Raw genomic sequence first — 280,262 nt, forward strand, 5'->3', positions numbered from 1 at the left:
GATAGTTCGTACTAATTCAAACGTCATTATTTGAATCCAGTTTGTTTAAAAGGCATATCTGCAATACATTTAGAACGGTTAAAATTACCAAATTAAAACTTCTAGGAAATATTTAAGGTTAAAATTATCAAATTAAAGCCTTCAGTGAATGTTGAAGGATGTTGAATTAGTCAAAAGACACTATGTGTATTCAAGCGGTCAAAAGATTGCATCTGTAATACATTAAGAACGACTAAGGGTGTTAAAATATTTTCTTTGTATATTAAGATATATCAGAAGAACACAATGTGCTTCAAAGCTGTCAAAAAGATGTATCTGTCACATCTTAGGAACGATTAAGGAGTTTACTATCATACTTTCAGGGAATGTTGATTGGTTTACTGAATTCAATCAAAAGACACTATGTATATCCAAGTTGTCAAAAGGGCATAGCCGAAGCATTTCAGAAACTTGTCTTGGCATTAAGTCCAAATTTCCCAAAAATAGTGAGGAGGTGTTGAATGAAATCAAATTCAACTACCTGCATGGAGGTCGTCAAAAAGATGCATTTGCAATTTCCATATAATGACTAAGGATATCAAGTTGAAATTTTCAAACACTGGGTCGGGGATATTGAGCAAATACACTAAGATAATCAAGACTGTAATAATGGTCTATTGTCTATATCTCAGGAAACATTATTAAGTTTAGGACATTAAATTAGACCTTTCTTCTAAATTTAAGAAGGACAATGAACCAGATCAAGAGACATAATATGGAGCCAGGTGGCTATGAGGAATTACTTGTAATATTTCAGGAACAGCTGGGGATATTGACTTTCAGGAATTTCTGAAGGGTTAGGATGCTTAACTACATCAAAAGACATCATATGTATCTTAGTTATCAAAACTGTGTAATTTACAGTATCTCTGAAAGTGCTAAAGGGTATCAAGTTGAAACTTTCAGGGAATTTTGAGCTAGCTACCATACTATCAAGGAGACATAGCCTGAATATCGGCTGCTGGAACCTCTGTTCCATCAAATGTTCACTAACGCAAGCCTTCGTAGCTGAAGAATTTTATTTATATACATTGCTGCTAGATCCCTTGCTACTGGACTAAAGATCAGCCAATCGAAAACAAAATCGATGCGCACCTCTGGGCTAGATGAAACTCCAATCACATTGAATGGCATCCCAATCGAGGACGTCCAGAATTTCAAGAGCCGACCTCGAGCCAATGGGAGGTTTCAAGAAGCACGGGCACCGATGGAATGGACAATGGATCCAGTTGATCGAGCCAATCGCACTTGAAAGAGAGCAATGGAGAGAGGCATGTCGACAAATTCTGGATGCCACGATGGGCCTGGACAAGGCTCGAACGTGACCCAAGTAAGTAAGTACATAGATGTCACGATGACACCCAGGATGTCAAGAATTTTCTATCTGGAAAGGACAAATTACGGCTTTTTGAAAGGAAAATATTAGTTGAAATAAAAAAAAAAATTAATAATGATAAATATATAATAATATGAAGTAACAAAAATAATAATTGAATAATAGGTGAAGGACGGTAAGATAATAATAATTCCACAGATTTCAAATAGGCGCTGTTCAATCCAACGACACATTTCGTTGTGGGGCCTCTGTATTAAGTGCCGAAAATGACAAAATTAATTGTAATATGCTCTACTGAGTGCAAGGCTGGAGTCACAGAAAGGAGTCACAGAAAGTCACACAGAGGAGTCGCTCCGCGGAATAAAGGTTCACAAGTCAGTTACATTTTATATTTATTATATTTTCTTATTCATTATATTTTTTATATTATTATATTATTTATATTATATATTTAATTCATTATATTATTATATTTTTCATATTCATTATATATATATATTCATTATTTTTATTATATTCATTATATAATATATTCGTATTATATTCATTATATTTTTTGTTTGTGGGCTTTAAAGGTTCGCTTAATCAGTCTTGGTTTGCTACAACAGTGAAACTTCCTTCTGAGACTTTTGTGGACTAAACCTAGACTTTGTTTTGTGAGTCCATCTATAATATCAATTCCTTCGTCTCTTTTTTACATAAACTCTCTCTCTCTCTCTATTTCTCTCACTCACTCACTCACTCACTCCCTATCTCTCCCTCTCTCTCTCTCTCTCTCTCTCTCTCTCTCTCTCTCTCTCTCTCTCTCTCTCTCTCTCTCTCTCTCTCTCTCTCTCTCTGCTTTCTCTATCTCCCTCTTTCCTTTTTAAATGTCTAAGACTAATGTATGTATTTTGTTTTAAGGGAAGTTACGTACACAGAAGGTTCAAACCTAAGTTGTCAATATGATGCTACTTTCCATGAGATTAGTGTGGCTGAAAACTATAGCGAAGTAGAAAACGTATTTCTTACAGTTGCTAAGGATTTTCTAAGGCTGCAGGAACGATCAGGATCCTGGAAAATTCCAGGCTCCCTCGAAGACAGGTCAATAGGTAGTATACATTGATTTCTTTATTCTGAACTCAAAATTGTTAATTTTATTAATCTTACTCTGTTACTCTTTCATCTTAAACTTTATTTAATAATGTGCGATCAGAGACATATTAAGCATCGAAAAAGAGGCAGCAGCCATCCCTCATATGTTCTACCACCCAGAGGTGCTCCTACCAAATGTAGCCTGATATCCATTAGATGTTACTGGTAGGTGTAGCGAAGAACCGCTCTGTTAAGTGTATATTCTACGATATGAATAGCATGCCCAAACAGTGTCATCTATCTTGATCAACAATATCTATGACTAGAAACGGGTATGAAAAAGAGTGAACAGTTTGATTGATAAGGCGATCCATGATAACGTTGATAACGTGATTTCTCCAGTTAATTTTGAATACGATTGTGCCACAAAACGTAAAAACACAAAGCAAAAGTTGTGTGTTGTATTTGCGGCAAAACGTTGTCTAACTTATTTTTCGCATGTGTTCCAAAGGTTCTGGTATAATCTTACAATCTGGCTAAACTAGTTCAGTATCCTGCGAAGACAGATGATCTTGAAAGCAGAAATTTTCTTTTCCTGTTGCTGATGTACATTTCAGAAGGAAATAGAGGATTTTAATTCTGTCAAATCCCATCAACTTGATTCCATAAAATTCAAGTCTAAATAGGGAACTGTGTTATGAATAATCACAACAAAAGGAAGAAGAATTATTTAAAAAGTAGTAAACTTCATCGTAAAGAGCAGTAAGCCCTTATCTATGTATTTTGTGCACGTTTAAAGCTTTTATTATAATCTATTTGGTAAAAAGCCGTCCTAGATGAGTGGTTGACATGCTAGACCTGAAATCCTTTGTCTGTTAGGACATAGGTTTGAGTCCTGGTTTTGCTGGTTGTACTCCGTTTTGCTCCGAAATTTTCTCATTAGCCTACAAAATAGGATAAATAGTCTATAATTTCTCAGAGCCTATAAATAGGAAGCAGCTCTAGATGAAAGCGAGAACATTTATTTTTGTATTTCTAAGTTAATTTGTAGTTAAATTTAGAACCTTTTAAGAAGGAAATATGCTAGAACAAAGAGACATTTTTAGATGGTTCATTTTTTGCTCATATTTAGAGCTTTGTTCGCGTGTTTGACAACGCATCCCCAGCCTCCCTCTAATTGTCTCATGTAGCCCTACAAAATACAAATAAACTGACCAAAATAAAAGAAAATGATGGAATTTTTACTTTATAATATGTAGCAAGTATCAATGAATCATATTTACTTTTTCTCCCTATTTTTATCTATTTTTAAATTAGTTTTCATTAATTATTTTGTCCTTTTTTCCCACATGGCCTAAGGCTACATGAGACAAAAAGAAGGGGACTGAAAAAGTTGTCAAAAAGGTGAACCAATCCATGAAAATGAGCATAAGATTTATGATACTAATGTGTCTTTTTTGTTCATGTCTCCTTCTGAATAGGTTTAATTCTTAACATTTACCTCAATTATGTTTCACCTAGGGTCCAGTTTTTTGTAAAGACAGCCTTACTTCTTCTTTCCCAAGAAATTATAGTTCAGTTACAAGCCTTGCGGTAATAACTGTGTGGGGGATGTCATTCTAAAAGACATAATTTTCAGACCTTTCACCTACACTGAACAAAATGGCTATCTCAAAATTTGGATTGGTTGTGTTTTGGGAATTGATGGGTGTGTGTGTGGGGGGGGGCTTGTTTCCCTCATATCACTTTTAACTATTAAAAAGCTCCTTTCAATTTCCAATCTAATGAGTATTTTTTGAAGTTTGTGTGACAACAAATGGCTATCTCAAAGTTTCTATCAGGAAAATACAATTTTTGTGTCTAGGGAGGGGGGATATCCATCCTCCGATCACTTTGAATCTTAAAAATGGTTTTAGAAATCTGACTACCAATCCAATGAGCCTCTTTCTGTAAGAACCTTATATGCCCCCAGGTTATAACTTACAACCTTGCCCTTAGGGCTGTGGGGGGCCTGTCATCCCCACACCCTAATTTCTGGACCTTTTTACTACACTGAACAAAATGGATATCTCAAAATTTCGATTATATGAGCTTGGGGAAATGCTGGGTGGGGGGAGCGGGGTTAGTTGCCCTCCAATCACTTTCAACTATTAAAAGGGGTACTAACCCCTTCAGTTTCAAATTGAATGAGTCTTTTTCGAAGTTTCTACAACAACTAAACGGGCATCTCAAAATTTCAATCAGATGCATTTCGGGAAAATATGAGGTGTGGGGGAGGGGGTATCCACCCTTCGATCATTCTGAATATTAAAAGAGACACTACCACTTCTATGGCACCAATCCAATGAACCCCCTTCAAGTTCACACGATCACCCTCTCTATATGAACCTTTTATGCCCCCAGGGTATAACATATAACCCTTGCCCTGAGGGCTGTGGGAGGGATTGTCATCCCATAATAAATCATTTCCTGACCCTTCAACTTCGTTGAACAAAATGGATATCTGAAAATAACGATCAGATGCGTTTGGGGGAATGGTTGGTGTGGGACGGCGGTTAGTTGCTCTCATGCCATTTTCAACCATTCAAAAGAGCACTATCCTTTTCAATTTCCAACTGAATGAGCCCTTTTTAAAGTTTCTTTGACATGTCCATCGATACGAAGTGCCCCGGTCTAAAACCCAAAAAAGAAGAAAAAAAACTGCCCACATTACTCTTTGCTTAGGCAACTCTAATGCGCTGTCTATACTACTAAGTTTTGTTGAAAAATTCCATAATAAAAACTTTAGTGCAAAAATTGAGTTCTTGAGGAGGAGGCAGCCCCTTTCATATACGTAATAACATCTGTTCGTTTTAAGTTTTGATGCTGCTGCTTACTTTCAGTTCAAGAACTTTTGTTTTATTTAATTACTTACAGATAGTATTTGTCAATGGGACACATACGGAACAAGTTTTTTCAAGATTAAATAAAAAAAAACTAGATTTTTTTAGCTGAAAGTAAGGAGCGACATTAAAACTTAAAACGAACAGAAATTACTCCGAATATGAAATGGGTTGTCCCCTCCGCAATCCCTCGCTCTTTACGCTAAAGTTTGACTCTTTGCCACAATTCTACTTTTGAAAACAATTAAAAGCTTTAGCGTAAAGAGCGAGGGATTGCGGAGGGGACAACCCATTTCATATACGGAGTAATTTCTGTTCGTTTTAAGTTTTAATGTCGCTCCTTACTTTCAGCTAAAAAAATCTAGTTTTTTTTTTATTTAATTTCTGAACGTTTTTGAATTAATGCATGTTTGGTTTTGGCTCTGCGCACATAAATTATTAAAATGAAATTTGTATATTAATTCTTTTTTTGGCTAAATGGCTTTCTCTTAGTTTTGATCAGACGATTTTGAGAAATAAGGGGTGGAGAAGGAGGCCTAGTTGCCCTCCAATTTTTCGGTTACTTAAAAAGGCAACTAGAACTTTTAATTTTTAACGAACGCTTTTATTAGTAAAAAATATAGGTAACTTAAGAATTAACTTACGTAACAAACTTTCATAATCTTATATTTTTATTATGTATACAAGGGGGTTTGTACCCTCGTTAATACCTCGCTCTTTACACTAAATCGTATTTAAAAAATTACTTCGTATATGAAAGAGGCTGCTTCCTCATCAACGCCCCGCTCTTTACGCTAAAGTTTGACTCTTTCTCTCAATTCTTCTTTTTAAAACAGTAAAAAACTTTAGCGTAAAGAGCGGGGCGTTGATGAGGAAGCAGCCTCTTTCATATACGAAGTAATTTCTGTGCGTTTTAAGTTTTGATGTCGCTCCTTACTTTCAGTTAAAAAAACTTGTTTTTTTTTTATTTAATTTCTGAACGTTTTTGAATCAATGCATGTTTTGATTTTGGCTCTCCGCAGAGGAATAATCAAAACGAAATTTGCATATTTTTTGGCTAAATGGCTTTCTAATAATTTTGATCGAATGATTTTGAGAAAAATAGAGGGGGGACGAAGCCTAGTTGCCCTCCAATTTTTTGGTTGATTAAAAAGGCAACTAGAACTTTTAATTTTTTACGAATCTTTTTATTGGTAAAAGATTTACGTAACTGATAAATTAGCTTACGTAAAGAACTTTTGTATTCTCATGTTTTATTACATATATGAGGGGATTCGCCCCATCGTCAGTACCTTGCTCTTTACACTAAAGCTTAAATTTTATCCCAATTCATTAAAAATGACCCCTGAATCACAAAAGCCGTAGAATAAATAGTTGAAATTACTAAAAATACTTTAGCGTAAAGAGCGAGGTATTAGAAGGAGGTGAGCCCCTCATACGGGTAATAATTTCTGTTTGTTTTAAGTTTTATTGATGTTCCTTACTTCCAGCTGAAAAAGCTTTTTCACATTTATTTTTTAATTGTTTTTTTTTAATAATGCTAGTAAATCCTGCTCTCCCTTCATGGAAATTTTCTTCTCCCATGACAAATTCTCGATGGAAAGTTCCCCCAGCGTATCCCCCTCTTCTCAACCCCTCCCCCCAACCAAAAAAATCCTCCTGAAAACTCCTGTATACTTCCCAATAACCATTACTATATGTAAGCACAGGTCAAAGTTTGTAACTTGTTGCCCCTCCCACGGGGACTGTGGGGGAGTAAGTCGTCCCCAAAGACATAGTTATAAAGTTTTTCGACTATGCTGAATAAAATGGCTATCTCAGAATTTTGATCTGTTGACTTTGGGAAAATAATTAGCGTGGGAGGGGGCCTAGGTGCCCTCCAATTTTTTTGTCACTTAAAAAGGGCACTAGAACTTTTCATTTCCGTTAGAATGAGCCCTCTTGCAACATTCTAGGACAACTGGGTCGATACGATCACCCCTGGGAAAAAAACAAAAAAAAAAAAACAAAAAAACAAATAAACACGCATCCGTGATCTGCCTTCTGGCAAAAAATGCAAAATTCCACATTTTTGTAGATAGGAGCTCGAAACTTCTACAGTAGGGTTCTCTGATACGCTGAATCTGATGGTGTGATTTTCGGTAAGATTCTATGACTTTTAGGGGGTGTTTTCCCCTATTTTCTAAAATAACGTAAATTTTCTTAGGCTCGTAACTTTTGATGGGTAAGACTAAACTTGATGAAACTTATATATTTAAAACCAGCATTAAAATGCGATTCTTTTGATGTAGCTATTGGTATCAAAATTCCATTTTTTAGAGTTTTGGTTACTATTGAGCCGGGTCGCTCGTTACTACAGTTCGTTACCACGAACTGTTTGAAAAGTAAAGAGTCTCATTAAACCAAACATTGGCAGAAATAAAGTCAAATGATTTTCAAAATAAAACCTATGGAGTCTAATAGAAAAAAAGATGTAGAAAAATTTTTCTGTGAAAAAGACTGTCACTAAAAAATGAACAGAAATTAATTTAAAAAACTTTTTCCACAAAACAAGAAAAGAAAAGTAAAGAGCCTCATTTAGCCAAAAATCAGTAGAAATGAATTCAAATAATTTTCCAAGCGTGATACTACCACAAATCACCATCAATAAATGAATTAAACCCAAAACGAACAGAAATTACAATTAATAACCGATTCAAATTCAAAACGAGCCAAAATTAACGTAATTGCATTATTAAAATTATTAACATTATATACACAGTCAAAATTAAAAATAATATTATTAAAATTTATGTTCAAGACCAGAACATAACTTGCACTTTACTGAAAACAAAATACATTTTAAATGTTTTCTCTTTTTGACTTCAATAAAAGAAGCATTAAAACTATAAGGAAAACGTGTCAGAATATGTTTATTAAACAGACAGTACATGGTTATTTATTTTGTTTTTTTAGTAAAGTACAAATTATGTTCTAGCCTAAAGAGGACATTGGGGTTTTCAGCCCTACTCCTTTTAATTTCTGCTCGTTCTAAGTTTGACTAGGTTATCTATTGTAATTTCTGTTCGATTTTGGGTATCGTTTATTTGTTAATGGTGATTTGTGGTAGTTTTACACTTAACCAGCACGACCAACCGCTTTCAGTTTAGAGAAAGACTACTCTCTGATATTGAATCCGCCAACGACATAGGCTTGGTTGCGCACACTGTCGAAATTTCACCAAATCTTTAAAGGTGCTCTCAGAAAAAGCCTCAAAAGCTGGACCGAAGATTAACTGGCAGAAAACCAAAGTTTTACTCATTGAGCCCCCACGTTCCGTTCTACTTTAAAGGAAGTCAACGTTGAGAGCAACCAAGTAGATGTGGTTGAGTTCACTTACCTGAAATCTACTCTGTCAACGGATGGCTTGATCACAAATGAGCTTACATATCGAATAGGCAAAGTGTCGGCAATTGTTGGGAGTTGGAACAGCATCTGGCGTAAGCCAAACGTAAGTTGTCATATCAAATTACGCAGTTACAATGCGTTGCTCAGTACCGTGCTGCTGTATGAAATGGAGGCGTGGAGACGATATCACACAAACAGAGCATCTTAGAAGGATGTAGGGACTAGGAACTTTACTGGACTAAGTTATTTAGCAGCACAGACGGTATTGCAGGGACGGAGCTTCTTCGAAGAATCGAGGGACTTTACTGGACTAGCTTCTTTAGCAACACAGATGGTATCACATAGACGGAACATCTTCGAATCGTGGGACTTTACTGGACTAACTCCTTTAGCAGCACAGACGATATCGCATAGACAGAGCATCTTCGAAGGATCAAGGGACTTTACTGGACTAACTTCTTTAGCAGCACAGACGGTATCGCATAGACGGAGCATCTTCGAAGGATCAAGGGACTTTACTGGACTAACTTCTTTAGCAGCACAGACGGTATCGCATAGACAGAGCCTCTTCGAAGGATCAAGGGACTTTACTGGACTAACTTCTTTAGCAGCACAGACGGTATCGCATAGACAGAGCCTCTTCGAAGGATCAAGGGACTTTACTGGACTAACTTCTTTAGAAGCACAGACGGTATCGCATAGGTTGAGCATCTTCGAAGGATCGAGGGACTTTACTGGACTAACTTCTTTAGCAGCCAGACCCTCCTGTCACGTACTGACAAAAACTCCTTTCTCGACACAGCTTGCCCAGCATACTATTCAGTGGTACGGCCAAATCCTTCTATTTATGCCTCTTGGCTAGTCACCGGAGAATCTTCGGATAAACTCCAACGCCTATGGCAGCTCTTTCACAGTACCAACTTTGATTAGCAATAAAGCGGTTTAATTAAAAATGGAATTTTGCGCTCCCCTTCTCTTTTAGATTCAAGGTAGAAATATTTTATCCCATGTTTCACTAATATGTCTTCTTGTTCTAGAGTTAATTCTAGTAAAGAGCAACTGTTTGAACACTGTGTTTCCCCTTTGTTTTGCTGCATTTTCTGCGTAAAATTGCATTTTGCTATAATCTATTCACTTCCAATGCTTAAACAGAGGACTAAAACTTCCAATTTTCAATTTAATTAGTCCCTTCCCCAATTTCTACGACAACCCCTTCTATACAATATGACCAGGTAAAAAAAAATATATATGGAATACACATCGCTCTTTACTAACTGTCATCACATGGGGGCACTTAATTGGTCGGCTGATGTTCTATGATTCGTCAGCTAAATGGTCTATGATTGGTCAGCTAAGAATAGTAAATCAATCAGAAATAATTTCAAATAATTTTGGACCTTATGTCAACCAATGTGATGGGCATAAATGGCTACTGTGAAATCTTATTAGTTATAGAAATGCTAACAACACATAACTGAAAATAATAGTTGGCTAAGAAAGTTTCACGTTGGCTAAGAAAGCGTATCACACTGAATTGTCTAAGATCCGTAAGCCCTCTTGATCTCAGTCGTAAGAAAATGTTACAGTTTAAACTGGGTTGACTCCATAAGGAGCGATTGACTAAATAAAACTATCATTGTTTTGTTGGCTAAGTCCTAAACAGACCAATTCGCTTATATTGCGTAAGCCAATTAAGTTCCTTAGCTACGTATTAAATTACGATGGCTTAAACTAGCTTTGACTCATTTACAAAGAAACAATCAACCAAATTATCAAATTTTCAGCCTTGGTAAGGTTCAAAAGCTTAGGAAATTAGTTTTAAATTATTTAGTAATTTATATATAAACAAATTTTAAATAAATTGTCTCCATATTCATTTATTGATTTCTATTTTTTTTTAGGACTTGGTGATCGCCTAAGAAGTCTTGGTTCATCCAAGTTAAACATCCCTCGGGACAAAGAAAACAAGTTCACACTCCTCAAAGACACTCTGAAGAATATGTTTCAATCCCAGTAGTTCTATCATAGTAAATTCTTAATAAGTGTTGGCCTCTAATCAGCTGATACAGACAACGGAGGACTTTTTCAAAATTTAAAAATTTTCAAAAAGTTTTAACAATTTAACCACAAGACGTAACCACGATTTGCAGCAAATAGAGATACATTAATGCACCTCTCAATATACTCGGAATGATTTAACGAAGAAACACGCTTCAAAAATTCTAGAGCTTAACATAATTATAAAAAATTGTATTGGTAAAACTTATTGAGCGTTATTGTTGAATGTCAAACTTATTACATTAATTAAAATTAATCAATTGATTTTTTTAAAGTATTTAAACACAAATAATACTTGGTCTTTTCATTTTTGTCAATATGAACAATATCAAATCAATATTACTAATCAAAAAAACTGTTGTAACTAATTTCTTCTACTATTAGTAGTAACAAAGAGTAGTTCAACTACAGAGATTGAAACTAAATAACGAACTTAATATAGTTATCAAAATTTTATAGGTAAAACCTATTGAATGTCATTGTTGAATCTTCAAACTTATGCTAAACATGACACCTGATACAATAAGCAGTAGTCACACTAACAAGATGACATTAAACCTCAAATTTGATATTGTTCGATTAAGTCTCAATTAATGTCAATATTGAACTTAACTATGTCCCTTGCAGAAAACGAATATAATAAAACGAAACGAATAAAATAAAAATAAAACGAATATAGAAAACGAAAAAATAATAATAGTATTATATAAAATAATAAATGAATAATAAATATAATAATAAATAGTAATACAAATAATAATAATAAATAATAATAATAAATAATAATAAATAATAATAAAAATATAATAATAAATAATAACAAATATAAATAATAAAATAATAAATAAAATAATATATAAAATAATAAAAATAGTATTATTATCAAAGAAATGTAACACAAAGTAACATATTATGAACAGCATGAGATGACATGGAAGGCAAAAGTAGTAACAAACAGTAGACAAACTTAATATAAAAATTAAAGTTATTACAATCGAACATCGAATTTTATTTAGATGTCAAACTTATTGTCATTATAAAAATTGTTACTATTAAAAAATATAAAATTTCAATATTGAATGTCAAGTCTGTGCTATGCAAGGCACTAGAAGAATATAGTAATCAAATTAATAAGATTAATATTGTAGGTTGTACTTATTATTATGATTGATATTTTTATTGTTAAAAATTATGATTTGTCATTAAATGTCATTATTCAAAAATAATCCCTTGTTGTACAATGCAAGCCAACAGTAGTCAATCTAGTCAGCAAATGACCAATCTAGTGAGATTAACATGAAATTTCAGGCTTAATTTTTTTAATAAAATTTTATTGTGGAAAATTATTAATCGTCATTAAATGCCAATGATACTTAATTCCTTCATGTGATATTTAAGAAACCAGAAGTAATAACCGTTAGTAAAACTAAAGAGACTTAAAATTACATGTAGACTTTAATAGTATTGTGAAATTGTTATTGTTAAAATTCATTAAAGGTCATTATTGAATGTCAAACTTAATAACGTCCCTTTTTATCATCAGGTGACGAATATAAAATAATAAAATAACACTATTATAAAAAATTAATGTAAAGAAGCATATTATGAACAGCGTGGGATGTCATATTAAAATAGAATATAATATTTTCTAAGTATAAATATATAATAGTAAACTATCGTAAATTTAATGCACAAAAAGTTTCGGCTTCTAAGGACAACAAAAGTGGGAGGGGGGGGGGGGGCTTAAAATAATATTATTTTTGCCAAGCAGTATTAGCTCACTGCAACGTTGTGGGCTTATCGCCAAAGTTGGCTTCCAGTATTTTTCAAGCTAGCGTTCTTTTACAGCACATAAGACATAGCCCAAGCACCAAAATCACATTTGAATCACTTTTCTTAGTTAAGCCAAAAGAGAATTTCTCATGCTAGCATTCTTTTATAACACATAAGACATAACTTAAGCGTCAAAATCACACTCGAGTCACTACTCTTAGTTAAGTCAATGTTTGTTTGACGGTTAATTTTTGTAAGTACAACATACGGAGTTACATACTATTAAGAATTTACCAAAATCACCCTCAAGTCACAATTAATTTTTGTAAGTACATCGTATAGAGTTACCTACTATTAAGAATTTACCATGTGTCTCAAATTCAAATCCCGGTGCCTACTGTGAAACTCAATTAGTTGTTGCTCAAGTAACTATGCGAGCGAAATTTTTAAGTTTTTATTTATTTGTGCACCTTTTTTGTGTTATTGTTATATTGTGTTATATGTTTCTATATGGACAAAGTGTTTGCAACTATTGTTAAACATAGTAAAAGTTTTTTTTTATAATTTATAATTTAATTTTTTTGTATCAGTTTATTGGTTTCACTCTCCGTACGGAAGCAAAATGAAATAAAGTAAAATAAATTAAAATTATTATCATTAGGTTCCATAGTTTATGTTCTTTCAGATTTTCCTTGCGAAAACCAATTTAATTCTCTTTTTATCTTGTTGCTTTTGCTTCTGGATTGTTTCTGGGTTGTTGCACGCTGCACGCATTGTAATTAATATAATATATTAATAATATAATATAATATATTAATATAATAAATTAATATATTAAAGCATAGAGTTCATTGAATAGTTATTGTCACAGCAATATCAAGAATTTGAATTAAATATAGTACTTTCTTGAAGACTATCGGGCTTGAGTTTTGAAGACTCAGCTTATTCTTGCGTCAGCTTGAGTCTTAATCTTGACTTTGTGTCTTAATTCAGCTGAATCTTGAAGACTCAGCTTTAGTCTTGGTCTTGATTCTTGATTCATATGAGCCTTGAAGACTCAGCTTAAATTTGAGTCTTTACTGATTTTTGAGTTAGCTTGATACTTAGTCTTCGGTCAGCTAAGTCTTGAAGACTCAGCTAAGTCCTGAGTAAGATTGACTTAGTTTTGAGTCTTGAATCAGCTTGAGTCTTAGTCTTGACTTTTAGTCTTTAGTCAGCTAAGTCTTGGAGATTCAGCTTAGAAAATGTAGAGAGACTGTCACTTTTTTCTCACACACTTAGCAACTGAGTAAGTCCTGAGTAAGATTGATTTAGTTTTGAGTCTTGAATCAGCTTGAGTCTTAGTCTTGACTTTTAGTCTTCAGTCAGCCAAGTCTTGAAGATTCAGCTTAGAAGTTGTAGAGAGACTGTCACTGTTTTCTCACACACTTAGCAACTGAGTAAGTCCTGAGTAAGATTGATTTAGTTTTGAGTCTTGAATCAGCTTGAGTCTTAGTCTTGACTTTTAGTCTTCAGTCAGCTAAGTCTTGAAGATTCAGCTTAGAAGTTGTAGAGAGACTGTCACTGTTTTCTCACACACTTAGCAACTGAGTAAGTCCTGAGTAAGATTGATTTAGTTTTGAGTCTTGAATCAGCTTGAGTCTTAGTCTTGACTTTTAGTCTTCAGTCAGCTAAGTCTTGAAGATTCAGCTTAGAAGTTGTAGAGAGACTGTCACTGTTTTCTCACACACTTAGCAACTGAGTAAGTCCTGAGTAAGATTGATTTAGTTTTGAGTCTTGAATCAGCTTGAGTCTTAGTCTTGACTTTTAGTCTTCAGTCAGCTAAGTCTTGAAGATTCAGCTTAGAAGTTGTAGAGAGACTGTCACTGTTTTCTCACACACTTAGCAACTGAGTAAGTCCTGAGTAAGATTGATTTAGTTTTGAGTCTTGAATCAGCTTGAGTCTTAGTCTTGACTTTTAGTCTTCAGTCAGCTAAGTCTTGAAGATTCAGCTTAGAAGTTGTAGAGAGACTGTCACTGTTTTCTCACACACTTAGCAACTGAGTAAGTCCTGAGTAAGATTGATTTAGTTTTGAGTCTTGAATCAGCTTGAGTCTTAGTCTTGACTTTTAGTCTTCAGTCAGCTAAGTCTTGGAGATTCAGCTTAGAAAATATAGAGAGACTGTCACTTTTTTCTCACACACTTAGCAACTGAGTAAGTCCTGAGTAAGATTGATTTAGTTTTGAGTCTTGAATCAGCTTGAGTCTTAGTCTTGACTTTTAGTCTTCAGTCAGCTAAGTCTTGAAGATTCAGCTTAGAAGTTGTAGAGGGACTGTCACTGTTTTCTCACACACTTAGCAACTGAGTAAGTCCTGAGTAAGATTGATTTAGTTTTGAGTCTTGAATCAGCTTGAGTCTTAGTCTTGACTTTTAGTCTTCAGTCAGCTAAGTCTTGAAGATTCAGCTTAGAAGTTGTAGAGAGACTGTCACTGTTTTCTCACACACTTAGCAACTGAGTAAGTCCTGAGTAAGATTGATTTAGTTTTGAGTCTTGAATCAGCTTGAGTCTTAGTCTTGACTTTTAGTCTTCAGTCAGCTAAGTCTTGAAGATTCAGCTTAGAAGTTGTAGAGAGACTGTCACTTTTTTCTCACACACTTAGCAACTGAGTAAGTCCTGAGTAAGATTGATTTAGTTTTGAGTCTTGAATCAGCTTGAGTCTTAGTCTTGACTTTTAGTCTTCAGTCAGCTAAGTCTTGAAGATTCAGCTTAGAAGTTGTAGAGAGACTGTCACTGTTTTCTCACACACTTAGCAACTGAGTAAGTCCTGAGTAAGATTGATTTAGTTTTGAGTCTTGAATCAGCTTGAGTCTTAGTCTTGACTTTTAGTCTTCAGTCAGCTAAGTCTTGAAGATTCAGCTTAGAAGTTGTAGAGAGACTGTCACTGTTTTCTCACACACATAGCAACTGAAATTTAACTAACGTTGTAGGCACTATTAAAAGTCCCTTTCATGTATAAAGTACACGAAATAACATACAATGAGGCAAAAAAGAAGAAAAGGTCAAATTACTTTGTTCAAATTTGTCATTTTAATCAAATTTCCTAGTAGTTAGACTGGCTGTTTCCCGGCCCAACATGGATTAACATTAAAATTAAATACAATTAAATAAAACAAAATTAAAATTTAATTCCACCTTAAAGAAAATTCTTTAAAGGATGATTATAGACATCCTTCAAATACCCACGCTGTCTCTCAAATTTTTTACTATACATAAAAATATGGGAAAAAATTAATGAAATAAGTTTTCGCATAGAAAATATTATTACTACAATTCATATGTATATTATAAAGTGAGAATGTTTTTATTAATGTGTTAAATTCTGGAGAGATGAACCACTAAATTGATACCGGTTTTTTCCTTAGAAATTCCTACCAGAACCTTTTTATGTGGAGAGAAGCACTAGCGGCTTAATAATGTTTACTTTGCGGCCTTTTATTATACTGATGTATTTACTTGTCTTCGAATTACTAGAGTAAATTATTTGAAGTAAAAGAACTTAGAAAAAAAACTTGCATTTACATACATTTTTCTAATGTTGTATTATACCACTTGGAACGGATTTCTAGTTTGAGAACATAGCGCGTTTCACTGCTCTGATATTACTTTGCAATTAAATGTAGTCAATTAAAATGCCACTATCCCTGAACAGAAAATATCGCATGAAGATGCATCCTCGAGTGACAGTTAGGGCGGCAATTGCTCCCTCTTGAATTTGAGGAGCCCTATTTTGAAGTGTTTTCATTCCAACAAATCGAGCAAAGGCAGCTATATTCGGGAAAGATTTTCAAAATAATGTTTTTTTATATCTTCATAAAATGAAACTAAAAACTATTTTTCATTTTTTATATATATAATGTCGCTATCCACACTGCCTTAATTGGTCTTTTGAAAGACCACTTAAGTGGTCTCTGGAAACTTCATTATTGTTGGCACCAATTTTTATTAAATATAACCAAACGGTGATATGTAGAAGCATCAGATACTATTAGTTCTATGTACGGATTCAGTAAAACCTTTTGAAACTTTTTGTGTGTAAAATATTGAATTCTGCTGCAAAATATAGGCTGAGTGTCTGGTCCCCTCTTTCTCTTAGTCAAAATAAGGGCCTAGAAAAAAGTCCTGTCATAACTTAATGCAATACAGAGGTTTTCAAACGTTTATTTTATTGCCAATATTAGAATCACATTAACTGATACCACAAATAATATCAGTATATCCATAATAGTATAAGAATATTATCCATATATAATGTCCATAATACATTAATATTTTACATATCCGCAACATATTAATATTATTAACATATTGATTTTACATATTAATATTGGGAAATACCGATCACAGGCTTGTCGTCTCTAACCTTAGACTAGGCCTGAAAGCCCAGAAAAGTGACCACCGTCCCCCCAAATTAGACCTGAACAATCTCGCAAACTCCAACACGCGCCAGGTCTATGCTGTCTCCATCTCAAACCGTTTCGACTGTCTTGGTCAAATTTCAAAATCTTAAGAAGCATGGCAACTATTCAAGGACGGCATATTGCTTTTGGCTGAAAGTACTATGGGTCGTCTGAAGCCCAGAAAAAAGTCCTGGATATCGCAGGAAACTCTAGATGCTATTGAACAGCGTCGCAAAGCACGCCAAGCGAAAGAAATGGTTACCTACAGACGTCTAAACGGCGTAAGAAATAAATTCCTCCACAGAGACAGAAAGACACAGAGACAGTGACATGCGCTCTATGCAAACAACTTCGGGATCTTACAGATGGAAAACCATCCTCCCTAGGCCCTATCAAATCTAATGATGGAAATATTCTCACTGACGAGAGTGCTCAACTGTCTGCCTGGCCTGGACTGTGTTAGCCAGCCCGACCCTGACCTTCTACCCCCTAGTGACAACGATTCCTATCGTTTAAAACATTATTTATGATGGCGGGAAGTTGTCTACTGAACAATTAAAACCTTATGTCGATTCTAAGGGCTCTATGAAATCAAAGATGCTCTTTTTAAGTTAAAAACCGAAATTGGAAAGTCAATAAAAGTGACATCAAATTGAACACTCAACCAAATTTCAAAGCTGAAATAAAGCACTAAAAAAAAATCAAGCTAAAACTGAAACTAAAGCTTAAATTTTAACGTGAATTTTGAGTGTTTTATTTGAGTTTTTAACATATAAGATTTTTATATGACTCCACTTTCATTGAGTTTTTCCTAATCAAATACTCAAATAAAGATAGCATCAATTTAGTATTAGTATAGCTATACGACAACTAATGTAAAAATTAATTTAAGAGGGGGGAGAAAAACTAAAAAAAAAATGCAAATTTTATTAGACTGTTGTGGTTATCGAAAAATCATGGTCCTTTTGTGTTTCTTTCCACCCTCCTCTGAGCCCAGCGTTTTTCCTGCTGATTCCTATCTCTTTTGAGTGTTTTTCGTCGTTGTTGTTAATTTTTCCTTTTAATGTGTGATTTATTTTGAAGCGAACATAGGATAAAATCTATTGTGAAGAATTTTAATATAAGCAACTTTAAATATCTATTTGTCTTTGTGTTCAAAGTATTAGATCTGGATATTTCCAAACAGTGTATTTTGAATTCTTAGAGAAGAAATTCTAAATACGGTATACTATTTTGCATATAAAAATTTTCCTAAATAATGTAGGAAAAGATCAGCCCTTGTTCAAAAATAATATTTTTGATAAAAAAAAAATATTGAATATAAAGAAAAAGGCTGTTTGCCTCCTTACACTTGTCCCTGTCTCGTCAAGTATTGAATAGCCAAGTATTGAAAAAGTGGGAATTATTTCTGTTCCAAGGCTATTGCACTTTTTGCTAAAAGCCATTCATATAAATATTGATGGGGAACTTGCCCCCTCATATATGTTACTTGGACTAAACGTACAAATTACTTGCGGAGGGCAATTGCTCCAACCGGTTATTTAACACTAAACTAATTGTTTTTCCTTCTTTAAATAATTTCATCAGTTTGGGTATAATATTAAGAACTTTAATATTCTCTTGGCCTCTTTAAAACTTTTACAGCAACGAGCGTTTTTCCAAGGCTATTAAACTTTTTGCTGGAAGCCATTCATATTAATATTGATGGGGAACTTGCCCCCTAATATACTTTACTTGGGCTAAATATACAAATTACTTGCGGAGAGCAATTGTCCCAGCCAGTCATTTAACACTAAACTAATTTTTTTTCCTTCATTAAATAACTTCATCAGTTAGGGTACAATATTAAGAACTTTAATATTCTTAAAAAATTTTATATAATATTCTTAAAAGCCTCTTAAAACCTTTTATAGCGATGAGCGTTTTTCCAAGGCTATTGAAATTTTCGTAAAATTCTAGTTAATTGACTTCTTGCTATCTCGGAAAGGGTTTAGGTTAGGAAAATGAAACTTTCAGGGATGAATCTGCAGACTAAAGTATGTCCCGGGAAGGTATTTTAAAGTACCCACATCCACTCCTTATCCCTCTAGAGGACCCTGAAATTTGCCTACATGACAGGTCTAGAATATACCTATTAAAATTTTGACAAAACAACATTTTACCTTAATTTTCAGTTACTAGTTGCATTTTCTCTGCCTTTAGTTCTAAAATTGCAATTCCTGTTATTCGAGTAGAATTTTGATCCTGACTTCTTGCTATCTTGGAAAGGGCTTAGGTTAGGAAAATGAAACTTTCAGGGATGGGTTTACAGGCTAAAGTATGTCCCGGGAAGGTATTTTGAAGTACCTACCTCCACTCCTTCTCCCTCTACAGGGCCCTGACCTTTGACGACCTTTAAAAATATGTGTGTTATAAAAGTGAAACCTTGCAAAATAGATCGTTTGCTTGAATGAGGTACTACAAAATTGTTTTCAGCTTCATAACTTTGCTCAATTCCATTTTATAAGGTTTTAAAGATATGCAAATACATTTGCTAAATAATAAAAAAAAAACATTTATATGGCTCAAAATTCTGCTCAAATAACAGGAATTACATTTTCAGAACTAAAGGCAGAGAAAAAGCAACTAGTATCTGAAAATTAAGGCAAAATGTTATTTTGTTAAAATTTCAATAGGCATAGACCTGTCATGTAGGCAAATTTCTGGGCCCTATAGAGGGAGAAGGGGTGGAGGTGGGTATTTTAAAATACCTTCCCGGGACATACTTTAGCCTGTAGACCCATCCCTGAAAGTTTCATTTTCCTAACCTAAACCCTTTCCAAGATAGCGAGAAGTCAATTAACTAGAATTTTACCGAACTTTTTACTAAAAGCTATTCATATTGATATTGATGGAAAACTTACCCCCTAATATATTTTACTTGGGCTAAACATACAAATTATTTGCTGAGGGCAGTTGCCCACACAAGTGATTTATCATTAAACTAGTCGTTTTTCTTTCTTTAAATGATTTCATCGGTTTGGGAATGATGCCAAGAACTTTAATATTCTCTTGACCTCTTAAAAATTTTCACAGCAATGAGCGTTTTTCCAAGGCTATTGAACTTTTGACTAAGAGCCATTTATATTAATATCGATGGGGAAATTGCCCTCTAATATATTTTACTCGGGCTAAAAGTACTTATTCTTGCCGAGGGCAGCTGCCCCCACCGGTGATTTATCACTAAACTAGTTGTTTTTCCTTCTTTAAATGATTACATCAGTTTGGGAAGGATACGAAGAACTTTAATATTCTCTTGACCTCTTAAAAATTTTCACAGCAATGAGCGTTTTTCCAAGGCTATTGAACTTTTGACTAAAAGCCATTTATATTAATATCGATGGGGAACTTGCCTTCTAATATATTTTACTCGGGCTAAACGTACTTATTCTTGCCGAGGGCAGCTGCCCCCACCGGATATTTATCACTAAACTAGTTGTTTTTCCTTCTTTAAATGATTACATCAGTTTGGGAAGGATACGAAGAACTTTAATATTCTCTTGGCCTCTTAAAAACTTTTACAGCAATCAACAGTTTTCCAAGTTTATTAAACTTTTTGCTGAAAATCATTCATATTGATACCGATGGGGAACTTGCCCCCTAATATTCGCTTGCTTGGGGTAAGCGTACAAATTACTTGCTGAGTTTCATCAGTTTGGTGGATGATACTAAGAACTTAAATCACCTCTTGGCCTCTTAAAGACATTTGCGGTTGTAAAATCTGCTCTAAAATAAACTACTTCAAATAATTACTTGTTCAAGTGTTCAAAATATTTTATAAGCATATTTCAAATGGTTTTACTCTAGATTCTTAGAGAATAATGTTTAAATATGACGCATAATTTAATATAAAACCTTAGCAATTAAATGTGAAGAGCAACTTGTTTTTAATAGTAGCCAAATATTGAAAAGGCAAAAAAACTAGCTGCTCAGAGCAGAATTGTCCCCACCGATGGTTTATCACTAAACAAGATTGTGTTTTTTTTCTCTAAATGGTTTTACAAGTTTGGTGATAAGAATACCTTTTTAAGTTTCATCTGACCCCTTAAACAATCTTAACCTACTGCATTTTTCTAAGAAGGGTTTCATTGGTCCTAAATTCTGTCCTTTTTGCATATCTACAGCAACAATTACTATACTGAGGATTTTTTTTTCTTATTTCATGAGTAGGGCCTTGTATACCATCAGAAACGTTTCTTAGGGAGAGTGAAAGAGGCAAGAACTTCTAAAATTCTCTTTGGGATTTTTAAGCTTTAAACAACAAAAATGGCAGAAAATTCATGCAAGCGACGTCTTATTCGATATCGACGTATATCGACGTTATCGACGTATAACGAGAGAGAGAGAAAGAGAGAGAGAGAGAGAGAGAGAGAGAGAGAGAGAGAGAGAAATGGCAGAATATTCATGCAAGCGACGTCTTACTACCAAAAATGATGACGCCAAAGCAACAATTTCGAGAAAATATCGATTGTAAAGGTAAGTCTGTTGCTGTAAAAAAGCTGCCTGGAGACAACTCTGATTTAATAGCCAAAAGCATTGATACTTTTAATTTTCTATTTTTGATATATGCCTTAAAAATAGAGTTTTTCAAAAACATTATTTTCCTATGTAATTATCTTAGCTGCAACATTTTTTCAAAGTACTTATGAGGAGGAGGCAAAATTTGAACAAAGCTAATTTAATTATATAAAGAATTTCGTTTGAAATGTGCTGGTAACAACTGAAATATATCCAAAGCGATATTTTAGTCCCAAATAGTAAATTAATATGACGATCACCTCGTATAAGAAGGCTTTTTTACTGTAATTTGTGTATCTTGGATTCTTTTCAGATATAATTTTTATTTCTATTTATGATTTGCTTATTCGCAAGATACAATAAAAGAAACAAAATAATTAGTCCGTCGCAGTCTTAGATAGAGAGAACGAGAGAGAGAGAGAGAGGGGGGGGGAGAGAGAAATACAGACAGAGAGGGTATGTAAGAGCAAGTGTGAGAGAGAGCACACAAAAAGCCAAGGGAATCCAAGGCCGTCTTCTGGTACAGATGGGGTTGGATGTGCGCACGAAGGCCCTTCCTTTGAGCAGTACTGGTTTTTGTTCTTTCCATACTAGTGGATCAAGAGGCTTCTAGTTCTCGCCTGTTTCTTGGAAGACTCAGATTTTCTTTCTTTCTTTTTCAGAAATTTTTCCTCTTGCAGTTAAAATGGGTGTAAATCATCCCATTAAAACTTTCCGTGACATTTATTCTTCCTTTCGAATCTGTCTCCTGACTCTTAAATCTAAGGAGACGTTACCTTGGGATGGAAGAATCCCGGTCTGAGAGAGAGCCTTTTCTTATTGTTTCCACTATTGGGTTAAACGGAGATATAAAAAAATATTGAATATTACCATCTTCTTGCATTTTGAAAAATATCAATGCCTCTCTTGTTACTGAGAGGTTCAATAACATCGGTTTAATAGCAAAATAACTTTGGGATTTTTTCGAAAATTCCCGCAAAAAAGCTTGGTCTGGAATTTAACGCTGAGAAGTCAGAAGTCCTTGGTTTTAAATAAGAGAAAACTTTGTCAGTATTTTTTCAAAATTGTTTCAACTCCCTACATACGTCTGAAATTCAAGATTAGCATGGAGACTCACTACCTTGAGGTTGTTGAGGCCTAGGAAACGAAGGTCCATGGCAATTGCCCCTCTACTTGCATTTTGAAAGACGTCAATGCCTCTCTTATTTCATACGCCAATAAATATTCTTAACGTTCGTTTAACAACTTTTGGAAAGTTCCCAAAACCTGCAAGATTGAGCTTTGTCTCAAATTCAACACTAGGAAGTGCTAACTTCGCTGTGGAAATACGAAAGAATTCAAGTGGCATTTCCCTAAATGTTCAGAAGCAAAAAAAAAACTGTTTTGGAAAATACGCATCAGTATCTCTAGAGCATGCGCCTTTCGAATATCTCTCTCGAGCTCCAATTGTGTCTTTCTAGCCATCTTATGGTCAGTCTCAAGTGACAATCTTTGTGGCTCTAGAAGTCCCGTGTACTTAATGGTTTTTGGTCTAAAAAACTGGTCGAAATTTGTAAATAAAACGATTTAAGGGGACTAAAACATTGGGAATATCGCAAGAAAGAAAGGGGTTGCGTGCATTCTGACTAAACCGTTCGATCGGGCGTGCATAGTTTTTGTAGGATCGATTTATAACTCATTCTTGACTGAAATGTCACATAACAACTTCTGTATTTCCACAGTCGAGCTCCTCGGTTTTAAAGATGAAAGAAAAGTTCGTTTGTGCTGTTTAGGGTTTGCTTAAAAGATTGAACTCCCTATATGAGCCGGAAATATAGACTAGTTTGAACGATCGGAGTAGCAACCTTTCATAATATAGAATTCAAGGTTCACTTATTTTTCCAACCTTTCATAATTTATAAGAAACCAAAGCAGCTTTTTTCAAAAGCAATTTTTTCTTCTTTGAGTTACAAAGTACAAAAATTGGAGAAACCAGTAGATTTTTAATTTTTTTTTCATATTTTTCTCGTTTTTATTATTTTATGAGAGCTAAAAAGCCAGCAGAAAAGAATAAAAATGCCTCTAATATAATTTTATTTTTCTGTAAAATAAGAGAATTTTCTGTTTATAATATATTATCAACAGATATAAAAGGTATATTTGTAAAATATTATTTGATATTTCCGTAAAATATCAAAGTACGATCACCTGGAGACCAATTTCTCACCCTGGGTGATAAAAAAAGGGGAGAAAAGGGCTCTATTCACGAACATACCCATCCTACAAATTACATATAAGTTAGTCTAGGTATACTTTTTGGGTTATAATAAATCCTAGATATCGCTTCTCTCGAAAACATACATTCTATTTGAAGGAGTATGTTTTAAGACAGTTTCTTGCTACAGTGTAAACACAGACAAAGTTAAAAGTTAAAAGGCATGTAACGATTAACCCTCTTAGACATTTGTCATTCAGATTAATATTTGTCAGCAATAACATATTTACTCTAATGACTGTTAGAAACAAGTTTTAATATTGTCAACCTCGTTATTTTTGCAGATTTTTTTTTTGTATTTTATCAAGCGTTATGTATAGCCAGTGTGACCTTACAAAGTATTTAGTGATTAAAAAAGGAGTAAAAATCACTAAAATTCCGGTTTAAGGTTGAATAACATGGCTGATGTGGCCGTTTATTTGTTTTGGGACGAAGGTCAGTGGTATGATTCTGTAAGCTGAGCGAGAGTTGACCCAGCTCTAAGGTACCTAGAGAAAATCTGGGAAAGGTTATCACCAAGGGTGTGCGAAAGCACAGGATGGCTGGCTAAATACCCCCCATCACACTTCCTATTCGGAGGGAGTAAGGGCCAAGAAACGAAAGTCTCCACCGCCAGTTTCAGCCTTGGGGATCTAGTGCCGTCATACTTACTACGTTATGGTATATAACTCGCAAAACTGTACGTATGTCTTCAAGCTAAAGCTGTTGAAACCTGTCCTTTCTTTCCAGTACTTCCGTTTTTTCTTTCTTCCTTTTTTTTGTCGGAACCTGTGCTTTCTTCCCTGAGGGACTATTCTGTGGTTTATTAATAATTATAAATGTAAAGAATACGGCATTGGGTTTTACAGTCCTTACCGGCGATGCTGATCTCTGTTTCACGACCCATCCTCCCTCCAAACCAGGGAGTGCAACAGAGAGTAGTTGGCCAGCCATCCTATGCTTTTGCACATCATTCCTGTTTACCTTCCCAGGTTTGTCCAGGTCGTCGACTGCGCGTATTACAGCTGCGTCGACTTAGTCTCAGCTTTTAGAGATTAACACCACTGACCCCTGTTCAAACCAAAATTATTTTTATAATTAAATAACCAAATAATCTACCGGTAAACTTTTTTTTACAGATAGTTGGATATTTCCATGTCTTAGGTTTTAGTTTGACTCTGTGATATTTCGAGTCAAAACATAAATTTGTATGACGATAGATATCGATGTGATTTTTATATGTTTAGTGCCTTAACTTTAATTATGACAATAACTACCACTTATCAGCATGACCGTGTAGGGCGTTTGACTATAAAATCATTTGAGTTTGAAACAAAATAACCAGCTACACCAGGACTCAACCAGGTCCTCTCAGATAAAGGGTCTCAAGTCCGGCGCACTAACCACTCAGCTAGGACGGCTGTTATACCCCCTATGAATATTACTTGCACACTACAGCCGTAAAAGTACTTGAAAACACACATAAAGTCTAAAGGTAAAACAAGATAAAAAATTCTCTGGATTTGACCACTTTTATCAATTTATTGAATAGATGTACATACACTAGTCTTTACAAAAGGGATAAGCGAAAATTTAATAGCAAAGGTTCCAGAGGTTTCCTTCTACGAGACTAAAGAGCAAACACATGAAATATACTAAAGTGCAAGGGTTTCGAATATAATACTAAAAGCTCAGCTAAAAGCTGCGTGTGGGGTTTCTTGGTAGGTATACCTTTGAAATTGATTGAGATTGATTAATTTAATATTGGAAATAATTGTTTATTGTTTTTTTTGCTTCGGGATCATGATATTATGTTGATTGATTGTGTAAGAATTATTTATGTAATTTTTTTTTCTCGGTACACGGTTTCACCTTTCTGCTCATTTTAGATTAGCTCATTGATTTTTTTTCTCTTCTATTTTTTGTTCTTTTTTGTTAGTAACACACCCTCGCAAACAACGCTTTTGGTGTGCTACCGATTGATTTTGTCTGTGTTATTTCCTTTGGCTAATAAATTAATACTACTACTACTACTACTACTCATGCCATACAATGCATGAACCCAAATGCAATAATAGTATTATTAGTATTAAATAAAAGTGACAAACGCGTCTATGAACATACCATATTAAAATAAAATTATCAGAACACGACCTACTGAAATATAAAACTTTTGTTCCAACAATAGATCTAATTAAATGAAGAATGGAACCTTGGCACACACCAAACATGTGAACCATAAATTCTAACAATTAGCTGATTCATCTTCTTGAAGCGTTCAGGCTTATGTTTCCCGGTGGCGTATCCCAAATTGCACTTGATGTTCTTTTATGAAAACGTTTCTTGGCAACAGGAAATATTTTCGATAAATCAGGTGGCAGGATTAGCAACTCCTCTGGTGGAAACACTGATTTTAGATCAGGTGCTGAAAGGGACTGTTTCAAAAGTTGCTCCTTTAATTTTCGACCTGAAAAATTTTTTACGTTTATATAGCTCATAAGAACAACCTAACATTTTGCACCATTAACTGTAGTAATCTCAAATTGTATACAGAAGTTACTCATAAATAGCGTCTAGTCTTCTACATCTTTCAGACCAAATGACTGCTGCGTCAAAAAGAATATTCCCTCCCCCTAGATTTTGAATAATATATTTTGTCTGTATTCTCATATAAAATGCCCTTTCTTGGGGTTCTTAATAGAAAAAGAAGAAAAAAGTCCCACTCCCAGACTTTGAAAAATGCATTCACCCCCCCCCCCCCCCCATTCTCGTGACTTAATGCCACTGCAGTATAAAGTAAAATACCCTAATAAGGTTAGCACAAAGAAATTACCCTGAAATATAAATAAAATGACCCACAATACCCTTTCTCAGTTTTCGTTATTTTTTTTTTGTATATCTTCACTGCTTTAAATTCATATTTTATTTTTTATACTTATTTTATTTTCTTCAGTTGTCATTTTAATTATTTTACTAAACAAGTACAGCTTTTTAAAGACTATCTTAGCTCTATGACTATCTAACTTAGTTCGACTGGCCCTAGGAATGACGCATGGACGGATAATATATAGACATATCTATTAACAAATGAACTAACATCCTTTTTATACAATCCTGATAAGGAGGTTTGATGCCAGAATTCCCTCTCACTCAATCAGACTATCTGTCTTGGCTTTTTCTACAATTAGCCAAGACTTGATGCCAACAACTATTCGATTTTAATTCAAAATTCCGTTCAACTCAAAAACCTATGTTAACTCCAGCATACCCTCTAAATTTCTGAATCGAAGGAACTTGAGCCCTTTCTCCCTTCTTTTAAGAAACAATATCCTTCAAATTTAAATACAAGAAAGTGGATACCAATTCTTCCTATAGTAAAAGGAGAACAGGAAGAAAGAGGACTCTGTCAACTATTTACCCATTTGATTTTCTTGTAATTCATTTGTTTATGACAAAATCTCCCTCTAAACAATTTACACATAAGTGCCAAACCTTGAAGGATTATGGTACTGTACACATTATAAGTATATATATACGAACAGTAGCGAAAAGTTGCTTCAGCTATGACACACATCATAGCACGCTGACTGGGAAGTTCCCAGTACATCAGAGCAATAGTTTCCCATAAGCCCGCCATAATACGCTAAACATTTGTCATATCGCGTACACGAAGAGGCGGGGTCATGAAGAGGGGTCTAGATTGATGTGTATCAAAAATTCATTAATGGAGAGTATAGGACTTTTTGCAACTGTTCATATATTGAAGGATGGACATTGTGAAAATTGCTCAATTTTGATTACACTGATTTTTGTTTTGGATTTGAGTGCATCTGTGGATGCTCAAGTGGGTTGGATTACACCTATTCACCAAGACTTGTCCATAAATTGGACATTTGCTTGAAGGTATTTACTGATTTAACTAGCCTATCTTTCTGGCGTTGGCATCATTAGATTGTTACTAATGGTATTACTAATGTAAGTTCTACAGTTATTGAACATCGTATGGGGTTGAAATACAAAACATGGACTGAAACTGAAAATGGAGTTGCGATTGGTTACCAGATATATATAGAACTTTCTCCAAAGCTACTCTTTCTCCAACTTTCTCCAAAGATACCGATAAGAAAAATATAGAAGGAAACAAAATTTTGAAACATGGAAAATTCTTTAGCAAAGAAGCTTTAAATGACACTATTAATACCTGCAAAAGTGAATTCAACATTGACCTACTTGATGACCGTAGGGGGCAGCCACCCATCAGCCTAATGTATGAGAGATATGTATGATTTACTACCTATCTTTCTGGCATTGGCATCATTAGATTGTTACTAATGATATTACTAATGTTAGTTCTACAACCACTGAACATCGCATGGGGTTGAAATATAAAACATGGACTGAAACTGAAAATGGAGGTACGATTGGTTACCAGATATACATGGAACTTTCTCCAAAGATACCCTTCCTCCAATTTTCTCCAAGGATACCAGAAAGATACCAGAAATCTATTGCTACCAGCTAATTGCCAGGCCTTAATTTTTTTTAAGTGAGTTATTACATACAGCCTACCAAGAGCACTAGGGGTCACCCGTCTGACGGTCTTTTGATCGTTCTTAGGAATAGGTTTCGGAGTACTTTACCTGAGCTTTCGGGATTTTTTTTTGGCTGTTGATTTGGGGAAGTTTGTTATTATTTGGGTTTATTTACCAATAAATTACCACAATATTCACTCAGATCAGATATTTGCGGCAGCATGTGTTTCATTATCTAAGTTATTAGCAAAAATCAGGACCAGTCATAAATTGATTTTAGTTTTGGTTGACTTTAACACTGACACGCGCGCGGGGGGCTTGGGGGGGCGCGAAGTGCCCCCACCAACTAGGTGTTGGTGTTGTTGGCCCTATATTTTATAAGCTACTAGCTGTTGGCCCCACACCAACAGCTAGTAGTTTATAAAATGGAAGGTGTTCATAAGCATTTCCTTCGTAAGAACAGTAAAATTCCTAACTTTTCAAAGGTAACGTTAATTAACTAGGTCCGTCAATCGTCGTGGCTTCCTAACAAATATATTTTATAATGTGTTGAATTGTTAGTATTTCTTACTATTTTTATGATTCTGTTTGTCTTATTTTCTTTGTTCATTTCTCGTATTTTTATAATTCTGTATTTTTCCAGTCTGTGTGTTTTGTGCATCTTTCAGAATTTTATAATTCTGGTTATAAAAGGTTGAAATAAATTATTATTATTATTATATATACTTATGCTGTGGCACTCTAAGACCCAGTGATGAATGTACAGTCACCAGAGTGGCCCCTGCAAATAATCAGATTTCTCCATCTCAGAGCATGCTAGGAGGCTAGGACATTGTCTAATTGAGACATGCTCGCAATTGCACTCTTTTTAGAAATAATTTAAACTAGGAAAATCATTATCTAAAGTGTGTGAGACTTGATGTTTCAAGTCTGATGGAGCAAGAATTTGACCACAGACAGCACATGGAGTAAAGTGAGCTACATCGCTAACTCTCTTATGAACTTCCTACAGTTCTTGTTGTCGTGAAACATCAGGAAGAAGAACAAGAATTCAAAGCTAGATGCGCCAAACAAAACTTGAATATGCATTTTTAAGGCAAAATTTGTTTATAAATTTCAGAGTTTTTTTGCTCAAAACGGATGCCTCCAACAGATTTTCGCTTTTACGGCAGCACCAAATTATGCATTTCATATGGCAACACTGCATAAGACTGGGAAAATTTATTAATAACAACTCACTAATAGGCTAGCAAAACTTAGCCAAACCCTGTGAGGCAATTCCAAAATCTATCAAAGTAGAGCCTTGAAAAAGTAAGGAAAAGTCTTTGGTTTTGGAGAGCCATGATCTCAATAAAGCTATTCTACTTCGCAAAAGGCATAACTAACAAAGTTGAAAAAATACACAAAGTATATGGGAGACACTGACTAAGCTCAAAGAGTTAATATAAATTAATGGTAGGACCCAAACAACTAAAGGAATGATTATAAAATGACTTGGAGCAATTAATGAAACTAAAAGACTTAATATAAAATGAATGGTAGGGACCAACAAAACTAAAATAATTAACATAAAAAAAATACAAAATGAATAGGAGGAATAACAAAACTGAAACAATTATTATAATCTGAATGAAAGGAACTAAGGAAACTAGGAGAATTAATATAAAATTAATGGTAGGGACTAACAAAACTAAAATAATTAATATAGTAAAATGAATGGGAGGGAACTAAAAAAAAAAAATAAAAAGAATTACCAAAAAGTGTATGGAAAAACAGACTAAACTAAAAGAGTTAATACAAAATAATCGGGAGGAACGAATAAAGATAAAATAGTCAATGTAAAGTGAATGAGAGAAACTAAAAGAATTAATACAAAATGAATGGGACAAACAAACGAGGCTAAAAGTATTAATATAAAATGAACGGGAGGAATAAACAAAACTAAAACAATTAATACAACATGGATGGGAGGAACTAACGAAACTAAATGACGTCATACAGATGAATGGGAGGAACTAAGGAAATTAAAATAATTAAAATAGAAGGAATGGGAGGTTCTAAAGAAACTAAAAGAATTGATATAAGATAAATTGGTGGAAATAACGAAACTAGACTAATTGATGTAAAACAAAAAAAGAATCGTGTAACCTTTAGCCCACTCAGGAACAGTCTTCTTAGGCCTCGTATCATCATCAGTCTCATCTCCAGAGTCTAAGTCATCAATTCCATAGTTGTCTGGGTTGGATTGAAATCCTACCTTCTTCTTAGGTGTGAGTGAATCTGATAGTGGACTATCTGTAATACAAAAGAGGAAAAAAATAAATAAAATATACTATTTTTCAACTTTTGACTTTTTTTCGTTCGAAATTTATTAAAACTCATTTGAAGTTTCACTCCTTTCATGGCATAGCGCAAAGAAAAACTTTAAATAATAACTTTTTTAACGCAATTTTACTGGACAGAGAAGCAAAATTTTTCAACTTAGAATCAAATGAGACTCTAATATTAACTATGTAAAGATCGGGCATTCAATTAGCGGAAATTGGCATCTATCTCAATTCAGCTTGTTGAGTGGATGGATTTATCTATAAGGTGCTTAAATAATATGTTGTTGTTTTCAAGCACAAAATTATTGACGAGATTTATGTTGTGGAACCGAAACAGACTAGAGCCGAATTTTTAACAATACAAAATCCACCTGCTTTTTAATCAAGCTATTGAAGCGAAAATCGGCACCCGCTACAACTCAGTTTGTAATTTAAATTTATCACCTCGAGGAGAACTTAAATGAGCTTTTTTTAGTTTTAAATATAATTTTTCTGGAGAGAAAAACGAGATATTTCAACTTGGAATCGAAAGGAAATAGAACCGCAAATTCGACAACACAGAAACTCCTTTTTTAATCAAGCTACCGAAGCAATAATCGGATTTCACAAGATTTCACAAAAGTCACAATTCACCTTGTAGGCTTCACCACCCAATCTACCTGCTCCTTCGTCTGGCCCTAGACGGACGGTCGAAAAGGACGGTCTTTGGCAACATATAATTGTTCATTCGTAAAATGGGTTCTAGCCATCTTCAACATTTCTTTCATTCCAGCCATAGAAAATGGGATCAAACCCCTTTTTCATTCAGCTTGTTGTTTGACATACTGTCATTCAAATGGGTAACTAAATAATTACTCTGAAAAACATGTAACAAATCTTCTTCCATCTTCCGAAGCGCACATATTTGAGTACCATACTTGACTAGATACTACAAAACATTAAGGCAGGACGGGCTCTCAAGGAATCTTCCTCCACCTTCCATGTTAAACATTTGGAGTTTGCCTGACGTTCCTGAATTAGTGATTTCGGCGGTTTTTATTTTAACAGATCTAAAAAAATCTGGTGAATGTTTGATCTGATCAAATCTTAAAGCCGACAATTTTTTTTTTTTATAATTCCAAAATAATTATAAAACCTGTTTCGGCTTTGCATTCTAGATTGCTACACTTGACACTGTTGTTGTTGGGTATAAAAAATAGAGCAAAAAATATTCTATTCAACAATCAGATACTTATTTCTATAATATATACTTGCTGGCTGCAGTCCCTTCAAATACTTTACATATTTGTCTTCCGAAGTAAAAAATTCCCCTCAAAAGACTAGATGCAGCTGTAATCGGAGCGCGTGAGAATGCATGAATTAGACCAAGGGACTAACCACTTGGATTGTTCTTGTATGATTGAGTGAAGTATTAGTTAGTTGTAACCGGTTTAAACAGAGTCTGGAGAATAAGTAGCGTGTAGACATCAAACTGCCGGTTAATAAATATATATAAAAGAATTATACTGTATAAATAATTACAAGAAGAATTGGTAAGGATAACCTCTGTCTAATCGTAATTTTGAGTGAGGTACCCTTAAGTTCGCCCTCCTCATGTGTGTTCAGTTGAAGCGATAAAGCAAACTGATAACTTTGTCTTTGACCGAGTTGCCGCCTCAGAAAAAGAATTGACTAGGGAGTATAATGCTTGGACTTCCGCTAGGCCTTAACACAAATACATAACCATGATAAAACCAAACACCTGTCGAGCAAGTGAACAATCACGAATAGTTAAACTGCAATTAATGGTGGCAATAGAAACGCATATCTACAAACCGTTTTTGTCCACATTTAATATCTTGGGAAATTTTTTCAGTCTGCTATTGGATAAAAATCACCAGGATGCCGGGAAATCACTATTCACTAAACTAATCACAAAATCACCCGTTACCCTGTATATATATATATATATATATATATATATATATATATATATATATATATATATATATATATATATATATATATATATATATATATATATATATATATATATATATATATATATATATATATATGTGTGTGTGTGTGTTTATTTTACAAAAATGGAAATTTATAAAAATGCCTTGTTTTGGTGATATTTAGATATTTGGTAATACTTGATTTGGAGATACGGATTTGGGAGGTTATACAGATATTCCGTTTTTGGGCTATCTAAATATTGAAGTTCGAATTGGGGAGAATTTTCTAAAACGACTGGCAACTCTATCAATTGAATTCTAGTATTAAAAAGGGGTAGGATATGGGAAAGAAGAAGAAGAAAAAAAAAAAATCAAACCTCTATCATATGTTACATCCAAATTCTTCTTCAATGCAGAGGGAGGAAGTTTCTTCGGTTGTCCTATCTGTTGAACCGGTGTATCCTAAAAAAAAAAAAAAAATCTATTTTATCGTTTTTAAAAGTAATGTCAAGTGAACCGTAAAAAATTAGGGTATTACAGCAATGGAAGCGGAGAGAGGAGGGTGGATAGTACTGAAAAACTTATGGAGCAGCTTTAAATTAGTAAAGAGACAGATTATAAACATTGAAAATTACTGCTTCACGGTTATCATGGGCACCATCAAGCATGTCCCTGTAACAAGGAAGACGATAAACATTTCCCTTTGAGACCTAGGCCCGGGTGTGTTTGCTCTCCTTTATCCTCGAATCTGTTTACAAGCAAGCTATTCTACTTTTTCCCATCCCAGTGGAGTGGTTAGCACGCTAGAGTCCAAATCCTTTTTCCGTGAGGACAAGGGTTCGAGTCCTGGTGTCGCTGGTTATCTGATTTGAGACAAAAAAAAAAAAAAAAAAAAAAAAAAAAAAAAAACAAAAAAAAAAAAAAAAACAGTAAGCTCAGCCAGTGTACATGAAGAAATCTTTAACAGGAAGGGTGTGCGACAGCAAAGGTTGGCTGACAACGTCCCTTCCCCCCATTGCACTTCCTGGCAGAAGAGCCATGAAGCGAATATTAGCACCGCCGGTAGGACTGTAAAGTCCAATACCGTATTCCTTACCATTCTATTTTGATGACGAAAATGATATAACAATTAATGAGTGTGAAGGGCTTTAATTTATTACCATTACACCTATTCATGTGAAAATATCCCCCCCTTGAAAAAGTTTCCGAGCTATGTTCTCGATACTGAAATTGTTACAGTCATTTTACAGCTAGACTTAATCAACTTGGCCTCTGATAAGCTCAAATATACTATTACTCTATAATATAAGACGGTTAGTAGTCCTGAGAAGTCTTAAGTCGTAAGATGGTTCGAAAGCATAATTAATCGAATCAGCTTCTGAACACCTCGAACATATTATTATCCCAAAATATAAGATGGCTAGTAATGTTAACAAGTCTTAAGTTTTAAGACAGTGGGGAAGTAGACCTAATCAACTTAGCTTCTGAACAGTTTGAACATATCATTGTTCTACAATGTAAGTCAGTTAGTATTCTTAAGAAGTCTTAAGCTGTACAATAGTTGGAAAGTAGACCTAATCAACTTAGCTTCTGAACAGTTTGAACATATCATTGTTCTACAATGTAAGTCAGTTAGTATTCTTAAGAAGTCTTAAGCTGTACAATAGTTGGAAAGTAGGCTTAATCGACTCAGCTCCTGAACAGCTGAAATATACATATTCAAATATATATACGGGTATTTAAAAACCAGTGGCCATATACACAAAAAAAAGAAAAAGAAAAAGAAGGGCGGAGAAAAAAAGATATTAAATACGTACAAATTGAACAAATCAAGACAGGAGCACTCGACAAATTGTTTATAAAACCATCAACCAAAATAATTAGTTCCCTAGAAGAGGTCTCCAAAATACCTGGGGAATAGTGGTGCATCCCCCCCTCCAAAGAAAACTATTCCTTAAATTCTCCAAACTTTGCCAGTTGCTCATAAAATGTTCATCTCCATGCTCCCCACAAAGGGGACAGACACTCTTACCTCCCGGGCTATCAGCGTCATAATAATTCCACGGTCCCCTGCGCAATTGGACACAATTTAATCCCACCTGTAACCAACATTTCTCCACGGTAGGCTAAGAGTCAAGTTAAACTCTTCTCCATACTCTACTTTAATCTGCTTACAAAAATTTAGATTAACTGAATTCTCAACATCAGCAAGTCATATCTGGATTACCTGGTCCCTAAGCCGCAAATCCAGCAATTTAAGGAAATACTCAGGTTTACCATCGAGAACATGACCATCATTGCCCACGAGAAACCAGCATGCCCAGGAGAAACCAGCTTTATCTAGCAGGGCTTTAACTTATTTTGGCCATGTTACCTTTCTAGGTGATTTCAGCATCTCGTTATAAGCCACCTTCGCTAGACGGCTAATTGGCAAATGTAATACCTGTAACCAAAACTTGATCATCTGTATAATCCTCTTATGACGCAAATTCGGGAAACGCTGATCACTTCTAAGAACCAAACTACTAAAATTATAATTTAAGCCATCTACATTTTTAAAATACATATCCTGCATAGACCCCAGTTGTCTCACTATCCCCTCACAACTCAAGGCCATAGTGGGCAAATGGTACGACCTTAGTCATGAAGAAGTGCTTATGCATCTTCATATTTTTAAGTCTCATTATGTGTTTTTGCCGGAGTCGAGAGCATGCAGCTGCCTTTCCACGAGAAATCATCAACTTAATATGTTCGGTCCAGTTCCCATTTGCTGCGAGAACGTATCCCAAGAACTTATTCCTGAGAATACCTTTATTGACTCACCTTTATGACAAATAGTGAATGACAAATCACGCTGTTCCTTGGGCTTACCGCTAAGAAAGATGACAATCTTGGTCTTGGATGCGTTTAGCTTCAATTTCATTGTTTCTAAGTAAGCTTCAGCTAAATCCAGTAGAGTTTGACTTAGCCATCAGCTGACTTAGCGACCAAAGCCGTGTCATCAGCGAGCAGTAAACAAGAAAATATAGCATTCGAAAGTGAGATGACCGAGGCCCATCTCTGTTCAAAGTACTCTGCCAAATCGTTAATGTAAAAACCGAAGAGCTGTTAATCTCATACATGCTAATTAACATTTTGATAAATGGCCAAAATAGCCTTATCTTAACTTGATAACAAAACAAAAAGGGTTTACTAATGCTATCAGATGCTTTCTCAATGTCGAGGAAAGCGTCAGAGCTTACCCTTTCCCTTGCAATATTTTCCAATGAGAGCTTGAAGTATAAAACCTGTTCAGTTGTTCAGTACCCCTTGAGTCTCACTTATAATATTTCCATATCTAGCCAACACCCGAATCTAGCATCCAAAGGCTTTTCCATAAAAATTACTAATAATTGGCACCAGGATTATTGTGCGATAGTTACTATGCACAATGGTTAGTAGTACCAACTTCTGAACAGCTAAGATGTATTGTTATTCCACAATGTAAGACGGTTAGTAGTCTTAACAAGTCTTAATTCCTAAGATGGTTAGAAAGAAGACTCAATCCACTCAACTTCTGGACAACCAAAATATTCTATTATTCTGCAATCGATAATGGTTAGTAATCTCAAGAATTTGAAAGTCGTAAGATGGTTATAAAACATACTCAATCGACTTCAACTTCTAAAGAGCTCAACAAGGTTAATGTAACCTTATGTAACCCAGCTACAGTAAATGTAACCCAGGGTTAATGTTATCAAGGTTAATGTGTGAAGGTTAAGGTTACGTACCTTAGTTTTCTGTGATTTCATTTTCTCTTCGAATTTTCTTTTTTCTTCCAGCTCTTTCTGCTTTCTAATTTCAGCATTTTTTTGTTCTAATTCGGCTGCTTTCTGTTTTGTTTGTGCCATAAATTTTTGAACTTTCTCATCCTTTCCCTCCTGCTTCATCATTTCTCGTCTAATCATAACTTCTTTCATCTTCTGTTCTCGTTTTCTGTTCGGGAACAAAAAAGGGAATTTAGCAGCGAAAAAATAATAAATAAATGAATGATAGGTGAAGAATATATTAATGACAAGGAATTACAACCAATTAAAATGTATAACAAGAAGAATTTGGAAGTAGATCTGAAGAAAATATGCAATATATTTAATATATAGAATATGCAATATATGCAATAATATGTCATATCTAATAAGTAATATAATATAATATAACATATATAATATATATATGTATATATATTATAATGTAATATAATAATATGTAATATATATGGGAGTGAAATTAGTTTTTGCACGCGGATCGAGGGAGAATTGGAGAAGAGAAGCTATGGTAGGAAAAAAGCTTGAGACAAACATTTCAGTTTTATTTTTTGTGATTGTATTTGCCTAATGAACTCCACTTTTGTACTATTAGTCAATTTTTCTTCATTGATTTCCTCTTATGTTATTTCGAAAACTGTCACGAAATTCAAGCAACATCGCCTTTGTCAAATTTGTCATATAAGGCCTTAAAAGCAAATTTCTATTTTTTCAAAATTATAACTACACTCCCGTGAGAAATATCAAACAGCTCGTGGTAACAAACTGTAAGTAAGGAGCGACCCGGCTAAATAGTAACCGAAACTCTAAAATACAAAATTTTGATGCCAAAAACTATATCAAAACGATCGAAGATTTATGTTGATTTCAAATATATAAGTTTCATTAAGTTTAATTTTACCCATCAAAGGTTACGAGCCTGAGAAAATTTGCCTGATTTTTGAAAAAAGGAAGAAAAAACCCCTAAAAGTCATAGTACCTAAATAAAAATCACACCATCAGATTCAGCGTATCAGAGAACCCTACTGTAGAAGTTTCAAGCGCCTATCTGAAAAAATGTGGATTTTTGTAGATTTTGCCAGAAGAACTATTGCGGATGTATGTTTATTTGTTGTTTTTTTTTTTTAGAGGTGATCGTATCGACCAAGTGGCCCTAGAATATTGTAAGAGGGTTCATCAGAATGGAAGCAAAATTTCGAGTGCCCTTTTTAAATGACCAAAAAAATTGGACGGCAACTAGGCCCCCTCCCACGATCCCATTTTTCCCAAAATATTCTAATAAAATTTTCAGATAGCCATTTTGTTCAGCATAGATGAAAGGCCAAATAACTATGCCTTTGGGTATATCATGAACCTTCCGCAGGCCCTCGGGAGATGTCTTTAAACTGCGAAAATGTGTCCCTTGTTTAAGTACAGTATTTCTTATTGATAAGTATGCATACATTTACAGAGGAGTGGGAGGGGAGCATCTGCAGGTGGAATTTTCCATGGGGAGGGAAGTTTATTGGGGGTGAACTTTTCAGGGTAAATTTTAAACATGGGGAATTTGTCTTAATTCCTATACGAAATTCTTCTTGTCTTGCTTTCTTATTGTCGACTAAATTTTACGCGTGGAAATGTTAAGGGCAATTGTCCAGAGTCGATTTTCACCAGGATTTAATTGTCTAGAGAATAAATCCTTGGGAAGGAGGAATTTTTTCGTGGAGGAGTAGCCAGACTTCCTGGAATTATTTGAAATAATTTGTTGAGATTCACAATTTTTTTAAATTGGTTTTTCTGGAATGGTAATACTAATTGTTAAGTTCAATGGGATTTTTTCAGAAGGGATAGCAAAGGAGCAGTAGATGGCGTCAAATATAAACATTATTAACTCACTACTACTCCTTCGAGAATTAATGAAGGTCATAGCTTATCTTCTCTTCATTCTCATACCTCTCATTACTGCCGTAAATCGGTGTCTGCTTTGTCAAAATAGTGACGATTTGTCATCCATCTTGGGGCAAACGAAAAACGGATCCTCCCCCAATAGGATGGAAAAAAATCGCTAGAAAGGATTAATAGGAAGCAAGACCGTATCCAAGAGGGTATGGAGTTTGAACCCTCTCCCTTCCCCAAATGTTTTTCCGACTCGTAAAAAGGTAACAAAACGAATATAAACAAATTTTTGATGTTTTTTTTATGCAATGATCTTGTAAAAGTAAATAGAAGCATTTGTTTCGATTTATTTTTCTATGACTTTTGTCAATTTTTACAGTCTTGGGCGATTCTTATGTTTCTAGCTAGGACAATTCCTCCCTTTATTCAGGAGACAGACAGAAAAATCAATTTATATATGTCAAAGATCTCAATTTCTAAATTGGACACTTCAGATTTTCTTCCAATTTCTTTTTTATATCCATTTTATTTTTTGAATTCTTTCTTTTCTTTTACCTTCAATTCCTCCTCTTTCGATATCTGTGATTTATACAAACGATTGTTACATGATTGTTACGACTGTCTTCTCGTGATTTTGATATAAACTTTCGTAATTTAACGTGCTACAAGACCAGACGTTCTCCTGCCTAGCCTAGCATCTGAAATTCAAGCTTTGCGTGGAAATTTGTTAACCATAAGCTCCCCAGACTCTCAATGACTGAGGGATATTAACCCCCCTGAGTCCACGTCCCGAAGGCATTAGGATGTAAGTCCACTTGGGTATTGGTGTTTCGGCGCGCTTGATGTATCTGGAACTTGACAAATGAATTTAACTGATTGATTAATTTGATTATTAATTAATTAAATTCATTACTTATTTTAATTTAGCTCAATCCTTTTATTTTAGTATTTTTCCTTTGAAAAATTTTAGTATCTTTTTTTAGTATCTTCTGGACGTAAATCAAAATATCAGTTAAAGTTTGTTGCTTTTTTTGTATGATGCTTGGTCTTAAAATGTTATACCCATATTATTGTTATACCATAAAATGCTATATTATGGATATAAATATTATACCCATTTTTTCTATATTTCTATTGATGAAATTCTGTAAACGGGAAGGTAAAAGAAACGGGAAAGAAGAAAAAGAAAAAGAAGAAGAAATAAGGTAAACGAAAAGAAAGAAGGTATTAGAATAATTCTATCAAGTTCTAACTAGTTTTTGGTAACCGTAATAATCCTAATTATTCCAAGATAACTTTCAGTTGTAACGGGTTCAGTTGTAAACGGGTTCTGTAATCCATCATAGATTCTGAAGAAAATGGATCGTCCAGAAGCCAATACTATTCGAATCAAAATTGTATTAATTTTTTCCAGGGACTGGATACCAAAATACTTAATGGATCCTTTCTTCTGGAAAGAAGGTAAAAGAAACGGGTTCTGTAAACGGGTGGTCAAAGAAATTATTTGATGTATCTTGATGTTTGTCTAATCTATAATGATTCCTATATTTTCAAAATAATTTTAGTAACTTTAAGAATTTTAGCTTGATTTATTTAACTAATTATTCAGGGGACAGACAAATGGAGAAATCATTTTATATATAAACACTAGCTATAGAGTTCAATTTTGGAAAAAAACTAGAGGCACAACTTCAAAAACACAAAATTGGGCAAATTACATGGAAAATGTAGAAAAGAAAAAGAAATCTAGCAGTCATCCAGCAATCCATCGCTTGATCTCATTTTACAATATCAATGTCATTGTAAAATAATGCCAATGTCACTACAACATCGCTGTAAAAGAGATGCTTGATATATTACACTAAATTTGAAAAAAAAAATCAAAAACTGTAAACATACTACACACCTTTTATTTTCTTCTGCTTTTCTTCGAATTTCTTCCTCTTTTTTTCGTTTTATTTCCAATTCTTTCAGTTCTTTGGCTCTTAATTCCTCCTCTTTCTTTTTCTTTAGTTCCCCTTCAGATGGCTTTGGCGGTTGGCGGTTGGAAGGGAGGAATGATTTCACACCTGTTGCGATATTCCCATGCTTGGACTAGCAAAAGATATAAAATCAAGTTAGGAAGCTAAACCCTTTATTGGTTCGAAGGATCCAGAAATTAGAATAATTCTATCAAGTTCTTATTAGTTTTTGGTAACCGTAATAATCCTAATTATTCCAATATAACTTTCAGTTGAAACACTAGGGCAAATTTATAATTGACAAAATAATTCAGCTAGGATGAAAGTGAATTGATGCATTCGCTTTCAATAACTGAATCATCGCTCGTGGGGTAAATTACATTTGAGCCCTTATTGAGGTCCAAAAGGTAAAACAGGCCATAGTAACCAATAGTTTAAAAACATGTTTCTAAAAAAAAAACTGTCTAGTGAGGAAAAATTCCCATTTGTAACTGGTTCAGGAAAGGTAATTGTTATTTTTCTTAATTTTAATAGTAAAACATCATTTTGAAAACTAATTTGTAATTTGTTTTTTTAAAGAGCATGAAACCTTTCAAAAACTATATCTCAGAAAAATTGATGTAATTTTTGAGGGGTTTCTATCTCTTTTTAAAGATTTTTGCCAATTGCTTTTCATACTAACATTTCACTATTAAGACTAATGGAAATAACAATTATTGATCCTGAATCAGCTACAAATGCCAATTTTTCCCTCGCTAGCCAATTTTCAGAAACATATTTTTAAACTTTTGGTTACTATAGGCGGTCTTGAGCCCTTTTAGCCCTTTAAGGGCTCAAAATGTAATTTCTCCACGAAGCGATTGAATTATGAAAGAGCATGAAAGAGACGCCAAGTGATGTATTCACTTTCATCCTAGCTAAATTATGTCGTCAAATGCAAATTTACCAAAAAGTTTGTCGATGCCACAACTAAAAATTGATAACTAAATTAAAACTAAACTAAAAGCAAATACAATTTTTTTTTTATTATTGTCACATTTCAACTCGGGTGATTTAATTTTTAATTCCGTATCTTTCTGTGATCCCTTGTTTGTCAAAAATATTAAGTTAACCGAGTACTCCCTATAGAAGGAAAAAGCACTCCATGAGTCTTCTGCTTATCATTATCCCTATGGCAGATTAGATCATGATATGCTTAATTCAGGAGGGAGGCAAAACTAAGAAAAAGGCCGTCAGGTGATCTTTGCATTAGGAGGTCGACACTTTCTTTTCGGAATAAACAGAAAAGGGTGACCGTTTTTCACGGTTTTGCTTCTAGTCCGTTGTTTTTCTTTTTGCTTTTTACCGTTTTGGCCATTCTTGCTTTCCCATAATATGCTTATTTCAAGAGGGAGGCCGAACTAAGGAGAAGGTCGTCAAGTAACCTTTACATATGGGATCGCTACCGTTTCTTTTTTTTTTCGACCGTTTTCCGTTGTAGTTTTCGGAGAAAAAAAAGCAGGTGATCATTTTTTCAATACGGTCTCTGTTCCTGGTACGTTTTTCGTTTGCTTTTTTTCCGTTTTGCCGTTCATCTTTTTCTCAAACCCTTTTTTCTTCTTTTTCTGTATTTTAATTATGGATTTATTGGATTTTATTGGATTTTCAATCCATGCTATCTAGTGAATAGCTCTGTCTCTAAGCGTTCTAGAGAAAAGATTTGTACACAGTAGAAATTACCCCAAGATTGAAGGATTCTCGTCATTAAAGCAACTAAGGTAGTCCAATCGGATTTTCTGCCTTTTGGTTAGTCATGGTATGCAGATATCTCTCCGAAGAAGCTGGGTATACTGACTGTAGTAATGATGATGATAGTAACCCGAAATTAAACGATACATGTTGAGAACCAAGGACCAATACAAGGAGGCGTCTGTAGTGAAATGTGGATGTTGGGAACAGCACTGATGAAAATACGAATACTGGTTAGAATCTTGAAACTACCTTCCAAGTCCCCCGATCTTTTTGGGTCTATCTGCAAGACATATATTCTTATTCTATCCATAAAAAATACATGAATACCCGATAGACCAGCAGTGTCACCTTCATAGAGAGGTATCATGCCTGAAAAGAGGAGCAGCAAGGCTTAGTCAACCAAAATATTCATGATACTAAAGTCAGAGAGTTGGAACTTTACAACAACGAGTGGTCCGTCATTGAAGCTGTCACTGAGGTTCTTCAGCGGTTATGTTAGTTCATCAATCATGAACTACATGAATATTTCAAACATCAGTCTGAACAGTTACATGTCCTAAATCGCATTGTTTAAGGATTTTTCTCTCTTTTGTACGTCCTACCCTCGAATACGCTTGTCCTGTTTGGCATCCTGGAACCTCTAATGAATTGTCGGACAGAATAGTTCAAAGAAGGTGCCTAAGAGCTATCTTCAATGAGGTAAAGTGCCTTACATTTCCCTTCTTCGGAGAGCAAATCTAGTCAACTTTAAGGAAAGGTGAGCATAAATTTCCTTGCATGCCGTGCATAATCCTCGTACTGCTTCTCTTTTCCCTATTGATCATTTACCCCCCCCCCCCGAACTCGCCCCCACGTTTTGTCTAAAGAAAAATCCCCCTTCATGCCCCAATAAGAGTTTCCACTGAAAGATATAGAATAACGTTCATCCCACACATAGTTGAAATTTTAAATCAATAGCCCCCCCCCCTCTTCTCACTCTACTTTTATCTTAGAGTTTTATTGTTTATTTTGCAACTTCAAACTTTGTAATGCTGGCAAGAGATTTCCTTATTTTTAACTTTACAAGTTTTTATCGTTCGAGTTTTTATTGATTGCAATTTTATAACTTTGTACTGACACTGAAGTAGGAATTCCGCCTTTCTGGGCTTGTGACAGCAACTTTTTTTTAAATAAATCTTATCTTAACACCAATGGAACAGCAGTCTCGCCATGATAGAGATGAATCTGCGCGAAAAGAGCAGCAGCATGACTTAATCAACCAAAATTTTCATGACATATATATTAGAGAGGTCGAACTTTACAACAATGAGTTATCCATCTTTGAAGCTGTCACTGAGGTTCTTCACCCATTCAAACAGAACACTGTTGATCTGCCAACTGATCAAGAAATTACAGCGACTTTGTCAGACTCTAGATACTAGAGTCGGAACTCTAGTATCTATAAGCTCAACTTATGGTTGAACTTATGGTTGAAGCCATTCATAAGCTCAACTTATGGTTGAGCTTATGAATGGCTTGAAGAAAATATTAGCTATTTAGCTAAAGAGTCTTAAGTTTGATATGATACTCTTCACAAGAGCTGACTTTTTTGACCCTGTAATAAATGAAAAAATCAGCCATATAGACAGAGAGTCAACTCGTCAATCTCATATGAACACTCGGCGTTCTCCAGGGGCTACATTTAGGCCCTAGGGACCATTGATCAGTCCCTGGAATTGTGTTTTATTTGTGTGTTTAAATTCAATAAAGTCCAAGTCATCTCCTCGATTCTACAGCAAATCAGTTCCGAGCAGGGAAGAAGAGAAGAACTCGCTGGGATCTAATTGAACTCCACGTTTTTCCCTAATAACGTCACTCATAATCAGGCACAGTCTACCAAAAATGAATCACGAGAATAGCCTGATCAAAAAGAAAGCTCATTTTGTGAATTCATCGACACGACTGGGCTGTAGATGAACACTTAATGGCAAAATACGAATAATATAAGCAATTTCAGCATTGCAAACATAGCAGCAAATATTATCAGACCCTCCAAGGAGAGTTCCTGTTTTCTTGTATGAGAGGCGAAAACACAATATAAATATTAAACAGTAGCGAAATTTCCTATACTCGTGACTGGACCTTTCTTCGTGACTCTGCCTTCTTTAATATTTATGCTGTAGTAGCAATTGAAGCTACTGCTGTGAGGCAAAGGGAAACTTCCATTTCCGCGCGCTCTGATGTATCCCATTTCCGAACTAATTTTTTTTAACTGTTTGATATTTGTACTGTGGGCGAGAAGCAGAAAAAAATAATTCTGTTCTGGTAGAACTTTCGAGTGACTAATTTTATGCTAAGTAAAATTGCGTGCATGTATCTCTCCGTGTCTGTAATTTTAGCGCTCGATGAACTCGATGTAATGCTCGATGTAATTTTAGCGCACTGTTCACGAATGAACGCAATGCCACTTGAAGTTCGAAAGTTCCTAAGTGATAAAGTCTAATTTATGTGGTCTTTTTGTCTCATAAACCTAATGAAACTGCAATAAACCGGAAATATCTATTAAAACAACCGTTTTAAAGTAAACAAGAGATAAGAGCTCATATGACACTTGTGACAGGGTAAGAAGAGCAAAGAGCCAAGAGCTCATATGGTATGAGCTGTAGAAAAATTCTAAGAATCAATAGATTGCTTTGAAAGGAGAATCAGAGGCTTAATACCGGTCGGGTTTTAAAATAAGAGCTCTGAGTCACGAGGCCCTTCTAAATATCAAAATTCATTAAGATCCGATCACCCACTCGTAAATTAAAAATACCTCAATTTTCCTAATTTTTCCTCTCCCTTCAAACCCCACATGATCGGATCGGGGAAAACAACTTTATCAAGTCAATTTGTGCAGCTCCCTGACACACCTACCAATTTTCATCGTCCTAGCACGTCCAGAAGCACTAAACTCGTCAAAGCACTGAACCCCACCACCTAACTCCCCCAAAGAGAGCGGATCCAGTCCGGTTACGTCAATTACGTATCTACGACATTTATAAGCGTTTTTCAAGATTTCCGGTTTCCCCTCCAACTCCCCCCAATGTCAACAGATCTGGTAGGGATTTGAAAGAAGAGCTCTGAGGCATGTGTTGCTTCTAATTATCAAATTTCATTAAGATCCGGTCAACCATTCTGAAGTTAAAAATACATCAATTTTTCTAATTTTTCCAAATTAACAACCCCCAGGTCCCCTAAAGCGAACGGATCCGTACCAATTATGTCAATCGCATATCTATAACTTGTGCAACAAGAGTTCAACAAGTTTCATCCAACAAGTTTCATCCCGATCACTCCGGCTTCCAAGATTTCTGTTTTCCCCCTCCAATCCTCTATGTTCCTGGATCCGATTCGAATTGAAAATGAGGCATCTGAGACATAAGATTCTTCTATATATCAAGTTTCATTTAGATTCGATCACCCATTCGTAAGATACCTCGATTTTCACGTTTTCCAAGAATTCCGGTTTCCCCCGCCAATTCCCTTCAATGTCACCTTCAAAATGAGAGTTCTAAAGCACAAGATCCTTCTAGACATCATATTTCATTAAGATCTGATTACCCGTTCGTAAGTTACAAACACCTCATTTTTTCTAAGTTTTCCGAATTACTCCCCCCCAACTCGACCAAAGAGAGCGGATCCGGTCCGGTTATGTCAGTCACGTATTATGGACTTGTGCTTATTCTTTCCACCAAGTTTCATCCTGATCTCTCCGCTTTAAGAGTTTTCCAAGATTTCCGGTCCCCCCTCCCTAATGACACTGGATCCGGTCGGGATTTAAAATAAGAGATATGAGTCTCGAGGTCCTTCTAAATATGAAATTTCATTAAGATACGATCACTCTTTCGTAAGTTAAAATACCCCTTTTTTCTAATTTTTTAGAATTAACCGCCCCATCTCCCCCAAAGAGAGCAGATCCGTTCCGGTTATGTCAATCCCGTATCTAGGACTTGTGCTCATTTTTCCACCAAGTTTCATTCCGATCCCTATACTCTAAGCGTTTTCCAAGATTTTAGGTTCCGCCCCCTCCCCCCGACTTCCTCTTCACCGGATCCAGTCTGGATTTAAAAATAAGAGCTCAGAGACATCATATCCTTCCAAACATCAAATTTCATTAAGATCCGATCACTCCTTCGTAAGTTAAAAATGCCTCATTTTTAAATTTTTCCCACCAACTCCCCCGAAGAGAGCGGATCCGTTCCAGTTATGTCAATCACGTATCTAGGACTTATGATTATATTTACCACCAAGTTTCATCCCGATCCCTCCACTCTAAGCGTTTTCCAAGATTTTAGGTTCCCCCACCCAACTCCCCCCTATGTCACCGGGTCCGGTCGGGATTTAAAATAAGAGCTCAGAGACACGATATCCTTCCAAACATCTTTTTTCTAATTTTTCGGAATTAACTCTTCCCCCTCCGAACTCCCCCAAAGAGAGTGGATCCGTTCCGGTTATGTCAATCCCGTATCTAGGACTTGTGCTTGTTTTTCCCACCAAGTTTCATCTCGATCCCTCCACTCTAAGAACTTTCCAAGATTTTAGGTTCCCCCTTCCTCAATTCCCCCAATGTCACCGGATCCAGTCGGGTTTTAAAATAAGAGCTCTGAGACACGATATCCTTCCAAACTTCAAAATTCATTAAGATCCAATCACTCCTTCGTAAGTTAAAAATACTTCATTTTTCTATTTTTTTCGAACTAAACGCCCCCCCCCCAGATAGTCAAATCGGGAAAACGATTTCTAATTTAATCTGGTCCGGTCCCTGATACGCCTGCCAAATTTCACCGTCCTAGCTTACCTGGAAGTGCCTAAAGTAGCAAAACCAGGATAGACAGACAGACCGACAGAATTTGCGATCGCTATATGTCATAAAAACGGATGAAACTTGTTGGGAAGAATAAGCACAAGTTATAGATATGAGATTGACATAATTGGTTCACTTTTTCTACTTTCTTCTACTTTTTGGGGGGAAAACGAACAAACTGAAACGGATTTCGCTTCTTTTCTTTTAATGTTTTGTTCCATTTTTTAATTGCCGTTTTTGGTTGTTTCTGTTTTGGCCCAAAGCTGAAACGATACCGATCCTACTAAGAATCGTACGCGGTTTATATTTTGGTTACGAGTCTGGGATCCCCCCCTTCCCCTAAAAAATGAAAAGGGAGAAGGTCTAACGAATATTCAAACTTAGACACAGATTGATTTTAAAATGCGCCACTTGTATGCTAACTAACTGACTTAGATTTATAATCATAAAGTAAAATCCCCCTAAACTAGGGATTAGTCCTCCCTTTCTAAAAAAAAGCATGTAACACCAACCTGTCATAAACTTGAAAAATTGCAGAGTTGAGTAAATCTAATTTCTAGGAACAAACCTACAGTCCGGATTAAGGTGCAGGAAGGCATTTTCAAATTTATATCTCTAACCCCTCTATTTACAGGACATGATAGTTTAAAAGATTTCGAGTCTTCCTTCAGGGACCAGATACCAAGAAACAGAGGGATTAATGGTAGATAAAAGATCGTGACTCGGGAACTTGTTGTTCTTTAAACTGGCTTGGAATTTCACACAGCAGAGCCAATCAGGTAGAATTTAATTTTTCGTTCTTTTTACTGGGTTATTGCTTAAATTTTTACACGTGAGAACCCATCAGATTTAAAAAAGTGGAGCTAGTTGTCTCTCCAGAAACTACATTTCCTTACGGAATAATGCGATTAGCTAAGCGCAAAATAAGGAGATCAAAGCACAGTTTTTACCACTGAACTATAGGAGAGTCATCCGTCTTCTTCTCAGTGATTCAGAGATCATTGATCTAAAAAATTTATTTTACAAAAATAAAAATTATAGATTATCATAACTAATAATCATTGAGGTTTAATCAAACTCACAACATGACTCTATGATCCGTCACACAATTAATTGTAATTGAAAAAACATAGCTGTATTGAACTGACTTTATGTCTATAATTAAGAATAGTAATTAAGTATATTAATAGTAATTAAGTAATTATGAATATTAATTATAGTAAAACGTACAGTATATTACATATATTATATTATATAGTATAGTATATAGTAAAAAGTATATTAATAGTAATTAAGAATACTAATTTAAAGGTACATTGGAGAGGAAGTAAAGACAGGCTATAAGGCAGGAAAGAAGCAAAATAGAGAGAAAAAGGTATAAAAAAAAGCCTGGATAATTTTTAGAGAATTCTTGCTTTCATAAGTAAAATACCAGCATATAAGATAAAAAAAAGGCGGGGGGTATGGAGAAATAAAGGGAATAAAAATAGATTGAAACAACAATCTTACTGAGAAAGAAAAAAGAAGAAGAAAAATTTGGACAAATCCCTCACTTGGACTGAATATGTGAGCGTATCGAATTTAAGGGGGGAGGAACGTTGGGAAAAATATACATATTTAAAAGCATTTTTTCTTTTAATTTGTTTAATGTAATTACATTTAAACAAATACGTAGATTTCAAGAAATTCGTTGAAGCAAAGAAGAACAAACAGAAAAACAAGGACATACTAGGGAAAAAACAAGAAAGCTTAAAGGACAGGAAAAAAAATCAAGAAAACCTGAAAACAAGAGAAAACAAAAAATCTTGAAAAATTCCAAAGGCTTTCAGTTTTATTTAAAAAAGAAAAAAGAAAAGGTGATTATGAACGAGTCTTAACAAGTGAATTACTTACCTTGCCACTGCTGAGAAAGGGCAGTCTTGCTAATCGTGTTGGGCCCTTACCACTTCCACTGCTCGAAAAGCTAGAGGCTGATGAAACTGACAAAACAGGTCCTCGAGCCTGGTCAATGAAAAAGGATTAATAGATAACATGAATGGTAGCAATAGTATACAGATGTGATAAAAAAAAAAATAATAAAGAAAAGTCAAACTAGCACAAAATAAGCTGAAAAAAAAATCAAAGCATCATAATGGGTTTGGAGAAGTTGCAGAAAAAAGTAATGACCAAAAAAATCTTAGTGTGTTTTTTTACGCCAAATAAAAAAAAATAACACAGAAAGAAAAAGATGTTAATTTTTTGGTTGTACTAACATTAAAAATTATAAACTTTGTTTATTGGATTTGATAGGAGAAAGATAAAGTTAGTGAAAGCAAAGAAAATAAGGGAAAATAATAAGAAATATTTCAACTTAAATTTCGATTAGGAGAATATCGACGCCATCGGGTGGAGAGGGAGCTGGGCTTAATCTTTACAACTAAGTTTTTATGGGCATACGATGGAAAAAGAATGCTATAAAAACGAAGGAAAAATACCCAAAATTTTTCTAAATTAAGGCTGATAAAAACAATTTTTTAGGAACCCTTTGCAGTACAATTATGAAAAAGAATGCTATGATGAGACAACAGAAGGAAAATAGAAGGCAACTTACAGACATCAAAGATAAAATTTCGGAAGCAAATTTGGTTTGGTGATTTACAGTGAAATAGCCAAAATGAAGCACAAGCCAAGAAGGTTGACTTTTTTCAGAATTTTTTTCTGGTCGAGTGAGTTTTGGAATATTTGTTAAAACAATTTATTTTGTCAAGGAGCGGGCGAAAACTCTTTAATTAATGATACGACCGTTTTACACAAAAAACACTCGTTTCGGTGATAAAGACGGTCTCTGGGTTCAAAACCTACCCAGCATCAAGCTCTTATACCTCTAGACTCTAAATATGTATATTATTTTTCAAATCTTGAAGATCCCAAGAATCAAGGCCTGTGCGACCCTGAAGTAGGTCGTACCCATACATCTGTGAATTGCGCTTTTAGTCTTCTGAGCAAGGCCGTTAATACTCAGAGTTAGGGTGATCTAACACCATTTGTAGCCCATAGACAGGAGTTGGCTATGAAAATCAATCCGTCATTTGGCAATCCATACCATTGGCTCTAAGAACCAAAGAAAAAGCAGAAATAATAGATTAAAAAACCTAGTGATCTAACACCATGCGTAGCCCATAGACAAGGGTTGGCTATGAAAATCAATACATCATTTTGCATTGGCTCTACGAACCAAAGAGAAAGGGGAAAGGATATATTAAAAAATCTGGTGATCTAACACCATGCGTAGCCTATGGACAAGGGTTGGCTATGCCAAGCAATACACCAATTGGCAATCTATACCATTGGCTCTAAGAACCAAAGAGAAAGCAGAACGGGTAGATTAAAATCTGGTCATCTAACACCATGTGTAGTCGATAGACAAGGAATGGCTATGCCAAGCAATACACCAATTGGCAATCTATACCATTGACTCTAAGAACCTAAGAGAAAGCAGAACGGGTAGATTAAAGTCGGGGCATCTAACACCATGTGTAGCCCATAGACAAAGGTTGGCTATGAAAATCCATACGCCAATTGACAATCTATACCAATGGCTCTAAGAACAAAAGAAAAGCAGAGGGTAGACTAAAAATTCCCGTGATATAACACCATGCGTAGCCCATAAAACAAGGGTCAGCTATGACAATCAGTACGTCATTTGGCAATCTATCCCAATGGCTCTACGAACCGAAGAGAAAGCAGCAAGGGTAGATAAAAAAAAATCTGGTGATCTAACACCATGTGCAGTCCATAGACAACGGTTGGCTATGATAATCGATACGCCAATTGGCAATCTACACCATTGGCTCTAAGAACCAAAGAAAAAGCAGAGGGTAGACTAAAAATTCCCGTGATATAACACCATGCGTAGCCCATAGACAAGGGTCAGCTATGACAATCAGTACGTCATTTGGCAATCTATCCCAATGGCTCTACGAACCGAAGAGAAAGCAGCAAGGGTAGATAAAAAAAATCTGGTGATCTAACACCATGTACAGTCCATAGACAACGGCTGGCTACGACAATCAATATGTAATTTGGTAATCTATACGATTGGCTCGACGCACCAAAGAGAAAGTGGAAGGGGTAGAAAATGGAGATCTAACTACTTGTGTAGCATATAGACAAGGGGGCAAAGGGGCAGCTACTATGTTGAGAAGATTAATTTTTTAATATATCAACTAAAACACAAACTTTGTCATTAGCATCTTGCTGTCTTGTATTTACAAGCAAAGGAGATAAAGGAAATGATAACTAATCGCTAAGTTTGAAGGCCATGACAAAATAAACCAAAAGGAACAAACACACCAATACAAATACGGTCATGAATTAATCAAGAGAAGCCAAACACGAAATTGCTAAGCAATAGAGCAACAACTAGGTTATCATTCCAGAAATCAAATTGTCGAACAAGTTCATTATAATATTAGGTTACATATCAATTACCTCGCATTTACAAATATTAAATAATAGATTTCTAAATACTAATATCATTAGGAATTACTTCCACTGTTTCTTAGAGCTCTCTACCAGTTTCAGTAGAGCAAAGAGTACTGAAGAATATTGTTTTCTAAGTGTGCTTTCGTGTTTTTCTGCGTTGAAAAATATATTCCAAGATACTAAGAGTTACTTTCGATCCTCCTGACAGAAAAGTATATCAGAGGATACTGTTCAAAATTTGGCCTCGTAGTTGACTGTGTTAAACAATATATCCCAATATATTAATAGGGAGACAATGTCCTTACTCCTAATAGAGCACTATTGGAGAATATTGTGTTAATACTGTGTTTAACAATATATCCTGGAATACAAAAAGGAGTTACTTTCAGTGCTCCGAACAGAAATAAGAAGAATATTGTGTTAAAAATACCTTGTGTTTGGCTTAATATGGAGTTAACATTAACATTAATATGGAGTTAGTTTCATTACTCAAAAAAAAGGTATATTAGATATTATTGTGTTCAAAAGATGATCTAGTATTTTTCCCGTGTTGAATAATAGACAAACAGATCTTAAGATTATCATAAACTTCTCTCAGTATCCTGGTAAAGAAAAGCATTAATGAGAGTAGTGATTTCAAAATTCGACTTTGTGTTTTATTGTGTTGAATAATAAATTTCAAAATACTAGCAGAGACTTGCATTCATTATACAAAACAAAAGGCTATATTTAAGATTATTATTTTTAAAATATGACTTAATATTTTCCTGTGTTGAACAACAGATCCCAAGATCTTAACATCGTGAGGGATTCCTTATCGTACCTTGGTGCGAAAAAGCATATAAGAGCAGTGAGTATAAAATTTGGATTCGAATTTCACTAGATTGAAGAAAACTCCAACATACAAGAAACTATATTCATTTCTCCAAACAGAAAGATATATTGGAGATTACTGTGCTCAAGATATGACCTATTATTTTCATTTAGTATCAGCAATTGCTAAAGTATCCTAATACACCGAAGTATATTTGAAGAATACTGTATTCAAAGCATGGCTTACTATTTTTCCATGTTTAACAATATATCCTAATACGATCACGAATTTTCCTCAGTAATCCTGTGGATCAAAGTACACTGAAGAAAAACGTGGACAAAATGTGGCTTGGAATTTTTCTGTGTATGTTCCTCTTTCTATTTTACCCTTATAGCAAATCATGGAGATACCATCTATGGAACATTTGTAAATTCCTATATTTAACAATAGTTACCAGCTTATGTGCATACTATATTAAAGAACGGGTACCCGAAATGTTATCAGAGGATACAGATACAATTTCATGGAATGTCAATGTTTATATAGACTTTGCTAACACAATAGCTGTATTAACTGTACCTTATATCATTTCAGTAAGACATCATCAAAACTTTAAATCGCTAATACGTCAAGTGGAAACCTTACAATCTGAACTAGAAATAGCTGGTAAAAGACGTATTTCTTTTTTTTCCGTAATCGCCATAATGATTAACTTTATAACATTTTTAATATATTTCATAGTAAGAAATTTCATAGGATCTCAACAGAATGACCGACTCTATAAAAAACACCATGACATAAGCCCAACCCATTGGAGACTGTACATAGCTGGACAAGTAACAGATTCTATAGCAACATTACCATTTACAGGGATTTCAATATTGATAAGTATTGTGTTTAGGCAGCTTAAAGAAATACTTCATGAGAAAAGATTAACTATTGACCTATTGGAGACAAGAGCCAGTGCAATTTTCAAAATAACAAGAAAAGTATGCGATATGTTTGGTTCATTGTTGTTAATTTTAGTGACCACACATGCATTGCTGTTTTTAAACCATTTTATATACATTGTGGAGAAATCATTCAGACAACCAGGGGTAACACAAAAATTTGTTGTTAGAATTACTACTATGTTACTGATTTCATCCATGAATATAATGCTACCCTGTTATTCGGCTAGCCAGTTGTCATACGAGTTCAAAAAGTCAGTTGAAAGTTTGGCAAAACCAGTTGATATTGAAGGCACTCCTTGCTTAAAAGGATATCATTTACTGAGAATTTTTCTCTTGGAGAAAATGGAGCCTAAACTGAATGTAAAAAACTTGTTCTATTTGAATAATCAATTTGTCATTAAATTCTATGGGTTTCTAGTGACATATATGATAGTGTATTATCAATTTAAATTAAGTGCTTTATATGACACTAAAAACTGATAAATATACATAAACAATTCAATAAATCTTGGAATCAGACCCCACCCCCATCTTTAGAGTAAGGGGGAAAATGACCGAATATCACAAAAAAGTTATATACTGCATCGATTGGTCATTTTAGTTCGTCAATATTCCTCCGCGTCTCATATGTTTCGCTCATTAACAGTAATTCTTGTTACCATACATACTATACTGTTTTAAATGATCTTATATACTTTGGGGAGAACTCATTTATACAACCAGGGGTAATAAAAAAAAATTCATTGTTAAACTAGGGGTAACACAAATATTCGTTCTTACAGTAAATACCACATTACTGATCTCGTCCATGAACATAAATCTAATATGTTATTCAGTACTTCAGTTAGTATACAAGTTCAAAAAACTAGTTAGAAGTTTGGCCGAACCAGTTTACAATGAAGGAATTCCATGATCAAAAGGATATGGGGCAAAACGGAACGTAAAAAACTTGTTTATTTACGGTTTTTGGTTACGTGTATGATAGTGTACTAAAAATTTAAATTAAATACTTTGTGATACTAACAATCAATAAATGTCTACAAACAAATATAATAAATCTTGGAATCTCACCCCATCTGTGCGATACGGAGGAAAAGGACCGAAAATACTAAACTATGTTTTATACTGAATCACTTTGTAAAGTCTATTAATCAATGCATCAATTCCATCAGTCATATTCTTTGAATTGATCAAGTTCAGATGAGGATATCATTTTCAAGTTTAAAAAGATTTTCATTCTTATTCTACAATTGCTTGTTTAGAAACCAAACCGATAGGCGAAATCTATAAATCGATTGCTCAATTCTATTTGACTTAAAGTCTATTAATAAGTACATGAATTTTATCAGTAATGTTCCTTCAGCTTCCGAATTTCAAATGAGGATATAACTTCCGAATTTTAAAAGATTTTCGATTGTTTTTTTACAGTTGATTATTTAGAAGCTAAATCAATTGATGAATTCTATAAGTCGACTTGCTTAAGTTCTATTTGTCCATATTCCTTCAATAGACCAAGTTCAGAAGAGTATTTCACCTACAAATTCAAAAGAGGTTACAGGCTTTTTTTTAAGTGGACTGTTAAGAAATTTAATCGATTGGCAAAGTCTAATAATCGATTATTCGAGTTAATTTGTTTATATTTCTTCAACTAACCAAGTTGAAGGATTTTTCGTTTTTTACTTCTTTCTTTTTACTTCTTTTCGATTATTTTCCTGTTGATTGAACCTTTACCGTAAAAACAAAACTTTTATAAAAAGAACCAATACGCCTTTTTAACCCCCTGCGAATTACTTCAATTAACCAATATGAAAAGAAATAAAGTTTTTATATTCGAATTTTTTTGTATCCTGTTTCATTTCGAACATTTCCCATCGATTTGATCTTTACCGATGGGTTTTCAATACAAGATAGACTTCAGAAGAAAACCTTTTTATAACCGCCTGAAAACTTCTTCAATTAACCAATTTGAAAGAGGATGACGTTTTGAAATGAGGATTTTTTACATAGGTTTTTTAAAAACTTTTCTTACCGTTTTGACGTTTACGTTCGGCTCAAAATAAGAATGCAGTTTCCTCATATGTCGACAAAAAGAATTAGACAGTTGCTCAAAAATCTGTGTATTTACATAATTAATGTTAGCAAAATGTTGGAGTCAATACTGTTTCTATATCATACATGGGCATAGGCACAAGAATTGGGGGGAGGGGGGCTCACAAAAATTAGTAAATATTGGAAACCAATAAAATCTTCTAGCTAAAGAGAATAGAGTAAAAAAAAGTTAAATAAAAATTCCAATGTCTTTACACTATCACGTTTTTACTCTAAACGTTTTCACGTCTTTTTAATAATTTTTTTATATGGTTGTAACTCACCTAATACAATGAGAGTAAATTATATAGCCTAGACAGAATGTTTTATTTGTATGCTCCTTTTCACTCTCTATATATGTTATCTGCCCTTAGATTTTCCTTTACACATTCAAAGGCCTTCAGCCTTCGAGGGGTTGCGTACTTTCCGTCCCATGGTGTAAATCTTGGAGCATTATGTGGGCCGCACAGTTCCACTCCACGTCGTCTGGTGTTAATGATTTCTGAACTTTGGTGACCCCTTTAGCTACAAAGGCGTTTGCTTCTCCACTAGCATCTTATTTCTTTCTTTGTCTAAGCACAGGGCAATATTTTTGTTTTAAAGTGCGTTTAGTTTTTAAATGTATTATCCATTTTAAATGTTACTTTACACGCCATAGTTTATGTAACTTTAAGCCCCTGTTTTTTTTTTCTGTAGGCGTCTTAGTGCTTTCTTTGTCGAAGTGCACAACGAATTTACTGAGTTTCGTGCTTAAATGTGTTTACTAGTTACTTTTTACTTAAATAAAACGAATTCATTCGAAGTCTAATTAGATAGTTTAACGTTTTGAGAGAAGCTTCTTTGCTATTGAAGCAACGACATACACGGGGACTTTTTTCTTAGCCGAAAAGATTTGCCATTACATACACATACACCAGCACATACACACACTCACTTACTCACAAAAACAAGAGCTAAGAGCTCATATGGCACTTGTGACGAGGTCAAAAGAGCCAAGAGCTCATATGGTATGAGCTCTGGCAAAATTATAAGAATCAATAGATTGCTGTAAAAGGAAAATCAGAAGCTTAATGCTGGTCGGGATTTAAAGTAAGGGCTCTGAGTCACAAGGTCCTTCTAAATGTAAAAATTCATTAAGATCCGATCACCCACTCGTACGTTAAAAATACCTCAATATTTCTAATTTTTCCTCTCCCTTCAGTCCCCAGATGGTCGAGTCAGGGAAAACGACTTTATCAAGTCAATTTGTGCAGCTCCCTGACACGCCTACTAATTTTCATCATCCAAGCACGTCCAGAAGCACCAAACTCGCCAAAGCACTGAACCCCACCCCCTAACTCCCCCAAACAGCTCGGATCCAGTCCGGTTGCGTCAATCACGTATCTACGACATTCATAAGAGTTTTCCAAGATTACCGGTTTCCTCCTCCAACTCCCTTCAATGTCAACAGATCTGGTCGGGATTTAAAATAAGAGTTCCATCTAAATATCAAATTTCATTAAGATCCGGTAGCCCATTCTCAGTTAAAATACCTCAATTTTTCTAATTTTTCCAAATTAACAACCCCCAGCTCCCCTATTGAGAACGGATCCGTTTCAATTATGTCAAACACATATCTATAACTTGTGCTTATTCTTCCCATCAAGTTTCATCCTGATCTCTCAACTCTAAGCGTTTTCCAAGATTTCCCGTTTCCTCCTCCAGCTCCCCCAATGTCACCAGATCTGGTAGGAATTTAAAATGAGAGTTCTAAAGCACAAGATCCTTCTAAAGATCAAATTTCATTAATATCTGATCACCCGTTCGTAAGTTACAAATACCTCATTTTTCGTAATTTTTCTGAATTACTCCCCCTCCCCCCAGTTCCACCAAAGAGAGCGGATCCGGTCCGGTTATTTCTATCACATATCTTGGACTTGTGCTTATTCTTCCCACCAATTTTCATCCTGATCTCTCCGGTTTAAGCGTTTTCCAAGGTTTCCGGTCCCCCCCACCCAAAGACACTGGATTCTGTTGGGATTTAAAATAAGAGATCTGAGTTACGAGGTCCTTCTAAATATGAAATTTCATTAAGATCCGATCACTCCTTCGTAAGTTAAAAATACCCCATTTTTTCTATTTTTTTAGAATTAACCTCTCCCCCCCCCACAACTCCCCCAAAGAGAGCAGATCTGTTACAGTTATATCAATCACGTATCTAGGACTTGTGCTTATTCTTCCCACCAAGTTTCATCCCGATCCCTCCACTCTAAGCGTTTTCCAAGATTTCAGGTCCCCCCCACTCCCCGCAATGTCGCCGGATCCAGTCGGGATTTAAAATAAGAGCTCTGAAAAACGATATCCTTCCAATCATCAAATTTCATTAAGATCCGATCACTCCTTCGTAAGTTAAAAACACCTCATTTTTTCTAATTTTTCAGATTTAACCCCCCTCCTCACTCACCCAAAGACAGCGGATCCGTTCCGGTTATGTCAATCACGTATCTAGGACTTGTTATTATTTTTCCCACCAAGTTTCATCCCGGTCCCTCAACTCTAAACGTTTTCCAAGATTGTAGGTCCTCCCCCAACTCCCTGCAATGTCACCGGATCCGTCCAGAATTTATAATAAGAGCTCCGAGAAACGATATCCTTCCAAACATCAAATTTCATTAAGATCTGATCACCCGTTCGTAAGTTAAAAATACCTCATTTTTTCTAGTTTTTCCGAGTTAACCGTCCCCCACTCACCCCCAGATGGTCGAATCGGGGAAACAACAATTTCTATTTTAATCTAGTCTGGTTCCTGGTACGCCCACCTGCCAAATTTCAACGTCCTAGCTTACCTGGAAGTGCCTAAAGTAGCAAAACCGGGTAAGACAGACAGACAGATAGACCGACAGAATTTGCGATCGCTATATGTCACTTGGCAGATTCCAAGTACCATAAAAAACCTTTATGAAAATTCTGAAAAGATATAAACATCGTTAAAACCATGAAATATTTATAAGCCACCCCCCCCCCCCCCCGACAGAGGGCCTGCTTGGATGAACAAGAGCTAAGAGCTCATATGGCACTTGTGACGAGGCAAGAAGAGTTAAGAGCCAAGGGCTCATATGGTATGAGCTCTAAAAAATTCTGAGAATCAATAGAATGATTTAAAAGGAAAATCAGAGGCTTAATGCCGGTCAGGATTTAAAATAAGAGCTCTGAATCACGATGTCCTTCTAAATATCAAAATTCATTAAGATCCGATCACCCACTCGTAATTTATAAATACCTCATTTTTTTCTAATTTTTCTTCTCCCTTTAGCCCCCCCCCCCAGATGGTCAAATTTGGAAAAACGACCCTATCAAGTCAATTTGTGCAGCTCCCTGACACGCCTACCAATTTTCATCGTCCTAGCACGTCCAGAAGCTCCAAACTCGCCAAATCACTGAACCCCTCCCCCAACTCCCCCAAAGAGAGCGAATCCAGTACGGTTACATCATTCACGTATCAAAGACATTTGCTTATTCTATCCACCAAGTTTCATCCCGATTCCTCCACTCCAAGCGTTTTCCAAGATTTCCCCCTCCAATTCCCCCCAATATCAACAGATCTGGTCAGGATTTAAAATTAGAGCTTTAAAGCGCAATATCGTTCTAAATATCAAATTTCATTAGGATCTGGTGACCCGTTCGTAAAGTACAAATACCTCATATTTCCGAATACCCCCACGAACTCCACTGCCCCCCCCCCCAGGTTTTTATTCTTCCCATGCAGTTTCATCCTAATCTCTCCTTTCCACTGCCCCCCCCCAATGACGCTGGATCCAGTTGAGATTTAAAATAAGAGATCTGAGTTACGAGGTCCTTCTAAATATGAAGTTTCATGAAGATCCAATCACTCCTTCGTAAGTTAAAAATACGTCATTTTTTTCTAATTTTTCAGAATTAACCCTCCCCCCCCCAATAGAGCGGATCCGTTCCAATTATGTCAATCACGTATCTAAGACTTCCGCTTATTTTTCCCACCAAGTTTCATCCCGATCACTCCAATCTAAGTGTTTTCCATGATTTTAGTTTACCCCCCCCCCCCAACTCCCCCAAAAGTCACCAGATCCGGTCGGAATTTAAAATAAGAGCTTTGAGACACGATATCCTTCTAAATATCGAATTTCATTGAGATCCGATCACCCGTTCGTAAGTTAAAAATACCTCATTTTTTCTAATTTTTCAGAATTAACTCTCCCTCCAACTACCCCAAAGAGAGCGGATCCGTTCTGGTTAGGTCAATCATGTATCTAGAACTTGTGCTTATTTTTCTCACCATGTTTCATCCCGATCCCTTCACTCTAAGTGTTTTCCATCATTTTAGGATTCCCCTTCCCAACTCCCCCCAATGTCACCAGATCCGGTCGGAATTTAAAATAAGAGCTCTGAGACACGATATCCTTCCAAACATCAAATTTCATTAAGATCTGATCAACCGTTCGTAAGTTAAAAATACTTCATTTTTCTATTTTTTCCGACTTAACCGGCCCCCCACTCTCCCCTCAGATGGTCAAATCGGAAAAACGACTATTTCTAATTTAATCTGGTCCAGTCCCTGATACACCTGCCAAATTTCATCGTCCTAACTTACCTGGAAGTGCCTAAAGTAGTGCCAAAACCAGGACCGAAAGACCGACAGAATTTCCGATTACTATATGTCACTTGGTTAATACCAAGTGCCATAAAAAGTTTACAATGCTTTAAAGAATATTCCCTTGAAAAGAAATTTGTAAAAAATGAAAAGTCAATGATGGTGTGTAGCACACTAATTTTAGACCTGTGCGCTTTCTTCAGGTTTACGCAAATATTTCATACTTACGATTATTTCTGTTTATTTTTGAAAGCTCATCAGCGACATGGAGCGCTTTCTAAGAATGTATGGTAGTTAATAATTATTCATAACATACTCAAGTTCTTTATATGAATGCAAGATCTGTGAAGACCGGCTTCATAACCACGAAGACAAGTGACAGATGACAAAATGCACTGGACTTATAATTTGGCCTATATATTTACACATTAGGGGGTGGGGATAAAGTATTTAGACAGCGTGAAGTAAAAAAAAAAATTTCTTCATAATATGCAGAATGATCGTAGCAAACACACCTTTCATATGGACCCACTACATTTCACGCCTCCCCCAATATGCAAATATATAGGCCATCAACATTGATGATTGTGAGTAAATATGGTAACGGTAAGACAAAGGATGTGGCTCCGGACTTTACAGTCAAAACTAGAGATGCTTTATCGCCGTTTCTTGACGCTTCGGCCAGGAAGCGCAATAGGGGGGGGGGGGGGGTAGCAGACAGCCATCCTGTACTTTCGCACAGCCTTCCTATTCACCTTCACCAATTTTCTTCAGGTACCCATTTGGAGCTGGGTCGACACTAACAAAGCCAAAAGATTCAAACCACTAACCGAGGTAGTAAACCAAATTATCGATATATATATATATATATATATATATATATATATATATATATATATATATATATATATTTGCAAGGCTTTCTACCTTGTGGAGTAGCAGCCACTAAGGTAAATATATATGTATTTAAAGAAAACTTATTATAGGCCAAAGTTCTATAATAAGGTAGTAGTAAATAGAAGTAGTTGGCCAGAAGTGACGAAGAAAAAAAAACATATCAAGAAATCAACGGAATTAAGCTAGCCTAAAGGAAGCGACGGATGTCTTGGATCGCATCCATAGGTAAGAAACCAAAAAAACTCAGTATATTTTAAATATTTAACCATCCCAGTACATACACCGTAAACATAACCCTTTTTAATTAATAAAATATGATGTATATCCTTTAATTTGCAAATGATTGTTCAAATTACTTAAGCGTCGTATTTATTTTAATTAGATTTTTTTAATTAAGTTTTATAAATGCTTTTTACTTTTTTCATATATAAGTTTTGTCATGTTATGGTGGTTTTTACCATTGAAACTGCTCACTTTTGCGGCACAGCTTGTGCAGCACAATCTGACAAGGGCATAGCCTGTTATTAGCTTGAGTGTTTTAGATTCGATTAACAACTTTTTTACTAAATACTGGGAAAAATGCTTACTGACTTATTAATTTGTGGCCTAGACCACAAAGGCCTCCATTGAGTATGCTACTTCCGGTTTGACGAAAAACGTTATTTTCTAAGGTCTGCAAAATTTGCTCATTTATCTACTAAGTTTGTTTATTTAAGGAGATACGGTACCTAGAAAATCATTTTGCGAACTTCACTGTCGGCTGACCGTCACTAAGATAAAGGTCCCATTGGCAAATTCAATCAAGGGACTAGTCATGACCGTGAGTTCGTAAAATTTTATGTCAGCTTTTGTGGGTAAGCTTTCCGTTCAAAGCAAGTACACTATGTATGTATCCGTATTTTAAGACCCATTGGTCCGTAGTTACTGTATTTTAAAAGAGCAGTAAAAGCTTAGTAATTTCACGACAAAGACTGAGGGACCAAAAACAAAGCAACAGTATCACTTAATTTATTTTACCCGATTGTTTTCCAAATTCGTAACTAGGTAACGCTTTCGAATTTCAAATGTTACCATTTAATTTTCTGTTCTGTTTCTCAATTATTTTTTTTTTCTAAGGGCTCTCATCCGTTGCCAAGAGACACCTTATCCCAATTATTCCTCAATTGTCCACCGTCTTAAGAAAATAAGTGAGGGTAATTACAATCTACGTGAGGTACAGTTCCGAGAAATATTGTGGTAAGAGCCAGTCAACCGCGAGGAATACAACTGCCAAATTCAACAAATTAATTATTAAAAGAATGTATAAAAAAATATTTTCCATTTGAAAAGTCCATCTAAAATGATTATCTATATTCAGATCAAGCGCAATAGTATATTGTAAATATAGAAATTTGTAATTCGCCTTTTTTGGCTCAAAATTTCTCCGAATTAGTGAGCTAATTTAACAATAATTATGAGAACAATGAAGGAAATTATTGGGAAAATCACATTGTCTTGCTGCAATATCATTACGAGGGCGTAAGTTTTTCAGTTTTTTGTTTGTTTTTTTCGAGGGGCGGGGGTACAAAAAACTTAAAAACGCATCAAAAATATGTTATTATTCATTTTGTTACGTTATAATGAGTCGTACAAACATTTCGGGGGGGAGGTCAAACCTCCTAACCCCTCTGGATAAGGCCTTGATCTTTGCTAATATCATTTCAGTGAATAAGCAGGGACTGAGAAAACTATAACCCTTACAAAAAACAAATACGAAATCGTTTCCCAAGCTCTTACTTATGAAGGGCACAGTTCTACGAAGTTTTGTCACAAGGGCCATATCCAGGGGGAGGGTGCCCCGTTTGAATCCCCTTCCCCTCTGAATTTTTTGGGACTCTCTAGAAAGTAACAAAAATGCATATAAACATTGCGTTTTAACATATTATTTTTAAATATTTTTTGTAGTTTTTTTGTACCCCCCACCCCGAACAAAAATCCTGGATACAGCCCTGCTTTTAACCACTTGTTTTCAGAGGGAACAAGTACGGTCAAATCTTAAAAAAGTCATTTCAATTATAGGCAAGGATGGAGTTTAAGCAGTAGGCCTACCATCCTCATTAATTCGTGGGGCAACCAATGAGAAAATTAGAGGGCTTAAACACACTTGAAACATGACACATTGTATAATAGTACATTACAGCTTTTTATTACATTATGGCTTTAAAGATACCTCTTTCATATTTTTTCACTGCATTGCAGTTGCACTCCTCCTTCCCCCTCCTGTGCATTACTTATTTTTCCTCTGGTCAATATGAAAAAATAAACTACGGATAAGGGGATAGGGATGGGCATTCATCTTATATAAAGCATAATTTCTGTTCCTTTCATTTATAATAAGACTCTTTAACTTAATTGTGAACCCCCTTCCCATTTAAATATTAAATATATTTCTGTGTTCACGCTTAGACTTCTAATTATAAATCAAGTCACCTACCCCGTGAAAAGAAATCTTCCACCAAATAAATCTTAACATCCCCCCTGACAACAACAAAAATCAGATAAATGTATGCCAAAGTAACGACATTATTAATGAATCCCCTTAATTAAAAACTAACGACGTTTAAACATTATCCTGAAAGCAATTTACTTCAATATTAACAATTCTCTCCCAAAACCTGCCTGAAACAAAGCAATTGTTTTAAAAGCTTGGCTATATTAAAAATGAATAACTTATATCAAGTTTTGCAAACAGTTTCTATCCGGGTCCACTTATTGTTTGATTTTTCGTGGGTGGGTGTATGCGTGCTAGAATTTAATTTAATTACATGCCATCCCAGGATTAACTTTAGTCACTTGAAAGGAGTCAAACAGGAAATTTGGTATAGCTATAGCTAAAAAAAGTGGCACATAAATTTGAAACCTAGAATTCACACTGGAGAGCTGTTCATAATCGACCAACATTATATAAGTACACAATTTTTAAATCACAGAGAAACAGAAAGTTTACTGGTGAAAAAAAGCTTGTGACTAAAAACTATTTGTTTTTGCTGGTTCAAAGTTTCACAAAGAAGAACCAACCAGGAGGAATTAACTTTTAGGTCTTTTTACAAGTCGTTTAAAACCTGACTCGATCAGATTTTAAGAAGGCGGGATAAATGACTCCTTCCTGGCCTACGTAAGGAATAATGCAATTGGCTTACAAAAATATGTCACAAACGTAAATCAATGAAATTGATTCCTAAACACTGTATAGATACAAGATTAGTACCATACGGGTAGAAGGAGAATGAAAGTTTAATTTTGTGGCAAAACACAAATATTAAAATCAAAATAGTTGAACTAAGAAAACTGGCGAGAAAATTTGGAATCGAGAACTTGTTTTCATTAGCTACAATATACAAGGACAACCCTTGACAGCCTATGAGGGCAAGATGTGCTGGTTTTGAACCCGCTGCTGACGGAAATAAAACAGATTCGAAAAAGAGGTTCCCGAGCTACCACTTGCATGAAAATTTAGCCTATAGCCTAGGAAGGTGAAAGATAACATTAGCGGACTTCAGACTAAAGTGAAGTAAGCTAGAGATTTGATTTACAAAAGAATTAAGCTTAGCAGCTTACAGGTGAGAAGGGCGATTTTGGTGACACGGGATATGGCAGAGACGCAATGCCAGGTAGCAAAAAGAGGTCTATACAGTAACTTTGATTTGGTTTACATTGAGTAGATACTACAAAAAATCATCAGAAGTTACAAGACTGAGTTTATATGTTTTGTTTATGTTTCACGAGTACATTTTTTACGCAAAGCAAGCATCCAATACACAGTGAGGTGAAAGTTCGACCGAATTCACATGTTTAGTTTATTTTTAACAAGTATGCTTATGTATAGAGCAAGCATCTAATACAGAGTAAGGTCAAGGTTTTCCCAGAGAAAAAAAAGCGAACCAAAATGTATGTAGGTTATATCGCATCTGCTGCACTCTTTATGTTCTATCCTTTTGGCACAGGGCCAAAATATCGCCTCTGGAAAATTGGCCAAGTCATTTTTATACCAGCTATCAACATTTTTGCCACTTATTATACCTTCACAAGAATCCCAGAAATGACATCGGAGGACAAACATACAATGACATGGCATATGAATATTTATATTGATTTTGCAAATATGCACCTATCACTTCTAATCCCGATTATACTCTCAGCACGTGGACAAAAGCAGCTTAGAGTTTTATTTAAACGAATTGAGTCTTTAAAAATGAGCGTTAGCGTCAAGGGGAGACGTCATGTGATGTGCTGGTCGTTCCTAGAAACCCTCTTCTTTGTTATTCTTTACACTGGGTTTTTTGTCATGAGATACTGGAGGGGAATAAGTCATCCACACACCCCCGAAAAAATCCATCACACATCGTTAGACATTCTAAAATGCTTCTTCTACATATGCGGAAAATTTGCTGATTTTATGGCAACGATTCAAATAACTGCTATATCCCTATTGTTATCAGTAATACTGCGACAACTCACAGAGGAATTTAAGGAGATGAAACAGCATGCTCAACATTTTGAATTTCACGCCACTGAAGTATTTAAAACTATTCAAAAAATATCTCATCTCTTTGGAGAACAGATTTTAGTGTTAGTAGTAACACAAGCGGTATTTGTGCTATGTCACTCGGTGTATTTAATAGAGAGGGTGAATAGGAATGTTGAATTTGACCCATTGTTGGTGACCCGGGTTAGTGTGTTAATATTGATTTCAGCACTAAATGTACTAATACCTTGTTTTCTTTCCTCAACTTTAACTAGCCAATATCAAAATTGTTTAGAAAGCGTTTATTTTTCTGGAGTTATTTGTAATGAAAAGGTAGAGAAAGAACGTCGAGTTTTAACACTTATTCACTTTGAGCGAATGGAGCCTAAGATCAATGTGGCAAATTTATTTTACTTGAATAATTTATTTGCCGTAAAGTTTTTTGGATTCTTAGTGACTTATCTTATTGTCTATTACCAGCTTAGAACCACCCATCCAGATTAACTTACTTCACTAGAAATTCAACCACAAAATACACCAAACCTTACTTCACTGTACTTCAAAAACCTCACTTCAATAACAAAGTTAGCGTCTAGAAATTATTCAATTATTTGCTTCCTTTATTTTTATTACTAGCTCAGAACAACTCATCCAGAATAACTGGATACCCCAGGTAGTCTACTCAAAAAATTTCAGAGCATAAAAATACCTGAAGCCTAACTTCCAATCAAAAGTAGACATTTAGATACTATTCCTGTCATAGTGGCATTGCTGACTTGCCTTATTGTTTATTACCGGCTTAGAACAACTCATCCAAAATAACCTATTGCCCAAATAAATCAACCCCAAAACAAACCCCAGCATAAAAAATCAGTGAACCTTACGTCCACTCCAATGTGGTCATTTAGACACTATTCCTGTCATAGTGATATTGCTGACTTGCCTTATTTGTTTATTACCGGCTTAGAACAACCCATCCAGAATAACTTATTACTCCAAGTAGTCAACCCACAAAAAAAATTAGAGCATAAAAAGCCCTGGAACCTAAATTCCACCCCAAGGTTGTCATTTAGACATTAGTCCTGTCATAGTTGCCTTGCTGACCTGCCTTATTATTTATTATAATTTAGAACAACTCACCCAAAATAACCTAGAGCCCAAACAAGTCAACCCACAAAAAAACCCCAACATAACAAACCAGTGAAACCTTACGTCCACTCCAAAGTTGTCATTTAGACATTATTTCCGCCATAATGACTCATTAACTAGCCTTATTGTCTATTACCATCTTAATACAACTCATCCAAAATTAGTCACCTCAAGAAATATGGCTTTCCAGACGTAGGCCCCCAATGTCGAACGACCAAGGCTGAATTTCAATTAACTAATTATACTGATAAAATTAAATAAAACTAAGTAAGACGAAATAAAAAAAAACATATTCATAGATTAATAATGTTAAAATTCAACCCTGCGTTTGAAATAAACCCACATAGTCTGTAAATAATTGAAAAAGATCAATTAGAAGTACCCCATTGCATTATCGTAATCTGCAAATCCACTAATTAGACAAAACAAGAGCCAAGAGCTCATATGGCATTTGTAACGAGGTCCTAGCACATCAAGAAGCACCGAACTCACCAAAGCACTAGAATTCCCTCCAATTGCCCCAAAGAGATTGGATGCAGTCCGGTTATGCCAAGCACGTATCTAAAACTTGTGCTTATTAATCACATCAAGTTTCATCCCGATCTCTCCACTCTAAGCGTTTTCCAAGATTTCCGGTTTCCCCTCCCCCAATGTCCCCGGATCCAACCCAAATTGAAAATAGAGTATATGAGACATGAGATCTTTTTATATATCAAGTTTCATTAAGATCCGATCACCCATTCGAAGATAAACATACCTCAATTTTCACGATTTCCCCTCCCTCCAGCCCCCCAGATGTTCAAATTGGGGAAACAACTGTTATCAAGTCAATTTATCCAGATCCCTCATACGCCTAACAATTTTCATCATTTTAGCACGTCCAGAAGCACCGAACTCGCTAAAGCATTGGAAATCCCCCCTCCCCTATTCCCCCAAAGAAAGCGGATCGGGCCCGATCATGTTAATCACGTATCTAGGAGATTATTCTTCCCGCCAAGTTTCATCCCGATCTCTCTACTCTAAGTGTTTCCCAAGATTTCCGGTTTCCCCCTCCAACTCCCCCCAATGTCACTAGATCCGGTCGGGATTTAAATTCAGAGCTTCGAGACACGAGGTCTTATTAAATATCAAATTTCATTGAGATCCAATAACCCGTTCATAAGTTAAAAATACCTCATTTTTTCTAATTTTTCCGAATTAACCATCCCTCCACTCCACCCCGCCAGATGGTCAAATCGGGGAAGCGACTATTTTTAATTTAATCTGATCCGGTCTCTGATAAGCCTGCCAACCTTCACCGTCCTAGCTTATCTAGAAGTGCCCGAAGTAGCAAAACCGGGACCGACCAACGGAGGGACTGACATAGCGATCGCTATATGGCACTTGGCCGACGGGCAAGATCCATAAAAAGTAGTTGGATATTACAAAAGCTCTCCTGAACGAGTGTTCGCAAAGGTTTTACGTCTTTTGGCGTTTGCGCAAATATTACGTGCATATTATGTGCGTTTTGCGTCAAAAATAAGCTGCATACCACAAAAACTACAAAACGAATGTTCACACGGTTTTGCGTCTTTTGACGTATTTGCAAATATAACGTGCATATTATTAGCTTTTTTCGTCAGAAATAAGCTGTATATCACAAAACTCTGCTGAACGAGTGTTCACACGGTTTTGGATCTTTTGACGTATTAGCAAATATAACGTGCATATTATGTGTCTTTTGCATCAACAAGCATCAGCATAGTTCTAAGTTTTACGAACTAAATATTACAACAAAACATAGGTTATAAATGACGTTATAAAGCCAGCTCGAATTTTAGCTTTCGTTGTCGGCGAATTTCAGTGCTTCTCAAACACAATCTTAAACTCAAAACCAACAGATATGATGTAAGTGATATAAATTTTTCTCGCTACTGGTGGCGGTGCCCGCCGTTTCCCCCCCCCCCCGCACCGGAAAATACCCACGCGGAAAATACCAACCCCACCCCCGGAAAACAACCCACGCGGAAAATCCTCCCGGTAAATACTCTCCTGTGGAAAATAAGGCTTTCCAAATTTGAGAATTTTATTTGAGTTATTTTTTAATTTCCGTAGGGGGAACGACTTTTGGTACTGGTGTATTATGCGCAACTTACTCAAGTTTATGCAGTGTAAAACTCGAGAACAAACGTGTTTTTTCGTTATTTTAGACACAAAATTGGGCTATAGATTTGTCGATTAGGGGGGGGGGGGTAGGTATAGCGGGTCTACATGTAAAATGTGCTAAGTACAATTATTCAGCATATTATGAAATAAGAATTGTTTTCTGACTTCAAACTGTCCGAATACTTTACCCTCCCCCCCTACTTATGTGCGAATATATAGCCCAAACTATATATTTCCCAAATATTTTGTCACTTGTCTTTGTCTTGTCTCGCCTTAAACTGGAAAAAAAAACTAACGAAGAAACCGGTTTGTTCTCGAGTTTTAGACAGCGCAAACTTGAATGAGTGGCGCATAATACGCGAGTACCAAAATCCTTTCCCCCTACAGAAAAAAACTCAAATAAAATTCTCGAATTTGAAAAGCCTTATTTTCCACAGGGGGTGATTTTCGCAGAGGGGGGCTGTTTTCCACGAGGAGTATTTTCTTCAGATGGGGGGAGTATTTTCTGGAGGGTGGGAAACTCCTAGAACCGCAGGAGGCAGCCCTTTATATGAATGAAGTTTATGAATCCCGTATCACAGCAACTTAATAAGTTGTCGTCAGTTCACTACATTCTTCGCAGAGAAACGAAGAGGATAGAAAAATTAAACCAAAGAGACATTTTAAAACAGTTTTTTTTTTAAGAAGTCGATCAAAAAATATTTTTTATCGGTAAATTTTTAGATGTATGCATACCTAACTTGAACCTATGTTTTATTGGAACTATTCAACTGTACATTTTTACTTTTGTGTTTTATTTTATTTTTTATTTTTACAAGCAGCTTTTTAGTATTAGTTTTTTAGAATTAGTCTACTGTTTGGTGTCAACTGTATTTAATTTTAGTCCAAAAGCAGTTTTTGGCATATTTGCTATAAGCTACTTGCTTTTAGTGTAATTACTTTATTTGTAAAAACCATTACAATATAATAACATATTTTAAAGTGCTTGTCTTTTTTTAAACAATAAAATCATATTCAACCATTTAATCCTAGTCTAGTTTTGGTTAGGATTTGGTTTGGTTAGGACTATTGGGAATTTAGTTAGTTTAGCTACAGATTTAGCCGAGAATTACACCTTATCAAACAGTTCGTGGTAACGAACGGTAAGTAAGGAGCGACTCGGCTCAATAGTAACCGAAACGCGGAATTTGGAAAAATGTTATTTGATATCAATAGATACATCAAAAGAACCAGCTTATCCTGTTTCCAAATATATAAGATTCATCAATTTTACTAACACCATCAGATTCAGCATGCCCGAGAACTCTACTATAAAAGTTCCAAGCTCCTATACACAAGAATGTGAAATTTTGTTATTTTTGCCAAAAGACAGATCACTGATGCATGATTATTTGTTTTTTTGTTGTTGTTTTTTTCTTAGGGGTGACCGTATTCAAATGACGATCCTAGAAGATCGAGAGAGGGTACATTCAACACAAATTAAAAGTTCTACTGCCCTTTTTTAAGTGACAAAAAAGAATGGAGGGCAAGTGGCCCTCCTCCCACGGCTATTTATTTCCCAGAGTTATCTGATAAAAATTTTGAGATAGCCATTTTGTTCAGCATAGTTGAAAGATCTAAAAACCATATCGTTACGGGTAGAATGACCCCCCACACTCCGTGGGAGAGGCCTGTAAGTTATAAAATTTTCCTATTGTTTACGGTAAAGTTTTTTTTTTATTGGGAAGAATACAGATATTTTTAAAGGGGGGGGGGGTGATTTTGTGCTTGAGATGAATTCCCAATGGGAGAATCTTCCTTGGAGAGGGTAGTTTCCGGGGGGGGGAATTCCAGGGAAAATTTCACACTGGGGGATTTTCTTCGATTATCTTTGCCAACTCAGTTTTGCCTGTGGAGATGTTCCGGGGAAGTATCCGGGGACTATTTCCGCGTGTTTTGATTAAAAAAAAAAAAAATTACGTATGGGAACATTTCCGGAGTGGCGAGAAACCGATTAGAGATGAAAATCGTTTTCAAATGAGAGTATGCCAAGGATAGTTTTTCAGGCTGAATCGTCAGCAAGAAATTTTACGGGGAGGGGGATTTTCAGCAAGGATGGAACTGTCTAGAGGGAGCTTGACGGGGGAGTAAGTGTACTTTACGTTGGATGAAATTCTCATGGAAGAGGTTCCAGTGAGCGGAGAGGAGGGGATATTTCATGGAGCCTGAGCCAGATTTACCTGCACTATTTGAAAAACAAGCATAAATTAAATTACGAAAAACATGTTTTTCAACTGAAAGTAAGGAGCAACATTAAAACTCAGAACGAACAGAAATTATTCCATATATGAAGGATTGTCCCCTCTTCAATACCTTGCTCCTTACGCTGAAGTTTGACTGTTTGTCCCAATTTTTAAGAACGGCTACTAAAACACAAGGGCCCTTTGATTAGAATGGGAAGCTTTTTCAAAAGTGTTAACAGCTTTAATGTAAAGAGCAGGGTATTGAGGGGGCGACCCTTCATATATGGAATAATTTCTGTTCGTTTTGAGTTTAAACGTTGCTCCTTACTTTCAATTATAAAACTTCTTTTTTTTATATTTAATCACATGGAGATAGACTTCATGAAGTTTAGTTTGGAAGTGCATGCATTAACGTAAATTTGATTTGACTTTATCTTTTGACTTTATCGATTAAAACAACACCAAGACAAAATAACAACACTGATGCGTGTTTATTTTTTGTTGTTTTTTCTTAGGGGTGATCGTATTCAAATGACGATCCTAGAAGAACGAGAGAGGGTACATTCAACACAAATTAAAAGTTCTACTGCCCTTTTTTAAGTGACAAAAAAGAATGGAGGGCAAGTGGCCCTCCCCCATGGCTATTTATTTCCCAGAGTTATCTGATAAAAATTATGAGATAGCCATTTTGTTCAGCATAGTTGAAAGATCTAAAAACCATATCGTTACGGGTAGAATGACCCCCCACACTCCGTGGGAGAGGCCTGTAAGTTATAAAATTTTCCTATTGTTTACGGTAAAGTTTTTTTTTATTGGGAAGAATACAGATATTTTTAAGGGGGGAGGGGATTTTGTGCTTGAGATGAATTCCCATTGGGAGAATCTTCCTTGGAGAGGGTAGTTTCCGGGGGGGAATTCCAGGGAAAATTTCACACTGGGGGATTTTCTTTGACTATCTTTGCCAACTCAGTTTTGCCTGTGGAGATGTTCCGGAGAAGTATCCGGGGACTATTTCCGCGTGTTTTGATTTTTAAAAAAAAATACGTAAGGGAACATTTCCGGAGTGGCGAGAAACCGATTAGAGATGAAAATCGTTTTCAAATGAGAGTATGCTAAGGATGGTTTTCAGGCTGAATCGTCAGCAAGAAATTTTACGGGGAGGGGGATTTTCAGCAAGGATAGAACTGTCTAGAGGGAGCTTGACAGGGGAGTAAGTGTCCTTTACGTTGGATGAAATTTTTATGGAAGAGTTTCCAGTGAGCGGAGAGGAGGGGATATTTCATGGAGCCTGAGCCAGATTTCTTTTCCTACACCAAATTTACCTAGGCTAGGATACCATCTATCCCTATTTCTATCGACTTGAGTCATTTTTTTCCTCCAGTTTTTCATCACTAACTATTTGATAAGATTCACTTGTGAGCAATTTTTTTTTCGAAACTGTTCATTTTATTTAGTTGAATCGCAAAATAAAAAGAAAGAGGGATAATCTGACTTTGTTTTTCTTTCGTTATTTTATTTCTATTTACTGTCTGAATATATAAGGAATTTAAGTTCGAAGGGGGAGAATCGTCCTTTTATGAAAGAGGTACATTCTACATGGCCTTTATAAAATCAAAACGAGGTATCTATGCAGACAGGGGAATTTTTGAGTATCTCCAATCCTTCTGTAAACTGTTCTAAGGCGTAGGAAATTGCAAAGACTACATCTGTTATAGTCTACGGAGGTAATAAATCTTTCTGTAATTTTGGTTTGAGTTTGATTTTCTTTAAGACTAAAGGCGTAATAATTAAATATATTTTTGATTAAACAATCCCTTTGCTAGGAAGCCTTGTGTTTGAAATTGCTGTATTTTGTTTCATTCTACGTACATTTTAATAGATCTTTTTACTTTTTTTCGAAAAGTCCAAAATAAACGTATTCTTTAAAAAAAATCCTCGAATTTACTCCCTGTCACCCAACTACCAATGCTATTTTGGCATCTGCCCCCCCCCCTCCTGTAAATTTTTCTTCTGGCAACCTTGATGTACAAAAAAACCTGAAATTTACTCCCTGTCACCCAGCCACCCCTGAAAATTGACGTCTCTCCCCCCTGAAAATTTTCTGCCGGCACCCTTGTTAGGATTCCTAAAATATTTACTATCGACCATCTCCACCACTACCTCCACTCAATAAGAGAAGTCACTTCAATTAAGTGTGTTTACTACGTAAGTTATGGACTTAATAGAACTTCGGAACTTTATGGAGTCGATGGGGGTGAACAGCAGCGTCGTTTCTAGTGTGGGGAAGGGGGCACTTGCCCGCCCAATAATTTAGATAATAAATTATCATATAATCCATTCCCCTTTACTCTCCAGACGGAGACTCATCTTATCTCCCCCAATAAAAAGAGCTGGAGCTACGCCCCTGGGGGTTGAAGCTTTCATTCATAAAACATTCAAAATGTTTAAACAATTTTCCTAAAAGCTATTTACTCAACATAAACAGTCCTCTCCAAAACCTGATTAAAACGAAGTAATTATTTTAAAAGTTTTGTTGCATTAAAAATAAATGACTTACTTCTTCTCAACAGCTTTTAACAACTCATTTATTTCGGATGGAAGAAAAATAAAAGTTTAGTCATTCAATAGCAGTCAAATGTGAGGGATTAAACACGCAGGGATTAAAACTTGGAAAAGTGACAAAAAATTAGAATCCAGACAGGATTAAATAAGCGCAATAAGCAATTGGTTCACTTCTCCAATAGAAGAAGTGAAAAATGAAATCCAATCTCATTGGTTTGCTTGTGTAGAATTTTAAGCCAGTAAAAACAACAAAAAGTTTTGAGAAAAAGAGATTCTTCTTACATGTAAACTGTTTTTGTGGCACAGCCCTTAAGCCCAAATACTACCGTCAGTGCAAAAAAGCCATTATAGTACAGAAATAAATTTGGAGAAAAAATAAGAACTTTTTAGCATTTAAGGAGACACAAGGAAATAACAACAAGTATATAGATAATAAAAATTAGCACCTTCAAATTATGAAGCTATTGAAATTCACCAGACTTGTCTAACTAGCCTATGAAGTGATTGTACATTTTAAGGAAATAAAATTTAGACTATAAATTGGACTAAGGCTGAGGAGGGTTCCAAATTATATCGTCATATTCTTAGACATTTGTTTGAAAGTGAGGTAGATATACATGAAATTAAAAGGAAACGAGAAATTAAAACTGGGAAGAATGGATGGTAAACACGAAAAAAGCGTAATGAAAGTGATAAATACCCAACAAAAGAGACACGAAGAACCATGTACTTAATTTTACACAGTGATAAGTACACCTGCAGAGAAACTCTAAATTTAATTAGTTCTTATAACCAACCTGAGATATTACGAGCCAAAAACCGAAAAAAAAAAACACTTTACAAGACAGTAGAAGTGATTTTTTTTTCTTTTTTTTTTTTTTTTAATCTTCAAAACTGTAAGTGAATTAAGTGAGCTGAATTTGTGCTTGTACTTGCTGATGTAATCAGTTTCAATTTTATCAAGACTGTGCATTTAGAAAGGCCTTTTTGGACAGGTTCAAACAGGTTCAATTTCAACAAGCAATTTCATCATTTCTAACGCGTCGAGAGATATTTTAATTTCATCCTTTTACTTAATACCTTTCACCATCTTCAAATATTATTACATTTATACCTACCCACCTTAACTTCTTTTGAAAATTTGCCCTTCCTACCTTTTCCACGTATATACTTTCAAAATATAACAAACAGCTGACTTATACTAATAAAAGAGTTAACAGGGGACGATTTTCTTACCTATGTGTTAAAGTGTTTCATTGGTTTATTTTTGTGACGCATTTCTGTAAACGAATCACCCAATTCTTTATTTGTGGGGAGGCGAATAACCCTGATTGGTCATACTAAGTTGTCAGCTTGCATAGATTGAATTTACAGCTCAAGGACCTGATTGGTTTTTGTGCATGAAATTCCAAGCCAGTGAAAGAGAGGAAACTTTATTTGTCATTTTACTGGGCTAAAGTTTAAACGCTTAAAACGAATAAAATTTAAAAAACAAATTTTTACATTTAAAATTAGCTTTACAATAGATAAAAGATTTATCCAGGGTATATTGCCTCTGCTGCATTATTTATGTTCTATCCATTTGGCACAGGCCTGAAATATCACCTCTGGAAAATCAGTAAAGGAATTTTCGCCTTAGCGGTGAACATTTTTGCGGCCTATTATACGTTCAGAAGAATACCAGAAATAGTTTCCCGCGATAAAACCACTGTCACATGTCACTTGAATATATACGTAGATTTTGCAAACATGCACTTATCAATTTTAATCCCTATCATACTTTCCAGACGCAGAGAAAAAGAATTTAAAATATTAATTAAAGAAATTGAGGGTCTTAAAATGAGCCTTAGCGTAGAAGGGAGACGCAGGGTGATGCGCTGGTCGCTCCTAGAAACCTTTAGTTTCATTCTCCTTTACATACTGTATTTTATTACGAGATACCGGAAGGGGATATGTCACCCCCATCCTTCTGAAGAGATTCATCACACGTTTTTAGACATTTTAAAATGCTTCTTATACATATGTGGTATATTTGCCGATACTGTTGGAACAATGCAAATAACTGCAATATCTTTATTTGTATCAGTAATTTTGCGACAGCTTGCAGAGGAGTTTAAGGAAATAAAACAGTATGCTCAAGATTTTGAATTCCACGCCACTAAGATATATAGAATCACTAAACAAATGTCTTATCTTTTAGAGGAACAAATTTTAGTGGTAGTGGTAACACAAGCAGTATTTATTCTATGTCACTCCGTATACTTTATAGAAAAATTTGGAAGAAATGATATTAATTCATTGTCTTTAATTCGAGCTTGTCTACTAATACTTATTTCTTCAATGAACGTTTTGATTCCTTGTTTCATTTCTTCAATTTTAACTAGCCAGTATCAAACTTGTTTAGACGGTATTTATTATTCTGGGATTATTTCTGATACAAAAATTGGAAGGGAATGTCAAATTTTAATGCTTAATTATTATGAGCGAATAGAACCCAAAATCAATGTGACAAATTTATTTTATGTAAACAACTTATTTGCGGTCAAGTTTTTTGGGTTCTTAGTGACATACCTTATTGTTTATTATCAGCTTAGAATAACCAATAACGAAGAAAGAATACACCCTATTTCACCACTAGGTAAGAAACATCATTCCCGAAATTTAAGCTAACCAGGAAATTAGTCTAGACTAAATAAAAAAATTTCAAAATCTTGTTTTGTCAAAATGATAAAATTATCAATTCTTTTTTTGGGATAGTATAACCTAACTTAGAACTACTCATCTAAAAATTAGTCTATCCCTTAATTGACCAACTTGTAATTTTGCAAAATTGGAAAACTTTTCCCATGGGGTAGTTATATCCAGGATGAATTCGGAATAGTTCTTTCACTGCGTGATTTATACCCTGAGCCATTTTGGTAGACTATACCCTGAGCCATTATTGAGCCATTTGCGTGATTATACCCTGAGCCATTTGCCACCAATGTTTTTTCTTTGGTTAATTATTTTTTTGTTCCATTCTAAATTCTTTTTTTGTCGAAATTTAAAAATATCTAAAACTAAAATCCCCCTAAATATCTAAAAGTAAAATATCTAAAATACCATAATCCCCATCATGGGGACTAGGGATAGCTCCTCCTCCCTAACTTTCAAACTCTCTAAAACATGAAAAAACATATATTTTGACCTAAGAATGTAACAAGGGCGCCAATAATTGATCGAATTCACAAGTTTATTTTAAAAAGAGGGTAAAAAAGAGAAGAAAATGAGGGAACCAGAAAAATCTCGGGAGCCCCCCCCCCGATCCACCCCTGAATAGAAGGCCTAAACTTTTCATAATTTAACTATTCAACTCATTGAACCTTAATGTGTCCAAATTGATGTCACTTTATGAAAGAGGAAAAAAAAGACAAAACAAACAAAAGGGCCAGAAGAATCTGGAAGTCCCTCAGTCCCTGCTCCCCACTTCCCCCCTGGATCCACCAGTTTCATAATTCAGCTACTCTAATAATTGAATCTTAATATTATCACTATGCAAAATACAGCTATCGCTTTGCAGATTGAAAATCGTGCACCGATCGTAGCTACGCTTAATCTGTCTAGAAAAATCTCAGCCCGATTTTTCTTTAATTATTTTTTTTTTTTACGGTTTATATAAGTTATAAGTGTCTGTATTTAAACCGATCTCTTTATGTTTATAATAAATGTTGTAGCTTCTAATAATAAATTACGTTTACTTATTCCAAACTATATTTTCATTGTTTTTTTTCCTTACCTTATCTTTTTTTGTGCTGCTTTCACATAAAATTACGAAAACAATTTAAATCATTTATTAAATCCATAGTTTATTATTTACAAATGTGTTATTTATTAATGGTTGAATAACTACATTACTGGGATAAATTAATTTTTAAATCAACAATGTAAATCAAGAGTCATTTTGTATATAAATTAGTGCATTAGGACAAATTTGTGAATTTGTCCTAATCATTTGTCCTTTGATTTAAAAATATCTGAAACCACCCCATCTTTTACTGGGCAGGTAGCCATCACGGGGATTAGTGCTATGCACTTTTTGTATAATTATTATTTATAAAAAACTCATCTTTTCTAATAAGAATCATGGGCCCCTTTTTCAAGACAAAATGGTAATAATTTTTTTTCTTGGGGCACACCCCTCAAGCGGATAATCTATCCCTAGTTGACCAATTTGCGATTCTAACAAATTTGCATAACTTTGCTTCTTGTGGTCATAAATGTAACCCCAAAAATAAGTTGTTGAAGCCTACAAAGAGAATGAAATATAACTTACTCATTCAATAATGGCTTTCTTTGCATTTTTTATGGAAGAGGGGGGGGGGGGGTCTATCCATGTTTTCATTGTAGAGATATTTCTGCAAATGATCTTAGCTTGGAGCAACAGAGGTAAAGTATATTTTGGCTTCAAACCAGGGTTGCCACCCGTAGCACGAAATTACTATTTCGGCACTATTTCATTATGCCCCCCCCTGTCCACCCCTGAATAGAAGGCCTAAACTTTTCATAATTTAACTACTCCACTCATTGAACCTTAATGTGTCCAAACCTGATAAGAGTCATTTATGAAAGAGGGAAAAAAGAAAAAAAAGGGCCAGAAGAATGTGGGAGAGCTTCAGTCCCCGCCACCCCCCTGGATCCACCAGTTTCATAATTCAGCTACTCTACTAATTGAATCTTAATATTATCACTATGCAAAATACAGCCATCGCTTTGCAGATTGAAAATCGTGCACCGATCGTAGCTATGCTTAATCTGTCTAGAAAAGTCTCAGCCCAATTTTTCTTTAATTATTTAATTTTTTTACGATTTATAAGTTATAAGTGTCTGTATTTAAACCCATTTCTTTATGTTTGTAATAAATGTTGTAGCTTCTAATAATAAATTACGTTTACTTATTCCAAACAATATTTCTTTTTTTTTCTTATCTTATCTTTTGTGCTGCTTTCACATAAAATTATGAAAATAATTTAAATCATTTATTAAATCCATAGTTTATTATTTATAAATGTGTTATAAACCATTTATTAATGGTTGAATAGCTACATGGCTGGGATAAATCAGTGTTTAAATCAACAATGTAAATCAAAAGTCATTTTGTATATAAATTAGTACATTAGGACAAATTTGTGAAAATAGTAAAAACCTGTAGCCCCCGAGGGGCCCAAAGTTTCAATTCATTTCCCTTCCGTCTGATTTTAGACATGTTAAAACCAAGGCCCGATATTAAGTTTTCATGCTTCATTTTACGATACTTTGATACATTCCACTTTGACTTATTCGTTCATTCCAAAACGAAAAAAAAACCTGCTTTTCCTCATCATTTTCTGATTCCTTAGGAAGGAGACAGGGGGAGGGTCCTTCATTCTAACCTCAGGATCATTCTCTTTTGATGTACAGTGGACAAGTAAAATTCTAAGAGTAAACTCCCTGCCCTTTAGAAATACTTCAAAATTAACCAAAATATCAACGAACATCCAAATTATTTATGTCGATTTTAAAAAAGCAGCCTATTTTAGATAGTTTTATGAACATGTTGCATAGGCTGAGAAGCAGCAATGTCTATTTTCTTTAAGTTTCAATTTTTATTAAAATTGATAAAAATTGATTTATAAAATTTATCAAAATTGAATATAAATTTATTTATAAAAATTTATAAAAATCAAATTTATAAAAATTGATTGTCCCTTATAAAGTTCTGAGGAAAACGTAATTTTCAGTTTGCGAAAAGAGTAAAAGTTGAATCAAGAGGCATTTTATAGATAAATTAGTAAATCAGAAAAAAATAATTGGAAAAACACAAAATAAAATAAAAAAAAAACGTAAAATGGGTCACAATCGATAGAGGCGGGTTTCAGTAGTGACACAACAGAACATATATCAAATGTTCCCAAGAGTATGGCTAAGGATAATTTTAGGCACCTTTTCTCTTTTTACTACAAGCCTTTGGGCGAAGGGTGCATTCACATTGTTGTTTTAAATCTGAATAATGTTATAATAAGTGAATCCAAATACATTTAAAAACAAAAAATCAATGAGCTGAGGGCAAAAAAAAACACAACCCCATTCGCCAGTGCGCACGGCTAAGCATAAACCTCTTAGCCAAAGAACATGAGGAACCGACAACAGAAGAAATACAAGTTCATCTCTTGGAAAAAAGCAACCAACACAATCTAGCCAGTAAAACCGAAAAAGTTAATTATTAAAGCTAAATAAGATATTAGCCGAATTAATTTTTTCTTGTTTATAAAACTTTTTACTATTTTTCAATTTGACTTTATATTAGACTTCTCCTTACCGGATACTTTTTCGGCGACGGGGTTCGCAATCTCTTGACAGTAGGTTCTTCAACATGAGAAACAGCCGATTTCCTCTTCGTACCCTGACCAACTGCAGCTCCTTTATTGATAGTTCTATTACCTTCCTCAGCCTGAAAAAGTAGAATTTTTTCTGAAAGCGCACGCGCGAGAGAGAGAGAGAGAGAGAGAGAGAGAGAGAGAGAGAGAGAGAGAGAGAGAGAGAGAGAGAGAGAGAGAGAGAGAGAGAGAGAGAGAGAGAGAGAGAGAGGGAGAGGGAGAGAGGGATAGAGAGATGGGGGGAGATAAAAGGAGAGAGAGGGAGAGAGGGGGAGAACGAAAGAGAAAGACGGAGAGAGGGGGGAGAGAGAAAGAGAAAGACGGAGAGACGGGGGAGAGAGAAAGAGAAAGACGAAGAGAGAGGGGAGAAAGAAAGAGAAAGAGGGAGAGAGGGGGAGAGAGAAAGAGGCAGAGAGGGGGGGGAGAGGAAGAGATAGGAGACAGACAGAGAGAGGAGAGACAGAGGGAGAGGGGAAAGAGAAAGAGAAATAGAGAGAGAGAGGAAGAAAGGTAAAGAGAGAAGGAAAGGAGAGAGGAGGAATTGTTTATTATTACAAAAAAACTACTGGCTATAGCTTTCCATACACGTTCTGGAGTTCCAATTTGTATATATGCATTTTTGTTACCATTCACGAGTCGGACAGAAACTTAGAGGGAGGCGGAAGGAGCAAACCCAGAAGCCCCCCCCCCCCCCAGATATGGCCTTGGCAGTCACCCAAACTTTATCAACTGATACCGACAGTGAGATCAAGATACATCTTCTGTCGTTTACTATTAAAAACAAATCTACTGGTTACAACTTTCTATACATCTTCGGAAGTTCCAGCTAATATTAAAAAAGCTTGCTTTTGTAAGGAGCATTTTAGACAATCCGCCTATCTCTCTTTGTCCTCTCGCTCTTAACAGGGGGAATATTTCATTCATCCCACCTCTCTCTCTTTAAAAAATAAATTAAACGTCAAGTTCAACCCTTGCAGAAACAGCCTTCATCTAAATACGACACTTAAACACATAAATTACCAACAAAGACAGCAGCCAAGAACGAGAATTCACCCCTTCCTCTTTCTAAACAAAGGAATTAAGAATTATAAGTCATATGCCACCTTTACAGACAACATAAATCTAAATACAACACCCAAATAAATAAAATCTCAAATTAAGACCTTAACCAATAGCGGAAAAATAGGTTTTGTCAACAAACAGTGGGAATAAAGAGAATAATTAGGGATAGTTGTCAATCTACTAGCTACAAACTGCTTTCATTACAAAACCATTGCCATCGTTGGGCAATAAACACATATTAGAAGAAAAATGCATACGAGACGCAAAAGGCTTGAGCGTTTTTTGGCCGCTTTGACGATTTTCCTTGACAGCCTTATTGCTTGCGTAGTTCCAGATGAAGCCTTCAATTGCAAACCCTTCTTGGAAACACCTGACGGTTTTACATTTTTCTAAAAAGAAAGGTTGTTCATTTATCAGTTTAGGGGTTGCTAACTGAAGAGACTCTGGGACGACAGGGAGAAAAAGAAAGCAACCGTAGCGTATACTCTTTTGCGATGGTCGGAGAAGAAATATTTTACCCCTTGTTGGGACCCTGGCCCTAATTATCAGATCCTTTTCGTATCTCATTATTTCCACTGTAAGCTCATTGTTGAGCCCTGGCTCGGATAACTAGATAAATGTCCTGTTTTATTTCCCTTTAAACTCATTTTTCCTCATTCTGCTGAGAACATTTTTCATCTTTCAAGACTTGTCAATTAGTGCATACCTTAAAATCCTCATCTGCGGATGAGCTACATGGGTTGACGAAATTTTACCGTTTGGTGTTGTAGGATCAGAAAGATGGATACTTTAATTAGACTGACAGGGTGGTTTCAAGGCAACTGCCCTACCCAATTCGTTAAAACTCTTTATAGGGTAAACACTTTCTGTATATACGAAAAGAAGTTACTCGCTTTGTACTTTTAGTTTTAGACAAGAGATCGAGCCAGAAAGTTGGAATTTACCATTTGTATCACAAAATTCGTAGATCTAGTTCTGGGATTTACTTCAAAATAAATCACTATCAGTGAGAGTCGAACCTCTCACTGATAGGTTCGAGCCTCTTCCAAGAGAACGTTGGTTGACATGCCAAGCGCTCACCTTTCATCTTGCTGAAATTTTTTACGAAAAAATTCTAAAAAACGAAAGTTTTTTAAGCTCAGTACGATGTTCTCATCAGAAAAGTGATAAGAAAACAGAAATCGCTGAATTCTGTTTTTTATTCCTTATTTGAATTTACTTCGAATGTTTAGCATTTCATGGTACTTGAATAAAACAATTTGAGATATGTGGGTGTGTACTACTCAATTCAGATTAAAATTCGGCTTAATAAATTTTCAGAATTAGTAAAACAAAACAAAATCAGATTTTTATCAGTAAAGTTGTCAATGTAATGTCACTACCCAAATTTGTTTCCTTTAATTCCCTTTTTCTAGATTTTTTTCCCTTTATAGTTTTCACGTTTAGTTTTATATATTTTCATGAATTAGACAAAACTCAAGATGAAATCAGATTTTTATCAGTTAAGTTGTCAATGTAATATGATCATCCAGATTTTTTCATTTATAGCTTTCCCGTTTAGTTTGATATAGTTTCAGAAATTTAAAATGCTCACCATAAAATTAAATTTGTATCAGGAAAGTTGTCAATGTAGTATCATTACCCAGATTCTGTCCCTTTAATTCATTTTTGCCCGATTTTTTTTCTTTTATAGGTTCCACGTTTAGCTTGATTTGGTGTCAGAAATAAAAAAAAAAACTCACGATTGAATTCAATTTTTATCAGGAAAGTTGTCAATGCAATATTACTACCCAGATTGTTTTCCTTTAATTGCTTATTTCCCGGATCTTCCTTTCACAATTTTGATGTTTAGCTTGATATATTTCAGAAATTTAACAAAAATACGATAAAATCAAATCTTATCAATAAAGTTGTCAATGTAATGTTTTCTTTTGTAATGTTTTTTGCAATGTAATGTTTAAAAAAAACCATAGTTTTTACTTAATTTTGTTGCCAAGATCTTGATTTTGAAAACTTTGATTTATTATATCCCTACTTTTAAGGGATATAATACAAGAAAGGTCAAGATGGCTAGCCCACGTTTGACGGATGAGAGATTCTCAAAGATTGTGAGCATTAACTTAAAGCCAAAAGACAATCAGGTCATCCTGAACTTGAGTGGGGAGAAGATATAAGTAAGGATTTAAACAGATTGTTTGAACAGATTGTGTGAATGAAGCAAGACTGTGTACAGCTTGTGTTGGCCTCAGGAAGTTTGGTGCTGCAGTGAGTTCTGTGGCGTTTAGCCAAAAAGGGACAAGTCACCTTATTCAAATTTTTCGGGAGAGCAAATTTAGCGTTCAGGAGGCCCTAGACGGTCAATCATTTTGATCAAAAGCTTCCGTCAATCAATTGACTCAAGCATGATTGACCGTCTATGAACATGTTTGATGCTTGAGTTAAGTGTTGACGGTGAGGAATAGAAAGTTTGAAAGACTCAATCATTTTGGTCAAAAGCAGTGTGTTAATTAGCTTTGGTCAAGATTGAAGGGTTGATTGAAGGCTGAATTAAAGCAACATGACAATCAATTGACGGAAACTTTTGATCGAAATGACTGACCGTCTATGAACATGTTTGATGCTTGAGTTAAGTGTTGACGGTGAGGAATAGAAAGTTTGAAAGACTCAATCATTTTGGTCAAAAGCAGTGTGTTAATTAGCTTTAGTCAAGATTAAAGGGTTGATTGAAGGCTGAATTAAAGCAACATGACAATCAATTGACGGAAACTTTTGATCGAAGTGACTGACCGTCTCTGAACATGTTTGATGCTTGAGTTAAGTGTTGACGGTGAGGAATAGAAAGTTTGAAACTCAATCATTTTGGTCAAAAGCAGTGTGTTAATTAGCTTTGGTCAAGATTGAAGGGTTGATTGAAGGCTGAATTAAAGCAACATGACAATCAATTGACGGAAACTTTTGATCGAAATGACTGACCGTCTCTGAACATGTTTGATGCTTGAGTTAAGTGTTGACGGTGAGGAATAGAAAGTTTGAAAGACTCAATCATTTTGGTCAAAAGCAGTGTGTTAATTAGCTTTGGTCAAGATTGAAGGGTTGATTGAAGGCTGAATTAAAGCAACATGACAATCAATTGACGGAAACTTTTGATCGAAATGACTGACCGTCTCGGGCCTCCTTTAAACTGTTTCTATCAAATCAGTAAATTACGAGCTGAAAAATGGGCGATACCTACTAAGCTTGGTTTTTCATGACGAATCTAATGAAATTAATCAAATCTGTCTAGGTGAAAGGATTTAGAAAATACGGGACGATCCCATTTTGGTATATTGCTTTTCTAGGGTTTTAAATAAACCTCACATATCTCAACTAAAATTGGACTTATTACCCTAACGATTACATACAACAGTAGATCTTGAAGAGAAAGTCGATTAATGTTCGACGATTGGTGAAGTGGTTGAAAAGGAAGATCAGCCACTGAGTGAGGAACAGGGAACAAGTGAGGAAGTTCTCATTGATGACAAAGGCATGGTTTGACTAATAATGGAGACCAAAGAAACGAATACACAAGAGTTGAAAGAAATTGTAAATAGTATTAAGTCAAACTCTTCATGTAGTGATGGTATAAACCTTAAGATCTTCAAGCTTATTATGGTTTACTTCCTACCATTGTTTACTTGATTAATTCATCACTGAAATCGGGAGAATTCCCGCAAAAACTTAAAGAGTTGCGAGTGTTTCTTCTACACAAACGTGGCTCAAAGACTGATCTGACTAACTGGAGACCGATTTCTCTTCTGTCGGTTTTCTCGAAGTTGTACGAAAAAGTTATGCATAATAGGCTTTATTCACATTTCACAGAATATGGTTTTTTAAGCGATAGTCGGTTCGGATTCAGGAAAGGCCACTCTACTGTTCATGCTATGCAGCATTTTCTTTATTTTCTGAAGGCGTCAATGGAAAATGGAGAAATGGTTTTATCGGTTTTTGTAGATTTTAAAAAAGCGTTTGACACGGCTAAGGTCACTTGGAGTCACAGGTAGTATTTTAAGTAGTTTTAATCTTATTTGATAGGGAGGTCGATACGTGTACGTTTTGATGATGTTATATTCAATAAATTTTTTATAAATTGTGGTGTTCCGCAAGATTCTGTTTTGGTTCCTTTGTTATATCTTGTATATGTAGATACTACGCGGTTTAATGTTCCGGGTGCTTTTAATACTTCTTTCCCTGATGACACGGTATTGTCAGCTGCTGCGAGAAATCTGATGATCTTGTGGAGAAAATTGATCAAGCTTTAAGTCATCTTTTAATTTTTACGAGAATTAGCCGTTTATCACTAAGTGTTATAAAAACTCATTTTATATTGTTTAGTAGGAAAGGAGGTCCAGTTGATTTACATGGACAAATATTTCTTTGCAATAGGCCATTGAAACAAGTAGCTGTGGTGAGATACCTTTGTTTCCAGCTTGATCAAAATCTGATTTGGAAAGCACATAGTGATCAGGTGGCAGCTAAGGTATCTAGAGGGTTTGGTCTGATTCGGCGTCTGAGAAATCAGTTACCTCTTTCTGCCCTTTTAACTCTTTATCATTCTATTGTCATGCCTTATATTTCTTATGGTTGTGTGATATGGACTGATGGATTTTACACAAATTTTAAAAGTGTCCATGTTTTACAAAACTAAGTTATTGGTTATTGTTTTGTATTAGAAAATTATGTCCCTGGTGAAAATGATGCAGTTAATTGTTATAGGAAACTCATGATTCTTAATGTTAGCCAACTTTATAATTATCAACTTGCTATTTTTGTATATAGTTTGTCCCCTGAAATTTTTCGTCAAATGTTTACAAGGAATTCTTCATACCAAAGTTAAGAGACTAGAAATATGGATGATTTGGTATATGAGTGTCGCAATTCTCAGAGGGCAACTTTTAGTCCCAGGTTTTCTGGACCAGTTGAATGAAATTCTTTACCAACGAGTATAAGGTTATCTAAAAATATTGGCCAGTTTAAGAGTAGACTGAAGAACCACCTTCTGGGAAGAGATTAAGTAAATAATGTAAATTATTTATTGTTATATGTTTACAAGGCTTATTTTCATATGTCATATGTAAACATATGGCTTATTGTTTTGTTTTTTAAGTAGGATTTTTTTCTCTCTCTCTTTCTCTAATTCTTCTTCTTAATTTTAGTTTAGTTTTCTTTTCCCACTTTTTAATCTCATTTTATTTCATTTTTTTTTTTGTTTTGTTAATGTTATGGGTATTATTGTTTATTGAATGTAAGAAACAAAATTTCTACTAATTCAAACAATTCCACTTTTGTAGTTTCATGATGCCAGACAAATTTGGTGAAAAAGATTCTGAATTTTATATACATTACTCATACACGTTTGTGTATAATATGTTTTTAGATTATTTAAATTATGTTTTAAATTATATTTAAATTAATTATACTATGTTTTTAAATTATTTGATTCAGGCATTTGTTGTTTCATGATGCCAGAGAAATTTGGTGAGAAAGGTTTCGAGCTTTTATATAAATTATTCATACACGTTTAAGCATACTATGTTTTCTAATTATTTAAATTATGTTTTTAAATTGTATTGAAATTAATTATACTATGTTTTTAAATTATTTGATTCAGGCATTTGTTGTTTCATGATGCCAGATAAATTTGGTGAGAAAGATTTTGAGTTTTCATACACATTATTCATATACGTTTGTGCATACTATGTTTCTAAATTATTTAAATTATATTTTTGAATTATATTTAAATTAATTATATCATGTTTTTAAATTATTTGATTCAGGCATTTGTAGTTTCATGATGCCAGACAAATTTGGTGAAATTTTTTTTGAGTTTTTCTATACATTATTCATACACGTTTGTGCATACTGTGTTTTTAAATTATTTAAATTATGCTTTTAAATTACATTTAAATTAATTATACTATGTTTTTTAATTATTTAATTCAGACAGTTGCTGTTTCAGGATGCCAGATAAATCTGGTAAAAAAGATTTTGAGTTTTTATATACATTATTCATACACGTTTGAGCATACTATGTTTTTAAATTATTTAAATTATGCTTATAAATTATATTTAAATTATACAATGTTTTTTGATAATTTTATTCACGCATTCGTTGTTTCATGATGCCAGACAAAATTGGTGAAAAGGTTCTGAGTTTCTCCATAGATTACTCATGCACTTTTATACATACTATGTTTTTGAATTATGAGAGAGTCGATCTAACTCTAAAAAAAGCGCAGCTGGGTGAGCTCAAATTAAACTCAGAATGAAGATCGGTGACAAGAATTTAGAATCATTTGATAAAAATATTTAAACAAGCATCGCTTTAAACTTGGAGCTGAAAGATAGTATTTTACTTACAAGGTCGTCTTCTTCTTCTCGACGGCCAGATTCAAAGGCAGAGGCTTTCTCTTTAACTGACAATTGTCTGAACGGACTAAAATAAAAATATAATTATCCATCAAATAATAAATAAATGAACAATATAATATAATAAAGTATAAATAATGAATTACTTAAAGAACTATGAACACATTAAATTAAAGTAAGTAATAACAGTAATAAAATCTAGATTGCTAGCGCTAAATACTTGCTTGCGACATCTTTTAGTTATATCATCGCTTTAACACATAAAGGACGGATCTGACATATTCAAACCTCTAAGATAATTGGAAAAAACTGTCCAAACTATTGTCAGGGGAGGATTAACAGAGAGTTGAGTATTCAACTTTGATCCTACTGAGCTATATTAATCTTCTGATCCCCCCTATGAGAACAACTTAGCAAGCCGTACAGCCAACTATTTTAGATGGTTCAATAACCTGAATCATCCCGCTTAAAAATTGTGAGCAGTCATTTGATTCAGCAGATAGTACGCTTTAATTTTTTTTGTAAACGGATTTTTGTGTGTGCATGACAATAAAAACTAGATCTACGTTGCATGGGCAACGTGAGGTGTTGCGGCAACCTTTGCTCGGCTTCGCCGAGTAAAGTGTTGCGAGAGCAACACTTTGGTTTTGTTTCCTCGCTGCGACTAAACGCTGAAGTTGTTAATCTGTAAGGATGCTAAAATACATACTAGATACACCAACTCGCAAAAGTTGCAAACTCCTCATTGCTAAAGATGATTGTAGCCTTACAGCCGATTATTACTTACAAGTCCCCTACATGTCTTACCACTGGAACCAAATTGGTCTTACCATCAAATACAACGGAAACAAAAAATAGGTACACCAACTAGTAAGAGTTGCGAACCCCTCATTGCCGAGGATGATTATGAGCTAACAGCCGACTGTTGCTTACAACTCCCCTATGTCTCACAATTGATATCGGCCTATTTTTGGTTTCAGTGTGTACCTTACTACTGAAGTTGTCAACCCCTTTAAATTTTCAAACTGGTATATCTCATGAAGGAATTTTTGTACAAAAAATGGATAACATATACTTTGATCAGCTCATCAAAAGCTATCGACTGCCGTCGAAAAAAAAAATCTATCTGTCTTAGTTCAAAAGTTGACTTTTTTGCCGTAGGCCAACTTTCTAACGTCATCACTTAGAAAGGAGCAAAGGATAAACTCTAATTTCTTTAGCAATGAGAGAACTTTTAAAGTTTAAGAGGCACATCTGATACCATTTCTCTACCGCAATCCCAAGTGCGAAAAACCGAATGATAAACTCAGCTGAAATCACGAACAGAAATGGGTAGAAACAATAGATGGCAGCACTTTCGGACCCGTGGGAAAATGCCGCTTTTTTGCTTCTCTAAATTTTTCTATTTATCACTCAAAGAAGATATATTGGCTGTGGGGCAGGGTAACTGTCGCATATATTTCACACTTAAAGATTTTAGTCAATCTTCAATTTGAAACTGGTGCCTGCCTGCTTGCCTGCTAGAACGGAGCTTTCCACTCGAAAGCAGAAACATGGTTTGATGAAACGAAAGCTTGGCTGCATAACTTCAGATAGTCCTCTCTGACATAGGCTATACAACTCCTCTTCACTTCACACACTATAGGCTCTGGCTCAAGGACAAGCAAAAACCATCCTTTTTGGCCCCAGGCAAAAGTTCTACGAAGCTTTCCAAAATGTAAAGTCATATTCATCAATCCGGCCTAAGGTCCACACTTTCCGTAAAAACCGCATGGGTTAGACCCTTACCACTTTCTAGGAATAAGCTGAAATCGGGGTGCTAGGAACAAAAAAAAAAAAAAAAAAAAAACACGACAAAACCAAAGTGTTGCTCTCGCAACACAACTAACAATCGGCTTCGTCCGTCGCATGTATTTTAAATAAAGTGAATTTGAATTAAAAGTGATCATGTCCATGCACAGTATACAACATATGTATGTTAAAGGTATATGAATCATACTGCCGTATGTATATATATATTTCTAGTCCCAAGTTTTAAAAATTGTGAGCAGTCATTTGATTCAGCGGATAGTACGCTTTAAAGGGGGTCATGTCCATGCACAGTATACGACATATGTATGTTAAAGGTATTAGTACGATTGACGAAAATAGCCTAGCCACTAATTGGGTTGGAAGTATGGTTAGGCCTTGATTTGGCGTCAAGGTATCAAGAAACTGTAGAACATTAAATCCTTGTTGACAAAATTACTCTTAGTAGCTCTTCTTCACCGCAAGTTCGACCATATGGTCAACGGACTTAATCCCTACATGTTAGTTAGCTACGAACCCTTAGTCCCAAGCCTTATAAATTATGAACAGGCAACTGTTTCAGCTGGTAGGAAGCTTTCGTGAGGGTTTTTTTCTTTGCATGGTGAACCAATTAAAGGTCTTAGGGTTACATACGAGGAATATATATTTACTGATAAGTAGTAAACACCGTGAGTCCTAGATTCATCGTCTAGCTATAAAAAAGTTGTAGATCTTCGAACCCTCGTTGACACAACTAGAATTTAATAAAAGAAATCTAATTGAATTGCAAAATAATATGCTAAATAAAAAAAATTGTCGTATGAAAATAATGGCCCACGTAGGGCAGATACTGATCTCCGGGTTCTCTGCCTTCGGCCAGATGTGCAATGCTTGTTGGAAGAAAATCTTCCACCGCTTCCCCTGTTTCTCCCCAGATTCCTCTTGGTACCCCCAACAGATACCAACTTGCTACTGAGTCGACTTTGGTTGAGCTTAGAGTGTCAAGTCAATGACATCCGTTCAAAACCAAATAATCAGTGACAACAGGACTTGAAACCCTGCCATTGCGGAGGTAGGATTATAAGTACAGCGCGCCATCCACTCACTTAAAACAGTTATATAGTATTGTTATGCTACATAACAATTTTTCAAAACAACTACTACTACTAACATTCTGAACAGATAGAAAAATCTCTCACACCAAAACATGAACTAACCTCACTGTCCTTCAACTAACTCACCTTAATGTCATACTGTCCCAAACCGAACCACTCACACGGAAACACGAATTAACCTTACTGTCCTTGAACCAACTAACCTTACTATCATATTGTTCCACACCAAACCACTCAAACCGAAACAACATCTACCCTTATCATCCTGAAATAACTAGCCTAAATGTCAGACTGTTCCACACCAAACCACTCACACTAAAACAACATCTAGGCTTACCATCCCTGAACTAACAAACCTAACTGTCATATTGTCCTTGAACACAGCACTAATAACCAAGGTGGAAAAGTAAGCGAATAAATAAATAAATGAAAAACACACTCTGCCAACCAACGGCTTAAACGGAATAGACAGTATTGAGCTCATACCGAAAGCGATCGCTTGTAATATACGAAATATAATTGCTAAATCAGGAAAAAAAAATATGGCAAAATTACACACGTAGTTGAATGACTGTTCAGGGTTGCCACATGTCGAATTTAACCATTTGACATTAATCCTTAGCATTGCTAAAACAGGTAGTAACAATCCTTTGAAGCAACTGATTCTTGATCTGTTATGTAGATTCTTGAACATTACTATGAAATAAATTTTATCTTTTACAAAGAATCTTTGACATATCGTTAACATCCTTATCTGGTATTTCCCCAAAAATCACCAGAATCAGAAATTCCGTGTTGTTTTGTTTGATACCTGTCTATTTGAATTATTTTAAAGGAAAAAAACATATGAGAGGCTAAGGTATTTAATAGGAAAATATAATTCTCCTAAAGTTAAACCTTAATTAAAACCCCAGGTCAAGTTTGAGAACAACGGCTCTCCACATGGAGACATGTTAGAACAAAAACAGAGGCATTTTTAGACTGCTAATTCTATGCTCATTTTTATGTGTTTGTATATTGCCCATATATTTTGAAAAATGCATTTTTTTAATTCTCATTAAACTAAATAAATAAAAAATAAAACCCTCTCCTAAATTTGTAGTATCTTATTGTATAAAAACTAAATCAGTCGACGCACCTACACTTCCTTGAATTACTACCAATGCTTGGATATGTGGGGGAGAAAAAAAGAAAGCGCAATTCCGTAACAAGTAAGGTCACCAGCTCATAGCCAACTAGCTTAATTAGCCGGGATTTATAAAGGCGCCATCTTTTTCTTTCTCTTATTTGACTCAGATATAAGATTTAATGTGATTGCCTGGTGAAATTACGTCATAAAAATAAACCAATTGAATTAAAGGACGCTTTGTATTATATAAGTAAAGGAAAGTAATCTTGGGACAATATAGGCAGGCTAATTTTCTTGTCTAAACCTACCTTGTTCAAATTGGATTTTGACTTACGACAATTCTTGAACAAAAAAAAACTGAACAACTATCACCAACAGAGAAAATGAGCATAATATTATAACGTTGCAGATTAATTAAATTAATTATTCATTTAAATTGGAATTTCTTACTTCTTTCCTGGCATTGCCAGACACTATATTGCCAGTGGCGCTAGTTGGTGTTCCTCGCATGTTAAAACGCGGAAGATCCAACCAAAGAAAACAGATAGCTTACTTGTAAAAAATGTTGTGACACAAAAACACTGGCTTAATATTTCTCATAAAAGAACCAATCATGGTCAAAAAAGGCGGAGTTATTTGTTTCTCCAGAAATTCTTTTTCCTCATATACTCGACGTAGATAACTTCGAAGACCACACCGCCTTTCCATGACGAAAGTAAAACAGTTCAAAATAGGGATGATACCTTTTTATTGACAGTGAATAGATATAAAATTATTTAACTGGATACTTCGAACACATATACAGTGTTCATCATCAGCAGTAAAACTCCATCCATCCATCCATCCAGTGTTCATCCAGCAGTTTTACTGCTGATGATGAACACTGTATATGTGTTCGAAATATCCAGTTATATAATTTATATCTATTCACTGTCAATAAAAAGGTATCATCCCTATTTTGAACTGTTTTACTTTCTTTTTCCTTATCAGTATAGATTTGTCGCTCAACAAGTTTTAATAAACCAATATAGAATTAAAGCAAGCTTTTTAACATGTAAAGATAGGAAAGTAATATTTCTCCGACATTCAGCTTTATAGGTTTCCTAGCCTCTTTTAGCCATACCTAACACCATACCTAATACCTAATACCTAACCTATACCTAATACCTAACACCATACCATACCTGAACACCTGTTTCGGGGTAAAAGCTCTAGCGGCCGCTTTAGCAAGCATTTCCCTCGGGGACTTTACATTCCTGATTGGTGATTGCACAGCCAACGGCATCTTTGTTGCTTCAGTTCCGGTGTCGATTTCAGGCGGTTTATAAGCGCTCTGTTTAGTCAGAACTCTGGTTCTGGTGCCAGGATTGTCTAAAAAACAAAATGTGACATTTAGGGTGATCATATTCCTGACGGGGATTTCCGGCGGTTTATAAGCACTTTACTGATTCAGAACTCCGGTTCTGGTAACAGGGTTACCTAAGAAACAAAATATGACGTTTAGGAAGATCACATTCCTGACGGGGATTTCCGGCCGTTTATAAACACTTACTTATTCAGAACCCTGGTTCTGGTACAAGGACTGTCTAAAAAACAAAATAATCAAATTCCTGACGAAGAATTTTAGGCGGTTTATAACCACTTGACTGATTCATAATTCTGATTCTGGTACCAGGGTTGTCTAAATAGCAAAATTTGGCATTTAGAAAGATCACATTCCTGACGGGGATTTTCGGCGGTTTATAAGCACTTTACTGATTCAGAAACTCTGGTTCTGGTACCAGGGTTGTCTAAAAAATAAATGTGGTATTTAGGGTCATCACATTCCTGACGGGCAATTTTAGGCGGTTTATAAGCACTTACTTATTCAGAACTCACGTTCTGGTACCAGGATCGTCTAAAAAACGAAATGATCACATTCCTGACGGGGAATTTTAGGCGGTTTACAAGCACTTTACTGATTCAGAACTCTGGTTCTGGTACCAGGGTTGTCTAAAAACAAAATATGGCATTTAGGGTGATCATATTCCTGACGGGGAATTTTAGGCGGTTTATAAGCACTTTACTGATTCAGAACTTTGGTTCTGGTACCAGGGTTGTCTAAAAAGCAAAATGTGGCATTTAGAGGGATCACATTCCTGACAGGGATTTTCGGCGGTTTATAAGCACTTTATCAATTCAGAACTCTGGTTCTGGTACCAGGGTTGTCTAAAAAACAAAATGTGGTATTTAGGGTGATCACATTCCTGACGGGGAATTTTAGGCGGTTTATAAACACTTACTTATTCAGAACCCTGGTTCTGGTACAAGGATTGTCTAAAAAACAAAATGATCACATTCCTGACGGGGAAGTACTTATAAGCACTTATAGACAGTTTATAAGCACTTTACTGATTTAGAACTCTGGCTCTGGTGCCAGGGTTGTATAAAAAAGAGCAAGCTGTACGAAAAATATGGTTCAATCCTAATTTCAAGGTTATATGAGAGAAATATTGAGATAGCTGGGAGAGGTTCTGCGAATGAAAGATGACATTGCTAAAGATCAACCTTTTGGGCCCACTATCGAGGGCCAAACGAAAAGCGGGTTGTCCCCGAATGAACTAAAGGGAGGTCATAAGGAAAAATTTGAGGGAAATAGGAACTTCCTGGGGGTGGATATAGGCAGCTTGGTGTTGCAGTGTGCTGTTAGTAGTAGTAGAATTGGGAGTTATACCCTTTTGTATCGCGGATGGATTTGGAAAGTTTCCTAGAAAGTTTTTTTTTTTTTCGAAGGGGGGATAAGTGTGCAAAGTAGTTTTTCTCCAATCCTCACAAAATAGTACATGTTTTACTTTCTTCTTATACTTGTCATAGGCTTTTTGGTTAATTTTACACTAGCCCAGTATTAGCCCAATACCAGCCCATATTTTTTTTTATATTGAATTGAATTTATTTATAGCCCGTTATAATACACATGAAAAACGGAGTAAAATGTGAATAAAAGAAAAGAGGAAAAAGAAAATGACCTAAAAAACTACACAAAAAACTTTGCAACACTTCACCTTACTTAAAAACAATTAAGACATACAAAAGCAAAACATTCATTGAATCAAAATAGCTCTCCATGGGTGCCGACCAATTCTACTATTATAAGCGTCTATGCTTTTTCTGATAGAAGCATTCGGGTCTATGATGCCGTATCTTTTAATGACCCAGGAGTTGCTTGACCATGGTGGAAGGGCAAGCAGGTATTTGGCATACCGGAAATAGATTCGCAGAAGCTCCTTCGTCTCGGTTATCGTAAACGTACGCCAAAAAGGTGCAAGGTATAAGAAATTCGGGAGTGCAGAAGCATTGTAGAGTTTCGCTAGCAGTTTACGGTTGAGTCGAAGTTTGTTTGCTACCAAGCTTCCGTATGCAGCTGCTGTTCGACGTTGGAAATGAAGGATCAAGAGCCTTCTTGTTGCTTTAAGAGTGTCACCGATAGGAAGCCCTAAATATTTCATTTGTGATTTTGGGGAAACTGGCGCGCCGTCGAGATTAATAGTAAATCCTGCTCTATTTTCAACCCAGTTGAACAGAACCACGTCCGATTTTTCTCTATTGAATGTAAGGTTAATCTTAGCATATTCTTTACTTAAAATAGCAAAATTTCTTTCGGACGACTGTACTGTTCGACTAGGGTTAAAAATATCATCTGCATAAGCGATAAGTGACACATCAATCCCTTTTAAAATACACAAAGGAACTGCGCTGGATTGGGCATTCAGGATACAGTTATTAAAGGCAACTGGAGAGGCAAGGGCACCCTGTCTGACGCCTCGACGGACTGGAATAACGAAACGTGTTATGGTCCCATCAGGTAGCCTGATTACAACAGCAAGATGGTTATACACATCATACAAAGCACGAATGGCAGACGTGTCAACTCCCCGTTTATATAGCTCAAAGAGAATTTGTGCGTGAATCAGAGAGTCAAAAGCATGGCTTACATCATGACTCCCTAGGACGAGCGAATCACCAGACTTATCAGCATCTATAAGTATTGACGATAGTGCAGTAAGCGCGTGGGCACACCCTAGGCCTTTTTGGAATCCAAACTGATATGGCGGCATGTAGCATTTATTTGTAAGTTCTGGCATTACGAGTGTTTCAAAAATCTTGCAGAAAGTAGTAGCAACTGTAATAGGGCAATATGAAGAACACTCATTCAGCGATTTATTCCTTTTTTGGAACAGGAGTAAGACGACCAGAAGAGAACGATGTTGGAACTATTCCAGTTGTGAACACCATTTGGAACATGAGATCAAGGTGACAAAGTAGTAGGGGACTTCCAAGAAGAATGTGTTTAGCACAAATATTATCTGTACCCCTCGAAAAAGGTTTCTTAATTTTTTGCGCAGAATTCATAATATCAGACAGTGAAACAATAAACGTGGGTACAGTCTTTTTTGATAGTATCCGATTGAGATCACATTTAAGGGGATATTCTACTTTGGAACCAGGTTCTGAAAACTCTTTCAAAAAATGCTGTTGCCAGGCCTCAGTAGAGATATGAGCTGACGGAGCGTTTCTTTCACTCTGGTTGCGGGTCAAACTTTTCCACAGAAGCGTCGGATTACTCATTAACTTTTCTGAAAAATTAGAACGAATAGCGGCTCTATGTTTTTGCAGTTCTTTGGAAAAATGGCGCTTTGTGGAAATCCGTATTTGGTTCACTATGCCGTTCTTGGGTCTCCCGCATTCTATCCATATGCCTAGCCAAAATTTGGCTTTCTGGCAGGCTTCAACAATGGATGGGTTCCCAGACCAGCCCTTAACTTGTGACCCAGCACGGACTCTGGATCGAGGGACAAAGTGCGATTCCGCTTGTAGTAGCGCATGCGAAATAAGTGACGTTTATATATTTAGTTTTAGACGAATTTCAAACGTGGGAATAGGTACTGATGTTTGGAGCAAGTCAAAAGGTATTTTTATCTTCGAAAGTAGATTATCAAGCCAGTACTGATACTGAGTCAAATCGGTTTTACTCCATTCAATGATTGTTGTCCATTTTGAAGGTCAATTTGCGCGCATTCGATAAAATGGTGCACTGATTCGGAACGATAGCGGTAAATGGTCAGAAGCAAAAAATTCACGGAGCACATTTACTGTTAATGAGCTACTAAAAATACTACTAGACACAAGAACATGGTCAAGGTTAGAAACTGATCCGGTAGGGTGAATGTACGTAAAGTCACCCGCTTTCGGTACAAGAGCACTTTCATTTGGAATCAGACTAAGCAGAAGAGCTGAACGCGAGCTTTCACTTTTGGATATATCACAATTAATGTCCCTCAATAAAATCCAATGGAGACGAGAAGCACTTATTTTATTCATACATTTCCCCAGTTCTTTGCAGGCTAGAGCACACTTCATTTCGGAGCAATCGTCTCTGTAGTCGGTGGGCAGGTACACATTTATTATAACAGTCTCGCCAACTCTAACTGCTAAGAAATGGTCGGAACTAGCGAACAATTCGGAGTTAATATGCCCACTTATTAGCGTGGCAAGTCCACCCGAGGGGCGTCCTCGTTTCTTAGGTTTTTTCGCTGGTACAAAATGGACCATGTGTGAGGGTAAGACATTGAATATATTTCTACTGTCGTTAGACAGAAAGTGTTCTTGGAGACAAATAATTTCTTCGGTGAGGCAGAGCTGTTCAAGCACGGTAATTTTGGTACTAAGACTACCATTCATATTCCAGGAGACGAAACGCTTGTCAATATAAAATTCATTCATTTTGGGCGTTTGAGGTCATTAACTTCGCTGACTTGTTAGATGGGCAGCTAGCGTAGTAGCATGTGTGTCGGGTCCTTGTACAGCTTAGGCACCGCATCGCATTCTGGCAGGGATTTTCTTTCGTTGCACCATGGTTATTTTGAGCACAATGGGCACACTTCGATACGTTTTTGCACTGGGCCACCATGTGGCCAAATTCATGGCAGTTGTAGCAACGTTTCGGAAGAAAGACGAATTCTTGAATTCTAAAACTTTCAAAGCCCACTTTCATTGACAGTTTTGTGGCAGTATTAAGGGATTCACGACTTGGAAAATAAAGCTTGAATGCGCGTGATTTTCCACATTGTTCGGCTTTCTCACATCCAGAAACTAGACTTTGAATTGCTTCTGCGTCAAGGGGTTCAGGAATCCCTTTAATCAGTCCTATGTACAAAGGGGTTTTTACTTTGGCATCGGATTCTGAAACTTTTATCGCTAGTGTTATTTTTTCCGCCGTAGCCTTGTGAGCTACAGCCATGCGCCAACCGTTCCTTCCAGGCCTTAGTTCAACTTTGGTGGCGTCTAGAGCTTCGCCACATGCAGATTCGATAAATTTCTTTCGTTCCAGTGGTGTTTTCAAGGGTGGAGGGTTTTTTACAACGACGGAGTATGATAGCTTTTGCGGAGCGTAAAGTTCACTAGAGGGGCTGGTATGGGTAGAAACGTGGACCTCACCTTTGTTAATACGTTCCATAAAGCCGTCAAAACAACGACACATGTCGTTTACTTTAGTAGTTATACATGCATTTATCTCCTCCATACAAGCCAGGACTTCTGTAGGTTCAAAAATAACGAAGGTAGGCAAGGCACGATTTTCCTTTGCTGACTTGACAAAGAATTTGGCTATATCCAAAACATTTTCATCATCTTTCAGAGACTTGCGAAAGGGGTCCGGTAGACCAGATTTTAACAGAAACAGTTCTTTTGCACTTAGAATGTCATCTCTACTGAAAAATTCCACAGCACGGCTTACAATCAGTTGGTGTTTTATGCCAGCGAGCATTGACCTCGACACAAAGTTCAATACCGCATTCCAAACGATATTATTTTTATCCATTTTCGCTGCTAATCAGGCCGCAGTAACCAGTCAAAAATCAGTGCAGGGGCGAGCCAAGCTCGTGATCAAGTGTCAATTAATTCAGAATAAATTATCTCACAGGGATGGTTCACAATGAATGAAGGAACCTAAGAACAAGGGAAGTGTAAGGACCCCCTCAACTATTCCCCGCAATTTACGGGTAACTTAATACCGGCGGGTACAATACGTCGCTTGCGGGAGGCTCCTTCCCCTCTTCTGCTTGTTCCCAGTACGCTTCTTAATTATATGAAATCAAAAATTATCTATGAAAACTGAAATAATCCGAGTTTAAACCACTGAATTAATGCAGGTTTAAAATCCAAAAAAATATATTCACTCTGAATCTAGGTCAAGTTGAACCATAGCAAATATTATGAAATAACAACTGAATTACCTGCGGTCACTGAATTAATTCAAGTTCACAGCTCTTAATTAATACAACTCCTAACCCAGTAGCTTTTATAATATAATACTATCCCAGTTTTGTCAAACAGTTCGTGGTAACGAACTGTAGTAAGAAGCGACCCGGCTCAATAGTAACCGAAACTAAAAAAAAAATGGAATTTTGATACCAATAGTTACATCAAAAAATCGCATTTTAACTTTGATTTTAAATATATAAGTTTCATAAAGATCGGTTTTACCCATCAAAAGTTACGAGCCTGAGAATATTTGCCCCATTTTAGAAAATAGGGGTAAACGCCCCCTAAAAGTCATAAAATCTTGACGAGATTCATATTCAGCGTATCAGAGAACTCCGCTGTAGAAGTTTCAAGCTACTATCTACAAAAATGTGGAGTTTCGCATTTTTTAGCAGAAGACATCACAGATGCGTGTTTTTTTTTCAGGGGTGATCGTATCGACTCAGTGGTTCTAGAATGTCGCCAGCGGGCTCATTCTAACGGAAATTAAAAGTTCTAGTGCCCTTTTTAGGTGACCAAAAAACTGGAGGGCACCTAGGCCCCCTCCAACATTTTATTCCGATGTTTTCATAAAAACATTATTTTGTTTGGGGTTAAAACGTTATTTTACCACCATGTGTTCAAAAAATATATTTTGTTGATGGGTAAACCATCATTTAACCCTAATGTTTAAAAAAAAATGTTTTGTTTAGATGTGAAACGCGGTAAAATGTCTTTTTCATCGTAACAAGACTGGTTCGAAGAGCTTCCTTGAGGAATGCAACAGTTATGGGTCTAAAATTCATTATTGAAATTTTGAGCTTTTTTTTCATGTGTCAACTTATTTAGCAGACTCACTTTTCTTTGCCAGTTATATCAATGATTTAAGTTACACATTTAGAACGACAATAATAACTAGAATTATTTTGCTTCGTAAATCCCTAATTGTCTTTCAAATCAAAGATTAGCAAAATGCATTTCACTATCGCAAGTCTTTTATCCTGTGGTGACCTAAAAATATCCTTTTTATAGCGTCAACTCTCTCCTCCAAAGGCAGTCTATAAGTTAATCGACGAAAACATGGCCAAAAACTAACCTGGGTATTTTCGAAGACCGCATTGCCTTTCTATGATGTGCAAACAACATGTCAAATAGGGATTAATACTTTTATTAGACGGTGAAAAACAACAACAAAATTTTGGATATTTCGATGACATATACAGTGATTGTCATCAGATGTCAGTATATCTCCTGGTGATAATCACTGTATATGTGATCGAAATATCCAAAATTTTTGTCATTATTTTTTACTGTCATATAAAAAGACTGATCCCTACTTGAACTGTCATTTCAGCTAAAAATTACCGCCTTTGACTTTCAGTCCACTCTCCCCCCCCCCCTCCCCGCGAAAAATGATCTGATCTATCTTTTAAGGATTAGATCTGTCTCCACATATGTGCCATATGATATAAACAAATCTTACCTTCAAAAGTAAAGAGCTCCTGTTTCTTCTGCCGCGTCCTTGTCTGTCTAGTTTTGGCTTCTTCTTCAATAGTACCAGAAATCGGCTGACTTTCTTCCCATTTCATACCCTCCGCTTTCGAAGTATTATCCTTTGACTCGTCAACATTCTTCTTCTGTATTTTTCGGGTTCTTATCCGTGTTGGTACGGCATCTTCAGACGGTTTATCAGGTTGACAGCTCTTTTCACCAATCAAATGCTCAAGATTCTCTAGAACAACCACAGCATTTGAAATTAAGGCCTCATGCATGGCTACTCTACTAGATTGAACCGTTTCCGTTCTAACTGAATTCGGAATAGCAGCTTGAGATATTTCATCACATGGGTCGCTCTTTCCATCGAACTGGGCATTTGTCTCAGCACCGAAATTTGTAACACATTCCGTGGCTGCATTACTCTCCTGCATATTCCTCGTTCTTGTCGATTTCAGTGAAACCGCTTCCACTGCCTCGGTACCCTTTCCATCAAATACTGGCTGGACATTGCAACTAGTTGAGCTGGTTATTTCCTCAGTGTTAGGCTGGGTGGTCTTCTGAATCACCCTAGTTCTCTTCCTAGGCATTTCAACTACATCATCTTCAACCACGTCAATGGCCGGTGGCACAACTGAGGGTTCATTTGTCGATTCTGCTTCTTTTCTCTGAATACGTCTGGTTCTTGTTCGATTTGGTTCAGCAACATCCTTATCTGTCACGGTCTTTATCGGATCTTTATCAGGTTGGGCTACTGTGTATTCATTACCCTGTGAACAAAACAAACATACAAAAAAAGAGACAAGACAGGTTCACAACTGAAACAAGTACATAACTGAAGACAAGTACAGAAGCAGGGACTTCATATGTTCATAATTTTTTAGTTTAATTAATCCTTCCTAGGATTATCAACCATGCTAAGATGAGCTATTTATTATGGCAGATATGTGGTTGATAATACTACTTCACACTTTGATTATAGTAGGTGCCACAACCACACTCATTCTATTATTTATAAGGCTCCATTTTATTATTTTTCATATTTATTATTTTTTATATATGCTTATTTGTTATTTCATTTTTTTATTTAAAACATTATTTCTAAGGGGCGTGAATTTCGGCTGCTAAGACGACTGTCTCTGAACATAGCTTCCTACCAAAAATAATTGAATATACTATTTTCGGTAGCATTTCTTTAAAAAGGTGACTTACCTTTTCTATTATGCGTAGCCTTATCTTACCAATGAGTGTAATTGAATTAGAAAATTTAGAATTAGAAAATGCAATTATAATTTTACAATTGCTTATAGTTTTCACGCAAATAATTCTAAAGCTTGTTTTTTTTAAGAACGTTGGCTGTTCACTTAGAAAAAAGGGTGTTTAATATATTTTGTGCATGCCCACCCTGCCACAGAGCTTGAATATCACAGTTACCACCATTCACTTACTAGTCAAATTTTATACAGCCTTAGTTTATGACCCCTCGGCACAAGCTCACAAACAGATTTTATTTTATCAAACGATACAACAATTCTGCTGCGATACAACATCAATACAATATCAAACGATACAACATCAAAATGATATCAAACGATACAATACGATATCAAACGATAATGATATCAAACGATACAATACGATATCAAACGATACAAACGATACAAACGATACATCAAAATGATATCAAACGATACAACATCGATACAACATCAAACGATACAACATCAAATGAAATTTGATTCCTGTCAAAACATAGCTTCCAATCAGGGATGAATGAAAATATTATTACTAAAAGCACTGGTAAACGAGGTAGATTACTTAGATACATAGCTTAATCTAAGCTGGAAAATGCGATTAAAAATTTACCATCCCTCGATGTTTTTCTGTTTTAAAATTCCAAATCTTTTTGCAAGAGTTTTTTTTCCCCTTTTTTTAATAATTTCGAAAGTCCACTTAAAAAATTAGAAAGTTTTCTAATTTTTCCAAATATTAGATATTTTCCTAAAAGAATAGAAAATATTTGGTGACGGCAATTCTGCCTGAGGTATAAACCCCCTCCTGTCTGCAGAAGGACAAATAAATACAAAATAGGAGACATATCCAGTGCTATCACCGAAAATACATTCTAAGTGGTTATGTTATTAGTTACTCGATAGCACTAAAAACAGAAATAGATGTACATTTTTTTCTCAGACATGATAACACTTTTGAAATTAATTTTTTTAAATTATGAAATTAATTTTTATTTAAAAAATTTAACCCCTAGAGATAAATTAAAAATTTAACCCCTAGAGATAGATGTACATTTTTTTCTCAGACATGATAACATTTTTGAAATTAATTTTTTTTAATTATGAAATTAATTTTTATTTAAAAAAATTAACCCCTAGAGATAAATTAAAAATTTAACCCCTAGAGATAGATGTACATTCTTTTCTCAGACATGATAACACTGTTATTTTGACATAACAGAAAACTGTATTTAAGAATTTAGTTGAGTGTCAAACAATAAGGACTTTATTAAGGACCCTAAAAATCAGTGACATTCAGATCAGGGCATTCAATCAGGATAAAAATCAGACATATATATATATATATATATATAGTTTAATGTTAAACATCAAAAGCTACGAACCGGAGAAAAAATTGACAGATTTTCGAAAAGGGGGGAAACACCCCCAATTAGTCAAGAGGTTTTTAATAAAAATCATAATGTATAATTGTAGTACAGTAGATTGATGCTCTGCTTGGTAATACGAAGCCCCCGGGTTCGATCCCCGCTGCAGCAAGGTTGGGCAACAAGCTGCTACTTGTCGCTAAAAAAAAAAAAAAAAAAAAAAAAAAAAAAAAAAAAAAAAAAAAAAAAAAAAAAAAACAGCTGAACCATCGACAAACAGCTGAACCATCGACTTGACGACCTATACGCCAGCAATGGCTCAGGAGTATCTTTATCCTTTGTTTTATAATGTATAATTCAACATATCAAAGAACATTATTATTATCAAAAGTTGTAGTTTTCTTTTTAAAAGTGATCAAAAAGATTGGAAGGCAACTAGCACTCCTCTCAAGCCTCCTAAAGATATTCAATCAAAAATCTTGGGATAGCCACTGGGTTCATCATAGGTGAACAGTCCAATAACTGCGCCTTTGGGGATGATATGATGCTCCTCCCTCCATAGTCTCAGGGTAAAGGGCTCTAAGGTATGGAATTTGCCTATTTTTCAAATATAGTATTTGTTATTAGAAAATACATAGACATTGTATGGGCGGGGGGGGGGGCTTCCTGTGGGGGTATTTTCACGGGGGAATTTTCCATGGAGAGGAATGTTTTTGGTGAAAAATCTAACACGGACAAGGGAGGGGGAATCTCCTGGCATGATTTGAAAACTGCCAGAAATTAATTTAAAAAATAAATTCCAACCGAAAGTAAGAAGCAAGACTAAAACTTAAAACGAAAAAAAATTATTCCGTAAATATGGAGGACTGCCTCTTTGTCAACCCTCCCTCTTGATGCTAAAGATTGACTTTTAGTCACAATTGTTTTAAGAAATACTGCTCAAACACAAGTGCCGTTGAATTTGAATGACGACCGTCTTTAAAGGACTTTCAGACTGAAGCGTAAAGAGCAACGATGGAGGTATAGGCAGTATCCCTCGTATAGGAATAATTTCTGTTCGTTTTAATTTTGCTCCTTTTTTTCCGTTGAAAAACAATTTTTCTTTTATTTAATTTTGAATAAGAAACTGAAATCAAAATAAGAGGATGCTAAGGTCAACACAGCCTATGACTCATGATCAATAAGGAAGAGGTTCAAATCCATTTAAGAATCTTTTTTTTGTCATTATTTTTTTTTCAGAAAAGATGATTTTAGCACATTTTTCTTAAACTAAATTGTTGCAAATTTTCTGAATTTACAGCCATTGTAACTCCAGAGAAAGTTATCCGGTAAAAGTAACCAGTCAGTCGGTAAATGTCACAAGAAATAAGAAGCAACTAAAAAAAATGGAGGACATGTTCTGGAAGTAACATTCGAGAGGAGATGGGTACATTTTGACATAGTTTTTTCATCATACTTTGATTCAATAAATCAATCAATTTACTGTAATAGACGAACAGAACACATTAAACAAAACATGGAAATTTTTTTTTCAAGAAGTAACTCTGTTGGATATGAAGTAAACCAACATTAATGCAAACTTTCTTATTCCCTCAAGACATACAAGGGCAGTTCACATTTATTTCTTATTTGATTTTACCTTTTATTTAGTAGTAACGCGCTAAATTTAAAACTTTTACTTACATGTGTTTGGGTAGAAGGTGTAGTATGGGGCGGAAAAGGGCCGTATGGGGAAGAATTATACAGGATGTAATAAAGTAAGAATTTCCTATTAGAGTCATTTTTCTGAAGGGGGGGGGGGGTAGACTAGATTTGAACCTATTATGTCAGGTAATCTGGGTGTCAGCAGCTCTCTGCGACCATGTACATCATCTTCATGTATCCAGACAACCAAATTTCACGAGAAAAAAAATAATAAAAAAAAATCAGGGGGTTTTTAAGGTTTCTTCTTAGACTAAGATTCTTTTTATAACTTATTATGCTCATTCGTCAATTATTCGTAACTTATTCGTCGATACTAGATTTTATTCGCTCCTCTTTCCTCATGTGGTAGGAAGTCCGTAAACACCGAAATATATGGGTAATCCCACTGAAGGGCAACCTACTAATGCATAATGCTAAACAATAAGGGGGAATAAAATAAATTAGTATAATTTTAATAGCTCAATTGTCACTTTGAAACCATTTATTCATCTTGAGGAGGAAGACAAGGTTTCAGTTTTATTTTCCAAAGACAAATATGTGTGTCTTATTGTTTAGCATGTTTTATTTGTTTTAAAAGAATACTTCAGAGGGGGCAATAGACCCTTAGAGTCCAAACCAGCGGTGCTGATCTCTGTATCAAGACCCTTCATCAGGAAGTGCAGTGGGGGGATGGAGGCCGGCCATCCTGTATTTTGGAACACCCTTCCTGCTTACCTTACCCAGATTTCTCCAGGTACCCATTTAGAGCCGGGTCGACTCTGGCTAAGCTTATAGAGACACGCTACTGACGCCCGTACCAAATCAAATAACTGGCCACACCAGGAATCGAACCCTTGCCCTTCAGACAAAGGATTCTAAATCCAGCACGCCATCCACTTGGCTAATACCACTTCGGAGGGGGTGGGGAACAAAATAAAAACGCATTTGGATTGGTGATTTCAATAAGAAAGGTCCGAAAATTCGGGAGAATTTAGGATTGGAGGGGAAGAGGGTGGGGCCCAATAATCCCCATATGTCTGTCCCTGCTTGGGCACCCTTGGATGGCAGCCAAAGCTAGCCTAAAATGCAACAAGATCCTGATTATTTTATTTTTAGCTACGAGGAGTCAAGATGAAAAGAATAGGAACTTTCTTACACCACCTTCATCACGATTCTCAAAGAATACTAGATCTTGATTAGCTATTTGGGATTTATAACTCTTTTTATATGAAAAAAAATTCAGAAACTTACTGTCTTTTCAGCAGCGGAGGGCTCCTCAGCTTCTTCAGTGATTGTAGTCTGATTTTGTTTTAGCCTCGTTCGCATCCTGCCTTCTTGTTCCTTCTTAGGAACCATCTTCCTGGTCCTAGCCCTTGGAGGTGTTTTAGGCAAAATAAACATAGAATCTTCCATTCTAAGTACTGAAACCTCACTAACAGACGTAGTTTCACAAACTCTACACACTTCATTCTTTCTCTGAACTTTTCTAGTTCTCGGTTTGGGGGGTACGTTGCCTACCTGTTGTAGCAGTTCTTCAATTACATTCACCCCTTGGTGTTTCTTTTCGTCAATAACTCCTTCATCAACAACCTCAGTCTCTTTTTTCTTTTGAACACGAGTCCTTTTTACTTCAGTATGGCTTTCAAAAGTGGAAATTTCGGCCTTAAGTCCCTCAACGTCAGAACTTCCAGCAGCTAGAGGTGCATCTTCCTTTCCATCTTTTTCTTCTCCATGCTCCACGTGGTCTCTGTCTTCTTTGTTGGCCGTTTTCTTCATAATTCGAGTTCTTTTCTTTTGTGGAGGTACCATTTCCTTACTAGATTTCTTTGCAACAAATAAGGATTCATCGCTGCTTTCAACATAATAACATTGGTCAGACGTCATAGGAGTACCAGCGACATATTGAAGTCCTGTATTTGGAGATTCTTCAACATCGGAAGCCTGCTTTTTATGAAGCTTGGATATAATCTTGGTCTTAGTTTTCTTTAGTCCATTGCTCAAGAAAGGACTATCACCAACAACAACACTACCCAAAGTGTCTTCGCTGTCACGCACGACACACAAGTCAATTTCCTCTCCAGAAGGCTCAGCTAATGATGATTCAGTAACCATGACAACTGGTTTAATTCTACTTACTTTAGGAGACTTATCTGCTTCGGTAATCTTAGCTTTAGACCTCTCTTTTGCCCTATTAGTCAAAAGACCCGAGGATGAATGAAAGCCGGAATCAGGCGTTGGAGATCGGATTTCACCATTCAAATCCAAGTGTTTACTTGCAACTGAATGCGAAGTTACAGGTCCTGCCCATTCTTTACCAGATCTTTCTCTCAAAACTCTTGTTTCTGTCCCCGAGCCAAGTTCAAGGCTTTTTCTTGGTACATCTTCATCCACTCTTACATTTGTTAAAGTTTCTGCTTCGTTTTCTTGGTCTTTCCTCAATTGGCTGCCTTTGATAGATTCTTGGATAGAAGACGACTCTGCAGGTATTGATTCAGCATCGATCAGACGCTTTGACCGCCTCGAGGTAGCTGGACTTCCAAATTCACGGACCAAAGATCTCGTCTTATCCACAGATGATATGGAATTCTCACTTTTGATGATATCTGAGCATTTCGTATTCTTATTGGATGACCTCTTTCCTGAGCCCTCATCAGAAACCTGGCTATCTGCAGAACTGTCATAATAATTGGCAGGATTTTTTAATGAAACAGGTGTGACACTGGTTTTGACGATAGCTGAACCTCCAGAATCACCTCTTGACGATCTCCCAGCGATATCCGATTCATGTCGGTTGACTTGTACTTCTGTGGACCCAACTCCAATGATATTTGGTTTGCAATTCTCACCAGCTTTCCCCCCCTTTTCAGTTTCAGGGTTAAAAGCACTTTCACTAACTTCCTGCCCGGCCAAGGAGGTGGTAACTATCTTCTGTTGGGATGATCTCTTCTTTGCTTGAGGTGAAGGCATGATTATAATCTTGTCTAGAATTGAATAAGACAATGAGAAAATAAATTATACTTAAATTTTAATTTTTCAATTTAATTCAGAGAAATCTCAGGAGGAGTTTGTATTACAGTAAACCAGGTCAAGAAAAGTAAAAGTTGAGGTAGCAAAGTAGATTGATCTCTGCATGGACATAAAGGACACAGAGTTTGGTCCTAGCTGCCAGATACCCGGCGGTCAAATATATACCCCAAAACATATAAGGCATTCGCGTCTGGCCCAACACTGTTTATGTGTTTAATTCCAGAAAAGTAAAAGTTATCGAATACAGAAGGAGTAGCTAGACTCATTAGAGCCCCAAGTTTCACAAGGCCCCAAACTCCAACCAGAGGCCAGAATCTTGTTCTAAGAATAAAAATGATAACGCACTAAAGAAATTCTTAAGACACTGAATCGCAGAAGAAAAAAAAATTGAGCCATTGAATTGTTCGGCGATCTGTTGGTAGGCTAACAAAAAAGGGATAAACCAGGACATGCATGTTAACCATGCAAAAAAAAGTTATTTGCTTCGTTTTTCAAGAAGGGAGGAGGGGGTTCAAAACCTCTAGTTGAGAGTTTAAGATTATGGGTGACATAGAATGATAGAAAATAGCTTGAAATTTGAAAACAATGTACTAAATAAAAGACTTAATAGAACCCGCAGTTTCACATGGTCCCAGCCACTGTAAACTTAGGATTTTCTGAGGCAGAATTTTACGCGAACATTACAAAGGATAAAGGGGAGGAAATTTCAATTTGTAGGAAAGGATAACAAAGGAGGAAACTTTAAAGACAGTAAATTGTAAAATAAGAATAATTAAATATTTCAGCTCTGTTTTTAATAGCTGTCATTAGTAAAACGAAAAAAAAGGTAGAACAAAGATAAAATTTAAATTAGGATAAACGATGAGAAAAGTATATATTATGTTATTTAAAGAATTTTAGAAATTAGGTTCTTAGATAAACATGTGCGTATACAAAACGAAAATTATAATACGTAACTTAAGAGTCGAGACTTATCTCATGCAATTTATAGTAAGAGATACAAGATAGTAGAGACTTAAGGTTTTTTTTTACTGAAAATTCAAAAAAGGTATACTTCCTAGACGAGACAGTGTCATCAACTTTTCAAAGTCAACACACATCTGAGCCATTAAGTCGACACATAATAAAGGAAAGGTTTGTAAGAAAAAGGCTTGTTTTTACTTGATAATCAAAAAACAGGTTTAATGTCAAGGCACATTTCATCTGCTTCTTTTCTCTTTTTTTTACTGAAAAACCCATAAAAACATATTTTTCAAAGTCGAAGCAGATCTCACACAATTTACAACAAGAGAAGTAACAAAAAAAGGCTTTCTTACTAAACTCAAAAAAAAAAAGTTCAAAGACGAAGCAGACCTCTGCAATTTGTATTGAGTATTGAGTATTGTATTGAGGCATTGTATTAAGTATTGTATTTGTATTGAGTATTGTATTGAGTATTGAGTATTGTATTTGTATTGAGTATTGTATTGAGTACTGAGTATTGTATTTGTATTGAGTATTGTATTGAGTATTGTAGTTGTATTGAGTATTGTATTGAGGCATTGTATTGAGTATTGAGTATTGTATTTGTATTGAGTATTGAGTATTGAGGCATTGGAACGCAACAATGGCACCATCTGAAGCAGAGCTTTGAACTGTCTACTAATATTAAACCTCGTCAAATTAGCCCACCCCAAGAGGTTCGACCGCGCATACAGACACCTGATGAAATGATGTCAAAACTGCACCGAAAGTGCCTCCCACTATCTCCATGACATCAAAATCGTCAGGTTCATTCGCCTCCAGCCTTTTGTACACGCAAAAGGACAACCTGACGAAATGACATTGAAAGTGCAAAGAAGAGATAAAAGTAAAACGAAAAACTTAGCTAGCTTGTATATCTCCTATCAAGATTGACCTGGAACCTCTTAATGGTTTCAGGAAATATGAAGTGCGATGGAATCAGGAATCATTCTCGATTACCGAATCAAAAACCTCGGAAAGAGCCTCCTTGAACCTTATGTACTACTATATCTCGACCACCACCATCAGCAAGGATGCCATTCAAAATACAGCAGAGAACCACCCGCCTATATCTAACTCGTCAGAAACCTCCAGTGTTTTAATCACGTATTACGATTTCCTAAGAGACGATACAGATGCTGTGCTTGAAGTGCCTCCAGTTATGTTCGTGGAGGACCGAGCCAAAGGTTGCTAATTTCAGGTTCAACCTCCTCCGGTCCTCCGAGTCCTCCGGGCGGTATCAAGAAATAGAGAAATCGAGAACCGCTGCCTCCCTTTATATGGATCATTTAGATGGATTTTATCTTGAGGAGGTTTGTCTTAAGCAGCACAGTGGGAGACCATGGAATCAAATGGAGAGAGAGAACTTTCCTAGACTTAGATTATGCTTATGATATAAGCATTAGATGAAAGTATGAGCAAAATGAATGAACTTTTAGAGGTTTTGCGAGTTCAGAGATTTTGCGAGTTCAGAGAGCTAGAATAGGTTTAAAAACCAATGATAAGAACACTAAGTCAATAAGGCTTGGAATCAGTGAAGATGAAAAGGTGACGTTGGGTAACGAAAAAATTGATCAGGTGGACAGCCACACTTACCTTGATAGCATTATTAGCAAAGACTTTGGGAGTGGCGAAGATGTTAAAAATAGAACAGCCAAGGCTCAAGGTGTTTTTTTTTTACATTTAAATAAAGCCTGGAAGAATAAGTCTACAAACCAAGATTACAATTTTGGAAGCTACAGTGATGACAGTGGTCAAATATGGCTCTGAAGCATGAGTGAACCAAAAAGCAGACGAAAGTTTGCTAGATGTTTTCGAGAGAAATTGCCTACGGTTTTTTCTGGGTACCCAGCTGACAGACCGTATTTCAAACAGTAGGCAACACGAAAATTGTGGTTCAATCCTACTTTCTAGGGCTATGATGAAAGGTTGAGATGGCTAGGTCACGTTTTGCGGATGAAGGATGACAGATTGCCGAAGATTGTCCTTTTCGGCCAACCGTCTAGGGTTAAACAGAAAGCAGGTCGCCTGCGCTTGGGATGGGAGGATATCATCAAGAAGGAACTACCTGGGAGGGTGAAAAGAGGGAAGCTTTGAATAGGTTGGGAAGGGGGAGTAGCGTGCGTATCTGTGTTGGCCTCAGGCGACTCGGTACCGCAGTGAGTTGTTAGTAGTGGTAGCAGGAGAACGGCTATCGATCATCAAACTACCAACTACGCAAAGATCCTCACGTAGCCTAAAATATCGCAAAATGTCTTAATATAAGCAGTAACCATAATAAAAAAAGAAAAGGGCCTTTCCAGATCCCCCCCTCCGCTGAACCTTAAGATGTTTTTGTAGTGTTCGTTGAAAAAGCAACGAATCCCCCAAAGATTTTGAACAATAAATTTTTGCCCCCCCCCTCCCCCAACTGTAAAGATTGTAATAAAGTGAAACTCAGGAAATTTAAAGATTTAATCAACCTTGCAATCTAAACAATATGTACGTTTAACCTTTGGTAGTCTAAAAGTTGGTGCGTTACATGAGGCAAATTTTAAAAGAGCTTGGGGAAAGTGCAAATGTGCCTCGTTTTTTTTTCCCACTTTTTATAGCATTTTTTAAAGTAGTTTTTTGCCAAGCAGAAAAGACTCGAACTACTAAATTTCAGCAGTCACATCAATTTCATCCCGAAAATTGATGTCTTGATTTCACTTATCGGTATCCGTATAAAAATGAAGATAAGCGAATTTTTGATGTTTTTTTTTTACCCCCTCCCCGAAATAAATCCCGGGCACGGCCATGCCAAAGGGTATGAGTTAACAACTCTTACTTCAAAGCAGAAGACTTAATAAAGAAACTTACCCGGTCTCGTTGAAATGTCTTCCTTTACTTGGTTTGTATCCTCTTCTTCTTCTGATGAAACAGGAAGAACTTTATTTTTCCTTCTTGTCCTTAGTTTTCGCGGTTTCCATGAGGGTTCATCTAAGTTAATTGTACCATCTAAAAGTAAATTTATCTTAAAAAACTGCAGTGCGTACTTTTCAGTCAGTAATTGCTGTAATTCAGAGAGAAAGAAAGAAAAAGAAGGGCAAAAATCAAAGAGGGAGACAAAGTATTCAGAAACAAAAACAGTTAATTAAATTATTTTCTTTTCATCTTCTTCTTGCATAAAACCCTTATGACCTCGCCCTCCCCATATCCCTCCCTACCTCTGTCCAGAGGCGGTTTTTGGGGAGGGACAGAGGGGGCACTTGTCCATGGTGCAGAAATTTTAGGGACACAATACTTTAAATCAATCATGTAACGGCTACAATAGCGTAGTCCTTTTTGTATATTTTGTAGACGGCACAGTTCATAAATCGAAAATATTAATACATTACTAATTATTTAGTAAAATGAAAATAAATAAAAAATGATAATTAAATTAGAGTAATTAATAGTAATTTAAATAAGTTAAACAATACAAAAAAATTATTAATCAATTAATAAATTTAAAATATTTTGTTAATAAAATGAAAATTCTGTCAAAATTTAGTTTGCACTAATCAAAATTTTGCCCCAGCCACAAGAGATGCGAGAACCAGCACTGCCCCACACTATATTTCCAACTGTACGAGCACGATTATACTCACCTTGGCCATACATTTCTATCTTCCCCAGCTGATACCAAGTTCCCTTAAAGAAGTAAAAAGAAAACATTTCTGTTTTTGAGTGGAAGAGGGGGTAGAAAAAACATTTATATCCTGGATTCTAAAAAGGCACTCACTTAAAGTTTCAGCAATATTTCCCACTACGCTAGCATCATCTGGTCTCCTTAACTTTGCTGTTGATCTTTCGAACTGTAGAGTATTCTTTATTTTATTTGAAGCCGCCTACAAAGGAAAAAATGAGTGATTCAGAAGCCAATCGAAAAAATACATATTTTACATTCTTTGAGGCATCAGCCAGAGGGCATTAATTTTCTTGCCACTGTGTCCCTGACATAACCAAAATACTTGACTAACCTAAAAACAAGATTTATTTCTAAAAAGTATTAAAATTCATTAAAAAAAATAATAATTATCTAAATAATGATAATAATACAAAGGAAACAAAGGAAAAAGCCGCCTACAAAGGAAAAAAATGAGTGATTCAGAAGCCAATCGAAAAAACACATATTTTACATTCTTTGAGGCATAATCGAGAGGGCATTATTTTTTCGTCCACTGTGTCCCTGACATAACCAAAATACTTGACTAACCTAAAAACAAGATTTATTTCCAAAAAGTATTAAAATTCATTAAAAAAAATAATAATTATCTAAATAATGATAATAATACAAACAACAAAATGATAAATAACATATAAAACTGTAAATTTGATAACATATATGAATTTCATAACGTATCTACATATGATGTAAAAACTGCACAACATAATATAAATTTGATAATAGTATATAAAACTGAATTATTTTTTTTTGGATAACATTTTGACAAACCCCAGTTGAACTTGAAGCGTTTTGCGTTCTCCAGGTTGGCGAAGTATCTAAGGTTGGCCACTAAGGCCCAAACTATAGTTTATGCTCTTTAACATCCATATATTTAATCAGCTTTTTGAGTGTGGCTTTTAATATAAAGCACCTTTTTAAGGCAAGTTTTTCTTTTTCAAAGAAGAAAAATCATCACCCTGCATTCACCGTCAAAAAATCTAAGTCACAAAACTTCTCTTTCTTCTTAAAAGCGTGTTAGTTCGCCAGAAATCCATAAGTGTTTTTTCTTTTTTAGCCAATTTCTTTTTCATTAACCGCCTTATTTAATCCCAAAAATCTTAATAAAATTAAAATCTTATTTCAAATTCTACAACTATATAAATCTAATGTATTTGTTTTAAAAAGAATATAATATATTATAATATACAATAACATAACCGGGTATAATATCAAATAATATACTGTATAATAACAATAATACGCTTAAATAATAACAGTAAAATAATAAGAATAGTTTAAATAATATAATCTAAAAATATAATCATGAAGAATAATTGATGTAATATTTAATAATAAAATAATGTGATAAAAATAATATTTATAATTAAACAGAATTTAAAATTTAATAGAATCATTTTCTTATCCCGATTTATTAAACCAAAGCTACATCAACCCATGAAAGCTAATATAAAATCATTATTACTTTTGAGCATAAACAACTGCGTGTAACAGGTTAATTCCTAATATCCTTCTTAATTTCAAGTCCAATTAACAGGTTGGAACAGTTTAAGAGTGCCTGAAGTTTGAGCTTGATAGTTTCGAAAAGTATTTGAATTTAACAAAAGAAGGTTCAAAACAGCAGTTATCTCCATTTGACACAAATATGAATCATTGAATGTTCGAGTTGGGCTTTTCATATAAACTAGGAAGTTTTAAAAAGAGGATTATTCTTTATAACACTGACAATCATTATGACAGAACTTCACTTCTGTTTTATGTAGGAACTGGTATAACTATTCTTTATTATTTTTTTTACCTTTTAGTTTCATTATCCTACAACAATGGCTCATTAAACGAAAGCCGTATCAAAATTCAAAAGCACATTCTATATATTATGAGCAAGCGTTCATTTCTGTCGATAGAAGAGCTTTTGAAAAGCTTTTATTCTTGTATGCTAAACCAGACAAATACACTAAAGTGATTAGTGCTATGTACAAGAATAGCACAGCTGCGGTTAAGGTAGGAAATGAAGTTAGCAACTGGTTTTGTATTGAATCACATATGGTTGTGTTCTAGCCCCCTTTATATGGATCATTTTGATGGACTTTCTCTTAACGAGCACTGGAAAGGCAATGGAGACCACAAAATCAAATGGGGAGAAAAACTCTTCCGGACTTAGATTATGCTGATGACTTAAGCTTCCTAGATGAAAGAATAAGCAAAATGAATAAACTTTAAGTGGTTTTGCGAGTCCAGAGTGCTAGAATAGGTTTGAAAATTAATTTTGAGAAGAAAAGGTGATGTTGGGTAACGAAAAGATTAATCAAGTGGGCAGCTTCACTTACCTTAGCAGTATTGTTAGTAAAGACGGTGGGAGCAGTGAAGATGTTAAAAGTAGAATAGCCAAGGCTCAGGATGTTTTTTCACAGTAAAAGAAAGTTTAGAATAATAGGAAGATAAGTCTGCAAACCAAGATTAGAATATTGGAAGCTACAGTGATGACAGTGGTCAAATATGGCTCTGAAGCATAAGTGCTCCGAAAAGCGGATGAAGATTTACTAGATGTCTTCTAGAGAAATTGCCTACAGATTGTTCTGGGTACCCGGCTGACTGACCGTATCTCAAACAGTAGGCTGTACGAAAAATGTGGTTCAATCCCACTTTCTAGGGCTATAAGGAAATAAAGATTGAGATGGCTAGGGCACGTTCTGCGGATGAAGTATGACAGAATGCCGAAGATTGTCCTTTTCGGCCAACCGTCTATGGCTAAACAGAAAGCAGTTAGTCCTCGTCTGGGGTTGGAGGGTGTCATAAGGAAAGATTTAAAGTAAATGGGAACTTCCTGAAAGGATGTAAGGAGGGAGGCTTTAAATAGACTGGGTTGGAGGAGGAATATGCGTAGCTGTGTTGGCCTCAAGCGGCTTAGTAGTAGTATTATTAGGCCACCTTGAAAACAAACTCCTATGTACTTTTCTGTTTGACAAGTTAATATCACATTATTTCTAATCAAAATAACAAGCTAGACGAAATTAAAAACTTATATATTTTTAAAGGGATTTCACCATAAAATGTAACGAATTGAAACTAATTTTATTAATATAAGGAGTAAGGTAAGGTCGTATCCAGGGGGTAGGGGTATTACGGGTTTTGAACACCTCCGTCCCAAAATTTTTATCCAACTCGTAAAAATGTAACAAAAATACCTATAAACAAATATTTGATGCACTTTTGAAGTTTTTTTCTGTGTAAAACACCCCCGAAAAAAAATAGTGGATACGTCCTTGGAGTAGGGTATAAGTAGCTTACTTTAGATGCTTGGCGGCCTCTTCTTGTTCGAGTGTTTTCTGGACTTGTAGTAGGTTCACTGCTTACAGTTTGATCTTCAAAAAGTAACTTGGTAGCAAACTCTGCCTTTGACGCCAAATTTTCTGAGAAAATTTAAATTTTAAATTTTGAAACTTGTTCATTAAAAAGATTGAAAAAAGTTAAAATAAGGTATGATATTTATTCTAAGAAAAGAGAAACAGCACTAGTAAAAAAAAGAAATAGTCCAACAAATTAAAAAGAAGGTAAAACAGCTTGGAATCAAAAGCGTAAAATTGTTCTAAAACAAAAACTCACATAAAAAGTCTAAGGAATAAATTAGTACATAACAACACCGTTTAATTGCATATACTCTTTTGTGAACCTTTCGAAGTGAAATTTAGCATGTATGAGAACCCTAAAGCCCCTATCTGAGGAACTACGTAATTTCATGTTTCTTCAAAAGATTGGTACACATACATATTTTGTTGATTATTTTTTCCAGGGTAATCTTACTCAACAAGTATTCGTAGGTTTTAAAAAGATGTCTCACTCAAATAAAGCTTGTATGCAAAAGAAAAAGATATATATCGCGTGAAGTACCAATTTACAGCATTAAGAATATCAAAACAGCAGCTTTCAGCCCAAAAAGGATCGAGATGCCAGAGTAAAAATTCCGAGAACAATAGGGTTTTTTTTTTTTTTTATAGCCCTCAGTCTCAGAGACCTTACTGGGTCACGGAATGGCGTTCATCTATAAAAATGAACAACAAATATAAACCATTTATCCAATAAATCTAATAATTGTAGCTCAGGCATGTACCAAAGAATTTCTACCGGGGTGAGGGACAACAATAATAAGATGATTTTAAAGGGTAGACAGTACAAAGTGAATTATTTGTTTAAAAAGAGACCACAAAATTCAAGAATATTCTGGCACCCTCGTGTAGGTCCCTCTTACAATGTACCGCAAATGCGAACCAATAATCAGGGTGGAGGCCAGACAATTTTTTTTTACTGGGATGGAAACCTAAGACCTCAATAAAGCGCCTTTAGGCCCGCAGCTTCAGAATTTCCATGAAAAGTGTTTTATACGAAATGGAGGAAAATTCAGAAGAATATGTACTGAACCGCCGATCTTCATTTGAAGAGTACATGTACTAAATAAAAGATGAAGCTTGTCGTATGAGGTAGGGAGGGGTGGGGGGAAGCTCCTTCCTCTTATTGCAGTAACGGTACTTTTTCAGGAATACTTCCTTCTATTTTGAAAGCGAATACATTAAATGAGTCCCTTTTCTCGAGGCATTGTTGTGGTACGTTATACTTTAATGCAAATAGTAGGGTCCATCCGCACTACTTGCCCCCACTAAAATCCAACAAGATCTAAGAGCTCACATGGTACTTGTGACGAGGCAAGAAGAGCTAAGAGCCAAGAGCTCATATGGTATGAGCTCTAACAAAATTATAAGAATCAATAGACTGATTTAAAAGAAAAATCAGTGGCTTAATGCCGGTCAGGATTTAAAATAAGAGCTCTGAGTCACGATTTTCTTCTTAATATCAAAATTCATTAAGATCCGATCACCCACTCGTAAGTTATAAATAGGTCATTTTTTTCTAATTTTCCCTCCCCCTTTAGTCCTCCAGATGGTCGAATCTGGGAAAAGGACTTTATCAAGTCAATTTGTGCAGCTCCCTGACATGCCTACCAGACACGCCTGACACCTGTCCCCCCAAAGCCCCCAAAGAGAGCGAATCCAGTACGGTTACGTCAATCAAGTATCAAGGACATTTGCTTATTCTATCCACCAAGCATCATCCCGATTCCTCCACTCCAGGTGATTTTCCAAGATTTCCCCCTCCAACTCCCCCCAATGTCAAAAGATCTGGTCGGGATTTGAAATATGAGCTCTGAGACATGAATTCCTTCTAAAAATCAAATTTCATTTAGATCTGATCATCTATTCGTAAGATAAATATACCCCAATTTTCACGTTTTCCAAGAATTCCGGTTTCCCCCTCCAACTCCCCCCAATGTCACAGGATCTGGTCGGAATATAAAATTAGAACTTTAAAGCACAAGATCCTTCTAAATATCAAATTTCATTAAGATCTGGTAACTATTTCGTAAGTTACAAATACCTCAATTTTCAAAATTATCCCCCCCCCCCCAATTCCACCAAAGAGAGCAGATCCGGTCCGGCTATGTCAGTCAAGTATCTTAGACAGGTTTCTATCCTTCCCATCCAGTTTCATCCTGATCTCACCGCTTTAAATATTTTCTAAGATTTCCAGTCCCCCCCCCCCCACTGCCCCCCCTCACGATTACGCTTGATATGGTTGAGATTTAAATAAGAGATCTGAGTTACGAGGTCCTTCTAAATATGAAGTTTCATGAAGATCCGATCACTCCTTCGTAAGTTAAAAATACGTCTTTTTTCTAATTTTTCAGAATTACCCCCCCCCCCCTCAATAGAGCGGATCCGTTCCAATTATTTAAATTACGTATCTAAGACTTCTGTTTATTTTTCCCACCAAGTTTCATCCCGATCCCTCCAATCTAAGCGTTTTCCATGATTTTAGGTCCCCCCCCCAAACTCCCCCCAATGTCACCAGATCCGGTCGGTATTTAAAATTAGAGCTTTGAGACACGATATCCTTCTAAATATCAAATTTCATTGAGATCCGATCACCCGTTCGTAAGTTAAAAATACCTCATTTCTTCTAATTTTTCAGAATTAACCCCCCCCCCCCCAACTACCCCAAAGAGAGCGGATCCGTTCCAGTTATTTCAATCATGTGTTTAGGACTTGTGCTTGTTTTTCCCACCAAGTTTCATCCCGATCCCTCCACTCTAAGTGTTTTCCAAGATTTTAGGTTTCCCCCTCCCGACCCCCCCCCCCCCCCAGTGTCACCAGATCAAGTTGGGATTTAAAATAACAGCTCTGAGACACGATACCCTTCCAAACATCAAATGTCACTAAGATCTGGTCAACCGTTCGTAAGTTAAAAATACTAAATTTTTTCGGAATTAACGGGCCCCCCACTCCCCCCCCCAGATGGTCAAATCGGGAAAGCGACAATTTCTAATTTAATCTGGTCCGGTCTTAAGTGCCTAAAGTAGCAAAACCAGGACAGACAGACAGACAGGCCGACAGAATTTGCGATTGCTACGTCACTTGGTTAATACCAATGAATACCAAGAAAAAAAAAACAATCAAATTACCACCTCCATCTTCCGTCCATATTTTGAAATATATATTTTGCTCCCTCCCCTCCCTCAACCTTTTCATGGATTGGCAACGAGACTGGAACTTGTAAAATCTACGCTGTCTCTAATTTATTATAAATTAGTTGATTCAATATAGCAAACAAGAGCTAAGAGCTCATATGGCACTTGTGGCAAGGCAAGAAGAGCTAAGAGCCAAGATCATATGGTATGAGCTCTAACAAAATTCTATGAATCAATAGATTGATTTAAAAAGGAAAATAAGAGGCTTAATGCCGGTCAGGATTTAAAATAAGAGCTCTGAGTCACGATGTCCTTCTAAATGTCAAAATTCATTAAAATCCGATCACCCACTCGTAAGTTATAAATACCAAATTTTTTCTAATTTTTCCTCTCCCTTTAGCCCCCCAGATGGTCGGATCTGGGAAAACAACTTTATCAAGTCAAATTGTGCAGCTCCCTGATACGCCTACCAATTTTCATCGTCCTAGCACGTCCAGAAGCACCAAACTCGCCAAATCACTGAACCCCTCCCCCCAACTCCCCCAAAGAGAGCGAATCCAGTACGATTCTGTCAATCACGTATCAAGGACAGTTGTTTATTCTATCCACCAAGCTTCATCCCGATTCCTCCACTCCAGGTGATTTTCCAAGATTTCCCCCTCCAACTCCCCCCAATGTCAAAAGATCTGGTAGGGATTTGAAATATGAGCTCTGAGACATGAATTCCTTCTAAAAATCAAATTTCATTAAGATCTGATCATCTATTCGTAAGATAAATATACCCCAATTTTCACGTTTTCCAAGAATTCCGGTTTCCCCCTCCAACTCCCCCCAATGTCACAGGATCTGGTCGGAATATAAAATTAGAACTTTAAAGCACAAGATCCTTCTAAATATCAAATTTCATTAAGATCTGGTCACTCTTTCGTAAGTTACAAATACCTCAATTTTCAAAATTACCCCCCCCCCCCCAATTCCACCAAAGAGAGCAGATCCGGTCCGGCTATGTCAGTCAAGTATCTTAGACAGGTTTCTATTCTTCCCATCCAGTTTCATCCTGATCTCACCGCTTTAAATATTTTCTAAGATTTCCAGTCCCCCCCAACTGCCCCCCCTCCCAATTACGCTTGATATGGTTGAGATTTAAATAAGAGATCTGAGTTACGAGGTCCTTCTAAATATGAAGTTTCATGAAGATCCGATCACTCCTTCGTAAGTTAAAAATACGTCTTTTTTCTTATTTTTGAGAATTAACCCCCCCCCCCTCAATAGAGCGGATCCGGTCCAATTATGTAAATAGCGTATGTAAGACTTCTGCTTATTTTTCCCACCAAGTTTCATCCCGATCCCTCCAATCTAAGCGTTTTCCATGATTTTAGGTCCCCCCCCCAAACTTCCCCCAATGTCACCAGATCCGGTCAAGATTTAAAATAAGAGATTCGAGACACGATATCCTTCTAAATATCAAATTTCATTGAGATCCGATCACCCGTTCGTAAGTTAAAAATACCTCATTTTTTCTCATTTTTCAGAATTAACCCCCCCCCCAACTACCCCAAAGAGAGCGGATCCGTTCCGGTTATGTCAATCATGTATCTAGGACTCGTGATTATTTTTCCCAACAAGTTTCATCCTGATCCCTCCACTCTAAGTGTTTTCCAAGTTTTAGGTTTCCCCCTCCTAACTCCCCCAATGTCACCAGATCCGGTCAAGATTTAAAATAAGAGCTCTGAGCCACGATATCCTTCTAAATATAAAATTTCATTGAGATCCGATCACCCGTTCGTAAGTTAAAAATACCTCATTTTTTCTCATTTTTCAGAAATAACCCCCCCCCAACTACCCCAAAGAGAGCGGATCTATTCCGTTTATGACAATCATGTATCTAGGATTTTTTCCCACCAAATTTCATCCCGATCCCTCCACTCTAAGTGTTTTCCAAGTTTTAGGTTTCCCCCTCCCAACTCCCCCCCCCCCAATGTCACCAGATCCGGTCAGGATTTAAAATGAGAGCTCTAAGACACGATATCCTTCTAAACATCAAATTTCATAGAGATCCGATCACTCGTTCGTAAGTTAAAAATACCTTAATTTTTCGAATTTTTCAGAATTACCCCCCTCCCCCCAACTACCCCAAAGAGAGCGGATCCGTTCCGATTATGTCAATCATGTATCTGGGACTTGTACTTATTTTTCCCATCAAGTTTCATCCCCATCCTTCCTCTCTAAGTGTTTTCCAAGATTTTAGGTCCCCCCCCCCTCCAACTCCCCCCAATGTCATAAGATCCGGCCGGATTTAAAATAAGAGCTCTGAGACACAATATCATTCCAAACATCAAACTTCATTAAGATCCCATCACCCGCTCATAAGTTAAAAATACTTCATTTTTTTATTTTTTCCGAATTAACCGGCTCCCCACTCCCCCCCAGATGGTCAAGTCGGGAAAACGATTATTTCTAATTTAATCTGGTCCGGTCCCTGATACGCTTGCCAAATTTCATCGTCCTAGCTTACCTGGAAGAGCCTAAAGTAGCAAAACCAGGACCGACAGACCGACAGAATTTGTGATTGCTATATGTCACTTGGTTAATACCAAGTGCCATAAAAACATGAAAGAATATATACCTTTCCCTTGGAGCCTATTTCTGGTCATTATTGGGGCTTTTCTCGATGGTGTCTTAGGTACAAAAGCAGAAGTCGCATTTCCAGTTAAAAGAAGTGCAGCTCCGGCAGCAATTTGATCATCAAAATATTGCCCTAATTCCTGAAAAAAAAGGATAGTCTGAAAAAAAGGTTCTTAAAATCTTTGGGGAGATATCTTGGGGCGGGGGACAATTGCCTTCCCTTCAGGTACTGATACGTCCTCAAAAACTCACTGCTAGAGGAGATATGAGGTCAACCCTTTATTTTGGGTGATTGAGGAAAATAACTTGCCGTATGTCCAGCTATAGGGGCAAATAGGTTCAAAAATAGATCTTTAGATAAAATTTTTTCAATAATTTCCAATTTTTTTATAATAATTGACATGAAATTAGATACAAAATTTGGGGATGGGGCTATAGACTCCTTGTTTTACATTATTGGAAACAGAAACAAAATAAAAAAGTGGTCATTGGGGAGTTTTTAACAGTTCGATAGAGAGGTAAATTGAATTATAGAAAATAAGCAAGGAATCGAAAACTTATTGATCTAATGTTGAATTTTATTTGTAAATATGAGCGCTGGAAAGAGAGTGAGAAAGAGGGAGGGGCTCCGAGTTTTTGACATAATTATGATAGATGGTAATAAGCTTACCTAAGCTATGGATGTCAGGTGATTGATTTTTCTTCTAACGATAATTTCGACAGGACCTGCGCCTGTCATCATCAGGTTAAATTCAAATTTCTTGCCAGAAAGTAAAATCAATAAATAAATAAATCTAAAAACACTGAACAACACTAATGATGAGCTGAACCTGGAATTATTGTTGTGCCATGGCCCGAATTTTGGTAGAGGCATTGATGGCTGCTATCCTAGTGGATCTTAAAGAGGTTGGGCCTTTAGGAAAGGGGTGGAGTTTTTGTGAGTTTTCAATTTATGGGTGATGGGTTCCCAAATTTCGCTAATATGAAACTCACCATTGTCTTTATTGATGGCTGGTTTATTTTTAGCAATTTCCAAACCATCTATCATTATTATGTATAAAAGTCAGGTTGGCCTCAGAGAATATATTACAAATACCTATGGAGAGTTTTCGACAGGAGAAAAATAGCTATGAAAGAATTTGTGTATGAGTGAAACCAGCGTTTCCAGTAGGGTATCGATAAACAAAATTTAATGTACTAAAGTAAATAGTGACGAAGAGAACATTGCATTTCCATTTTGGCATAAAGCAAGTAGTTTGAGAAGCAATTGAAATCAGACTTAAGATTAATAATAATATTTCCTTAAATAGGGACTTGGGAGAATATTCACTAAATTACGTAAATTTAAATAACCTTACGAAATTTTATAAAAAATCAATAGATATTAACACAGAGCCTGTCAAAAATAGACCTACGAGATCAGCAGTGAAAAAAGCAAGGCTGGCATTAAAAACGTGTTTCTAAATCATTCTCTTTCATTTCAACGAATTACCTCGTTTCATTACAATTTATTAATCAGTCCTGGTTGAACTTCGCTGAGGAAAGGATGCTGGAACTGTTTAGAAAAATTGTTCATTTTAGTTTTATTGATTTTATCCTGTTGTAAGTTGTTTCTTCTTATATATTTTTGTATTGCTGAGGACGGCCCTTGGACATAGGGCCGAAATATTCATTCTAATTTGTTTCCCACTGTCTTGAGAAATTCCCTATTGTTCTTCCTGTTTTTGGTTTTAATGTACTAAAGAGCAGTTAGAAAGAGTTGTTGGGAGATAATTGCATTTAACGTTAACGTTAAATGCATTTAACGTTGCATTTAACGTTTAGTATATGCATTTAACGTTTAGTATGGAAATGAAAAACTTTGCTCAATTGCTAAATGATTTTTCTTTCAAATGATCTTAAGATATGGTAGTTCATTTGGGTTAATTTATAGTATTTGAAGTATCAAATTTGTCTTCCTCTTACACAAAATCAGGGACTTATTATCTCCCTTAATAATTTCTGAAATTTATCGTGGAAATTTCAATAAAAATCGTTATCAATTATCTTAAAAAAGTAGGAAAATATAAAATCATTGGACTTGAAATCTATATGCACCTTTACATGGCTCTAGAATATGTACCCGCAGAAATTCTAGGGATGGTAGACAGGAAGGATGTGCAAAAGAACAGAGTGGCTGGCCTCGTACCCCCCCTCGCACTTCCTGGCTGAAGGGCCACGAAACGGAGATCAACACCACTGGTTTGGACGTTATATTGTTATTGCTTGAATTTGTATGGACGTAAATTCTTGTCAAATCAAACTATTTAGTTTCGCTTATTACATTTCCTGAATTCACGCGACAACACTTATGAAAATATAGTGCTAACCTAAAAACTTCATAATTTTGAAATAGCCAAAGAAATTATTTTGAAAAATCCAAGTTTTCAGGTGTTGTTAGACCTAAGATGGGTTCCAGGGGCAAATAATGTTTGATTTTCATGTCCTTAGTGCATTAAGGGTAGTTCATAACGCTATAAACTATAAAAAAAAAAAAAAAAAAAAAAAAAAAAAAAAAAAAAAAAAAAAAAAAAACAGAGAATTTACGAAAGGCAGTGGAATTGTTTAACCCTCTCTATATCCAAGAGCCGTCCATAGCAAGCTACGTATATAAATAACAACTTACTTATTTTTCTTACATATTATTATTTTATTGGAGTTTATATAATTTACTTAATTAATTCAGTTATTAAATTAATTTAGTTTTTGTTTTCTATAATTTTATTTGTTTTTTTTACCTGTTAGTTCATCTCTTGGTGAGTAAGTGATATTTTTTTCTGATTAAGGGACTCCTTTCTTCTTCCCCTTATTTACAGGCCAATGAGCCTTTGGGGGAATAGTAAAATGTAATGTTGCATATATATTTCATGATAAATAAAATTTTTATCGTACTAATAAAATGGAATCTTTGAAACTATAATTGAAAAATTTTCTAGGACTGTGTCAATTTTTCAATTTTAGTTGCCAAGATTCTATTTTATTATAAGTTTTATTCTATTTACATAAGTAGTAAATAAAATGAGCCCAGATTTAATTTCTTAAATTTTTCAGGAATTAGCCCTACTTTTGTTTAAGTGATGTTTTTAACATTTTGGTTTTCATTTATTTAAGTGATTGTTTCAGTAACATCTTTTTTTTGCACGCTTGCACACTTTACAATAAAAATAGTATTTATAATACAAATAATAATATTCAAATATTACAAATAATAATATATAAATAATACAAATATTTCGGCCGAAACGAGGCCGAAATAAATAAAAATATTTATTTTCAATGGCTGTAAATATCCCCGTTTTTCGTATTTTTTTTCTTATTTTGTTTTATTATTCATTGTTGTTTAGATCAATTAGCTCAAATTCAAAGATTAGCTTAATCTTTTAAATTAGTTAATATAGTTAAATTAGTTAATCTTTTAAATTAATTAATCTTAAATTAGCAATTAGCTCAAATTCGTAGTTCCAATCGAGATACTAGAAAAAAAATATGGAAAGTTTCATACTTAATCAATTTGGTTTTAGATCTGGGCTAGGCTGTCAGCATGCTCACCGTGCTTCGACTTCTTTATTAAAAGATGCCCATCGCACTCGTCGCATGCTTCATTTCGCAACCCTAGACTTGTCTAAAGCATTTGACTGTGTTTGTCATACTCAAGCATGGACAGCATTATGCCAGAGAGGAGTAAATCCGTCGGTAATTCATGTGCTTCGTTTTTGGTACTCCCATTCTTACCTTCGCCTTAAGTCATTAGATAATTCTTATTTTGGTCATATCCCTGTTCGTTGCGGTGTAAGACAAGGGGGAGTTCTTTCGCCGTATATTTTTAATGCTTGTATTGAAAATGTATTATCAAAAATATCGACTACGTGCCTACTAGGACCATCTGATATCTCATATCTGGCTTATGCGGATGACCTTCTTCTGAATATTCAAACTGAGTCTGGTCTTGCCCGTTCAGTGAAGTCAGTTACTTCTGCTTTCCGCGATATCGGTCTGTACCTAAATATTGACAAGTGCGAGTTTCTTGTTTTCAACGGTAATAATTGTTCAGAATCACTATACTGCGGTGGTTTTAGTATTCTTCGTGTTAAATCGTTTCGTTGGCTTGGTATAACAGTTTGCGATTCTATGAATGCTCTCCGGTCTCGTGCTGTAAAAGACATTAGTGATACGCTGCGGTTCGGTTACTCTAAGATTGTAGCAAATCGTGGACACTATAGGAGAAGAGCGCTAACTCGGCTTTACTCAAATTTTTGTGATCATTCTGTATTCTTCTGTTCTGGTATTAGGCCACTTTTGTTGACTGGTGATCTAAAACGTATTCGCATAAATTATTACCAGTACTGCTAATTTCTTTTATATCTACCTCGTTCTTACCGAAATACAAAACTGGTTAAAAAGTATTGTGCGACAGATATTACTGGTGCTTTCGAAAATTTATCTGCCAAGCTAGCTATTGAAGCGCTTTATAGGCTAGGATGTTTTCATCGCCTTATTCGTCTTTTTCTGTATGTAGTTAAATTTGTTTCTTGTTTTACTTTTGCTCTTTTTCTTTTGTATTTACTCCACTTACCTCTGTTTTGTGAAGTGGGTGATAAATAAATTATTATTACTATTATTATTATACAAGCACAATATAAATATTAACTAAAAAAAAGATTACATACCATCTTTGAATAGCGACTTAATAAATTTATTACATACATATAATATTTAAATTCAAAAAATTTAAAGAGGATTTGACAAATAAAGACAAAGTAAATACTTACTTCTTCCTCGTTAATGAGTATAGCCTGTTGAAGATTATCAACAACTTCCAAGGTAAGCTCTACTGTGGATTTAACAGAAACAGGGGGTTTCTTCCTATGCGCCATCGTACAAAGCGTTAAATACTTGATCTACCTAAACGAAAATTTTACAGAATATACAAATAACAGAAAAATTAACTTAAACAATTTTTTTGTTTAATTAATTTATTAATTTAAATTAATTAATTTGTTTTATTTATTCAATAAACAAAAGAAGCCCAGACATAAGAAACTGACACATGAAACAAAGCAAAAAGAAAAAGAAAAATGAAACAAAATTGGAAACATAATAGTAACACACACATCGGAAAATAAGAAAATGAAAATAGGAATGTGAATGGAACGATCTCAGGGTCCTTCTTAATCTCAGAAAGAAAAATAGAGATGAACCATAAAGGTAACGGGTTTTCGTAAATGATATAAAATTCCATAAAAATAACAAAGATATCAAGAAGAATCATATGCCCCAAGTATTGTTTTAGAGGGAGACAAGACTTAGTACTCCAAAAACAATAAACATTAATGCTGAATATTACTGTATGTATACAGAAGGGTATATATATATATATATATATATATATATATATATATATATATATATATATATATATATATATATATATATATATATATATATATATATATATATATATATATATATATATATATATATATATATATATATATATATATATATATATATATATATATATATATATATATATATATATATATATATATATATAGTTATAGGCGTCTGCCCCCCCCCTCAACAAAAACAGAAATTCCCCCCCCCCCCCCCCCCGGAAAATACACATCCAAGATAATAAGGTTTCTCAAATTTGAGAATTTTAATTTGAGTTTTTTTATTTATTTCAATGGTTTTACAGCTCCATAGTTTCGTTTTTTCTTAGTACTGTTAGACTCCACGGTTTTTGACTTTGAAGATTATTTGACTTTATTTCTGCTCATTTTTTGTTTTTTTTTTTTTTTTTTTTTTTCACTGAGGACGACTTGGCGGAGGTCCTTGTCGAAATATTTGCTTGATTTTTATCATCATATTTTGCTACTGGCTGATAAATCCTCCGTTTTTCACCTATTTAATTTTTCTCTTTTCATTTATTATTTCCTTTTTTGTTTTCATGTGTAATGAAGCTCTTTACTTTTCTTTTAAAAAATCTGTTCCGTATGATTCCCATTAACAAACACTATCTGTAAGTAATTCAATAATAAAAAAAAACAAGCTTTTCAACAGAAAGTAAGGAACAACACAAATTTATCTCCAATTTGGGTCAAACGACTTTAGGGGGAGGGTGCAGAGGGAGGGGCTTTTTGGTAGCTTAAAAACGGCACTAGTCTTTTCAATTTCCGCTCGAATTAACTATTAAACATCTCCCTATGATGTTCTGGTAATCCATTAGGACTGCTAATGTTGCAGTAGCCTCCGGGTCAACACACGATTTATTAAATTTACTAACGGGCTGGGAGGGGTTGTTGTAAACCACCTGTTCACGGTTTCAGACCATTATCAAACAGTTCGTGGCAACGAACTGCAATAAGGAGCGACCCAGCTAAATAGTAATCGAAACTCTAAATAACGGAATTTTGACACCAATAGTTACATCAAAAGAATCACATTTTAATGCTGATTTTCAATATATAAGTTTCATCAAGATTAGTCCTACCCATCAAAAGTTACGAGCCTGAGAAAATTTGCCTTATTTTAGAAAATAGGAGGAAACACCCCTAATCGGAGAAGGAATAACCGGACTCAAGTGTTTGATTCCTATTCTATTAGGTTTGGTGAGAATGAGTTATCTCTTCTTGGTTCTAAATTAGCGAAAAATTCGTGGAGCTTATTTGATAATGACAAGGATTTTTCTTGTTTATTTGAATAAAGCTTCAATTCTGTCCTAATTCCTTAAGAATGACCCTTGAATAACAAAAGCCGTAGAATAAATAGTTGAACTTACTAAAAATACTTTAGCGTGAAGAGCGAGGTATTACGAGGAGGTAAACCCCTCATAGGCGCAATAATTTCAGCTCGTTTTAAGTTTTAATGCCGCTCCTCACTTTCAGTAGAAAAAAACTTTTCATATTTATTTTTTCATTGTTTTTTTTTTAATAATGCTAAAAAATCCTGCACACCCTTCATTGAAAGTCTCTTCCCCCATGAGAAGTATTTCAATGGAAAGATCCTCTCATGTAACCCCCCCCCCACCTCAACTCTCCCTCCCAAACCAAAAAAAAAAACTGAAAACGTCCGTACACTTCCCAGTAACCATTACTATATGTAAACACAGGTCAAAGTTTGTAACTTGCAACCCCTCCCATGGGGACTGCGGGGGAGTAAGTCGTCCCCGAAGACATTGTTATTAGGTTTTTCGACTATGGTGAATAAAATGGCTATCTCAGAATTTTAATCCGGTGACTTTGGGGAAAAATGAGCGTGGGAGGGGGCCTAGGTGCCCTCCAATTTTTTTGATCACTTAAAAACGGCACTAGAACTTTTAATTTCCATTAGAATGAGCCCACTCGCGACATTCTAGGACCACTGGGTGGATAAGATCACTCCTGGAAAAAAAAGGAACAAAAAAACAGAAACAAAAAAAACACGCATCCGTGATTTGTCTTCTGGCAAAAAATACGAAATTCCACATTTTTGTAGATAGGAGCTTGAAACTTCTACAATATGGTTCTCTGATACGCTGAATCTGATGGTGTGATTTTCGTTAAGATTGTATGACTTTTAGGGGGTGTTTTCCCCTATTTTCTAAAATGAGGCAAATTTGCTCAAGCTTGGAACTTTTGATAGGTAAGACTAATCTTGATGAAACTTACATATTCAAAATCAGCATTAAAATGCGATTTTTTATGTAACTATTACTTTTTCAAACAGTAAAAAACTTTAGCGTAAAGAGCGGGGCGTTGAGGAGGAAAAGCCCCTTTCATATACGGAGTAATTTCTGTTGGTTTTAAGTTTTAATGTCACTCCTTACTTTCATTGAAAAAAAACTTGTTTTTTTTATTTAATTTCTGGACGTTTCTTAATTAATGCATGTTTTGATCTTGGCTCTCCGCACATAAATAATTAAAACGAAATTTGCATATTATTTTTTTTGGCTAAATGACTTTTTCATAATTTTAATCGGAAGATTTTGAGAAAAAAGGAGAGAGGGAGGAAGCCTAGTTGCCCTCCAATTTTTTGATTACTTAAAAAGGCAACTAGAACTTTTAATTTTTTTTACGAACATTTTATTATTAAAAAATATACGTAATTGACGAATTAACTTACGTAACGAACTTCTATATTCGTATGTTTTTATTACGTATATGAGGGAGTTCACCCCTCGTCGATACCTCGCTCTTTACACTAAAGCTTAAATTCTGTCCCAATTCCTTAAGAATGACCCTTGAATCACAAAAGCCGTAGAAAAAATAGTTGAAATTACTAAAAATACTTAGCGTAAAGAGCGGGGTATTAGGAAGTGGTAAACCCCTCATAGGCGCAATAATTTCAGCTCGTTTTAAGTTTTAATGCTGCTCTTCACTTTCAGTAGAAAAAAAAACATTTCATATTTATTTTTTCATTGTTTTTTTTAAATAATGCTAAAAAATCCTGCGCCCCCTTCATGGAAATTCTCTTCCCTCATAATAACTCCTCTGCCCCAAATCCCCAGGGGAAAGGTCTTTAATTTATAAAATTTGCCCATTGTTTAAGCTTAGTATTTTTATTGAGAAGTATGCATACATTTTCGAGAGGGGGGACGAATTTTCTGCTTGGGTTTTTTCCACGGGGGGATTCTCAATGGGGAGGGAAGTTGCAAGGGGTTGAACTTGTGAGGGAAATTTTAAACTTGGGGAATTTGCCAGAATTTTTATTAAAAATTCTTTTTATATTTCTTGATTTCTCTTTTTTGTCTCAATTTTACGCATGGAGTTGTTAAGGGTAATTGTCCGGGGTAAATTTTCACCGGGATTAAATTATCTAGAGTCTAGACGATATTTCCATCGGAAGGGAGATTCTTCTGTGGAGGTGGCTCCGGATTTCCTGGCATTATTTAAAAAAGATCGAAAATTAAATTAATTTTTTTTAACAGAAAGTGAGGAGAAGCATTAAAACTCAAAAGGAACAAAAATTATTCCGTATATGAAGGGTAGCCCCTCCTCAATACCTTGCTCTTTACGCTATGTCTGTTGTAATTAAAATGCCCATGTGTTTCAGCAGCCGTTCTTAAGAATTTATGACAAACAGTCAAACTTTAGCGTAAAGAGCAAGGTATTGAGGAGGGGGCAACACTTCACAGACGGAATAATTTCTGATCGTTTTGAGTTTTAATGTTGCTCCTTACTTTCAGTTAAGAATACTTTTTTTTATTTAATTTATTTAGTGGTTAAACTTCTTTAGCGGTTTTCTAAAGATGGTTAAACAAGTATCATTTTTAAATAGCTTCTGCACAATTGTCACTGGATGCGAAGACTGAAGGAAGCTAAAATTAGAAGTTACTTAACTGCTTAAGATTTACTGTTATAGATTTATATCACATTTTATAATTATTTGATATCAAGTGTTTTTTTCTTTTATTGTTTCTCTTTTCCTCCTTTGTTTGCTGCGTTACAGTATAACAGGGATTTCAGTAAATAATAATAATAATTATATGTTACTTCGAGGCAATTATAAAGAAGCATGGGTGGCAGATGAAGACGTCAGATTATTCGAGGTAGTCGAGTCATTTGAAATAATTCGAACAATCCTAATTACCTTTTTTTTAATCCCTTGGTTTTCGCTCTCTTTGAGCTTTCATTCAAGAACCCTAAAACATTGATTTCATGTTCCATCATGCAAAAAAAAAACTTTCTGGAGAAGATCAGGAATTTGATGGGAAACAGTTATTATCTTGATTATCACCGCAGTAGGGATATTTCGTTCGGTCTTGAAGTATTGCTAACTTCTCTGAATTTTGCAGAGCATTCCATAATATAAATAAATCGAGAAATGGGAATTATCGCTATATTTAAATGAAAAATAGAAAGCCTAGAAACCACTATATCTCACTTTAAAAAGTAAAAACCTACTGTGAGTATTCATCATGTTCTTCAAGGAAACAACTCTGAATTAATTTAGTTACGCTAATTAATTAATTAACGTTAGTTAATTTAGTGAATTAATTTAGTTAATTTAATTAATTAGTTAATTAAGATACTTGTCTTTTTTTGTCAGCCCTCTTTCGACTAAAGCACATCAGTGGAATGTTAGGTGTCTATTTTGCTACAGGATAATTGTCAAGTTGGACCGGGATCTGGACACTGAAGTACACGAAACTTGTGATTTACCCCCCCCCCCCCAAAAAAAAAAAAATATAACAAAACGAAAATTCATTTAATAAACTATGGATAGATTTACCTATGCGTATATCTTACATTCTTCTGCAAATTGAAATTTATTTTAAATCTATATATATATACATCTATATATATAATCTATATATATATATTATATTAAATCTATATAATATTTAATATCTATATAATATAATATTATATCTATATAATATTATATCTATATAATTATTATATCTATATAATACAACAACAAAAGAGAGAATAATGAGGACTTTTTTCCCAAGACAGTGAACCAACAAAACCTATTTGAATATTTCGGCCCTATATCTAAGGGCCGTCTTCGGCAAAGGAAAAAATAAAAAACAATAAAACACTTACAATAAAGGTTCTCAGTTAAAAATCCATTTTTTATTTTAAAATAGCCTTGGCATCATTACTTCTTAACGAAAAGTTCAGCCAAGACTGTCTGATAAAAGCTAACATTTTACAAGATAAAAAGGTTCATCGTCCTAGGTTCATATGTCCAACATACCGACATAAATTTATTGCTGCAATAGCCCTATTTCTAAGTACCATCTGGAACCAATTCCCAAGTATGAGGTAGGACCATTAAGTCGTAAATAAATTCTGGAGAAGAATTCCCTTATGCAAAGTGAAAGTGTGGGATAGAAGCACAAGGTTTAATGAGATGATAAGTTTTCAAATGTCGGCTTATACTTGTCTTATTGATAAGGGTTTCAAACAACTCCTTTCATTTTTTTAGAATTAAAATTACATGCATGCAAGAAATCAGTGTAATATGTATATCAGCATTTATGTACTACAGTTCCAGCTTAAGTAGTAGCTTAAGTAGTTCCTTAAGCAGTAGCTTAAGGAACTACAGTTCCTTAAGCTACGTAGTTTAATTTATGAAATTAGTGACCTTTAAAATAAAGATTTTTATTTATTGGGACACTTAACTTTTCACTAAAGTAGTTTGGAATTATTCAACTTTTTTCAGTTTTATGTCCCTGTATTTCAAACTGGTCAAAACATTTGAAACTGCAATTATACAAATAGGGATGAAGGGGAAGGAAAAGGAAGATTTAAGCAAAAAATGAACAACCAAAATATTTTAGGGAAATGTCTAAAACGGAAAACATTCTTCGTTCTATTTTGCTGGGCTTGGAACAAATAAGCTCAGAAGCTACTTATGATGTATGCTTGAAAAAAAGTGCGAACATAATGGTTTGATCTCAGACCGTAACTGCATCTGCCCTAGCCCTCCTTGGGTTTCTGTGGAATGAAATTACTTTTTAAGACGCTAGGGCCTAGCTTTTGTAAAAGTCAGGAGTCTGTGGAATTGTTTGGTAATTTTAGCCAACTTTATGCATGCTAATCTCCCTTTCTTTAAACTGTAATTCCAGAGGTATTTTAGTAATTAAATTTATGTGCGAGAGAGCTTCCACTAAAGATAGGAATTACCGTTCTTGTCTGGAGAAGATACTGTAATTAGAGAAAGGAATTCTTGCTGTGTTTATGAAAGGAAAGGAAAAGAACTAATAAATTTGTTGGCACTTTTTCAGTAATTAAAATGTTGTTTATTGTGATTTTGGTTCCGCGTGTAATTTTTACTTTCTGCTTTACACCTTCTTTTTCTAAAGTTCCGGACGAAACTTTTTGAACTGATATATAAATCAGTATATATATAGATTTAAATATATATAGATATTATATAAATATTATATAGATATAGATAATATTATATAGATATAATATTATATAGATATAATATTATATAGATATAATAATTATATAGATATAATATTATATAGATATAATATTATATAGATATAATAATTATATAGATATAATATTATATAGATATAATATTATATTATATAGATATTAAATATTATATAGATTTAATATAATATATATATATAGATTATATATATAGATGTATATATATATAGATTTAAAATAAATTTCAATTTGCAGAAGAATGTAAGATATACGCATAGGTAAATCTATCCATAGTTTATTAAATGAATTTTCGTTTTGTTATATTTTTTTTTTGGGGGGGGGGGGGGTAAATCACAAGTTTCGTGTACTTCAGTGTCCAGATCCCGGTCCAACTTGACAATTATCCTGTAGCAAAATAGACACCTAACATTCCACTGATGTGCTTTAGTCGAAAGAGGGCTGACAAAAAAAGACAAGTATCTTAATTAACTAATTAATTAAATTAACTAAATTAATTCACTAAATTAACTAACGTTAATTAATTAATTAGCGTAACTAAATTAATTCAGAGTTGTTTCCTTGAAGAACATGATGAATACTCACAGTAGGTTTTTACTTTTTAAAGTGAGATATAGTGGTTTCTAGGCTTTCTATTTTTCATTTAAATATAGCGATAATTCCCATTTCTCGATTTATTTATATTATGGAATGCTCTGCAAAATTCAGAGAAGTTAGCAATACTTCAAGACCGAACGAAATATCCCTACTGCGGTGATAATCAAGATAATAACTGTTTCCCATCAAATTCCTGATCTTCTCCAGAAAGTTTTTTTTTTGCATGATGGAACATGAAATCAATGTTTTAGGGTTCTTGAATGAAAGCTCAAAGAGAGCGAAAACCAAGGGATTAAAAAAAAGGTAATTAGGATTGTTCGAATTATTTCAAATGACTCGACTACCTCGAATAATCTGACGTCTTCATCTGCCACCCATGCTTCTTTATAATTGCCTCGAAGTAACATATAATTATTATTATTATTTACTGAAATCCCTGTTATACTGTAACGCAGCAAACAAAGGAGGAAAAGAGAAACAATAAAAGAAAAAAACACTTGATATCAAATAATTATAAAATGTGATATAAATCTATAACAGTAAATCTTAAGCAGTTAAGTAACTTCTAATTTTAGCTTCCTTCAGTCTTCGCATCCAGTGACAATTGTGCAGAAGCTATTTAAAAATGATACTTGTTTAACCATCTTTAGAAAACCGCTAAAGAAGTTTAACCACTAAATAAATTAAATAAAAAAAAGTATTCTTAACTGAAAGTAAGGAGCAACATTAAAACTCAAAACGATCAGAAATTATTCCGTCTGTGAAGTGTTGCCCCCTCCTCAATACCTTGCTCTTTACGCTAAAGTTTGACTGTTTGTCATAAATTCTTAAGAACGGCTGCTGAAACACATGGGCATTTTAATTACAACAGACATAGCGTAAAGAGCAAGGTATTGAGGAGGGGCTACCCTTCATATACGGAATAATTTTTGTTCCTTTTGAGTTTTAATGCTTCTCCTCACTTTCTGTTTAAAAAAATTAATTTAATTTTCGATCTTTTTTAAATAATGCCAGGAAATCCGGAGCCACCTCCACAGAAGAATCTCCCTTCCGATGGAAATATCGTCTAGACTCTAGATAATTTAATCCCGGTGAAAATTTACCCCGGACAATTACCCTTAACAACTCCATGCGTAAAATTGAGACAAAAAAGAGAAATCAAGAAATATAAAAAGAATTTTTAATAAAAATTCTGGCAAATTCCCCAAGTTTAAAATTTCCCTCACAAGTTCAACCCCTTGCAACTTCCCTCCCCATTGAGAATCCCCCCGTGGAAAAAACCCAAGCAGAAAATTCGTCCCCCCTCTCGAAAATGTATGCATACTTCTCAATAAAAATACTAAGCTTAAACAATGGGCAAATTTTATAAATTAAAGACCTTTCCCCTGGGGATTTGGGGCAGAGGAGTTATTATGAGGGAAGAGAATTTCCATGAAGGGGGCGCAGGATTTTTTAGCATTATTTAAAAAAAACAATGAAAAAATAAATATGAAATGTTTTTTTTTCTACTGAAAGTGAAGAGCAGCATTAAAACTTAAAACGAGCTGAAATTATTGCGCCTATGAGGGGTTTACCACTTCCTAATACCCCGCTCTTTACGCTAAGTATTTTTAGTAATTTCAACTATTTTTTCTACGGCTTTTGTGATTCAAGGGTCATTCTTAAGGAATTGGGACAGAATTTAAGCTTTAGTGTAAAGAGCGAGGTATCGACGAGGGGTGAACTCCCTCATATACGTAATAAAAACATACGAATATAGAAGTTCGTTACGTAAGTTAATTCGTCAATTACGTATATTTTTTAATAATAAAATGTTCGTAAAAAAAATTAAAAGTTCTAGTTGCCTTTTTAAGTAATCAAAAAATTGGAGGGCAACTAGGCTTCCTCCCTCTCTCCTTTTTTCTCAAAATCTTCCGATTAAAATTATGAAAAAGTCATTTAGCCAAAAAAAATAATATGCAAATTTCGTTTTAATTATTTATGTGCGGAGAGCCAAGATCAAAACATGCATTAATTAAGAAACGTCCAGAAATTAAATAAAAAAAACAATTTTTTTTTCAATGAAAGTAAGGAGTGACATTAAAACTTAAAACCAACAGAAATTACTCCGTATATGAAAGGGGCTTTTCCTCCTCAACGCCCCGCTCTTTACGCTAAAGTTTTTTACTGTTTGAAAAAGTAATAGTTACATAAAAAATCGCATTTTAATGCTGATTTTGAATATGTAAGTTTCATCAAGATTAGTCTTACCTATCAAAAGTTCCAAGCTTGAGCAAATTTGCCTCATTTTAGAAAATAGGGGAAAACACCCCCTAAAAGTCATACAATCTTAACGAAAATCACACCATCAGATTCAGCGTATCAGAGAACCATATTGTAGAAGTTTCAAGCTCCTATCTGCAAAAATGTGGAATTTCGTATTTTTTGCCAGAAGACAAATCACGGATGCGTGTTTTTTTTGTTTCTGTTTTTTTGTTACTTTTTTTTCCAGGAGTGATCTTATCCACCCAGTGGTCCTAGAATGTCGCGAGTGGGCTCATTCTAATGGAAATTAAAAGTTCTAGTGCCGTTTTTAAGTGATCAAAAAAATTGGAGGGCACCTAGGCCCCCTCCCACGCTCATTTTTCCCCAAAGTCACCGGATTAAAATTCTGAGATAGCCATTTTATTCACCATAGTCGAAAAACCTAATAACAATGTCTTCGGGGACGACTTACTCCCCCGCAGTCCCCATGGGAGGGGTTGCAAGTTACAAACTTTGACCTGTGTTTACATATAGTAATGGTTACTGGGAAGTGTACGGACGTTTTCAGTTTTTTTTTTTGGTTTGGGAGGGAGAGTTGAGGTGGGGGGGGGGGGGTTACATGAGAGGATCTTTCCATTGAAATACTTCTAGACTGAAGGGCAGTAGCAGTTTTCGTGTCAAACATTATTTCACTGACTTTCACTAGTGCTGGTAATATCAGGCATTCGGCGATGGTGTGCGGTTTTTTCTGTTTCGCAACTAAATATGAAACAGCATACGAAGCCAGGAGAGCCTTTGAAGAAACTGATGCCACTTTTGCAATTTCCAAACAGTTACTAGCGAATGCTTCTTGTTTACGCTTGAAAAACTCTATGGGCTTACCGACATGAGAAGGGTGCACAGTACTGAGATGCCGGTTCATATGCGCAGGTTTCATGGAACTGTTGGCCAAGACTTGACCACAAAGAACGCACTGTGCATTCACTGGATCAGACTTTGTCGCACTAAATCCGAGCCCTAGGTATTCTGACAAATATCGACGCACTTTGACCGATGATTCGTCATATTTCTTCTTCTTAGGTGCAGGTTCAGAGTTTTGGGTACCACCATTCGGCTTCTTGTTATTCCTGATCAGGAATCTATCCATCTTTGTTTGCAACCACAATTCACGAACTTCGTGTTTCAACAGATGACAAGATACTGAACTCGCTGAGTTTAAATCGAGATCTTACGGCTATGGAGAAAAATTAGCATCGAGACCTTTCGGCTATGGAGAAAAATTAGCGGGTTACTGAAAGCGAAAGTTTTGAAAATGAGTCTGAAATTACGTACAATGGGTTATGTTATCTGATTTTGAGGGAAATGTTGGAACTGAGTCACAAACAAGTTTTAAAGATCTAGACTAAATTAATTTTGGGACCTTCGCGTACCCCCTGCGAGGGTTTCGCGTACCCCCTGGGGTACGCGTACCACCGGTTGGGAACCACTGCAATATAGCTTATAGCAATCGATTTTTTTGCCACTTTTTTTTTATCGTTTTTTGCCACTGACAGCCAGTGATGCCATTTTTCTTTCAAAGAGATTGATTATCATTGACTGTTCAATCAAATCAATTGCAACCGATCGCAATAAGCTGTATTGAAGGCGGAACACTGTTATTATTATTATTATTACTGATTTTCTTCTAGGGCAGCATAAGCCATGCGTTGCTTTGGGCATTCTGAAAATGTTTATAAGGTAGTTCTAAAATATTCAGCCTGGTCAAGACAAGCATATATAGTACGTCACCTCAGTTTATTTATAGAGTAGCAAGGTCCTTGGAAATTTCATGAAATAAAAATAATAAAATAAAAAAAAAACTCAGTATAAAGTAAATGTAACATTTTATTTATGTATTTTTCCGAGTACAACGTGTTCTTTTCAATGATCTTTTTTTCAAGTACTAAGTACTAGTATTAGGTTAATGCAGTGTTTCATTTAAGTGTTTTATGAAGATCGCAATTAAAGTTTATATTGTTTGTGCCTTTCGTTTATGTCATTTTGTTGTGTTCATGGCTGTATATTTGGCTTTAAAATGCACTTATCCATCTATCTATACGGACGAACGGATTTTAGATGGTGAGAAGAAATTCAAAAATGAAACAAACGATTTGTACGAACATCACAGTGAAATTACAAAGAGAGGGCCAATGCCTGAAGCAACACGTACGGGCCCAGACGCAGATAATTTTTTTCCGTTTTGTATGTTTTAACGTTGAAATACTTGCCTGACCCCTACCTTTTACTGTTGTAAGGATGTTCCTAAAAAATAACGATTAATGACAAAGGCCCACCAAAAAACTATTCTCAATGCTCAAACAAATAGGTGAAAAACACGGTGGATATTTTTAAAATCAGATGAAGGGGGGGGGCATAAAGTTTATGCCAGCATTGATTCTTCATTTGGAAATTTCCCCGCTGTTTGTTCCATCAAGTTGGTCAATTTTTCTTCTAGACACCTCGTAGGCTATATGAATGCAGGAATACTAAGGATCATGCCCAAGACTATGATTATAGGGATTCTTATAGGTGATTCTTATAGGTGATTATAGGTGATTCTTAGGGTTTAAGCACAGGACTGATCTTTTTAGTAATTAAATAAGGAACATGGTGGGACTGCCACAGGTTTTGAATTTCGGGTTATTCAAGTCCAAAGCCCCCCACCCCCAAGGATGCCAACTCACAAAAATTTAGGAGGGCAAATTGTATTTTAAAATCTAGGGAGACGGGTGTGCACTTTGTTGCTTTTACGATTTCTTCAATAAAAATACGAACTAAGTAAAAAAACAGGGAAATGTGACTTCCCCTTATCCCTCTCAGTTTCTGCCCTCCCTCTCTTCAACTCCCCCCGCCTCCTAGAGATATAATTTATTTGGGAGTAACATTCAACTTTGAATCTAAAGATCCAAACGGTAAATTTTACACCAATTACTTCAGGTTTATTTTAAAACAAGAGCTAAGAGCTCATATGGCACTTGCGACGAGGCGAGAAGAGCTAAGAGCCAAGAGATCATATGGTATGAGCTCTAACAAAATTCTAAGAATCAATAGATTGATTTAAAAGGAAAATTAGAGGCTTAATGCCGGTCAGGATTTAAAATAAGAGCTCTGAGTCACGATGTCCTTCTAAATATCAAAATTCATTAAGATCCGATCACCCACTCATATGTTATAAATACCTAATTTTTTCTAATTTTTCCTCTCCCTTTAGCCCCCCAGATGGTCGAATCTGGGAAAACGACTTTATCAAGTCAAATTGTGCAGCTCCCTGACACGCCTACCAATTTTCATCGTCCTAGCACGTCCAGAAGCACCAAACTCGCCAAATCACTGAACCCCTCCCCCCCAACTCCCCCAAAGAGAGCGAATCCAGTACGATTCTGTCAATCACGTATCAAGGACAGTTGTTTCTTCTATCCACCAAGCTTCACCCCGATTCCTCCACTTCCCGATTCCAACTCCCCCCAATGTCAAAAGATCTGGTTGGGATTTGAAATAAGAACTCAGAGACATGAATTCCTTCTAAAAATCAAATTTCATTAAGATCCGATCATCTATTCGTAAGATAAAAATACCCCAATTTTCACGTTTTCCAAGAATTCCGGTTTCCCCCTCCAACTCCCCCCAATGTCACAGGATCTGGTCGGAATTTAAAATTAGAACTTTAAAGCACAAGATCCTTCTAAATATTAAATTTCATTAAAGATCTGGTCACCCTTTCGTTACAAATACCCCAATTTTCAAAATTACCCCCCCCCCCAACTACCCCAAAGAGAGCACATCCGTTCCGATTATGTCAATCATGTATCTGGGACTTGTGTTTATTTTTCACATCAAGTTTCATCCCGATCCCTCCAATCTAAGTGTTTTCAAAGATTTTAGGTTTCCCCCCTCCAACTCCCCCCCAATGTCATCAGATCCGGTCAGGATTTAAAATAAGAGCTCTGAGGCACAATATCATTCCAAACTTCAAATTTCATTAAGATCCCATTACCCGCTCATAAGTTAAAATGCTTTATTTTTCCTACTTTTTCCGAATTAACCGGCCCCCCACTCCCCCCCCCAGATGGTTAAATCGGGAAAACGACTATTTATAATTTAATCTGGTCCGGTCCCTGATACGCTTGCCAAATTTCATCGTCCTAGCTTACCTGGAAGTGCCTAAAGTAGCAAAACCGGGACCAACAGACAGACAGACCAACAGAATTTGCGATTGCTATATGTCACTTGGTTAATACCAAGTGCCATAAAAAAAACCTGAAAACGTCCGTACACTTCCCAGTAACCATTACTATATGTAAACACAGGTCAAAGTTTGTAACTTGCAACCCCTCCCACGGGGAATGCAGGGGAGTAAATCGTCCCTGAAGACATTGTTATTAGGTTTTTCGACTATGGTGAATAAAATGGCTATCTCAGAATTTTAATCCGGTGACTTTGGGGAAAAAATGAGCGTGGGAGGGGGCCTAGGTGCCCTCCAGTTTTTTGATCACTTAAAAACGGCTCTAGAACTCTAGAACACTTAAAAACGGAAGCCTAGTTGCCCTCTGATTTTTTGGTTACTTAAAAAGCCAAATAGAACTTTTAATTTTTTACGAATCCTTTTATTAGTAAAAGATATACGTAACTTATAAATTATCTTACATAAAGAATTTTGTATTCTCATGTTTTTATTACATATATGAGGGGGTTCGCCCCCCCGTCAGTACCTCGCTCTTTACACTAAAGCTTAAATGTTGTCCCAATTCATTAAGAATGACCCCTCAATTACAAAAGCCGTAGAATGAATACTTGAAATTACTAAAATACTTTAGCGTAAAGAGCGAGGTATTAGGAGGAGGTGAGCCCCTCATATGGGTAATAATTTCTGTTTGTTTTAAGTTTTAATGCTGCTCCTTACTTCCCGCTGAAAAAAAATTTCATATTTATTTTTTCATTGTTTTTTTTTAAATAATGCTAGTAAATTCTGCGCTCCCTTCATGGAGATTTTCTTCCCCCATGACAAAATCATCGATGGCAAGTTCCCTCAGCATATCCCCCGCTTCTCAACCCCTCCCCCAACCAAAAAATCACCCTGAAAACGTCTGTACACTTCCCAATAACCATTACTATATGTAAGCACTGGTCAAAGTTTGTAACTTGTTGCCCCTCCCATGGGGACTGTGGGGGAGTAAGTCGTCCCCAAAGACATAGTTGTAAGGTTTTTCGACTACGCTGAATAAAATGGCTATCTCATAATTTTGATCCGTTTACTTTGAGAAAATAATTAGCGTGGGAGGGGGCCTAGGTGCCCTCAAATTTTTTTGGTCACTTAAAAATGCCACTAGAACTTTTCATTTCCGTTAGAATGAGCCCTTTTGCAACATTCTGGGACAACTGGGTCGATACGATCACCCCTGGGGAAAAAAAATAAACACGCATCCGTGATCAGCCTTCTAGCAAAAAATACAAAATTCCACATTTTTGTAGATAGGAGCTTGAAAGTTCTACAGTAGGCTTCTCTGATACGCTGAATCTGATGGTGTGACTGTCGTTAAGATTCTATGACTTTTAGGGGGTGTTTCCCCCTATTTTCTAAAATAACGCAAATTTTCTCAGGCTCGTAACTTTTGATGGGTAAGACTAAACTTGATGAAACTTATATATTTAAAATCAGCATTAAAATGCGATTCTTTAGATGTAGCTATTGGATCAAAATTCCATTTTTAAGAGTTTTTGGTTACTATTGAGCCGGGTCGGTCCTTACTACAGTTCATTACCACGAACTGTTTGATATATATAGTTTCTCTCTTATTCTTGTATTGTGCTGAAGACGGCCCTTGGACATAGGGCCGAAATATCCACAGAACTTATTTCCACTGTCTTGAAAAGATTTTCCCTATTGTCTCTACTTTGTATTTGTTTGTTATAGAAAGGCAGTGTGGTCTTCGTTGCTATTTTCGTCTAGCTTATGAGGAATTTATAATGAGGGAAGAGAATTTCCATGAAGGGGGCGCAGGATTTTCTAGCATTATTTAAACAAAAACAATGAAAAAATAAATAAATTAAAAAAATTTCACCTGGAATTATAGAGTAGCATTAAAACTTAAAACGAACGTAAAATATTACGTATAAAAGGGGGTTCGTCTCCTCCACAATACCTTGCACTTTACACTAAAGTATTTTTAGTAATTTCAACTATTTATTCTACGGCCTTTATGATTCAGAGGTCATTCTTAAAGATTTGGGATAAAATTCAAGCTTTAGTGTAAAGAGCTAGGTATTGACGAGGGGGCAAACCCCCTCATATACGTAATAAAAACACTTAAATATAGAAGTTCGTTACGTAAGTTAATTCGTAAGGTACGTATGTTTATTACTAACAAAAGCGTTTGTACAAAAAATAAAACAAATCTAGTTGCATTTCTAACTGACCGAAAATTGGAGGGCAGCTAGGCCTTCTCCCCCACCCCTTTTTTTATCAAAATCACCTGATCAAAACTATGAGAAACCCGTTTAGCAAAAAAAATTAATATTCATGTGCAGTGAGCCAAAATCAAAACATGCATTAATTCAAAAAGTGCAGAAATTAAACAAACAAAAAAAAAGTTTTTTTAACTGCAAGTAAGGAGCGACATTAAAATTTAAACGAACAGAAATCGCTCCGTATATGAAAGAGGTTGTCCCCTCCTTGACGCCTCGCTCTGTGCGCTAAAGTTTTTTGTTGTTTTAAAGAGTAGATTTGTGAGAAAGAGTCAAACTTCTGTGCAAAGAGCGAGGCGTCGAGGAGGGGACAACCCCTTTCATATATGGAATAATTTCCGCAATAAATTGCTCCTATAAATAAATTGCTCCTATGATGATCCGTACCAATATGGCTGCATACAAGGCTGTGGCACAGCAATATATCTAGAGCAAATGTATCACTTAATTGTAAGTAAGTAAGACGGCACTAGACCCTTAAGGTCCAAACTGGCGGTGCTGATATCCGTTTCATGGCCCTTCAGCCAGGAAGTGCAATGGGGGGGGGGGGATAGGGGCCAACCATCCTGTGCTTTCACACACTCTTCCTGTTTACCTTCCCCAGATTTCTCCAGGTACCCATTTAGAGCTGGGTCGACTCTGGCTGAGCTTACAGAGTCACGCTACTGACCCTCATCCCAAACTAAATAACTAGTCACAACTGGGATTGCACCCATGCCCCTTGGACAAAGAATTCTCACGCCAGAACGCCAACCACTCAGCCAGGACGGCTTATCACTTAATTGCCAAGTGGTTGGACACTTCTAAAAGTACTGTGGACTTATTTTTGGCAGACTACCGAAAAGCATTCAACCTCATCAAACACATGCCTGCATTAACAAATCTGGAAGAAATGGGTGCTAAAAAAAAACAAATGCTACTATTAGCGAGAGAATTTTTACAGGGGAGACAGTAATCAGTTTACCCTTTGTTTCCAGAAGATACCTGCCCTGAGTGGTCAGAACTAACCTGCAGCTACCCTCAAGGAATGAAATTAGCTCCTCTTTTATTTCTTGTTGTCATCAACCCCATCTTTGCAGAATTTAAAGAGCATTTCAAGTTGGTTGATGACTTGTCTAATGTCTGCACCTCTCAAATATATAAAAAGGTTCTCAAATATATATCTGCTGGAAGGGGTGCAAAGTAGAGCCATGGAGGAGCTGAAATTATCTACACTAGCTTAACAACAACAAAGATGGATCTTAATTTGCTCTGAAGTGCAAATTAATGTAACTAAGATAATAAAAAAAAGGTAAAGGATATGGCTTACTTCATGACCCCCCCCCCCAATACATTTGTTAATTTTCCAAATATTGACACTGACAGGAGGGGATGTTCAAAGAAGGTGTACAAAGAATCTGTCAAAACTCAACAACGACAAGAGGATTTCTCCTGCTGTGTAGTAAACCACTGGAATAGTCTCTCAAAAACAACAGTCTCAGCACCTAATAATGAAGCTTCCAAGAAGTTATTAGATGTTGAATGGAATGACATTCCCTAGAAGTACTGATGTGATGCTTTTGATGTTTAATCATTTACATCATCAAGCAGAGAGTAATTAACAGATCAAGATGGATCTTAATTTGCTCTGAAGTGCAAATTAATGTAACTAAGATAATAAAAAAAAGGTAAAGGATATGGCTTACTTCATGACCCCCCCCCCCCAATACATTTGTTAATTTTCCAAATATTGACACTGACAGGAGGGGATGTTCAAAGAAGGTGTACAAAGAATCTGTCAAAACTCAACAACGACAAGAGGATTTCTCCTGCTGTGTAGTAAACCACTGGAATAGTCTCTCAAAAACAACAGTCTCAGCACCTAATAATGAAGCTTCCAAGAAGTTATTAGATGTTGAATGGAATGACATTCCCTAGAAGTACTGATGTGATGCTTTTGATGTTTAATCATTTACATAATCAAGCAGAGAGTAATTAACAGATCAAGATGGATCTTAATTTGCTCTGAAGTGCAAATTAATGTAACTAAGATAATAAAAAAAGGTAAATGATATGGCATTAGACTTTACAGTCCATACTGGCAGTGCTGATCTCTGTTTCTTGGCCCTTCAGCCAGGAAGTGCAATGGGGGGGCAGCCATCCTGTGCTTTCGCACACCCTTCCTGTTTACCTTCCCCAGATTTCTCCAGGTACCCATTTAGAGCTGGGTCGACTCTGGCTAAGCTTACAGAGTCACCCCACTGACCCTTGTCCCCAAACTGAAGAATTGGGTATACCGGGATTCGAACCTGCGTCATCTCAGACAAAGGATCCCGAATCCAGCGCACCAACCCACTTGGCCAGGACGGTAATAACTAAGATAATAATAACCTACACACTGCTTCAATCTAACAACAAAAACATTTTCAAGCCTTCCTGGTTGTACCAGAGGTCATTTGGCAAAGCTCTTCTGCAATCATACCATGGCAAGAAAAAGAAACCATTTCTTCTATAACCACATCCTAGGTCTATGGAATGGTCTAAGCAAGATGACAGTGGGATTAACAACTGTCAACAGCTTCAAATCAAATTTTGACAAGGAATTTTGACAAGGAAATTTAGTCAAATTTTGACTAAACCAAGGTTCACACAGCAGGATGCAGTAGATGTCCCACAGCCCTATCATTGCTGACACTGGGTTTACCCACATCACTAGCAAGAGCAATTTAAGGTAATTATTATTTATTTATTTATTCATCCAATAGTTTGTAAGCACAACATACAAAATGAAGATAAAAAAAATCAAAAGGTGGAAACTGAAAATTAGGCATTAATCTTATAATAAATCAGACTCAAACCAAAATTACAGAAAGATTTACTGCTACATCTGCTACCCAAGATTATAACAGATGTAGACTTATCTATATGCAATTTCCTAAGCCATAGAAAGAGTCACAAAAAGAGTAGAGATGCAAGGATACATTATAGAAAATGCAACTCTGTCATAGCAGGATAGTCTTCCCCTTTAAACTGAGATACCTTACATCTTAAGACATTTAAAAATTACAGAATAGCAAAAGAAAAACTAAATTTAAGTTATAATCCAGCTGTCAAATTGACCCTCTCCCTTTAAATTGTCCAACTTAACTGAATAAAATGTACAGGTTTGGATAAAAAAAAACATTATTGCAAGAGAATCTTACCAAATAGTTCATGATAACATACAGTAAATAAGGGGTGAGTTGAGGCAATGTTCTTCACAGCTAAAAATGGAATTTTTATGATAGTTAAGACATCAACAGAAATGGCTTTTTATGCTGCTTCCAAACATGTATTATTCATTCAGTTTATTGTTATGCACCCAAAGTCACAAGCCTAAGAAAATTTGCCTAGTTTTTGAAAAAAGGGGGACACACACCCAAAAAAAGAAAGCAATCTTAGTGAAAGTTTTGTAAATAGATACAGCACATCAGAGAACTCTACCATAGAGACTTCAAGCTAGAGCTTGAGATTAAATGTGGAATTTTGCATTGTTTTTCCAGAAGAAATATCATTGATGCATGTCTCTTGGTTTTTTTCCCTGTGGTGATTGTATCAAACCAAAATTCTAGGCAAATGGGAGAGACTTTATTTGAATGTAATTTGAAGTTTCTGTTTAAGTGACTATAAAGATTGTGCAATGGGAGCATTGTTTTTGGCCATTTTATGGTGTCAAACAACAACTTTGCCCCAAAGAGGACCAATTTATAATCAAATTAAAATTCTGAATAGCTAATTGACTTAAAAGTATCAAGAAACTATATTTTAGGTTTTTCAGTTACAGAGGAGATATCACCACATGGTGCCAGTACTGAATAAAACTTAGTTGATTCACTTCATATTTTAAGAAATTATGTTTTGGTGATGTGTAATTGCAAATTAGCTATAATGAACACAATGACCTACATAATTAGCTATTGTGCATGTGAGGGTAGGGGCATATGCATGAAAGAGCACATTTTAATGGCCACCTGCCCACTCTCCAAGAGCCTTAGCATAAATGTTGAAAGAGGTGCAAAAGGCAAGGGAAGCTATCATCAGCCTTGGCAGGAAATTTCTTTCAGGGGGGGGGCAAACCATGCTAGGAGCTTTGTTTTTAGCAATTTTAAATGGTAATATTTTTCTTTTTATATTTGTATGAAACATTTCAATGTTAAATTATTCAAAAACATGTATATAATATATTTATCAATTGGAGAATCAAATTGTAAAGATTGTGATGGCTTCAGTCATGTAGAGGATGAAAAGTCTAACAGAATTTCCATCCAGATGAACAATAATACCTCTCTTCATCCTAAAGTAGAAATACTAAGAAGGACTTTTAGAACACAAATATTACCCACTACAAACTTTGAATGTATATTCAAATTTTGTTCAAAATTCAACTGCAATCCAAGCATTCCAGTTCCTACTGAAAACATAGAGTGGTGTACATAGGGATGAAAGGACTCCATGATACACCCTCATATAAATTCTGGAACTGGAAGGTACTAATCAATTTACAATTATTGATATTCCTTTTAGCAGCAATTAATTAGGGGTATGAGGGACAGCTACCCCAAATTATATCTTGGTTCCATTCATAGGAGAGGACAGGAATCTGTAACTTCTCCAGGCAGGATGGGTAGTCCTGGCTTTTACAATCCTTTTTTGTTTTTGTTTTTCTTGCCTTTGGACACTAGTTTTTCTTGTTGTCTTTATTTAACTGGGTTGCCACACACATACCAAACTCTAGTTTTGGTTGTAAGTCAATTAAATAGCTTTGACATCAGCTTTGGTGACCTACTGTGGACCTTTTTTTAAAATTTCAAGGGTCTGGAGTACTTTGGAGGCAACTGACTGAGTGAGTTGGTCAAACTTGAATTCTTTATCCACACATTTACCCAAGTTTCTTTCAGCATGGGAAGAATTGATCATCTATCCAACACCATCCATTCCACACATGTGCTACAGAACCCATCACATTGTTCCTACCAAAATGAATTGTCCTGTATTTGTTAATGTTGGATTCTAACCTACATGGTTTTGTCCAATCTGAGAGTCTGTGTAGGTCATCTTGTAATAAGGCTTGCTCTTCAGCTGTTTTTGCAAGGCTGATGACCAAGGACTGTTCCCTGTGGGACTCTACTTTCTACTTCTGAACTTTCTGAGTAAAATGCCTGACCACTTTCTTCATGCACCTTTATGCTCTGTCTTCTATATTTCAGGAAAGCCATCACCTACTCAACAGCCTCCTGTCCTTGCTTAATTGCAATTCATTTTGCCTGCAGTCAATGATGATATGAACATTTTGTCAAATGCTTTGCAAAAATCTAAGAGAACAAGATCTACTGGGATTCCTCTATCTAGGAGCTGAGTGATAAAATTGAATGTATCTATTTGATTTGTATTAATTGATCATCCTGATCTAAATCCATCTGGAATCTGAGTAACAAGACTGTCAGAGGTGAGATGTTTGATGATCTACCCTTATCTACCCTAAAAGCTGAAAACAATTTTGTTGTACTTCATTCAAGCAGAAGATCTATTTTGCAAGGTTTCACTTTTATAACACACATATTTTTAAAAGTCATCAAAGGTCAGGACCCTCTAGAAAGAGAGGGAGTAGAGGTAGGTACTTCAAAATACCTTCCCATGACATACTTTAGCCTTTAGACCCATCCCTGAAAGTTTCATTTTCCTAACCTAACCCTTTTCTGAGATAGCAAGGAGTCACTAAACTAGAATTTTACCCATACTTTCATTGAAAATTCACTATTTTTAAGAGCTCAAAAAGTGGAAACAATGTTGTTGCAGGCCTACTTCCTTAAAGCAGAAAATCTATTTTCCAAGAATTCATTTATAATGCACATATTTTTATAGATCAGGAACCTGTAGAGGAAGAAGGATTAGAGGTAGGTACTTCAAAATACATTCCTAGGACATAGGATACTTAAGCCTGTAGAGTCATCCATGAAACTTTTATTTTCTTAACCTAAACAATTTCCAAGATAGCCTAGGCAAAAGTAGCTAAAGTATTATTTTACTCAATTTAATACTCTATAACAGTCTCTGAAAGCTATACTTAAATATCCTTAGTGTTTTTGAACACTAAAGGTTAGGCAATAGGCTAAGTAGGCTAGCCTACAAGTTTGCTAACTTTGTTAGGTTTTTCTAAATAGCTCTATTTGGTTAGGAATTCATTTGTGAAAAGGGTAAAAGGTAAAATTCTAGTTAATTGACTTCTTACTATCTCAGAAAGGGTTTAGCTTAGGAAAATGAAACTTTCAGGGATGAATCTACAGATTAAAGTATGTCATGGGAAGGTATTTTGAAGAAACTACATCCACTCCTTCTCTCTCCAGAGGGCCTGACCTTTGATGACCTTTAAAAATATGTGTGTTATAAAAGTGAAACCTTGCAAAATAGATCTTCTGCATAATTGAAGTAAAACAAAATTGTTTTCAGTTTCATAACTTTGCTCAATTCCATTTTGTAAGGTTTTAAAGATATGGAAATACATTTCCTAAATTTTGAAAAAGAAACATTGATATGGCTCAAAATTCTACTCAAATAACAGGAATTGCATTTTCAGAGCTAAAGGCAGAGAAAAAGCAACTAGTAACTAAAAATTAAGATAAAATGTTGTTTTGTCAAAATTTCAATAGGTATAAGCCTGTCATGTAGGCAGATTTCAGGGCCCTCTAGAGGGAGAAAGAGTGGAAGTGGGTACTCTAGAATACCTTCCCAGTACAAACTTTAGCCTGTAGACCCATCCCTGAAAGTTTCATTTTCCAAACCTAAACCCTTTCTGAGATAGAAAGAAATCAATTAACTGGAATTTTACCTAATTTAATCCTTTTTCAAATTAATTCTTGTCCTGCACTGTTAATTTAACCGACCATTTTTCTTAAGCTAGATTTAGCCTATTTCAATAAATGCAAGACATTTATTCCCATGTTTGTAAGAAGAAGCCCTTCTTGATCTAGAATATGCTACCTTTAACTGCATAGTCTATATCTAACTCATGATTAGCAAATAAACATTAGTTTCACAAGCCTCACCTGTTTTTGCTTTCCAGTTTAAATTTTTAAATTTTATCTAGGATGATGATATGATGAATTCATTGAAATCCCTAATAGCACCTATGTTCAAGCCTCATTAATATTTTTTAAGAATTTAAGCCTCATTAGGTTGTATCTTGCGCTAGAGTTTACGCTAAAGTTTTTAATTGTTTTAAAAAGTAGAATTGTGACAAAGAATCAAACTTTAGCGTAAAGAGCAAGGGATTGCAGAGGGGACAACCCATTTCATATACGGAGTAATTTCTGTCCGTTTTAAGTTTTAATATCGCTCCTTACTTTCAGTTTAAAAAACTAGTTTTTTTTATTTAATTTCTGAACATTTTTGAATTAATGCATTTTTGATTTTGGCTCTCCGCACATTAATTAGTAAAATTAAATCTGCATATTAATTTTTTTTGGCTAAACGGCTTTCTCTTAGATTTGATCAGACGATTTTGAGAAATAAGGGGTGGGGAAGGAGGCCTAGTTGCCCTCAAATTTGTCGGTTACTTAAAAAGGCAACTAGAACTTTTAATTTTTAACGAAAGTTTTTATTAGTGAAAAATATACGTAACTTAAGAATTAATTTGCGTAACAAACTTTTATGCTCTTATATTTTTTATTATGTATATGAGGGGGTTTGTCCCCTCCTTAATACCTCGCCTTTTACACTAAATCTTAAGTTTTGTCCCAATTCTTTAAGAATGACCCCTGAATCAGAAAGGCCGTGGAATAAGTAGTTGAAATTACTAAAAACACTTAGCATAAAGAGCAAGGTATTTATCTCCTCCTAAATACCTCGCTCTTTATGCTAAAGTATTTTTAGAACCCCTCATATGCGTAATAATCTCTGTTAGTTTTAAGTTTTAATGCTACTCTTTACTTTCAGTTGAAAAACTTTTTCGTGTGTATATTTTCATTGTTTTTTTTATAGTAATGCTAGAAAATCCCGCGCCCTTTTCATTGAATTTCTCTTCCCCCATGACATGTTCCTCCAAGAGAAGATCCTCCCACATAGCCTCCTCCCCTCAACCCCACCCCAAACCAAAAAATCCCCCTGAAAACGTCTGTACACTTCCCAATAACCATTACTATATGTAAACACTGGACAAAGTTTGTAACTTGCAGCCCCTCCCCCACGGACTGCAGGGGAGTGAGTCATTCCAAAGACATAGTTAATATGGTTTTTGACTATGTGGAACAAAATGGCTATCTTAAAATTTGGATCCGTTGACTTTGGGAAAAAATGAGCGTGGGAGGGGGCCTAGGTGCCCTCCAATTTTTTTGGTCACTTAAAAAGGGCACTAGAACTTTTCATTTCCGTTAGAATGAGCCCTCTTGCGAGATTCTAGGACCACTTGGTCGGTACGATAACCCCTGGGGAAAGAAAACAAAAAAACAAATAAACACGCACCCGTGATCTGTCTTCTGGCAAAAAATACGAAATTCCACATTTTTGTAGATAGGAGCTTGAAATTTTCGCTATAGGGTTCTCTTATACGCTGAACACGATGGTGTGATTTTCGTTAAGATTCTATGACTTTTAGGGGGTGTTTCCCCCTATTTTCCAAAATAAGGCAAATTTTCTCAGGTTCGTAACTCTTGATGACAAAGATTAAATTTGATGAAACTTATATATTTAGAATCAGCATAAAAATTTGATTCTTTTGATGTATCTTTTAGCATCAAAATAGTTTCGTTTACTATTGAGCCGGGTCGCTCCTTACTACAGTTCGTTACCACGAACTGTTTGATAGAAAATTTACAAGGAATTACAAACCAGGAAAACTTCGTGAGAGGAGGGGGAGGATTAGAGTGAAGATCTGAACAGGGTGGGGTGGAAAAAGAGTACATACAGTCAGAGGCGCCATTTGGGCCAAATCTTGGGGTGGGCGTGGGGCATTTGACAGAACTTGAGACTTTTATTATGAATCTAACCTACTTTCTAAGTTTACAATAATTAATAGCAAATAGCGTAATTACCCCAAGGGTCGTCAGGTAATTACGCTCTTTGGCTAATAGGCGTGGATTTAGTTCAAATCATTTGAACAGAATGGATTATGTTGGACATAATAGATAATTATGGCCGGAAAAGGTCCCTTTGTGGTGGAAGCTTGGGCCCCCTGGAAAATCTGGGGTGGGCATTTGCCCACCCCCGCCCCCCAAATGGCGCCTCTGCATACAGTTACGTTGGTCTCGAAGGGCTATAAGGTCTAATAAGCAGTACTGTGATAAAAGAAGAACAAGAAAAGGAATTTTTCTTCCATGGCCTTTGATGACCTTTACAAATCTTTGTGTTTTAAATGTGAAACCTTGCAAAATAGATCTTCTGCTTAAAGAAAGCACAGCGAAACTGTTTTCAGCTTCACAGCTTTGCTCAATCCGAATTTATGAGGTTTCAAAGATCCTCAAATACATTTCTTAATTAAAAAAACAACAACATTGATATGGCTTAAAATTCTGCTCAAACAACAGCGATTGCATTTTCAGAACTAAAACCAGAGGAAAAGAAACTGATAACTGAAAATAAAGGTAAAATGTTGTGACCAAAATGTTATGAAAAGAGGCAAATGTGACCAAGTCAAAACAAATTGGCTTCTGAAAGGCTCATTTCATATTTAAAGAAAAAACTGACGAAGCCGGTAAGCGAGTGGATTGCTTGCTTGTAGCAAATAACACTAAAGATTCATATCCTGGCACACTAAAATTTTTGTCTGGTTATAAAACCAAATATGTCTTATTAAACCACATACAAAATCATCATATCATCAAAAACGTAAAAGGGTTGGTAATTTATCTAAATGCCGTTGCAGTTGCATCTAGATATCGTTCTTCTCGTTCCACTATAAATTATATTTATTTTTATTTTCTTTCCTTAAAAGGTGAAAAAAATGTTTTTTGTTAGTTCTTTGCACGTAGCCTATGAGCTTCCTATTGCTACTACTTTCTTGTGCTATCGTCCTATAGCTGCTATTTTCAAACAACACTACTTCTAATTTTCGGGTTAATATTTAAGTAAAAACTCAAAATTGTTTTTTACACTATTCCAAAAACTTAATGGCTGCCAGTAAAAAGGCATAGAAATGCCGAAAAGACAATGCAATTAAAGCATAGTTGTATTAATATGAGCCCCGGCTCAATTCTGTATTGCGCAGGGTTGCCAGTCATAACGATTTATCACTATTTCTATTATTTTTTATATTGTCTAAGCGAAATATCACTAAATTAGCCCATACATAAGGTTGGTAAGCTTTATCTTAGTTTTATTTACGTGTTATTTGTAACTTATTTTATCTGACTGGGTGAATTTAGCAACCGAGTCACTACCACTGTCATCAACAGGTTTGCCATCACTAGTGATTTATCAATATTTCTAGGGATTATTTATATTGCCTAAAGTAAAAAATAACTAAATCAGCACATAAATCACTAGATTATTGAACAAAATCATTAAATCAACCAGAAAATCTAGGAATTTTTCACCAGTCGGCAACCCTGGCCATCAAGTTTCTAGTGAAAAAATGACATTGTAGTATGAGGTTAGTATTATGGCTGTATAACAAAGTTTAAACAACAACTGGTTCATACTGATGTGTTTTTCAACATAAAACGGCTCATGGACAACGGATGCAGGAAAATCACAAAGATGCTCACGCAGAAACGGTTCACTGCAGCCAGTGAAATGCAAAAACTAGTGCGAGATAGGCATGATATAGGCTAAAGCAACTTTTGAAGGGCAAGAAGAAATATTCAATAGGCTTGCTTGTTTAAGCCTAGGCTAGCTATACCTAAATAATGATATAATATTTTTATCTTGTGCTCAGTTCCCCAGAAATTTCCTCCAAGGAAGTGTCGTAATTTCGTCAAAATCCTGGAGAGGAGAGGGGGGGGGGGCAAAAGGGGAGCCGATTTCCCCAAATCAAGTGAAAATGAAAAATGAGCCAATTTCAAAGACCACACTGCCTTTCCATGACGAAAATATAACAGTTCAAAATAGGGATAAAACCTTTTAATCTTCGTTTTAAAAATTTGTTTGAAAATCTTTGTTTTTGTTTGAAAATGTTTCTTCGATTTCTAGGGACCAAGGTTTAAAGCAAATTTTCAGGGAAACAATCGAAATTAAAAAAAAAAATTATTCAAGAATAATTCCATACACAGAGATACAGGTGAATTTGGATTGAATTCAATTTATGCTAATTTACTAAGGTCAAATAAAGTAAATCTCATTTCACCTAAGAGCTATGACCTCTGTCCACCTGATATGTCAGATAAATCTAATGAACCGGAACCGAAAAGGTCAAAGAGATTGGCTTCCGCTGTTGCACTAAAAAAATAAGAGCCATAAACTATACATAATTAGTTAATTGGGTATAAATTTGGTTTTTTTTATTAATGTCTTTTAGTTTTACTGCTGATGATGAACACTGTATGTGTTCGAAATATCCAGTTAAAAATTTTATATCTGTTCATTGTCGATTAAAAGGTTTCATCCCTATTTTGAACTGTTATATTTAAGCAATATAGTACTATAAAGGCAAATAAAGACTAAACAAAGCTGATATGTTTCCCTGGATGCTTGAATTTTGCAGGCTTATCTTAGTTTTGACAAGATTTTTGCACAAGCTAAAATTCAGCTGGGGGAGGCGAAGTGGGGTCTAGAGGGGGCAATTCTAAAACCAAAACATCTAAAACCAAATTCCTGATTTTCTCTCGGATTTCAAAAGCATTGCCAACTTTTAATTCCCTAACAATTGAAAAATGTGATACTACGATCTGCAGAGTCCACCATCTTCGGTATCTAGGAGTGATAGTTGATTCGAATTTAAGTTGGAGGGAGCACATAAATTGCCTGAGGATAAAGGTTGCAAGGAACGTCGGTATGATCAGGCTTCTTAAACCTTTTCTCCCTTATGATGCCCTGCGGTGTATTTATTTTTCGCTAATTCATTCTTACTTAAATTACTGTCCTCTTGTATATTTGAATACTTTTCGATCGAATATATTACCATTGATAAGGCAGCAGAATAAAGCTCTCCGAATTCTTAAGCTTTTTGTACCATCTCCTGATTCTTGCCCTAATAAGTCGTCAACTAAAAGTCTTCCTCTTTTTTTGAACATTTTGCCCCTTGAATCTTTTATTGTTTTTCATTCTATTTTATTTAAGAAAAAACATCATTCAAATTCCCTACCTGAATATTTTTATGAACCTGATCTATTTTCTGGAACTAATTCCGATCACGACCATAACACGCGTAATCCTTGTAAAGCCCGGCAACCCTTGATAATTTCAGAAAGATCAAGATTTTCATTGAGAAACACAATATTGAGGGTATGGCAAAGTTATCATAATGTAATCAAACTTGAACTTTCTATTAATACGCTGAAAAACAAAATAAAATCTATGCTCATAGAAAATGTTTAAAGTAAAATTAAAAAAAAAATAAAATAAATTAAGTAAATAAATAATAAATGTGTGGTTTATAGCGGTAAATCCCAACTCAGTCTGGTGGTTTGAATCTGGAACCTGGATGGATTATGGTTAATTTATGATATTATTTTATGTTGATGTAGTTATAGCATACAGTTAATTTAATTGTCTGCCATTTGGCCTCGAGCCTCTCTCTGCCAAATTGGCTTTTTATATTGAAATTATGTAGTAATAAACAGAACTTGAACTTGAAGTCAGTGGATCTGCAAAAACTTGTTGCAAAAAACTGATAAAATTTACGGTTTTTAACGGAAAAAGCCATTTTGGCATGAAAACGAAGCAATGTGAATTAAGGGTAGGCTTGTCCACCATAAGGTTTTTTCAACGCGTGATTAAAATATCCATAAAATAATTAACGGCTTCTCGTTTTTCCAGTTCCTATTTCAGCAGTACAAGGTTGAGAAATTTTATCTGGTTTATATTTATCACTGTCCACTAATTTTACAAAAACAATCAAACTTATTATATACAACAACCGGAACACCAATAAAGCCACGCGAAAAATTGTCAAAAATAAGATAATACCAGACTGGAGTATAAGGTTTTTAAAAAAAATTGAACTGTTAAGTTGGTCTAACATAGGTTGTCCAGGACGCAATATTTGTAAAATATAACAGGTTGCTTTCCTCTATTTACGTTCCTCAATCCTGTTAGCTGAGACACTCAATTTAAGGCCCATTCAAAATGGGAATTAGCTAAAGTCGAATCCGTTTATAAAATAAATTTATTCCGTTAAATTCGATTTATTCCATTGACCTTCATGTGCTGTTTTAGAATGTAGCATCAGACAGCCAATCAGAGAGCTTCATTGTCAATCCTTAGTTGTATAGGAAATACTGTAAAGGAATATCAGAGGTGGGACAGTGGATTGATCTCTGGTTTGTAGTACAAGGTCTAGGATTCCACTCCAGCTACCAGAGGGCCTGCAATTGCGCAGAGATTCTGCATTAGCATCTCAAAATAAGCAAGCAAAAAGAAAGAATTCTTCTTCTTCTTGTTTGAATTAGTATGGAGATGATTTTCCATAATCCCATCAACGGAATTAAATTTCAAGAACTGCAATAGCTGAGATCCAACTGCGGGTTTCACCAAACACCAAGCAATGATCAAGACTACCGCGCCACTAAAGGGCAGAAAAGAAGAAAAATCATATAGTGAATATTTTCTATCGTAGTTAGCCTGAAATACTCTGTGAAATTACCCTGTCAAACCGGGTTCCATATCACCAAGCAATGATCAAGACTACCGCGCTACTAAAGGGCAGAAAAAAAGGAAAATCATATAGAGAATATTTTCTATCGTAGTTAGCCTGAATTACCCTGTCAAATAAATCTTTTTATGAATAGATACAATTTTAATTTTAATTCTTTGGTAAATGGGCTTGTAGGCATTTCCATTTCGGTATTGCCATGCATGAAGTATTTTTTTTATATCCTGTATTTATGGTCTTTTCAAATAAGATGTTCTATTTAAAAAATAAAACCCTCATTCCAAAAGACTTATTGGCTGTCCAAAATAAAAAAAATAACCCCATCTGTAAAACATGCGATTACGAGAGCGTTGAGGTTGCTTTTTAATATTAAAATTCCCGAAATAGATTCTATTTCTTTTTTAATTGTGATAGAATACAGCCCAAGAGCTTTCATTTTTCCATTTTCATCAAGACCAATAGCCGCAAGAGATGCTCAGTGATTTGTCCTTTCATTTTTTTTAACAGTGCGATAAATTGTATTTAATGCTTACTATGCCTTTCCTATATAGCCCCCCAGCCTTTACTATAGCCCCCCAGCCTTTCTGAATAGAGGTCCAAGGTATAAACCTAAAATCTGGTATCAGTCAATGCAGTATTATTTTTTTTATTCTAATTTCCAATTATAGTTTACGAAATTTTTTTTTTCGAAATTCCTTGTACAGGTAAACTCTAAGACAAAACAAGAAATAAAGAAAAGCATTATAACCTTGAGGCTTATCACTTATACCTTTGGAACCATCAAACGTACATGTGGTGAATTTTTTAAGGTTAATTTAAATCTATAAATAGTTAATGATACATTTATCATATTACAATACTTTCTTATAACTTGTAGATTTTTTTCATTTGTTTTAATTGATTATTTTCTGCAATTAGTTCTCCCTTTTATATGAAGCCCCTTACTCAAAATTTTAGACTTAGCCAGACGGCCGGGCCTAGACGTAAGTGCTAAACATGGAGTTAAAAAATCTCCGAAAACTAAACAAAGAACAGCCAAAAAATAAAAGAGTGCTCATTGGCTCATTTATGGGCCAATCCTAAGGCTCAAAACACGTCAAAAAAAATTACTAATTTTTTATATGCAGCAATGATAGATGAAGATACGTATTACACTAATTTGACTATTGATAATCTTATGAGGCAATGTTGCATCTTAATGACTAACATCTTTCGCATAGTTAAGCCAAATACATAAATGTTACGTATCTGAATTCCAAAACTAGCGGCCAAGGGGAAAGGGTGGTTGGGCATGCGCAAAAAATCTCAGAATTATAACGCTTTTAACTATTTCTTATTTTTTTACATTTTACCAGTTTTTAACATTATTTTCCAAGGTTATAATCTATAAAATAAATAAATGACCTTTAAAGGCAATGAAAGCACCACAAATCTTTGTGTACAAAAAAAGAAGCTAAAATTCAACAGGAATCCCTAAAATTAAGCTTTTAACTCGATACCTTTTGAGTTTGGGTAAACATAATGAACAAAATCCCTATATTTTAGACAGAAATAACTAAAAATCAAGCTTTGATTTGACACCTTTTGGCCAGCGTAATAAAAAAATCTTTTACAATCTTAAAAAATTTATTTGTACACAAAAATTAAGGGTTAACTTTCTTAACACCGTATGTACAATTACCACAGAAAGTAAACATGTCCGTACATCAATAATAAGAAAGACATCAACAGAAAGCACAGAACGTACTCTATAATGAAAAACCTGAATAGCAAAAAAAAGAAGAAAAAAAGACAAACTTGAAATAGAATAATTAAGCCCGTTGTTCACAGAAGGATAGGTGTAGCTCCTTGTGTATGTTCTGGACATGTCCTCCTTCGGCACTAAGAAACGCACAAATTACAGTCATAGCCAAAGTTCAAACAAGACTAAGAGGCAGATACAGCACTAATGGTAACATTCTTTACTAAATTTTGCACAAGTGGCACACCTTTCACGAGTGGCACATTAACACTTGTATCCCCTTTCAAATCGGAATTCTTATGAGTTTCATTCATCCGAGTTTCCACCTGAGTTAGGTTGCTGTGAGGCAGCTCAGCAACTGATTTGTCCAAATGATTTCCAGGTCTACTTGAGTTCTTGTTCATAATCTTCTTTTCATTTTGAATTAGACCACTAATAAGAGATTGAGCAATCGGTCGGTCCAAGTCACTTACAGTTTCAGAACGTTTACTAACAGGCTTGGTGGGTGTATCGGGTCTGAGGGTGCTTTGTAGGGTGTAGGCATGAGGTCCGGTGGGCATTGCTGGCACGTGGAAGAAATATAGCTAGAAAAACATATCATCATTAGAAAATTACTACTACCAACAATAATAATAACTACACGCATGGCCCAACCACCTTAGGCCAACACAGTTGCACACTGTATGCCTTCACCTTACTCTCTCTTGATGTTCCCACCTCACTTAAACCTTTTCTTATGACCCCTTATCACGCTTGTCGAGCACACATGCTTTATGTCTCATATATTTGGCAAAAAACAGAAATCTTACTCACATTTCCCAAGTAAAACGTTACCTATCCAACTTAGCGTATTATTTAGGCCATTGGGCTTTGTATCGAACAATCTCTTTCTTAGGGCTTATTTTTAAGCTACTGCCGTTAAAATGGATCGGAGCCTAGGTTCGGTGGTTGCTTGCCCTCGGGAGACGGCGATAGGGCAGCTTCACCGTCGAAATCTTTCATCGACAATTTATCTTGAAAACATACAAAAAAATTTTGTCAATTTTCTTAAGCACCCGTACTTCAGAGTCACTCATTAGACAGAGGTACCATAGCATCTAGAGTCCTAATCATAGTTCTAAGACTTAAGTTGCTATTCCTCAAACTTTTATTAGCCGAGCAAACAGTCCCTACTAACTTTGCATCTCCGTCTGGCATTTCTTAGTAACAACACCACCTAGGTATCTGAAACTGTCTATTCGTTTGAATCTCACTATGCCATACATCAAATCTTTTTTCCCAATTTAAACCATTCAGTCTTTTAGCATTAACTTTCCGAGTCTTTTTGCCAAAAAATCTGCTTTGTCTTTAGATATTATTCATTGGATGAAAATCAGCCTCGTCGTTTTTTGGTTTTGTTATTTTTTTCGCTCTTCGTTTTTCATAAAAAAAAAAAAAAAATTGGTATCAGAAGAATTTGGTATCGGTTTTCCAAAAGATCGAAGTCAAGTAAATTTTCCGAGTCATTGAATACCACCGAGCCTTAATACCATAGCGTAATTTAGCTCTTCAATTAAAAACATTACAATTTAATTATTACAATTAAATTATTAAATTATTTAATTACAATTAAATTATTAAAATAAAACTGACATCAAATTAGCAGTCATTTGCATCCAGAAAAACTACTTAATGAGCCGACTTATTATGAAACAGGTCGGATTGATAATAAGAAAATGACTATCATTCATTGGTAATCCTTTTTTCAAACAAAAATTTCTTGCTTGTCCTCACAATGGTTACAATTACGGTTGAAAGTTGAAAAGTTAAGCACAATTAAACAATTAGGTCCATTAAAAACATTACACATTTCTTTTTTATTAAAATAAAACTATTACACAAACTCTCCAAACTAGACATCAAACTATTTATAATAAGAGAATGAATAAGAAAATATAATAAGATAATATTATGTAAAAAATAAATATATAGAAAATAATATAGATAAATATACATAAATATACAGAAAATATAATATAAATATAATAAGAAAATCCTTGTTGCTTATCCTCAAAATGGTCACAATTTCTGTTGAAAGTTGAAAAGATAACACAATTAAGTCGATGAATATGGTTGAAGAATCACCCTTCATAAAAATGGATTTGGTCATATTGCATGTCATAGTTCTACTTGACATAAGACCTGTTTTTAATCTTCTAACAAAAACTATTGCATATGGTCAAGTAACTTTTACCAAGATGGTCCAATTTCATTATTAGTGGAAAAAAAATTTGATAAAATTAACCTATTAATGGTTCATATAGCTTTTGATGATACGAGGCCTATTTCCACCCTCCTAACAAAGACTATTGGACTTAATTAAATTGGCCTATCAAAGATTAATATAATTTATGATATAAGGGATGTTTCCACCCTTTTAACAAAAAAACTTGCATTTTGTTAATTGTATTTTGCTAACATAGTCAAAATTTCACTATTAGTGAAATTAATTGAAATAATAATAAAATTTTTAGTGAAATAAAATATTATATATTAGTATATATAATAATTAAAATAATAATAAATATAACTAAAAAAAAGTATATATAATAATTTTAATATAGTATATTAAAATATTAATAAAATATTAGTGAAATAATAATAAAAAATTATTTGATCAAATTAGCCTATCAGAGGTTGATTTAGTTTTTCATGATCAAATTATCTTGATTTATATCTTTTTTATGAGTAGGTTGATTTAGGTTTTATTTCATATTTATTTCATATTTTTCATTTGAAATAATATTTGAAATAATATTTATTTCATGTTTTATTTCATATTTAGGTTTTATGAGTAGGTTTTATTTCATATTTTTCATGAGTGGTTGATTTAGTTTTTCATGACCTGTTCCCAATTTCCTAATAAAATCTATTGCATTTAGGTAAAATGTCAGCATTATTAAAATAATGGAATCGGCCGAATTTGACAGTCAATGGTTCATATAGTTATTTTGTGATATAAGACACAAATTCACCCTTCTAAAAAAACTACTTACATTTGGTCAACTTTCATCATTAGTGAAATGTTGATTTACATAAATTGGCCTATCAAAGGTTCATATAGTTTTTCGCGATATAACGCCTGTTTCCACCCTTCTAGCAAAACTACTTGCATTTGGTCAATTGTATTTTGCCAACATGGTCAAAATTTCAGTATTAGAAAAAAATGATTTGATCAAATTGGCTTATCAATGGTTCATTTAGTTTTTCAATATATAAGGCCTGTTTCTACCCACTTAATAAAATCTATTGCATCTAGTCCAAATTTTACCATTTGTGAAATACGGAATTGACCACATTCGACATTCAACGGTTTATGTAGTTTTTCTTAACATAAGATATATTTTCACCCTTCTAACAAAAACTACCGACGTTTGGTCAAGGATATTTTGTCGAAATAGCCGAATCAAATTGGCCTATAAATGTTTCATTTAGTTTTTCATGATATAAGCAGGGTTGCCACCACGGTCAATTTCTAAGAGCTACAATTGTCGATATTTGCGTACTACACAGCAATTTCGGTGCTACAGTCAAAGCATTGACTGTAATGGTGCTAAAATAGCCACTTCCGTACTACAGGTGGCAACCCTGAGCATATTTTACGGTGGTATACATAATAAAAATAGCATTAAAATAGCACTTTCTTGTCACAAGTGGCAATCCTGAATATAAGGCCTGTGTCCACCCACCTAATAAAATCTATTCCATTTAGTAAAAATTGACTAAAAGTAATAAAAAAAAAACCGCTGAGTTCTGTAGCTCTAAAATAACTACTTATCAACTACATTTTACTAAATTGGTCCGAATTTCACTATTAGGGAAAAAACTATCTGGTCAAATTGTCCTATCAATGGTATCGATATTAAGCATATAGTAATTGCTATTCTATGCTACTAGCAATTGCGTAATTTGCTATTACAGCATAATATCAAATTACGCCCCTGCTCTTGTCCGGTTACTCCTGCTCCCTAGCCCTACCCCTGCAAAAGGTTCAATAGAATAAAACTGCCTTACCAAGAATCCTGCAGCAAGAGCCATATGAAAAAGGAGCACTGCGAATATGACTATAATTGCAGTCCTCTTTTGACTTCCTGAAACAGCTGGCCACAGAGTAAGAAGTAAAACAGAGCCAGACAGCGCAGCTGCAACAATTACCAACGTCCACTGGAACCAGGGAACGGGAATCAGCCACAATATCTAATAGAAAATAAAATAATAAAATACATAATATAATATATATATATATATATATATATATATATATATATATATATATATATATATATATATATATATATATATATATATATATATATATATATATATGTATATATATATATATATAATATAAAATACAAATATAAAATAATAATTTAAAAAAAATAAATTATCTACTCTTTATGGACTAATAGTCAACACATGAATTCTAGAATCATTTGATATTCTAGAAATATTTCTTTTAAAGTTGTAGCGGAACAAGGCAAGATTGAAGAAAAAAAGAAGGGGGGGGGACACTGTCAACTAAAGCTACCACGACGTAGCCTAAAAGTAGGCTATCTCATGCAATTTTTGTGCTTCGGGGAAGAATGAAAATGTACTTCTCCTCCATACCCCTTCCTATGTATATTATTAAATGTGCTTTTCCTCAAGAAATACCACGCTTATTTGAATTAGTACTGAAATTTCAGAAACAAGATCCAAACAAATGCTCTATTGTTTTTATTCATTTAAATGGCAATTTACTATGTACTATTTACCATAAGGGTTAATCGCATTACCCTGTTAATCTAAATGGATACAATTTGAGGATATATATATATATATATATATATATATATATATATATATATATATATATATATATATATATATATATATATATATATATATATATATATATATATATATATATATATATATACTAGCTGTTGGGGTGGCGCTTCGCGCCACCTCAACACCTAGTTGGTGGGGCGCTTGCCCCCCCCCCCCCCCCAAGCCCTCCCGCGCGCGTAAGTCGTTACGCGCCATATTAGTTACGAGCCATTGTAATAGTGTCCCTGTGTCCCACCTGTGAATAGATATATATATATATATATATATATATATATATATATATATATATATATATATATATATATATATATATATATATATATATATATGTTTTTAACTACGTAAAACATGCGAATATACAACATTCTTCGCTGTCCCATTGTCTGTGCATATAAATAAATTTTCAGGTTTACTGACTCTTGAACATGCAAGATATAATTGTCCATGGGAAAAACAATCCGTATTCAGATCTATAACTCATTATTCTAATGATGTGTCCCTGTGTCCCGGTCGTCATTTGTATCCCGGTGTCCCAGTTTGTAATTTCTCTTTGAGTGTCCCGGTGTCCCGGTCGTCATTTGTGTCCCGGTGTCCCGGTCTGTAATTTCTATTCGAACAATCCCTGTGTCCCGGTCATTTATATATCCCGCCTGTGCCCCCGGCGTCCCCGTTGTAGTTGTGTCCCTGAGTCCCGGTCATCATTTATATTCCCTGTGTCCCCGTCATGATTTGTGTCCGGGCGTCTTAGTCTGTAATTTCTCTATGTGGTTCCCGGTAGTCATTTATATTCCCTGTGTCCCGGTCGTCATTTGTGTCCCGGGATGTAAATTCATCAGTTGACAAACATGAAGTCAGTCGACAAACAACTTCATGACGCATACAGCTCAATCCTTATAATGACGTCAGTCGACAAACATGACGTCAGTCGACACACACACACACACATACACACAGACAACTTATTTTTATATATACAGATATATGTATATACACTCTGGATACGATCAAAAATACAACATTTCTGCTAATGACAATCACTAAACAGGTGATCGAAATATCCAAAATAATTTTTGACTGTTTTTTCACAGTCTAATAAAAGGCTTTATCCCAATTAAAGCTGTTATTTATAGTAAAAATTATAAATTATATTGAATTAATATTTCAAGTTTATTTTTATTCAGATTTATTGTTGCTGTTCATTCTTACATAAAACTAAATGGCCCTGATTTTTTTTTTAAACTGTTTAACACAGAAAAAGTCTTCCATAGAGAAACTCTGTTTCTGTTTCTCTATGGAATTATTCTTTCGAAAGACAAACCCGTAAAAACAGGTCAATTACACAGAAAATAACAGAAATGAAGGAGAAAAAACTAAGCAAGTCTCAAGGTATCAAAGTAGCTATCTTATTCTAAAAAAAAAAAAAAAAAAAAAAAAAAAAAAAAAAAAAAAAAAAAAAAAAAAAAAAAAAAAAAAAAAAAAAAAAAAAAATCAGCAGTCTTTGGAAAATATTCTTGTTCCCTCCCCTCCCCCCCCAAAAAATCTACCACAAATAAAACAGATCAATATACACTTACTGAGGCAGGAATGTAGATTGCCAAAGAATAGCCATAGACGCAGATAAGTCCGAGGAATGACAACTCTCCCTGTGCCTCTCTCCACCATAAAAGTCCATATATTACCGTTGGTAAAAGCCAGGCATAGGTAAAAATAGCCGTTGCAGCAAATGGTACTAAAAAAAAGAATGGCTGATTACCGCGAGACTTTGCAATTGAAAGTTTACGCAATAGAACACGAATTAAAGTAATTACGAGTAATTAAAGACTCATTAATAATGACATTCTTTTGCATTTGAAAAAGTAAAAAAAGCTTTTTTGGAAGTCGTTAAAGGAACAAATAGTTAAACGAAAAAAAAACAGAGAAAGAATCATAATGAAGGTAGTGAATGAATAAATTAATGAAAAGTAGTAAAAAGAGAAAAGTGACTGAACCAAGAAAATAGTTGAATAAAGGAAAAAATTGTGAATGAATAAAGGAATGAAAAGTAGTTGAAAATGAGTAAATTGGTAAAATGAATAAAAGGAGTGAACAAAGAGAAGGGCTGAATAAAGGAATGTAGTGAAATGAAAGTAGTTGATGAACAAAGGAATGAAAAGTAGTTAAAGGAACAAAGTGACTGATTAAGAAATGTAGCGAAAAGTAATGAATGAATAAAGGAATGAGAACTATTTAAAGAAATAAAGTAGTGGCAGAAATCCAAGAGTAAAAAGTATAGTCTTAGGGACAATTACCGTCAGAACAAAGTTTAGGATAAGGGTAACAATCACTTTCCTACCTTTAAAATGATGCTATATCATTGGATTGTATGTGAAAGATAATGTATTAGGCCCAAGGTCTTCGTAAGTTAACGTAAGGAATCTTAATAAAAGGTACGAAGACCTTCGTAAATTAACAAAGGTAATTCTTAATTTACCTAGTTCCCAAGGAGAATTATGCAAGAGTAGTAGAGGAAATTCCTAAAAGCTTGGGAAAAACCAGGGTCAGTTCAATGGAAAATTAAACAAATGAAAGTGGTAAATTACCCAAATCACAACATGTTAGAAAAACTCGCGGGCACGAAAACCCTGAAGACCCTTGTCTACATTATCTTTCACTTACAATCCCATGATATAGCATCATTTTAAAGGTGGGAAAGTGATTGTTACCCTTACAGTGAAGACCCAGAAAACCCCGACCCTTAAGAATAAATAGAATGAGGGCTCTGGTGGTGAAGTTGTTATCCACTTCATTGATCGTCAATTAATATCTTTCATGTTATTTATCTTTACGCCGACAAAATTGGAATTTTAATAGCGATTACGTCTAAAGCAGGGGGCAATAATATTCGTACAAAAAAATGACAAACTTGGAATTTCATTAGTGATTAGGCCCAAAGAAGAGGGTAGTAATGGTAATAAAATAATAATTCTAATAAGAAGTGCCCGAAAAGTTAGGATTTCGGAGGGGGGGGGGGGGTCCAAGGACCCTTTCCCACTTACATCCCTGGGAAGATGTTAGGCAATATATCAAAATAATTCTCAGTATAACTTAGGCAATATACGCTATACTTACAGATATGGAAGCTCCAATACTGCAGATACCGAGAAAATTTTTTCACTAGATTATTATTTCTATCTGCATATCTGGTTATATTTTTTTTTCGTATAAGCATAGCCCACATTGTCAATGACTTTCACTCAAACTGTCATTGATCTGACAAGAGCTGACACTGTCATGGTCTTCTACTCATACTATCATTGAGCTCAAACTGTCACTAAATTCTACTTAGACAGTCGATAACCTGCCATGAACTCAGGTTCGTAATGACTTGCGATGAACTGAGACTGGAACAGACCTACCATGAGCTCACACAGTCACTAAACTGCCAAGAAAAAACTATTCTAACAAAATATCAGACAAATCTGATGACGCTGTCTTACCTTTATGAAAATCATAATGCCAGGTGACAGATGAAGCTGGAAGCATGAAATAATTGTAGAGGTTTCCAAAAATTGCGATACTAAATACTAAGGTCACACATATCCAAAAAGGGCCTAAAAAAAATATATATAAACCCTCTGAATAAAAGAAACGTAAACAATTATACGTAGGGTTTACAAAAAAGAAGAAAAAAAAAGCAAGAAATGAAAAAATAGTTATCAAAGGTTATTCTTAGCACGAGACGACACGTAACATCAAAATCAGTTGAAAGCAAGCCTTCATAAATTAACAAAATTTAGGGAGGGGGTGAGGTGTCATTTTTCGATGATGAATTAAAAGACAAATGAAAATACCCCAAAAAATGTATTTTTCAAAATCTGAGTGGCAAAATACCTCCCCCCCCACCCATTTGACACCACTGGTTCTGACATGAGACCAATGTCACTTCTGTGGCCAAATTTTACGCAAACACGTAACTAGATATAATGAGCAAAATTAAAAATCACCGTGCACATTACTGATGAATCCTTTTTAATTTCAAAATCAAAGTTTTTCTTTTCCACAGCTTACGAATTAAAATTTTATGATCAACTTTGACGCGAATTATTGACGAATGTTTGTGGTCCTCAGCTCTGGAAACAACTTTTTGACGCCTTACAATGCATTCCTGAAGCCATCGTAGCACCTGGCATGCGAGCATGTCTCATAGTCAGAAGCAAGGATTATTTGTACTAAAATTATAAACTGAGCAAATAAATTAAAAAAAAGAAGCAACAGAGTATGTACCTGTTACTCAAAGGAGTCTATTACGAACTCCCAATAGGCAAGAACAGGACACTTGCCCTTGCTATCAACCGCACCCCTACGTATTTTGCAGTAAGCTATATATGAGTAATACAGCCTAGCAATTAACGGGTTGATTGACAAGAGAAGACCAACTGAGATTCAATAGCCCTCTCTATATATTTTCGAATGACAGGAATTTGGGACCTTAACCCTCAAGAAACCACTTTGATAAACTCTGTAATAAAATATGTATAAATATTAACCGGCTTATGCAATTCAATTATTTAGATTTGCTATTCACTATCTTTCACTACTGTTCGCTTCCCTGGATAGATCAATAAGGTAACTCGCAAGGGTCTATTACCCTAAATTCTGAAAACAATTTTATGACGTCATACCATGTGTTACTGAAACCATCCTAGCAAACAAGTCTTCCTCACATTGTAGCCAGATGTAACAGTTACTATAACAAAATGAGAAACTGATTGAATAATTAAAAAACGACAAAATTTGCTATCAGACTTGAATAGAATAGGTGATTCTATTACTGACATAGTGACAAGATGAACACATTTCCAAATACACATAATCCTTACATTTACAAATGCATCTCAAAATGTCCGTTTCAATTGTACTTGCATTAGTTTCAAGTCAATTTTCCAATCCTTTAATGTCTGGTTATTTCAAACTCTGCCCCAATCTTTCAAAACAAATGAGGCAAAAAGCAACCTGTACTTTTAGTTAATTGCTCTGCCTTTTTTCAAAATCCTCATTATTTTGTTAAGACAAAAGAAAAATTGTACTACAGGTGGCAACCCTGGTATATGGTCTTACGCCAACTCATTTGTGCCTTTCTTATAAACACCACTTAAATAACAACATTCTAACTTTATAATATGCAGTTAAATAATCTAAGATATCTAAGAGATTTGAAACTCTCTTACAATCAAATAAAAACTTTGTATAAAAGGTTTTGTCGAGTCAAGGAGCTCGTTTGCAAAGAAAGAAAAAGCATCACCATATACAAAACAAGAGGGAACTGATATCCCCGAGTTCTCAAAGAATCAAGAGCTAGTGAAAGCGTGTCAGGATGCTAAGTTCTGGTTCTCGGTGTGGAGGGAAAGTGGTCGTCCTAAATCTGGCGTGTTGAATTATCTCCGTGTACACACAAAAAGTAAATTTGAGAAAACCCTCAAGCAGCATTGCACGAATGCGACAAATGACTATACAGAGAGAATTACTGATGATCCAAGTCGTTTATGGAAAGACCGTATGAAGAATCACCCAAACACGCCTACGTCCGTGCCTAGTGATCCAAATAACCGGCGAGCTTACTTTACGAGATAATTTAGTGCCCCAAAGCCGAGTATAGCTAGACCATATACCGAACAACTTGAGTCTGTGCTATAGAATTCAAGTTTTACGGACTTGACCGTATCTGTAACTGTGAATGCCCCTAGGCTGAATAAGAAAAAATCGCGCGGAGTTGACGGTTTGCGTGCATTTCACCTTGTGAATGGTACTCGTCTTTTGTATTAAATGTTAACTTGATTCTACCAGATTATATTCGTAGTTGGTTTTGTACTCGATGTATTTCGTAAAGGGCAACTTACGACCATTCTGAAAAAAAGGGAAGCCAGCTAACATATGCTCCTTGTATCGTCTAATTACAGTGTCGCCAGTTTTATGCAAGCTTCTAGAAATGCTTATATTGTCAAATGTTAGACACTGCTGCCAAATGCCAAACCACCAGTTTGGTTTTACGGTAGGGCTCAGTTGCGCTGATGCTCTGTTCGCCCTTGCTGCTAATCTGTCTGATTCTGAGGCAACGGGTGATTCACTAGTTATTGGCTCTTTTGATGTGAGCCGGGCTTTTGACTCGTCGGTGCACGCGCAGATCCTTCTAGAAGCATATAAACAAGGGCTAAATTTGTGTATTGTCAGAGTATTATACTATATGTACAATAACCTTAGAGCACGAATCAAAATACCCTCAAATCCAGTCGAATCCACTGTTATACCGGTCGGTAAATGACTCGAGCAAGGTTCGGTTGTGTCTCCGAGTTTGTACAACAATAGTGTTCTGCCGGCGCAAGCCCAAGTAGCAACTTCCTGTGTTTCAAAAGGGATTGATGTTTCGTTGATGACGTATGCTGACGATTTGCTTAATTTGAACAGGTCCGCTGATCTACTATCGAGGAATTTTGATGTGTTGAATAGGGAATACAATAACGTAGGTTTGTTATTTAATGTGTCAAAATCTGTCGTCTAGTTTTTCAATGCGGAACACTGCGAAGAAGAAACCCCTTTGGGCGATTCAGTTGTGTAACCGTCTGAGAGTATTACTTACCTTGGTTTACCGATCAGTCGAAGCCTCCTCTCCACCGGGACGCAGCTCGTGCACCACGTAGAAGTGAAAAGCCGGATTGCGTCCGGGTCAATTATTGGTAACAGACATCGGTTCTGCCGTAAATATCTTGCGTCGCTGCATAATGGCATTGCCTTTCCACATATATTGCATATAGCACCCTTTTGGAAATATTGGTCGTCCGCTCAATGTGCAAAAGAAAGAGTTCTGTTTTTTCGGTTAGCGAAGCTCCTTCTGAGACTTCCATCATGGACGAGTAACTCTTATATCATGTGTAATTATGGTGTTATAAGGTATTATATCAGTCTCAGATTCTCAGTAGGATCAGTCTCAGATTCTCATTGATCCTCAGATTCTCAGTAGGGGCCCACCCCAGGCCAGACTGGAAGTGATCTTCCAGTCTGTGTTAACAGTGTTGGCGAAAATTTTCTTAAAAACGCAAAGGGAAGAGTGAATCCATGGCTAGCCATCTTGTGCCAGTAGTTTTGCTAATATTCATAATGTGTAAATACGTTAGGTGATGTTCCCTAGTTTAACTTTTCTTTTTTCTTTGTTATACTCCGTTTTAATTCCATGTGAATGTTCGGGCAATAAAATTATTTACTTACTTATTAATTAGGTTATATATATGACATCTTCAGCAGGAGGGGGGGGGTGCATTAACGAGGGAAATGATCATTGTATTTAGAAAGAATTGAAAAGTATGTTCACCTTATCAGTATGTCAGCAAAGTAAGTAGTAGTAAGTCAGTAAGACGGCACTAGACCCTTAAGGTCCAAACCGACGGTGCTGATCTCAGTTTCTTGGCCCTTCAGCCAGGAAGTTCAATGGGGGGCTGGGGGCCAGCCATCCTGTTTTTTCACACACCCTTCCTGCTTACCTTTCCCAGATTTTTCCAGGTACTCATTTAGAGCTGGGTCGACTCTGGCTGAGCTTACAGAGTCACGCCATTGACCCCCACCCAAACTAAATAACTGGTCACAACTGGGATTGAACCCGTGCCCCTTGGACAAGGAATCCCCACACCAGCGCGCCAACCACTTAGCCAGGACGGAATCAAACCACAAAGCCACTTATCTCAGTAATGGAATCCTGCGTATATTTACCCTAGAGGATTAAAATAGGTAGCGCTGATCTCAACAATGCTGAGAGAATATCAAATATACATATACTGCGAGTACTAGTGTGGCTAATAATTTTTTATTCTCGTTAAACTCCTTAGTTTAGGTAAAGTACGAGGCTACCAGGATTAAATTAAAAAAAAAACACAAATTTTTTCAACTGAAAGTAAAGAGCTGCATTAAAACGAACAGAAATTATTCCATTTATGAAGGGGTTGCCCCCTTCCTCAATAGCTCGCTAATCGGGCTAAAGTATTTAGCACTTTTAAAGAAGCTTCCTATTCTAATGAAACAACCCCTGTGTTTCAGGAGTCGTTCTTAGGAGTCGAACCCAGGTTTATATATGGTATTATAAAGGAGGGAAGGATGCATTTGCGAGTGAAATGATTATTGCGTACTTTGAAATGTGTTCATCTTGTCACTAATGTTATAAAACCACCTATTCCGCAGAAATGATGTACGTAATTTCTGAGACCACACTGGCTAACAATGACAAAACGATAAAAACCGAAAAAACAGCCTTTAAAAAAAGTGAAGATTACAATGCAAATATTTTAGTCAAGACCTTAGCTTGACAGTCCTCAGTAGAAAATAATATAAATTTCTTTTATTACGTTTTTTTTTATTATTCTGAACTGAGGACGGTCAAGCGGAGGTCTTGACCGATATGTTTGCATTGTAATTTTTTTTTTTTTAATTTACTGGCAGTTTTTATTCTCTTTTCTCTCTTACGGTTTTATCTTTTTGTTAGAAATAATGAACCTAGAACTAATTTTTGACATTCCTACATGCTACAGACTACAGGCTACTCCACAGGATAGAAATACTAAGAATCTAATAGAATAACAAGATTGGGAAAAAATCAAAATCATAAGAAGTAAAATTGTGAAGGAGTGAAAAAATGAATGAGTTAAAAAGCGAATGAATTTATCTTCTCGAAACAAAAAAAGGGCATACTGCCCTCTAAAATATTCTACAGCCCATTTTTTGGGTTTAGTAGGAAGTTTTACTACCTCTTAAAAAACTTATTATCCCCTATTTTCTCCTACTACTCTTTAAAAACATCCCACTACCCCCTCCATGTCAAAATATTTTTGATACATTGATCCATACCTGTCCAGCAATAGCTTGTGGTTGATGAAAATTTGTTGAGCTAAGGCTGTACGGTACGACACAGAATAGAAATATAAAAAATCTAATAGGATAATAAGATACTGAAAGAATCAAAATCAAAGATGTAGAAAAGGAATGAAATAAAAAAGTGGAAGAGTTAAAAACAGAGGAGTCAAAATCTTCTCAATTTGCAGAATGGACAAAATACCCTCTAAAAACATTTTTAGCTTTATTTTTATTGGAAAGTAGGATCTTTTACTCCCTACTATCCTAGTTTGGAACAACCTAATATTCTCTAGGGACATCTTACAACCCTCTAAAAATTTCCTACTCTCTTCTAGGACCATCCTACTACCCTCTCAAAACATCCAACTCCCTATTTTTAAGGATAATTATATGTTCTTAAAGGTAAGTAAGATGCTTTTTAGAGGATTAATTGAAAAAAAAATTTTCCACAAGATAAGTTTTTCATTGAAAGGTAACGAATTCCACTAAGCCAAAACTGAGCAAAGATAGAATGAGATCATCTACCAAGCGTAAAACTACCACAAATCAGCATCGATACATAAACAAAACTCAAAATAACATAAAAAAACCGAGCATAACTCAAAACATGCAGATATTAACATGAGTAGGGTTCAAAACCCTTCTGGCTCCCCAAGGCCAGAATATAATTCTTACTTTACTGAAGATAATACAAATGAATGTGTATTGTCAGTGTAATATGCATATGCTGATATTTATTCCTTAAACATTAATAATATTGGATTTATTAAAGTTATAATAGAGAAAACAATTGAAATTAATTCATTTTTTTTTTGGTTAGTTTAACATCCTCCATAAAAAATGTTGTAAGTTTTGATTTCACACACGAAACTGTTCTCAATATATTGCTCATATGCCCTTTTGACAAACTCAGACTTACCATAAAGGTAAGCCTGACTTATCTCACCAGACTTACCATAAAGGTCAGGCTTCTTTTTTATTTCGCTGTCATAGAAAGAGCCTCCTCGTGTTGGAACAATTGAGTTGGTTATTCGTCTAAGAACTTGGTCCGTGTCAACATCGAATAAAAGCTGATAATAGGCGTAAGACCAGGGGCTTACTTTCTCTTCACTAGATGCTGCTGCTCCTAACTGTCCTATCTATAAGAAAAAATTCAAAGACAAAAAACAAAACAAGAATAATAATACAGTAAACACCAATAAAAGAACAAGAGCTATGACGAGGCAAGAAGAGCTAAGAGCCAAGAGATCATATGGTATTAGCTCTAGCAAAATTCTATGAATCAATAGATTGATTTAAAAGGAAAATAAGAGGCTTAATGCCGGTCAGGATTTAAAATAAGAGCTCTGAGTCACGATGTCCTTCTAGATATCAAAATTCATTAAGATCCAATCACCCACTCGTAAGTTATGAATGCCTAATTTTTTCTAATTTTTCCTCTCCCTTTAGCCCCCCAGATGGTTAGATCTGGGAAAACGACTTTATCAAGTCAATTTGTGCAGGTCCCTGACACGCCTACCGATTTTCATTGTCCTAGCACGTCCAGAAGCACCTGACTCGCCAAATCACTGAACCCCTGCCCCCAACACCTCCAAAGAGAGCGAATCCAGTACGGTTCCGTCAATCACGTATCAAGGACATTTGCTTATTCTATCCACCAAGCTTCATCCCGATTCCTCCACTCCAAGTGTTTCCTAAGATTTCCCCCTCCAACTCCCCCCAAAGTCAAAGATCTGGTCGGGATTTGAAATAAAAGCTCTGAGACATGAATTCCTTCTAAATATCAAATTTCATTAAGATTCGATCACCTATTCGTAAGATAAAGATACCCCAATTTTCCCGTTTTCCAAGAATTCTGGTTTCCCCCTCCAACTCCCCTCAATGTCACGGGATCTGGTCAGAATTAAAAATTAGAACTTTAAAGCACAAGATCCTTCTAAATATCAAATTTCATTAAGATCTGGTCACCGTTTCGTAAGTTACAAATACCTCAATTTTCAAAATTACCCCGCCCCCCAACTCCACCAAAGAGAGCAGATCCAGTTCAATTATGTCAGTCACATATCTTAGACAGGTTTTTATTCTTCCCATCCAGTTTCACTCTGATCTCACCGCTTTAAGTATTTTCTAAGATTTCCGGTTCCCCAAACTGCCCCCCCCCCCCAATTACGCTGGATCCAGTTGAGATTTAAAATAAGAGATCTGAGTTACGAGGTCCTTCTAAATATGAAGTTTCATGAAGATCCGATCACTCCTTCGTAAGTTAAAAACACGTCATTTTTTTTAATTTTTCAGAACTAACCCCTCCCCAAATAGAGCGGATCCATTCCAATTATGTAAATCACGTATCTAAGACTTCTGCTTATTTTTCCCACCAAATTTCATCCCGGTCCCTCCAATCTAAGCGTTTTCCATGATCTTAGGTTCTCCCACCCCAAAATCTCCCCATTTTCACCATATCCGGTCGGAATTTAAAGTAAGAGCTCTGAGACACGATATCCTTCTAAATATCAAATTTCATTGAGATCCGATCACCCGTTCGTAAGTTAAAAATACCTAATTTTTTCTAATTTTTCAGAATTACTTACCCCCCACCCCCAACTACCCCAAAGAGAGCGGACCCGTTCCGGTTATGTCAATCATGTATCTCGGACTTGTGCTTATTTTCCCCACCAAGTTTCATCCCAATCCCTCCACTCTAAATGTTTTCCAAGATTTTAGGTTTCCCCCTCCCAGCTCCCCCCCCAATATCACCAGATCCGGTCGGGATTTAAAATAACAGCTCTGAGACACGATATCCTTCCAAACATCAAATTTCATTAAGATCTGATCAACCGTTTGTAAGTTAAAAATACTTCATTTTTTCTATTTTTTCCGAATTAACGGGTCCCCCACTCCCTCCCCCCAGATGGTCAAATGGGGAAAACGACTATTTCTAATTCAATCTGGTCCGGTCCCTAATATGTCTGCCAAATTTCATCGTCCTAGCTTACCTGGAAGTGCCTAAAGTAGCAAAATCGGGACCGACAGACTAACAGACCGATGGAATTTACGATTGCTATATGTCGCTTGGTTAATACCAAGTGCCATAAAAAGAAGAGATGAAGCTCCTTGAGCCAAAAAAGGAGAAAAAAACATAGCCAATCATAAAAATTAACTATAATATATTGATACTAAATTGCTTTTTATGATAATAACTATAACGACGAGCAGTTAAAAGCATGCAGAGGTAATATTGTAAAGTGACTAATTTTATTTGATTTTATGCCAAAGCAGACCCACAAAACTGGTCCTAGGCTCAGGGCTCAAAGCCCACTGTCTCCATACCCTAAAAACTACCATGCTTAATTTGCAGTTAAGGAGACATGGATAGATTTGAAATTCCCATTCTTAGCATACATTTTTCCAACTATTCGACCTATCCTTCCCCTACTATGTCATCCAGCTTGACATTAATATTACAAAACATCTACAGTAAGTGCCTTATACTGGCTGGACATTCTTCTATCAGATTTCTTCTTGTTTCGATGTTGGCCACCTCACACCTTTGGCAAATTGGAGACTCTCTCCTCCCCATTCGGAATAAACGCTTCATGAAATTTCCGATTCCTGTTCTCGCGTCTGAAACCGTTCTTATATCAAACCTTTTCAGTGCTAGACTGTGTTTGGTCAGGGTGAATTTAAGCTAAGGAAGTTATTTCTTCGTTTCATTACATCCAAGCTTACTATGCCAATTTTGTTCCGTCATTCTAATACTCCAACTTCTCACTGCCATCTTACAGCAGTTCTGAAAAACTAGGTTAACGAGTTCTACTTCATTAAATCTCTCTCTCTCTATATATATATATATATATATATATATATATATATATATATATATATATATATATATATATATATATATATATATATATCTAATGCACGCTTGATTATTAGTTATGATATAGGCATCTGTTTCTGTACTTTTCATTAATACCAGTATTTTAGTTGCCGACTATACTCATGATATTTCAGCATGAAAAAATTAGCAAATCATCGCAGGTGATAACTGATATTGACCGAAGCAGCTACTCATCAGAATTCATATGGAAATTTGAACAACTAGGGAACTAATTACTACTACTACCACCAACGAAATGCAGAACCAAACCGTCTGAGGCCAACACAGCTACACACACTCTTCCTCCACCCCAATCTACTTACAGCATTCCTTTTTACACTATCCCAAGAAGTTCCCATTTCCCTTAAATCTCTCGTTACATCATCCTCCTAATTCATTCAGGGGTGACCTGCTTTTTGTTTGGCCCAAGATGGTGTTTGGGCCAAGATAATATTGGACAATTTATCATCCCTCATCCACAGAAAGTGTCCTAGCCTTCTCAGTCTTTCTAAGATAGCAGCCCTAGAAAGCAGGATTGACCCAGATTGACCCGGGTATCAAAAACAATCAATTGATAATTTGTATAGAACTAAGGTTTAGGAAATTAAGGGAAGTAGCACCTTTATGAGGTTTATATCAAGGCCTTATTTAGGAAACAAATGGTTCAAGAGCTATACCGTTACTTGATCTTGAATCCCTTTGTTTTGAACCACTTTGACTTGGATCACTTTCAAGTGCATTTCTCAGCGCCACGGTGACCTCCATGAGCTCCTTAGTAACCCAAATTCATTTTAATCAATCAGATATTAGGAGTCATGTTTTATGGATCATGAAGCCTAAATGAGCTTGAATGGTGTAACTTATATAAGCTTGGTAAAAAAAACAATTATTTCAATTTGATTAAGGAATTATGATGTAAATTCAGTTCCTGCTTCGTATTTATTTTTCATAGAATCATAACTTATAGGATTTATATTCTCCTGGGAGGTTATTGACAGTCTCTGCATTAATTTCACTCACTTATTTTTTGAGTGGTGCTAAAATAACGTGTTCCTCCATTCCACTCTAATTTTGATTCCTTTGTGAAAGCCTCCTGTTCGATTGATGATGCTCGCTGTCGCACCTCCTCTAATCGCAGATTATCTTTCGCATAATTTTAGTTTGCGATTTGACCTCCATGAGCTCCTTTGTAACCCAAATAAATCCTGTTCAAATTAATTTTACTAAATCAGAAACCGCGAGTCATGTTTTATGGAACATGAAGCCTAAATCAGCTCGAAGGTGCTACTCATTAAGCTTGGCAAAAACTAAAAAAAAAATATTGAAATTTTTTGGCGTCTCTATTTTTTTTTACTAGAGTTGATTGGCTATATGAGAGAATGTTTGATTTTTTTTTATCTAATCCTTGATCTTATAGCCTTCGTTTTTTCTTCTGAGTTAATGTTGAACTGACTCACAAGTCTTCCTCCTCCTTTAAAGACCAAGGAGCCTTTGGGGGAATAGTACCATGTACTTACTGCATGTTTAATGCATTATGAGTAAATCGTTCCTTTTCTTATGAATAACCCCCAAATTTTTAGTCAAAAGACAAATTCACATACATGGGCCCTTTCTGATAAGAATATTCAGTACATCAGACTCGTTATCAAAAACAGCATCAAATACAAAAAAAAAAAAAAAAAAAAAAAAAAAAAAAATGCAAATTTGATCAAAGCTGCTAAGATACTCGTATCACAAACAACATAATTTATAGTTCTTACTTAACCATAGATGCAGTTAATATACGAAAAAAAAAAACAAATAGAAAGACATATAAAGTGAATACCCATTTTTTTGTTCTTAGCAGGGACTGAGACTTAAACTAAGAAGAACTTCACCTTACACTAAGGGTTTTTCCGCAATTGAATACACTAACAATAAAACTGAGTTAGAAACGATCAGCCAAATTCTTAGTTGTCAGACAAAACTAACTGAAGTAACACCATAACCTTAGCAATTGGCCTTCTATATAATTTCCAAATTCATGGATTTAACTTTAGAAACCTTGTAAGTGATGTAGAGGCAATCTAACAAACGTATTTTTTCTACGTAAAATATATAATTTCTATATATGTGCTTCCGATAATTCTATAGGGTAAATAGTGGTACTTTAGAAGCGCCCTCATTCCAGATACGAGTAAAACCATTCCGTACTAAGGTTAAAACCGGTTTATCAGCGGTATGTCTTGTACAAGACACGACCACATTTCGAAAAATGGTAAGGGTAATAATACCAAGGGAAGAATTAAAGGGAATCTGTGCATGTGTAAAAATATTTACTAACTATGAAAGTTAAGAATACGAAATATTTTGAAGCGTTTCATTTTAATTTTCATTTTCTTGTGAAGTTTTGCTTTAAATTCACAGAAATTTTAGAAGAAGGAAAAAAATATATTCTTAATTATTTAGGAAGAGGGATTTTTTTTTGGTATTTTTCAATGAGAACACCCCTAAAGTCATTTTTCAAAATCTAAGAGGGCACTGGCTCCCCCCCCCCAATTGGTGCCACTGGTTGATACTATGTAAAAAGACCGAGTCATGAGCCAGAATTAATTTTTATTTTTATCAACTTATTTCTTCAGAATTAATTTCTTTTTACAAATTTGCTCATTTCAAGAAATATTTCAATTAAATTATTTTTTATTAAGTACAACTATAATTTGAAGCAGTACCATACGTATTTTTAGAAGAAACCTTATTTAATCCCAAACTAAAAATGTCCTGTTCCGATAGGACCCATATAGAGTTTTTGGTACGACGTGCCTTCTTCCTCCTCAGTTGTAGGCTATTTTTGTAGCACGCAAAAGAAGTATGGAAGAGCTTATTCTTTTGGGTACACAGAAGTTAGAGGGACGAGGGGGTAGATACCTCCTCCTGCCCAAATTCTCAGATATTAATTAAGATGTATTCTCGACAGCTCGTTATTTTTCCACATAATTCGACGTTTATGCTTTCTCAACCCCCCCCCCCCCCTTCCAAAGGAAAGAATCCTCCCTTTGTATCTAAATGAAAAAACAAATCATCGACAGATAATTAAATAACAAATAATTTTCCAGTTTTTGTTCATATTGTGAGGCATCAAATTGATCGGTTACCGATTATACATCAACGCCATCTGCACTAAGCAACCAGGATAGATAGCACAACCTTAGATTTGCATTATTTTGCTTAGGATAGGAAAACTACAAAGATAGGGAAACGAATAGAGGTTATGTTCTCGCTTGTTTTCACTATTTGCTCCATTCTTCTACTTAAAAAAAAAAAAAAAAAAAAAAAAAAAAAAAAAAAAAAAAAAAAAAAAATGCGAATCCAGAATAGTATTACCCGGATTAATGGCAATAGCTGAATACGAAATGCGCAAGTCTAGCATCTATTCCTTTTCGATCTATACAGTTTAAACCTATTGATTATTTGAATAATCTCTTTCAAAGATTTTCATTCTAGGAAGTCTAGCAAAGTAGGAGAACCATTTCCATTTAGACATTTCTCGATGGAGATTATCAGAGGCCCATCCAATAAATAAAAAATAACAAAATTATCTTTTTATCTTCAATTTCCACCAAATATTACCTATAATATACCTATATAATACATATATATATATATATATATATATATATATATATATATATATATATATATATATATATATATATATATATATATATAATCTATAATATACCATATAATCCATGCAGGCTCAAATGACCTCAGCCTCAAATGGCTTTCTCTTATCAAATCCCAAATGCTATTGGCCCAATAACATCATTCCTGTATTAGGAATTCTGCAGCGTAGAAAAAAAAAAATCATTGACGATTACTTATTTGAATGTAACATATATTCATATGTATTGCTATATATATTTATACATCTGTATGGGTTTGTATGAAAATTAATGAACGGCCTCCCATGCCAAAACTACACAGTATACTCTCAAAATAAACTGCCAAAGTGACTCAAACACCACAAACTACAACCTTCAGTAAAAAGCCTGGCTGGTCACATCATCACAAGGAGTATTGTATTGGACTTGAAATATACACTAGGTTTATCTAGTGCCGGGAGTCCAAGGAGTATTTCAAAACATATAAACTGTAGTAACTTAAATAGTAGAACACGTTACAACAAGACCTTGAAAAGGAGGAGGACTAAATAGCCTTGACTGAAAGGCCAATAATTTTGAAGGGAAGAAGAAGCTGGTCACTAATAATCAAGGCCGTATCCAGGGGGAGGGGGGCAAATTTGAACACCATCCCCTGAGATATTCGTTCGACTTGCTAAGTAAGAGAAATGCATATAAAAAAAGATTTGATGAGTTTCTATTTTTTTTGTAACTCCTCCTTCCAAACAAAAATCCTGGATACAGCCTTGCTTAGAATAAATATATTTTAGCAAAAACATGGACAAGCCAAATCTTTTTAGAACCAGACAAGGATTTATAATCTTCACAGGGTAAATATTCCAAGCGCGGATCTAGATCAAAATCTTAGGGAGGGGGCCCGATATGAAAAGGGCGCCAATAATTAACCGAATTGAAAAGTTTATTTTAAAAAAGGGTGAAAAAAAAACACGAAATGAGGGCGCAAGAAAAAATCTTAGGGGGGAGCCTGAGACTCCCCCTGATCGGCCAGTAAAATTATCCAGACAAAACTTATTTAACATTTTCCAATTAAAGAACCATCGTTTAATTAATGAAATGAAGTTTTGCTTTATATATATTAAGGCAACTATATTACCTTTCAGCACAAAACGTTTTTGATAATTAAGAAAAGTAGTCTAGCTAGGGCAACAAAACATTTGAATATTTTCAGGATTTGATATAAGATGTTATTCCTTAAAATATCGTTCGCCTGACTCTTAAATATCAAATAAACCCTGGCCCGAAGGGATTGTTTTATTTGACCAGAAGGCCCGTCCCCTAACCTACTCTGCAGGAATTTTACTCCTCAATCAAATCGCACACATAATGTCGATATTTGATACTATATACTACCGATACTAGTGTGATATTTACAGTATCATCATGATGACAGGCTAGAATCGCAAAATTTAATTTTCAAAGCTCTTATGACATTTTTCCAGGGGGTATATTTGAAATTGACATTTAATATTAATATCCTATAAATGATACCAAGTTCAAACTCAGCTGTAGTAATACACTGCTTATCTCTAAATTACAATGCACATGCGGCTTCACACAGGCGGATGAGTACCCTAGGAGAGTGAAATTCTTTACCGTAGAGTCAGGACTTTCTATTTAGTTTCCTATTAAACCAAAAACGGTACTTGTATGATATACCCCAGACCTAATCGTCTTCATCTAGGTAGAACCTGTTTCTCTGACGTTCAATCAGAGGGAAATAAATACTAATATACTATAATACTTTAGATGCTCATATAACTTTAGACAAGAGAAGGCAGCTATTTTGGACTAAGGTTGTCATACATATCATTAGCTGATCTCTCACTTGAAATAAGACCGAAAAAGGTACATTTATTTGAACTTTCTACCCCTTTCTCCTGCAACGAGCGCCATAGATATTTTGTAGCATAAAATTAAAACTTTGATAATCTGATTAGACAATGATGAGTTGCATATAACCAGGAAACTAGAAGTGTAAGTGTGTCTAACACACGCATTGTCGTGTGTCTAACACGACACAGTAACAAAAATATAAAAAAAGTAACATTATATTATAACAATATATTAAGTATAATACATGTTAATAACAAAATATAACTGGCCATCCTTTCACGCATATTTCTTGTGCCTGATATGAACAGCATATCTCTTTTTCAAAAATCCTAATAAGGGGCGATTAATGCCAGAATTGACTCTCACTCCGTTGGACTATTTCTTGGCGTTTTCTACAATTAGCCACGACTTGACGTCCACCGAGTCCGTTGATTTTTCAATTAAAATGGAATAGTTGTGGGCATCAAGCCATGGCTAATTGTAGAAAAAGGCAAGACAAATAGTCCATTGGAGTGAGAGACAATTCTGGCATTAATCGCCCCTTATTAGGATTGTATAAAATGAGGTTAGTTCATTTGTTAATAGATATTTCTATATTTGTCTAGAAAAAGCCAAGACAAGCCTGATATGAACAAAAGATCTCTTTTTTGAAGTTTAACTTTTGTATTACGAAGACTGTAAACGTTCATTACCTTTTGGGGGGATAGGGTTGAGCTTGGTCCCTCAAAATACATAACGGTAAAATCACATATCCAATATTGGGCAACATTTACCAAGTTACGCTCAAACATAAACATATAGTAGTTAGAATATTTAAACTAATAACATAGGTACTGATAGCGTATTAATAAAATTTAGACAAATCAAGTGGTGAAACAATTCACCATTGTCTAAAGGAAAATTTATTTCCAATAAAAATAAAAATTGTTGGTTTTGGCCCACAATTATTGATAAACAAAGCTGTTCAAACAACCAAAGAAACATTGTTTCAAACGTGCTTAAGTTACGTTATTTTATTACTAACTGTTGGTCATTTCTAAATGACCAACTTTTGATACCTCAAAAGTTGCATCAAAACTTTTGATGCTCGTAACTTTTGATGGGTAAGACTAAACTTGATGAAACTGATATATTTAAAATCAGCATTAAATGTGATTCTTTTGATGTAATTATTGGTATCAAAATTCTTTTTTTTTTAGAGTTTCGGTTACTATTGAGCCGGGTCGCTCCTTACTACAGTTCGTTACCACGAACTGTTTGAAAAAAAGTTGACTGAAAAATCAGGAAAAAATAAAGAATTTAGTCCTCGCAAAAATTATTGTTGGCCCACAATTGTTGATGAACAAATCTGCTCAATCGAACAAAGAAAATTCGTATCAAACATACTTAAGTTACGTTATTTTGTTACCAACTGTAGATCATTTCCAAATGATGGCCTTTTCTATCATATAGTAGCCACTTCTTGAGAGTTCTGGGAATTATTATTATTAAAAAAGTCATAGCTTGGACATGTCCTTTACTAAAAAATGACAGTATAAATAGCTACAAAAAAAAGTTGTGATGTTAATCGGACTGTATTTTTCCAAAGAATACACCAAATCTATGATTAATACCATTTAACGTGTGAAGCATCACTTTTGTCACCAACGCTCCATTTTCTGATGTATTTTCAAAAAATAACCTTTTAACCCTAGAATGCAGAAGCCCCATAGCACACATAACACATGGTTCATGGGTCATAAAAACATCATACCCGGTACACAAATAGGGAGCAGTAGTATCAAAAGAACTGTCATCTTTTTTTCTCCTTTTATGTGGTACTTCCACCACTAAGACTTCTCCAATTTCTTTTGGGACTTCTTCTACTAACAATGCGTCAATTTCATTGGCCCGTTGATTTATCCAAGCACCTCCCCCTTGGATAGCAGCAACAGAGTCAATAACGACCATAGCACAATGCTTAATGGGATGAAGATGGCGCTGGTCACAAGAAAAACTTAGAATTTCCCCATTTTCGTGATTATATATAACAGCACCTTTTGCAGACAGAACAGACCTTTTCCTATTTTTTAGAAAGTCTATAACGTGTGTAATTTGGTTGATGTTTAAGGCTTTCTCTTTTTTCCACCAAGAAAGTCCAGTGCTTCCAGCTAAGTTAGCAAGCTCTTGCAGTTTTGCAAGTATTTCTAGTTCACAAAAACTGAAAAAATGTTTGTTTAATAAGCTTTCTACAACTGGATCTTCATGAAAAGCAGAAGGCCAAAATAGTTTACTTTCTTCAAATTGTCTTCGCGTCACTGGCTGCTTTCTTGGTACTCTAACAACTTTCCAATCAATTGGGTCAACAAGCATCGAAATATCAATTTTCTGATTTTTAAAATGCAGCACAAGGTCATCAATACTTTGGAAACTATTCCTACTGCTTAATAGACACTCCATAACGCCATCTATAGCTCGAACTTTCTTCAAGTGTCCAAAAGAGGGCATTAAATCCAAGTCTGCTAAATTTTTGATTAATTTTGAGGTCATTTTCTTATTTTTAATAACTGCACTGTAAGCTTCAATTGTTTCTATCTGAGAAGAATATTTCACTGATAGTAGTGCCTCTGGGTGATTTAGCGATTTTGATCTTTCCTAAAATCACGAATTTAGTTTTGAGCTCTCTCAAGCATAGATGTAATATATACTTCTGACAAAATGAAAATAAATATGTACACACACATATATATATATATATATATATATATATATATATATATATATATATATATATATATATATATATATATATATATGCTGAAGACCACACTGCTTTTCCATAATAGAGATACAAAAGTCCTCATTACACCGAATATACATTAAAAAGGATCAGATTTTTATACTGATTTCAGATATGTAAGTTTTGTTCAGTCTTACCCATCAAAAGTTATGAGCCTGAGAAAGTTCAGTCTTACCCATCAAAAGTTATGAGCCTGAGAAAATTAAATAATAATACATCACTAAATAGAGACTTGGGTGAATACACACTCAACCCTATGTACACAAATTAATTATAGAAAATAATCTAATTCAAAATAAAACAAAAATAGGAACAAATAAAAACAAGCCCAATCTCAAAAGAACTACAAGGTTAGCTGCAGAGAAGGCAACTATCGCAATAAGAAATTATTCAAATTTTTAATAAATACAGTTAGTGAAATGAATGAACGTTTTTAGCTTGTAAAATGTTAGCTTTTATTACACAGTCTTGGCTGAACTATTCGTTAAGAAGTAATGAAGCCTAGGCTATTTTAAAAAATAGATTTTTAACAGAGGACTTTTATTGTAAGTGTGTTATTGCTTATTATTTTCTTTGCTGAAGATGGCCCTTAGATATAGGGCCGAAATATTCACTGTCTTGGGAAAAAAGTCCTCATTATTCTCTCTTCTGTATTTCTATATATATAACAGACACTATATATATCTACTCTTTTCAAGCGACTAATCGTGCATATATTTATGTATTTTTTCTCGAAAATATTTGCATTTAGTTTTTTTTTTGAAAATTGGCACACTAGGATTTTATGGCCTGAAAAACGATCTAGATTGGTTATGACTTTGGGGAAATTTGTCTAGAGCCTTAATTTTTGTATAAATGACATCACATTCATATGCATCTAAATAGCAGCGCAAAATTAAATGGAATGAATCCAAACAACTAAAGGAAAAATCACGAGAAATATGCCTGAGATAAATCATGAACGGAATGGATTTACTGATTTGCCACCCTATGACTTGAAACTAAAGAATAACACAATAATTAGGCTAATGAGTAATATATATATTTCAAAAGGTGAGCCAGATCGTTACTGAATTATTTAGCATCACAATTAAAGCAAAAATATAATTAGGTATGCTAAAATGGAATAGTTGTGATGAGGTTCTTCCAAGGTATTCACGCTCGGTTCTTCCATTATAATGGAAAATTTTCTAATATATTTGATAGTTGGAAAACATATTGAATAGTACGTCGGGAGAGTGGAGAGATTTAAAAGCGTTTTATGCTTGTAATAATGTCGGTTCCCCATCTAGATGTTTGTGAGCATAGGAATATTACTATTTATAGTGTTTTTATTATTTGTTTGCCTATGCAGGTTCTCTTCTATTGGACCAATACACGGTTTGCTATATATATATATATATATATATATATATATATATATATATATATATATATATATATATATATATATATATATATATATATACTTTCTTGTTAAAGCCTTGTGACAATACGGCGGATTTTTAAGATACGGTAACAATTGAGCCTCTGCCTCATTATATAGATGGTTTTATCAAAGTTGTTACGAATGTTTAGTAAATCGGGGGTTTATTTATTATTACGTACATAACAAGACTTGTTTTATTTAGTTCAAGTTCAAATTTTTATTTTTAGCAATCACAAATAAATCTATAAAAAAACCCTTTGGCGTAGTAGAAAAAGTTCAGAGCATTAGTGGAGCAAGGCGTTGGCAATCCCCTGGAATGGAAGAAAAACGCCAAAAACACCAACGCTAAAATCGTAAGTTATTGATGGGAGGACCAGACAAGCATAAGAGGGCAAAAGGCTGCATCACCCAAGCACAGGATATATAACCGGCCCAGGCAATAGGTAGCCTATGGTCTGAGACCGCATTGGCTGTATATGGGATATAAAAAGAGAACGAAAGAGGAAAAAAAACATTTTATATTTCAATATTTATGGTAGGTAGGTTAAACAAAAAGAGCCGAATGCTGGAAATTTTCGAATTTTGGAAAAATTACAATAAGTTATGTTGTAAGTACGTTCTAAGACGCCATTGGCTATACATGAGGTACGACAAAAACAAAAGATGAAAAAAAATTAAATTTTACCATTAATGGTAAGTAGGTTAAAACAAAAATAGTAAGTAAAGTGGATGCAAATGTTAGAAAATTTTGAATTTTAGAAAAATTACTCTAAATTTTGTTTGAAATACATTTTAGATTACACTGGCCGAAAAACGACAGACAAAAAAAATTTATTATTGTAGTATTTATGGTAAGTAGGTTAAAACAAAAATAGTACGTAAGGTGGATCCACATGCTGAAAATTTTTGAATTATGGAAAAATTACAATAAAATATGTTATTGAGACCACATTGGCTATGCATGACGTATGACAAACAACTAAAAACGAAAAAAAATATGAAGAAAAGCTGTCCTCACGACAAAAGAATATTAAGCGCTTGATGGCTTAGCAGTAGTCCTTGCAAAAATCTCTGCTCTGTCTTTTTTTATTCACTGGCTTAAAATTGAAAGTTCTTAAGCCGAACTGGCCAGACATGACAATAAACAATCAAGAGAGATAAAACTCTAAAAAAGAAAACTTCAAACGAGACGACGGCCAGTAGAATTAAAAGACTAAAACAACGCGTATATTTCGCCTGTATAAAACAAGGCGTCTTTAGCACAAGATAGAAAATTAAAAGAAAACTAATCTAAAAACAAATAAAAACCACCACCAAATATAATAATATTTGACTCAGTTGCTCTTTGAGCAACTGAGTTGCTCTTTGACACGTTGACACGTTGCCAAAGATTGCCCTTTTCAGCCAACCGTCTAGGACAAAATGGAAAGCAGTTCGTTCGTGGTTGGGGTGGGAGGATGTTGTAAAAAAAAGATTTAAGAGAAATGGCAAGTTCCTGGGAGGGTGTAAAGAAGGAGGCTTTTTATAATTGAGTTGGAAATGAGCCTTATATGAGAATCAAAGAGCAACTGATTCTTTGATTCTCATTGAAGTAACTCGCATAGCTGCTTTTCCCTACGTGGATAAGTAGCGACAATTGTATTTATTATATTTGGTGGTGGTTTTTATTTGTTTTTAGATTAGTTTTCTTTTAATTTTCTATCTTGTGCTGAAGACGCCTTGTTTTATACAGGCGAAATATCCGCGTTGTTTTAGTCTTTTAATTCTACTGGCCGTCGTCTCGTTTGAAGTTTTCTTTTTTAGAGTTTTATCTCTCTTGATTGTTTATTGGCTTAAAATTACCTTGTTTTACTATGTCTTTTTCATTTTTTTTATTTTCGTTCATTTTTTTGTCGTCAACATATTAAAACTATATGTATATTAAAGCATTAAACAGAAATAAAAAGAAAAAAACAGGAGCATTAGAAACACCTCCATTCAAATCATGGCAAAAACAAAGCTTCACTTGCCCCCCCCCCCCACAGAAAATTTTCTGGCGGCACTCGCAATGTCGTGAATGTGTTATTTTACCAGTGTTATTTAACAGCATGACATATGCTTTACGCAAATAGTTTAATTCCCTCTTTCGACAAAGTTTTAATGCCACACTCCAACGCAATTAATTGTATACCAAATTGCATATATTTGTATTAAAATTGTATTATAAAAGTATTAATTGTAATATAATTAATTAATAATAATAATATAATGCATTAATATAATGTATTATTAATACATTATATTAATATAATATAATGTAATACATTATTAATATAATGTATTAACATGCAAGTATTAATTGTATTATAAAAGTAATATAATTGTATGCCAAATTGCAATAATTATGCCAAAAATTGCATATATATGTTTTAGTTTCTTATACCTTTTATTCGTTGTTGATTTTGAAGATTTTTTTTTCAGAAAGTTAGAATCTATTAATGTTATTTCGAGTTTTAATATTTACTTGATATTTCTTGGTGCAGCTGCATTTACATTTGTATGGCGATGGCTATGGCTGTGATTATTATATCTTAAGTACGTTATATTTGATGTGACAAGAACTGCCACTGATCGGCATGACAGTGTATGGCGTTTGATAATAGAACCGTGTGTGTTTTCTTTTGCCAATACCTAAATAGAAAAAAGAAATACATGTTCAGCATTAGATCACTAGAGAGATTTCCATTCTTCTTTTCCTTCTTATATACATATATATATAACAGTTCGTGGTAACGAACTGTAAATAAGGAGCGACCCGGCTCAATAGCAACCGAAACTAAAAAACGAAAATTTGACACCGAATATACATTAAAAGAATCAGATTTTTATACTGATTTCAGATATGCAAGTTTTGTCGAGTTCAGTCTTACCCATCAAAAGTTATGAGCCTGAAAAAATTTGCCATATTTTTTTGAAAAAAAGGGGAAAACACCCCATAAAAGTGACATAATCAATGCAAATCATAACCCTACTCAGAGAACCCTACTACTGAGGTTTCAAGCTCATATCTGCAAAAACGTGGAATTTTGTATTTTTTGCTCAAAGAAAGATCACGGATACATGTTTATTTTATTTTTTTCCCAGAGGTGATCGTATTGACCCAATGGTCCTAGAATATCGCGTGAGAGCTCATTCGAATGGAAATTAAAAGTTGTAGAGCCCTTATTAAGTGACCAAAAAATTGGAGGGCAACTAGACCCCCTTCCACACTTATTTCTTTCCCAAAGGAACTCGATCAAAATTTTTAGATAGCAATTTGTTAAGCATAGTCGAAAAATCTTATAACTATATCTTTGAGGATGACTTACATTAACCACAGTGCATGGGGGAAGGGCTGAAAGGTATGAACTTTGCCCAATGTTTACGTATAGTATTGGTTATTAGGAAGCATACAGATGTTTTAGGGGATTTTTTCTGCTGGGGAGGGGTTACGTGGGAAGATCTTTGCACGGAGGAATTTTTCATGGGGAAGGGAATTTCCTATGAAGGGGACGCAGAATTTCCCAGCATCGTTTAAAAAACGATCATAAATTAAATAAAAAAACAGGTTTTTTTCAACTGAAAGCAAGAAGCAACATTAAAAATTAAAACGAACAGAAATTATTACGTATATGACGGGGTTCTCCCCCTCGTCAATGCCTCGTTCATTACGTTAAAGTTTTTTAAGTACTTTAAAAAGAGCTATTTATTCTAATTAAACAGCTTTTGTGATACAGGGATCATTTTTAAAGAATTGGAACGAAATTCGAACTTTAGCGTAAAGAGCGAGGTATTGACGAGGGGTAAAATCTCGTCATATACGTAATAATTTCTGTTCGTTTTAAGTTTTAATGTTGCTCCTTATTTTCAATTGAAAAAACTTTCTTTAATATGTTTATATATATATATATATATATATATATATATATATATATATATATATATATATATATATATATATATGTCCGGCGAATTTATTATCGGTAGGCTAAATATCTCCTCGGCCTCCCATCTTTGGCAAGCAATTCTTGGGGCAATAGGAGATGCGGTATTATAGACCTCAATGCTGTGATCAGCAGGTGTATTGAAGTTTATAATAAAGGAATCAATAGACACCTATGGTGTTTCCTCTTAAAACAGTAAACGTATCACTTTCTTTTGTAATTATTGTGCTTTTGTGTTTTTTTTAATGAATTTTAATTTTTTTTTATTTGTCATCCCCTGTCCTTCTCTTTTCTTTTTTTTTCTTCTCTGATACTTCGTTTGTTATTGTATTTACAGTAGGTCATAAATAAATTTATAATTTATAGTAAAACCATCCCTTTTTGTTTGTGCAATGGAAGAAAAAGGCTCAAAAGGAAATTTAGCATTCATCTTGTGCATTTAAATTTCTGAGAGGATTTTTTTTTTTGTCACAGGCAAAGCAAGTTTTTTTTGCTGTATTTTGTTAATCCTTTTTTTTTGCTACATACTTTAATCAGAAATAAATTATCATCATTACCACTAAGTAGATAAAATGAAATAAATATTAATAAGTGGCTAAACTGTTCACTACGACAGTGAAAAAAGATATACAAGCCCAAAACTCTCTTTTATGCACACACAGACATACTTATCCATACATACAGATTGTTTTGTGTACCTGACTGACTGACCGTATTTAATACAGTAGGTGTTTTGAAAAGTGTGGTTCAATCTCGCTTTCTAAGGCTAAAATGAAAGAAAGATTGAGATGGCTAGGGCAAATTCTACGGATGAAGCACGACACGTTGCCAAAGATTGCCCTTTTCAGCCAACCGTCTAGGACAAAATGGAAAGCAGGTCGTTCGTGGTTGGGGTGGGAGGATGTTGTAAAGAAAGATTTAAGAGAAATGGCAAGTTCCTGGGAGGGTGTAAAGAAGGAGGCTTTTTATAATTGAGTTGGAAAATGAGCATGCGTAGTTGTGTTGGCCCCAGGCGGCTTGGTGCTGCAGTAAGCTATTATATATATTTTATATGCTATCCAAACGTGTTCCAAAGTTGTGAATGACATCATTCACAGGTGAATATCCGAAATACGTTTTTTTTCTCTGGGATTTAGTCAGAGTTACCAGCCAACTTTTTCAATTTAATACAAGGTTTGAAGATGACACATTAGGTTAGGTTAAGCTAGGTTGGATTAGTTCAGGTTTTTAACCAATTCCTGATGTTTATAACCAAATTTAACCTAACCTATTCTAACCTAGCCTTACCTAAACTCACATAATCTAACTTTAACTTTTAACATCATTACTTACATAAGGCTGAAAAAACTGACTGGCAATGCTAATTTAATTCAAGGAGAGGAAAAGGAATTTTGGACATTCACCATGAATGTCAACATTATATCAGATTACGGTCATTCACAGTAACATTGTTGGTCAACGAACATAGAATCAAGTTTTTATTAGTGCAAATGTCTAAGTTTATGAATTGAATCAATCGCTTTGCCTGACACTCATTCCAGAATTTATTTGTTCTTTATTATTATTTATTATTTATTCTTTATTATTATTTTATTATTATTGTTTTTATTATTATTTATTATTTGTTCTTTATTTTATCAAATTAGGAAATCAAATTAAGATCAGATTAGGCCTAATTTGACTTTAGACGCTTGTTTACCTGTCATTCCATGCAAATTAACGGTCCTGAATCAATTCTAAATTCTTTGTTCAACCTGCCCAAAATCACAGGTAGGCGTGCCTTGTTTATCTCTCATTCCAGGCAATGTAACAGTCCTATGTCAATTTTGAATTCTTTGTCAACCTGCCTGAGACTCTAGGCCATTCTAAAACCTAACATATATATATATATATATATATATATATATATATATATATATATATATATATATATATATATATATATATATATATATATTGTTTTAATTAGAAGTCTTGCACACGATTTCATTTTCGTCGTATCATTTCAATATATCTATAAATAGAAAGTCAGCGTGGCTTAAGATAGTGTTATAACTAGACACTAGACGTGGCTTAACTAGACAGTGTTATGTCATCTATATAATTATTATTTGTATTTCGATTATTCTACTATTACTTGTTCCTCGTAATTACACAAAGGGAGGAAGGAGGATAACCCTTTCTCCCCCTTAAAAAAAGAGGGAGATAGAGAGTTCAAAGAGTTTTCCCTTGGGAAAAGGTAAGAAAAAGACCAGTTTTGCATTTCAAGCAGTAGGTTGTGAACATTTTTGGGGAAAAAGACCACTGCAAAGGCATATCTATGTTTTTACCATATCTAAAAATCAATCTCAGGATTCAAAATAAGGAGTCACCTGTTCTGACTGCTCTTGAAAACCTTCATCCCTTCCATTAACAGGCAGTCCTTTTGGGTCTGGCTGAAAAAAGCTTGGAGTGGGTTGAGATTGCGTTAAAGTTGGCATTGTAAATGCTGAAAAAGTAGATAAAAGGTAAACATTATTGGATTAGAAATGTACACTCACGGGAAGAGGTAGGGGGTCATTAGCCCCCCTACACGCTATAAAATCAAAGACTATAAAAATACAAATGTAGCAAAATTCTGCAACTTCTGGAACAAATTTGACGCTTTTTAACATGATAAATGCAGCAATATAGCTTTCAAACCCCAAACCCCAATATATGCAGCAATATAGCTTTCAAACCCCAAACCCCAAAATATGCAGCAATATAGCTTTCAAACCCCAAACCCCAATATATGCAGCAGTATAGCTTTCAAACCCCAAACCCCAATATATGCAGCAATATAGCTTTCAAACCCCAATATATGCAGCAATATAGCTTTCGAACCCCAAACCCCAATATATGCAGCAATATAGCTTTCAAACCCCAATATATGCAGCAATATAGCTTTCTAATTCAAATTAATTTCAAACTCTAATTCAAATTAGAGCTCTTTCACGGAATTTTGAACTTCCCTTTGCCACACAGGAGGCTCAAATTACAGTTTACAGTTTGAAAAATCTAATACACTATCATCAGCATAAATTTTTTGTGACCAAAATCCCTGGCTAATGTTACAAATGACCAGTATTAGAAATTTTACTAAGGTAGAATTAGAATAGAACTGAGCAAGGAAAGAAGTTTGCCACCAAATGCCACTCTAAATCTACTTTAAATGTTAATGCTAATTCTAGTTTATTGATCAACTCGATTCTCTAACTTGTTGATTTACAATACTATATTTAGTCTTGAATAGTTGCTAGATTACTTGTCATTTATTGATCAGTTTCAAAGTAGTCTAGTTTTTAAGGATTGTGCCATTACAGAGGATATAAGAGGCCATAGCTTCGTTTTCAGGCCACCCAAATCTAACACGGAGTTTAACACGGGTTGTACAGATTATGGTTTTGAGTGCCGTGTTCAACAAGAGGGAATGTACTCTCAGAACTTGTGTTCAACCTTGCTATTCCGTGTATAATCATGCTATTCTAGCGGTAACAGTTTTCAGGAACTCGTGTCCAACACGCTTGGAACTCGCAATTTGAAAACACTTTGAAGTTTTGCTGTGTTGAACACGGAGAACATGAAAACAATTTTTGTTAAATCTGCTAAAACCACGCTTCAAACCCGGTGCCTGAAAATTCAACTTATATTACTGAGAGGTACATAAAACTTTTTCTCACTTATTTCTGTGTGGACCTTTTACGGGTTCCAAGCGAACTACAAAGTAAATAGTCACTTCTTGATTACTTGACCTTTTAGGAGTATTTTTCCCCTTTTTTGAAAAATCAACCAAATTTTTCGAGGCTCATAGCCTTTGATGGGTAAAATTAAACTTCAAAATTCTTTTTTTTTAGTTTTGGTTACTATTTGGCCTAGTAGCTCCTTACTTACAGTCCATTGCCACGAACTGTTTAATACGGTTATTTACCCTTTTTTGTCATTGAATATAAAAGACAATATGTTTCAAGAAGTAACTTATTTGCCTTTACTTGCAAAAAAAACATTAATTTTACCCCATCTTTGTGGCTCTTAGAGTGAAACTTTTCAGCACACTGATCTTCTCGATCAAGATGGATGCCACTGGATTTTGGCTTATCAGTTGCATTCTTTGCCGTGCTTCCACTATCCTCAAGTTTACGGAGAAATCCCAAAAATCTCGCAAAACAGAAACAGCAAAAACGCTTGGGTCTAGAACCGTCAAAGCTTTAAAACCGGTCCTGCATTGGCCATGCACTGCCAAGACAGTTTCTAGAGGATTCAGGATCAACAGCATAAGGGAAGATGACTTTGAAAAGGTAATTATAGGGGTCGCGTTGTTATTTTTCGTGCATTTTTTCCATGTTTTGTTATTATTTCATGCCCTATGTTGCTCTAGATTTTTAATATATTGTATCATGACCCCATTTTCTCAGCCAGGGAAATCATGGAAGATATTTCTAGCGACGCTGCACAGGCCGACAGTGGGAGGTCCACGTTACTAACATCACAAAGTAAGCCAATTTGGTACTCTCTACGCTTAAATTTTTCTGCAACTTTTCTTGCCCTGCAATTCACCTTTTAAGAATTTATACAAGTTTCATCCACCCTTTTCTTGAATATTCTTGTCCAGTTTGACAATGTGGCTTAACTACTTCCCAATTTTACTCATTAGAGTCAGTCCAAAAGCGAGCACTAAGAATTATCTATGGTCAAGGTAAACTCCTATATCACTTTCTTCTTTAGCATTTCCAGCTTACTACCTTATAAGAGAGAAGAAACCTCCTTTGTACCCGGCTTGGCAATAAAGCCATGACAAACCCCCGTTTCCAAGATTTACTCCCCCCACCTTTTCATAAGATCACAACCTCAAAGACCCCACCTCTAGAAAGTCCCCACCCTTCAACCTCTCCCAACAATCCACGAGAGATACAGGAAGAGTTTCATTCCTGTATTTTTAAACATTATTAATCCGTGAACTTGTTGCATTGAATCAGTTATTTAGTTGACGATCGGTTTTTTAATCTGGAAAGAATTCATCTGACACTGTGTGTCTGTGTTCTTCTCCTTTTTTTTATTTGACAAGTTTTATTTGACTGTAATACCTGACGTAAAATGCTAATTCGGTGCCACGCGCATAGTCGTTTTTATAATAAAAGTCTCTCTCTCTCTCTCTTTCTCTCTCCCTGTTGTTTTGGGCGGAGCAACTTACCACAATACATTGAAGCACCATTTTTCATAGAAATATATCCCTCAGATTACTCAGGTTTGCCACATGAAGGCTCAAAAGTGTGTTTTTGTCCAAATTTCTAACATTTAGAAAGCCAAGGGATGATGGGTGGGCTGAGAGAGGGGATTATAATTTCACCTCAAATTTCTCTTTATTCTACAAAATATTTTTGAATTAATCATTTATTCTGAGCGTTACAGGACATTAACTCCCCTCTTATTTCACAAATATTTTAGTATAACACAAATGGTTACATTTATAAAAGGGGGGAGGTGGAAGGTAAAAAGAGCGCCGCCATAAAGCTCTCCAGGTAGAAGGTACTAACTTTTTTCTTTTTTTTTTCTTTTCTATAAAGATGCAGAACGAGTTTTATAAAGTGCACAAATATTTATCAAACATGTGAAGAAAAACAGTCCTTAAAGTTCAACTTCTACATGGTTTGAATTAATCCCAAATAGAGGATCAATAGAATAAGAGAAAATGAATTAGAAAAGAATATTAAATGTGTAATAGGCATGGGGTTGTGTTAGGTGGATTATTGAGACAAGCATACTTCATTTGAATAAGATTCACTATTTACTGGCCTGTTTCACCATGCAAGGCCATTAAAGACAATTTAAAACATCAAATTCTGAAAGACCAATTTAACTACTAGTTGAAGACAAACTCGAATTATGTTAAAATATGACTTATATCAGAATAAAAACAAACATAGCAAACTTGATACCATTATCAAATCTGGAAACTAGACATAGAGAACAACGTAGTATGTTGCAGTGAAGCATTTGGAAATTTTCTCTCTTTTCTGTATCACCACCAAACAAGTTTTGTTAAGTACAGACATTTTTTATCAAGCATGCGGAGAAGGATGCATCTGGGATTGTTGTTTGGGGGGAGGCACAGTAAAAAACTTTAGAAACACATCAAAAATTTGTTCAAATGCATTTCTGCTATATTTTTATGAGTCGCCGCTTTTTTTTTTGGGGGGGGGGGGGTCAAACCCAGCATTAAAGTTTTTCTTGCCTTTTTCATCCCATAGGAAAACTAGTCTAATGTCCCTACCCCTGAACCGTTTTCCCGCAATCTTTTAATGAAAGACAAATTCTTCTTGGTAGCTGGATGTACTAATGCTAATTTTAACTTTCCTTAAATTAGATTTCCATGTGGTTCGATTTTTTTTTATTCCTACATTCACGAGGCCCAGTGCTTAATGTATCTGATATGACGCTATTCATTTACCTCCTTCCAAAACCTCAAGATTTTAAATTTCTGTTGAACCTTTTTTGAAGGAGTCAACAGAGGGATTATCAAGAACAATATCCCCAGAAAGATCGTTCCAGGTGGAAATCCAACGCCACATGAAGTTCTTCCACAAGTACTTGGTTCTTGGCATGTCTTCCTTTAGATAAGTGGACCGAGATTTGTGCCTTCGCGTCTGTCATGTCGGTTGGAAAAAGGGGGACAATGCAAGAGAGCTCGTTGGAAGGAGATGAATTCATGTACTTGTAGAAAACACCCATCAACGCTACATCAGACCTTTCATTTAGAAGCTGGAGCGAGTCATTTTTAGAGGCACAGCTCGCCATGATAGCCATATTCTGGATCTTCTGGAGTGGTGCCAAGTTTTTTGGGGCACCAGCATATAGCAGGCATCCATATTCAGCCTTGAGTCTGATGCAGGACTTGTAAAGTGGGATAATCAAGCTGGAAGGAAGGGGGTTGTTGCAGCAATGAATAATTCCAAGTTTTCTCGTGCAGGATTCTCACCCAATCAAGGTGGTTATTCCAAGAGAGATTATAACTCATTTATTTTCGATGTATTAAGGTTGATCAGACCACTTTCAATTTCATAAAGATCTATATGTAGGGAAAGGAAGGCTTGTGTTGGGTCTTTGTATTTTGGAATGGCCGAGTGTGTTGTGGTATTGTCAGCGAAGTGATGAAGAGGGCTTGCAAGATTGTCTTCCATGTCGTTCATGTAGATAAGGAAGAGTATAGGCCCAAGACACTGCCCAGGGGACCCCTGCTTTCACTGAATATTCACAGGAAATTAACCTGTTGAGTACAAACCACAGAGAATGATCTAAAAGAAAAGCTCTCAATCCCTCCTAACAAACATTCACAAACAGCTTATGCAGGGAATTTCTTTAGCAGGCCATAGTGCCATACTCTGTCAAAAGCTTTGGCAATGTTGACAACAGCCTAATGTCACACCCCATTGCCAAAAGTTCAATCCACTCCTGATGCTGGGCTGCTAGACAGTCTAATGTCTGGAAGCCATATTGGCGATTGCCAAAAAGGTCATTTGATTCCACGAATTGCTGAAATGTTTTATTGGCAACACTCTCATAGACTCTTCCAACATAAGAGAGGAAGGTAATAGGCCTATAGGAGTCATGCTCGTTGGATCGCCATCTGTCTTTAGGGAAGGTACACCATGGGCAGATTTCCATGTTTGTGGGAAGGTTCCCAAGCAAAAGCAATGACAGTGGTCCAGCTGGTTTGGCACTGCGGGACTTGAGGACAACATTTGGTATATTGTCAGGACCTGTAGCTTTGGCCACATCAGGATGCCACAAAATGCAAAGGATCTCAGGAGAAGGAAAATTCACACAATCCAGGACAGTACAGTTTCAGTCTGAGAAATTTGGCACTTCTCTACCATCTTCATCCAGATTCAAAAAAATCAGAGAAAGCCTTAGCAAGAGCTTTAGCCTCTTCCTGTGGATTCTGTACCACAGTTCAACTAAAGATGAGAATCAGGGGTTTGTGAGACTGGAATAAAAATTCTTACGGATTTCACAGCTCTTCTGTAGGTTTCACATATGTAACTTACTTTAGTGTATCCCCCCCAAGTACATAAAAAACATGTTATATATACACTTAAAGGATCCCATTAAACCAAAGAATAGTAGCCTAAATATTCTTTTTTTTTCATCTGACCCACTATCCCATAACTTGGACCAGTTTGCACCAGCAGGAAAAGCAAAAGTTTTGCCCCTTTAAGACTGAGTTATGTCATTTTCCTGATAAATAATGCTCAGGTTAGTTTCAGTATTTTGAATTGCTTTGTGGCTGAAAAATGATAAAGGACTCCTGGAAAGTTGTTACAGAAAATATGTTGAAATATCCCAATTAAATGTATTTTGGTTTTAAATGAACCTTCTTTTAGTGTCAGACCCCTCAGCCCCCCCCACCCAAAAAAAATCATCACACAATCCCTGAGACATTTGGTAATGCAAACGCTGAATTATGTCTTGTATATACTGTAACCAATTCTTTGAAAGAAACTCTAGGAAAACATGAACTTTACTCATGAGTTTTAACTATATGTTTCTACTGCAACTGCCTTAATTATACTAATAAAAAAAAACCATCAGATGAAGGCATTAAAAAGAATCAAAGGATTGTAGAAAAATTGCATCCCCTCAGGACAAATTCGAAGTTACCTTTCCCAACCCCTTCCCAGTGATGTCAGTTTACTGATATCAGGGGAGGGGATTACATTTTTTAATTCTATGGAGGGAGACTTTTCTCCTTAATGTATTCAACAACAATATATATATATATATATATATATATATATATATATATATATATATATACATAAAAAAACAATTTTCCAAAGGAAACAGAAACAAAAAGGTATTTTTTTACCAATAGTGGAGAGGTGCCAAAAAAGTTTGGAATCAATATTAACACCACTGCCTTTTATTTGTAGAAAAGTCCCAAAGAATCCCAGACCAATCCCCTAGTCAAGACAAAAAAAAGGTTACATTTACGAAATTTATAACTTTAGAAATCCTAACTTGCAAAGTTAAAAGACACCCCCCCCCCACTCCAATAGCTGAAATTTTATCTATTTGCTGGCATAAAATGCTCTAAAATCAATTTTTACTCTACAAATGCACCTTCTTTGAACCTTCCAGAATACTATAGATGATAAGCCAAGAGTAGTATTAGTCCTATTACTAGCAAGCCTAACATAAATTAATTTAAGGCGAATGTAACTTTTACTGAAAAAGAGTATATTGTCAAGATTACATTTTTAAGAAGAAGAAAAAAAAAAAAAAAAAAAAAAAAAAAAAAAAAAAAAAAAAAAAAAAAACAATGGCAAGGTTGAACCTGCACCCTCAGACTGAAATTCAGGTTATTCAATAATCTTTTTGTAAAATTAACCCTAGAAACAGTGTAATAGACAGAAAGTACCTTGAAATTGCAGCTGATCTGTAGCTTCACGTTCCAGTTCCTGCAAAGGAAAGCAAATAAAAAGGTGACCCTAAGAAAAAGATTGTTCCCAAGCCTTGAGCTGAATTTGAAGTAAATCTAGAATTTTGGTTTTCAGATTAAGACAAGCCATTGCACTATGTTCTGAATCTTAAACCTAAGGCTGGGGTAAAGGTGGGACTGCAAAAGCATCTTCTCAGTCCCTAGGTTGGGCAAAAAAAAAAACTGACTTGTTAATTTGATTGTTTGAAATAAACAATTTAAAGTCTGTGACACCAGGCAACATTTAATATGGAAATAGTATCACTTGCTAGAAACAGTAGACTAGGCCAAAGTCAGCCCCTCCCCCCTCTTTTGGACCTAAGAAATGGACATTTGTCTTTCCAATAGGTTGCTCCTGACCTAGTAGAATATAATGGAAAATGCCAATGCCTTGTAACTTCCAACTTACTTGAGATTGTTTAAAAATACAATTAAACCAAATTAGGTCTATATTCCTCCATTAAAGGCACTTCAGCATGACATTAGAAGAAAATAAATCAATTGAGACATTCCTAATTCTATAGCAATTGCATTTAAGGATTAATGTAAACAACATCACAACATCACAATATAAAATATTAACAAAATTAAGACTACCTTTGTCATGAGATTTACTAGCATTGTGTTACACTGAGCATTTCAGAAAAATGATAGCTTAGCCAACTAAGAAAAAGGTATTATAATGAATATAACATTATATAAGCAATTAGCTTCCCTCCTCTCTAAAAAACAATTTGTGTAACATTTCATAAGCATGAGAAATTTGTTGAAAATATATTTTTTGACAAATGAGTTTAGGTAGCTTTATTACTTTAAAGATATGCATAAATATAAGTAAAAACTATATAGACCCCCTCCATAATTTTCACCACTGGTTGGGATGGGAGTACTAGGTAGGCCTAGGCCTACAAAAACCATCCATACTTGTGAGGTCATATACTTAGTCCCTATTGTGTCCCTCTGTTGACACCTCAGCTTCTTTAATCTGCAAGACTTCCACCCTGTGAAAGTACATATGCTAAGATACACTTTGATTTTTGACACTTATATTTCTGAAATGACAATGAAAAAATAACCTGTAAGAGGAAAACAGCAAGAACTATAGGATAATCTGTAGCTGAATTCATTAATGATAAATTGAACTTCAACTATCTTAGACAAACAGCTACCCACTGCCCAAGGGTGTCACTCCTTAAGGATAAAGACCTTGTGCAATGTGACTGGTTCTCTTCAGATTAGATAAAATGCAAGTGGAGATTCTTACTAATTCTCATATGTATGCTTTATGACTATATGCTTTAATTTTAATGGAGGTTTCAATCATGTTAAAGCTGATCCTCTTATACCTATATGGCAAAGCTTACCCAGAAGAAAACAATGAGTTAAAACTGTTGAATGCCTTTTTTACATCAAGAAAAATAGCAGTGGGTATTTTACCAGATTCAAGGGCCCTATGAATGAAATTTAATTTTGTCATTACAGTGTTTAGCTTAAAAAAAGGAAAAGTTGGACAGCCTCTTCTGGACTAAACACTATTATAACAAACTAGAAGTGTCATTTAATACTATTTCAAAATATTGTATCCTGGCCCCAACCCAGATATAGCCCAAGGCTATATGCAACAATTTGATGTTTATGTTGATTTGTACTACTGTTTTCACTTTTTACTCATCAACTATTGATTCATAAGGAGAAATGTTTTAAAAGAAGACAATAAACAAAATCATAAGCAACAAATAAAGTCAAAAAGTTTTGTAGTCAAGGATTATATTTGGACCCATTAGGGGGAACAGAAGGTGATATTCAATAGTCACATTAGTGACAAATGTATTTGAAAACAATGAATATGGAATAAAACAGTACTTCTTTTTTTTATTATAGTATTTTGTTCAGACAATACTGTGTATATAAAATTGCCTAGAAAAGGAATCCATTACAAAGACTACTGTATATTGTAACAAAACAACCAAAAACCAAACAAAACCAATAGACTTTAATAGGCTAGAAATATCTTCTGTCCAACTGTTGGGTAAAATACCAGTTGATAGGCTTCCTTCTATCTTGGAAAGAAGATGAGCAAGATGAATATAACTTTCAGGAATAAATCAAGGGCCTAATATAAGCACTGAGCTAAAGTTCAGAGTTCAAAACATATTGCTTGACTTCATTTGAATAACAGATCCTATTGTTTAAGGTTTAACTTTTACACTACAAAGATTGTTCATTACTGGCAAATTTGGAGATATTTCTCTTACTGAGCAGGTGATTATACCACCTGATGCCCTTTCTTAATATGATAATCATTTTTTTCAGATATTTAATTTTCAGCTCTTTATAGATACTTAAAGATGATACCTTCAAATGCTATGTATTTGCACATTAGGGGGGGGGGGTGAGGGGTAAAGTATAGAAGATCTAAAATACGAATGCATTAACTACAATTATTTTGTATATTATAAAGTAAAAGGTTTTTTTAACCCCTTTTCTATAGCAAAAAGGGCTTAAACTTGAGTTTTAATGAAAATGATTATTATATTTGGAAAGAGCATAAGAAAGGCATCAAGTGGTAGGCTATATTCACATAATTCATAGCTCAGTAATGTAAATATATACTTAATTAACTCCAGGAGGGTTAGGGGTGGACATAAGTGCTTTGGAATACCTAACTGTAAGATTCCATGTCAAAAAATTGGGCAGTGTTTACCAAGTTTAGGCGGAAAGTTAAACCATATGTGTGTGATTAGGGATAAAATCCAAGCTTATGAACTTTTTGCTATCTTAGAAAGTAGTTGAAAATAACTTTCAGGAATCCAGGGCAAAAATGTATCCTGGGAAAATTTGCCAGACTAATATATGTAATCTTTTATTGTCTCTATATCTTAGAAGATTGCCTATAAGGCAAAAAAAAACTTTAGTGTAAAGGGTAGGGTGTTGAGAAGCAGACAGCCTTTTTCATATACAGAATAGTTTGAACTGAACTCTGACAAAAATGTTTAACTAAAATTTGAGTTTTCATTTTTTCTATTAGGTTTGGTTTTTGAAAATTCAATCTGAGTTATTTTTGTAGAGTTTTAAGCATTATCAATGGATTTCTCCTAGCTTTTAGGAATATATTTCTTTAGATTTTTGAAACCTAATAAATGGGGGTTCAGCAAAGGTCAGAGGCTCAGAACATCTTTATTGAACAGAAAATCTATTTTGGAAGGTTTCACTTTAATAACAGAGAGATTGTTAAAGGCCAATGCCCTCTGGAGGGAGAAGGAGTGGAAGTAGGTGGTTTGAAATATCTTCACTAGAGATGATTAAACCTCTGGATGAATTTCTGTTAGTTTTATTCATCTTAATCAAGTAGGCCTACTTTCCAAGATTATAATAAATCCTTAAACTAAAAATGTGTCATGATTAAGAACTGCTATTGACTATTAGAGCATTTGAAACTTTTAGTGTTGACTAGGCTTAGCTAGTATACATAGCTTAGGCTATTTAATCTATTAAGAAAATTTAGACAGATTCAATGGTAAAACAATTCACTTTCTGAGTGATATAAAGGAGATTTGACAGTAGTTTAGCAGTTGAGGAGGTGATTAGATCTCCAACTAGGCAACTGGGTATCTTACCCTGCATTTGATTAGAATCTATATAGCCTGTTAACAAAACGAAACTGTTAAGCGTTTTGTAGTTTGGATGGAGTGGCACATCTAGAGGGTTTATTACTTAAAACGCTTTAGTGAACTCATTTGGTACCATAAGAGCCCCTGTGGTAAATAGGTTATCCATGAATTTCTTATGTCAGACAGAGTTTATTTAATCATTTGAATGCACTCTCCCTTTAAAGTCTTTAAAATTGATACAAAATGCTTCCCATACATCAAAATCCACCAATACATCTTTAGACATTTTTACTTAAAATTAGAATTTTTAAGTTTTTCTTCGATTTCTTCTCGTAATGTTACTTGCAATATTGTCAATATATTGACACAATATGTGAAAATGGCCAAAGCCAAAGAAAAAATGTAGGACTGGGAATCTGGAAATTTCGAGGTCAGGTATTTTCTTTGCTTATAAACCAAGTCACCCTTTACATTAAGAAGGAAATTTATTTTTAATGTATCATTATTAAGAATTAAATTAAATGGAATTCCCTTGCGCTGTAAGGGTTTGAAACTGAGTGCTCTAGATTGGAAAGCCTCGTCGTTTCCCCGTCATTAATAAGGATTTAAAGGAAATGGGAACTTCCTGGGAGGGTGTAAAGAGGGAGGCTTTAAATAGATTAGGTTGGAGGAGGAGCGTGCGTAGCTGTGTTGGCCTCAGGCGGCTTGGTGCTGCAGTGAGTTAGTAGTAGTAGTAGTAGTATTATTAAGAATGACTTCAGCAGATGGGAAGATGGTCTTGATTCCTTTTTGAATATCTGCTGCAAAAACGTGTGAAACCGTAAAAAATTGAGCACGTCCTTTGGGATCTTTACACACACAAAAATGCCTTTGTTTTGTATTCCAGATATATTAAATGAATTTAAGGAACATATTATATTTTGACAACTAAAACATTATGAACGTTGATGAATCAACTTCAAACTTTGTTTAGTAATATATTTTTCTTTTTTCGTAGTGCGCTAGATGGCAATGGAATTTCTGGAAAAAAGTTTACATGAGGATCAAAAATGCCCTCATTAAGGTCCTTTTGGTCCAGTCTATACATTATGATCTGACGTAGTAGAGCAACTAGCTTCAGTTTCTATCCAAACTATATCCAAGATAAAAAGATTACGCTGACTTTTGTCTTTAAACAGTAACTAGCCACTTGTTGAAATTTGCGCAATTGCGCAGCAATTTGCGCACCCTCAAACTCCACCGCAATATGCTCAAAGTTTTATTATTTAGACACTCTCATTAGATTGCAATTTCTTTTAATTCTTTTTGTTTAGCCACTTTCTAATCCATTTGGCTATAGACTCCCTTTTTTTTGATATCACTACTTGATGCTTAAATACCCTTTGAAATGCTTGACCCGTTACTTATTAATGCTTACCATTTCCACCGCGAGACTTAAGATGACTGTGGAATATCTGGAAAAAATTGTTTATATGTTTTGGAATGTTTTAACTGATTATAATGAATATCTAATCTATTCGATAGAAATTGCAAAAACAATAAATTTAACTGAGTAGAAAAAGTGAGTATTCAAGGTCTAAAACTTGTATTTTGTACAATGTTTCTTTTTGTATCATGTAAGTTTTGTTCAAGTTACAGAATAATTTTTTTTTTAGTCCGAACTGCATAATTCATAAATTCTCTTATGAAATAGAGATTTTGAGGTGATATTAAAATCCTTGTTTGATCAATCAAGGGTAATAATAACTTACTACTGTAGCAAATTCATATACTTCCTTAACTAGATTGATTAAGGAAGCATTCATTCTTCAATAAAACGAGAAAACGTGCCTATTCCGTTTGGGTTACTAAAATCAAAATGCTTATTATGTAAAGGGTTGAGATATAGTTCGATAGTACTTAAAGTTAGCATTATTCCTTAATAGGACAAAGAAAGTGAGAAGCTATCTGAAACAACACGTTCATGGTTGGAGCAATAGCTCCAATAAATTTTGTGTCGTATACCATTGAAATCTCTATGACCAAAAATCCCTAACCAACTTCTTTTATTTCTACCTCTTGAATGCCACCTCTTCTATCCCCTTGGTACATGAGTATAAAAAAGAAGTTTCTAAAAAAACTGCGTGGTGAAAATTTTTTTCGCCCGAATTCAAAATTTGTTCTGGAATAATGATAAATGTTATTTTAATTCATTCTAACTATAAAAATAAGGAACAAAATTAATTTTTTTGGAATTTTTATAAAGATCTTGAAACCTTGATGTTCCTATTTTTTCTATTTATTTTCTCCTTGGCTACAGTGGCACTGGGATATCATAAGAACGTTTTAATGTCTAACCATATGAAAATTTGTCATTAGGGTTTTATTTTCTCTAAATCGTCAAGGTTTGCAAGCATTAAGCACAAGTTTAGGTATCACAGCCTGGTCTCTTATTTGGAGGCATCTAAAAAAGAGATTTTCTGTTTAACCTTGTATTTTTCATCATAATATGATTAATGATTAGTTCTTCTAGGTTTTTCGCTATGACTTTATATTTTTCACCATAGTAGGATTTTAATGCTTAGTTCTCCTAAAATGCCCTAGTTTCAAGAAGCAAAACAGTGAATTGTACTTTTTGACAAAAAGTTCAAAATTTTTGCAGCTTGACAGCAGAAAAATGGAAATAATAATAAAACAAATCTCTGGAAATAATAGTAGCCACACAATTAAAATCTGTACTGTCCTTCAGTTTTGTAAAATCCTTATATATTATATATAGGACTATATTTCATGAATAATTGAAATTTCATTTGTTTTTTTCTCATTATACTAGTCATAATAAACCCTTTGTACTCCTTATGCGGCAGAATTTGATTTTTTTTTTAAATGGAAAGTTTAAGAGAGCTGTTAAATAAAATCTATTGACATCTTTATTTCCCTTTCCAAAGTTGGAAAAGATATTTTGAGGGTTTAAAGTACACATTTTAAAAAAGTAAAAACAAAAAAAAATTAATTGTCATATATCTGAAAATTTTCTCAAACAAACTGATTTAGGATATTTTTCCTTACATTTGTAGAGTTAAGAAGAATTAGCATTTTTCTTATAGCACAAAACTGTCTCAACAAAATAGGATTAGTAGTAGAAAAATCCTTAAATAGCCTGAAGAAAATAAAAGAATAATTTATGAAGCTCCACCGGTCATGAAATCAAAGAGTTTAAGCGTTCAATTTTAATTCTCAAGAAATCTGAAGCAAGCATCACAAGTAAGTTTATTTGAAACAGTTTTTTAGACATATAGAGGATAAACTACGAAGTAGTAATTTTCCTTTTAGGTGTCAACTTCGCTATTTAATTTCGTCAAGAAAACTCTTTTCTTATATAAAACAGACCTTAAACATTTCTTTCCTTAATTGCCTAATATGTTGATTTGAACTAGGTTAATTGTACATCGCTATGGATACTTTTAGAAACGTTTGCATGACTTATTATTTATGTGTGGCTCCAGGATCTTATCCTAGGGATAGGAAGGAAACTTATAATAAAAGGACATACTAAAAGAACTTGAAACAGATCTTAAAAACTAAAACAAAGAACCCAAAAGAAGCATTCATTACTCAAAACCCACCATAATGCTATTTTGTTAGGTAGGTCATAATTTTTGCGAAGGGTACCATTTCTCAAGGTTACTTCACAACGGTGTTCACAGTCACAGTTATTGCTAGGAAAACTCAGCAAGGGTTCAAGCCAAGAAGACAAAAAGAGGACTTAATTTCCACGGAAAGAAATGGCACTGTTGTATTTTTTTTGGCGTAAAAGCAATGATTTTATTCTAATAAAAACCAAAAAGAGAAAAGGTATTTAATTTTTAAAGGCTTCAGTATTGCAAGGGGGCAGGACCACGAAACCCACCTTTAGTTCTTTAATATTACAGAAAACAAATAATACCGACCAAAAACTTTTTTTTTTTCAAATTCACGCCATATGATCAAAGAATATGCAACAGATATGTAATTATCGTGTTTTGGCTTAAAACATTAATTAATTGAACATTAAAACCATTTCAAAAAAAAGAACCATGTACAATTGTGAGTTTAAAGTTATGCAAGATGTTTATATACTTAGAATTGAAGAGGGAGTAGGAAGGGTCCTAAGGACCTTCCTTTGGAACATACAATTATGCAGACCGTAATCTGTGCAAGTTCCTGATTTTCGTAAAAAAAAGGTAAAGGTAAAGGATGCGGCACTAGACCCTGGGGGTCCGAATTGGTGGTGCTGATCTCCATCTCAAGGCCCTTAATGTGTCCACACCTCTACTTTATTAAAACAATTAATTGAAATTTAATACTCTACAGCTACTTTATTACAATTAAAAAAAAGTTTCATCTGAAAGTAAGAAGTAATATTAAAGCTCAAAATGAACAGAAGTTATTCTGTGTATGAGGGGGTTGCCCTTTCCTCAATCTTTCACTCTATACGCTTAAGCCTTAGACTTCTCTAAAAATAATTATCATTCAAATTCTTAGACCTATGTGTTTTAGCAGTCTTTCTTAAATAGTAATTAAAAAAAAACTTTCTGAAAATTTTTTTCAAAGAAAAGTATGGTGCCACATGAAAATTGAGAACAGTAGAAATAAATTCCTATAACAGTTGAAACGACCAGAAATTAATATTAAAAATAAGTGATACCCAGAATGCCCAGAAATTAAAATAAACCATAATAAAAACATAGTGGTAGTAGGATAAAAATATAGATGAATAAATATACCTTAAAACGAGTAAAAATTTGATTGAATGTTCAAGCCAAACTTAAAACAAACTAGACCTACGTTGCCTGGGCAACGTGAAGTGTTGCGGCAACCTTTGTCCGGCTTTGCCGATTAAAGTGTTGCGAGAGCAACACTTTGGTTTTGTTTCTTCGCTATCGGTTAAATGCTGAAGTTGTCAAAACTATCAAAGCTTTCAAAACGGCATATTCAAAGAAGAACACAATCAGTAATCACATGATCAAATTCTTCAGCGTTGAAAAAACAACAGCAAAAGAATATCGGAAAAAGGGACTAAATTGAGTTTGCAGCCAGTTGAAGTTTATCCTTTTCAATCGTAGACACCGTGACGGATGGAAACTTGGAACATTATCTTATATAATCTAGTTGGTATTATAAAGCTATCCGTAACTTTTCAGGATCAAATACCATAGATGTGCACCAATTTGCACAAATTTGTAGCCCCTCATGAACCTCCTCTAGCAACCCATTCTTGCTTACAAGTCCCTCTTCCGTGAGAGACAAAGAATAACACAATCAGTAATCAGATGATCAAAGACTATTCCTCGGGGTTGAAAAAAAAAATATTGGAAGAAGGGACTAAATTGACTTTGTAGCCAGTTGAACTTTATCCTTTGCACACCATAGGCTCTGGCTCGAGGACAAGCAAAAACCATTCTTTTTGGCCCCAGGCAAGAGTCGTACGGAGCTTTCCAAAATATAATGTCATATTCATCAATCCGGCCCGAGGTCCACACTAACAGCCGATTATTACTTACTAGGCCCCTAAATGTCACTTTGCAGCTGGTTGAACTTTATCCTTTTCAATCGTAGACATCGTGACGGATGGAAACTTGGAACATTATCTTATGTAATCTAGTTGGTATTATAAAGCTATCTGTAACTTTTCAGGATCAAAATACCATCAGGGACCCATAAATTTCCTGTAATGACTCGCCATCCAGGATCGCTTATTATTGGATGGCGAGTCATTACAGGAAATTTATGGGTCCCTGATTCCATAGATGTGTACCAATTTGCACAAATTTGTAGCCCCTCGTGAGCCTCCTCAAGCAACCGATTCTTACTTACAAGTCCCTCTCCCGGGATATACATCCAAGTTCACCGGAAACAAATAATGGGTACACCAACTAGCAAAAGTTCCAAACCCCTTGTCGCTGAAGTCATTGTAGCCTAACAGCCGATTATTACTTACAACTCCCCTACATGTCTTACAATCGGGAACCAAGTTGTTCTTACCATCAATTACACCAGAAACAGATAATAGGTACACCAATCAGCAAAAGTTGCAAACCACTCATTGCCAAAGATAATTATAAGCTAATAATCGACTGTTGCTTGGAAGTCCCCTATATATCTCAGAATTGGTATCGGCCTATTTTTGGTTCAAGTGTGTACCTTACCACTGAAGTTGTCAACCCCTTGAAACTTTCAAACTGGTGTATGTCATGAAGGGAATTTTTGTAACAAAAAATGGATGACATATACTTTGATCAGCTCATCAAGGTTTATCGATTGTCATTGGAAAAAAAAATTCTATCTGTCTTAGTTCAAAAGTTGACTTTTTTGCCGGAGGCCAACTTTCTAACACCATCACTTAGAAAGGAGCAAAGGATAAGCTCTAATTTCTTTAGCAATGAGAGAACTTTTAAAGTTTAAGAAGTATATCTGATACCATTTCTCTATTGCAATCCCAAGTAGAAAAAAAAGAATGGTAAAGTCAGCTGAAATCACGAACAGAAATGGCTAGAAACAATAGATGGCAGCACTTTCGGACCCGTGGGAAAATCGCACTTTTTTGTTTCTGTAAATTTTTCTATTTATCACTCAAAGAAGATATATTGGCTGTGGGGCCGGGGAACTACCGCATATATTTAACACATATAGATTTTAGTCCATCTTCAATTTGAAACTGGTGCCTGCCTGCTTGCCTGCTAGAACGGAGCTTTCCACTCGAAAGCAGAAACATGGTTTGGTGAAACGAAAGCTTGGCTGCACAACTTCAGATACTCCTCTCTGACATAGGCTATATAACTCCACTTCACTTCGCACACCATAGGCTCTGGCTCGAGGACAAGCAAAACCATCCTTTTTGGCCCCAGGCAAGAGTTCTACGGAGCTTTCCAAAATGTAATGTCATATTCATCAATCCGGCCTGAGGTCCACACTTTTCGTAAAAACCGCACAGGTTAGACCCTTACCAGTTTCCAGGAATAAGCTGAGATCGGCGGCATAGGAAAAAAAAAAAAACAAAAAAAAACCGGGACAAAACCAAAGTGTTGCTCTCGCAACACAATACCATTACAACAAACATGAGTTTGGCTACGGGCCTTTTTCCCGCTTAACTGAAAAGTATTCAGTCTATCAGTATACAGTCTCATAAGTATTCAGTATACAGTCTATCAAATACCATACGACTGTGGCAAATTCTGTGTAGGGAGAACCCACCAGAATTTTGAGAAACGCCTACAACAACATAAAGATGATATCACCAAAGCTCTGAATTCTAATATTACTTCTTTTTCTTTTGATCCTGCTTTAAGCAGCCATGATTTCGAAAATCCTAGCCACATCATACTTTTTGAAGGATCAACCATTATTAGTAATGATCTTGGCATAAAGCAAGTAGTTCGAGAAGCAATTGAAATCAGACTTAAGATTAATAATAATATTTCCTTAAATAGGGATTTAGCAGAATATTCATTGAATTCTCTATACACAAATTTAATTAAAAATTATCTTACGAAATATAATAAAAACCCAATAGATATTAACCCAGAGCCTGTCACAAATAGACCTGTAAGATCAAAAGCGAAAAAAGCTAGGCTGGCATTAAAAATGTGTTTTTAAATCATTTTCTTTCATTTCAATGAATTGCCTCGTTTCATAACAATTTATTTATCAGTCCTGGTTGAACTTCGTTGAGGTAAGCATGCTGGGACTGTTTAGAAATACTGTTCATTTTAGTTTTATTGATTTTATCCTCTTGTAAGTTGTTTTTTCTTATTTGTATTGCTGAGGACGGCCCTTGGACATAGGGCCGAAATATTCATTCTAATTTTTTCCCCACTGTCTTAAAAAATTCCCTATTGTTCTTCTTGTGTTTGGTGTTTGTGATGATTTTAATTACTAAACACTCAAAAATTCCAATTTTATTTTACTGTACTTTCTATTTTATTTTTCAATGTTGAAATTGAAAAGAAAATATTTGTAATATATTTCGTTTCGAGTAAGAGCGCTAGTAATAAGTAGCGTAATAGCGCCACCTAAGTAAGGTAGGATGTTCGCACAATGTGCTATTTTTCTTTTGGTTTGTTTTAGAGGAGAGCAATTTGTATAGAAGGAGTTTTTGCAGAAACTTTGAAAGGGGCTAGTTCGATTGGAAATTGAAAGTTCTAGTGCCCGTTTTAACACTTAAAAGTGATTGAAGGGTAACAAGCCTCTCCCCTATTTCCCTAAATGCATCAAATATAAATTTTTAGATAGCCATTTTGTTCACTATAGTCAAAAAGTTAAGTGATTATGTCTTTGCGGACGACAACCCTCCCCAAAAGCCTTCAGTACAAGGGATATAATGATTACCCATTACAAAAAACTAATGTTTTTAAGGAACAGATGGTTGTATAAACTTCAGAGGGGCCTCTTTCAATTGGAAATCAGAAGTTCTAGTGCTCTTTTTATGAGTCAAAAGTGACTGGAGAGCGAATACACCCCCCCCTCAATTCCTCATCTCCCCAAATGTACCGAATAGAAATGTTGAGTTAGGCAATTTATTCAAATTGGTCCAAAGATAATTAAATAAGATTTTTGAGATTGAAACAAACCCCTGGAGTCTGGGGGTGAAGTGTTGTAAATTATGGCCCGGGGGCATAAAAGGTTTCTATGGAAGGGGTAGTCGTATCAGCTTTAGAGGAGGCTTGTTTGATTGGAAATTGGAAGCTGTAGTTCCTTTTTAAGAGTCAAAAGTCATGGAGGACGAAACAGCCCCCTCCCCCGACTACCCCACTTTTTTTCTAAACACATCTGATTGAAATTTTGAGATAGCCATTTTGTCCAAAAAAGTCGAAAGAACTCATAACATTGCATCCAGGTTCAACACGGTCCCCAAGAGCCCCAGGGCAAGGATTGTAAGTCATGTCCTAGGAGCTTATAAGGTTTTTGTAGAATGTTTGGTTTGCTGCTACTACTGTTAACACTAATAATAATAATACACTATTACTTCTACTTCTGTTCCCACTACTATTTGCTACTATTATGATACTAGTACAATTAAGGCTACGCGTATGAAGTAGAAAATTTTTCAGAACATTGAAAGGAAGTTTGAACTAAAGCAAAATCTATCATGTGCATGCAAACTATTAAAAGGACAGATCTCAAGAACAGATTTAGGTATTAAGTTGGAACTTTCAGACAAGACTTAAAGGGAAAGATCAATTGGCAAAAAGGTAATATATGCATGTCACTAATACCACTGCTACTTTCACTAATACTACTTCTTATGCTGTTACTGAACAACTCCATCTATTACTTCAACTGCAACAATTGTAAGGCTAAGAGTAATAAGATGGAAAGAGCGTCAAAAGGGGCCAAAAGGGCATATCAGCTATGTTTTTGGAATAGCTTACCGTATCAAGATGGAACTTCTGGGATATCATGAGGGGAATGTTCAACTGAGCAAAAGGCAACATGGTACTACTTTTAATATTACTATTACTACTACTTTTGAAACTGCTTCGAATACAACACTAATTCTGTTACTATTTTTCCTACTGAGACCACAACTATTGTGATGCTGGTGCTATTAAGGCTTAGTCTATGAAGATAAAACTTGTGAGAGCACTGAGGGCATTATTGAACTCAATCAAGACATGCTAGGTAATTTTTGTACTGTCAAAAGAATATGTCTTAAGAATTGAGTTGCATATTAAGTTCGAACTCTCAGAGAGTTCCTCAAGGGGTAGATCACTTGACCAAAAGGCAATTTGGACACGCGGCTAAAATACTACTGTCGCTGCTACATTTACTAGTTCTACTCCCTGTTTACTTCTATTGCTCTTAATACCGCTTCTATTGCAACTACTTGTATGGTTAAGACTATGAATATGAAAATTTTAAGAAGTACATGCATACGCAAGTTATCAACAGTACATATCGAGAAGCTCATAGCATTCGCTAACTGTATTAAGTTGAAACTTGCAGGACTTGATGAGGGGGATGTTCAACTGATTAAGCGGCAATATGTTAATACTACTGCTGGTACTTTTACTAATGCTATTACTTTTACTATTACTATTAGTAATGCTATTACTAATAGTACTAATTATGGCCCGACCGGTATATTGACCGGCATATATTATCGGGTCGATATTGGTGTCAGTGGCTTTATCGGATATTGGAAAAATAAATTGTATATTGTATAATTGTATTTTTTTGTTCGCAACTTATCAAGAATACGGCTCCAGATTTTTTCAGGTATTTTTTACCTGTCCAGTTCTTCGAGGTAGATGTACCAGCTAAGTCTCACCATGATGGGGAGATAAGCAGAAATAAGGCGGCAATATTTGAAACGTGTGTAGAGTTCAAGAACGTGCAACCAGAGAAGTTGTTCTTGCTTTTCTCCTGGATCACAGATAGAGGCACCGGCCCTTAAATCATGATGCACTCAATACGGCTAAAAGGTGACTACAGGAAGAAACACAGAGTCAGATGTTGAAAAAATAAATTAGCAACTGCAACAAAAAAGAAGGAAATTCCAAAACGATGGAGACTATGCCCAGCAAGTTTCATTGGCTGCCTGTTCAATATCACTTGCCGATGAAAGTGTTCTTCGGTTAGTGATGCAGGTAATGCCTTATCATTCCAGCCCTGCTTAGTAGCTATCCAATATAATGTAGGCTGGTTCACAGTTTAATAATATTAACTAGCTTTTTGATTTACCAGCCGACAGACATATAAAAGATAAAAAAAACCTTACATATACTCTTTTTGTTAAAACTGTAGAGAAAATACTTTCTCCTTTCCCCAAACATAGCTTTGTAAACCCTATTTTCACTACCCCTTCAAAAAACCTTATCCAGAAAGTTTCAACTCAGTCCCTCAGTCGTGAGATAAACGGGGATACTCCCTCACTTGAGTGGTTAAAAAGTGACTAAATAAACAAAATAAACTTAAATAAAAAACTAGAATAAAATGGAAAACTAAATAGCTAGAATAAAAGATTAAAACTAAGTAAAATAAAACTAAATAAAGAACTATAATAAAATGAAAGACTAAATAACTAGAATTAAAGCCTAAATAAATGAAAAAAAACTAAAAAAAAAAACAAAATAAAAGAAAAGACTAAATAACTTAAAAAAACCTAAATAAATTTCAACAAATAAGGAAGAAGATCGACCTTTAGCAGATAATATCGATCAAGAACTGGAATGGTACATGAGTAAAGCTATCATTGAATTAAAAGCTGTCCGTTAGACTGGTGGCGAAATAACAACAGTCCTTACAATAGACTGGCAAAACTCACTCGGAAGTATCTCTGCTGTCCACCTTCTTCTTTCCCAACCAAAGGAGTTTCAGCATAATTGGGAATATTTATGATGACAAACGAAGGTCCCTGAAAGGAAAAAATGCAGAGAAGTAGTACTTTTTGCATTACAAACTTGTCCAAGGTGGATTAGACTTTCCAGACTAGAAATTTATTTGATTTAATTGTTTTTCTAAATAATTTCTAAATAAATGTTTTTCTCATTATTTGGAATGTATAGTGAATTATTGAAGCGGTTCTTTGATGTTTCATAGACCAGGGAGGAACACTTGAGTATGTATACTGACAGAATGTAGGGTTTAAATTTTAGGTATTTTTTTTTCCGGGAGAAAATTTATCGTCAAATTGAATCGGTATCGTATCGACACGATACTAATATATCAGTGTCAGTATCACGAAAGGACGCTGGCAGAAAATTTTACAGGGGAGTGGGGAACACACTAAAATAGCAGTGATGATTGGGTGACAGGGGATATATTTCAGGATATGTTTTCGTAGGAATAGTTCATTTTTAAATACTTTTAGGAAAAAAACGTTCAAATAAAAGAACAATTAAATTGCCTGATAAAAGAAAGAAAATACAGTAAATTTTAAACGGCAAGGATTCCTGGCAAAGGGACATAATTTAATTTAAAGGGATAAATTAAAATCAAATATATATTAAATTATTATGCATTTAAGCCTATAATAAAATCAAACTCAGACCAAAATTACAGAAAGATTTATTGCTTTGGTTTACACTTGTCTTTATGCAATTTCCTACTCCTTAGAATATTTCCAGAAGGAGTAGAGATACTCAAAAATCACCCTGCAATTTATAACAGCCATGTAAAATGTACCTATTTAATAACAGGACAAGTCTCCCCCTCGAACTTAAATCCCTTATATATATTCAGTCATAAGAAAATACAATAGCGAAAGAGAAACAATTTAAACTTAACTATCCAGCTATCAAATTGACCTGTTTCTTTTTATTTTTCTATTCAACGAAATAAAATGAAGAGGTTGAAAAAAAAACCATCACAAGAGAATCTTATCAAATAGTCAGTGATAAAAAACTGGAAGTAAAAAGTGACTTGGGCTAATATTCACCAAAAATAAATCTGCAATTCTCATGACAATTGCTACACCGGCAGTATTGGCTTTCTATGCTGATTCTAAATATATAAAATTCTTTCAGTTTATTGTTACACACCCAAAACCACAAATTTCAGAACATTTTTCTGATTTAAAAAAGGGAAACACCCCCCAAAAAGTAAGTGATCTTATTGAAAATCCTTTTATTAAAAACATCATATCAGAGACCCCCCCCGTGGAGGTTTCAAGCTCTAATTTTCAAAATATGGAATTTTTGCATTTTTTCTTCTGAAGAAACATCGTCGATGCATGTTTATTTTTTTGTTTTTTTTTTTTCCCAGGGATGATTGTATCAAACCGAAGGCCCGAGATAATTGGGAGCTCATTCAAACGTAAATTTAAAGCTCTTTTTTAAATGACCATACAGACTGGACCAGGATAAAGTCTCGTTTTCTGCCATTTTAGGGCACCAAACTACGACTTTACCCCAAACAGGACGAATTTCCATTCAGTTTAAAATGCTTAGAAGCTGACTGCTTTTAGGCTTCCCAGTTGCAAAAGAAGAAAGGCCACACGGTGGCAGCACTGGATTCAACCAAGTTGATTCTCTTTATTTGTAATAAAATTAGGCTACGTTTCGTTATCTGTAATTGCGTATCAACTATAATGAGGGGGATGAGTCATTGTTTATGTGAGGGTAGGGTAGATTCCTAAAAAAGTACGTTCTAATGGACAAACTGCTTACTCTTCATGAGGCTTCCCATAAATACTGAAAGAGGTGGGGTGAGTAGGAATTAATTAAGATGTTTCTGTATACAATAGATTGTATACATATAGATTGTCCTTTTGGCCAACTGTCTGGGGCTACACGGAAAGTAGGTCGTCCTTGTCTGGGTTGGGAAGATGTCATAAATAAAGATTTAAAGGAAATGGGAACTTCCTGGGAGGGTGTAAAGAGGGAGGCTTTAAATAGATTAGGTTGGAGGAGGAGTGTGCGTAGCTGTGTTGGCCTCAGGCGGCTTGGTGCTGCAGTGAGTTATTAGTAGTAGTAGTAGTAGTTCTGTATACAGCTAAAATTTCACATTCCCATATCTACCAGCACAGAGGTGGAAAAGGAAAGGCAGGTCATCATTAACCCCGCCAGGAAATTTCTTTGGGATGGCAAATACTGATAGGAACTTAGTTTTCCTCAATTTTAGATGGTAATGTTTTTCTTTTTCTATTTATATGAAGTACTTCAATGTATATAAATGTGATGTATCTATTGATAAGAAAATCCTATTTTAGCGGTTGTGATGGCTTCAATTATGTAGGAGATCAAAGGTCTCACAGAATTTCCATCCATACAAACAATAATACTTCTTTTCATCTAACCAAAATTCCTTAGCAGTAATATCAACAAGAATTTTTTTTTTTTACCAAGATTACTATTTATCGCCGATTTTTTAAATATAATTAAATTTTATTAAAAATTGAACTTCCAAATTTAAACGAAGGGCGGTACTAATCACCGTACAGCTATTAATTTACATATTTTAAAAGCAATTTAAAGGACTGATAACTCAAATTATATCTTGGTTAGGCCTGGGTATGATTTGGAAAACAATCAGAAATTAAATAAAAAAGGAGCAAAAGTTTTATGAATACAATACTTTTGGTAACGAAGAAAAAACGATCAGTATTTCAATGATCTCTGTTTGGATATTAAACAAAAAAACAAAACAAGTTTTTTTTTAAATGAAAGTAAGGAGCGACATTAAAACCTAAAACGAACAGAAATGACTCTGTATATGAAAGGGGCTTTTCCTCCTCAATGCCCCGCTCTTTACGCTAAAGTTTGACTATTTCTCTTAACTCTACATTTTAAAACAGTAAAAAACTTTAGCGTAAAGAGCAGGGGGTTGAGGAGGAAAAGCCCCTTTCATATACGGAGAAATTTCTGTTCGTTTTAAGTTTTAACGTCGCTTCTTACTTTCATTTAAAAAAACTTGTTTTTTTTTTGTTTAATTTCTGGATGTTTTTGAATTAATGCATGTTTGATCTCGGCTCTCCTCACATAAATAATTAAAAGAAATTTTGCATATTAATTTTCTTGGGTTTTTTCATAGTTTTAATTGGAAGAGTTTGAGAAAAAAGGAGTGGAGGAGGAGGCCTAGTTGCCCTCCAATTTTTTGATTACTTAAAAAGGCAACTATAACTTTTAATTTCTTACGAACGTTTTCATAAGTAAAAAATATACGTAACTTACGAATTAAATTACGTAGCGAACTTCTATATTCGTATTTTTTTATTGCGTATATGAGGGGGTCACTGCTCGTCGATACCTCGCTCTTTACATTAAAGCTTAAATTTTGCCCCAATTCCTTAAGAATGACCCCTGAATCACAAAAGCCGTAGAATAAATAGTTGAAATTACTAAAAATAATTTAGCGTAATGAGCAAGGTATTACGAGGAGGTAAACCTCTCATATGCGTAATAATTTCTGTTCGTTTTGAGTTTTAATGCTGCTTCTCACTTTCAGTAGAAAAAACTTTTCATATTTGTTTTTTCATTCTTTTTTAAATAAGGCTAGAAAATCCTGCGCCCCCTCCATTGAAAGTCTCTTCCCCATGAGAAATTCCTCCATGGAAAGATCTTCCCACGTAACCCCACCCCTCAACTCTCCCCCCTAATTTTTGAATTAATGCATATTTTGATTTCGGCTCCCCGCACATAAATAATTAAAACAAAATTTGCATATTAATTTTTTGGGCTAAATGGCTTTTTCATAGTTTTAATCGAAAGATTTTGAGAAAAAAGGAGTGGAGGAGGAGGCCTAGTTGCCCTCCAATTTTTTGATTACTTAAAAAGGCAACTATAACTTATAAGTTTTTACGAACGTTTTCATAAGTAAAAAGTATACGTAACTTACGAATTAAATTACGTAGCGAACTTCTATATTCGTATGTTTTTATTGCGTATATGAGGGGGCTCACCCCTCGTCGATACCTCGCTCTTTACATTAATCTTAAAATTTGTCCCAATTCCTTAAGAATGACCCCTGAATCACAAAGGCCGTAGAATAAATAGTTGAAATTACCAAAAATAGTTTAGCGTAAAGAGCAAGGTATTACGAGGAGAAACCCCTCATATTCGTAATAATTTCTGTTCGTTTTAAGTTTTAATGCTGCTTCTGACTTTCAGTAGAAAAAACTTTTCATATTTATTTTTTCTTTTTTAATAATAATGCTAGAAAATCCAGCGCCCCCTCCATTGAAAATTTCCCCCATGAGAAGTTCCTGCATGGAAAGATCCTCCCACGTAACCCTACTCAACTCCCCCCCAAACCAAAAAAATCCCCCTGAAAACGTCTGTACACTTCTCAGTAACCATTACTATATGTAAACACAGGGCAAAGTTTGTAACTTGCAGCCCCTCCCACGGGGACTGCTGGGGAGTAAGTCGTCCCCAATGACATAGTTATTAGGTTTTTCGACTATGGTGAATAAAATGGCTCTCTCAGAATTTTGATCCGGTGACTATTGAGGAAAAATGAGCATGGGAGGGGGCCTAGGTGCCCTTCAATTTTTTGGTCACTTAAAAAGGGCACTAGAACTTTTAATTTCCTTTAGAATGAGCCCTTTCGCGACATTCTAGGACCACTGAGTCGGTACGATCACCCCTGGGAAAAAAAAACAAACAAAAAAACAAATTAACACGCATCCGTGATTTGTCTTCTGGCAAAAATGCGAAATTCCACATTCTTGCAGATATGGGCTTGAAACTTCTACAATAAGGTATTCTCTGATACGCTGAATTTGATACTGCGATTTTACTTGACATCGTATGACTTTTAGGGGGTTTCCCCCCCTATTTTCTAAAATGAGGCAAATTTTCTCAGGATTGTAACTTTTGATGGGTAAGACTAATCTTGATGAAACTTATATATTTAAAATCAGCATTAAAATACAATTCTTTTGATGTAACTATTGGTATCAAAATCCCATTTTTTAGAGTTTCGGTTACTATTGAGCTGGGTCGCTCCTTACTACAGTTCGTTACCACGAACTGTTTGATTGATTGGTAATCAAACAGTTTCTGGTAATTCGTTACCACGAACTTTTTGATTGATTGGTAATCAAACAGTCCCTGGTAATGGACTGTAAGTAAGGAGTGAGCCAGCTTTATAGCAACCGAAACTTCAAAAATGGAATTTTGATACCAGTAGATATATCGAAAGAATTGGATTATGGATTAAAGTAAATAGCGAGGTATTACGAGGAGGTAAACCTCTCATATGCGTAATAATTTCTGTTCGTTTTAAGTTTTAATGCTGCTTCTCACTTTCAGTAGAAAAAACTTTTCATACTTGTTTTTTCAAAGAATTAAGAATTGGATTAGCGTAAAGAGCGAGGTATTACGAGGAGGTAAACCTCTCATATGCGTAATAATTTCTGTTCGTTTTAAGTTTTAATGCTGCTTCTCACTTTCAGTAGAAAAAACTTTTCATATTTGTTTTTTCATTCTTTTTTAAATAAGGCTAGAAAATCCTGCGCCCCCTCCATTGAAAGTCTCTTTCCCCATGAGAAATTCAAAAAATGGAATTTTGATACCAATAGATATATCGAAAGAATTGGATTATTATGCTGATTCTAAATATATAAATTTCATTAAGTTTAGTTTTGCCCATCAAAGACTTCGAGCCTGAGGAAATTTGTCTAATTTTCGGAGAAAGGAGGAGAGACCCTCAAGCATTCATGGAATTTTACTGAAAATTATTCTATCAGATTCAGTGTATCACAGAACCATACTGTAGAGGTTTCAAGCTCATATGTGCCAAAATGTGGAATCTTATTATTTTGCCAGAAGAAAGATCACGGATGCGTGTTTATTTGTTTTTTCTTTTTGTATTTCCAGGGGTGATCGCACCAACTCGGTGGGCCTAGAAAGTCTGGAGAGGGCTCATTCTAACGGAAATAAAAAGTTTCAGTGTCATTTTTAAGTGACCAAAAATTGGAGGGCAACTAAGCCCCACCCACGCCACTTTTTTCCAAAATTGTTCGATAAAAATTTTGAGATAGCTATTTTATTCAGCTTAGTTGAAAGACCCAGTAAGTATGTCATTGAAGATAAAGCGACCCCCTACAGACCCTTGGGCAAGGTTTTTAAGTTATAAAATTTGGTTTTTACATGGTTTATGTATAGTGTTTGCAGTTTGGGCGTATGTATACATTTTTCAGGTTGGGAGGCGAGGATGTATTTTTCGCTGGGAGGATTTTGCATGTGGAGAATTTTCAATGGGGAGGCAAGTTTAAAGGGGGTGAATGGTCCTATGTCAATTTTAAATTCTTGGTCAACCTGCCTAAGACTCTTGGCAGGTGTTACTTGCTAAAAGATGACTAAAGTATTGGTTTAAAAAGAGAGGCACACTTACTCCCGCCGTTAACCCGTGCCATTTAACCAAACACTTGGAAAACTACAGGTTCTACGACTATCTTAGCTCTATGACTATCTACCTTAGTTCTACTACCCTAGGAATGACGCATGGACGGATAATAGATAGACATATTTAATAAAAATTGAACGAACATCATTTTTATACAATCCTAATAAGGGGATGGGGGTTAATTCCAGAATTGCCTCCCACTCAATTGGACTTTATGTCTCGGCCTTTTCTATGATTAGCCATGACTTGATGCCCATAACTATTCGATTTTAATTCAAAAATTCGATTTTGAATTAAAATCGAATAGTTGTGGGCAAAGCGACGAAAATTGAAATGAATAATCAAGTTAACCTAAAACAGGAATAACTTACCAACCAATAGGATTAAGGATAGTGCACCCTAAAATCCAGAACTACTTACCAAAAAACTTCACCAAAAATGCTTCACCAAAAACTATTTACATTTAAACTGTCGCTTTTATTTTAGCTGTCCCTGCATCACAGACAAGACAGCAACAACGGAGAATATTGATTCATCGAAATGATGTTTCAATATACCCCACAAAGAGGTTTATTGGTGTTAGGTCAGGTAAACATGGTGACCATTCAATTGGCACTATGAATAAATAAAACCCGAAATGAACAGAAATTGAGATGAATAGTCAAGTTAACATGAAAACAAAGGGAACTTACCACCAACAGGAATAAGGATCATGTACCCTAAAATCAAGAGCGTCATTTGTGATTCAGTGAAAATTCCCTTTAATTCAAACTGTCACTTTATTTTAGCTGTCAAAACATCACAAACAGCACAGCAACAACGAAAATTAATGTCTTAAGGCTATTTGTCTATGCTAAAAAAAATAAATCTCACAAAGAAATATAGTGGTGTTACCTCAAGTGAACGTGGTTCCCGTTCCATTGATCTTCTGTGTCCTACTCAAACACCAGGTATCGAGAAAGCATCCATCTAGCTCATTAAAAGACCGGAATATCTAGTAAAATATACAATATAAGACAAACTTTAAAAAGGGTAGCAGTTATACCAATACCAGTATATGCTCGTAATCTATATATATAACAGACCAGACCCCTTTCCTGTTTCCATGAGTACATGGGAGGATACAGAATTATTACTTAGAGGGGTAACAACGAAACCTGACCTCTTTTATTATATTTTACCCCATCATGCCCTTATTATGTGCGACTTTGAACCTTCCAAAGAGGAGAGCCAAAACAAAAAAACAAAAAAACAAAAAAAAACAACAGAAAATGCTCAATTTTTGAGTTACATCACTTTCGAAAATATATTGTTTATCAAATATTCAATTTTCTAAAATTAGCTGGTTGAAGCAAAAGATTCGGACATATTTGTAAATTCACTTATTTGTTTTTAGCGATATAGCGAATTCACGTAGGGTATGAATTGACTATAATTGTTTATCCAAGTCAGCCACATTACCTAATTGCTATCAAAGATCTTTCAAGAAATAGAAGATGAAGAAAAAACAAAAACATTCGTACACCAAATTGTTTATTTAAATCATTAGCTAATGCCCTAAATTACCTAATTGCGATAAAGATCTGTCCAGAAATAAAATATAAAGAAAAAAATGGAAAACAACAGCTAAAAAAAACAGTTTTGCACCAAATTGTTTATTTAAAGCATTAGCTAATGGGCTAAATTATCTAAATGTAAGCAAAGTTCTGTCCAAGAATAAAAGATAATAACTACCTATAAATGAAAACATGAATCAATACTGAGATATAGTTTGAACTGGACTGTTCCTTTGGTAAGTAATATTCTGTGCTGTGTAAATTAACTCACCAGTCCGTTTTTGTGGAATATTTACAACGTTGGCTTATAAGGTAAAAACCCAGCTTTCCGATTATCTTGCCTGCTAATTTGATGATTAGTTAATTTGCTCACTTACAGTGTTTGACTAGTACTATTGACAGTGTCCTAGACCAATATTGATAGTACTGTACAGGAATGTAGAGGGGGAAAGAGGTAACAGGGCCCAACCCCTCCAAAGTCTTAAACATCCTTTAATCTCTAGGAGCTTCTTGTAGAAACTATCAGGGGTTTGTTTTATTGTTGACCCTTCCCAAAAATATCCTCCTCAGGTGCCTGATGCTACTGCACAGATATACCTAACTTGCAATTGGGTTGGGCTGAGCAAAATATGGGCAGGCTGTAAATAGTCAGTACAGTGCATCAGTGATTATGTCGAGTACTCAGGCCTTATTTTAGTCGCGTTTGACGCTAATACTACTATTACCACTGCTACTACTAATAACTCACTGCAGCACCTAGCCGCTTGAGGCCAACAAAGATACGCATACTCCTCCACCATCCTAGTCTGTTCAAAGCATCCCCAGCTGATTTTACGCGTTTTATTTTCCTTCTTATAGATTCTTGGGTTACTGCTAAATAGGACCTCTGGTACTCATGGCTGGGGCTCTTGCGATTCAAAAACAGGGTAACAGCTCACAAATTTCGGGACACAGAGGCATCTTAAATGATATCGGGGAAAAATCTGATAAATTCAACTGTCTTTCAGAGTGAAGCATCTACGTTCCTAAACCACGCTTGACCCCCATCATTACTGTAGATTTTAATATTCTAATATTGGTTTGCAGACCACGATTAGCAAATTATTAGTCTTCTAAACCTTTTCAATTGTGAAGTAAAACATCCTGCTTCCTGGTAATTGTACTTCAAATATCTTCATTGCATCTGTCATCTTCACAAATAATACTACCTATATAATGGAAACTATCCCCTTGATAGATCTTCTCGTTACCCAACATCACCTCTTCAAACATTGATCGAAATAAAAACTGTTTTCAGTAAAGTACTAATGACAATCTGGCTTTGAGAAGGTTAAAGAGCGTTGAACCTATTTCTGATTGTTTTATTTTGAGTCTAACTTGAATATTCATTATAATTCTTGTTTTTTTTTTGTTCTAATTTTTCGATAGTTTAATAGTGATTGCTCTTAATTTAAGCATGAGTTATTATTCGACAATATTTCTGCTTGTCTTTTGTTTAATTAAATAAAATAACAGCTTTTAGCAACTGAAAGTAAGGAGCTCATTAAAACTTCAAAGAAACAGAAATTATTCCGTACAAGAAGAGGCTGCCCCTTCCTCAGTCCCTCAAGTGTTACGTTAAATTTTTTTAGTGCTTAAAAAAGCTTCTTGTTTCATTTCAATGGTCTTTGTGTTTCAATAGTTCTTCTTGAAGAATTTTGACGAAATTACAAATATTAGCACAAACATCGAGGAATTGAGGTAGTAGCAGTATCCCCTCACAGGTGGAATAATTTCCATTTGTTTTAAAGTTTTAATTATGCTCCTTATTTTCAATTGTAATTCGCCCCACGTATAAATGAAGATAGCACGTTTAAACTAAAAAAAATATTTGAAAAATTCCCCCTGTAAACAGCTCCCCCTCGTGTAAAAAGCATTCCCTTGTGGGAAACTCCTCCTTACCATAAAATTTCCGTCTCCTCGCCCCCTAAGACAGAAAATTTCACCCAGAAAATTGTTGAATACCAAATTCGGAGACTTTATTGGAGACAAAACTTTACAATTTCGGAAGAGTATTAGATGACATAATTCATAATTAACTAACCTGTCATTGGAATTTTTAGACTAGAAAATGTGGAAAATATGGCCGGAAGGAACTTCGCCTTTTTCACAAATTTATCCTTAGGAATATGAAGCTCACCTGTCAAATGGAACATACCCATTAATAGATTTTCCTATTAATCCCATTAATAGATCTAAAGATCAGTAAGCTTGTTTTTTGTTTTTTTTTTAGTGATGAAAACATGTCTTTCAACGTCACAATGATTTAACTAAAATATTGTCTCAGTATTTTAAAGAAGCTCGAAACACATTTTTTCTGGATAAATCCTTTTTCACCGCTTTATTCAATCTTATGCTTCTTACTCTTCAATAGTATGGAGGTAAGCTTTTTCTTTTCTTTTAAGACCGCTTTCTAAAGCTTATAATAAAGCTAAAAACCTCAGTCAGGAAAAGAACCTTTCAGAAATTACCCCTTTACTTAATCTCAAATAATTATATATTCTTTTGTGTGCATATTTTTACTTTTGCTAAGCATCATGGTAACCTCCTCTAGCGCTTAAGTGCTCCACCGTCTTTTTCTTCTGATCAAAACTAACTATCATCATCAAAATACAGAAAACTTTATTCCTGTTCCTTTTACTCCATGTGAAGATCATATTTCAATCCTGCAATGGTGAGTTATATCGTATGGAATACAATGCGTGAATCGTGTTTCACTTACATGTTGTTTCAAAATTTTTTTATTTTTTTTGGATTCTTTGAAGTTATTTCTTCCTCTGTTTTGTGCACAGGATTCATTAAAGTCTACGCAATTCTTTTGCTTTAGTATGTTTATCTAATCTATTTAATTTCTGATCTATATTTTTTTTTTCTTCTCTACACGTAGCAGACTATTTCTCCGAATACGTGACTCGTAGGTCTCCCCCGAGGCCAAGGAACCCACTTTATAGGCGAAAGAACCCTTAAGGGATTAGTATAGCATATTATTGTGTGTGTATTTCTCCGGGAGTAAATACTATCTTATCAAGTGTATATGTTGTGAAGCTTGTAAGCTCAGTCAGCGCCAAAAATACCGAGAGGGTTATGCAAGGGAGGGGGGGGAATCTTATGCATTCGATTTTCGCAATAGGTCTGGATATTCCAATGACAAATTAGTTAATTATGAATTATGCGCTCTCCAATGAGCTACATGCCCCTCCTGACACTCCAATCACTACATACCCTTCCTCTGAATAAAATTTTTGAGAATACACAAGTTGACAAGAAAATGTTTAATTTATAACTTAATATCAACATGGAATTTTAAAAAAATAATTTAAAAAATTTGCAGGTAAAGCAATTTATTCATTGATTTTACTTGGGAAAAATAAGTATGCTGATCCTTCAGAGGTGTCAAATCAAGAAAATTTAGGTTTTTTTTATATCTTAATGGGGAGACTACCGTTTTTATCAACAGCCTTTCATAACCCGTTATAATTGTACAAGAATTCTGAATACACGGTTTGAAAATATCTGACTGAAAAAAACTTATGTTATTATGTTTGGATATGTTATAATGGCTTCTGATCACTTTGTTACTCTTCCAGAGAGGTAAGCACATGATAAATTTATAACATCGGAAAAAGTAAGAACATATTTATTGCTTAGTTTTGTCTATACAATGTCCACCGCTTAAAGTATGTTCAAAGCAGACGGATGCACGGATGGGGTACCGACATATGTACATGCATAAAACACACTTAAATCCATTTTTCAGTATAAGTTCAACTTTCCAATATATATTTGCCACTCTCCCGACGTACTACTCAATATATTTCTCAACTATCAAATATATCGGACAATCTTCAATTATAATGGAAGAACTGAGCGTGCTGAACCTAAAAAACCTCAACACAGGTATTCCATTTTATTTCAAAATGGAGGTTGTAAATGGAGGTGTAAAAAGGGTTGTAAATGGAGAGAACACTAATACGTGTTATGTAACCATTACCAAAAACAGCTGAGCTCTAATTTGTCGACAGTACTAAGCTTTCAAAGACACGAACATTCTGTAAGCGTCCAGACTTTGTTAGCTGTCATCTACCCACGAAGCATGCGCCAACTTATCGTCAAAAACAATAGACCGACAAAAATATTTTATATTAAATTTGAGTTTTTACTGTCCTGTCACCTAGTTTTACATTTGGTTCAAGACAACTTTCTTTGCAATTGCAAATAAGACAATCAGTTTTGTTTCATTGAAATGTTTAATTGGGGCTGTGTATGGACCAAATACACATGGATAACATACATGGGCCACATATAAATGTCAAGTATGGGCCAATTATCCCATATGAACGCTTCAGCCCACCAAAGATCTTTTCAAAATAGAAAAAAGGAACAATCTATATTTTAAACACCATCGGCATAATTCAACAAAGACAAATATAGACGATTATACAATAGACTGAGTTTAAGTACCTGCTGAACTTAATCATGCTGTTGCTGCATAAAAGTAGTAAAGAGATAACCCTTTGACAGATTTCTTGTTGGATTGGAATAACAGTGAGGAAATGTTTGTCTCACTTGGTGACTAATCTTAATCTTCACTTTAACCTATAAGGATTTGCAATTTTCCGAGCCTTGAAATAGGCTTCAGCGTGAATAGAGAGGAAGTTAAAATCTCCTTAGGGGAAAATGGAGGCTTTCGTTCCATTCCCGAAAGCCTTATTTACATGTCCTTGACCAACTACTTTCCACGACCTAAAGATTCCCTAAATTCAGGTTTTGGCAAGACCTTCATATTTCATTTTAAACAATTCTTACAGTGCATGACTCCTGTATGACAGGCTGTGTAGCCGCTACTTTTTTACCCACTAACATGAAATTTTTGCTGTTGAGATTGTTTTCTGTATTCTTCGTGACAGTCAGAAGTGGATAGCTCCTTTTTTATGCCTGTTCTGTATAATTAAAACAGTTCTTACAGCGTATGGCTGCTGTATGACGGGCTGTGTAGCTAATGCTTTTGTACCCACTAACATGAAATTCTTGCTGTTTAGGTTGTTTTCTGTATTCTTCGTGACAGTCAACAGTGGTCCACTACTTTTTTATGCCTGTTCTGTATAATTTAAAACAGCTCTTACAGCGTATGGCTCCTGTATGACAGGCTGTGTAGCTGGTGCTTTTGTACCCACTAACATGAAATTCTTGCTGTTTAGGTTGTTTTCTGTATTCTTCGTGACAGTCAGCAGTGGTCCACTCCTTTTTATGCCTGTTCTGTATAATTTAAAACAGCTCTTACAGCGTATGGCTCCTCTATGACAGGCTGTTTAGCTGCTGCTTTTGTACCCACTGTCTAGCATTCTTTTTCTCATCTCATTAAACAAATAAGTACCTCTGTTTATATAACTCTGTGTGTTTTTTATATGACTGATATTTTTGTTCGACATAAGGAAATCAAAATTTCTTGTAAAATTCTTTTCGCCTTTATTAATAGCACGAATGAAAAAGAAATAAGAATCGGTTATTTTGCCATGAAAAGAGGTTCAATTTTAATTCTAGGACCAAGGATTCGCTAACAACAAATCATAAAAAAAAGTCCTTGGATCAAAGAGCCTCAGTGAAAAAGAAATGAAGAATTAGGTGGATGGTGAGGGTCTCCTAAAGGACAAGAAATGTGATTAGATCAGAACTAAAGGAATAGGACTAACCTTTCAGATGTTTCCCTTTCGTTTTACTCAGAGAGAAACTAATGATTCGTTTCATCCCTTGAGAATAAGTGTCAAAATGAAAATTAAAATAAAATTAGTTCAAAATAAAGTCTGTCCTAAAATAATACATTTTATGGTTAAAACGGTGCTTGGGATATTTTGGCCCATTTATAAGGTAGTAGAATTTTTTTGTTTAAAATTATACATGTTTTATTATATTATAATTGTGATGATTGATAAACAAAAATTGTTTTATCATTAGAGTTTTGCGCAGTAGAATGTGATTTTGACAGACCACACATGATGACCATCAACATAGTCGGCAATGGAATGAAATCATTATGTTATAAGACAAGTTACATCTTAGAACTTTGCCAACTGTTATCACAGATGCAAAGCAGCAAAGTGACTTGATTTATAGCATCGAGCTTGCTCCTCTAAAGTGCAGCATAAAATTGTACAGTATGGCCAATTTGGTTCAGAGATAAGACACATCACAGCGCGCAGTTTGGGAAAATTCCCAAATTATCATAGCAATAGCTTCCAAACTTCTCCTATATTCAATCACAAAACGCTAAAAATTACTCATTTTGATGGCGCAAATGCAGAGTCATGACAAAAGGTCTGCAACGGATGTGTCCCAAAAACCGTTCATAGAGAGTATAGGAATTTCCCATACTGTATAATATTAATGTTGTTCTTTAAAGGGAAATAGATTCCAATATCCCAACCATATCGAACTGAGATCCTGTGGATCATTCTTTAGTTTTCTTTATTTTTTTTCATGAAACTGAATCCCCTTATGAGCATCTCAAACAGTTATCAGCACTACCCTGGTCGAGAATGAAACTTATTCTTCTGTTGTTGGTCTAAATTTACCCAGTAAAGAGATAAAAGGTGACAGAATTGACAAATCAAGGGAGTTTTTCAACTTGACTCTTATGAAAAGGTGATGGTTCACTTATTTCACAAACAAATAAGATTTTTTACTTTCAGAGTGACTTCAAAGATGAAAATGTTAATGGTTTTACTGCTTTCAATGTTCTTTCTGACAGTCAGTGGTGGTCCAGTACTCGGTGGTGCTTGTGTTGCAGCATGTTGGACAGCATATACGGCATGTATTGCAGCGTCAGGGGGACTTGCAACTCCAGCGTGTACTGTAGCACACACCATTTGTATGAATGCATGTTGGGCACCCACACTTGTACCATCACCAATATGATTAACGCTTGCATATGGCTTCCTGGTTGTGGTAGTGCTACAGCTGATACAGAGGCTATTGTTACTGAATAGAATCTATTTTAACCGTTCGTATACTGTATTTGTTAATTTTACTGAATAAAGGATGTATATTGACCAGTAATTTTGTAAGGACTGCGAGTATTTTTAGGGTGCAATATGGCATAAATTCGTACTTTTTAACTCAAGACCTCGAATGAGGTCTTATAAACGAAAATTCAGTAACTCAGTGGGTTTAACATAAACAACTGCCTCAGAACTTCGACTTATTATTATTTTGGTTTTAATCGTACCATTTTTTCGTTTTGTGACCCAAAATGGCAGACACCGTTGTCATTGAGCCGTAAGATTTTTTTTCACCAAAAAAGTGCAATGCTATTTAGAATTTTCATTCGAATAACTTAGTATTTTTTGCCAGAAGACCGATCACGGGTGCGTGTTTATTTGTTTGTTCTTTCCCAGTGGTGACAGTATCGACCAAGTGGCTCTAGAATGTCGCGGGAGGGCTCATTCTAACGGAAATGAAAAGTTCTAGTGCCCTTTTTAAGTGACCAAAATTGAAGGGCACCTCTGCCCTCTCCCACGCTCATTTCTTCCCAAAGTCAACGGATCAAAATTTTGAGGTAGACATTTTGTTCAGCATAGTAGAAAAACCTATTAACTATTCTAGTTGTAGTTCTAGTGCCCTTTTTAAGTGACCCAAAAATTGAGGGTACCTCGGCCCCCTCTTACGCTCATTTTTTTCCCAAAGTCAACGGATCAAAATTTGAGATAACCATTTTGTTCAAAATAATTTGAACAAACATTTTTGGTCGAAAAACATAATAACTTATGTCTTAAGTTATAGTAGTTATAGTTATAAGTAGTTATAAGTAGTTATAAGTAGTTATAGTTATAAGTACTATATAGTAGTTATAATAGTTAAGTAGTTAGTAGTTATAGTTATAGTTATAAGTTATAATAACTATGTCTTTAGAGCTGAATTACTCTCTCACAGTCCCCGAGGGAGGGGCTGCAAGTTACAAATTTTGACCGGAGTTTAAATTCAGTAATCGTTACTTGGAAGTGTATAGACCTTTTCAGGGGTATTTTTTGGCTGGAGAGGGGGCTACGTAGGAGGATCTTCCCAATGTCAATTTGTTCTTGCACCCCCTTAAATATGAAAGAGTTTTTTCCAAAAAAATTAAGGACCAGCATTGAAACTTAAAATGAACAAAGATGATTACGCATATGGAGGGTTCATCTCTTCCTAAATATCTCGCTCTTTATGCTAAAATTTTTTAAGTAATTTCAACTATTTGTTCCTCAGCCTGTGTGATTCAGGGTTCAATCTTAAAGAATTGGGACAAAATTAAAGCTTTAGTGTAAAGAGCGAGGTATTAACGAGGGGGCAAACCCCCTCATATACATAATCAAAATATACGAATATAGAAGTTCGTTACATAAGTTAATTTGTAAGTTACTTATATTTTTTACTAATAAAAATCTTCGTTAAAAATTAAATTTCTAGTTGCCTTTTTAAGTAACAAAAAAATTGTTGGACAAATAGGCCTCCTCCCCCACCTTTTTTCTCAAAATCGTCTGATCAAAACTAAGAGAAAGCCATTTAGCAAAAAAAAAATTAATACGCAAATTTCATTTTAATTATTCATTTGTGGTGAGCCAAAATCAAACATGGATTAATTCAAAAACATTCAGAAACTAAATAAAAAAACAGGTTTTATATCTAAGAGTAAGGAGCAACATTAAAACTTAAAACGAACGGAAATTACTCCGTGTATGAAAGGGGCTGTTCCCTCCTCAACGTCCCGCTCTTTACGCTAAAGTTTGACTTTTTCTATCAATTCTACTTTTTGAAATATTAAAAAACTTTAGCGTAAAGAGGGGGACGATGAGGAGAGAACAGCCCCTTTCATACACGGAGTAATTTCTGTTCGTTTCAAGTTTTGATGTCGCTCCTTACTTTCAGTTAAAAAACTTGTTTTTTTATTTAATTCTTTTACAAGATGAAATCATAAGTGTTTCAACAATCTAATAAGTTCCTATTATTTTCTAGATTCACATACCTAAATAAAAATCGGAATTCCATGACAATTCATGTGTGCCACATAGGAAAGCGAACGTGGGGGTGTTATAGTAATGGGCGAGAATCTAGAATCTGTACAAAGGGATTTGGCCTCGATGCCAAATTTTTAGACAGTCTATTAAATCAAGCGCAATCTAGCAAGGTCGAGTGGGTACTAAAAGATTAAGTACACGCCTCCGGCAGTGACAGTGATATGGGGAAGCCAGGACAAAGTGGAAGCTGGTCAACCCCCTGTTTTACCTGATTTTTATCTGGCCAAAACCGCTATGTTCCATATTTAAGTCTTTATATCTAGTCTTGGAGAACCATTTAATGCTTTTACAAGTGATAGTATCTATACGGATCCATAAGACATAGCAAAAAATATATCAGCATGATCCTAGCCCTTCTCGAATGACGAATTCAGTAGGTGGGGAGAGCACTCAAGCATCCATCACCCCCAATTTTTTTAAGTAGAAAGTTGGGAGACGTGTACTCACATTAACTTCAAACGGAAATACAGACACTTCACCCTGACCTACACAATGTTAAAAAATCCAAAAAGAAACTTGTTTTAAGAAGTGGGAGGAATAAGTTGATTACATACAATACAGAAATAAAGAGGTCTAGAAGTGTACAACACTTCTTCTTCGATAAATCTCTTAGAGTGCTTCAAATATTTGGCCTTTGTCACAGGCCATAAACCTTCGACAATGGATACAACTATGATGCATTTGGATAATTTTGCTCTGAAGGGGATTGGGAGCGGACTTAGTTTCCTAATGTATATTCTAACTGTTTAAAGGGGCAGTAACCTGTAAAAATTAAGGGGATAGATGTTTTGAGAGGTTAAATGAGCATTTAAAGATTGAATTTTCAGGGTTACAGTATGAAACAGATGCATATAGTTAACTGAGAGATAAAAACTGTGTGATACATTCAGTAAAGGTTCGTCCGTTGAAGTGGTGAAATACGGGAAATGGCTTCTATATGAGCCTGTCATTGAACCTGATGCAATTGAATACTTGTTTCCTTTTCCACATATTAGTCGGGTTTTAAGTGAGGGGAGGGGGAGTCAAAGAGATAAATACGATTATCGTCGAATATTTCTGTCTAGATTTCGTACAGGGATAAAAGCAAAACATCACTTTAGGCAGTGTAAGCGTCATGGGTACCGGTCTGTTGAGATGGATTCAGGGGACGATCCCATGTTGCGGTTTAAGAATTTTCGGATTTCAATCCTGTAAAGTGACAAAGTGGCATTATATATCGGAGTTAAACACATGGACGTGTGCAATCCATCAAACTCGAATCATGTTAGAGAACACGAAGCCATTACAGTCTCCTAAGGTCATTCTCAAAGAGACTCCAGTAAAAACTACAGTTGGTAGAGATATCTGGGGCATTGGGTGGGGAAGTGCGGCTATAGTTGCACTTATTAAATGGCTAATAAATTAATTTCACGGCTGTGCAATGTAAGTTCTCCAATGACTCTATCACCAGAGGATACGTTGGCAATTAGAAATAAAGATATGTGTTGGGTATGTAAGAAAAATTCATTGACAGTAATGGGGAAATATCAGTCTGTGGCCATGACCATTTAAGAAATCAAATTTCATTGGGAGAGGGGAAACGTATTCACTGTTGTTGAAAGATAAAGCAGATAATTTGTTTGAAGATTTAGAAAATTTTATGCACATTAGGTCTCAAATTGACCTTACCACTCGGGACAAATCCATTTACCCGGAACTTGTGAAGAACCAGGCCCTATAGCCTATAAGTTGGTGTTTTTAAAATTCAAGACGAGGAGCAAAATGATTTCCACTGGTTTTTTGGCAGGTTTGAAGGTGCATTGTGTGCATACGCACAATAAGGATATCAATCAAGTCTGCAAAGGGATACCTACACCCTATGTAAAGAAAAGCTTTGATTTAAGGGTTTGTGGGAACTGTGTCAAGAATAATTTAGTTCCATGAGCTGAAGGTCGTGACGATTCACTCTTTGAAGTATAAGGAACTACAGTTCAAGTGAAAAAAAATGCCATGTCACCCACATCGGATAGAGTCCATATCAGAATGAAACTTCATGACTCAGTAATAGATTTTGTTTTCTCGTGCATAATCAGACCAGGTGCCTAAAGATTCATTGAGTCGGTATAATTTATTATTGGTTGAGTATGGGGGTATGCACTCGAAAAGAGGTCTGAAGGTGTACTGTGTGCATACGCACAATAAGGATGTAAAAAATGTCTGCAAAGGGATGCCTGGACCCTATGTAAAGGATAGTTTTGATATGAAGGTTTTTGAGAACTGTGTCGAGAATAATCTAATTTCATGAGATGACGGTAATGGTGGTTTAATCTATGAAATATAAAAAAATATACAGTTCAAATGGAAAAAATGCCATGTCAGCCATATCGTATAAAGTCTATGTGCGTGTGGACGACGTAAGGGAACTAACATACTGTTATTATCTTACTTCAGATTTAGAAGTACAGACAGTTTTTGGTCTAGAGAAAGCTCAATAGTTGGTGGGAAGTAGGCCATGTTTTTCCTCAATCTCCAGCTCAGCATTGTGTCATTTTCTAATGTTTTTAGAAATAGTGTTTCTATCTTTAATATTTTTTACATATTTTCATTTTTATTTATTTAATTTTGCGCAAGGCAAAATCATTGTTTTAAAAAAGCGCCTTTCAAGTGCCGTCTCATCTATCGGATCCTATTAAAAGGAAAGACGATATTGATAAAATCAGTGGCCATGAACTTGTTTCACGAATTTGCCTTTTTCACGATAAGTGGTAAAATAAATATTGATAAATCTGCTCCCGAAGACTTCTGTGCATCTGTTTCCGTCATTTTCGCCGGTACGTCAACCAAAGAAATTTCTAAGAAATATTCGGCCATTATAAAAGTTGCTCCAGAGGATTATGTGATTCAGTGTTGGCTGGGCTCTTCAAAAACAGTTAAGCCTGATTTTGTGGATTCTTTTGCTAAAGCTGCTTATTTCAAAAACGGTGTACGAAATGGTTATGAATTCTTTAGACTGAGCGAATTTAAGGAAATTCCAAAGTGTTGTTTTAAGTGCTGATCGCCCCACTACTTCCAGTGTTCTTGTCCAGGTCCTGCACCCAAATGGGCTCGTTGTGCCGTCCCTCATATTAGTACGAAAGAAAATCCATGCAATGCCTCACCAAAATGTGTCAATTGCAATGGGGAACACGTGTCCTTTAGCATATCATGCTCCGTTCTCCGTGGTTTTGCAAGTCAACAAACCTCTAAATAACTACAAATTTCAATCATATCGCACAATATCAATGGCAAAAAAAAATAAAGATGCTTATATTGACGATCTGTACGAGAACTTTGACGTTATCTACCTGCAAGAAACCTTGTTAACCACCTCCAGCAGAAATATCCTTCATTGAAGCTTTATTCATTCGGTTTTTACTTTTGATGCAGTTACCACGCGTGACCGCCCTTCTGGAGGTCTGCCCTGAATTTTTTTTTAAAAAAAGTATTGATCTTTCGAGCCCATCCCTTTTTATTCGGATGAGCACATTCTTGCTGTTAGCGTAAATAGTACTGTGTTTGCTAATGTTTATCTTCCATATCAAAATAATACAGTGGAGTCAATAAATAGATTTACTATTACATGCAAGTCTTTAAAGTCCAGGATGAATCGTGTCAAGGAAAATAAACTTGAATTTATAGTTCTTGGTGACTTTAATACGGATTTAGATGAACAAAGTTATCGATCCGAGAAATATTGGAGTGAATGCCCCCTTACGTGATTATGAAGAAAGATTTATCATACTCCTACATCCATCAATCTGGTAGTGTTTTTAATATTGATCATACAATCAGTTCGTCACAGCTAGAACTCTCGATTATTCATGTTAATATTCAGACTGATGATTTTGACTATCTATCGCTTTCATTTACTACCAAACTGAAACGTAACCTTTGCAATGTTGCCCCTTATTAGGAAATCTAAATGGTTTAAATGCAGTAATTGGGAAAGAGCCAATATTGCTTTATATATATATATATATATATATATATATATATATATATATATATATATATATATATATATATATATATATATATATATATATATATATATATATATATACATATATATTGTCTTTATCTACATGGCTTAGTTGTATTCATGTGCCTTATTATCAACTCCAATTGCAAGTAAAGGGTAGTAAGAGTGATCTTGATAGATACTCTGATGATAAAATTAGATGTATGAAAAAAGCTGAAAAAATTGCAGTTCTCAAACAGCGTGTTCTTATAAATCCCAACCTTGACTGCTTCATCTGTCATTTCATTACCCTCTATTACTGGGTGCCCTGGGCCCACATCTTATTTATTGGGCTGGTAGCCCATGTCAAATCTTGAAATAATAGCGCTCAAAAAGGATCATTTAAAAATAAATCAAAACTTGAATTTGAAAAAACAAGTTTCGTTTTAACTGAAAGAAAGGAGCTAAGTATGAGCCTAAAACGAAGAGAAGTTATTCTGTATATGAGGGGGACTCTTCCCTCTCAATTTCTCACTGATTATATAAAATTTGAGTCTTGTTTGAATTCTTTAAGAACGTCTCCTCAAAAACAAATCTGCTTATTAAAAAAAACTTTTTTAAAGACCTAAAAAGCTTAGGCTCAACTATTAGGGGGGAGGGGGAGGATTCGCACACCACTCATATACGGAATAGGCTGCGTTCGTTGTAAGTTCCAATGTTGCTACTTATTTCCAGTTTAAAAACTTGTTTGTTTTTATTTAGTTCAATTCTAAAATATACAATTCGTCTGTACAAAATAAATGATCAAGACAGACAATTTTTTAATCTTCATTTAACCGAATTGACTGATTTTAGGCTACATAGAAATGAGTACTGGTTTATAGTTGTACATAATCCAGTGGAACGATGGCCAGCTTGCCCACTGTGTCTTCTGGAGGAAGTGGTTGAGGCTTTAGCCAAAACAGTATATTCTAACCCCGACTCTGTCGCTTTGGTTGAGATTTCAAACAGAAAATGCCCTCTACATCCTTTAAAATCAGATTTCTTATAGGTTTGAACTAATAATACAGTAATAGATGCTTCTACCCACTAAGAGAAATATTTTAAAGGATCTAGTTTGTAAGGAATCGATATAACCCTCGAATCATATTTTTACGAATAACAAACTTTAACCTAAAACAGGGTGAGATAACAATAATTAAAAGGGACCAAAGTTCGAATAAAAGACGAGTTCTATTAGATATATCAACGAAATTCACCATTTATACTAATTAGAACTATTACTTACTATAATATTCGTTAATTTGAAATTTCCCCGTCAAGAGCTATTAGCCTCTGATGATTTTAATGAAAACCTAAATGATTTTAAAGAAAGGAGTCACCAATTACCAATAAGGGTATCGACAAAAACTGAAAAGCGAAATTCAGCATGTATGAGAGCCCTGAAGCTATGATCCATGAAAATTTTTTTTTTTCAAGAGAATAGTGGTTATGGATGCACAAATGGGATTTTTGGAGTGGCTGCATCGAGACTTCAGTCTCTTAATATTGAAACATAATTATCCAAAGATAATTCGTTTGCAAAAGAATTATTATGTCGTGTTAAATTGTCGATTTTTGGCATTTGGTTTTGTAGCAGAACTTCGGCTGGATTTGGTCGATAGTTTAATCGATCAGAAATTGTGAGAGCTATTGAAAGAGTATTAATATGGCCCTTCAGTCTCAGGGGCTATACAGGGTTGCGGTTAAAGATTCTTTCCTAAGCCCAGAAGTAGTCCATAAGCAATGAACCGTTATCACAGATTGTTTAAATAGTCAAACTGACAGTTAAGGAATATCAGACAATTAAACACCATTTATTAGGGGTAGGGCAGGCCAGAAGATTCTTTTACTGGTAAAGGGATACCTAAGAACACAAGAAAATTAAGTACAATGCCTCTCATTCCCAGAGACTACGCTTCCTTGTAGTGTAAATTTCCTCCGTAAACCTAGATGCAGTCTATGAGAAATGAGCCATTAATATAGACTGTTTATAAAGTGAAACTAAAGCTGATAGAGCATTGCATATTTATAAACCCTATCTATTGGTGATATCCAATCAATTGCTGACATCGAATCAATTACTGACACCGAAAATGCAGACAATGGTACTCTACTCGCAAACTCCACCCAGAAAGCATTGTAGCACCTAAAAAGCATTGTCCGCCCAGACAGCATAGAAAGAGTAGCGAAAACGGCTAGTGAGGCAGGGCTCACGATCAGTATCCCTAAAACAAAATATCTTTCAACTAAAGAGAATACTTCTATACACATCAATGGAGAGCCTATTAAGAGGGTGGAAGAGTTCAAATACCTAGAGCCATCGATAGATGCTAAAGGTGGAGCCACTAATGAGATTCAAGGCAAGATTAGCAAAGCTTGGTCCGTCTTTTGCCAGCTCCGCAAACAACTTTGGACTAGAAGGGAGATCAACTTCTTGACGAAGCTCAGGATCTGCTCAGCACGTGTGCGTTCAATTTTTTTATACGGTTATAGGACCTGGCACCACGTGAGGGAGGAGTGTCAGCTTGACAATTCTGACCAAAAATGTCTACGGGCAATTAGTAACATACGGTTGACACAAAGAATCAGCAACCAAGAGCTTATAAAAGTATGCGGACAAAAATATGACGTTTCCACCATGATCAAAGACGTCTCAAGTGGCTAGATCACGTAGTGAGGCGCCCAGAAAAGACCATGACACGCCAGGTACTACTAGCGGCTCCCTCCTCGTCATGGAAGAAAAAAAAAGTTGGGCAGATAAAATATTGGCATAATGTCGTAAGAAAGGATGTCGAACCGCTTGAGGGTTCCGAAAACATGGTCACAAGTAAGAAAACGCATGGTTGGAGTTCATTCGACCACTCACAGAAGACAGAACCCAATGGAAGTATTTAATCCTGCAGCTTCTAAATGTCGAGTTTGGCTGAATAGTATGTGTACTGTCTAAGTAAAGTAAAAAAAAAGTATAAACCTTTTATTAAGGTGGGGGCTGGGGGCCGGCAGACTCTTTTAACTGGTAGTAGAATACCCTCGGAAAATTCCTTGAACTTTTAAAAGGGTACTTATATAGCCTCTCAGCCACAGAGACCGCATGGGTTCTTAGGTGATGAAAGCTCTTGTAATATCGTGGAAACCATAGTTTAATAGTAAAATTCTATATATTCTTTACAATAAATTCATTAAGTGTGCAATTTTCTTGATGTAAGGCTAAAAAAAAAGTTTGCAATTAATATAAAGAGTAAGAGATGAAGGGATGGTAGCCCTCACATATTTAGATGGACCCAAGATATAGTATTTAAAAGAACATTAACTAGATTAAACAAACAAATAAAAGTAATGAGTGACATAAAAATTTCACATAAACAAAAATTATTTTGTATGTGAGGTGGCATGTCCTCCCACAACCCCAGATTTTGACATTAAACTTTGACTTCTTTTCTCAGTAGTTTCGGAGCAGGTGGCTATTATAAGGGCAATAGAAATGGGAAGAAAAATATTTTTGGCTATGCCTCAAGAAAAAAGGTCAGCTTTAAACAACTTAAACTGTTAGTTCAAATCTTTCAAAAGTCAGTTGGGATATAGAACTCTCTGCAGTGGAAAATAAAGAATAATGTACGGACAATATATTATACTGACACTATAGAACACTATAATACGGAACGCTGTTTGTTGGACTAAAAAAAATACTTTCAGTAATGCACTATGGTGGGAGGTTAAGAAGGGGAATATCATTCCTGATATAGAGATTTATTTGTGTCTTTTTTGAAGTAGCTCTTTACTTTCAATGTAAAAAACTCGTTAATTTTGTTTAGTAACTAAAAAAGAATATAAAAATTGGCTGCTCTGTATATTTTTCTTTGTGCAACCCAAGTAATAGACAATACTAATAAAAAATTTCTTTTATTGTTATTGAAACAATTATCGGTTTATATTTAGTAATTTAAATACAAGCAATATTTTATATTTCAAAAGCTAATTTAATAATTTACCTAACAATTGAATGCCTCAGTAATTAAAACCCACATACATCACAATAGGAAAATTATTAACATTCAAAGAAGGATAAGACTAACAACATAATTTCCATCTACTTAACAAATAGTAAACAAAAGAAATTAAAAATACCAAAGAAATTAAGGAAATTAAAACAAAATTACAAAACAAAAGAAAAAGGGTTAAGAAAACCACTCGCCCTTCCTAGATCACCTAAAGGCCAAATCGTCATTTTGGCTTTGTCAAAAATGAAACAAACTCTAAAACGTAAAAAAAAAACATCCGAATACTGTATTTAAGGCAGGGGAAGGGGATGACAGTAGATTGTTATAGTATAGCCGTAGAGATGTAGAGTCTCCGGTGCCAAAACTTTGTTAAAAAATTGTATATTTTACTTGCTTGTTATATCTCAGAAAAGAAGCAACCCAGATTTAAAAAGACAGAGTTAGTTGCCTGTCCAAATTGCGTTAATTTTTCAATTGTATTGGATACAGGTTCATAAACAGGAAGCCATCATTAAAAAATTGTATTACAAAATCAATAGCTAATATCAATACCAATAAAATCAATACCAATATCAATACCAATACCAATATCAATACCAACACCAATATCAATACCAATAGAATAAAATCAATTAAAAGGAAGGACAGGAATGTCCATATTTGGATTATAGTTTATCATTAACTGTATAGCTGTATTATTGCCAGCAATTATAGCCCAATGAATAGCAGTGTTTCCACGAAGCGTATCTTGGATAGATGGTGACGCACCACACGACAATAATAGCCGACATGGATCCACCCCATTAACTTTTGCATAAATTGCATTTCTTTAAGTAGTAAAGAATAAATCTCAAGTTTTTCAAAATAGGCATGTGGTATATCTAATATAACAGATATATTGACAGACGAAGCAACTTCTTGGATTTCCTTAATATTTTTGATTAGATCCTCAGTGTTTTCATCATCTAAATCAGGGATTTTAAAGAATGTAACATTGCCATCTGCAAATTTCAAATTCCACAGTTGTCCGTAAAGCTTAAGTCTTGAAAAGACTTGGCTTCTTGGCTACTTGGCTTCCTTTTCTGAAATTCTGTTCAAAATAATGTGACTGGTTTACAAAAATTAAGCAATAGAATTATAGCAGTCTTCTTAACAAGAAAATATAGGCCAGTACTCTCTTTTTACTATACCTAATAGAGGGAGAAAACAGTTTTTATCTAAAACCATTTGAACATACTAGGATTAGCTTGAAATTATTTTTGTTGTTGTTTTTATTCCAAATTCATCGTATTCATCGTCATTGTATTCATTTGATTCATCTTTATATTTCTTGATAGCTTTAATAACCTCTAATGTATTTGATTTGCCCTGAGCCTCATGATCCACTATAACCGACATCAATTGAGGAAATACTGTTTTGGAAGGCTTCATGAGCCCTTGATAAACAATGGGCAACTTAAATTTTCTCACAAGCTCAGTTATTCCTTGGTCAGCGTCTATATTTCTAAGTACGAGAAAATCAAAATTTGCAGCAATGTCAAAATCACTTATATCTGAAGGAAGATGAATTTTGCAACTTTTATTATTAACGTGATAGTTTAAGCACTTATAACAAGCGTCACGATAACCATATCGATTCCCAGTTGATTCCCAAGTTGTACAATTTGCTAGAAAACAATCTCTTCTTGATATATAGTCATTGTTGCAAATAAATGTTGCAGAAAATAGAACCAATTTAAGCTTATTACGCATCTCTGTTATTTTAGATAAAGTAAATGTGTCCAAATGAGATTTATCCTTAATTGCTACATTTATTCCAGTTACCCCAGACATATATTGCATTTCTTTAAGTAGTAAAGAATAAATCTCAAGTTTTTCAAAATAGGCATGTGGTATATCTAATATAACAGATATATTGACAGACGAAGCAACTTCTTGGATTTCCTTAATATTTTTGATTAGATCCTCAGTGTTTTCATCATTTAAATCAGGGATTTCAAAGAATGCAACATTGCCATCTGCAAATTTCAAATTCCACAGTTGTCCGTAAAGCTTAAGTCTTGAAAACTTAAAAAATTTCGGCTTTAAATCTTCTTGTGTTCCAATCCTCGATCCGATAAGGAAAACAAATTTATCGTTTTGGCAAAATTTTCCCTCAGCAATATTCAAAGAAGATCCACTGCAGCCGATTTTACGGTTCACATTTTCCAAATCCTTTTCAAACTGATCAAGCCTTTTGAGTATTTTTCCTTTTTCCATTGTTATATTTCGCCTTAACTCCTGAAAACAAACACTAGATATCAAAACTATGGATTTATTACCTAACTAGATAATATGTAATGCGATTTAATGGTTTAACGTCGGACTGACCTACCATGACAAAACTAAGAAAGAAATTCTAAAAAAGGAAGAAAGAGAAGGTATTAGTAGGTAATATAACAATAACATACACATGTCAAGCTACCAATAGAAAGATATCATTGCAAGAAAAAAAAGAACAATCAATCGAATATTTCACTTCTATTATTAGACTAATTGTTAGTTTGTGTGTAGTAGATTAATTAGTACGATGAAGCATGATTGTGAAGATGGTGGATCAATGTAAAACTCATCTAGAATTGTTTTTTTTTTGGTTTTTCTGGGTTGATGAAAAAACAGAAAAAGGATCCTGGAACATAAAGAAGAAATTCTGGAAGCTCCATTCAATTACACCAACAACAACAACAAGATAAAAATCTAAACTATGATAGATTTGAAAAAAAGAAATCTATCATTATACATTATAATTTTTTATTATAATAAAATAGAAATTAAAAGAGCAGCTACTCCATAAATAAACTACATAAACTGTTAACGACAAACAGTTAACGAAATAAGCTGGCAATAAATGATAAAACGAATGGGGATGAACTTGATATTTATGTTGAGAAATAACTCCGGTATTGGTATCTACTGTAGGTATCTGGAAGGCTTTTATATTCAATTAATTAAAAGAAGATATTGAAAAATAAAGTTTTTCAAGGAAGAGAGCTACAGTAAACCAGATACGATTATTGTAGAGTCATTCAATATTTAAACTTTAAACAAACACAAATTACTATTAATGGACAAATGAAACTCAAAAGGAATGGAAATCAAATGAACAATGAAGTCAAACTTAAAACGAACAAAAATTACGACACACAAGAGTAGGGCTAATACCTCCTGAGCCCTTTAAAGGAAAGAGTGTCATTTGCTCTTAACTGCAAACAAAACTTGTTCTAAACATTTTTCCTTTAATCATAAGCAGGCCAACAGCGTACCCTATCAGCGAGCAAAGTGAGCGCTATGTATGACTTATCTAATTTTTCACCAAGGCACTTGGTATTAAAGGATTGTCATAGCAACTTCGGAAGAAGGCTCATTATATAGGAAGTTAAAAGTTCTAGTGCTGTTTTTAAAATCAAAAGTGATTGGAGGACAAAATGCTTCACCACACCCTTTATTTGCCTATAGACGTCCAATAAAAATTTAAGATATCGATTTTATTGAGTAAAGTTGAGACGTTAATAAATGTGCTTCTGGGAATGACAAGCCGCGCAGCCCTTGAGGCACGGACTCTAAGTTATACAATTCTCCCTTTGTTTATTTATAGAGTTTGTTATTGGGGAAAGGGGGTATCTCAAACCGTTGGTGTCAAAAAAGGCTAAGGATATTAAGGCGAAACTTTCAGGAAAGGTTGGGTGGAATATTAAACTAGGTAAAAAACACCATGTTTATGTAGGTTGTCGAAATGGTGTATCACAAGAACAGATTAGGGTATTAAGTTAGAACTTTCTGGGAATGGTGAGGGGGCTGATTAACTGGCCAAGCGACAACATATGTATGTTGTTACTATTCCTGCAACTACTGGCAGTACTGCAACTGCTATCAATAGTGATTATAGGCCTTGTAATCTGAAGGGGGAAAGATACACCATAGGACTTTAAAAATATAATTAATAGGAATTTAATGTTAGATGGCAGAAAAACTGGGAGGCAGCTGCTCCCCTTGCCCCGGCCTAGATCTGCCACTGACTACTACTACTGTTACTGCCACTGCAAATACTTCAAAGTCTAAGGTACTAAAATGAAAATATCATGAAATTTTGAGGGGGAAGCTGAACTAAATCAAAACTATGCATATAGGTTGTCAAAAAGGCGTATCTGCAACATCTTAGGATTGGCTCAGGGTATCAAGTTGAAACTTTCATGGTATGATGTGGGGGGGGGGGTGTAAGATATTCAGCTGACGAAAAGGCAATATATGTATACTACTACTGATGCTTCTACTACTGCTACTACTGTTACTACTACAACAACAACAACAGCTATTACTACTATTATTATTGCTACTACTGCTACAAGAACTACTACTACTACTACTTTTAGTACCACTAATGCTACCACTATTATTGCTACCACTACTGCTACTACGGCTACTACTGCTAATAAGGCTAATTGTAACAAAGTAAGAAAAAAAGAAGCTTGGATATATTCAGGGAAAGCGTAGCGTATCAGCAATACCTCAGAATGGCTAAGGGTATCAGATTGAAATTTTTATGACTACTATTATTTCTACTGCTTCTACTACTATTAAACCAAATAAAAAGTATTTTTGTGCATCCTGACTGTCAAAACAGGCTGGATACAATTTCTTAAAAACAGTTGAGGGTATTAAATTTCGTTTTCAGGGGAAGTCGAGGGGTTCAAAACTACACCAAAAAGGTTCTAGGAGTAAGTAGATTGTCCAAAGGGTGTATTTTCAATACTCAGTAACATCTAGGGGTGTTATGTTGGAAGTTATTAGGCTTCAAGCTATCAGGGCATGCTCAAGGTTCAACATTTTTTATTTAACACAAAATACAGGCAAACAAAAAATCTTCAAACAGACTCAACAGAGAGCTAGGCTCGATTTGAAGGCCAACCTAATATCAAAATAAATTTTGTGATTCACCAAAAGACATAAATAAAATAAAACAAAGAAGGGAAAAATTAGAACAAATGACGAAATAGAGCAGAAGAGGAAAAAGGGACAATTGAGGTTACCCCGTAGGGCAAATTCACAATAAATAACACAAATACAAATCTAAAATAAGAAGTAACTGTCATAAAAGGAAAGTACTGTATTCTTTTAACTTTTCCTTTAAAAGAAGCTACTCAGATTTTAAAATTTATTAATAAATTTAAGTCTAATTGTTTGTGGCAGCGATTTAATATCTCATTGAAAATCTCACTCTTTAACAATTTACGGAGGGGAGTCTGTATGTTCCAAGACGGGAGGAAATAATTTTTTGGAGACTGAATATCATAAGACTTAGGTGGTAGCTACAAATCTTGAACTTGACTATAGCTGAATACGTTCTGAAACAAGAAGAGAGTTTATGTCTTGGAAAGATATTACAGTGTTGCACGGTGATGATGAGAGTACTAAGAATTTTTACAGTTTTTTTGCATTACATGGACAGGTTTAAAATGAACCAATACTACTACTGCTGCTAAAAACTCGCCAGAGTACCAAGTCATCCGATGCCAACACAACTACGCATGCCCCTCCTCTGTCCCAGTCTATTCCAAGCTTCCCTCTTTACACCCTCCCAGGAAGTTCTCACTCCCTTAAATCTTTCTTTACGAAGTCCTCCCATCCCAACCAACGACGACCTGCTTTTCGTTTCGCCCTAGACTGGGAATGTATTCAAATAAATAGTTGGACAGTATTTTAGTAAAGATTTGATTAATGAATGGTAAAGAATATTAGTAATTGGAAAAGGAAAAAACATGTTTTACTCGATGTGATCAACCTAAATTATGGGCTAGCATGAATTATAGGCTATACGCAGGTGTTCGGAATGACTACAAAAAGATAACAACCCATCAAGGAAGTGTAATTCCCAAATACCTACGTGTCTTCACCCTTTTGATTCTAATTCAAGAAATAACTAGCTCATCATTTCGAATTTCAAAAATTCTTTGCTTAGATCTCCCAAAGGCCATAAATTCTGTCTTAGACAAACTTGGGACTAAACAATCCCTAAATTCATTTCTGTTGCTAAATCTTCAATCAACAATGAAGGGGTTTTAGTTTGAGATCAATGATATAAATTAATGGCACGCCAGTATCACCCAGAGAAAGAGACAGGTGGTCTTAAACTTTGATTTTATAATGTTGTAATCATGATTTAAATAAATCAAGTGCTTTTCCACGGATGTCCGGATTATTCATTTTTTCAAAAAAAAACTTTTTAATAGAATAAATTCTTATTTGTAAGCCCAACTTACCTACTAGCCCGTCCAACATCAACCAGTGAAAGAGACAGATAGTCTTGAATTTTGACCTTACAATTTTGTAATCATGATTTAATTAAATCCACGGATGTCCGGATTATTCATTTTTTCAAACAAAATAAAATAACTTTTTAATAGAATAAATTCTTATTTGTAAGCCCAACTTATCTACTAGCCCGTCCAACATCAACCAGTGAAAGAGACAGATGGTATTGAATTTTGACCTTACAATTTTGTAATCACGATTTAATTAAACCACGGATGTCCGGATTATTCATTTTTTCAAACAAAAAAAAATAACTTTTTAATAGAATAAATTCTTATTTGTAAGCCCAACTTACCTACTAGCCCGTCCAACATCAACCAGTGAAAGAGACAGATGGTCTGGAATTTCGACCTTACAATTTTGTAATCATGATTTAATTAAATCCACGGATGTCCGGATTATTCATTTTTTCAAACAAAATAAAATAATTTTTTAATAGAATAAATTCTTATTTGTAAGCCCAACTTACCTACTAGCCCGTCCAACATCAACCAGTGAAAGAGACAGATGGTCTTGAATTTTGACCTTACAATTTTGTAATCATGATTTAATTAAATCCACGATGTCCGGATTATTCATTTCTTCAAACAAAATAAAATGACTTTTAATAGAACAAATTCTTATTTGTAAGCCCAACTTACCTACTAGCCCGTCCAACATCAACCAGTAAAGAGACAGATGGTCTTCAATTTTGACCTTACAATTTTGTAATCATGATTTAATTAAACCACGGATGTCCGGATTATTCATTTTTTCAAACAAAATAAAATAACTTTTTAATAGAATAAATTCTTATTTGTAAGCCCAACATACCTACTAGCCCGTTCAACATCAACCAGTGAAAGAGACAGATGGTCTTGAATTTTGACCTTACAATTTTGTAATCATGATTTAATTAAATCCACGGATGTCCGGATTATTCATTTTTTCAAACAAAATAAAATAACTTTTTAATAGAATAAATTCTTATTTGTAAGCCCAACTTATCTACTAGCCCGTCCAACATCAACCAGTGAAAGAGACAGATGGTCTTGAATTTTGACCTTACAATTTTGTAATCACGATTTAATTAAACCACGGATGTCCGGATTATTCATTTTTTCAAAAAAAAACTTTTTAATAGAATAAATTCTTATTTGTAAGCCCAACTTACCTACTAGCCCGTCCAACATCAACCAGTGAAAGAGACAGATGGTCTTGAATTTTGACCTTACAATTTTGTAATTATGATTTAATTAAATCCACGGATGTCCGGATTATTCATTTCTTCAAACAAAATAAAATGACTTTTAATAGAACAAATTCTTATTTGTAAGCCCAACTTACCTACTAGCCCGTCCAACATCAACCAGTAAAGAGACAGATGGTCTTGAATTTTGACCTTACAATTTTGTAATCATGATTTAATTAAACCACGGATGTCCGGATTATTCATTTCTTCAAACAAAATAAAATGACTTTTAATAGAACAAATTCTTATTTGTAAGCCCAACTTACCTACTAGCCCGTCCAACATCAACCAGTGAAAGAGACAGATGGTCTTGAATTTTGACCTTACAATTTTGTAATCATGATTTAATTAAATCCATGGATGCCCGGATTATTCATTTTTTTCAAGTAAAATGGAATAACTTTCTAATAGAATAAACTCTTATTCATAAGCCCATCTTACCGACTAGCCAGTCCAGGTCCGTAAAGACAAGTTGACAGATCCCCTGCAACATCAACACTGATAACCATATCTACATTTTCTATGTCAATACCTCTGGCTGCCAAGTCATTTTTTCAAGCAAAATAGAGAATCGAATGTTTTTTCGTATATCGTAAAATATTTATTAATTATATATTAATTATATTTATATATTTATTAATATATAATATATATATAGACAAGATATATATATATATATATATATATATATATATATATATATATATATATATATATATATATATATAGACAATATATTGACAAGACAATATATATATATATATATATATATATATATATATATATATATATATATATATATATATATATATTATAGACAAGTTGACAGAGTTGGCTGGGAATTTAAGATAATGCGTTCTGGGTGGCATGCTTTCCATAATTCTGTCTTATGGTTTTCATAACTTTGTCACTAAAGTATTTTGTTTCATCAGATTTAGGTATATTTTATTATGATTTACCTAACTTCTTGAGTGTGGTCGGTATATTACGCAAGTACCTAAACTTGCATCTTCTGATAGAGGCAAATAGTTCTTACATGAATGGGGTGAAGATGAAGCAGGATCTTGCTTAACGTAATAACCAAATGAGCAAGCCAAATAAGCCAAAGCTGAAATACTCGGCCATAGCGTCTTTTCTCTTTAACTCATGCTTTTTTTCATCTTTTATAGTTCTGGGGAAACGTTCTTATAGGCATTTCCTTTTTTTTTAATTAAATCCCAGATTTTTTGGACGAATCCGCATTCGTTAAAGAATTTTCGGTACTTTTGTCTTATAACACAAGTATATTGAGTGTGGTACGTTGCCACCACACTCAAGATCTTGTATCGCAAACATGAGACAATAAACGGTTTTCAGAGTCTTTATACCAGACAATATTAACTTTGGGCCGATGGAAAACTACATTGTAGCTATTTTTAATTAAATGTTTAGTTGGTATTTTGGTTAGGTTAGGTTAGTTTATGTTACGTATTTAATATAACGTGGTCTGGGCAGCCCCCCTCCTCCATAATTTTTTGTTGTAATTTTCTTAATTTTGTTGATAAAGTATTATATTTTCATAATATTTTGTTTTATTTCATTAGCATTCACCAAACTTCACTTTTCGACACAACTTGAGTGTGGTGGCTATAAGACACAAGTAATGAATTTTCAAAATATATTTTTTCACTTATTCTAAGAGTTTTCACCAGCATATTTTTAAAGTTTTTGAATCGTATAACATTAATATTTGACGGACATTTCTTTCTTATTTTATACAGACAATTTTTCCATTAATTAATCTTAGCAGTGACTCAGTAAGAATTTCTTCCAATGCACTTTTTCAATAGGGCAATTATAATCTAATTGTTCATTTAAAATTTGAAAAACAAAGGCAGTGATCTGTTCGGTTTCGTCACTTCCAGCACTTCATTCCAATATAAATTACCCAAAGCTACTTTTAAACTGCTACTTTGTATTTTGTTGCTAGTATACTTAAGTAGCACAAAGTAGCTTGTATACTTAGGCTACTTTGCGTGTGTTGTGTTTTTTATATATAAGATAGGCTAGGTGGACAATTATGAGTTGTTATGTTTAATTTACATTTTAATGTAATTAGATTAATTAATTAATATTAAATTAATTAAATTAATTAAAATTAATTAATTAAAATTAATTAATTAATTAAAATAATTAATTTACAAGATATAAATCATAACATGAATTTGCAGAACAGTCCTTAGGAATTTCTTTTCGCTGCAATATTTTATTAGTGTAGTCATTTTTATTTATTTTTACATTGTGAATAAAAATAAAACCTACCTACCTACCTAAACTAGTATAGATAGATAGATAGATAGTGTATTTCAAAAACCCGTGGGCCATATGCACATAAAAATATAAATAAATAACAAACAACCAAGGAAATTAACAACAGTACGAACACGCACAAAAAAACAGAGTTCAACGCAAAAAGTACCTAATCTAACTACAAAGGAAATTAATCATATAAAACTTTTTCTTCTTATTAAAGATTTATCTGTATATTCTCCCACTCGAAATATTGTGGTCGGGTTACTATTTTGTAGAATACCCGGATGCATCAAATTAATTCCATGTGAATAAATTTCCCGTAAATGCAAGAGCACCGGGCATTTCCGGAGAAAATGATCCAAGTCTTCATCATCATCTTTACAAAGGGGACAAACATACCGCCTTCACAAACATACAAGTCTTCATCATCTTTACATCTTTATATTCTTGATTGAAAATTTGCCCTTTTATGGAATAATTCCTTTATGCGAAAACTTTTGAGTATTATAATCTGACATAATCATACAATGATCTGATGATTCATTCCTAATCACAGATGTAGCCTCACACGTGAAAGAACATTGTCAATGAGTGACGCAGATGAAACGGCTACACGTGACACAATCAAACACACCGGATGTAAATTACAAGAGAGACAGCATTAAAACTTTACAATACATAATTATCCGTCCCTCCTGTTCTGAAAGCAAGGGCCTCATTAAATAAGTATCAAACCCCACAAGGATCATATATAGTATCTGAAGGTTGGAATAGAGGTAAATTAACATATTCTCCAATACACTAATAAAATTTACAGATACTTATCATTTAGCCAGTACACACTCGAGAATTAGTATCTATAAAATCAACCATCTTTATTTCTGATCGTATACGGAGACAGTTGGCTTCGGCTTAGTGGAAAACTACATTCTGGCTATATTTTAACTAATATTTAGTCGTTATTTGGCTAGGTTACATTTTACACCCCCTCCCCCTAATATGTCCCCAAATTATGTATAGGCTACATTCATTTTGTGAAAACTACATTCTGGCTATATTTTAATTAATATTTAGTCGTTATTTGGTTAGTTTACATTTTACCCCCCCCCCTAATATGCCCCAAAAATATACACTCATTCATTTGTGAAAACTATATTCTGGCTATAATTTAATAAATATTTAGTCGTTATTTGGTTAGGTTACATTTTGCATGGAACCACTCTATACTCAACCCCCCTTAATATGCCCTCAAATTATGTATACATTCATTTGTGAAAACTACATTTTGGGTATATTTTGATAAATATTTAGTTTTTATTTGGTTAGGATAGGTTACATTTTGCATGCAACCACGCTATACTTACCCCCCCCCTAATGTGCCCCAAATTATGTATATTCTAAACATCTCCCAAGCGTCTCAGGTGTCTCAACCCCGTACCTGTAGATCCAAATTCTCGAGTGTGTACTGGGTAATAGATAAATACCAATTTACCTTTCTAAAAGAAGGAGAACGCCGTATTACTAGTATTGTTGTTTCTGTTATTAGGAAAAAACATTCCATAACACAATATTCAAAATTTCGTTTTCTACATTAAACCTCGCTCATGCGGACAGGAATATAATTTTTAATAAGATCAGCTAAAACACCTTATTTTTGCTGAGTTCTATTCACATGAAAAGACTGCCATTCTTTTACGTTGATTAAATAAAAAAAACAACAAGCTTTTTTTAGCTGCAAATAAGGAGCGACATTAAAACCTAAAACGCACAGAAATTACTCCGTATATGAAAGACGTTGCCCGTCCCCAACGCCTCGCTCTTTACGCTAAAGTTTGACTCGATCAAAACTCTACTTTTTAAAACATTAAAAAAACTTTAGCGGAAAGAGCGAGGGGTCGCGGAGGGAACAGCCTCTTTCATGTGAGGAGTAATTTCTGTTCGTTTTAAGTTTTAATGTCGCTCTTTACTTTCATTTTTAAAAAACCTGTTTTTTCATTTAATTTCTGAACGTTTTTGAATTAATGCATGTTTTGATTTTTGCTCTCCGCAGATGAATAATTAAAACAAAATTTGCATATTTATTTTTTTTGGCTAAATGGCTTTCTCATAGTTTTGATCGAACGGTTTTGAGAAAGAAGGAGCGGGGAATTTTTTACAAACGTTTTTACTAGTAAAAGATATACGTACCTTACGAATTAGTTTACGTAACAAACTTCTATATTCGTATGTATTTATTACGTATATGAGGGGGTTTGCCCCCTCATCAGCACCTCGCTCTTTACACTAAAGCTTAAATTTTGTCCGAATTCCTTAAGAATGGCCCCTGAATCACAAGAGCCGTAGAATGAATAGATGAAATTACTAAAAATGCTTTAGCGCAAAGAGCGGGGTATTAGGAGGAGTTGACCCCTCATATGCATAATAATTTCTGTTCGTTTTAAGTTTTAATGCTGCTCCTTACTTTCAGTTGAAAAAACTTTTTCATGTCTATTTTTTTCATTGTTTTTTTTTAAATAATGCTAGAAAACCCTGCGCCCCCTTCATGAAAATTTTCTTCCCCCATGACAAATTCCTCCACGGAAAGCTCCCCAAAATAACCCCCTCTTCTCACTCCCTCCCCCCCAACCAAAAATTTCCCCTGAAAACATCTGTATACTTCCCAATAACCATTACTATACGTAAGCACTGGTCCAAGTTTGTAACTTGTAGCCCCCTCCCACGGGGACTGTGGGGGAGTAAGTCGTCCCCAAAGACATAGTTATAAGGTTTTTCGACCACGCTGAATAAAATGACAATCTCAGAATTTTTATCCGGTGACTTTGGGAAAAGATTAGCGTGGGAGGGGGCCTAGGTGCCCTCCTATTTTCGGTCACTTAAAAAGGGAACTAGAAGTTTTCATTTTCGTTAAAATGAGCCCTCCCGAGACATTCTAGGACCATCGGGTCGATACGATCACCCCTGGGGAAAAAAGCAAACAAATGAACACGCATCCGTGATCTGTCTTCTGGCAAAAAATACAAAATTCCACATTTTTGTAGATAGGAGCTTCAAACTTCTACACTAGAGTTCTCTGATACGCTGAACCTGATGATGTGATTTTTATTAAGATTCTATGACTCTTAGGGGGTCTTTCCCTCTGTTTTTTAAAATAAGACAAATTTTCTCAGGCTCGTAACTTTTGATGGGTAAGACTATACTTGATGAAACTTAGGAAAAAAGCATTCCATAATACAACATTAAAAATTCGTTTCTATATTAAACTGTAAAAAAACCACTCTCATCTGTACATCAATACAATTTTTAATAAGATCAGCTTAAACACCTTATTTTTGCTTTCTATTTACATGAAAAACTGGCATTCTTTTACATTGATATTATATGTCGATTTTTCACCAAAGGAAGTTTCACAAAGGCCTAAAATATTAGTACCCGAATTAAATAAAATTTCTCTATTCCATTTTTATTTTGTTTCTGTATTTGTAATTTGATGCATAATCAAACAGTTCGTAGTAGCGAACTGTAAGTAAGTAGCGACCAGGCTCAATAATAACCCATAATCTAAAAAACAGAATTTTGATACCAATAGATATATCAAAAGAATTGGTTTGTTATGCTGATTCCAAATATATAAGCTTCAGTATATTTAGCCTTACCCTTCAAAAGCTACGAGCCTGAGAATAATTGTCTGATTTTCGAAAAATGGAGGAAAGAACCCCTAGAAGTCATAGAATTTTAATAAAAACACATCAAAAGATTCAGTGTATCAAAAAACCCTATTGTAGAGGTTTCAAGCTCATATTTGCAAAAAAATGTGGAATTTTATTATTTTTGCCAGAGAAAGATCACGGATGCGTGTTTTTTTTCCTCTGGGGTAATCGTTTCGACCCAGTGGGCCTAGAATGTCGGGAGATGGTTAATTCTAGCTCTAGTGTCCCTCTTAAGTGACTAAAAATTTTAGGGCAACTAGACCCCCTCCCACGCCACTTTTTGCCGAAAATCGTCTGACCAAATTTTTTTAGATAGCTTTTTTTTCAGCATAGTTGAAAGGCCCATTAACTGTGTCTTTGGACACAAAAGTTTGAAATTTTCCCTTTGTTTTATTTATTATTGGGAAGTACGTATTTATTTATCGGGTGGGAAGAGAGGGCGAATCTTCTGCTGGGAGAATTTTCCATGGAGAGGGAAGTTTCCTGGGGGTGAACCTTTCAAGGGAAATTTTACACTGGATGAATTTGCCAGAATTCCTTTATGTAATTTCTTTATATGTCTTGCTTTCTCTTTGCCGATTCAATTTTACGCGTTGAGATGTTAAAGGTAATTGTTCGGGGTAATCAAACAGTTCGTGGTAACGAACTGTAGTAAGGAGCGACCCGGCTCAATAGTAAACGAAACTCTAAAAAACGGAATTTCGATACTAAAAGATATATCAAAAGAATCGGATTTTTATGCTGATTTTAAATATATAAGTTTTATCAAATTTAGTCTTTGTCCAAAAGTTACGAGCCTGAAAAAATTTGCCTTTATTTTGGAAAATAGGAGGAAACACCCCCTAAAAGTCATAGGATCTTAACGAAAATCACACCATCGCATTCAGCGTATCAGAGAATCCTATAGAAAAATGCTGTGGGGGCCCCCTCCCACGCTCTTTTTTCCTCAAAGTCAACAGATCAAAATTTTGAGATAGCCATTTTGTTCCACATAGTCAAAAACCAATATAACTATGTCTTTGGGGATGAATTACCCCCCCCCCCACAGTCCCTGGGGGAGGGGCTGCAAGTTACAAACTTTGACCAATGTTTACATACAGTAGGCCTAATGGTTACTGGGAAGTGTACCGACGTTTTCAGGAGGAATTTTTTGGTTTGGATTTTGGGTTCAGGGGAGGGAGCTATATGGGAGGATCTTTCCTTTGAGGAATATTTCATGGGGGAAGAGAAATTCAATGAAAAGGGCGTAGGATTTTCTAGCAATACTATTAAAAAAAAACAATGAAAATATAAACATGAAAAGGTTTTTTCAACTGAAAGTAAGGAGAAGCATTAAAACTTAAAACGAACAGAGATTATTACGCATATGAGGGGTCCTAAACCAACTTTAGCATAAAGAGTGAGGTATTTAGGAGGAGATAAATACTTCGCTCTTTATGCTAAATTATTTTTAGTAATTTCAAATATTTATTCTACGGCCTTTCGGATTCAGGGGTCATTCTTAAAGAATTGGGACAAAACAAGAGTTAGTTTGAAGAGCGAGGTATTAACGAGGGGACCAACCCCCTCATATATATAATCAAAAATATAAGAATTTAAAAGTTTGTTACGTAAGTTAATTCTTAAGTTACGTATATTTTTTACTAATAAAAAGGTCCGTTAAAAATTAAAAGTTCTAGTTGCCTTTTTAAGTATCCGAAAAATTGGAGGGCAACTAGGCCTCCTTCCCCACCCCTTATTTCTCAAAATCGTCTGATCAAAACTAAGAGAAAGCCATTTAGCCAAAAACAGAATTAATATGCAAATTTTCATTTTAATAATTTATGTACGGAGAGCCAAAATCAGACATGCATTAATTCAAAAACTTTCAGAAATTAAATGAAAAAAACAAGTTTTTTGAAATGAAAGTAAGGAGCGACATTAAAACTTAAAACGAACAGAAATTACTCCGTATATGAAAGGGGCTTTTCCTCCTCGACACCCCGCTCCTTGCGCTAAAGTTTGATTCTTTCTCGCAATTCTACTTTTTAAAACCATAAGAAACTTTAGCGTAAAGAGCGGGGTGTCGAGGAGGAAAAGCCCCTTTCATATACGGAGTAATTTCTGTTCGTTTTAAGTTTTAATGTCGCTCCTTACTTTCATTTCAAAAAACTTGTTTTTTTTTTATTTAATTTTCACCAGAATTGAATTGTCCAGAGGATATTTTTAAGGAGAGGGGAATTTTTCAGTGGAGGTGGAGCCAGGTATCCTGGCGTTATTTAAAAAATGATCTGAAATTAAACAAAAAATGAGTTTTTTCAACTGAAAGTAAGGAGCAACATTAAAACTTAAAACGAACAGAAATTATTACGTACATGAAGGGGATTTCTCCCTCCTCAACACCTCACCTTTTTTTCACTAACATTTAAATTTTGTCCGAATTCTTCAAAAATGACTACTGAAACACAAGGGTTGTTTAATTAGAACTATAGGTAACATTTTTAAAGTGCTGAAAAACCGTAGCATGAAATACAAAGTTTTGAGGAGGGGCAACCCCACTCATATACATAATAATTTCTGTACGTTTTAAGTTTTAATGTTGCTCCTTATTTTCAGTTGAAAAAAACTTGCTTTTTTCCTTTATTTCATGAAGCTTAGAGCCTAACATTCTTCTATAGGCAATGGAAAAAGTATGTCAATTAAAGTAAAAGTATATAAAAATGAAAAAAGTAAGTAATTACAAAAAATAAACAAAACAATAGTCTACTTACAAAACTAAGATAAAAACTCCCAGCATTCAGTTTTGTTGAGCAATACCGAAGCGTTGGACGGATATTTATTCAAAATATCGACAGTTTTGAACTTGATTATCAAACACCAAAATATTTAATACCTTTAGATTCAGAGTTTTATAAGAAGCAACGCATTATAAAAGTAATTTGTTCAAAGAAAAACATTAAAACTAAGATTAAGAAAACCAGATAAAAATTTTAAGTCAGGTTTAAATACCAGAAACCAATATAGTTGACATCTTTATGCTTCATAACTTAAAAAAATTAAATCTTTTTCAAAGTGACAACTAAATAAATACAATCACTCCTGGAAAACGAAATAAATGACAATAAAACAAAAGAAACGTGTCCGTTAAGGGGGGAAAATACAGAAATTCCCAGCATTCCATTCATCGAAAACATTTTTGATTATAGTGGCTTCATATATCAGCTAACATAAGCTAACTTGAAGCGTGAACATAAGCTAAATTAGACGGATTATTTTTTCAAGTTACAAGGATAAACTATTATGAAAGTGTAAAGATTGAATCACATTAACTACGTCAATCGTACAAATACCGATCTACCTGTGTTTGCTGTGAAATTGTGCAAAAAAGATTGGGTTTGTTTGTTTTGCTAATTAATGGATTAGCTGACGTTGAGTCTGAAACTGCGTATGAACTGGATTCATTTCAAGGGATGCAGCCGAATAGACTAGTACATAACGCTATACTAAATTTTGCCTTGCGGGCGAAATCAAAAGGAAATGCAAATGCCGATATTATCAAAACTGGTTGCGATTTTTTCGCCGACGATTTGGTGAGCGAAGCGAAGAAAACGATTTGGTCTGTGGCGAATTATGCTACTCGACCAACCGAAAGGCTGAAAGTTGCTGATACATTTGCAGACATTTTGAAAGTTTTAGACTACTGTGATAAGAGTTCAGTGGAACTGCCGAAGATTGTTATATACGAACCGGACGAAGTCCCCACAATTCCTGGTGAGGCAAGCGTTACGTTAACCCACAAGGTAAATGATTTATGTCTAGAATTTAAGAACTTTGTGTCTACGGCTAAAGTACAGAGCCTCTGCTGCCCTTCGGCGAGTAGTGTCCCAGGCCCTGTCAATCCTGTAAGAGTCAATCCCCAGCCATCCTATGCCGTTGTTCTTAAAATGCCAAAGTTTTTTGATAATCCCGTTGCTCGCAAGCAGTTTTTGGATAGCATCTGCCCCAACTCAGCCGAAATAAGTGAGCTAAAAAGGGTGAGACAGGACTGGAAATTGTTCGTCAAGTCCAAATCTTCTGCTGAAAAGATCGTTGAGAAAATGAAAGTTAGTAAGCCGGAGGTCTCTGCCATGCTCAAAGAGAAAATGTTTATTGCTGTATTGAAACAGGTTCCACCTAGTATGACCCATACTGATATAGAATCCCTTGTTCCAAGTGCATTAAAAGCAATAGAAATCGGTAGCTTTGAGCGCTCCAAAATGTTCAAGCTGTATTTCGGGACCAGTAAGGATCTCGAAGACTTTCTTGCAGTCTCAGTCCGAATCGGTTATGAGAAGCTGCCTGCTGAAGAATTCAAATTTCTCCCAAAAAGATTTTATCCGTGCCATAGAGTTGGTCACTTAGCGACTAATTGCGTATTGACGCCTATATGTGGTCGTTGTGGTGCTTCTGATCACACATCCACGAAGGACAATTTGTGCACAAAAGATATGTTCTGCATCTTATGCAAAAAGAAAGGCCATACATGCTATAACATAAGATGTCCGGCTAATAAAGCGATAATCAATATGAGTTCCTACCAAAATGAATCTAGAACCCGCTTGTGCTAAGCATGCAGTTGCAACGTGGAATTTAAATGGAAATATCCTTAACCGGTCTGTTTTTATCGAGGACCTTCTTTCAAGATATGATATTGTGTGTTTGCAGGAACATTTTGCAACCTCTCTCAGCCTTACCTTATTGAACCTGTCACCAAACCATCAAGTTTTTACAGTCGCAGACAAACGCTCTCCTACTCATGGCCGGTCATCTGGCGGCATTGCGACTTACGTTAGATCCTCTCTATCCACTTCTATGTTTGACTCGGCATTAGACTTTCTCCCTGTCAAAATCCAAGATATGGTTATAGTGAATGTTTACCTCCCTACGAACTATCGTGATGATCGATTAGATAGACTGTTTGCCATAAGTATTGCAAGGCTATCGAAGTGTATTGATAAAATAAAAAAGTATGGACTTTCATGTCTTATAACAGGTGACTTTAACTGTGATCTTGAAAACCTAAGCGGCAACAACAGTTCAAGTTCTAATCGTGCTAATATGTTACTCGGTATGCTAGGTGATGAATTTATACTCGCGTCTAAGAATAAGAATTTTTCATATATTCATAATTCGGGAAGTATGTCAAACCTAGATCATGTTATGCACACTCGATCAGTTACATCGAATGAGGTTCTTGTTTCTGATTCAAATTTTACCATTTTACGACGACCATACCATTTATCAGACCATTTTACGTTGTTTTTCAATATTGATTCAAATGCTAGTTTTTCACCTTCTCCTGGAAGGCTCCAGAAGCGTCCTTATTTTGTTTGTGATTGGAAACGTGCGTCTATGAGTTCATTTCGGTCGACTTGTGATGAACTTGCTTCAAAAATCCGTCTTCCTTTTGATCTGCTGATGGTTAGTTCAAAGAACTATCCGGTGGAATTACGAATTCGGTTGAATATTTATTGTAGTGAGCTTGTACAGAGAGAGAGAGAGAGAGATCGGTATATTTAAAAACTATCGTAGCATAGAGCTAAATTCAGTTTTTTCACAAAAATTATACATTTAAACAAAAATCACACACTACAACTCAGCATTAAAAACTGATGTGAAAAAAGGCACAAATGAGTTTGCGTATCGATTGGTTCGTACTTTAGGGGGTACAAGTTTATTTCGTAATCGAGTTCGGCTATTGGGAGGGGCTGGTTTGGGTAGTAAAGATCGGTGGCTCTTATTGGCTAGGATGAATTTTCCAAATTGATGAATAAGATGTTCCAGCCGGACTTTAAGTGGAGATAAATTTAATTTAGCGAGGGCTTGATCGTAGGGTATGCCATGGTCTCGGAGTATAATCCTTGTTGCTCTTTTCTGGACGCACTCTATTTCGCGTAATAGGTACGCTGTGCGGATAGCAGATGGACCCCACACCGGGCACACTTACACGCATTACGTCTCGCTGAACAGTCAGCTGTACCGTCTAGACGGGTGTGGCCTGGTACCCAAGTTCAAGGCTGGTCTGCGAATTTTTTTTTGGCTTTTGGCTTTCGGTTTGGCGTGAGGCTGTCTGTCCACGAGACGGGTGGGTGAATAAGCTTATAATTCATAGTAAACGTAAATTCGCGAAAGAACTTTCACTAAACCGTAGTGCAACTTCGAATTCGTAGTGCAGTGCGCAGTGCATTATTCGTTCTTCATCTCAGGCTATCCTTACCCACCCAAATAAACTTTGGTCTTCATTGTTTAAAGAAAGATCTCATGTAACATTGACCTCAATATCTCGAGATAATTGGGTTCAGCATTATAGAAATGAATTTTCGGCTCCTGATATCAGGCTACAAAAAAGCTTTGGTGTGAAACTGGATGATTTATTCTCACGTAAGTGAGAAGAAAACAGTCCGGGTGTTATAATTACGAGGCGTTCTATCCGTACTGCTATTAGAAAACCAAAAAAAAAAGAAATCGCGCGGTTGTGATGGTATATCAATTCAGCACCTGCTGTTTTGCAGCGAGTTGTTCCTTGAGCACCTTGCCCTGCTTTTTCAAATGATTTTTAACCTGGGTATTGTGCACAATTATTTTTCAATAAGAATACTAACCTGTACACCTGTGTAAGAATACACCTGTGCCTAAAAAGGGAAAGCCACTTTGCCAGTGCTCGCCATTCCGACCTATAACTGTGGCTACAGTTTTTTGTAAGTTATTTGAGGCACTTATTGTTGATAAGCTGCGGTCAAAATGCACAGTTCCAGACCATTAATTCGGTTTTCAGCCTAGTCTAGGTTGTGGCCATGCTCTTTCTGCTCTTGTTTCGACCTTGATAGATGCTGAGAAAACCGGTGAGAGCATAGCTCTCGCTGCGCATGATGGTCAGAAGGACCTTCGATTCACTAATTCAAGAGCCGATTATTTTTGATATGGGCCTAGCAGGTGTTGACCCAAGTATGTTAAACCCTTTATATGATATGTATAAAAATTTAAAAGCTAGGCTTAAGCTACCGACAACACTAAACCTGACAAATAACCCAGTGCTTCCCGTTAAAAAAGGTGTAAGGCAGGGTGCATTGACATCACCTACCGCATTTAATAACAGCATCGTCAAACCGCAATCTAAGTCAAATCTGACATATATTCTGAGAGGGATTGATCTATCGCGGTTTAGAGGAGAAATTTATCCAGTATCAAGTAGAATATGGAAAAATAGGCCTTCAGTTTAATGAGGAGAAATCAGATGTGATGTTGTTTAATGCTAAGCAAGGGTCTGCTGTTGATGTTAGGTTGGATGGTGCTACTGTTCGGATTGCCGAGCACATAGTTTATTTGGGGATCCCTATTGGTCGGTCTATGCTAGAAACACGTCATCTTTTGCAGAGTCATCTGCAGAAACGGATCTCTTTAGCGTATAGCCGTTTTGTAGTTTATAAGCGTCAGTTTGATCGGCGGATTTCGGCCCATCTGTATAATGCAATTGCACTACCCCATTATCTGTATTTAAGTCCCTTTTGGAGGATATTCCAAAAGGAAGATAAGAAAGAATTGTAGTCTACATATTATAAATATACGAAGTACCTCTTACGGCTTCCATCATGGACAAGTAATCGTATTGTGACAAGTCGGTATGGGATTATCGACCCTAATGAAGCAATAATAGCCCAGATCGCCAGATATAATTTTAATATTGTTACTCATCCTTGGGCAATTATTTTGAGACAATAGGTTTTGTTTTTTGTAGTTAGATATCCATTTGTTCTTTATTTTTATTGTGTTTGTGTTTTCTTTTGTAGTGTGTTTTTTGCTTTTTTATCTTATACTCCATCTGTTTCTTTTGATGGGAAATAAATATATACATGCATAAATATATATATATATATATATATATATATATATATATATATATATATATATATATATATACATACACACACATATATATACATATATATATATATATATATATATACTCTTGCAATGCAATCAAAAGTTGACGGCATATTTATCACTGAAATCACCCCTTATTAAGTTATTTTATACAAACTTTTACGTTTGTAAAATTATACAAAATTTCTTGTGCAGTAATAACTGCATTAATTTACTAATAAGAAAATACATATGTAGGATCAAACAATTCGTGGTAACGAACTGTAGTAAGGAGCGACCCGGCTCAATAGTAACCAAAACTATGATTTTAAATATAGAAGTTTCATCAAGTTCAGTTTTACCCATCAAAAGTTACGAGCCCTAAGAAAATCTACCTCATTTTAGAAAATAGAGGGAAACACCCCCTAAGAGTCATACAATCTTAACAAAAATAACAACATCAGGTTCAGCGTCTCATAGAACCCTAATGTAAAAGTTTCAAGCTCCTATCTACAAAAATGTGGAATTTCACATTTTTGCCAGAAGACAGATCACGGATGCGTGTTTATTTTTATTTTTTATTATTTTTTTTTCCCAGGGGTGACCGTATCGATTCAGTGGCCCTAGAATGTCGCAAGAGGGCTCATTCTAACGAAAATTAAAAGTTCAAGTGCCTTTTTAAGTGACTAAAACCACTGGGCACCTAGGCCCCATCCCAAACTCATTTCTCCCCAAAATCACCGGATAAAAATTCTGAGATGGCCATTTTATTCAACATAGTCGAAAAACATAATAACTATGTCTTTGGGGACGAGTTGCTCCCCCACAGTCCCCGCGGGAGGGGCTGAAATTACAAACTTTGACCAGTGTTTACATACAGTAATGGTTATTGGGAGGTGTACAGATGTTTTCAGGGGGATTTTTTGGGTTTGGGGGGAAGAAGATGAGGAGGGGGTTACGTGGGGGTATCTTTCCATGGAGGAATATGTCATGGGGGAAGAGAATTTCAATGAAAAGGGCACAGAATTTTCTAGCATTATTTAAAAAAAACAATGAAAAATAAATACGAAAAGTTTTTTCAACTGATAGTAAGGTGCAAGCATTAGAACTTAAAACGAACAGAAATTATTACGCATATGAGGGGCTCACTTCCTAGTAATACCTCGCTCTTTACGCTAAAGTATTTTTAGTAAATTCAAGTATTTATTCGACGGCCTTTGTGATTCAGGGGTCATTCTTAAGGAATTGGGACAAAATTTAAGCTTTACTGTAAAGAGTGAGGTATTGACGAGGGGATGAGCCCCCTCATATACGTAATAAAAACAAAAGAATATAGAAGTTCGTTACGTAAGTTAATTCGTAAGTTATGTATATTTTTTACTAATGAAAACGTTCGTAAAAAATTAAAAGTTATTGTTGCCTTTATAAGTAGTCAAAAATTGGAGGGTAACTAGGCCTCCTCCCACGCTCCTTTTTTCTCAAAATCTTCCGATTAAAACTATGAAAAAGCCATTTAGCCAAAAAAATAATTAATATGTAAATTACGTTTTAATTATTTACATGCAGAGAGCCAAAATCAAAACATGCATTAATTCAAAAACTTAGAAATTAAATAAAAAGACAAGTTTTTTTTAACTGAAAGTAAGGAGCAGCGTTAAAACTTAAAACGAACAGAAATTACTCCGTATATGAAAGGGGCTTTTCCTCCTCAACGCCCCGCTCTTTACGCTAAAGCTTTTACTGTTTTAAAAAGTAGAGTTAAGAAAAAGAGACTACCAATTTTCATCGTCTTAGCACGTCGAGAAGCACCGCACTCGCCAAATCACAGCACCCCCCTAACTCTCCCAAAGAGAGCAGATCCAGACCTGTTACATCAATCACGTATCTACGACATTTGCTTATCCTGCCCACCAAGTTTCATCCCGATCTCCCAACTCTAATCGTTTTCCAATATTTCCGGTTTCCCCTCCAACTCCCCCCAATATCACCAGAGCTGATCGGGATTTAAAATAAGAGCTCTAAGACATGAGTTCCTTCGAAATATCAAATTTCATTAAGATCCGGTCACCTGTTCTTAAGTTAAAAATACCTCAATTTTTCTAATTTTACTGAATTAACATCCACTCCGACTCCCCCAAAGAGAGCGGATTCAGTCCGGTTATGTCAATCACGTATCTAGGACTTGTGCTTATTCTTCCTACCAAGTTTCATCGCGATTTCTCCACTCTAAGCGTTTTCCAAGATTTCCCGTTTCCCCTTTTAAACTCCCCCAATATCACCGGATAGGGTTGGGATTCAAAATAAGAGCTCTGAGACACGGGGTCCTTCTAAATATCGAATTTTATTAAGATCTGATCACCCATTCGTAAGTTAAAAGTACCTCTAATATTTTTAGCCCCCCAGATGGTCGAATCAGGGAAACAACTGTTATCAAGTGAATAAATGCAGGTCCCTGACACGCCTACGATTTTAATGGTCTTAGCACGCCCAGAAGCACCGAACTCACCGAAGCACTGGAAATCCCCCCTTTAACTCCCCAAAGAGAGCGGATCCATTCCAATTATGTCAATCACGTATCTAGAACTTTTGCTTATTCTTCCCATCAAGTTTCATCCCGGATCTCTCCACTCTAAGCGTTTTCCGGTTTCCAAGCTTTCTGTTTCCTCCCTCCAACCCCCTATGTTACCAGATCATCCGACTCAAATTGAAAATGGAGCATCTGAGACATAAGATCCTTCTATATATCAAGTTTCATTAAGATCCGATTACCAATTCGTAAGATAAAGATACCTCAATGTCACCTCCCCCCAACGTCTCCAAATCTGGTCGGGATTCAAAATGAGAGCTCTAAAGCACAAGATCCTTTTAAATATCACATTTCATTAAGATCTGATCACACGTTCGTATTTACAAATACCTCATTTTTCTAATTTCTCCGAATTACTCCCCCTCCCCCAACTCCACCAAAGAGAGCAGATCTGGTCCGGTTATGTCAGTCACGTATCTTGGACTTGTCCTTATTCTTCCCACCAAGTTTCATCCTGGTCTATCCGCTTGAAGCGTTTTCCAAGATTTCCGGCCCCCCCCAACTCCCCCAGTGACATTGGATCCGGTTGGGATTTAAAACAAGAGATCTGAATTACAAGATCCTTTTGAATATGAAATTTCATTAAGATACGATCACTCCCTCGTAAGTCAAAAATACCTCATTTTTTCTTATTTTTCAGAATTAACCCTCCCCCCTTCAACTCCTCCAAAGAGCAAAGAGAGTGGATCCGTTCCGGTTACATCAATCTCGTATCTAGGAGTTGTGATTATTTTCCCCACCATGTTTCATCCTGATCCCTCCACTCTAAGCATTTTCCAATATTTTAGGTCCCCCCAACTCTCCCCAATGTTACCGGGTCCAGTCGGGATTTAAAATAAGAGCTCTGAGACATGATATCCTTCAAAAGAATAAATTTCACTAAGATCTGATCACCTGTTCGTAAGTTAAAAATACTTCATTTTTTCTAATTTTTCCGAATTAACCGTCCCCCACTCCCCTCCCCAGATGGTAGAATCGGATAAACGACTATTTCTAATTTAATCTGGTCTGGTTTCTGATACGCCTGCCAAATTTTATCGTCCTAGCTTATCTGGAAGTGCCTAAGCTAGCAAAACCGGGACCAACAGACCGACAGAAATTGCCATCGCTATATGTCACTTGGTAAATACCAAGTGCCATGAAAAGTAATTTTAGTCTTGGTATGTAAAGGCAAAGATAGTAAGAAAAACAGTGGTAAAGATAGTGAAAAACAAATATGGTAACTTATGTATTATACCAAACACACTCGGTCTGAGTTCTCGGTCTGAGTAGAACCGATTTCTTTCTGTATTTCAGTATTTGCTCGGTGATAATCAGGCTTAGCGTGAGAGAGACAAACTACAATGTACGTATATTTTAGTTTAATATTTTAGCTGGTATTTAGGTTAGATATAATTGAATATAATGCTTTCTGGGGGGGGGGGCTGCTTTCCATACCTCTCCGTTGTAGCTCCCATAATTTTCTTAATAAAGTACTGTATTTTCATCATATTTTGGGATATTTCATTATGATTAACTTCACTTCTTGGGTGTGTTTGGTATAACATATAAGCATCAAAAATATAAAAAGGCTTGTTTGTTAAACTCACCCTCAAATACAGCAGATTATCTGTCTTTTTATCAAACGATGTCGTCTTCAGTTCATTGTTGAGTTGCTTCAAGTCATTCATCAAAAGCCTGTGTTCCTCGGCAATAACTTCCAGAAATTTAGCGCTCAATTTGTCTGTGGTCTCGTTTTTAGCATTAATCCATTGGTAAAACTCGGCCAATAAAGGGTTGAAGAATGAAATATTATTTTTTACTTTATTTAGATTAATACAGAGTTCACCTGAAAAACTGTTACTATTAATTATAAAAAAAAACTGTGACGGATAACAGAAATAAAACCAAAGAAAAATGTAAAAAGAACAAAGTATACTCTTTTGCTAGGCTTAGGGATAAATTACTTAAGCTTCTTACCATTGAAATATAAAATTTCAAGTCACCTTGCCCCTCAGTTTTAACTTCCCGCCACAAGACAAAGCAAGATTAATTTGCATACAATATAACCTTAAGACAAGAAAAGATCCCCCTCTCTGCCTTTAATCCGTTCCTTCTTCAGTAAAACGCAAACGATACCCAATTTGAGGGTTTGAGAGACGGATAGCCCTGTTTTGTAGCTCTTGTCTGTAAACCTTGATTTGCGCTGTTATTTTATTTTGTTATTGCTGATGTTTTGACAGATACAAATGCTAAGTTCAAAACGCAAATCGTTCTCGGTTATGCACAATATGATACTCTTGCCTTTATAGGAGCAAAGGTGGTGGTACTTGAACTCTTATCTTGCGTAATTTGTCTTCGCTTTAAGTTTGACTTTACTATTCATTTGAATTTTGTTCATTTTAGGTTTCATCTATTTGTTCATAGCAGCACCTGACATTTTCATGCTTAACGTCCTTTAATCATTTTAATTTCTTGGGGAACAAAACTGTCCCAATCAATCGTCACTACGAAAGTTGGTTAGAAGCGATCTCGCGGCCGACCAAAAAAGCGATGTTTCGACAGCCTGTCTGAGTTCCTGGTGATGGCGAAAATCAGAGCGAGCGAAGCACAAACGCTCGGAGTGAAATGACGTGGATGGAGGAGGCAGACGTCACTCTCGACGCCAAGCAGCACCCGGCGTAGAGCAGCGCCTTAAATCAAATAAGTCAAGTCCGCTCAATCGTGGTTATTTCTTTAAGTTTGATTTATCACGGAATTTTTGCTACCTGTTTTAGGTTTAATTGCGGGTTTTTACTTTTTTTAAACTTTAGTTTGGAAAATAGTTTTAAGTTCATCTACAAGAGAGTCTTTATACCCTTAGGAGCTTGTTGAATGCTTAGTAACCTAATTTGAATGCAATTTCTTACAATCTTCACATATAATAATCGGCGACAGATCTTTCTGGGCCATGTAATACAGCGGGCAAAATCAAGCCTAAGCACAGGTTTTTTCTGGGAAGTGGGCCATTCATTGGAAGACAAGAAACGATGCAAAATTACCAACAGTTCTGTAAAAAATTATTCGAAACCTTCGTCTTCCAGTAGTATCTATTTTAAGCTTGCATATCCCACCTTGGGTCCCGTCTTGTCAAGAGATGGGACAATTCTTTCTGATGAAGGTTCTTGTGTTGAGCTGTGCTTCTCAACAATACTAGCCCGTCTGTGCCTCCTAATGATTGTCCCAGCCAACCTTGCAGTCAAAGACCTGAGACAGATGCTTCTCCAGACGAGCCTTTCAGCCCCTCAGAAATTGGATTTGCAGTAAAAAGCCTCAAGAATAAAAGCTGCTGGTTTCTGCGGCTTAAGCTCAGAGCTGCTAAAATATGGAGGTCCTGCAATGCTCCTGTTTCTCCACACCCTGTTCTCTACAACCTGGCAAACAGAGATAATTCCCAAGGATTGGTGGAAGGGTGTCATCATCCCTTTATGGAAGAGGAAAGACTCAAGAAGCGACTGCTCCAACGGGAATAACCCTACTGTCAATCCCTTGCAAATTGTTTTCAATGGTCCTGCTGGATCGATGTCAGAATATCATTACAAAAAATCCGGTGACCGGCGCAAGCTGGTTTTATGTCGGACTGGTCAACCACCGAGCAGATTTTCACGATTCGACGAATAGTAGAGAAGCCCACTGAGTTCCAACAGAAAGCATTTATTGTCTTCGTCGACTTTCGTGCTGCATTTGACTCAGTCGATCAAGAAGCTCTTTGGTAGATTCTAGAGTTGACTGGCCTATCCCAGAAATATTGCAGAATTCTCAAGGCGCTTCACCATGGGACGGAGAGTTGTGCACAAGTAAATGATCGGCGCATCCTGTTCTTTCAAATTACGACAGGGGCGTGTCAAGGATCTGCAGTGGCCCAGAGCTTTTCAATGTCATTGTAGATTACATTATCACAAAAAATAACTTCACGTCTCAATTTTGGGCTCAAATTCGAAGATCGTGCAATCACAGATGCTGATTTTGGCGATGACTTGGTCATTCTGGTGGGCTCCGTGGAGCAACGGCCGGAAGTGCTCCAAATTCTACGAGAAGAGGCTGCCAAAGTAGGACTGCATATAAACTGGAATAAAACTAAAATTATGGCCATGGACCCGTCTTCTCCTACTGTTAACTCTCCAATTAGCCTAGACAGCACCACTGGCATCAAAGTTGTTCAATACTTTACCTACCTGGGCTCCATAATTTCTTCCGATGGCTCGCTTCTCCCCGAGCTGCAAGCGAGATTATCCAAAGCGTCTTCTGTCGTGGGCTGACTGAATCGTCATCTTTGGCGAAAACCGAACGTCAGTAGTACAACGAAACTGCGGATCTTCAACGCTCTAGTCGACTCTGTGATGCTTTACGGAGCTGAGACATCGCAAGCATCAGCTGCAACCCTCAAGAAAATTGACGTATTTCATGGAAAGAGCCTGAGGAGGATCAAGGGCCTACGATGGTCCAACTTCGTCAGCAATGAGAAGTTTCTGCAGCTCACAAAGTAGTCTCGGACTCAAGCAGCCGAGCGAACCTTACGATAGTTAGGACACCTGCTCCAAATGTCACCACGTCTACCCACTAAGACATTCTACGACTTTGACCACATCAAAGCCGGTAGCGACCTCGTGGCCGAAAGAAGAAACGTTGGTCTGACGCCAGTCCGAGTTCTTGACGATGGCAAAAATCAGACAGGGCGAGGAGCAAATACTCGCCATGGACCGAAGCGGATAGAGGAGGCAGACGTCACTCTTTACGCCGAGCATTGCCTGGCAGGAGACCTAAGTCAATTAAGTCAAAGTAAGATGCATATCGCCTTAAAAGTAAATAAGAAAAATCTTTATCATTTATGTATTTTTCCTGGGAGGCCTATTTTTCTTACTAAAATTTCCAACAATCAGTTGAAATAGATCATTTTTCTTAGAGGGATCCTTGAGGTTCTGTATAACGCGCTTTTTAAAACAAAAATGTATATCCTACCAGCGGGTCTAGGTGTTTATCCCAAAAATACCCCCCCATCTTCAGAATATACCCCTAAAAATGCCACTAAGTGGAAAAAAATCCCCAGGAAAATACCCCCCACGCGACAAATTCTCTGCGGAAATCCCCCGATAATTCTCCCTTGTGGAAAATTGCCCCAAGGGCAAAATTGAGTAGCCAAAGAGAAAGTACAAAATAGGTACCTCAGAATGTCGATCAGATGATCCAAGAGTAACAAAATTACCATATATCAAAAACAATCCTAGGACATGGGGTTGGTTGGTCTCCAATCGCTTTTGACTTATAAAAAAAGACCAGAACTCAAAATTTCTGATCAAACGAGCATCCTCCAAAGTTTCTACGACCATGAAGTGGAAGTGGAGATGAAGAAGGGACAGTCCTCCGCATATACAGAATAAATTCTGCTCATTTTTGGGTTTAATGCTACAATTAACTTTCATAATAATAGCACAGAACAGAACTATTCCAAGAAATCAAGAAGGATTAAATATCAATTTCTACTTCCACTCCCCCTCCCCCTTCCTTAGAAATAATTCAGCATTTACTTTAACGCTCAAGGAGGGGGATGTTTGTTCAACTTGTAAAAACGTAATAAAAATGCATAAAAAATATATTTTGATGAGTTCTATAAGGTTTTCCTGGGACCCCTTTGAAAAAAGCCCCATACCAGAGACCCCCCGTCGAGACCCTCTCACCTGCAAAAAGAAGTTCTGGATACACCTCTTGGGATATATTGCAATTACTATCTTCACCCTCCCCTCTCCTCTGCTTTAGAACTAATTTGGTTTTGTCTAAATTAAATAAAACCTACAATAAATTTCTCCCAGGGATGATCATGTTCAACCAAAGGTTCTGGAGGATCAGGAAAGGGCTCATCCGAACAAAAATAAAAAATTTAAGTGCCTTTTTTAATGACCAAACAGAATGAGGGGCAAACTAGCCCCCTTCCCATTCCCCTTTCCTCCCAAAGACATGTGAAGGAAATTCTGAAATAGCCATTTGGCTCACCATTTTGGAAAGGTCCAATAAATATGCCCTTAGGGATGACAAGAGCCCCCACAGCCCTTTGGGAAAGGGCGTAAGTTTTGTAATTTGGGAATTGCCTATAGATGGTATTTGTCATTGGGAAACATAAAGATATTTTTTTTGAGAGTTCTACTCCTTTTTGATAAGTCAAAAATGATTGGTGACCAGCCTGCCCTTGTCCTAAAACTGTTTTAATATCTGGTTCTTTTTTTTACCCCATAGGATATCTGATCAACATTTGAGGTATCTCTTTGGCTGCTCAATTTCGGCTGCTCATATAATATTAACAATCTCAATTGCCTGTATGTTCTGTGGACATGGTCAGTCATAAATCTTTAAATAATTTTTGGGGCATCTCCAGTAGCCTTCAAATGGCTAACAGAACTGATTGACAATCTGGATTATCCTAACTCTATGAAAATATACCTTAGCTTTGCCCTAGGATGGATTAAATAAAAAAAAATGTTTTTTAATGGAAAGTAAGGAGCGGCATTAAAACTTAAAACGAACAGAAATTACTTCGTATATGAAAGAGGCTGCTTCCTCATCAACACCCCACTCTTTACGCTAAAGTTTGACTCTTTCTATTAACTCTACTTTTTAAAATAGCGAAAAAAACTTTAGCGTAAAGAGCGGTGCCTTGATGAGGAAGCAGCCCCATTCATATACGAAGTAATTTTTGTTCGTTTTAAGTTTTAATGCCGCTCCTTACTTTCCGTTAAAAAAAAACTTGTTTTTTTATTTAATTTCTGAACGTTTTTGAATCAACATGTTTTGATTTTGGCTAAAACAAAATTTGCATATTTATTTTTTTTTTGGCTAAATGGCTTTCTCATAGTTTTGATCGAATGATTTTGAGAAAAAAAGGAGCGAGGGAGGAGGCCTATTTGCCCTCCGATTTTTTGGTTACTTAAAAAGGCAACTAGAACTTTGATTTTTTATGAATTTTTTTATTAGAAAAAGATATACGTAACTTACAAATTAGCTTACTTAACGAAATTCTGTATTCTCATATTTTTATTACGTATATCAGGGGGTTCACCCCCTCGTCAGTACCTTGCTCTTTAGACTAAAGCTTAAATGTTGTCCCAATTTCTTAAGAATGACCCCTGAATCACAAAAGCCGTAGAATAAATAGTTGAAATTACTAAAAATCCTTTAGCGTAAAGAGCGGGATATTAGGAGAAGGTGAGCCCATCATATGCCTAATAATTTCGGTTCGTTTTAAGTTTTAATGCTTCTCCTTACTTTCAGTTGAAAAAACTTTTTCATATTTATTTTTTTTAATAATGCTAGAAAATCCTGCGCTTACTTCATGAAAATTTTCTTCCCCCATGACAAATTCCTCCAAGGAAAGTTCCCCCAACATATCTCCCTCTTCTCACCCCCCCCCCAAACCTAAAAATCCCCCTGAAAACGTCTGTAAAATTCCAAATAACCATTACTATATGTAAGCACTGGTCAAAGTTTGTAACTTGTAGCCCCTCCCACGGGGAGTATGGGGGAGTAAGTCGTCCCCAAAGACATAGTTATAAGGTTTTTCGACTACGGTGAATAAAATGACTATCTCAGAATTTTGATCCGATGACTTTTGGAAAATAATTGGCGTGGGAGGGGTTCTAGGTGCCCTCCAATTTTTTTGTCACTTAAGGGCACTAGAACTTTTCATTTCCGTTAGAATGAGCCGTTTTGCAAGATTCTAGGACCACTGGGTCGATACGATAACCCATGGGAAAAAAAAAATAAATAAATAAACGCGCATCCGTGATCTTGTATTCTGGCAAAAAATGCAAAATTCCACATTTTTACAGATAGGAGCTTGAAACTTCTACAATAAGGTTCTCTGGTACTCTGAATCTGATGGTGTAATTTTCATTAATATTGTATGACCTTTAGGGGTTGTTTCCCCCTATTTTCGAAAATGAGGCAAATTCTCTCAAGGTCGTAACTTTTGATGGGTAAAATTAATCTTGATGAAACTTATATATTTGAAATCGGCATTAAAATGCAATTCTTTTGATGTAACTATTGGTATCAGAATTCCATTTTTTAGAGTTTCGGTTACCACGAAGTGTTTGATGATAGACTAGGTTTATCTTAGTTTTGAAAAGAGTTTGGAAAAAAATAAATTTCAGCAGGGGGGACAAAATGGGGCCGGGGGGAAAATGTCTGGAAGGGGCAGTTGCTCCGTTGTTTCATAGCAAATTATGCCCCTGCTACCGGCCTTGGCTTAACTCTAATTAGTTATGGCTTGGCTCTCAAGTCTTCTACCAAGTTGATCCAATTAAAATTCCTTGGTCCAATTTCTACGGGGGGAATTATGGAGGGGGACTATTTTCCCCTAAGCAAATTTTCCAAGGGAAGGGGTATTTTCCTAAGGGTGAATTTTCCGGAGGGGAATTTCCTTGAAGGTATTTTCCAGCAGGTATTTTCTGGGGAGGGGTATTTCTTAAGGATATCTTTTTTTCGGTGGGAGATATTTTTCGGGGTGGGTATTTTCTACGGGGGGTAACTTCTGGGGGTAAACACCGGCTCCTCCTACCAGTATTTCATGAATGATTGTGGGGCCAATTATTATTTTTTTTTAATAAAAAGTAAACCTATCCCGTAGAATGAACAAATACCTAGGTAAAAGAAGACGCATTTAGTCTCACTAAAAAGTTTAAAACGTTCTGGTAAAAAAAAAAAAATATTCGTTCCTCAATCTCTTATCCTTACAGGTTAGCAAATCGTTTGGATGCATTTTGGTGGTTTAAGAGGGCTCTGAACTTAATATTTTTCAAATTGTTTTTATCTTCCATTAAAATAAGGCGCAACAAAGAAAAAATGCTTTCCTGCGATGACTCTAAAGGTGTTTTATATAGGGTTTATAAACACTACGTTTGAACTAACTGCCCCTGGTTGTCAGAAGCCCGAGATTAATTTCTAGATTTTCCATTTTTGTATATAGTGCAAATCAGGCAACTTAAAGCCTTTAAGATTACCTCGAAAATAGACTAAAATTTATTTTAGCACAATTTGATGTTACCTTCTGTTTTTTGATGTTTTACACCCTGTTCTGTAGATATAAATAATAAAATAATCTCAACGGGCTTAGTCACTGAATTAAGCCTTTTATTTTCTTTATTATACATTTATTTTGTTGGTAAATAAAATCTACTTTCCATAAATATCTTTGGAACACCGTTTTCCTACTTCAAATAAAAACTTGTTAATCATACCTTGAGAATGGGAAAATTGTCCTGGCAAAATAGGGCTGTGTGTAAAAGAAGAAAGGTTATTATTTACAGTTTCATATACTTCTATCTCATCATCTCCAAAGAAAACACCAACACCACTTCCTTCGTCTCTATTAAATAATTGTGAAAGCACACCATCCTTGAGAGTTTGAAAGTATATTAAAAGAAACAAGTAAATATTATCATATTTCAGATACATTGTCTAGAATATATGAAAAATTTCTGTTATTTTTTCCTTCTATGCTTTTGCTCTTCACAGTATAAGATTATAAAGTATGGACACCGGAAAGCTGATAAGCATAGTTTCAAAATAAATTTAACTATGATCTCACCTACAAATAATGTATTGATTTGCCAATTACACTTTATCAGAAGAAAATAAATAAATTTTGAACTGAACGATAATCAGTGCGATAATCTTTGGGTCAGAGTGGTTAAGGTTTTGTTTTCAATTGCTGGGGAAACTGAAGAGAGAGGGATGGGCTCATTATTTTCTTTTTTCATCTTTTTTAATCATCTATGATTTTCTCAACAAGTCTAGTGAGGTATCCATTACAGACTAAAATATCCTTAACATAATTTCATTCAGATGCTGCATGATTGTGGGAAAATATTTTTAAAACTATGTCGACTAAAGAGATTACTACTACTCTTTGAATAGAAGGAGGTTGGTTCGACAAGAAATGAAGTTAACTATCATTATGGTGGGTTTCCTATAGAAAGAATATTCAAGATTAGGAATATTGTTTAGAATTTGACATCTAAGAATGGAAGCTTCCCTGAATATTCCGGCTCTAATTTAGATTGAAGATGTAAACTAAAAGTGTTCACAAACACCAAAAAATTGTTTAGTGAATCATATCCATGTTCCAAAACAGACAAAGTATCGTGAGCAACACGGATCGAACGACAGCTTTCTTTAATTACTCCAAGCAATTGAAAACCAAACCTCCAGCAATTGAAAACCAAACCTTCAGCAATTGAAAACCAAACCTTCAGCAATTGAAAACCAAACCTTCAGCAATTGATAACCAAACCTTCACCACTTCACGATACATAACAAAACTGAGTGACAGACTTGGAAAAATTTTAAAGACACATAATCTCTAGTTTCTTTCAAAAATGAACTGAAGCTTGAACGTTTTTATCAATTTCAAAAAGGATAAACTGACCCTACACTGATTGTGCTGTGTACCGAGTCCTGTGTTCATATAGGAAGTTTTACATCGGCAAGATCTGCCAACAAACTGGGAAACACTGTAAATTGGTCCCGACATTGTTGTCCCAAAATTGGTCCCGATCAATGACGTTGTCCGAATTGGTCCCGATGGTCCCGACATACACTGTTGAGGAAGAATAATAGATCAAATAGAACGGTTTTTCTAAACTGATGGTGAAATATCAGTGGAACTTCATGACTCGGTTAAGCATTTTGTTTTCCCGTGCATTAATAAACTGGTGCCTAGGGACTCATTTAGTCCCTTAAGATATTTTCGGTAGAGGACGGGGGTAGCTGCTGGACACCTTCAAAGAAAAGTTTATTGCCGACCTTCAATCGAAACATAATATTATTGTACATCACGTTTTTCTGCGGTGGATGCTGGCCAACGTTTTCATTGTCACCAAGATTCATAGAACCCTCCAATTTGAACAAAAGCCTTATATGAAGACGTTTTTTTTATGAAGACGACACCTTTATCAGTAAACGATCTGAGGCAAAAACGAAGGCGAGGCTCATTTTAAATTCAGCCTTCGGTAAGATATGTGGGAGTGTGCGCCCTAGGAGTCGCTGTGACGTTGTAACCGACCCAAAAGAATGTGCCCAAATAATTGCAGATCTGAATTCCAAATTGTTCACAATCATTTACTCAATTATGGTCCTCGATTATGGTCGATGAAAATCGTAACTCAATAGAAAAAGAACTGTACAATTGAGCAAGCCTCCCGAAACCTTTTTGTTGGCTTAGGTGGAATATATCTTATTTCACCCTGAAAATTTTGTACAATTTGATGGGGCCACGGCTATTTCTAATGATAGATGGTTTTTTCAATGGCAAAGGGAGGCTATTGACATAAAAAAAAACATAAATTTGCTTATCTTTCAATAAATAGGAATACAGGAAATTTAAATATTGGCCCAATTTATAACATTCTTTTGAAATATGAGCCAATAGTTTGAAGGGATATTAAGATTTTATAAAATCATCAGGGAACGGGATTACTTACCAAATCAAAGAGAATTGCTTCAAAAATAGTACACAACAGGAATATTTTGCAACAAAATTAGTAACTTTATTTCCATGTTTTTACTTTTTTATCCCCTTGCTCTGGAGTTCTCATCGAAAAGACTCTATTAGCTTCTATGACCTACATGGATCAGCTGCGACAATTGTATTTTATTAATATTGGTGGGGGTTTTATTTGTTTTTAGTTTATTTAAGCATTTATCTTTTTTTTTTCTTCTCTGCTGAAGACGCCATGTTTTTATACAGCCGAAATATCCGTGTCGTTTTTAGATTTTTATCTTTCTCTCTACTGACCGCAGTCTCGTTTGTTCTTCATTGAGTTTTTCTTTCTTTGCTGTTCTTTGTCCTGGCTTGCGAGTTTGGCTTAACATCTCTTATCAAAAATTAGTTCAATAAATCGTTTGTCCAAAGAAATTGATCACCACCTTTTTGCTGCAATAACTAAAAGTGAGACATATGCCATCTTTGTAACTTTCAGGAAAGCAAAAGAAGGAAAATATTTTTCGGCTGTGGTCATTCTGAAGAGTAAGGCACATGGGGATAAATGGAATATATTCTAAACGGAAATATTCTAAAAGGAAAAGTATTCCTTTGGAACAACACGTTCAGTGTTAAGAAATACATCAAACACAATCATTTACTTTGCAACGCTCAAACTCTTCCCGTAACATCTTCAAATCACAATCCTCCCTGATATACCTCAGCATGCAACTTCAGGCTTTACCTAGCGAAGCAAATACTATCCTACCAAGAAACTAACAGGATTATCCGGACCTTCATCCAATATCCCCCTTCCTGCTTGTTTTACCTTCTCAACCATATCGTCCCCACTACTTATTTGCTGATGTATGATTTTTTTGAAGTCACTATCCATTTGTAATCATCTGTATATGACTCAAATTTTTGAAATTTTAGTGACTAGTCTTACTCCATAACTGATTTGACTAGTTCTTCCGTATACTTTCAATGGAACCCTATCTCCAACTAACTCCCTTCCCTTTTTCACCCTCTGTCTTCTTTGGACAGAACTATAAACAGGTCTCTGATGACCCATAACAAGATGATAACTTAACCTCAGAAAGTTTCTCAATGTCCTCTTTAGTAGTACTCTTGTAGTTTCGATAATTTCAGTAGTAGTTTCAGTAGTTTTATTGATGTAGTTCAATTCGTGTAGTTTCAGTAGTTTTATTAGAGACATATTCTTTCATTAGAGATAATCTTCAATAGTAAAAAAAAAACTGTTCAAGCTTTATCTTTCAAGCGTTTATCTTTCAAATTACTTTGAGGAAAAATCTATCCTTAACCTTGACAATATCCTTATCACTTAATAATAAGGTTTTGAAGACAGTATATCTTATAAACATTATTGTGGAACATGTTAGAAAGCGTAACTAACCCCTGTTTTTCGCGTTTTTTGAGTTAAAAACGAGGATGGATTAATTAAAAAATTATCAGCTCAGAGTAAAGAACGAAGTTGAAACTTACAACGAGCAAAAGTTTTAAAGTTACTGAATCATTATTCTCCAAATTATTTTTTTCCAATACCTATTATTTTTTTTTACTTTTTAAAAGTAGGTAACGTGTTATCCTGCAATATAATAGCCGCAAATTTAGGAGTGGTTGTGATTGTGTTGTGATTGTGTGTGAGTGTTGTGATTGTGATAGTGATTATTCTATTGTCACTGGCGCTTTATCAAAAAATAAATAAATTAACTTTAATTGAATGTTTCGTTTACTCTATTGACTTTTCTATAGGCCTAATACTAAAAGGAATGGATTTATAATAATGAAAAAAAAACATAGACAAAAATCTGAGTCTTTGCAAAATAGTAAAACTAAATCAATTGTCGCAACATTTTTCTATTGACAAATTTTTTTTCCTGGAAGCATAATTAGAATTTAATTTAAACCTACCAAAAATCAACAAGATATAAATTGTAGGTATATCTTGTTGTTTCGTATAAACTTATTGTTTCTCAAGGTTTTTTTGTCTAACTGGAGACTAAGGATAGATTTTTCTTCAAAGTAATTTTTGTCAGATGGGCTGAAGCCCAGCATAACTTGGATAAGAGTTCTTGAGAAGAGTCCTTGTGGCCGAATAGAACATGAAATGACCACAGAGAACATGTGTTTTTTTGCTTTTTATGTTCTTTTCACCGGTATGAATTAAATTTGAGTATTCAAAATTATTCCACGTGAATTCGAAATTATTTCATTTTATGGTGTATATCTCCTTTTTTTTCTTGACAAACAAGGAGACAAATGCCCCCTGTAATCCCCCTGTAATATCCTGTTCTGTCATTCCGGATTGCAACAAGATGGGATAAAAAAGAGACACAACTACAATTAATTTTATTTTGTAGCTTGAAAACTAAAAAATCTATACTCTAATCTAAAACCATCTACATAGTTATTGGCGGATCCAGAGGTGGACCGGGGGACTCCCCCCAAGATGATTTCTGGCACCAGTTTGGTCAATTATTGGCATTCTTGTCACATTGTCCCCATCTGAAGATTTTGCTCTATATCCGCCCCTGTACTTAGTAATATTTCTTCAAACAGATATCCTACTATTGTATGGGCAAATGAAATACTTGATCACGATTTATGCCATATAGTTTTTTTTACTTTTGCTTTGTATATGGATTAAATACAAAAACAAATTTTTTCAACTGAAAGTAAGGAGCGACATTCAAACTTAAAACGAACAGAAATTACTTCGTATATGAAAGGGGCTGCTTCCTCATCAACCCCCCACTCTTTACTGTTTTAGAAAGAAGAGTTGAGAGAAAGAATCAAACTTTAGAGTAAAGAGCGGGGCATTGAAGAGGGAACAGCCCCTTTCATATACGGGGTAATTTCTGCTCGTTTTAAGCTTTAATGTCGCTCCTTACTTTCAGTTAAAAAAACTTGTTTTTTTAAATTTAATATCTGAAGGTTTATTAGTTAATCCATGTTTTGATTTCGGCTCTCCGCAGATGAATAATTAAAGCGAAATTTGCATATTTATTTACTTGGCTAATTGGCTTTCCCATGGTTTTGATCGAATTGTTTAGAGAAAAAAGGAGGGAGGAGGAGGCCCAGTTGCCCTCCAATTTTTTGGGTACTTAAAAAGGCAACTAGAACTTTTAATTTTTTACGAACGTTTTCATTAGTAAAAGATATACGTAACTTACGAATTAGCTTACGTAACAAACTTCTATATTCTTATGTTTTTATTACGTATATGAGAGGGTTCGCCCACTCGTCAATACCTCGCTCTTTACACAAAAGCTTTAATTTTTTTTCCCTGAATCACAAAGGCCGTAGAATAAATAGTTGAAATTACTAAAAATACTTTAGCGTAAAGAGTGAGGTATTAGGAGGAGGTGAACCCCTTATATTTGTAATAATTTCTGTTCGTTTTAAGTTTTAATGCTGCTCCTTACTTTCATTTGAAAAAACGTTTTCCTATTTATTTTTTCATTGTTTTTGTAAATAATGCTAGAAAATGCTGCGCCCCCTTCATGGAAATCTTCTTCCCCCATGGCAAATTTTTCCATGGAAAGTTTCCCCCACATAACCCCCTCTTCCTAACCCCTATTCCCAATCAAAAAATCCCCCTGAAAACGTCTGTACACTTCCCAATAACCATTACTATATGCAAACACTGGTCAAAGTTTGTAAATTGCAGCCCCTCACACAGGTACTGTGGGAGAGTAAGTCGTCCCCAAAGACATAGTTATAAGGTTTTTAGACTATGTTGAATAAAATGGCTATCTCAGAATTTTGATCCAACGACTTTGGGGAAAAAATGAGCGTGGGATGGGGCCTAGGTGCCCTCCAATTTTTTTGGTCACTTAAAAAGGGCACTAAAACTTTTCATTTCCGTTCGAATGAGCCCTCTCGCAAGATTCTAGGACCACTGGTTCAATACGCTCACCCCTGGGAAAAATAAGAAACAAAACAAATAAAGACGTATCAGTGATCAGCCTTCTGGCAAAAAATACAAAATTCCACATTTTTGTAGATAGGAGCTTGGAACTTCTACAGAAGGTTTCTCTGATACGCTGAATCTGATGGCGAGATTTTCGTTAAGATTCTATGACTTGTAAGGGGTGTTTCCCCCTATTTTCTAAAATAGGGCAAATTTTCTCAGGCTCGTAACTTTTGATGGGCAGGACTAAGCTTGATTAAACATATATATTTAAAATCAGCATTAAAATGCAATTCTTTTAATGTAACTATTGGTATCAAAATTCCGTCTTTTAGAGTTTTGGTTACTATAGAGCCGGGTCGCTCCTTACTACAGTTCGTTACCACGAACTGTTTGAAAACCTTCATGCATTTATGCATTCGTTGTCGAGATATCAAGATTCGGTAATACCAATGTCCCCTTCTACGTATTCGTGAGAGAAAAACCAATCACAAACACATTCATCTCTACAATATAAAGCATCTTCAATACATTACAGTCAATACTTCATATTTGGAGCTCTGTAAGTTAACATTAAGGAGTGAATTGGCCTCTAGCAATAATCCTCTAGCTGAATCCTCTAGCAATAACAAAAGTTCTGGCTGTTGTTGGGCGTCGTTTTTTATCCATTCAGTGACAAGAAAAATTCTTTCGTTTGTCCTGATATTGATTATTATGTTGCTACTATTGAACCAAGACAATCGGGCCATGGAATGGACTATTACAGGAGTCGTTCGTCAATGTCCGGTTACGGACTCCGTAATTGGTTTGCTAAATAGTTTCACTCTGTACTAACCCTTAAAAGGGGTAAAAAAAATTAAAAGGGGTAAAGGGCTAAAAAAAAATATTACAGCGGTTGCCACAGGTTTACCTCCTCTACATTACACGATTGGGGCTCTGGGAAAATTTTTAAAAAAAACAGTTTCACAAAATCTCAAGTCCGGCACGCGATCCCTCGGCAAGCGATGCAAATCACGACAAAGCGGAAAAGGTTTAAAAAGGGCGAGAAATACGTCATCACTAATCAGTCTCTACTAAAATCAGAAGCGAAAAACATCAATCTTGTCAAAAAAGAAATAGAAGTCAAGAATAAAAATTGTTAGATTGAAAAAAAGATTTCTTTTCTTAGAAATGGCATATCTACCACAGAGATAATCCCATCCTTCTGTCACCTCATCTCTAAATCTTTTCAATACAGAAAATGATGAAGTGAGTGTAAGACATGGTTACTATGAACAATTTTATCCGCAACAACTGCTTTCGTAAAATGTTCATTTTCATATTTATTCCAATGAAAATTATTTCATAGATTTGACTTTCATTGTCAAAAAAGATAACAACGAAAACCAAGTACAGCCAAGGGGGTATTCTATACATAAGTCTGAAATGTTTGGACTTCCATCTCTGGTATGTAAATTAAACGGAATTCCGCTCTAAAATTTATCCTTTGATAAATCCTACACTACCCTATATGGATTGGCAGTTCCATCTGTAGATCAAGATTAGTATATAGTTTTAAATAAAACAAAAATGACACTGTAGGTGTTAGACTCTTGTGGGTAGGGGAGGTGAAAGGGGACAACAGCCAAACTCCTGTTATTAGTAACTTTTGCTTGTTTTGAAGTTTAACTTGAATATTCAGTTAATTTTTACTTGTTTAAAGATTTATCTATTTAACTATATGTTTATTTTATTTAACTATGTGTTTGCTAAGATCGTTCGTTTAAATTTCTGTTCGCTTATTTTCATTTATTCTTAGAATGTAAATTTCTGGTCGTTTTCAGTTTGAACCGCTATAGGAATCACATTCTGCTGCTCTTCAGTTTAATGCGGCTTTACTTATTTTATCTTTATCTATTTTATCTATATCTTTATCTTATCTTTATCGCTTATTTTATCTTTGTACTTTATCTTCATCTTACTTATTTTATCTCTTTACTTATCTTTGAAAATATTTTTTCCAGTAAACATCTTTTAAACTAATTTTTCTAACAATTTTCATTAAAAGTCTTTACAGTGTATAAACTTTAAAATCTTCAGTATGTATTCCAAGAAATAAACATAAAACCGCTAACTATAGACTTCGAAGTCATATAAA

General features: G+C 35.2%; 4 protein-coding genes and 1 long non-coding RNA gene across 12 annotated transcripts in view; 2 read left to right on the top strand and 3 right to left on the bottom strand.

Annotated features, from left to right (window-relative positions):
* LOC136040935 (ras-like protein family member 12) overlaps nucleotides 1-18,126 on the top strand; it is a 41,135-nt gene extending 23,009 nt beyond the window's left edge. For all 3 annotated transcript variants that reach the window (XM_065725362.1, XM_065725361.1, XM_065725363.1), the window contains exons 5-6: nucleotides 2,279-2,466; nucleotides 10,620-18,126. In XM_065725362.1, the coding sequence (XP_065581434.1) occupies nucleotides 2,279-2,466; nucleotides 10,620-10,735 (304 nt within the window). In that variant the 3' untranslated portion in view covers nucleotides 10,736-18,126. The remainder of the gene's footprint in view (nucleotides 1-2,278; nucleotides 2,467-10,619) is intronic.
* A 7,173-nt stretch (nucleotides 18,127-25,299) lies between these two features.
* On the bottom strand, nucleotides 25,300-149,384 carry LOC136040855 (axoneme-associated protein mst101(2)-like). Of its 3 annotated transcripts, none has more exons than XM_065725229.1 (18): nucleotides 149,334-149,384; nucleotides 125,806-125,938; nucleotides 120,999-121,137; nucleotides 115,144-115,265; nucleotides 111,913-112,018; nucleotides 111,009-111,146; nucleotides 105,390-107,119; nucleotides 99,828-100,608; nucleotides 92,251-92,437; nucleotides 87,026-87,101; nucleotides 80,887-81,018; nucleotides 79,510-79,641; nucleotides 48,665-48,772; nucleotides 40,161-40,348; nucleotides 36,347-36,551; nucleotides 32,954-33,038; nucleotides 30,458-30,604; nucleotides 25,300-26,244 (listed from the first exon to the last, which is right to left on the bottom strand). In XM_065725229.1, the coding sequence occupies exons 2-18, from the start codon at nucleotides 125,908-125,910 to the stop codon at nucleotides 26,039-26,041; spliced, it is 4,587 nt and encodes a 1,528-aa protein (XP_065581301.1). In that variant the 5' UTR covers nucleotides 125,911-125,938; nucleotides 149,334-149,384; the 3' UTR covers nucleotides 25,300-26,038. The 3 variants fall into 3 exon arrangements, with proteins under 3 accessions (XP_065581301.1, XP_065581303.1, XP_065581304.1); XM_065725231.1 differs by lacking the exon at nucleotides 149,334-149,384 and adding an exon at nucleotides 131,566-131,629; XM_065725232.1 differs by lacking the exon at nucleotides 80,887-81,018.
* Nucleotides 149,385-157,761: 8,377 nt separating this feature from the next.
* Nucleotides 157,762-202,530, bottom strand: LOC136041054 (protein YIPF1-like). 4 transcript variants are annotated; one of them, XM_065725596.1, is made up of 8 exons: nucleotides 202,445-202,530; nucleotides 198,518-198,557; nucleotides 191,454-191,569; nucleotides 172,471-172,654; nucleotides 166,121-166,234; nucleotides 164,219-164,373; nucleotides 161,826-162,008; nucleotides 157,762-158,356 (listed from the first exon to the last, which is right to left on the bottom strand). In XM_065725596.1, the coding sequence occupies exons 1-8, from the start codon at nucleotides 202,472-202,474 to the stop codon at nucleotides 157,958-157,960; spliced, it is 1,221 nt and encodes a 406-aa protein (XP_065581668.1). In that variant the 5' UTR covers nucleotides 202,475-202,530; the 3' UTR covers nucleotides 157,762-157,957. The 4 variants fall into 4 exon arrangements, with proteins under 4 accessions (XP_065581668.1, XP_065581667.1, XP_065581670.1 ...); XM_065725595.1 differs by lacking the exons at nucleotides 157,762-158,356; nucleotides 161,826-162,008; nucleotides 164,219-164,373; nucleotides 166,121-166,234; nucleotides 172,471-172,654 and adding an exon at nucleotides 182,467-183,545; XM_065725598.1 differs by lacking the exons at nucleotides 157,762-158,356; nucleotides 161,826-162,008; nucleotides 164,219-164,373; ... (1 more) ...; nucleotides 172,471-172,654; nucleotides 202,445-202,530 and adding exons at nucleotides 182,467-183,545; nucleotides 202,195-202,419.
* Nucleotides 202,531-221,325: 18,795 nt separating this feature from the next.
* Nucleotides 221,326-228,644, top strand: LOC136041055 (uncharacterized). The gene is made up of 2 exons (XR_010620955.1): nucleotides 221,326-221,788; nucleotides 228,278-228,644. It is a non-coding gene; the product is annotated as an uncharacterized LOC136041055 (long non-coding RNA).
* Nucleotides 228,645-238,267: 9,623 nt separating this feature from the next.
* Nucleotides 238,268-272,250, bottom strand: LOC136041056 (uncharacterized). The gene is made up of 3 exons (XM_065725600.1): nucleotides 271,946-272,250; nucleotides 264,290-264,528; nucleotides 238,268-240,937 (listed from the first exon to the last, which is right to left on the bottom strand). Exons 1-3 carry the CDS (start codon nucleotides 272,160-272,162, stop codon nucleotides 239,900-239,902), a joined length of 1,494 nt encoding a protein of 497 aa, XP_065581672.1. The 5' UTR covers nucleotides 272,163-272,250; the 3' UTR covers nucleotides 238,268-239,899.
* Nucleotides 272,251-280,262: the final 8,012 nt, after the last annotated feature.

Source organism: Artemia franciscana, chromosome 21, assembly GCF_032884065.1.
Source record: "Artemia franciscana chromosome 21, ASM3288406v1, whole genome shotgun sequence".
NCBI classification, from domain to species: Eukaryota; Metazoa; Arthropoda; class Branchiopoda; order Anostraca; family Artemiidae; genus Artemia; species Artemia franciscana.

Coding starts and splice junctions, on each gene's coding strand:
- LOC136040855 (XM_065725229.1), bottom strand. CDS start 125,910: ATGGCGCATAGGAAGAAACCCCCTGTTTCTGTTAAATCCACAGTAGAG. Junction 112,019..115,143: donor GAGGCCGCCAAGCATCTAAA/GTAAGCTACTTA, acceptor TTTCCTTTGTAG/GCGGCTTCAAATAAAATAAA. Junction 40,349..48,664: donor CCTTTCTCAGCAGTGGCAAG/GTAAGTAATTCA, acceptor ATCTTTTGCTAG/TCCAAGCATGGGAATATCGC.
- LOC136041054 (XM_065725595.1), bottom strand. CDS start 202,474: ATGTCTAAAGATGTATTGGTGGATTTTGAT. Junction 198,558..202,444: donor ATGTATTGGTGGATTTTGAT/GTATGGGAAGCA, acceptor TTTCCTTTGCAG/GAACTGGAACGTGAAGCTAC. Junction 191,570..198,517: donor AGATCAGCTGCAATTTCAAG/GTACTTTCTGTC, acceptor CTACTTTTTCAG/CATTTACAATGCCAACTTTA.
- LOC136041056 (XM_065725600.1), bottom strand. CDS start 272,162: ATGTATCTGAAATATGATAATATTTACTTGTTTCTTTTAATATACTTT. Junction 264,529..271,945: donor ACAATTTTCCCATTCTCAAG/GTATGATTAACA, acceptor ACAGTTTTTCAG/GTGAACTCTGTATTAATCTA. Junction 240,938..264,289: donor ATAATCTGCTGTATTTGAGG/GTGAGTTTAACA, acceptor GTTTGTTTTCAG/GAGTTAAGGCGAAATATAAC.